This window comes from Xiphophorus maculatus, chromosome 2 (genome assembly GCF_002775205.1).
Source record: "Xiphophorus maculatus strain JP 163 A chromosome 2, X_maculatus-5.0-male, whole genome shotgun sequence".
NCBI lineage: Eukaryota > Metazoa > Chordata > Actinopteri > Cyprinodontiformes > Poeciliidae > Xiphophorus > Xiphophorus maculatus.
The window spans coordinates 113,522-395,193 of NC_036444.1; the positions used below are offsets into that span (position 1 = coordinate 113,522).

At 43.7% G+C, this 281,672-nt stretch overlaps 19 protein-coding genes and 2 long non-coding RNA genes across 32 annotated transcripts; 11 read left to right on the plus strand and 10 right to left on the minus strand.

Moving 5' to 3' along the window:
• Positions 1-39,760: 39,760 nt before the first annotated feature.
• LOC111611669 lies at positions 39,761-50,513 on the minus strand. The gene is made up of 9 exons (XM_023349257.1): positions 50,411-50,513; positions 50,161-50,228; positions 49,831-50,076; positions 49,530-49,664; positions 49,372-49,434; positions 49,140-49,271; positions 40,621-48,567; positions 40,447-40,529; positions 39,761-40,183 (listed from the first exon to the last, which is right to left on the minus strand). Exons 3-7 carry the CDS (start codon positions 50,050-50,052, stop codon positions 41,668-41,670), a joined length of 7,452 nt encoding a protein of 2,483 aa, XP_023205025.1. The 5' UTR covers positions 50,053-50,076; positions 50,161-50,228; positions 50,411-50,513; the 3' UTR covers positions 39,761-40,183; positions 40,447-40,529; positions 40,621-41,667.
• LOC111611670 lies at positions 50,498-52,670 on the minus strand. Its single transcript, XM_023349261.1, has 6 exons — positions 51,596-52,670; positions 51,437-51,496; positions 51,318-51,353; positions 51,160-51,220; positions 50,967-51,073; positions 50,498-50,873 (listed from the first exon to the last, which is right to left on the minus strand). The coding sequence occupies exons 1-6, from the start codon at positions 51,671-51,673 to the stop codon at positions 50,514-50,516; spliced, it is 702 nt and encodes a 233-aa protein (XP_023205029.1). The 5' UTR covers positions 51,674-52,670; the 3' UTR covers positions 50,498-50,513.
• A 26,570-nt stretch (positions 52,671-79,240) lies between these two features.
• LOC102217493 lies at positions 79,241-83,161 on the minus strand. The gene is made up of 6 exons (XM_005817028.2): positions 83,039-83,161; positions 82,423-82,530; positions 80,235-80,374; positions 80,014-80,110; positions 79,567-79,691; positions 79,241-79,417 (listed from the first exon to the last, which is right to left on the minus strand). Exons 1-6 carry the CDS (start codon positions 83,121-83,123, stop codon positions 79,241-79,243), a joined length of 732 nt encoding a protein of 243 aa, XP_005817085.1. The 5' UTR covers positions 83,124-83,161.
• Positions 83,162-93,508: 10,347 nt separating this feature from the next.
• Positions 93,509-99,888, plus strand: spata2l (spermatogenesis associated 2 like). Of its 3 annotated transcripts, none has more exons than XM_023348212.1 (4): positions 93,509-93,565; positions 95,506-95,810; positions 96,187-96,492; positions 97,757-99,564. In XM_023348212.1, exons 2-4 carry the CDS (start codon positions 95,508-95,510, stop codon positions 98,465-98,467), a joined length of 1,320 nt encoding a protein of 439 aa, XP_023203980.1. In that variant the 5' UTR covers positions 93,509-93,565; positions 95,506-95,507; the 3' UTR covers positions 98,468-99,564. The 3 variants fall into 3 exon arrangements, 2 of the variants coding, with proteins under 2 accessions (XP_023203980.1, XP_014330606.1); XR_002754051.1 differs by lacking the exon at positions 93,509-93,565 and adding an exon at positions 99,796-99,888 and having other exon boundaries at positions 93,626-95,810; positions 97,757-99,402; XM_014475120.2 differs by lacking the exon at positions 93,509-93,565 and having other exon boundaries at positions 93,626-95,810.
• Positions 96,803-97,739, minus strand: LOC111611436. Its single transcript, XR_002754052.1, has 2 exons — positions 97,307-97,739; positions 96,803-97,220 (listed from the first exon to the last, which is right to left on the minus strand). It is a non-coding gene; the product is annotated as an uncharacterized LOC111611436 (long non-coding RNA).
• Positions 99,753-103,971, minus strand: pdf (peptide deformylase, mitochondrial). 2 transcript variants are annotated; one of them, XM_023348228.1, is made up of 3 exons: positions 103,847-103,971; positions 100,268-100,842; positions 99,753-99,993 (listed from the first exon to the last, which is right to left on the minus strand). In XM_023348228.1, exons 2-3 carry the CDS (start codon positions 100,833-100,835, stop codon positions 99,836-99,838), a joined length of 726 nt encoding a protein of 241 aa, XP_023203996.1. In that variant the 5' UTR covers positions 100,836-100,842; positions 103,847-103,971; the 3' UTR covers positions 99,753-99,835. The 2 variants fall into 2 exon arrangements, with proteins under 2 accessions (XP_023203996.1, XP_023203989.1); XM_023348221.1 differs by lacking the exon at positions 103,847-103,971 and adding an exon at positions 101,478-101,562.
• tinf2 (TERF1 interacting nuclear factor 2) lies at positions 101,706-107,083 on the plus strand. Of its 2 annotated transcripts, XM_023348197.1 has the most exons (7): positions 101,706-101,797; positions 101,896-102,006; positions 102,268-102,485; positions 102,605-102,706; positions 102,849-102,950; positions 105,303-105,540; positions 105,794-107,083. In XM_023348197.1, the coding sequence occupies exons 2-7, from the start codon at positions 101,991-101,993 to the stop codon at positions 106,759-106,761; spliced, it is 1,644 nt and encodes a 547-aa protein (XP_023203965.1). In that variant the 5' UTR covers positions 101,706-101,797; positions 101,896-101,990; the 3' UTR covers positions 106,762-107,083. The 2 variants fall into 2 exon arrangements, with proteins under 2 accessions (XP_023203965.1, XP_014330604.1); XM_014475118.2 differs by lacking the exon at positions 101,706-101,797 and having other exon boundaries at positions 101,817-102,006.
• A 116-nt stretch (positions 107,084-107,199) lies between these two features.
• On the plus strand, positions 107,200-116,754 carry tat (tyrosine aminotransferase). Of its 2 annotated transcripts, XM_005815506.3 has the most exons (13): positions 107,200-108,287; positions 108,472-108,527; positions 109,744-109,964; positions 110,328-110,432; positions 110,533-110,600; positions 110,664-110,822; positions 111,515-111,653; positions 111,723-111,775; positions 114,381-114,533; positions 114,747-114,875; positions 115,350-115,433; positions 116,086-116,184; positions 116,266-116,754. In XM_005815506.3, the coding sequence occupies exons 3-13, from the start codon at positions 109,745-109,747 to the stop codon at positions 116,404-116,406; spliced, it is 1,350 nt and encodes a 449-aa protein (XP_005815563.1). In that variant the 5' UTR covers positions 107,200-108,287; positions 108,472-108,527; position 109,744; the 3' UTR covers positions 116,407-116,754. The 2 variants fall into 2 exon arrangements, with proteins under 2 accessions (XP_005815563.1, XP_023207723.1); XM_023351955.1 differs by lacking the exon at positions 108,472-108,527 and having other exon boundaries at positions 107,201-108,287.
• A 1,109-nt stretch (positions 116,755-117,863) lies between these two features.
• On the plus strand, positions 117,864-125,863 carry LOC102226702 (aldose reductase-like). 2 transcript variants are annotated; one of them, XM_023351969.1, is made up of 10 exons: positions 117,864-118,081; positions 119,268-119,438; positions 119,508-119,624; positions 119,873-119,950; positions 120,069-120,185; positions 120,319-120,431; positions 124,422-124,509; positions 124,590-124,673; positions 125,170-125,252; positions 125,320-125,863. In XM_023351969.1, exons 1-10 carry the CDS (start codon positions 118,004-118,006, stop codon positions 125,351-125,353), a joined length of 963 nt encoding a protein of 320 aa, XP_023207737.1. In that variant the 5' UTR covers positions 117,864-118,003; the 3' UTR covers positions 125,354-125,863. The 2 variants fall into 2 exon arrangements, 1 of the variants encoding a protein (XP_023207737.1); XR_002754385.1 differs by having other exon boundaries at positions 124,590-125,252; positions 125,320-125,336.
• Positions 125,429-131,935, minus strand: klhl36 (kelch like family member 36). 3 transcript variants are annotated; one of them, XM_023351931.1, is made up of 9 exons: positions 130,919-131,935; positions 130,790-130,852; positions 130,317-130,511; positions 130,022-130,144; positions 129,644-129,889; positions 129,272-129,577; positions 128,972-129,199; positions 128,751-128,908; positions 125,429-126,648 (listed from the first exon to the last, which is right to left on the minus strand). In XM_023351931.1, the coding sequence occupies exons 2-9, from the start codon at positions 130,841-130,843 to the stop codon at positions 126,105-126,107; spliced, it is 1,854 nt and encodes a 617-aa protein (XP_023207699.1). In that variant the 5' UTR covers positions 130,844-130,852; positions 130,919-131,935; the 3' UTR covers positions 125,429-126,104. The 3 variants fall into 3 exon arrangements, with proteins under 3 accessions (XP_023207699.1, XP_023207705.1, XP_023207713.1); XM_023351937.1 differs by having other exon boundaries at positions 129,644-129,865; positions 130,790-131,928; XM_023351945.1 differs by lacking the exons at positions 130,790-130,852; positions 130,919-131,935 and having other exon boundaries at positions 130,238-130,408.
• A 4,270-nt stretch (positions 131,936-136,205) lies between these two features.
• Positions 136,206-140,309, plus strand: cotl1 (coactosin like F-actin binding protein 1). The gene is made up of 4 exons (XM_005815726.3): positions 136,206-136,689; positions 137,251-137,333; positions 138,739-138,896; positions 138,986-140,309. Exons 1-4 carry the CDS (start codon positions 136,613-136,615, stop codon positions 139,094-139,096), a joined length of 429 nt encoding a protein of 142 aa, XP_005815783.1. The 5' UTR covers positions 136,206-136,612; the 3' UTR covers positions 139,097-140,309.
• A 3,135-nt stretch (positions 140,310-143,444) lies between these two features.
• tldc1 (TBC/LysM-associated domain containing 1) lies at positions 143,445-150,902 on the plus strand. Of its 3 annotated transcripts, none has more exons than XM_023347094.1 (9): positions 143,445-144,674; positions 144,956-145,099; positions 145,891-146,139; positions 146,205-146,349; positions 146,432-146,643; positions 147,011-147,197; positions 148,471-148,589; positions 149,044-149,223; positions 149,668-150,902. In XM_023347094.1, the coding sequence occupies exons 2-9, from the start codon at positions 144,962-144,964 to the stop codon at positions 149,794-149,796; spliced, it is 1,359 nt and encodes a 452-aa protein (XP_023202862.1). In that variant the 5' UTR covers positions 143,445-144,674; positions 144,956-144,961; the 3' UTR covers positions 149,797-150,902. The 3 variants fall into 3 exon arrangements, with proteins under 3 accessions (XP_023202862.1, XP_023202863.1, XP_005815782.1); XM_023347095.1 differs by having other exon boundaries at positions 143,445-144,535; XM_005815725.2 differs by having other exon boundaries at positions 143,446-144,586.
• LOC111611230 lies at positions 150,160-152,187 on the minus strand. The gene is made up of 2 exons (XR_002753946.1): positions 152,123-152,187; positions 150,160-151,699 (listed from the first exon to the last, which is right to left on the minus strand). It is a non-coding gene; the product is annotated as an uncharacterized LOC111611230 (long non-coding RNA).
• Positions 152,188-152,583: 396 nt separating this feature from the next.
• plcg2 (phospholipase C gamma 2) lies at positions 152,584-186,438 on the plus strand. The gene is made up of 33 exons (XM_023347092.1): positions 152,584-152,757; positions 157,231-157,422; positions 158,793-158,942; positions 160,196-160,289; positions 160,362-160,409; positions 160,984-161,068; positions 161,183-161,263; positions 161,337-161,380; positions 161,472-161,544; positions 162,058-162,159; positions 162,250-162,368; positions 162,647-162,732; positions 162,814-162,931; positions 163,003-163,171; positions 163,266-163,361; positions 163,874-163,960; positions 164,495-164,664; positions 164,739-164,939; positions 165,890-166,012; positions 166,316-166,496; positions 166,588-166,653; positions 166,730-166,839; positions 166,916-167,012; positions 167,469-167,541; positions 167,757-167,929; positions 170,483-170,585; positions 175,387-175,590; positions 175,978-176,117; positions 176,192-176,300; positions 176,371-176,538; positions 181,358-181,446; positions 181,524-181,681; positions 185,983-186,438. Exons 2-33 carry the CDS (start codon positions 157,239-157,241, stop codon positions 186,023-186,025), a joined length of 3,744 nt encoding a protein of 1,247 aa, XP_023202860.1. The 5' UTR covers positions 152,584-152,757; positions 157,231-157,238; the 3' UTR covers positions 186,026-186,438.
• A 507-nt stretch (positions 186,439-186,945) lies between these two features.
• pllp (plasmolipin) lies at positions 186,946-193,619 on the plus strand. The gene is made up of 4 exons (XM_005815310.2): positions 186,946-187,301; positions 191,075-191,248; positions 191,395-191,508; positions 192,536-193,619. Exons 1-4 carry the CDS (start codon positions 187,146-187,148, stop codon positions 192,641-192,643), a joined length of 552 nt encoding a protein of 183 aa, XP_005815367.1. The 5' UTR covers positions 186,946-187,145; the 3' UTR covers positions 192,644-193,619.
• An 842-nt stretch (positions 193,620-194,461) lies between these two features.
• On the minus strand, positions 194,462-196,478 carry arl2bp (ADP ribosylation factor like GTPase 2 binding protein). 2 transcript variants are annotated; one of them, XM_005815308.2, is made up of 8 exons: positions 196,277-196,434; positions 196,020-196,149; positions 195,841-195,889; positions 195,448-195,509; positions 195,263-195,369; positions 195,102-195,187; positions 194,787-194,883; positions 194,462-194,709 (listed from the first exon to the last, which is right to left on the minus strand). In XM_005815308.2, exons 1-8 carry the CDS (start codon positions 196,358-196,360, stop codon positions 194,626-194,628), a joined length of 699 nt encoding a protein of 232 aa, XP_005815365.2. In that variant the 5' UTR covers positions 196,361-196,434; the 3' UTR covers positions 194,462-194,625. The 2 variants fall into 2 exon arrangements, with proteins under 2 accessions (XP_005815365.2, XP_014330530.2); XM_014475044.2 differs by having other exon boundaries at positions 194,462-194,883; positions 196,277-196,478.
• A 4,474-nt stretch (positions 196,479-200,952) lies between these two features.
• On the minus strand, positions 200,953-210,493 carry rspry1 (ring finger and SPRY domain containing 1). The gene is made up of 15 exons (XM_023324766.1): positions 210,138-210,493; positions 208,387-208,978; positions 206,855-206,907; positions 205,888-206,000; positions 205,476-205,602; positions 205,295-205,353; positions 205,059-205,125; positions 204,404-204,535; positions 204,094-204,209; positions 203,553-203,696; positions 203,374-203,485; positions 203,129-203,231; positions 202,577-202,729; positions 202,329-202,433; positions 200,953-202,228 (listed from the first exon to the last, which is right to left on the minus strand). Exons 2-15 carry the CDS (start codon positions 208,773-208,775, stop codon positions 202,132-202,134), a joined length of 1,770 nt encoding a protein of 589 aa, XP_023180534.1. The 5' UTR covers positions 208,776-208,978; positions 210,138-210,493; the 3' UTR covers positions 200,953-202,131.
• Positions 210,494-222,100: 11,607 nt separating this feature from the next.
• c2h15orf65 (chromosome 2 C15orf65 homolog) lies at positions 222,101-223,842 on the minus strand. Its single transcript, XM_023325567.1, has 2 exons — positions 223,767-223,842; positions 222,101-222,959 (listed from the first exon to the last, which is right to left on the minus strand). Exon 2 carries the CDS (start codon positions 222,946-222,948, stop codon positions 222,640-222,642), a length of 309 nt encoding a protein of 102 aa, XP_023181335.1. The 5' UTR covers positions 222,949-222,959; positions 223,767-223,842; the 3' UTR covers positions 222,101-222,639.
• Positions 223,843-224,841: 999 nt separating this feature from the next.
• On the plus strand, positions 224,842-227,450 carry anapc13 (anaphase promoting complex subunit 13). The gene is made up of 2 exons (XM_005815309.2): positions 224,842-225,050; positions 227,249-227,450. The coding sequence occupies exons 1-2, from the start codon at positions 224,952-224,954 to the stop codon at positions 227,372-227,374; spliced, it is 225 nt and encodes a 74-aa protein (XP_005815366.1). The 5' UTR covers positions 224,842-224,951; the 3' UTR covers positions 227,375-227,450.
• Positions 227,451-234,027: 6,577 nt separating this feature from the next.
• On the plus strand, positions 234,028-234,610 carry LOC102218516 (metallothionein). Its single transcript, XM_005817247.2, has 3 exons — positions 234,028-234,137; positions 234,215-234,280; positions 234,409-234,610. Exons 1-3 carry the CDS (start codon positions 234,113-234,115, stop codon positions 234,498-234,500), a joined length of 183 nt encoding a protein of 60 aa, XP_005817304.1. The 5' UTR covers positions 234,028-234,112; the 3' UTR covers positions 234,501-234,610.
• A 7,515-nt stretch (positions 234,611-242,125) lies between these two features.
• c2hxorf56 (chromosome 2 CXorf56 homolog) lies at positions 242,126-244,017 on the plus strand. The gene has a single exon (XM_005817327.3). The coding sequence runs from the start codon at positions 242,217-242,219 to the stop codon at positions 242,892-242,894; it is 678 nt and encodes a 225-aa protein (XP_005817384.1). The 5' UTR covers positions 242,126-242,216; the 3' UTR covers positions 242,895-244,017.
• The last annotated feature ends 37,655 nt before the right edge of the window (positions 244,018-281,672 follow it).

A 281,672-nucleotide genomic window follows, 5' to 3' on the forward strand; every position in this document is an offset into this window, starting at 1 on the left:
CACACCACACACAGCCTCTCCATCGCTATCCGCCACCCGCGAGCCAGATTCAGAAGACACATCCACTTCATCCTGCAGCGAAGAATCCTCGATAGGCAGAAAGTTCACTGGCATTAACAGGTTACGATGTACAACCTTCACCTGCCCGGTGGACGCATTCTGCAGCTTAAAGGTGTGACTGGTGTCATTCTTGTCCACAACTGTATAGACAACATTCTCCCAGTGATCAGCAAGTTTTCTCTTGCCGCGCCCCTTTTTGTTGGCCAAAAGAACACGGTCTCCAATCTCCACTGGGGATCCCCAGACCTTCCGATTGTAGAGATCTTTGTGGCGCTGCAATTGTTTGCTCGCCGTTCTTTGTGCAATGTCCATTGCCTCCTTAAGGTCTTTCCTTAGTGTCTGGACATATCGGTCATAATCTGTGACGTCATGATGGTCAATGACAGAGCCAAAGATTATATCAATTGGGAGTCTTGGTACTCTGCCAAACATCAACAGAAATGGAGCAAACCCAGTTGTCTCGTGGACAGTGCAGTTGTATGCAAAGGTGAGGGCTTTCAGCGCATCAGGCCATCTTTGCTTAGCTTTTGGAGGTAAGGCACGAATCATATTGCCCAAGGTGCGGTTCATCCTTTCACAAGAACCATTACCCATCGGGTGATATGGAGTCGTGTGGGACTTCTGGACACCAGCAACACTCAATAGTTCAGAGATGAGTGCACTCTCAAAATTCGCTCCCTGATCAGAGTGTAAGCGTGTTGGAAAGCCGTAGATACAGAAATAGTTATGCCACAGTTGGTGCGCCACTGCCTTGGCAGACTGGTTGGGGCATAAAAAGGCATGCGCCATCTTTGTAAAATGGTCGGTGACCACAAGCACATCCACTGATTTGTTTGCAGAGTCCTCAGCCGACCAGAAGTCTATGCAGACTAGTTCAAGGGGCTCTGATGTCTTGATGTTCTCTAAAGGTGCTCTAGCCTCTGGTTCCGGTGACTTGCTAACAATGCACCGCTTGCAGCACCTCACATACTCTGCCACATGTTTAGCCATGCCAGACCAATAAAATCTTTGCCTGGCCAGGTAAAGAGTTCGTTGTTGGCCTTGGTGGGCTGCTTCATCATGGACTCCCTTCAGTACAGCAGGACGCAGGGCAGGCGGGACAACATACAGGTGGGTTTTTGTCTTTGTTACAGGATTCTTGGAGATTCGATACAATACACCATTTTTCACAGTCAACTTGTTCCATGCCTTCAGAAGTCTAATTGTATCAGTCGCTTCTTTGGCACGCTCTCTCCTTGATGGTCTACGCCCCCTTCCTACATAGAAGATTGCCCTACTCAGTGTATCATCACACCGCTGCTGCCTCACTAGTTCATCATGCGAAAAGATTTCAGAATCTGTTTGGTTTGGTGTGAGCAAAGTCTGAGAGAACTGAGGCAGAAGGAGAGCATATGGCCACACCTTGGACTCATGTTCTGTATGAACCTGGAAAACAGCGCCCACCTCAGAAGATGTCAGCCCCCCGGCCTGTACAACAGCTGTGCACTGAGAAACAATAGGCTGGTCATCGCCTTGGGTCTCCTCAGGTGAGTGAACCGTCCATCTGAAGGCCTCCTGCACCCCACCTGTGGCAACTACCTCTGCCTCAACCAGCAGATCATTGTATGGCACTCTTATGAGACGATGGGAGGCAGTTGGTTGCGCAAAGGGTTCCCTGCTCAGTGCATCAGCAACCACATTTTTAGGACCAGGGATGTATTGTATGTCAAACTGAAAAGGTGCCAGCTTTGCAATCCACCTCTGCTCACATGCATCTAATCTTGGCTTAGACAGTATGTAAGTCAGAGGGTTATTGTCGGTCCATACTGTAAACCGATGACCCCTAACCCAGTGATGAAACTTATCGCACACTGCCCACTTCAAGGCAAAGAACTCCAGCCTATGTGCTGGATACTTGGACTGTGCATGACTGAGTGTCTTACTGGCAAAGGCGATTGGCCTTGATGTTGAAGCTCCAGCCGGAACTTGTGACAACACAGCACCAAGGCCACTGCTGGAGGCATCAACCGATAGAAGGAAGGGCTCCTCGAAGTTTGGATGGGCCAGGAGCACTCGATCCAACAAAGCCTGCTTTAACTTGAAGAACGCCATCCTGCAGTCATCTGTCCAGTCCTCCTCACACAGCTTAGCACGTGCTTTCTGGCGCCTTCTCCCTGGACCACGTGGACCTTTGTCCCCAGACGTCAGCCGGAACAGAGGTTTTGCAATGGATGAACAGTTCTCAATAAATTGTTGATAATACATGACCATTCCCAGGAATGAGCGGATCCGCCGCTGGGATGGAACCTTAGAACCATCATCCATGAGGTCCGCTTCCATAAGGGACGTAATGGATGCAATTTTGTCAGGATCTGACCTTATTCCATCAGCATTAACAATGTGCCCTAGGAATTTCACAGACTGCCTCAAGAAGTGGCACTTCTTTGGGGCCAACTTAAGATTGTGAGCCTGCAGTCTCTGGAACACCATATGCAAGCGCTGCAGTGCTGCTTCTTCTGTGGGGGCAAAAACCAGGACATCGTCAAGATAACACAGCACACTGAGGAAGTTCTGGTCTCCGAAAATGCCCAACATCATCCTCATAAAGGTCGCTGGACTGTTGCACAGTCCCTGTGGCATACGATTGTATTCGTATAACCCGAATGGTGATGTAAATGCTGTGTACTTGCGGTCCTGTTCATGCACCTCCACATTATAGTAGCCTGAAGTCAGGTCCATTGTAGAGAAAAATCCATTTCCTCCTAAAGCAGCCAGCGCATCTGCTGGATGCGGAAGAGGATGGGCATCTTTGACAGTTCTAGCGTTAAGCCAGCGAAAGTCATTACATATTCTTAAATCACCAGACTTCTTCCAAACTAAGACCAAAGGTGATGCAAAATCACTGCAAGACTTTCGGACTATTTCCCGTTCCTCCATTTCATTCAGAGCTCGTCTTAATTTGTCATAATGAGTCGGTGGCACACGTCGGCAAGGCAACCGGAATGGCTTGTCATCTACTACTCGAACCCTATGAAGATAGCCTGTAGCTTTGCCGCAATCTAGCTTGTCTCTCGAGAAAATGGACTCAAACTGGGCTATGAGATCAACTAGTTTCTCTTTGCTAGCTTGTGACACTTCACAGGAGTTGATATCAATGTCAGACAGCCCCAGATTTTGCAGCACTGCATGTAAGGAGCTATTGTCACCCATTGCTCTCTCCGAAGATGGATGATCAGGCAAGGTGGAGACATCAGTGACTAAACTCTGCACATCATTGCACTGTGCTGATTCAGTAGTTGGCAGTTGAACATTCTGTTGTAAGCAGGAGCCAGTGGGACTGAAGCTCTCCACTGCTGCACAGGTAAACACATCAGCCAACTTCATGTTTCGTTTTAAAGGCAATGGCTTGTCAAAGGGGTTCAACACCTTTACCGGGAGCCACCCATCACTATTAAGATGTGCCACAGTTCTTCCAACCATAACTGACCTTGGCCTTGACCTTGCTGCTGTGGGTTCGATCACTACAGCACTGTCGACTTCCTCATTGTCTCCTAGCTGCAGCCTGCCCCAGACCAGGTGCTCTGTCAAAGGTTCCAAGGTTATGGCTTTCTTTAGCTTGACAGTTCCAATTTTATCACCTGCACTCTCTGGAACCACCACTTCTGACATTAAACTTAGCACATTGTGATCAGACATATCTTCTGCATTTAAACTCTTGCTGCATTTCACCCCAAAATTATCTTTTGTCTTCAGGTGATTGACCAAATGCCGCATAGGGTTGCTGCCTATGATAAGGTCCTCACTTTGTCCTGCAACCACCAGCATAGGTACAACAACTTTGCAGTCATACATTTCCACTGTAATGTCACACACACCTGACGGGATTGTCTTTGAACCACCACAACCAATCAGTACAACATCAGTGGGTTGCAAGGTGGGGGACTGCAGCACTGCATGATCTAAGAGGTGGGGCATCAGATTGGTACTGAGGGTGCAGGCCATGGAGCCACTATCAAGCATTGCTTTAACAGACACTTTGCCACCAAGGGTCACATTTTCATAGAACAGTTTATCGTGTTGTTGCAGTCTTTGGGTGTTCTGAAGTACTGGTCGATGACCAAGCTGTCGTTCTTCACAGACAGTTTGGTATACAGACTCCAAATCATCAAAATCAGTCTCTTGGGGCGCAATTTCAGGCCTAACACTTGCCCCCTCCACATGTAGGCCAACTAGTTTCCCAGCTGCTGGGCAGCTGATTCAGGCCCTCTCCCTTTGTTAGATACGGCCCTGGGGCACCGAGCCCGTGTGTGATCAGCAGCATAGCAGATGAAGCATAGCTGATTGGCTCTACAGTGGTAATAGGTAGAGTGTGTTGTGTCACCACAAATTACACAGGGCATGACTTTGTGTGTTTGGTTTCGATGAGCTCTGACATCATCTTTAGCAGGTGACTTTGCTTGTCGAGGCTGACCCTCCAGAACTCTCTCCAACAGAGCTATCACATGATCAAGACGATCAGCAGGCGCCGGTGCATTAAGTCCAGTAGAGGTAGAGGTCGGTGATGGTGTGGTACATTTACTGCTGCATGTCACCTGTTGCACATGAGGACTCACCTCCTGTCGCTGAAAACTTAAAGCACAGGATGCACTCAGCTGAGGGCCACACTTCTGATCTTTGCTGTGCTCCAGCAACTTCTCGTGCACATCAGTAGGCGTCCACTGCTGCAACGGCTTGCATTTGAAAATAAGAGACAGTTCTGAGTCTGGGCAGTGACGAATGAACATTGCAGTCAGTTCTTTTGTCAGATATGCAAATGATTTATTCTGTCGTTTGAGACAGTCCTCTGTGAGTTCCATGGCTCTGTTCAGCCGGAGCCAGTAATCGAAAGGTGTCTCACCTAAGTTAGGTAATGTCGCATAAAAATCAGCCAACGGCATGCTCGAACAGGCAGTGTCACTAAAGTGCTGTTTTAAGATCTCAAAAATAGGTTCTGGGCCTTCCTTAAGACACAAGGATGGCTGACTACGTATGCCCACCCTGACTATCTCTCTTGCCCTCCCTGCCAGTTTACTAAGCACTTCATCAGCTTGTTCAGCTGTCTGTACCCCTTTTTTCTTCAAATAGGTCATTATCATTTCCTCCCATTCCTGAACACTGCATGTGTCACAACCATCCCCTCTAAAACACACAGGTTCTTTAACATCAGATTTCACAATCACATTCAAAAGTGACGGTTCTGAGAGCACATTACTGGCAGACCCAAGAACACTTCCCAGTCCACAGCCCAAGCGAGACTCAATACAAGAGGCAATGCTTTCTCCAATAGAAACCCCAATTTGCGTCGCTATCTCTGCATAAAGGCTCTCTTTGGTAGGTTTTGTATCTGAATTAGAATGATGGGAATCATCACAGTCACCATCAACAGGTTTCTCATGTAACTCAGCAAAGACAGGCCTAGGTGTGGATGAGACTGGGGCTGCCAGTAAACCTGCTCTACCCCTGCCAAATGACTGCAGTGGGCTAAAACTAACTGTCCCCCTCCCTCTGCCAACACCAGGAAAGTCTGACATGATGCAGATCTGCTTCGTTGTTTTTTTTTTTTTTTACAACCAGATGTACAGAATCCCACCTCAGTGTTCCAACAGAAAACAGCAAATGGTGGGAAGGAGGGAAATCCCACGGGGTTTCCCCACAGTCCACGTGGTGACTCCAACCACCGTCCAGGAAATAGACAGCACCGCTGAATACAGGATCGCAGAAGCTCGGGTCACGGCACCAATGTAACCGGGTTCTGCTTCACTCCACTGTACCAGGCCGGCCCCAGTAACCCCTCGACTCTGCGTTGTGTAGATTTTTAATGAAGACGAGAAGTTTCTGGTTTATCAAGTTTATTTCCTGAATGGGAACATATGGGGAGTTCAGATCAGTGCAACGGCTCCGCTTCATTCAGCACACTACAACAGAGCGTTAAGTTAGCCTTTAGCTTAGCACATGAAGTGTTTGATAATTTTAACTAAACTAAAAGTACAAAAATTGGTGCTAGGCACACATCTAGTAATTAATAAATTTCACACTATTTGTCCAAGTTAATAAAAATTATGTTGCTAATACGTTTCTACTGTGTGCTGAAAAACGCAACTCACCTCTCGTGCAGCTTTCACAGACTGGCACTGAGTGCAGGAGCCAGCAACATTTAACCAGCCACACAGAGAGGGGGCGCTATTTCCCCATTGCACTGATCCATATAAAGCAAGTGGGATTCTACAACTTAAACCTAAACACTGTTACATGTACATACTCAGCAGACATCAGGTCCTTTGGCACAAACACCAGAGGAAGGCAGTGATGTGCTGCCAACGGGGTGTAGCTGAGTTAATTTTATTTATTTATTATTTTATGAACCTTCTCAAAACATTTTTATTTCTATTTTGTCGAATTAACATGTCTGCTGACATGGCTATTTCTGTTTTGACTGCTTTTATTCTTGGTTTCTAATGTAAATATTGTTTTGGGGGGAACGTTATTAGTGTTGCACAAAGCAATGTTCAGTGACGTAGCTGCAGCAGCCAGGCAGAAGCTGCCTAACGGAGCTGCTGGTAAGACGCGCGCTAAAGCTACCTCTCACTTTTAATAATGTTTATATTGTTAAAAATAGTTTTCACAGCTTTTGTTCTGCAAAAATATAATGTTAACTGTGCAAGAGTTTTTAAAAAACAACTTTGGTGTTGGTTAAAGTTAATTTGTTACGTTTATTAAGTTTGTATAAAGTTTCCCTCCAAAATGTGTTTGTTGGGCCGCAGGACTGTGACGGTGATCGTGTATCATACCTGGTGCTGAGTGTGTCCCACTGTTTTATAGGAATAAAAAAACCAACGCAGAGTACGATTCCTGTGTGATCCTTTCCACATCTGTTACAGGGGCAAAAGATCTAGATTCCCCATTTAGAACTGTTCTACTGCCCTGGGAATCAACCGAACCCTCTGGACCCGGAAGAAATTCCCCTGTGTAAAAAAAGAGGTAGTTAATGCTAGCTTTGGACAAAAAGTTTTGGCTCTTTCCTCTTTTCTCTCCCGAGTCCTTGGCGAGTGACGTTCTCCGTGGGCGACGTGCAGCGACCGCGTTCTGCTAAAACGAAACAACAACAAAGCGTGTTGACGTCACAGATCACAGAGTTTAATTCCATACAAAGCAATCACAACAAAGCTGCAGAGGAACAGAGATATGCATTTTCTCATAAGAATAAAGACACACAAGGGGAGACAAACGAACATAGAACACAGACAAAAAAAGCAAAAAATAGCGGCCGCTCTCTCTTGGCGTGCTCCGTGTACGTAATTTTATACCAAATAGGTGTTTCCCTATTTAATTTATGCAGCCAAGGCGTTCCGTTCTTTGACCAATTAGAAACTCCCTCAGGGACTCAGAAAAACTTGGAAACTCCCGTCATTATGGCAAAGGTGTCTGGTTTTTGTCTAAGTAAAAGGGCGGACCACTTCGTGGTCATCTCTGTCTGGTACTGGCAGAGTCGCCAAAGAGTCTCCCCCCCCCCCCCCCCCCCCCCCCATCGGAATGTAAATTTATTGCTCTGTCTTCAGCGGGGAAGGAAAAAGGGCCCTGCTTTGTCTGCTTACCGCATCTCAGACGAGACCTGTTCCAAATAGGAGTATTGTATATAACTGTTACACATGTCGTAGATTAACTGTATTAAGCACTAAAATTAATCCTTTTTCTTAACACCTGGTACTCTCAAAGGCTGGCCCAGGACCAACGCAGCTGAAGAAAACAGCAGGTCCTCTTTTGGATCTGAACGCAGGCCCAACAGAACCCAAGGCAGGCGATCTGTCCAGCTATTATCCACCAACGAGGCCAGTAATGCTGCCTTCATTGTACAGTGGAACCTGTCACAATGACCGTTGGTCTGCGGATGGTAGGCAGCAGAACGGTGGAGTTTAACCCCAAGGCTCTCTGCCACTGCAGTCCACAACTCTGACGTGAACTGGTGACCTCTGTCAGAGGTCAAGTCCAATGGCACACCAAACTGGGACAACCAGGAGGAGATAAATGCCCGAGGCACATGAACCAAAGTGGTTGATGACAGTGGAACTGCCTCCAGCCACCGAGTAGTTCTGTCCACCATCGTCAGGAGATCGGTAAAACCTCTGGAAGGTGGAAGCGGCCCCACTAAGATCACATGCACATGTTCAAACTTCCATTGCGGAACAAGAAAATGCTCCAGTGAAACCTTTGTGTGCCTGTAGCCGGGGCATCTTGTCCCGGAAGTATAGTGCTGCGCATTCTTCCTCTTGCCCATATTTGGAAGACTCTTGTCACAGAGCGCAGCTGGGTCGTTAGCGAGACAGGTAATCAGCAGTTACATTTAAAAGCAGGTAGATCGCTGAGGAGATCAGATCCCAGGCTGATGATTCCTGCAGAGGTTTGTTTAACATCGAGCTTGAGGTGGGTTTAGAAATACACTCAACAAAAATATAAACGCAACACTTTTGTTTTTGCTCCCATTTTTCATGAGATGGACTCAAAGAGCTAGAATTCATTCCAGATAAACAATATTACCATTTCTTTCAAATGTTGTCCACAAATCTGTCTAAATGTTTGATAGTGAGCACTTCTGCTTTGCTGAGATAATCCATCCCACCTCACAGGTGTGCCACATCAAGATGCTGATCTGACATCATGATTAGTGCACAGGTGTACCTTATACTGCCCACAATAAAAGGCCACTCTGAAATGCGCAGTTTTGTCTCACAGCAAAATGCCACAGATGTCGCAAGCATTGAGGGAGCGTGCAATTGGCATGCTGACAGCAGCAATGTCAACCAGATCTGTTGCTCGTGCATTGAATGTTCATTTCTCCACCATAAGCCGTCTCCAAAGGCGTTTCAGAGAATATGGCAGTACATCCAACCGGCCTCACAACCGCAGACACGTGTTACACGTGTAACCACACCAGCCCAGGACCTCCACATCCTGCAGGTTCACCTCCGAGATCGTCTGAGACCAGCCACTCAGACAGCTGCTGAAACAATTGGTTTGCATAACCAAAGAATTTCTGCACAAACTGTCAGAAACCGTCTCAGGGAAGCTCAACTGCATGATCGTCGTCCTCATCGGGGTCTTAACCTGACTCCAGACAAGATAATTGATCTTTTATGGTGCCAGTAATGCCGAAATTAATAGTAAATAATAAAGACTGAGGTATTCTGAGTAATGTAATTTTATTAGTTGTGTTACCGCCCCCACGCCACTAGAGGCAGTATCAGGCCTGAAAAGATGCGACTAAGGAGCAGATTTAGAAGTAAACAGAAAGCTACAGAACTTATTAGAAACTGTGAGCTGCACTGAAGTAAATAAAAGAGAGAAGTTCAAATACATGCTGAGAGTGAAAATCCTTCCTAAAGGTGAAGATATATCACAGATTTCAAAAGAAAATAAAAACGGGAGAAACGGATAATATAGGTAATAGCGCCCCCTTCACTTCCGGAGTGCAATGTGTCCCGTTTCCAAATAAGGTCTGAGACTGACAGCGGTCCGTCCCGCCCTTCCTGTTTGCTGCAGCGAGTTCCGAGAAGGACCTCGCTGCAGCAAACAGAAAGGGGCGGGGACGGACCTTTCCGTCAGTCCCATACCTTATTTGGAAATGGGACTATTGCATTCCGGAAATGAAGGGGGCGCTATTTTCATAATCACTAGTATAAATACCTTAAGACGCGGAGTTAAGAGGAAAGGAAGAAGAAAGAAAGAAGTTAGAGGTTCTTCCACTGGTGTTCGGCGCACGATCAACAATGCAAAACTCACAAAGTCAACAAAAGGTATTTTTACCTTCTTAAATTTTTTCACATAGTAAATCAATACGCTTTTCTAGATTAGGTTGAAAATACAATTAACAGCTGTAAACTAGTGAAATTTGTAATTCATACAGGGGAAGGCTAGTTTTAGCATGTAGCATAGCTAATTATTATCCCGCAGGGCACCATTAGATAAAAATAGAAAAGTAGATAACACGTATAATTTAGAAATGTATTTTATGCTCAAACTGTTTTTTATTTTCATTATACAGATCCACGTATCTATTTGCAACATGAACATAAATATTTATGTTCCCTTTGCCAATACAAGCTACAGAACCATTTAGCACAAACTGCTATGGTTCAACATAACGGTATGTATAACTACACTTGAAAAATATAAAATATTTTTTACATACTTACCAGTTTTCTAGTGTTTCTCTTTTTTTTTTAAAGGTTAATCTTTTTTAAATATGTTTTGTACACCAATGTTAAATTTCTGGAAAGTCTAATATATTTTATAAACTAACAGCAGCCATTATAGTTGGGTGTAGTACCCAGATGTGATACTCTAATGACGAGTAGCACTACTTCAATATAGTTTTAGTAAGTAACTGCAATAAACTACACAAGTAAGAGTAACAAAGTATTTGGTGAAATGGCTATTATTAACTACTGTTTTACTGATCATAATATGCAATGTGATTTTTTATTTTGTTTGTTTTTTTGTTATTTTCAGATGCCTCTGAATGTTCTTGAAGCTGTTCTCCAGGAGGTGGCGCTAGCACAGGGAGACTCAGCTTACCTCACCTTGGCATCGACCTGCAGGTGCTTTGAAGCCGTTGAGTCTGACCCAGTTTTCAGGAAGAAGACTCACTTTGACTTTTTTCACCTAAAATATGTGAAATTAGATTTCAACTACATGAAATCGATTTTTCATTAACAGGTGAGATCAACTGGGGCAAATTTTCAAAAACATTCAAGGCAGAAAACCGGATTCCTTTTGCGGTTGTAACGTGTTTTTCCTGCAACCGGTAATATAAAGACTGTGGGCTTCACTGGCAATGGAAGACGAGGAGAGTACCCTGGTTACTACTGTGATGGCCGACCTGGACACTGCACTGGCTGTCAATACTGAATGCAAGGAGAATATTAGTTGCTTTCCTCTGTCTTTCACACATTTCAGTTGTCACACATTGTTAGTTTTTTTTGTGACATGCCATTTTAAATAATTTCTGATAAAGCACATTTACCTTTTGACTTGTGCAGTCATCCTTTTTAATAATGTGTTCTTTCAATATTATTTACATTTTTGAATGTTCCTTTTGTTGTAGCTCAGTTGATTTGCATTATTTAGTTTTCATAGAAATGGTGCAGTTTCCACACAAAGTTACATTGTGGCTGTAATTTGTTGGAGAGAGTAGAACCAATAAAGTAGTTGTAAATATATTGTAACAGTGTTATTTAACAATAGGATAACCTTGTTTTAAAAATTTTAAATGCAAGCAAAGCTAATAACTTTCAATATTTTATATGTGTAAATACAATGTTTCCTATACTTTTTGAACAATGACTGGAATCAATACAAATTTTTTTTACGAACCTGACATACAGCTAAGTTTATGTTTTAACAGTCAGAATCAACTTGGGTTTTTTTTTGTAATAAAGCAAGCACATACAGAAACATATTGTTCAGTTACAAACAAGATTAAACGAGCAGAGCGAAGGTGTAGTCGGGGTGGAGGTGATGGAAGCTCAGATGAGGAGCAGATGCACACATCAAGCCGGACTTTATGAAGAGAGATGAGCCTGGCGCTGTTAGACTGGGATGGAGACACCTGATCAGGTGATTGGCTGAGCAGGTGAGATGAAGACAGTTATAGTTAGAATTTACACACTGGTTTAATTTATGTAACCAGTGACTTTATTCAAAAAGGTTTTCATATAGAACAGGGGTGGCGAACAAGTTAGACACAAAGAGCCGAAATCTTTAACTGTGAAAGTCCAAGAGCCACACCACGCGCTGACCTGCCAAGACAGACACACACACACACATGCGCACACAAACACACATAATTAAAACCATATATTTTTCTAATAACACACTCCTCTTCTTACAACATAACCCTCAAGTGTCCACCCTCAACACACACATCAAATGCAGCTTAGCCAGAGGTAATACAGCAACTACCCTGGAGGTCAGACACCTCCCACTCCACACACACACAGGCACTGCTCTCTCTATCCCTCGCTCTGACACACGCAACTAATGAACACACTTCAGATACATAGATAGGGCCTGTATAATGTAAATTGATCAATATTGAAATATTCACACAGGCATGTTTAGTCAGATGGTATTTTTTTCAAACTACATCACAGAGTTTCTTACCTTGCTGGAGGTGATGGGGTGATAATCTCAGTGGGATTTCTGGCATCTCTTGTTTCTAGTAATCCTCTGCAAATCAGGTTGGTATTCAGTTGTAGCCACTCGGAGCAGTTCCTTTACGTGAGTGTCAGTCAGAACGGACCGATGCTTGGACTTCACGTGTTTCAAGGTAGAAAACAGGGATTCGCAGACATATGTTGAGGAGAACATCGACAGCAGTTTGAGGGCGGCTCTTTTTTTTTTAGCACGGGCAATATTCCATGCCACTTTATAGGATGCAAGTGTCACAGCTTCTCCACGCTTGGTCAATTGCTGAAACATTTGAGACTGTCTTTTTACCTGGCTTTTCAATGTGCTCAATTTTTGCTTCCGTAGTTCAGTACCTTTGGGGAAATCCTTGTCAATATTAGCATGGAGTGTGCTAAAATGACGCTGAAGGTTTGAAGCCTTGTAATGTGATATCGTGGTATCGCATAATAAACAGAGCGATTTGCCATTCCGTTCAATAAAAAAGTAAGCATCTTCCCATTCTTCCAGAAATGTCCTGTGTTCATCGTCATATTTTCGTTTAGCTTTGCATTTTGCCATTTTTACAAAGAAGGTAAGTCTGCGGTCTGCATGCATATAAAATGTTTACCTAATTTCCCGGCATGAGACGTAATCCGCGCATATGATTGGCGGTCACTTACGTCTCTTACGTCTTACGTCTCATAAAAAACACCCAATCTGTCAAATTAATTTATTAATTTTAAAATATTATTATTTGTTTTTAATAACCCCTGATGGATTTAAGTGTGTTTAAATATAAAAAAAAAAGAAGAAAAGAAACATGAAACGAGGAAAGAGCCACAGTATATAGAAACTAGAAAAACAAAATTTCGGAAGAAATTTAGCCGGGGCCTGCCAAGGCGCGGCCGTGGGGTTCGCGCCCGGCGTCGTCGCGCCACAAATTGCGTCGACGCTAAAGAACGCCGCGACGTAATCAGTGGCACGCGGAGAACCGCAAGAACGTTAAGCGAGGCGGACGTGCACCGTTCGTTACGATTTAAAATGTTGTCAAGGCTTTTATTTTGGAGGTTTTGTTAAACTTCATTTCAAAGGGCCAAACTAATCCCATGCGTAATAGTCCTTGGGTTAAAATAGTTATATAATGCTCAAAACACAAGTAGCTGATGTAAAAATATTCAAGGCTTTTATTTTGAAATTTTCAGTATGCTTCATTTCAAAGGGCCAAACTAATCCCATGTGTAACAGTGCTTTGGATGAAAAAGTCAAATAAAGCCAAAAAGAGCAATTACATGATGTAAAAATATTCAAGGCTTTTATTTTGAAATTTTCAGTATGCTTAATTTTAAAGTTCCAAACTAATCCCATGTGTAACAGTTACTGAGTTAAATCAGTTATATACAGCCCATAGCAGCAATTAGTTCTAAAGGCCAGTTCAGTCCTGATCTGTTTCAACTGAGGATAGATAGAACTACAGCGATGCGTATTTGTAGTCCTAACCACCAGCCAATAGCCTCTTGAGTTCCGTTGCTATGGTAAATAATGGTCTCAGCAGGGTCTGAGCTCTGAGCTCTGAGCTCTCAAACACACAATTGTGTGTTTGAGCAAACACACTTTACTGAAAAAAAGCATTGGAAACAAATCCTTCTTGTTCGGGAACCGTAATGTAAAATAAATAGCTAATAGCTTATTGAAGCTAAAATGCTAACGCTAATGAACCTTGCATTGAACTGTTTAGTAACAGTTCAATGCTCATAAACTGCAGGAAGGCAGTTCATTAGCATTTACCTAATGATTGTCACAAATATAAATTTTCAATAACGCACACACACACAACATATTACAGTTTAAAAATATATATTGACCTTATGTTAAAGATTTCTACAAACTTTTTACAGGTAAAGTTTACAATGAACCAAAATTACAACATTTAAAGAATACCATAAATTTAAGAATCTAATGTCTCTGCAATAAAAAGAAATTGCTATCTTTTTTATTTTTAAACACCTCATATTGTTAAATAACTGATTTTATGTATTCAAGTTTTAAATATTACATTTGAGTTTGCATGGATGTAAAATTACTGCTCAGTTTAAAAATTACAGTATTTTTAAACTGCTCAGCTAAACTTCGCTCTTTAGCTCGTTAGCTTGTCGATGTTTCAGTTTTATTCGCAGGGAAAATTAATCTGTGTCTGCTTTGAAGATAAGCAGACAAATAATAAAAAACAAGTTTTGATATTAACTCTCAACTTCATTCACAAAACTTTTTCGTTATTTATTACACAACGAACATGTATTTCACATAAGAACAAAACAATGAGGTGACGCTTCCTGTCCTTGAACACAAAGCTGATCCTCTTCACCCTGTCACCAACTCACACATCCTCATTGTGTTGTGTAAATAAACACAAAACAAAACACAAGCAAAATCAATAAACTATATGCATATTCCAGTATACTGAGTTTTGGTTTTACATTCATTCTATTTAAATTTAGTTTGTTTGTGCTTACCAATGTTTCCCCCTGGTCAGTTCGTCCATGTCTGGTTTTAGTTCTATTCTGTGGCAATCCGCAAAACGGCGTGTAGGTTTTCGTCAGTAATGCGCGATCTGTGCTTGGTCTTGTTTAAATTCATTATTGGAAACATCTGTTCGCACAGATAGGTGCTTCCAAACGTGGACAAAACACAGGAGCTGCATGGAGTCGAAGCTGTGGCATCAAATCAGGGGGCAGTAGACGGTAAAAGTCCTCGATTGAAACATCACGGGACTTCGCTCTTTAGCTTGTTAGCTTGTCGATGTTTCAGTTTTATTCGCTGGGAAAATTAATAATCAGCTTGAGGTGACTCTGCTGCACTCTAGTGGCGAGAAGCCGTAATGTTGGTTGGTAAGAATCGGAAGGCATTATGGGATATGTAGTTTGTAGTCAATTCGTGCTCAAAACCTATTTTAAGTCAATCAATGGGGCTGTAAAACGGTGGTAGGGGGGAGAGGGCCACATAAAATGACGTAGCGGGCCACATGTGGCCCGCGGGCCTTGAGTTTGACACATGTGCAATAGAGGATCTATCTGCTGCTCATGCAAAACAGTCTATTTTAATCCCATGTGTAATAGTCATTGGGTTAAATCAGTTATATAATGCTGAAAACACAAGTAGTTGATGTAAAAATATTCAAGGCTTTTATTTTGAAATTTTCAGTATGCTTCATTTCAAAGGGCCAAACTAATACCATGTGTAACAGTGGTTTGGATGAAAAAGTCAAATAAAGCCAAAAAGAGCAATTACATGATGTAAAAATATTCAAGGCTATTATTTTGAAATTTTTGTTAAGCTTCATTTCAAAGGGCCAAACTAATACCATGTGTAACAGTGCTTTGGATGAAAAAGTCAAATAAAGCCAAAAAGAGCAATTACGTCATGTAAAAATATTCAAGGCTTTTATTTTGAAATTATTATTATGCTCCATTTTAAAGTTCCAAACTAATCCCATGTGTAACAGTGCTTTGGATGAAAAAGTCATATACGGCCAAAAAAAGCAATTACATGATGTAAAAATATTCAAGGCTTTTATTTTGAAATTTTCAGTATGCTTCATTTCAGAGGGCCAAACTAATACCACGTGTAACAGTGCTTTGGATGAAAAAGTCACATAAAGCCAAAAACAGCAATTACCTGATGTAAAAATATTCAAGGCTTTTATTTTGAAATTATTATTATGCTCCATTTTAAAGTTCCGAACTAATCCCATGTGTAACATTGCTTTGGATGAAAAAGTCATATACGGCCAAAAAGAGCAATTACGTCATGTAAAATATTCAAGGCTTTTATTTTGAAATTTTCAGTATGCTTAATTTTAAAGTTCCAAACTAATCCCATGTGTAACAGTTACTGAGTTAAATCAGTTATATACAGCCCATAGCAGCAATTAGTTCTAAAGCCCAGTTCTCAGTCCTGATCTGTTTCAACTGAGGATAGATAGAACTACAGCGATGCGTATTTGTAGTCCTAATCAGCAGCCAATAGCCTCTTGAGTTCCGTTGCTATGGTAAATAAGTTTCACACCAAGGTGTGAACTGTTAGTGAGAGAGCCTGAGAGCCTCAGAAAATCCTGTCGCATGACTTTGCTCTGAAGCACCGTGACAGAAAACCGTACGGTCTAGATAAATTTCGAAAACATTTTACCGGAGCAGACAGGCGTATCAATGTCAGGACCGATTGTGATACTAATCGTGCGATATTTGTGGGCGTGATGGCGATTTCAAAAATGATTGGGGCTGAAAAAGTTGTCTTCATCTCTCACTCTAAGCAGCCAGAGACGCACTCTAACTTTAGGAAAAATGAGAAACTTTGGGTCACTTAGAGGCAAATTGTGGACAAACCGTAACTGGTATCGACGAGCCGTCTTCACTTTCGAAGAGATCACAGACGTATCTACAAAATGAAATTTGAATGGCATTTCTAGGTGAATTTGTGACGACACAGAAAATCCTCAAAAATAGGGTATTTCTAGGATTTTTCCCATTGACTTATAATGGGGTTTTTTTCGTAGTTTTTTGCGAATTATGTCGCCACGTTAAGCCCAAATCCCACCAGAAGTAATAGCTGGAATGGCGTGAATTTTCTGCAGGTTTTGATACCTCATTTGTAGGTGTGCACCAAGCGGTATGAGCCGCATTAACGGTTACGGAAGAAAAATAAAGAAGAACTAGAAAATTTCGGAAGAAATTTAGCCGGGGCCTGCCAAGGCGCGCCCGTGGGGTTTTGGGCCCGGCGTCGTCACGCCACAAATCGGCGTCGACGCCAAAGAACGCCGCGACGTGATCAGTGGCACGCGGAGAACCGCAAGAACGTTAAGCGAGGCGGACGTGCACCATTCGGTACGATTTAAAATTTTCTCAAGGCTTTTATTTTGGAAGTTTTGTTAAACTTCATTTCAAAGGGCCAAACTAATCCCATGCGTAATAGTCCTTGGGTAAAAATAGTTATATAATGCTGAAAACAGCAATTACATGATGTAAAAATATTCAAGGCTTTTATTTTGAAATTATTATTATGCTCCATTTCAAAGTTCCAAACTAATCCCATGTGTAACAGTGCTTTGGATGAAAAAGTCATATACGGCCAAAAAGAGCAATTACATGATGTAAAAATATTCAAGGCTTTTATTTTGAAATTTTCAGTATGCTTCATTTCAGAGGGCCAAACTATTCCATTGTGTAACAGTGCTTTGGATAAAAATGTCACATAAAGCCAAAAACCGCAATTACATGATGTAAAAATATTCAAGGCTTTTATTTTGAAATTATTATTATGCTCCATTTTAAAGTTCCGAACGAATCCCATGTGTAACAGTGCTTTGGATGAAAAAGTCATACAAAGCCAAAAAGAGCAATGACCTGATGTAAAAATATTCAAGGTTTTTATTTTGAAATTATTATTATGCTTAATTTTAAAGTTCCGAACTAATCACATGTGTAACAGTGCTTTGGATGAAAAAGTCATACAAAGACAAAAACAGCAATTGCATGATGTAAAAATATTCAAGGCTTTTATTTTGAAATTATTATTATGCTCCATTTTAAAGTTCCGAACTAATCCCATGTGTAACATTGCTTTGGATGAAAAAGTCATATACGGCCAAAAAGAGCAATTACTTCATGTAAAATATTCAAGGCTTTTATTTTGAAATTTTCAGTATGCTTCATTTTAAAGTTCTGAACTAATACCACGTGTAAGAGTGCTTTGGATGAAAAAGTCAAATAAAGCCAAAAAGAGCAATTACGTCATGTAAAAATATTCAAGGCTTTTATTTTGAAATTTTTGTTAAGCTTCATTTTAAAGGGCCAAACTAATACCACGTGTAACAGTGCTTTGGATGAAAAAGTCACATAAAGCCAAAAACAGCAATTACCTGATGTAAAAATATTCAAGGCTTTTATTTTGAAATTATTATTATGCTCCATTTTAAAGTTCCGAACTAATCCCATGTGTAACATTGCTTCGGATGAAAAAGTCATATACGGCCAAAAAAAGCAATTACCTGATGTAAAAATATTCAAGGCTTTTATTTTGAAATTATTATTATTCTCCATTTTAAAGTTCCAAACTAATCCCATGTGTAACAGTTACTGAGTTAAATCAGTTATATACAGCCCATAGCAGCAGTAGTTCTAAAGGCCAGTTCTCAGTCCTGATCTGTTTCAACTGAGGATAGATAGAACTACAGCGATGCGTATTCGTAGTCCAAATCAGCAGCCAATAGCCTCTTGAGTTCCGTTGCTATGGCAAATAATGGTCTCAGCAGGTGTGAGCTCTGAGCTGTGAGCTCTCAAACACACAAGTGTGTTTGAGCAAACACACTTTACTGAAAAAAAGCATTGGAAACAAATCCTTCTTGTTCGGGAACCGTAATACATATTCGAAAAGCGTTTCGAGCGTATGACAGTTCAATGTGTCTTCTGCGATAGTCCCGAGATTCATATCTGTACCTCACTCAGAGCATTTACAGCGATGAGAGAAAGAAATGTTGTGCCCAGATATGAACCGAGATGGGCTGTCACTGTAATTTCAGCAAAAATGAGAAAGTTTGGGTCGCTTAGAGGCAAATTGTGGACAAACCGTAACTGGTATCGACGAGCCGTCTTCACTTTCGAAGAGATCACAGACGTATCTACAAAATGAAATTTGAATGGCATTTCTAGGTGAATTTGTGACGACACAGCAAATCCTCAAAAATAGGGTATTTCTAGGATTTTTCCCATTGAGTTATAATGGGGTTTTTTTCGTAGTTTTTTGCGAATTATGTCGCCACGTTAAGCCCAAATCCCACCAGAAGTAATAGCTCCAATGGCGTGAATTTTCTGCACGTTTTGATACCTCATTTGTAGGTGTGCACCCAGCGGTATGAGCCGCATTAACGGTTACGGAAGAAAAATAAAGAATAATACTTAACTAGAAAATTTCGGAAGAAATTTAGCCGGGGCCTGCCGAGGCGCGCCCGTCGGGCATGGGCCCGGCGTCGTCGCGCCACAAATCGGCGTCGACGCCAAAGAACGCCGCGACGTGATCAGTGGCACGCGGAGAACCGCAAGAACGTTAAGCGAGGCGGACGCGCACCATTCGGTATGATTTCAAATGTTGTCAAGGCTTTTATTTTGGAAGTTTTGTTAAACTTCATTTCAAAGGGCCAAACTAATCCCATGCGTAATAGTCCTGGGGTTAAAGTAGTTATATAATGCTCAAAACGCAAGTAGCTGATGTAAAAATATTCAAGGCTTTTATTTTGAAATTTTCAGTATGCTTCATTTCAAAGGGCCAAACTAATCCCATGCGTAACACTGCTTTGGATGAAAAAGTCAAATAAAGCCAAAAAGAGCAATTACATGATGTAAAAATATTCAAGGCTTTTATTTTGAAATGTTCAGTATGCTTCATTTCAAAGGGACAAACTAATACCATGTGTAACACTGCTTTGGATGAAAAAGTCAAATAAAGCCAAAAAGAGCAATTACATGATGTAAAAACATTCAAGGCTTTTATTTTGAAATGTTTAGTATGCTTCATTTTAAAGTTCTGAACTAATACCACGTGTAAGAGTGCTTTGGATGAAAAGGTCAAATAAAGCCAAAAAGAGCAATTACATAATCTAAAAATATTCAAGGCTTTTATTTTGAAATTTTCAGTATGCTTCATTTTAAAGTTCCGAACTAATACCACGTGTAACAGTGCTTTGGATGAAAAAGTCAAATAAAGCCAAAAAGAGCAATTACGTCATGTAAAAATATTCAAGGCTTTTATTTTGACATTTTCAGTATGCTTCATTTCAAAGGGCCAAACTAATACCATGTGTAACAGTGCTTTGGATGAAAAAGTCATACAAAGCCAAAAACAGCAATTACATGATTTAAAAATATTCAAGGCTTTTATTTTGAAATTTTCATTACGCTTCATTTTAAAGTTCTGAACTAATACCATGTGTAACAGTGCTTTGGATGAAAAAGTCAAATAAAGCCAAAAAAGAGCAATTACATGATGTAAAAATATTCAAGGCTTTTATTTTGAAATTTTCAGTATGCTTCATTTCAATGGGCCAACCTAATCCCATGAATAACAGTCATTGGATAAAATCAGTTATATAATGCTCAAAACACAAGTAGTTGATGTAACAATATTCAAGGCTTTTAATTTGAAATTATTATTATGCTCCATTTTAAAGTTCCGAACTAATCCCATGTGTAACAGTGCTTTGGATGAAAAAGTCATATACGGCCAAAAAGAGCAATTACATGATGTAAAAATATTCAAGGCTTTTATTTTGAAATTTTCAGTATGCTTCATTTCAAAGGGCCAAACTAATACCACGTGTAACAGTGCTTTGGATGAAAAAGTCAAATAAAGCCAAAAAGAGCAATTACATGATGTAAAAATATTCAAGGCTTTTATTTTGAAATGTTCAGTATGCTTCATTTCAAAGGGACAAACTAATACCATGTGTAACACTGCTTTGGATGAAAAAGTCAAATAAAGCCAAAAAGAGCAATTACATGATGTAAAAACATTCAAGGCTTTTATTTTGAAATGTTTAGTATGCTTCATTTTAAAGTTCTGAACTAATACCACGTGTAAGAGTGCTTTGGATGAAAAGGTCAAATAAAGCCAAAAAGAGCAATTACATAATCTAAAAATATTCAAGGCTTTTATTTTGAAATTTTCAGTATGCTTCATTTTAAAGTTCCGAACTAATACCACGTGTAACAGTGCTTTGGATGAAAAAGTCAAATAAAGCCAAAAAGAGCAATTACGTCATGTAAAAATATTCAAGGCTTTTATTTTGACATTTTCAGTATGCTTCATTTCAAAGGGCCAAACTAATACCATGTGTAACAGTGCTTTGGATGAAAAAGTCATACAAAGCCAAAAACAGCAATTACATGATTTAAAAATATTCAAGGCTTTTATTTTGAAATTTTCATTACGCTTCATTTTAAAGTTCTGAACTAATACCATGTGTAACAGTGCTTTGGATGAAAAAGTCAAATAAAGCCAAAAAAGAGCAATTACATGATGTAAAAATATTCAAGGCTTTTATTTTGAAATTTTCAGTATGCTTCATTTCAATGGGCCAACCTAATCCCATGAATAACAGTCATTGGATAAAATCAGTTATATAATGCTCAAAACACAAGTAGTTGATGTAACAATATTCAAGGCTTTTAATTTGAAATTATTATTATGCTCCATTTTAAAGTTCCGAACTAATCCCATGTGTAACAGTGCTTTGGATGAAAAAGTCATATACGGCCAAAAAGAGCAATTACATGATGTAAAAATATTCAAGGCTTTTATTTTGAAATTTTCAGTATGCTTCATTTCAAAGGGCCAAACTAATACCACGTGTAACAGTGCTTTGGATGAAAAAGTCAAATAAAGCCAAAAAGAGCAATTACATGATGTAAAAATATTCAAGGCTTTTATTTTGAAATTTTCAGTATGCTTCATTTTAAAGGGCCAAACTAATCCCATGTGTAATAGTCATTGGGTTAAATCAGTTATATAATGCTCAAAACAAAAGTAGTTGATGTAAAAATATTCAAGGCTTTTATTTTGAAATTATTATTATGCTCCATTTGAAAGTTCCGAACTAATCCCATGTGTAACAGTGCTTTGGATGAAAAAGTCATATACGGCCAAAAAGAGCAATTACGTCATGTAAAATATTCAAGGCTTTTATTTTGAAATTTTCAGTATGCTTAATTTTAAAGTTCCAAACTAATCCCATGTGTAACAGTTACTGAGTTAAATCAGTTATATACAGCCCATAGCAGCAATTAGTTCTAAAGGCCAGTTCAGTCCTCCTCTGTTTCAACTGAGTATTCCACTATAGATAGAACTACAGTGATGCGTATTCGTAGTCCTAACCAGCAGCCAATAGCCTCTTGAGATCCGTTGCTATGGCAAATAATGGTCTCAGCAGGTGTGAGCTCTGAGCTCTGAGCGCTCAAACACACAAGTGTGTTTGAGCAAACACACTTTACTGAAAAAAAGCATTGGAAACAAATCCTTCTTGTTCGGGAACCGTAATACATATTCGAAAAGCGTTTTAAGCGTATGACAGTTCAATGTGTCTTCTGCGACAGTCCCGAGATTCATATCTGTACCTCACTCAGAGCATTTACAGTGATGAGAGAAAGAAATGTTGTGCCCAGATATGAACCGAGGTCTGCTGTCACTCTAATTTGAAGAAAAATGAGAAACTTTGGGTCGCTTAGAGGCAAATTGTGGACAAACCGTAACTGGTATCGACGAGCCGTCTTCACTTTCGAAGAGATCACAGACGTATCTACAAAATGAAATTTGAATGGCATTTCTAGGTGAATTTGTGACGACACAGAAAATCCTCAAAAATAGGGTAAAATAGGGTATTTCTAGGATTTTTCCCATTGACTTATAATGGGATTTTTTTCGTAGTTTTTTGCGAATTATGTCGCCACGTTAAGCCCAAATCCCACCAAAAGTAATAGCAATCATGGCGTGAATTTTCTGCACGTTTTGATACCTCATTTGTAGGTGTGCACCCAGCGGTATGAGCCGCATTAACGGTTACGGAAGAAAAATAAATAAAGAGACACTTCTCTCCGACAATAGTAATAGGTTCCTGCCATTGCTTTGCATGGCAGGCCCCAACTAGAAAATTTCGGAAGAAATTTAGACGGGGCCTGCCGAGGCGCGCCCGTCGGGCATGGGCCCGGCGTCGTCGCGCCACAAATCGGCGTCGACGCCAAAGAACGCCGCGACGTGATCAGTGGCACGCGGAGAACCGCAAGAACGTTAAGCGAGGCGGACGTGCACCGTTCGGTACGATTTAAAATGTTGTCGAGGCTTTTATTTTGGAAGTTTTGTTAAACTTCATTTCAAAGGGCCAAACTAATCCCAAGCGTAATAGTCCTTGGGTTAAAATAGTTACATAATGCTCAAAACACAAGTAGCTGATGTAAAAGTATTCAAGGCTTTTATTTTGAAATTTTCAGTATGCTTCATTTTAAAGTTCTGAACTAATACCACGTGTAACAGTGCTTTGGATGAAAAAGTCAAATAAAGCCAAAAAGAGCAATTACGTCATGTAAAAATATTCAAGGCTTTTATTTTGAAATTTTCAGTATGCTTCATTTCAAAGGGCCAAACTAATACCATGTGTAACAGTGCTTTGGATGAAAAAGTCAAATAAAGCCAAAAAGAGCAATTACATGATGTCAAAATATTCAAGGCTTTTATTTTGAAATTTTTGTTAATCTTCATTTCAAAGGGCCAAACTAATACCATGTGTAACAGTGCTTTGGATGAAAAAGTCATACAAAGCCAAAAACAGCAATTGCATGATGTAAAAATATTCAAGGCTTTTATTTTGAAATTATTATTATGCTCCATTTTAAAGTTCCAAACTAATCCCATGTGTAACAGTGCTGTGGATGAAAAAGTCATATACGGCCAAAAAAAGCAATTACATGATGTAAAAATATTCAAGGCTTTTATTTTGAAATTTTCAGTATGCTTCATTTCAGAGGGCCAAACTAATACCACGTGTAACAGTGCTTTGGATGAAAAAGTCACATAAAGCCAAAAACAGCAATTACCTGATGTAAAAATATTCAAGGCTTTTATTTTGAAATTATTATTATGCTCCATTTTAAAGTTCCGAACTAATCCCATGTGTAAAATTGCTTTGGATGAAAAAGTCATATAAAGCCAAAAACAGCAATTACCTGATGTAAAAATATTCAAGGCTTTTATTTTGAAATTATTATTATGCTCCATTTTAAAGTTCCAAACTAATCCCATGTGTAACAGTGCTTTGGATGAAAAAGTCATATAAAGCCAAAAACAGCAATTACCTGATGTAAAAATATTCAAGGCTTTTATTTTGAAATTATTATTATTCTCCATTTTAAAGTTCCAAAGTAATCCCATGTGTAACAGTGCTTTGGATGAAAACGTCAAATAAAGCCAAAAACAGCAATTACCTGATGTAAAAATATTCAAGGCTTTTATTTTGAAATTATTATTCTCCATTTTAAAGTTCCAAACTAATCCCATGTGTAACATTGCTTTGGATGAAAAAGTCATATACGGCCAAAAAAAGCAATTACCTGATGTAAAAATATTCAAGGCTTTTATTTTGAAATTATTATTATTCTCCATTTTAAAGTTCCAAAGTAATCCCATGTGTAACAGTGCTCTGGATGAAAACGTCAAATAAAGCCAAAAACAGCAATTACCTGATGTAAAACTATTCAAGGCTTTTATTTTGAAATTATTATTATGCTCCATTTTAAAGTTCCAAACTAATCCCATGTGTAACAGTTACTGAGTTAAATCAGTTATATACAGCCCATAGCAGCAGTAGTTCTAAAGGCCAGTTCTCAGTCCTGATCTGTTTCAACTGAGGGTAGATAGAACTACAGTGATGCGTATTCGTAGTCCAAATCAGCAGCCAATAGCCTCTTGAGTTCCGTTGCTATGGCAAATAATGGTCTCAGCAGGTGTGAGCTCTGAGCTGTGAGCTCTCAAACACACAAGTGTGTTTGAGCAAACACACTTTACTGAAAGAAAGCATTGGAAACAAATCCTTCTTGTTCGGAAACCGTAATACATATTCGAAAAGCGTTTCGAGCGTATGACAGTTCAATGTGTCTTCTGCGATAGTCCCGAGATTCATATCTGTACCTCACTCAGAGCATTTACAGCGATGAGAGAAAGAAATGTTGTGCCCAGATATGAACCGAGATGGGCTGTCACTCTAATTTGAAGAAAAATGAGAAACTTTGGGTCGCTTAGAGGCAAATTGTGGACAAACCGTAACTGGTATCGACGAGCCGTCTTCACTTTCGAAGAGATCACAGACGTATCTACAAAATGAAATTTGAATGGCATTTCTAGGTGAATTTGTGACGACACAGCAAATCCTCAAAAATAGGGTATTTCTAGGATTTTTCCCATTGAGTTATAATGGGGTTTTTTTCGTAGTTTTTTGCGAATTATGTCGCCACGTTAAGCCCAAATCCCACCAAAAATAATAGCTCCAATGGCGTGAATTTTCTGCACGTTTTGATACCTCATTTGTAGGTGTGCACCCAGCGGTATGAGCCGCATTAACGGTTACGGAAGAAAAATAAAGTTCTATAATAATAATAACTAGAAAATTTCGGAAGAAATTTAGCCGGGGCCTGCCAAGGCGCGCCCGTCGGGCATGGTCCCGGCGTCGTCGCGCCACAAATCGGCGTCGACGCCAAAGGACGCCGCGACGTGATCAGTGGCACGCGGAGAACCGCAAGAACGTTAAGCGAGGCGGACGTGCACCGTTCGGTACGATTTAAAATGTTGTCAAGGCTTTTATTTTGGAAGTTTTGTTAACCTTCATTTCAAAGGGCCAAACTAATCCCATGCGTAATAGTCCTTGGGTTAAAATAGTTATATAATGCTCAAAACACAAGTAGCTGATGTAAAAATATTCAAGGCTTTTATTTTGAAATTTTCAGTATGCTTCATTTCAAAGGGCCAAACTAATACCACGTGTAACAGTGCTTTGGATGAAAAAGTCAAATAAAGCCAAAAAGAGCAATTACGTCATGTAAAATTATTCAAGGCTTTTATTTTGAAATTTTCAGAATGCTTCATTTCAAAGGGCCAAACTAATACCACGTGTAACAGTGCTTTGGATGAAAAAGTCAAATAAAGCCAAAAAGAGCAATTACCTGATGTAAAAATATTCAAGGCTTTTATTTTGAAATTATTATTATGCTCCATTTTAAAGTTCCAAACTAATCCCATGTGTAACAGTGCTTTGGATGAAAAAGTCATATAAAGCCAAAAACAGCAATTACCTGATGTAAAAATATTCAAGGCTTTTATTTTGAAATTATTATTATTCTCCATTTTAAAGTTCCAAAGTAATCCCATGTGTAACAGTGCTTTGGATGAAAACGTCAAATAAAGCCAAAAACAGCAATTACCTGATGTAAAAATATTCAAGGCTTTTATTTTGAAATTATTATTATGCTCCATTTTAAAGTTCCGAACTAATCCCATGTGTAACATTGCTTTGGATGAAAAAGTCATATACGGCCAAAAAGAGCAATTACTTCATGTAAAATATTCAAGGCTTTTATTTTGAAATTTTCAGTATGCTTCATTTTAAAGTTCTGAACTAATACCACGTGTAAGAGTGCTTTGGATGAAAAAGTCAAATAAAGCCAAAAAGAGCAATTACGTCATGTAAAAATATTCAAGGCTTTTATTTTGAAACTTTTGTTAAGCTTCATTTCAAAGGGCCAAACTAATACCACGTGTAACAGTGCTTTGGATGAAAAAGTCAAATAAAGCCAAAAAGAGCAATTACATGATGTAAAAATATTCAAGGCTTTTATTTTGAAATTTTTGTTAATATTCATTTCAAAGGGCCAAACTAATACCATGTGTAACAGTGCTTTGGATGAAAAAGTCAAATAAAGCCAAAAAGAGCAATTACGTCATGTAAAAATATTCAAGGCTTTTATTTTGAAATTATTATTATTCTCCATTTTAAAGTTCCAAAGTAATCCCATGTGTAACAGTGCTTTGGATGAAAACGTCAAATAAAGCCAAAAACAGCAATTACCTGATGTAAAAATATTCAAGGCTTTTATTTTGAAATTATTATTATGCTCCATTTTAAAGTTCCGAACTAATCCCATGTGTAACAGTGCTTTGGATGAAAAAGTCATATAAAGCCAAAAACAGCAATTACCTGATGTAAAAATATTCAAGGCTTTTATTTTGAAATTATTATTATTCTCCATTTTAAAGTTCCAAAGTAATCCCATGTGTAACAGTGCTTTGGATGAAAACGTCAAATAAAGCCAAAAACAGCAATTACCTGATGTAAAAATATTCAAGGCTTTTATTTTGAAATTATTATTATGCTCCATTTTAAAGTTCCGAACTAATCCCATGTGTAACATTGCTTTGGATGAAAAAGTCATATACGGCCAAAAAGAGCAATTACTTCATGTAAAATATTCAAGGCTTTTATTTTGAAATTTTCAGTATGCTTCATTTTAAAGTTCTGAACTAATACCACGTGTAAGAGTGCTTTGGATGAAAAAGTCAAATAAAGCCAAAAAGAGCAATTACGTCATGTAAAAATATTCAAGGCTTTTATTTTGAAACTTTTGTTAAGCTTCATTTCAAAGGGCCAAACTAATACCACGTGTAACAGTGCTTTGGATGAAAAAGTCAAATAAAGCCAAAAAGAGCAATTACATGATGTAAAAATATTCAAGGCTTTTATTTTGAAATTTTTGTTAATATTCATTTCAAAGGGCCAAACTAATACCATGTGTAACAGTGCTTTGGATGAAAAAGTCAAATAAAGCCAAAAAGAGCAATTACGTCATGTAAAATTATTCAAGGCTTTTATTTTGAAATTTTCAGTATGCTTCATTTCAAAGGGCCAAACTAATCCCATGTGTAACAGTGCTTTGGATGAAAAAGTCAAATAAAGCCAAAAAGAGCAATTACCTGATGTAAAAATATTCAAGGCTTTTATTTTGAAATTATTATTATGCTCCATTTTAAAGTTCCAAACTAATCCCATGTGTAACAGTGCTTTGGATGAAAAAGTCATATAAAGCCAAAAACAGCAATTACCTGATGTAAAAATATTCAAGGCTTTTATTTTGAAATTATTATTATTCTCCATTTTAAAGTTCCAAACTAATCCCATGTGTAACATTGCTTTGGATGAAAAAGTCATATACGGCCAAAAAAAGCAATTACCTGATGTAAAAATATTCAAGGCTTTTATTTTGAAATTATTATTATTCTCCATTTTAAAGTTCCAAAGTAATCCCATGTGTAACAGTGCTTTGGATGAAAACGTCAAATAAAGCCAAAAACAGCAATTACCTGATGTAAAAATATTCAAGGCTTTTATTTTGAAATTATTATTATGCTCCATTTTAAAGTTCCAAACTAATCCCATGTGTAACAGTTACTGAGTTAAATCAGTTATATACAGCCCATAGCAGCAGTAGTTCTAAAGGCCAGTTCTCAGTCCTGATCTGTTTCAACTGAGGATAGATAGAACTACAGTGATGCGTATTCGTAGTCCTAACCAGCAGCCAATAGCCTCTTGAGTTCCGTTGCTATGGCAAATAATGGTCTCAGCAGGTGTGAGCTCTGAGCTGTGAGCTCTCAAACACACAAGTGTGTTTGAGCAAACACACTTTACTGAAAAAAAGCATTGGAAACAAATCCTTCTTGTTCGGGAACCGTAATACATATTCGAAAAGCGTTTCGAGCGTATGACAGTTCAATGTGTCTTCTGCGATAGTCCCGAGATTCATATCTGTACCTCACTCAGAGCATTTACAGCGATGAGAGAAAGAAATGTTGTGCCCATATCTGATCCGAGGTCGGCTGTCACTCTAATATGAGCAAAAATGAGAAACTTTGGGTCGCTTAGAGGCAAATTGTGGACAAACCATAACTGGTATCGACGAGCCGTCTTCACTTTCGAAGAGATCACAGACGTATCTACAAAATGAAATTTGAATGGCATTTCTAGGTGAATTTGTGACGACACAGCAAATCCTCAAAAATAGGGTATTTCTAGGATTTTTCCCATTGAGTTATAATGGGGTTTTTTTCGTAGTTTTTTGCGAATTATGTCGCCACGTTAAGCCCAAATCCCACCAGAAGTAATAGCTCCAATGGCGTGAATTTTCTGCACGTTTTGATACCTCATTTGTAGGTGTGCACCCAGCGGTATGAGCCGCATTAACGGTTACGGAAGAAAAATAAAGTTCTATAACTAGAAAATTTCGGAAGAAATTTAGCCGGGGCCTGCCAAGGCGCGCCCGTCGGGCATGGGCCCGGCGTCGTCGCGCCACAAATCGGCGTCGACGCCAAAGGACGCCGCGACGTGATCAGTGGCACGCGGAGAACCGCAAGAACGTTAAGCGAGGCGGACGTGCACCGTTCGGTACAATTTAAAATGTTGTCAAGGCTTTTATTTTGGAAGTTTTGTTAACCTTCATTTCAAAGGGCCAAACTAATCCCATGCGTAATAGTCCTTGGGTTAAAATAGTTATATAATGCTCAAAACACAAGTAGCTGATGTAAAAATATTCAAGGCTTTTATTTTGAAATTTTCAGTATGCTTCATTTCAAAGGGCCAAACTAATACCACGTGTAACAGTGCTTTGGATGAAAAAGTCAAATAAAGCCAAAAAGAGCAATTACGTCATGTAAAATTATTCAAGGCTTTTATTTTGAAATTTTCAGAATGCTTCATTTCAAAGGGCCAAACTAATACCACGTGTAACAGTGCTTTGGATGAAAAAGTCAAATAAAGCCAAAAAGAGCAATTACGTCATGTAAAAATATTCAAGGCTTTTATTTTGAAATTTTTGTTAATATTCATTTCAAAGGGCCAAACTAATACCATGTGTAACAGTGCTTTGGATGAAAAAGTCAAATAAAGCCAAAAAGAGCAATTACGTCATGTAAAAATATTCAAGGCTTTTATTTTGAAATTTGCAGGATGCTTCATTTCAAAGGGCCAAACTAATCCCATGCGTAATAGTCCTTCGGTTAAAATAGTTATATAATGCTCAAAACACAAGTAGCTGATGTAAAAATATTCAAGGCTTTTATTTTGAAATTTTTGTTAAGCTTCATTTTAAAGGGCCAAACTAATACCATGTGTAACAGTGCTTTGGATGAAAAAGTCAAATAAAGCCAAAAAAGAGCAATTACGTCATGTAAAAATATTCAGGGCTTTTATTGTGAAATTTTCAATATGCTTAATTTTAAAGTGTAAAACTAATCCCATGTGTAACAGTTACTGAGTTAAATCAGTTATATACAGCCCAAAGCAGCAAGTAGTTGTAAAGGCCAGTTCTCAGTCCTGATCTGTTTCAACTGAGGATAGATAGAACTACAACGATGCGTATTCGTAGTCCTAACCAGCAGCCAATAGCCTCTTGAGTTCCGTTGCTATGGCAAATAATGGTCTCAGCAGGTGTGAGCTCTGAGCTGTGAGCTCTCAAACACACAAGTGTGTTTGAGCAAACACACTTTACTGAAAAAAAGCATTGGAAACAAATCCTTCTTGTTCGGGAACCGTAATACATATTCGAAAAGCGTTTTAAGCGTATGACAGTTCAATGTGTCTTCTGCGATAGTCCCGAGATTCATATCTGTACCTCACTCAGAGCATTTACAGTGATGAGAGAAAGAAATGTTGTGCCCAGATATGAACCGAGGTCGGCTGTCACTCTAATATGAGCAAAAATGAGAAACTTTGGGTCGCTTAGAGGCAAATTGTGGACAAACCATAACTGGTATCGACGAGCTGTCTTCACTTTCGAAGAGATCACAGACGTATCTACAAAATGAAATTTGAATGGCATTTCTAGGTGAATTTGTGACGACACAGCAAATCCTCAAAAATAGGGTATTTCTAGGATTTTTCCCATTGAGTTATAATGGGGTTTTTTTCGTAGTTTTTTGCGAATTATGTCGCCACGTTAAGCCCAAATCCCACCACAAGTAATAGCTCCAATGGCGTGAATTTTCTGCACGTTTTGATACCTCATTTGTAGGTGTGCACCCAGCGGTACGAGCCGCATTAACGGTTACGGAAGAATAAAGAATATTAAAGAGACGCTTCTCTCCGACAATAGTAATAGGTTCCTGCCATTGCTTTGCATGGCAGGCCCCAATAATAATAATAACTAGAAAAATTTCGGAAGAAATTTAGCCGGGGCCTGCCAAGGCGCGCCCGTGGGGTTCGGGCCCGGCGTCGTCACGCCACAAATCGGCATCGACGCTAAAGAACGCCGCAACGTAATCAGTGGCACGCGGAGAACCGCAAGAACGTTAAGCGAGGCGGACGTGCACCGTTCGGTACGATTTAAAATTTTTGTCGAGGCTTTTATTTTGGAAGTTTTGTTAAACTTCATTTCAAAGGGCCAACCTAATCCCATGAATAACAGTCATTGGATAAAATCAGTTATATAGTGCTCAAAACAGCAATAATCTCATGTAAAAATTCTCAAGGCTTTTATTTTGAAATTTTCAGTATGCTCCATTTTAAAGTTCCGAACGAATCCCATGTGTAACAGTGCTTTGGATAAAAAAGTCACATAAAGCCAAAAAGCGCAATTACCTGATGTAAAAATATGCAAGGCTTTTATTTTGAAATTATTATTATGCTCCATTTTAAAGTTCCGAACTAATCCCATGTGTAACAGTGCTTTGGATGAAAAAGTCACATAAAGCCAAAAAGCGCAATTACCTGATGTAAAAATATTCAAGGCTTTTATTTTGAAATTATTATTATGCTCCATTTTAAAGTTCCAAAGTAATCCCATGTGTAACAGTGCTTTGGATGAAAAAGTCATATACGGCCAAAAAGAGCAATTACATGACGTAAAAATATTCAAGGCTTTTATTTTGAAATTTTCAGTATGCTTCATTTCAGAGGGCCAAACTATTCCATTGTGTAACAGTGCTTTGGATAAAAAAGTCACATAAAGCCAAAAAGCGCAATTACCTGATGTAAAAATATTCAAGGCTTTTATTTTGAAATTATTATTATGCTCCATTTTAAAGTTCCGAACTAATCCCATGTGTAACATTGCTTTGGATGAAAAAGTCAAATAAAGCCAAAAAGAGCAATTACCTGATGTAAAAATATTCAAGGCTTTTATTTTGAAATTATTATTATGCTCCATTTTAAAGTTCCAAACTAATCCCATGTGTAACAGTGCTTTGGATGAAAAAGTCATATAAAGCCAAAAACAGCAATTACCTGATGTAAAAATATTCAAGGCTTTTATTTTGAAATTATTATTATTCTCCATTTTAAAGTTCCAAAGTAATCCCATGTGTAACAGTGCTTTGGATGAAAAAGTCATATAAAGCCAAAAACAGCAATTACCTGATGTAAAAATATTCAAGGCTTTTATTTTGAAATTATTATTATTCTCCATTTTAAAGTTCCAAAGTAATCCCATGTGTAACAGTGCTTTGGATGAAAAAGTCATATAAAGCCAAAAACAGCAATTACCTGATGTAAAAATATTCAAGGCTTTTATTTTGAAATTATTATTATTCTCCATTTTAAAGTTCCGAACTAATCCCATGTGTAACATTGCTTTGGATGAAAAAGTCATATACGGCCAATAAGAGCAATTACGTCATGTAAAATATTCAAGGCTTTTATTTTGAAATTATTATTATGCTCCATTTTAAAGTTCCAAACTAATCCCATGTGTAACATTGCTTCGGATGAAAAAGTCATATACGGCCAAAAAGAGCAATTACGTCATGTAAAATATTCAAGGCTTTTATTTTGAAATTTTCAGTATGCTTAATTTTAAAGTTCCAAACTAATCCCATGTGTAACAGTTACTGAGTTCAATCAGTTATATACAGCCCATAGCAGCAGGTAGTTCTAAAGGCCAGTTCTCAGTCCTGATCTGTTTCAACTGAGGATAGATAGAACTACAGCGATGCGTATCTGTAGTCCAAATCAGCAGCCAATAGCCTCTTGAGTTCCGTTGCTATGGTAAATAATGGTCTCAGCAGGTGTGAGCTCTGAGCGCTGAGCTCTCAAACACACAATTGTGTGTTTGAGCAAACACATTTTACTGACAAAAAAGCATTGGAAACAAATCCTTCTTGTTCGGGAACCGTAATACATATTCGAAAAGCGTTTGCAGCGTATGACAGTTCAATGTGTCTTCTGCGATAGTCCCGAGATTCATATCTGTACCTCACTCAGAACATTTACAGCGATGAGAGAAAGAAATGTTGTGCCCAGATCTGAAATTCTATTCAAATACATGGGAGAGAGCCTCAGACAGCCTCAGAAAATCCTGTCGCATGACTTTGCTCTGAAGCACCGTGACAGAAAACCGTACGGTCTAGATAAATTTCGAAAACATTTTACCGGAGCAGACAGGCGTATCAATGTCAGGACCGATTTTGATACTAATCGTGCGATATTTGTGGGCGTGATGGCGATTTCAAAAATGATTTGGGTTGAAAAAGTTGTCTTCATCTCTCACTCTAAGCAGCCAGAAACGCACTCTAACTTGAGCAAAAATGAGAAACTTTGGGTCGCTTAGAGGAAAATTGTGGACAAACCGTAACTGGTATCGACGAGCCGTCTTCACTTTCGAAGAGATCACAGACGTATCTACAAAATGAAATTTGAATGGCATTTCTAGGTGAATTTGTGACGACACAGCAAATCCTCAAAAATAGGGTATTTCTAGGATTTTTCCCATTGAGTTATAATGGGGTTTTTTTCGCAGTTTTTTGCGAATTATGTCGCCACGTTAAGCCCAAATCCCACCAAAAATAATAGCTCCAATGGCGTGAATTTTCTGCACGTTTTGATACCTCATTTGTAGGTGTGCACCCAGCGGTATGAGCCGCATTAACGGTTACGGAAGAAAAATAAAGAATAATACCTAGAAAATTTCGGAAGAAATTTAGCCGGGGCCTGCCAAGGCGCGCCCGTGGGGTTCGGGCCCGGCGTCGTCACGCCACAAATCGGCATCGACGCTAAAGAACGCCGCGACGTAATCAATGGCACGCGGAGAACCGCAAGAACGTTAAGCGAGGCGGACGTGCACCATTCAGTACGATTTAAAATTTTTGTCAAGGCTTTTATTTTGGAAGTTTTGTTAAACTTCATTTTAAAGTTCCGAACTAATCCCATGTGTAACAGTGCTTTGGATGAAAAAGTCATACAAAGCCAAAAACAGCAATTGCATGATGTAAAAATATTCAAGGCTTTTATTTTGAAATTTTCAGTATGCTCCATTTTAAAGTTCTGAACGAATCCCATGTGTAACAGTGCTTTGGATAAAAAAGTCACATAAAGCCAAAAAGCGCAATTACCTGATGTAAAAATATGCAAGGCTTTTATTTTGAAATTATTATTATGCTCCATTTTAAAGTTCCGAACTAATCCCATGTGTAACAGTGCTTTGGATGAAAAAGTCACATAAAGCCAAAAAGCGCAATTACCTGATGTAAAAATATTCAAGGCTTTTATTTTGAAATTATTATTATGCTCCATTTTAAAGTTCCGAACAAATCCCATGTGTAACAGTGCTTTGGATGAAAAAGTCATATACGGCCAAAAAGAGCAATTACATGACGTAAAAATATTCAAGGCTTTTATTTTGAAATTTTCAGTATGCTTCATTTCAGAGGGCCAAACTATTCCATTGTGTAACAGTGCTTTGGATAAAAAAGTCACATAAAGCCAAAAAGCGCAATTACCTGATGTAAAAATATTCAAGGCTTTTATTTTGAAATTATTATTATGCTCCATTTTAAAGTTCCGAACTAATCCCATGTGTAACATTGCTTTGGATGAAAAAGTCATATACGGCCAATAAGAGCAATTACGTCATGTAAAATATTCAAGGCTTTTATTTTGAAATTATTATTATGCTCCATTTTAAAGTTCCAAACTAATCCCATGTGTAACATTGCTTTGGATGAAAAAGTCATATACGGCCAAAAAGAGCAATTACGTCATGTAAAATATTCAAGGCTTTTATTTTGAAATTTTCAGTATGCTTAATTTTAAAGTTCCAAACTAATCCCATGTGTAACAGTTACTGAGTTCAATCAGTTATATACAGCCCATAGCAGCAGGTAGTTCTAAAGGCCAGTTCTCAGTCCTGATCTGTTTCAACTGAGGATAGATAGAACTACAGCGATGCGTATCTGTAGTCCAAATCAGCAGCCAATAGCCTCTTGAGTTCCGTTGCTATGGTAAATAATGGTCTCAGCAGGTGTGAGCTCTGAGCGCTGAGCTCTCAAACACACAATTGTGTGTTTGAGCAAACACATTTTACTGACAAAAAAGCATTGGAAACAAATCCTTCTTGTTCGGGAACCGTAATACATATTCGAAAAGCGTTTGCAGCGTATGACAGTTCAATGTGTCTTCTGCGATAGTCCCGAGATTCATATCTGTACCTCACTCAGAACATTTACAGCGATGAGAGAAAGAAATGTTGTGCCCAGATCTGAAATTCTATTCAAATACATGGGAGAGAGCCTCAGACAGCCTCAGAAAATCCTGTCGCATGACTTTGCTCTGAAGCACCGTGACAGAAAACCGTACGGTCTAGATAAATTTCGAAAACATTTTACCGGAGCAGACAGGCGTATCAATGTCAGGACCGATTTTGATACTAATCGTGCGATATTTGTGGGCGTGATGGCGATTTCAAAAATGATTTGGGTTGAAAAAGTTGTCTTCATCTCTCACTCTAAGCAGCCAGAAACGCACTCTAACTTGAGCAAAAATGAGAAACTTTGGGTCGCTTAGAGGCAAATTGTGGACAAACCGTAACTGGTATCGACGAGCCGTCTTCACTTTCGAAGAGATCACAGACGTATCTACAAAATGAAATTTGAATGGCATTTCTAGGTGAATTTGTGACGACACAGCAAATCCTCAAAAATAGGGTATTTCTAGGATTTTTCCCATTGAGTTATAATGGGGTTTTTTTCGCAGTTTTTTGCGAATTATGTCGCCACGTTAAGCCCAAATCCCACCAAAAATAATAGCTCCAATGGCGTGAATTTTCTGCACGTTTTGATACCTCATTTGTAGGTGTGCACCCAGCGGTACGAGCCGCATTAACGGTTACGGAAGAAAAATAAAGAATTATAATAATATTAAAGAGACGCTTCTCTCCGACAATAGTAATAGGTTCCTGCCATTGCTTTGCATGGCAGGCCCCAATAACTAGAAAATTTCGGAAGAAATTTAGACGGGGCCTGCCGAGGCGCGCCCGTGGGGTTCGGGCCCGGCGTCGTCGCGCCACAAATCGGCGTCGACGCCAAAGGACGCCGCGACGTCACCAGTGGCACGCGGAGAGCCGCAAGAACGTTAAGCGAGGCGGACGTGCACCGTTCGGTACGATTTAAAATGTTGTCGAGGCTTTTATTTTGGAAGTTTCAGTATGCTTCATTTCAAAGGGCCAAACTAATCCCATGCGTAATAGTCCTTGGGTTAAAATAGTTATATAATGCTCAAAACACAAGTAGCTGATGTAAAAGTATTCAAGGCTTTTATTTTGAAATTTTCAGTATGCTTCATTTTAAAGTTCTGAACTAATACCACGTGTAAGAGTGCTTTGGATGAAAAAGTCAAATAAAGCCAAAAAGAGCAATTACGTCATGTAAAAATATTCAAGGCTTTGATTTTGAAATTTTCTGTATGCTTCATTTCAAAGGGCCAAACTAATACCATGTGTAACAGTGCTTTGGATGAAAAAGTCAAATGAAGCCAAAAAGAGCAATTACATGATGTAAAAATATTCAAGGCTTTTATTTTGAAATTATTATTATGCTCCATTTTAAAGTTCCAAACTAATCCCATGTGTAATAGTCATTGGGTTAAATCAGTTATTTATTGCTCAAAAGAGCAATTATCTGATGTAAAATATGTCAAGACTTTTATTTTGGAATTTTTGTTAAACTTCAATTCAAAGGTCCAAACTAATTCCATGTATAACAGTCATTGGGTTAAATCAGTTATATAATGCTGAAAACGCAAGTAGTTAGCAAAATGCTAATGTTAGCATCATTGCTGTCACTAGCATGTGGGACATCACTAGGATGTTCTCTATAATGGACTTACTCCATTCAGTATACTAAACATGGCTAATAAGTCCAATAAATAGCTAATAGCTTATTTAAGCTAAAATGCTAATGCTAATGAACTGCCTTGCTGTGCAAGGCAGTTCCCTAACCTGAGAGAAACAGATAATGCAGAATAATATTATTGCACTGCCTGCGGCGGTGCACTAACCTCAGGGGCATGTTGAGGCTTTTATTTTGAAATTTCAGTATGCTTCATTTTAAAGTTCTGAACTAATACCACGTGTAAGAGTGCTTTGGATGAAAAAGTCAAATAAAGTCAAAAAGAGCAATTACGTCATGTAAAAATATTCAAGGCTTTTATTTTGAAATTTTTAGTATGCTTCATTATAAAGTTCTGAACTAATACCATGTGTAACAGTGCTTTGGATGAAAAAGTCAAATAAAGCCAAAAAGAGCAATTACGTCATGTAAAATTATTCAAGGCTTTTATTTTGAAATTTTCAGTATGCTTCATTTCAAAGGGCCAAACTAATACCACGTGTAACAGTGCTTTGGATGAAAAAGTCAAATAAAGCCAAAAACAGCAATTACCTGATGTAAAAATATTCAAGGCTTTTATTTTGAAATTATTATGCTCCATTTTAAAGTTCCAAACTAATCCCATGTGTAACAGTGCTTTGGATGAATAAGTCATATAAAGCCAAAAACAGCAATTACCTGATGTAAAAATATTCAAGGCTTTTATTTTGAAATTATTATTATTCTCCATTTTAAAGTTCCAAAGTAATCCCATGTGTAACAGTGCTTTGGATGAAAACGTCAAATAAAGCCAAAAACAGCAATTACCTGATGTAAAAATATTCAAGGCTTTTATTTTGAAATTATTATTCTCCATTTTAAAGTTCCAAACTAATCCCATGTGTAACATTGCTTTGGATGAAAAAGTCATATACGGCCAAAAAAAGCAATTACCTGATGTAAAAATATTCAAGGCTTTTATTTTGAAATTATTATTATTCTCCATTTTAAAGTTCCAAAGTAATCCCATGTGTAACAGTGCTTTGGATGAAAACGTCAAATAAAGCCAAAAACAGCAATTACCTGATGTAAAAATATTCAAGGCTTTTATTTTGAAAATATTATTCTCCATTTTAAAGTTCCAAACTAATCCCATGTGTAACATTGCTTTGGATGAAAAAGTCATATACGGCCAAAAAAAGCAATTACCTGATGTGAAAATATTCAAGGCTTTTATTTTGAAATTATTATTCTCCATTTTAAAGTTCCAAAGTAATCCCATGTGTAACAGTGCTTTGGATGAAAACGTCAAATAAAGGCAAAAACAGCAATTACCTGATGTAAAAATATTCAAGGCTTTTATTTTGAAATTATTATTATGCTCCATTTTAAAGTTCCAAACTAATCCCATGTGTAACAGTTACTGAGTTAAATCAGTTATATACAGCCCATAGCAGCAGTAGTTCTAAAGGCCAGTTCTCAGTCCTGATCTGTTTCAACTGAGGATAGATAGAACTACAGTGATGCGTATTCGTAGTCCTAACCAGCAGCCAATAGCCTCTTGAGTTCCGTTGCTATGGCAAATAATGGTCTCAGCAGGTGTGAGCTCTGAGCTGTGAGCTCTCAAACACACAAGTGTGTTTGAGCAAACACACTTTACTGAAAAAAAGCATTGGAAACAAATCCTTCTTGTTCGGGAACCGTAATACATATTCGAAAAGCGTTTCGAGCGTATGACAGTTCAATGTGTCTTCTGCGATAGTCCCGAGATTCATATCTGTACCTCACTCAGAGCATTTACAGCGATGAGAGAAAGAAATGTTGTGCCCAGATATGAACCGAGATGGGCTGTCACTGTAATTTCAGCAAAAATGAGAAAGTTTGGGTCGCTTAGAGGCAAATTGTGGACAAACCGTAACTGGTATCGACGAGCCGTCTTCACTTTCGAAGAGATCACAGACGTATCTACAAAATGAAATTTGAATGGCATTTCTAGGTGAATTTGTGACGACACAGCAAATCCTCAAAAATAGGGTATTTCTAGGATTTTTCCCATTGAGTTATAATGGGGTTTTTTTCGCAGTTTTTTGCGAATTATGTCGCCACGTTAAGCCCAAATCCCACCAAAAATAATAGCTCCAATGGCGTGAATTTTCTGCACGTTTTGATACCTCATTTGTAGGTGTGCACCCAGCGGTATGAGCCGCATTAACGGTTACGGAAGAAAAATAAAGTTCTATAACTAGAAAATTTCGGAAGAAATTTAGACGGGGCCTGCCAAGGCGCGCCCGTGGGTCTGGGCCCGGCGTTGTCACGCTACAAATCGGCATCGACGCTAAAGAACGCCGCGACGTAATCAGTGGCACGCGGAGAATCGCAAGAACGTTAAGTAAGGCGGACGTGCACCGTTCAGTATTATAAAGCAAGTATATCAGCTAAAATCAGCAGAAACGCTAATGTTAGCGTCATTGCTTTCATCAGCATGTGGGAAATCACTAGGATATTTTCTGTAATTGATTTACTCCATTCAGTATACTAAACATTGCTAAAAAGTAAAATAAATAGCTAATAGCTTATTGAAGCTAAAATGCTAACGCTAATTAACCTTGCATTGAACTGTTCACAAACAGTTCAATGCTCATAAACTGCAGGAAGGCAGTTCATTAGCATTTACCTACTGATCGTGACAAATAAAAAATTTCAATAACACACACACACAACATATTACAGTTTAAAAATATATATTGACCTTATGTTAAAGATTTCTACAAACTTTTTACAGGTAAAGTTTACAATGAACCAAAATTACAACATTTAAAGAATACCATAAATTTAAGAATCTAATGTCTCTGCAATAAAAAGAAATTGCTATCTTTTTTATTTTACATGTGTCCTGTCCGGCCGTGTGGCACTCAGGGTTGTTGCCTGAGTGTCAAGGTGAGGCCTGACAGATTTACTGTCACAAGTGAAACATTATGGCTTTGCCATGATGATCCACTTGTTATAAATGTGAAACCTTTATAACTATATACATACATGAAAACATATTTTAAATTAATCTAATGTAACATATTGCAGTCTCTATACAATAAATGAAACCATCTTAAATATATACATACATCAAAAACTATTTACAACTATAAAGAATAACAACAACAAAAAAGAATCGCTTCTCCAAAGCTTTTTGATTTTTCCCAACTTCTTCTTAGGCATCCAATCTGGTGTGACACATCACAGACTGTATTAAAAAAACAAAAAACAGACAAAAACCAAATTAATATATATGACATTTTTAAACATTTATGTGATTTATGAATGAATAAACTAAAAATTAAACTTTGTTTAAACTAAGGTTTAAGAATGATTAAGATAGATATAAACACCAATGTCACCTAAGAAAAAAGGGCATATATCCACTGGATTCCTCCTATCAAACTTACATATACAACATCATCAATTTCAAATTAAAATAAACAAAATTAGCTTTAATTTGTTATCTACCTATCTAAAGAAACAGGAACTCCATCTTCTCCTCAGATTGGGTGTGGGACCAAGTCTATGAGCTAGGCAAGGGTTGTCCTGCACTAAAAATAAACAAGTCATTCCATCAATAGACATCTATTATCAACAACAACAAAAATGTAACTGCTTTTAAGGTTGCTACAATTTAGATACATTTGCTAACTCTCATGCGCCAAACCTCCAGGTCTCGTTTCCTCTCTCTTCTTAGCAGCCTCCAAGGATTGTTTGTGTGGAACAACCTGCAAAAACAGACTAAAACTGGGAGAAAAGAGGTTAATTCCATCAAAACAACACAAATTCTCAGTATGTGGAGGGAGTCCAACAGGACAAAAGTGAGTTCAACTTTTGTCCTTCTAGTGAAGTAACCCCTAGGGGGCTGCAGCAGTAAAAAGTGCAGTATCATTGGGGAGAGATGAAACAAGGAGAGCTTTAATTGAATGACGCAAATTGTGAAGAATAAAAAAAGAGTTTTGCAAAAAATTAACTTACTCAAAGGGTAACAGTTACTCTAACTGCATTAGAAAAATGAGGAAAATGCTATGTGCCAGATTGAAGACCAATTTGAAATAATTTTTATTTCAAAATAGAACAGAATATACGTGTAGTAACTGATTTTTTAATCTACCGCTTCCTGGTCCAATATTTCCAGCAACTACTCTGACAGAGAACCGATAAGTGTTTCAAGATCAGCCACTTTCGTATTCCCAAACCTCAAACAAAGTTTCATGGGCACATACAAACCCTGGTTATGAAGCCTCCTTTCTACGGAACTAAATAAGTATTGAAAAGATTTGCAAACTGTACAAGAATATTTTTATTCCTACAACAAAATCCACAAGCTACACTATAATTCACAAATGTGTACAATGAATAAATATATATCAAACCCTCTGCAACAATGATAGAGAAAAACAACCCACACTGCTTTCTGATTGCTGGATATACAAAAAAACCCACAGTCACATAAAATGATGCAAGATCTTTACATGTTCTCCAAAAATAATATCCTGTCATGAATTCAGGATTAAGATTTACAGTGCTTACAAAGTAATCATACTCCTTGAACTGTTCCATATTGTTACATTACAACCACAAATATATTTCATCGGAATTTAATATAAAAGATCAAGAAAAATACCCCTTATGAATAGGAAAATTTCAAGGAACATAACTATTTTTGGAAGCCACTGTAGATGCAGTTTATACTGAAGCTAACACACAGTATATAGGATTGTGGTAGCTGTAGTAAGCCTGCAAGACACCTGATTGGATACAGTATTCTGGATTGGAGATGTAAATGTGATCAAGGAGGGTACGTTTTTCTGTGGTTGCATCAGAGATGAGTTGCATAAAGCCTTTTGCTCTAAACAACTCATTGATGGCTTTTTTCCCAGGAGGAATAAGGTCCTCATTGAAGTCTCCCAATATGACAACGGGCCGAATATCCATTGAATTCAGGCCATCCAAGAGGTTCTGCAGATTTCTTAAAAATGTTCCAAGATCATAACTTGGTGGCCTGTAAACTGTCGCAATCAGTGCTCTGATTGGGGTTTCCACTTTCACAACGTTGAATTCAATATCTGTAACCTGGTTGAAGAATCTACGTTCCTGCGGTTGGAGAAGACTCCGGCAGTAAGTCGCTACTCCCCCACCCTCTTTGGTAGCAATGTCGACTCTGTTTGAGTAGGAGACATGTCTGTTCCGTGAAAAGAAAGAATAGCCCTCCATTTGGCAAGAAGCTGGAACAGAAGATCCAAATAAATGAGTCTCCGTTAGGCATAAGACATCTGCCAGCATAAGTTCATGATGTTGTTTCATGTCCTCAGAGTGACAGACAAGACCTTCGACATTGTGGTGGACAATTGTTAATGTTGCACCTTGATGACCAGACTGAAAATGCAAGAGTGGTCTGATATGCAAAAACGATGCTGATCTCATTGATTCCATAGCTGCTCTGATGTTTTTGTCAGCGTAGATCTTACTTTCATCAAAATCAATGATTTTAAGTCCTTCCAGGGAAGTTGTGCGACTGAGTGCCACATATGCCATTCCCGGTTCAAAAATACGCTTCAAAGAAATAACCGCAGACTTCATGGTCATCCCTTGGACTTTGTGTGCTGTACACCCAAAGGCTAACCTGATTGGAAATTGCCGTCGTACCACTCCCTTTACGCTACTCTGTTCCTCAAATCTCTCAATGTAAACAAAGCTGTCTGGTTTACCCTGAATCTTTTTTGTGTGTCCAGCGAGGGGATTGTCCAGTTTGAGTCCAATTAACTTTACACTATTCTTTCCATCTTTCGTACTGGTGACAATATCCGCAATGGTCCCAAATGTTCCATTAACAAGACCATCCTCTACATCCAAGTTTCTTATAATCATTACCCTAAAACCCAAACCAGCCTGTATGTTGTTAGACAAGTCTCGTTTGTTGCCCGCTATGCAACAGCCCAGATTAATCATGTTTCCTGTCTTTGTAACCCTTTTGTAGTCCTCTGCCTCGATATCAACTGTTACTACACCTAAAGAGGTCACAACTGCTGCATTATGGGTGTCCACCTGTTTGTTTGTTGCAAAAATGTGCAGAACATCCATTGGACACTCTTTTGAGTCAGTAACAGCTTGGATCAAAAGAGTCTTGTCATCCTTACTAAGTGAATCGGCTTTACCTTTAACTCGAATCCTGTTCAGGAGCTCTGCAAACGTTCGGTCATCTTTCTGCCGCATGATTTCTGTCAGGCTGATCATCTGGAAATTCTCATTCCAGATATCAAGCACGCCATCCTCGGCGACACAAAGCGGTTTTGATCGTCCAAGAGGAGGAAGTTGGAAGAAATCCCCCACAGCCAAAACAGAGACCCCACCCATGAACCTGTTGTTCCCCTTGATTTGTTGAAATCTCCAGTGAACATATGCAAGTAGGTCTTTGGAGACCATGGAGATTTCATCGATGATTAAGATTTCTACATTAGAAAGAACTGCCCTCACTTCATCCAATGAATTTCCAAGTCCCTTGTATGGTGGTTTTAAACTTTTGGGTAGCTTCAAGATGGAATGTAAAGTCTTCCCTGATATGTTGTACGCTGCAGTACCAGTAAAAGCTGTGAGGAGCACAGTGGGCTTGGACATGTCACCAATATCGAGAATTCTCGGAAGCTGGCGCAAGAGCTTGGTTGCCTCCTGATAAACACATTTGATGACATGAGATTTACCACATCCGGCTCCTCCCGTCAAGAAATAAAAGAATGGTTCTGGTTTCTCACCCCAGACGCGCTTCAGACACCAATCGCGAATGGCGTAAAACACGGACGCTTGAGTCTCATTTAAACTCCTGTACATTTGTCTGATGAAATCAGGGCTCAGTTTAGGAGCTTCAATTTTTGGCATGTCTACAGTGCTGACATCAATTTCATAATCTGGAATAGGGTCTTGCTCTTCATCTTCTTGCAATGGTGGTCGCTCAGCAGCGCATTCTAAACTGTCTACCTCAACCTCTGGTGCAAAAGTGTTCCACGCATTACGAACCGGTCCTTGCTTATTCAGATCTTCCATAATCTTATCAATTTTCTTACCTTGCCCTTCATACCTTTTGCAATTGAAATCCACATACTGTTTAACCCGATATCTACCACGAAAACCGTTGTTGTAAAAGGCTTCGTAGGTTGTGCATTCCTCATTTTTTAGGTCCTCATCTCGTCTATGAGGAAAATACAACTTCAGAAGCCGTCTGTAAAACTTTTCGGGTGTTTTTTTCTCAGAGAAACGAGTAAATCTAATAACTGCAGGTTTGCCGATAGTTCTTTTCTGGATGTATCCTGCATCATTAAGGAGGGCAATTGCATTTGGCCCTTCAATTTGCCTACCATATAGAACCCGGTATTCTGATGCAAATTCTGCCAGGCACATGTGTTCGAATTCTAATGTGTCTGGTCTGTTGAGATATTTTTCCGGCAATCCTTTCATCCACACATTCTCTTCATCTGGGGACATGTTTACGAGTTTACTCATCGGAAGACTCATTTTTATACCGTCTTCATCTGTTTGAAGAAAAAGGACACTACGAGAGGACTTTTTGAGAGGTAGGCTACAAGTGCGCGCAACGGATTCTTGAGCACTAACCTCTCTCTGTTTTGAATAAGCCTGCATGATCTTCTTCATCTCATCGCGTTGGCTAACATTGGCCGTCTTTAAATCATCAACAACAGACTTGAGGAACTGCGCCATTTCATGCTCTGGCTTGGCTATGTAGGACATCATGTACTCAATGCAGGTGTACTCATCAAGCACATACTGAATGTCCATGTTAGCATTCCATGCACGAAGGAGATCGGGGTTGTACCCATTGACCCAGCTATCTTTAGGATCCCGTTTCATCATTACCACCATTCCAGAAGTGAGAGCATCAACATGGCCATTGTACTCTATTTTAGTCATATTACAAGCCTGGAGTAACTCTGACAAATCCCTGAAAGATGATTTGTCATCTTTCAGTAAATCTCTAACTGTTTTCAGTTTCTTCTTAGCCTCTCTTTGTAGGTTTGAGACAAATGGTGATCTCGATTTTTTGGACTTTCTCCTACCTTTTGGCTTACTTTGCTTTGGTGTTTCATCATCAATTTCCAAATCAAAGTCAATTACTGGGACGGTGATTCTGGTGCGGTCCATTGCTAGTTTGGGGAATCCAAATCTGCATTCAACATTACCTTTTTTGCATGATTTTGAGTGCTTTTTGCTGTGCATTTGAACCTCTGTGACTATTTTGTGAAGCTCTGGATCTCTGGTTTCATCAGGCAACTGACAGGATATGTGACGATCGATGAACTTTATGACTTCACCGCAACATGAGGGGTCTTCCATTTCAGGTGCATCCTTAATCCATATCACAGCATGTATGTGTGGTGAACCCCTTGCCTGAAATTCTACACGATAAAAGTAATCGTCCACTGCTCCAAGGGGCTGTGCAGGGGAAAGAATGAGGTCTCTAAACAGTGCATCCACTCTCTTTTCAAACATGCGCATGACGGTTACAGGGTTGCTTCTAAGAATGTCACATTTTGCATTCCAGTCAAGCTCAGAAAAATCTACCTGCTCGCCATGTTGACCTTTGATGGCCTCAATGACTTCTGGCCATCTCATTTCAGCAGCAGAGAACGTGCAAAAGAAAGTGGGCTTTCCAAGTTGCCTCACCATGGCGTGCAAATCACGTAACCCTTTCTCCCAATAAGCTGGAGTTCCTCTTAAGGGTTGCATGAAACGGGTAGCCTCTTTATTCTGGATAAGTTTTTGCAACTCCTCTTTATCCTGCAGCATTTTGCTGGAAATATTTTTCCCATCTTTGGTGCTTGGTTTCCCTTTTCTTCTCTGAATGGACATACTACTATTGGCAATATGAGTTTCCGTGACAAACTGAGCAAAGAAAAGGTAACTCTGGTCTTTGGCAAACCGAGTATCTATTGAGAAAAGTCGTACATTGAAATACATACTCGGTGAAAGTGCAACACGGCGGGCTTCATCTAATGTGTTTATTCCAGTTGGGAAATGTACGGGATAAGCATTTGCTTCAAGTCTTGGAACACTGAAGAAGGAGATGGGCTTGTTCCCCTGAGCCGGCGCAATGCTGAAAATCCCTTCTCCATATGACAATACTTCCTGTGCTATGTCAGGAGGCTGCATGCAGGTGTCCAAGATCAGACCAGGTCGAAGTGCCTGATGCTCTATCCCTATGTGGTCAGGTTGCTGGTCTGCTTCTATATCCATTTCAGTCTCCGCTGCTTCTGTTTCCAAGTCCTCAACTGGCTGATCCTCTTGGAAATCTTCAAATGTTGCACTTTCATTTATACTTACTTCTTTGTAATCCGGATGACTCTCTTTAAGCTTGGTCAGTGCAGCTAAGACATTTTTCATGTTTACTGTGTAAAAGTATTGGTATCCTTTATACTTGGTTTTTCTCTTCAGCTTCACCTGTAAAAGCTGGGCTTCCTCACGGGGCCTCGGAAGACTGTTTACGACTGTTTCCATTTCAGAAGGAACACAGACAACCGCTCCATGTATTGCCCTTTGCTGTCCTTTGGGCAAGGAAACAATTTTTGCAAAAGGTAGAATTTTTGCAATTAATTGCCGTTCAAGTACATTCAATTCCGCAAGCTCTGGTGGAACAGAAGCTAGGTGAAGGTTATTAACAGCAGCAATAGATGGCATCTTTCCTCTGGTTAGATGGCTGTCACATGTGTAGCAGATCCACTCCCCCATCCTTTCTTCGGGTACAGAACATGGGGTTGAGCATGCAGATCCACACACATGAACATATGTACCGGTTAGACAATCAGCTACTACACGCATATTCTTGGTATATTTATCTCGTTTACAGCGCTTTACTTGATTGGGGAAAAGAGCTCTGTGACACACGGTGCAAACATATGTGGGTCCGTTTTTAATGTTCTTATAAAAGTTTTGTATTGCAGCTTTCATTTCCTCAGTTATCAGAGAGCTTGGAGTTTCAAGGTGGAAGCTTACGTTTCTTTTATACTTCCTTGTGATTCGCAAAGCATGCTGCAGTGTTAAATTTTGGGAATGTGCTTCTCTTGATAGTCTGCCTCTTCTGTTGGCAGCACATTTTTCTTTATGTTTTGCTCGATAAGCAGGCTCACTATGATACTTCGCCTTCATATATTCACGCATTGTTTTTTTGTGTTTGCTTCTGAAGACCGGATCGTTTCTGAATCGATTTCTGATATTTGATTTTTGTCTGCTTCTAAAGGCCGGATCATCTCTGAATCGATTCCTGATGTATGCTTTTTGTCTGCTTCTAAAGGCCGGATCATCTCTGAATCGATTCCTGATGTATGCTTTTTGTCTGCTTCTAAAGGCCGGATCATCTCTGAATCGATTCCTGATGTTTGATTTTTTTCTGCTTCTAAAGGCCGGATCCTCTCTGAATCGTTTCTTCATATACTCAGCCATCTTGGCTTTATGACTGTCTCTGAAGCTACGGACAAAATCGAATCTGTCCTTAATGTAATTTATTCGTCTCTTCCGGAAAAATGCATCTGTTCTATATCTGTTATTTAACTGATCCTTCCTCTCTACTTTATGAAGAATATAGTTTTCTTTTAAGGCCTGTAGCTTTTTGGTCCTAAATGTTGGAGATGTCAGATATCTTTCTTTTTCAGATGAACTTTGTTTCATTTTACTTCCTACATTCTGTCTCTGTTGTGTTTTGATCCTGTTTTTAATTTTTCTTCTATCGGTTTTTGGCACTTTTGACAAATTTGTAATGGTTGGAGGTCTCTCCTCTAATACGTTTGCAACTTCCCTAAGCCAAGGAGGCATTTCCTCATCAGACGGACTCTCTGATTTCAAAGCAGTTGGACTTACCTGTGTTGCTACAGGTGAAATGTTGTCAAAAGTCAAGTTCTGAGAATGATCTTCATTTTCCCTGTCAAAACCTACTGGCACAAACTCATAGGTGGCATTGGGGCCGCGATTTCGAAAGAGCTTCAATAGATGGCTGACCAAGTCAGACAGGTTGCAGAAAGTCATCATTACTGCAGTTCCACTGGGGTGGGGCAGGCCTGCTGAATTTCTTGAGTGGGAATCAAAAACTCCAAACCGACCGCTTCTGTCCCTGAAAACTGCAATGCACTCTGGAGTCACCAAAAGGAAAGCATGGGTTACATTTTCCGACAGACATTCCAGTTGCAGGGCAAGATGCAAACCCAATTGTCGAGATCCTTGAGTGCTCCTGCTACGAGCAAAAACATGACCTACCCTTAAACCAGTTGTGTGTACTGCATAGATGTTCCTATCGGTCAGTACATGGTCAGGCATCTGTTCAAACGTCAAGTGATTGTCACGAAATGTTCCATCACTGATCAGTTGCTGTTTAACGCCGGCATAAAGTTGGTCTCCTTTTTCAATCACTCTATCAAGCATCACTGTGTCAAACTGCAACCCCTCATTGTGGTAAGCTAAAAATGTGAGTGCCATGCATGTGCACTGGTGATTACGGGAAAATGCAGCATACCTCTTGTCGGCCTGGGAATGTGTAGCACTTACCAACAGGACAGGTGGACTGCTGATCCTGACTTCTAGTGCAGAAGCCTGTAACATAAAAAAATTTTAAAAGTCAGTATTTATACAAATATTCACCTTATCACTATCTACCACCAATTAGGCCTGTTGTAAACACATATTTTGTAATTGAGTAATCAATTATTCTGTTGTTAAATAGATTAATTGATATAAAATGTTGATAAATTAACCTAATGGCAAATACTGTCATTACACTAGTATTGGGTGGGATTTCAATATAAATCCATATGTTCATATTTGTGCATCTCAAATTTACTTTTCTGTAATTCAGAAATTAATCTTTAACAATATTAGCGCACTTTTTTAGCAAACCTGGAAAACCAAAAAAATTTGATATTATATTCAATTTTATAAAAATAAAAAATGCACAAATAATAAAGCAGCACCTCTACAAAGTCAAAAGCTGTGAAATACAAATTTCTTAAATATGTAAACTCACTTTGCACAGCCATATGTGCTCATGTGAGTGACATAATCTTTGGCACCCTTCTCATGAACAGAACCAAGTACGCCAACTTTCTCCACAACACGTTGCACTGCTCCACCCATTTGTTGTGACTGAGATGATAGGAAACAGTTACCTTGCAGCTCCCATCCCAAAAATGTTCCTCCTGTGGCACGGAAGAGGACTCGTCCTGGACGTTCATCGGGGGTACAGGACTCTGTGCCTGGCGACGAGCTTTGCTGTTGGTCTCTCTCGGCGCTCCCTCCATCTATAAATCAACAGAAGATATCATTTTTTGTGCAAAGTCAACATGTACTGTACATTTCACTATCTTAAAGTCTGATATATTTTCTGAAACGGTGTCACACCTGCTGCTCCACTGGATTCAGCTTGGAGGGGTAGGAAATTGGACGACGCCTGACAGTCGCCTTCTAATTAAAAAAATAGAAGAAATTATATAATTGTTAAAACAAACTTTTGCACATCAAATTCAAATCATTATATTTGTTAACATTAAATAAAATACCTTTTTCCCCTTTGGAGAACATGTAGGTAGCGGAGTTTCAAGGCCAGACGCAGGAACGATCCGGTCCATCTCCTCCAGCAACGCTGGGCTGAAGCACACAGGATTGGGGGGGATGGAAGAATCCAGCAGGTCTCCCTGTAAAATCAACTTCCATTTACTTTATAATCTGCACTTTAAAGAAAAGTTCAAATGTACAATCAGGGAGGCGGACACAAAATAAACATGTTAAAAAGTGAAATACACACATTGAAATATACAGTTGCAAAATTTTCATTAAATCAAATAAGCATGTATCCAGTACCTTCCGACCACCACCAACCACAGTCCAGGCGAAGGACTCCGAACGACGCGGAGCAGCCTCCTCGCTAACCACAACCATCCGGGGCAGGGGACGTCTCACCGGGGGGGGGGAAGCCGTCCCAGGAGGGGGATCAGCCAACATCACAGGAGCAGGAGATTTCGATGCACTTAACTCAAGTTGCGAGCAGACCGCCGCCTCAAGCAACTGAGCAAGGACCTCCATCCCAGGATGGTCGCTCAAGTGAACCTGCAGTTATAAACACATTTTATAAAATGCAGTATGCCTCAATAAAATGTTTACAATAGAATTATAAAAATCAATTCAACTTACGCCATCCCTGCTCCACAATGCCAGGCAGCTCAACGGGAAGTGTTCAGTGACAGGCAAGTACCGAACACCTATACGGAAAAGAAAGAAAATTTCATTCTAATTTTTAGTCACACTAACGATGTTCTAATTTGAGATATAGTAGATACGAAAGGAAAAATAAATAATTTTTTCATAGATCTGAACCCTGAAAACTATAAAATGTAAATTTGCTGAAGTTTTAGTCTAAACACAAATTGTGTGTGTCACTTACTTCTCTGACCAGCCACACGTTGAAACTCCTGCCGCAGCAGCTGTTGCACACTGACCTCCACGCAAAGGCGCGGTGGAAAGTCCACAACGACCACCTTTAAATTTCAAACCAAATAAAGGAACAAAATTAATATACGCCACGTTTTCTGATATATTTGATCATGGATAAATGCAGTGGATGTTATACTTACATTAGCAGAGAGGTTGCAGACGGTACTCAACAAAGCGTCAAACGCTGCTCCGGCCTCCACGACAGTCCTGCTGGCGGTTAAGTTGTTACTTGGGGCCAGAAGACAGATCACCTCGGGGGGCCGAGGCAGAACTGCATCCAGCACCTCAAGCCGCAACTCTTCCGCAGAGGCACCGGGGGATGCAAGCACCCCTAAGGAGAAGTCGCCCTTTGGCATGGTAGAATACCCATCCACAAAAGCACGCAGATGGGAATCACCAACCAAAAGAGCAAACTGAAAAATAAAAACAAACATTAAAGTTCGCTTATAGAATTTTTTCATGCAAACCAATATTTATATACGAGTTAAAAAAAAATAAAAAAATACCTTCTTCTCCAGAGCCCCGGCAGTAGGCAGAACCAACTTGCAGCTCCGTCTGGTCACCCGGGAGGCTGGCCACGTCTCCACCCGATGGCGACGCCCCGTCCCACGGCCTGTTTAGAAACGTTTAGTTATCAAGATTAGGCTTTTATGCAGGTGAAAATGTAAGAACAAAACAACAAAGATTTTATCTACATACGTAACCCAGGAGAGGTCGGTGGCACACGGGGCTCCTCCTGACGCACCACGGGAGGCGACATCTGCAAAAGAGTTATTTAAAAAATGTATAGATTAACTACAAACATAACTTGTTTTGGTTATTCTAAATAAATGATCCTGAACTTTTTATGAACATACTTGGTCGTGCAGTTCACCCTCCAGCAGTCGGGACATCTAAAGAGATAAGTAAAATTAGTAAAGAAAATAATTGTTATCATCCAACAGTAAGTTACTAAAATTTAAAATGACAGACATACCTTCTTTGGCGGAGACCGAGTTGGGTTCCAAGCGCTGGGTGCGAGCGGTGGTGTCCCAGGCTGTAAACACAGAAACTATTATAATCATGCCTAAAGTCTAAACTACATTAAGAACTACAGTTAGACAAAAACAATTACTTCAATGTGTAATTGTTATACCTTTGCGTCGACCGGCACAATCTCCAGCTTTCTCCATCTCACCTTGGCAGCCTCGGAGCGTCGTCCTCTACGTGGCATCCTGTAACAGCAGAATGAAAAAAGAAGACACCTGGGGGGGCGGAAAGCTGGTTATTCAAACAATATTATATGTGTTTGTGAATGCTTTTAACTCAATGTTACTATGTGCTTTTCTTAATATCTAGATAAAATATATCTCTATAGGATCAACAGGTATCAGTATAAGTGAATTAATTAGATGGTGTGATGATGCAGAGGTCAGATTCGTAGCAGGCAGCAGTGGAAAACTTCCAAATCACAAAGTCTCGCAGAAGAGAGAAGCTGTAAATACAAGCAAAATAAATTTCAATTAAAAAACAACCGTAAAAATATATCTATGTTAAAAATAGGTGAATATTTATTTTCTTAAATACAAGAATAAAGTTAAAACTGTTCTAAGGTTTCTAAACAAGGACAATATATTTTTCACAACTGGTGCAAACATAAGTACACTTTACAACTTGGTTAAAAATATACTTTAAAAAAACAGAGATGTTACATGTGAAGATACGAACAAAATTACGAGACTTAAAAACACTGCAGCACTTAATTAGCTTCCTGTGGGTCTAAAACATTTATCTTCTTTCCAGCAAATTTCTAGCTCCCATGATGCTTTGTGTGATTTATAGGCGTTACTTCCGCGCACATGTGTTTACATGTTAACAACTTGCTAACTGGCTTTCTTCAGAGTGTTACACTAGAAAATATGTGGGAGTTATTAGTGTTACACTACAAAATATGTGGGAGCTATCACAGCTTAAACGTGGCAATATGTGGAAATACTGTTTTACCACTGTACCACAAGCTGTTTTATTGGGGGAGGGATGGCAACTTGAAGAAATGGCGGCAAATAACCTGAGCTAGCATAGTTAGCTACTTTACTGACTCAGTTTCTGCGGCTGCGGGTTTTCTTCAGGTGGCTTTTTGTCCATACAATCACACTAGTACACATAAAGCATTTTGTGTTCTCTTTTCAAGTTCAGATTTCTTTAGCCGAAATCTCTTTGCTTCCTTGTCTTTCGTTAGGCGATGAAATACGTTCATGTTTGGTTCGGTTCAGTTCTACTCTAGTGGGCAGACTGTACCGCAGCTGCTGTGCTACAGATATTTCTCCGCTGATTTTCAGTAAAACTCTACAACGGAGAACCTGGAGGTTCTGGTTCGGATGAACAAAATAAACCCAGATATTTTATGTTTTATTATTTGAAATTATTGATAGGCCAAACATAATGAAAAAAACTCAGATCATGAAGTTATTTTATGTAATTCAAACAAAAATTATAATTTACATCATACCAAGCTAATATTATGTAGTTCTGCTGTTTTTCACTGTCGGCACAAGACGGCAGCTGAGAGTATCTGTATCCGAAGCAACTGAGTCAGTGAAGTAGCTTAATATGCTAGTTCCGGTTATTTGTGACAATTTCTGCAAGTCACAATAGCTCTAGGTTGAGGTAAAACAAAATTGCCTTATTTCAGCTGATCAGATTGATGTTAACAGAGATTTTATAGCCTAACAGGTTTCACGAAAGCCAGTTAGCAAAGTGCTAACATGTGAACAAATTGCGGTTCCATCAAGCTAGCAGCTACGCTATCAGAGCCACAACAAAATATCCCACAGCAGTCAAACTTTTAAAATCGATCACATTTCTTAAAGAACACATTACATTTAACAACTGTAAGCAGTTCTAATAATATAGTAATGAAATTAAATAGTATATTTTATGGACAGAACACAAACACTTCTTACCTTAACCAAGGAGAGTCGGAAGCAGAAAGCTCTTCTTCTTCTTTTTGTTTTTAATGGCGGTTGGCAAGCAACTTAATGGTGTGCATTACCGCCACCTACTGGTATGGAGTGTGGATCAGGGCGTGCATTACCGCCACCTACTGGTATGGAGTGTGGATCAGGGCGCAACTTAAAAAAAAAAAAAAAAAACCCAAAATATCTGGAATTTTTAACTGTAACTTATTCTTTAGAAGCCTATTATTATTATGCTTCATTTTAAAGTTCCAAACTAATTCCATGTGTAACAGTTACTCAGTTAACCGCTCCCCAATCTAAAGTCTTACATATAATCCTGTTACCTTCCAAAATGTAATAACCGCTTTATTTATTTTGTGTTTAATTAATATCTTATTAAGTTTAAATGTCTCTATATCATGTTTCCTTTGATGTTGCTCTTAATAATTCATTATATTTTTTCCAGACTTACAATACTTTATTTCCATAATTCTACTTTGTTTTAAGGACACCTTAGGTAAATGATCTTCCATTTCATTTCCTGCTATATCTTTATGAGCTGGTATCCACATAAACCTAATCTCTATTTTAGAGATGCTGGGTTAGACAATTCTCTTTTTGAGCCAGCTGGGGGAGACAATTCTCCGTTTTAGCCAGTAGGGTATTAGGGTGTAGGATTTGTACCATTGACTTATAATGGGTTTTTTTCCGTAGTTTTTTGCGAATTATGTCGCCATGTTAATCCCGAATCCCACCAAAAGTAATAGCTGGAATGGCGTGAATTTTCTGCACGTTTTGATACCTCTTTTGTAGGTGTGCACGCAGCGGTATGAGCCGCATTAACGGTTACGGATGAAAAATAAAGAATAACTAGAAAAACAAAATTTCTGAAGAAATTTAGCCGGGGCCTGCCAAGGCGCGGCCGTGGGGTTCGGGCCCGGCGTCGTCGCGCCACAAATTTGCGTCGACGCCAAAGAACGCCGCGACGTAAGCAGTGGCACGCGGAGAACCGCAAGAACGTTAAGCGAGGCGGACGTGCACCGTTCGGTACGATTTAAAATGTTGTCAAGGCTTTTATTTTGGAAGTTTTGTTAAACTTCATTTCAAAGGGCCAAACTAATCCCATGCGTAATAGTCCTTGGGTTAAAATAGTTATATAATGCTCAAAACACAAGTAGCTGATGTAAAAATATTCAAGGCTTTTATTTTGAAATTTTCAGTATGCTTCATTTCAAAAGGGCCAAACTAATACCACGTGTAACAGTGCTTTGGATGAAAAAGTCAAATAAAGCCAAAAAGAGCAATTACGTCATGTAAAATTATTCAAGGCTTTTATTTTGAAATTTTCAGAATGCTTCATTTCAAAGGGCCAAACTAATACCACGTGTAACAGTGCTTTGGATGAAAAAGTCAAATAAAGCCAAAAAGAGCAATTACGTGATGTAAAAATATTCAAGGCTTTTATTTTGAAATTTTCAGTATGCTTCATTTTAAAGTTCTGAACTAATACCACGTGTAAGAGTGCTTTGGATGAAAAAGTCAAATAAAGCCAAAAAGAGCAATTACGTCATGTAAAAATATTCAAGGCTTTTATTTTGAAATTTTCAGTATGCTTCATTTTAAAGTTCTGAACTAATACCACGTGTAAGAGTGGTTTGGATGAAAAAGTCAAATAAAGCCAAAAAGAGCAATTACCTGATGTAAAAATATTCAAGGCTTTTATTTTGAAATTTTCAGTATGCTTAATTTTAAAGTTCCAAAATAATCCCATGTGTAACAGTTACTGAGTTAAATCAGTTATATACAGCCCATAGCAGCAGTAGTTCTAAAGGCCAGTTCTCAGTCCTGATCTGTTTCAACTGAGGATAGATAGAACTACAGCGATGCGAATTTGTAGTCCAAATCAGCAGCCAATAGCCTCTTGAGTTCCGTTGCCATGGTAAATAATGGTCTCAGCAGGTGTGAGCTGTGAGTCATACATGCTCAAACACACAATTGTGTGTTTGAGCCAACACGGTTTACTGAAAAAAAGCATTGGAAACAAATCCTTCTTGTTCGGGAACCGTAATACATATTCGAAAAGCGTTTCGAGCGTATGAGAGGCCTATGTGTCGTCTGCGATAGTCCCGAGATTCATATCTGTACCTCACTCAGAGCATTTACAGTGATGAGAGAAAGAAATGTTGTGCCCAGATCTGAAATTCTATTCAAATACATGGGAGAGAGCCTCAGACAGCCTCAGAAAATCCTGTCGCATGACTTTGCTCTGAAGCACCGTGACAGAAAACCGTACGGTCTAGATAAATTTCGAAAACATTTTACCGGAGCAGACAGGCGTATCAATGTCAGGACCGATTTTGATACTAATCGTGCGATATTTGTGGGCGTGATGGCGATTTCAAAAATGATTTGGGCTGAAAAAGTTGTCTTCATCTCTCACTCTAAGCAGCCAGAGACGCACTCTAACTTTAGGAAAAATGAGAAACTTTGGGTCGCTTAGAGGCAAATTGTGGACAAACCGTAACTGGTATCGACGAGCCGTCTTCACTTTCGAAGAGATCACAGACGTATCTACAAAATGAAATTTGAATGGCATTTCTAGGTGAATTTGTGACGACACAGCAAATCCTCAAAAATAGGGTATTTCTAGGATTTTTCCCATTGAGTTATAATGGGGTTTTTTTCGTAGTTTTTTGCGAATTATGTCGCCACGTTAAGGCCAAATCCCACCAGAAGTAATAGCTGGAATGGCGTGAATTTTCTGCAGGTTTTGATACCTCATTTGTAGGTGTGCACCAAGCGGTATGAGCCGCATTAACGGTTACGGAAGAAAAATAAAGAAGAATAAAGAAACACTTTCTCCGACAATAGCAATAGGTTCCTGCCATTGCTTTGCATGGCAGGCCCCAATAATAATAAAGAAACTTTTCTTGGGAGAATAGCAATAGGTTCCTGCCATTGCTTTGCATGGCAGGCCCCAACTAGAAAATTTCGGAAGAAATTTAGACGGGGCCTGCCAAGGCGCGCCCGTCGGGCATGGGCCCGGCGTCGTCGCGCCACAAATCGGCGTCGACGCCAAAGAACGCCGCGACGTGATCAGTGGCACGCGGAGAACCGCAAGAACGTTAAGCGAGGCGGACGTGCACCGTTCGGTACGATTTAAAATGTTGTCGAGGCTTTTATTTTGGAAGTTTTGTTAAACTTCATTTCAAAGGGCCAAACTAATCCCAAGCGTAATAGTCCTTGGGTTAAAATAGTTATATAATGCTCAAAACACAAGTAGCTGATGTAAAAGTATTCAAGGCTTTTATTTTGAAATTTTCAGTATGCTTCATTTTAAAGTTCTGAACTAATACCACGTGTAACAGTGCTTTGGATGAAAAAGTCAAATAAAGCCAAAAAGAGCAATTACGTCATGTAAAAATATTCAAGGCTTTTATTTTGAAATTTTCAGTATGCTTCATTTCAAAGGGCCAAACTAATACCATGTGTAACAGTGCTTTGGATGAAAAAGTCAAATAAAGCCAAAAAGAGCAATTACATGATGTCAAAATATTCAAGGCTTTTATTTTGAAATTTTTGTTAATCTTCATTTCAAAGGGCCAAACTAATACCATGTGTAACAGTGCTTTGGATGAAAAAGTCATACAAAGCCAAAAACAGCAATTGCATGATGTAAAAATATTCAAGGCTTTTATTTTGAAATTATTATTATGCTCCATTTTAAAGTTCCAAACTAATCCCATGTGTAACAGTGCTGTGGATGAAAAAGTCATATACGGCCAAAAAAAGCAATTACATGATGTAAAAATATTCAAGGCTTTTATTTTGAAATTTTCAGTATGCTTCATTTCAGAGGGCCAAACTAATACCACGTGTAACAGTGCTTTGGATGAAAAAGTCACATAAAGCCAAAAACAGCAATTACCTGATGTAAAAATATTCAAGGCTTTTATTTTGAAATTATTATTATGCTCCATTTTAAAGTTCCGAACTAATCCCATGTGTAAAATTGCTTTGGATGAAAAAGTCATATACGGCCAAAAAGAGCAATTACTTCATGTAAAATATTCAAGGCTTTTATTTTGAAAGTTTCAGTATGCTTCATTTTAAAGTTCTGAACTAATACCACGTGTAAGAGTGCTTTGGATGAAAAAGTCAAATAAAGCCAAAAAGAGCAATTACGTCATGTAAAAATATTCAAGGCTTTTATTTTGAAACTTTTGTTAAGCTTCATTTCAAAGGGCCAAACTAATACCACGTGTAACAGTGCTTTGGATGAAAAAGTCAAATAAAGCCAAAAAGAGCAATTACATGATGTAAAAATATTCAAGGCTTTTATTTTGAAATTTTCATCAAGCTTAATTTTAAATTGCCACACTAATCCCATGTGTAACAATTGCTGGGTTAAATCAGTTATATACAGCTCAAAAGAGCAATTTTCTGATGTAAAAATATTCAAGGCTTTTATTTTGAAATTTTTGTTAAGCTTCATTTCAAAGGGCCAAACTAATCCCATGTGTAACAGTGCTTTGGATGAAAAAGTCAAATAAAGCCAAAAAGAGCAATTACATGATGTAAAAATATTCAAGGCTTTTATTGTGAAATTTTTGTTAAGCTTCATTTTAAAGTTCCAAACTAATCCCATGTGTAACAGTTACTGAGTTAAATCAGTTATATACAGCCCATAGCAGCAATTAGTTATAAAGGCCAGTTCAGTCCTGATCTGTTTCAACTGAGGATAGATAGAACTACAATGATGCGTATTTGTAGTCCAAACCAGCAGCCAATAGCCTCTTGAGCTCCGTTGCTATGTTAAATAAGTTTCACACCAAGGTGTGAAGTGTTAGTGAAAGAGCCTGAGAGCCTCAGAAAATCCTGTCGCATGACTTTGCTCTGAAGCACCGTGACAGAAAACCGTACAGTCTAGATAAATTTCGAAAACATTTTACCGGAGCAGACAGGCGTATCAATGTCAGGACCGATTTTGATACTAATCGTGCGATATTTGTGGCCGTGATGGCGATTTCAAAAATGATTTGGGTGGAAAAAGTTGTCTTGATCTCTCACTCTAATCAGCGAGAGAAGCACTCTAACTTTAGGAAAAATGAGAAACTTTGGGTCGCTTAGAGGCAAATTGTGGACAAACCGTAACTGGTATCGACAAGCCGTCTTCACTTTCGAAGAGATCACAGACGTATCTACAAAATGAAATTTGAATGGCATTTCTAGGTGAATTTGTGACGACACAGAAAATCCTCAAAAATAGGGTATTTCCAGGATTTTTCCCATTGACTTATAATGGGTTTTTTTTCGTAGTTTTTTGCGAATTATGTCGCCACGTTAAGCCCAAATCCCACCACAAATAATAGCTCCAATGGCGTGAATTTTCTGCACGTTTTGATACCTCATTTGTAGGTGTGCACCCAGCGGTATGAGCCGCATTAACGGTGACGGAAGAAAAATAAAGAATTATAACTAGAAAATTTCGGAAGAAATTTAGCCGGGGCCTGCCAAGGCGCGCCCGTCGGTCTGGGCCCGGCGTTGTCACGCTACAAATCGGCGTCGACGCTAAAGAACGCCGCAACTAATCAGTGGCACGCGGAGAATCGCAAGAACATTAAGCGAGGCGGACGTGCACCATTCAGTATTATAAAGTAAGTATATCAGCTAAAATCAGCAGAAACGCTAATGTTAGCGTCATTGCTTTCATCAGTATGTGGGAAATCACTAGGATATTTTCTGTAATTGATTTACTCCATTCAGTATACTAAACATTGCTAAAAAGCAAAATAAATAGCTAATAGCTTATTGAAGCTAAAATGCTAACGCTAATGAACCTTGCATTGAACTGTTTAGTAACAGTTCAATGCTCATAAACTGCAGGAAGGCAGTTCATTAGCATTTACCTAATGATTGTCACAAATATAAATTTTCAATAACGCACACACACAACATATCACAGTTTAAAAATATATATTGACCTTATGTTAAAGATTTCTACAAACTTTTTACAGGTAAAGTTTACAATGAACCAAAATTACAACATTTAAAGAATACCATAAATTTAAGAATCTAATGTCTCTGCAATAAAAAGAAATTGCTATCTTTTTTATTTTTAAACAACACCTCATATTGTTAAATAACTGATTTTATGTATTCAAGTTTTAAATATTACATTTGAGTTTGCATGGATGTAAAATTACTGCTCAGTTTAAAAATTACAGTATTTTTAAACTGAGCAGTTTAAAAATATGCTCAGTATTTTTAAACTGCTCAGCTAAACTTCGCTCTTTAGCTCGTTAGCTTGTCGATGTTTCAGTTTTATTCGCTGGGAAAATTATTCTTTGTCTGCTTTGAAGATAAGCAGACAAATAATAAAAAACAAGTTTTGATATTAACTCTCAACTTCATTCACAAAACTTTTTCGTTATTTATTACACAACGAACATGCATTTCACATAAGAACAAAACAATGAGGTGATGTTGCCTGTCCTTGAACACAACGCTGATCCCTCTTCACCCTGTCACCAACTCACACACATCCTCATTGTGTTGTGTTCTGTAAATAAACAAAACACAAGCAAAATCAATAAACTATATGCATATTCCAGTATACTGAGTTTTGGTTTTACATTCATTCTATTTAAATGTAGTTTGTTTGTGCTTACCAATGTTTTCTGGCCGGATGTCAGGCACCGTTTTCCCCTGGTCAGTTCGTCGATGTCTGGTTTTAGTTCTATTCTGTGGCAATCCGCAAAACGGCGTGTAGGTTTTCGTCAGTAATGCGCGATCTGTGCTTGGTCTTGTTTAAAGTCATTATTGAAAACATCTGTTCGCACAGATAGGTGCTTCCAAACGTGGACAAAACACGAGCTGCGTGGAGTCGAAGCTGTGGCATCAAATCAGGGGGCAGTAGACGGTAAAAGTCCTCGATTGAAACATCACGGGACTTCGCTCTTTAGCTTGTTAGCTTGTCGATGTTTCAGTTTTATTCGCTGGGAAAATTAATAATCAGCTTGAGGTGACTCTGCTGCACTCTAGTGGCGAGAAGCCGTAATGTTGGTTGGTAAGAATCGGAAGGCATTATGGGATATGTAGTTTGTAGTCAATTCGTGCTCAAAACCTATTTTAAGTCAATCAATGGGGCTGTAAAACGGTGGTAGGGGGGAGAGGGCCACATAAAATGACGTAGCGGGCCACATGTGGCCCGCGGGCCTTGAGTTTGACACATGTGCAATAGAGGATCTATCTGCTGCTCATGCAAAACAGTCTATTTTAATCCCATGTGTAATAGTCATTGGGTTAAATCAGTTATATAATGCTGAAAACGCAAGTAGTTGATGTAAAAATATTCAAGGCTTTTATTTTGAAATTTTCAGTATGCTTCATTTCAAAGGGCCAAACTAATACCATGTGTAACAGTGCTTTGGATGAAAAAGTCAAATAAAGCCAAAAACAGCAATTACCTGATGTAAAAATATTCAAGGCTTTTATTTTGAAATTTTCAGTATGCTTCATTTTAAAGTTCTGAACTAATACCACGTGTAAGAGTGCTTTGGATGAAAAAGTCAAATAAAGCCAAAAAGAGCAATTACGTCATGTAAAAATATTCAAGGCTTTTATTTTGAAAATTTCAGTATGCTTCATTTCAAAGGGCCAAACTAATCCCATGTGTAACAGTGCTTTGGATGAAAAAGTCATATACGGCCAAAAAGAGCAATTACATGATGTAAAAATATTCAAGGCTTTTATTTTGAAATTATTATTATGCTCCATTTTAAAGTTCCAAACTAATCCCATGTGTAACAGTGCTTTGGATGAAAAAGTCATACAAAGCCAAAAACAGCAATTACATGATGTAAAAATATTCAAGGCTTTTATTTTGAAATTATTATTATGCTCCATTTTAAAGTTCCGAACTAATCCCATGTGTAACATTGCTTTGGATGAAAAAGTCATACAAAGCCAAAAACAGCAATTACATGATGTAAAAATATTCAAGGCTTTTATTTTGAAATTATTATTATGCTCCATTTTAAAGTTCCGAACTAATCCCATGTGTAACATTGCTTTGGATGAAAAAGTCATATACGGCCAAAAAGAGCAATTACGTCATGTAAAATATTCAAGGCTTTTATTTTGAAATTTTCAGTATGCTTAATTTTAAAGTTCCAAACTAATCCCATGTGTAACAGTGCTTTGGATGGAAAAGTCAAATAAAGCCAAAAAGAGCAATTACGTCATGTCAAAATATTCAGGGCTTTTATTTTGAAATTTTCAGTATGCTTAATTTTAAAGTTCCAAACTAATCCCATGTGTAACAGTTACTGAGTTAAATCAGTTATATACAGCCCAAAGCAGCACGTAGTTCTAAAGGCCAGTTCTCAGTCCTGATCTGTTTCAACTGAGGATAGATAGAACTACAATGATGCGTATTTGTAGTCCAAACCAGCAGCCAATAGCCTCTTGAGATCCGTTGCTATGTTAAATAAGTTTCACACCAAGGTGTGAAGTGTTAGTGAAAGAGCCTGAGAGCCTCAGAAAATCCTGTCGCATGACTTTGCTCTGAAGCACCGTGACAGAAAACCGTACGGTCTAGATAAATTTCGAAAACATTTTACCGGAGCAGACAGGCGTATCAATGTCAGGACCGATTTTGATACTAATCGTGCGATATTTGTGGGCGTGATGGCGATTTCAAAAATGATTTGGGCTGAAAAAGTTGTCTTCGTCTCTCACTCTAATCAGCGAGAGAAGCACTCTAACTTTAGGAAATATGAGAAACTTTGGGTCGCTTAGAGGCAAATTGTGGACAAACCGTAACTGGTATCGACGAGCCGTCTTCACTTTCGAAGAGATCACAGACGTATCTACAAAATGAAATTTGAATGGCATTTCTAGGTGAATTTGTGACGACACAGAAAATCCTCAAAAATAGGGTATTTCTAGGATTTTTCCCATTGACTTTTAATGGGGTTTTTTTCGTAGTTTTTTGCGAATTATGTCGCCACGTTAAGCCCAAATCCCACCACAAGTAATAGCTCCAATGGCGTGAATTTTCTGCACGTTTTGATACCTCATTTGTAGGTGTGCACCCAGCGGTATGAGCCGCATTAACGGTTACGGAAGAATAAAGAATATTAAAGAGACGCTTCTCTCCGACAATAGTAATAGGTTCCTGCCATTGCTTTGCATGGCAGGCCCCAACTAGAAAATTTCGGAAGAAATTTAGCCGGGGCCTGCCAAGGCGCACCCGTCGGGCATGGGCCCGGCGTCGTCACGCTACAAATCGGCGTCGACGCTAAAGAACGCCGCGACGTAATCAGTGGCACGCGGAGAATCGCAAGAACGTTAAGCGAGGCGGACGTGCACCGTTCAGTATTATAAAGTAAGTATATCAGCTAAAATCAGCAGAAACGCTAATGTTAGCGTCATTGCTTTCATCAGTATGTGGGAAATCACTAGGATATTTTCTGTAATTGATTTACTCCATTCAGTATACTAAACATTGCTAAAAAGTAAAATAAATAGCTAATAGCTTATTGAAGCTAAAATGCTAACGCTAATGAACCTTGCAGGAAGGCAGTTCATTAGCATTTACCTAATGATTGTCACAAATATAAATTTTCAATAACGCACACACACAACATATTACAGTTTAAAAATATATATTGACCTTATGCTAAAGATTTCTACAAACGTTTTACAGGTAAAGTTTACAATGAACCAAAATTACAACATTTAAAGAATACCATAAATTTAAGAATCTAATGTCTCTGCAATAAAAAGAAATTGCTATCTTTTTTATTTTTAAACAACACCTCATATTGTTAAATAACTGATTTTATGTATTCAAGTTTTAAATATTACATTTGAGTTTGCATGGATGTAAAATTACTGCTCAGTTTAAAAATTACAGTATTTTTAAACTGAGCAGTTTAAAAATATGCTCAGTATTTTTAAACTGCTCAGCTAAACTTTGCTGTTTAGCTCGTTAGCTTGTCGATGTTTCAGTTTTATTCGCTGGGAAAATTATTCTTTGTCTGCTTTGAAGATAAGCAGACAAATAATAAAAAACAAGTTTTGATATTAACTCTCAACTTCATTCACAAAACTTTTTCGTTATTTATTACGCAACGAACATGCATTTCACATAAGAACAAAACAATGAGGTGACGTTGCCTGTCCTTGAACACAACGCTGATCCCTCTTCACCCTGTCACCAACTCACACACATCCTCATTGTGTTGTGTTCTGTAAATAAACAAAACACAAGCAAAATCAATAAACTATATGCATATTCCAGTATACTGAGTTTTGGTTTTACATTCATTCTATTTAAATGTAGTTTGTTCGTGCTTACCAATGTTTTCTGGCCGGATGTCAGGCACCGTTTTCCCCTGGTCAGTTCGTCGATGTCTGGTTTTAGTTCTATTCTGTGGCAATCCGCAAAACAGCGTGTAGGTTTTCGTCAGTAATGCGCGATCTGTGCTTGGTCTTGTTTAAAGTCATTATTGAAAACATCTCTTCGCACAGATAGGTGCTTCCAAACGTGGACAAAACACGAGCTGCATGGAGTCGAAGCTGTGGCATCAAATCAGGGGGCAGTAGACGGTAAAAGTAAAAGTCCTCGATTGAAACATCACGGAACTTCGCTCTTTAGCTTCTTAGCTTGTCGATGTTTCAGTTTTATTCGCTGGGAAAATTAATAATCAGCTTGAGGTGACTCTGCTGCACTCTAGTGGCGAGAAGCCGTAATGTTGGTTGGTAAGAATCGGAAGGCATTATGGGATATGTAGTTTGTAGTCAATTCGTGCTCAAAACCTATTTTAAGTCAATCAATGGGGCTGTAAAACGGTGGTAGGGGGGAGAGGGCCACATAAAATGACGTAGCGGGCCACATGTGGCCCGCGGGCCTTGAGTTTGACACATGTGCAATAGAGGATCTATCTGCTGCTCATGCAAAACAGTCTATTTTAATCCCATGTGTAATAGTCATTGGGTTAAATCAGTTATATAATGCTGAAAACGCAAGTAGTTGATGTAAAAATATTCAAGGCTTTTATTTTGAAATTTTCAGTATGCTTCATTTCAAAGGGCCAAACTAATACCATGTGTAACAGTGCTTTGGATGAAAAAGTCAAATAAAGCCAAAAAGAGCAATTACATGATGTAAAAATATTCAAGGCTTTTATTTTGAAATTTTTGTTAAGCTTCATTTCAAAGGGCCAAACTAATACCATGTGTAACAGTGCTTTGGATGAAAAAGTCAAATAAAGCCAAAAACAGCAATTACCTGATGTAAAAATATTCAAGGCTTTTATTTTGAAATTTTCATCAAGCTTAATTTTAAATTGCCACACTAATCCCATGTGTAACAATTGCTGGGTTAAATCAGTTATATAAAGCTCAAAAGAGCAATTTTCTGATGTAAAAATATTCAAGGCTTTTATTTTGAAATTTTTGTTAAGCTTCATTTCAAAGGGCCAAACTAATACCATGTGTAACAGTGCTTTGGATGAAAAAGTCAAATAAAGCCAAAAAGAGCAATTACATGATGTAAAAATATTCAAGGCTTTTATTGTGAAATTTTTGTTAAGCTTCATTTTAAAGTTCAAAACTAATCCAATGTGTAACAGTTACTGAGTTAAATCAGTTATATACAGCCCATAGCAGCACGTAGTTCTAAAGGCCAGTTCTCAGTCCTGATCTGTTTCAACTGAGGATAGTTAGAACTACAACGATGCGTATTTGTAGTCCAAATCAGCAGCCAATAGCCTCTTGAGATCCGTTGCTATGTTAAATAAGTTTCACACCAAGGTGTGAAGTGTTAGTGAAACAGCCTGAGAGCCTCAGAAAATCCTGTCGCATGACTTTGCTCTGAAGCACCGTGACAGAAAACCGTACGGTCTAGATAAATTTCGAAAACATTTTACCGGAGCAGACAGGCGTATCAATGTGAGGACCGATTTTGATACTAATCGTGCGATATTTGTGGGCGTGATGGCGATTTCAAAAATGATTTGGGCTGAAAAAGTTGTCTTCATCTCTCACTCTAAGCAGCGAGAGAAGCACTCTAACTTTAGGAAAAATGAGAAACTTTGGGTCGCTTAGAGACAAATTGTGGACAAACCGTAACTGGTATCGACGAGCCGTCTTCACTTTCGAAGAGATCACAGACGTATCTACAAAATGAAATTTGAATGGCATTTCTAGGTGAATTTGTGACGACACAGCAAATCCTCAAAAATAGGGTATTTCTAGGATTTTTCCCATTGAGTTATAATGGGGTTTTTTTCGTAGTTTTTTGCGAATTATGTCGCCACATTAAGCCCAAATCCCACCAGAAGTAATAGCTCCAATGGCGTGAATTTTCTGCACGTTTTGATACCTCATTTGTAGGTGTGCACCCAGCGGTACGAGCCGCATTAACGGTTACGGAAGAAAAATAAAGATTAAAGAGACGCTTCTCTCCGACAATAGTAATAGGTTCCTGCCATTGCTTTGCATGGCAGGCCCCAATAAAGAGACACTTTGTTGGGTGTAGAGTAATAGGTTCCTGCCATTGCTTTGCATGGCAGGCCCCAATAATAATAATAATATTAAAGAGACGCTTCTCTCCGACAATAGTAATAGGTTCCTGCCATTGCTTTGCATGGCAGGCCCCAATAATATTAAAGAGACGCTTCTCTCCGACAATAGTAATAGGTTCCTGCCATTGCTGGCAGGCCCCAATAAAGAAACACTTTCTCCGACAATAACAATAGGTTCCTGCCATTGCTTTGCATGGCAGGCCCCAACTAGAAAATTTCGGAAGAAATTTAGCCGGGGCCTGCCAAGGCGCGCCCGTGGGTCTGGGCCCGGCGTCGTCACGCTACAAATCGTCATCGACGCCAAAGAACGCCGCGACGTAATCAGTGGCACGCAGAGAATCGCAAGAACGTTAAGTAAGGCGGACGTGCACCATTCAGTATTATAAAGTAAGTATATCAGCTAAAATCAGCAGAAACGCTAATGTTAGCGTCATTGCTTTCATCAGTATGTGGGAAATCACTAGGATATTTTCTGTAATTGATTTACTCCATTCAGTATACTAAACATTGCTAAAAAGTAAAATAAATAGCTAATAGCTTATTGAAGCTAAAATGCTAACGCTAATGAACCTTGCATTGAACTGTTTAGTAACAGTTCAATGCTCACAAACTGCAGGAAGGCAGTTCATTAGCATTTACCTAATGATTGTCACAAATATAAATTTTCAATAACGCACACACACAACATATCACAGTTTAAAAATATATATTGACCTTATGTTAAAGATTTCTACAAACTTTTTACAGGTAAAGTTTACAATGAACCAAAATTACAACATTTAAAGAATACCATAAATTTAAGAATCTAATGTCTCTGCAATAAAAAGAAATTGCTATCTTTTTTATTTTTAAACAACACCTCATATTGTTAAATAACTGATTTTATGTATTCAAGTTTTAAATATTACATTTGAGTTTGCATGGATGTAAAATTACTGCTCAGTTTAAAAATTACAGTACTTTTAAACTGAGCAGTTTAAAAATATGCTCAGTATTTTTAAACTGCTCAGCTAAACTTCGCTCTTTAGCTCGTTAGCTTGTCGATGTTTCAGTTTTATTCGCTGGGAAAATTATTCTTTGTCTGCTTTGAAGATAAGCAGACAAATAATAAAAAACAAGTTTTGATATTAACTCTCAACTTCATTCACAAAACTTTTTCGTTATTTATTACACAACGAACATGCATTTCACATAAGAACAAAACAATGAGGTGACGTTGCCTGTCCTTGAACACAACGCTGATCCCTCTTCACCCTGTCACCAACTCACACACATCCTCATTGTGTTGTGTTCTGTAAATAAACACAAAACACAAGCAAAATCAATAAACTATATGCATATTCCAGTATACTGAGTTTTGGTTTTACATTCATTCTATTTAAATGTAGTTTGTTTGTGCTTACCAATGTTTTCTGGCCGGATGTCAGGCACCGTTTTCCCCTGGTCAGTTCGTCCATGTCTGGTTTTAGTTCTATTCTGTGGCAATCCGCAAAACGGCGTGTAGGTTTTCGTCAGTAATGCGCGATCTGTGCTTGGTCTTGTTTAAAGTCATTATTGAAAACATCTGTTCGCACAGATAGGTGCTTCCAAACGTGGACAAAACACAGGAGCTGCATGGAGTCGAAGCTGTGGCATCAAATCAGGGGGCAGTAGACGGTAAAAGTCCTCGATTGAAACATCACGGGACTTCGCTCTTTAGCTTGTTAGCTTGTCGATGTTTCAGTTTTATTCGCTGGGAAAATTAATAATCAGCTTGAGGTGACTCTGCTGCACTCTAGTGGCGAGAAGCCGTAATGTTGGTTGGTAAGAATCGGAAGGCATTATGGGATATGTAGTTTGTAGTCAATTCGTGCTCAAAACCTATTTTAAGTCAATCAATGGGGCTGTAAAACGGTGGTAGGGGGGAGAGGGCCACATAAAATGACGTAGCGGGCCACATGTGGCCCGCGGGCCTTGAGTTTGACACATGTGCAATAGAGGATCTATCTGCTGCTCATGCAAAACAGTCTATTTTAATCCCATGTGTAATAGTCATTGGGTTAAATCAGTTATATAATGCTGAAAACGCAAGTAGTTGATGTAAAAATATTCAAGGCTTTTATTTTGAAATTTTCAGTATGCTTCATTTCAAAGGGCCAAACTAATACCATGTGTAACAGTGCTTTGGATGAAAAAGTCAAATAAAGCCAAAAAGAGCAATTACATAATGTAAAAATATTCAAGGCTTTTATTTTGAAATTTTCAGTATGCTTCATTTCAAAGGGCCAAACTAATACCATGTGTAACAGTGCTTTGGATGAAAAAGTCAAATAAAGCCAAAAAGAGCAATTACATGATGTAAAAATATTCAAGGCTTTTATTTTGAAATTTTTGTTAGGCTTCATTTCAAAGGGCCAAACTAATACCATGTGTAACAGTGCTTTGGATGAAAAAGTGAAATAAAGCCAAAAACAGCAATTACCTGATGTAAAAATATTCAAGGCTTTTATTTTGAAATTTTCATCAAGCTTAATTTTAAATTGCCACACTAATCCCATGTGTAACAATTGCTGGGTTAAATCAGTTATATACAGCTCAAAAGAGCAATTTTCTGATGTAAAAATATTCAAGGCTTTTATTGTGAAATTTTTGTTAAGCTTCATTTTAAAGTTCCAAACTAATCCCATGTGTAACAGTTACTGAGTTAAATCAGTTATATACAGCCCATAGCAGCAATTAGTTATAAAGGCCAGTTCAGTCCTGATCTGTTTCAACTGAGGATAGATAGAACTACAATGATGCGTATTTGTAGTCCAAACCAGCAGCCAATAGCCTCTTGAGCTCCGTTGCTATGTTAAATAAGTTTCACACCAAGGTGTGAAGTGTTAGTGAAAGAGCCTGAGAGCCTCAGAAAATCCTGTCGCATGACTTTGCTCTGAAGCACCGTGACAGAAAACCGTACGGTCTAGATAAATTTCGAAAACATTTTACCGGAGCAGACAGGCGTATCAATGTCAGGACCGATTTTGATACTAATCGTGCGATATTTGTGGCCGTGATGGCGATTTCAAAAATGATTTGGGTGGAAAAAGTTGTCTTGATCTCTCACTCTAATCAGCGAGAGAAGCACTCTAACTTTAGGAAAAATGAGAAACTTTGGGTCGCTTAGAGGCAAATTGTGGACAAACCGTAACTGGTATCGACAAGCCGTCTTCACTTTCGAAGAGATCACAGACGTATCTACAAAATGAAATTTGAATGGCATTTCTAGGTGAATTTGTGACGACACAGAAAATCCTCAAAAATAGGGTATTTCCAGGATTTTTCCCATTGACTTATAATGGGTTTTTTTTCGCAGTTTTTTGCGAATTATGTCGCCACGTTAAGCCCAAATCCCACCAAAAATAATAGCTCCAATGGCGTGAATTTTCTGCACGTTTCGATACCTCATTTGTAGGTGTGCACCCAGCGGTATGAGCCGCATTAACGGTGACGGAAGAAAAATAAAGAAGAAACTTAAAGAGACGCTTCTCTCCGACAATAGTAATAGGTTCCTGCCATTGCTTTGCATGGCAGGCCCCAACTAGAAAATTTCGGAAGAAATTTAGCCGGGGCCTGCCGAGGCGCGCCCGTGGGGCATGGGCCCGGCGTCGTCGCGCCACAAATCGGCGTCGGCGCCAAAGGACGCCGCGACGTGACCAGTGGCACGCGGAGAACCGCAAGAACGTTAAGCGAGGCGGACGTGCACCATTCGGTACGATTTAAAATGTTGTCAAGGCTTTTATTTTGGAAGTTTCAGTATGCTTCATTTCAAAGGGCCAAACTAATCCCATGCGTAATAGTCCTTGGGTTAAAATAGTTATATAATGCTCAAAACACAAGTAGCTGATGTAAAAATATTCAAGGCTTTTATTTTGAAATTATTATTATGCTCCATTTCAAAGTTCCAAACTAATCCCATGTGTAACAGTGCTTTGGATGAAAAAGTCATATACGGCCAAAAAGAGCAATTACATGATGTAAAAATATGCAAGGCTTTTATTTTGAAATTATTATTATGCTCCATTTTAAAGTTCCGAACTAATCCCATGTGTAACAGTGCTTTGGATGAAAAAGTCACATAAAGCCAAAAAGCGCAATTACCTGATGTAAAAATATTCAAGGCTTTTATTTTGAAATTATTATTATGCTCCATTTTAAAGTTCCGAACAAATCCCATGTGTAACAGTGCTTTGGATGAAAAAGTCATATACGGCCAAAAAGAGCAATTACATGACGTAAAAATATTCAAGGCTTTTATTTTGAAATTTTCAGTATGCTTCATTTCAGAGGGCCAAACTATTCCATTGTGTAACAGTGCTTTGGATAAAAAAGTCACATAAAGCCAAAAAGCGCAATTACCTGATGTAAAAATATTCAAGGCTTTTATTTTGAAATTATTATTATGCTCCATTTTAAAGTTCCGAACTAATCCCATGTGTAACATTGCTTTGGATGAAAAAGTCAAATAAAGCCAAAAAGAGCAATTACCTGATGTAAAAATATTCAAGGCTTTTATTTTGAAATTATTATTATGCTCCATTTTAAAGTTCCAAACTAATCCCATGTGTAACAGTGCTTTGGATGAAAAAGTCATATAAAGCCAAAAACAGCAATTACCTGATGTAAAAATATTCAAGGCTTTTATTTTGAAATTATTATTATTCTCCATTTTAAAGTTCCAAAGTAATCCCATGTGTAACAGTGCTTTGGATGAAAAAGTCATATAAAGCCAAAAACAGCAATTACCTGATGTAAAAATATTCAAGGCTTTTATTTTGAAATTATTATTATTCTCCATTTTAAAGTTCCGAACTAATCCCATGTGTAACATTGCTTTGGATGAAAAAGTCATATACGGCCAATAAGAGCAATTACGTCATGTAAAATATTCAAGGCTTTTATTTTGAAATTATTATTATGCTCCATTTTAAAGTTCCAAACTAATCCCATGTGTAACATTGCTTTGGATGAAAAAGTCATATACGGCCAAAAAGAGCAATTACGTCATGTAAAATATTCAAGGCTTTTATTTTGAAATTTTCAGTATGCTTAATTTTAAAGTTCCAAACTAATCCCATGTGTAACAGTTACTGAGTTCAATCAGTTATATACAGCCCATAGCAGCAGGTAGTTCTAAAGGCCAGTTCAGTCCTGATCTGTTTCAACTGAGTATTCCACTATAGATAGAACTACAGCGATGCGTATTCGTAGTCCTAACCAGCAGCCAATAGCCTCTTGAGGTCCGTTGCTATGGCAAATAATGGTCTCAGCAGGTGTGAGCTCTGAGCTGTGAGCTCTCAAACACACAAGTGTGTTTGAGCAAACACACTTTACTGAAAAAAAGCATTGGAAACAAATCCTTCTTTTTCGGGAACCGTAATACATATTCGAAAAGCGTTTCGAGCGTATGACAGTTCAATGTGTCTTCTGCGATAGTCCCGAGATTCATATCTGTACCTCACTCAGAGCATTTACAGTGATGAGAGAAAGAAATGTTGTGCCCAGATATGAACCGAGATCGGCTGTCACTGTAATTTCAGCAAAAATGAGAAAGTTTGGGTCGCTTAGAGGCAAATTGTGGACAAACCGTAACTGGTATCGACGAGCCGTCTTCACTTTCGAAGAGATCACAGACGTATCTACAAAATGAAATTTGAATGGCATTTCTAGGTGAATTTGTGACGACACAGCAAATCCTCAAAAATAGGGTATTTCTAGGATTTTTCCCATTGAGTTATAATGGGGTTTTTTTCGTAGTTTTTTGCGAATTATGTCGCCACGTTAAGCCCAAATCCCACCAGAAGTAATAGCTCCAATGGCGTGAATTTTCTGCACGTTTTGATACCTCATTTGTAGGTGTGCACCCAGCGGTACGAGCCGCATTAACGGTTACGGAAGAATAAAGAATATTAAAGAGACGCTTCTCTCCGACAATAGTAATAGGTTCCTGCCATTGCTTTGCATGGCAGGCCCCAACTAGAAAATTTCGGAAGAAATTTAGCCGGGGCCTGCCGAGGCGCGCCCGTCGGGCATGGGCCCGGCGTCGTCACGCCACAAATCGGCGTCGACGCTAAAGAATGCCGCGACGTAATCAGTGGCACGCGGAGAACCGCAAGAACGTTAAGCGAGGCGGACGTGCACCGTTCGGTACGATTTAAAATGTTGTCGAGGCTTTTATTTTGGAAGTTTCAGTATGCTTCATTTCAAAGGGCCAAACTAATCCCATGCGTAATAGTCCTTGGGTTAAAATAGTTATATAAGGCTCAAAACACAAGTAGCTGATGTAAAAATATTCAAGGCTTTTATTTTGAAATTATTATTATGCTCCATTTCAAAGTTCCGAACTAATCCCATGTGTAACAGTGCTTTGGATGAAAAAGTCATATACGGCCAAAAAGAGCAATTACATGATGTAAAAATATTCAAGGCTTTTATTTTGAAATTTTCAGTATGCTTCATTTCAGAGGGCCAAACTATTCCATTGTGTAACAGTGCTTTGGATAAAAAAGTCACATAAAGCCAAAAACCGCAATTACATGATGTAAAAATATTCAAGGCTTTTATTTTGAAATTTTCAGTATGCTTAATTTTAAAGTTCCGAACTAATCCCATGTGTAACATTGCTTTGGATGAAAAAGTCACATAAAGCCAAAAACAGCAATTACCTGATGTAAAAATATTCAAGGCTTTTATTTTGAAATTATTATTATGCTCCATTTTAAAGTTCCAAACTAATCCCATGTGTAACATTGCTTTGGATGAAAAAGTCATATACGGCCAAAAAGAGCAATTACGTCATGTAAAATATTCAAGGCTTTTATTTTGAAATTTTCAGTATGCTTAATTTTAAAGTTTAAAACTAATCCCATGTGTAACAGTTACTGAGTTAAATCAGTTATATACAGCCGATAGCAGCAGGTAGTTCTAAAGGCCAGTTCTCAGTCCTGATCTGTTTCAACTGAGGGTAGATAGAACTACAGTGATGCGTTTTTGTAGTCCTAATGAGCAGCCAATAGCCTCTTGAGTTCCGTTGCTATGGCAAATAATGGTCTCAGCAGGTGTGAGCTCTGAGCTCTGAGCTCTGAAACACACAAGTGTGTTTGAGCAAACACACTTTACTGAAAAAAAGCATTGGAAACAAATCCTTCTTGTTCGGGAACCGTAATACATATTCGAAAAGCGTTTTAAGCGTATGACAGTTCAATGTGTCTTCTGCGATAGTCCCGAGATTCATATCTGTACCTCACTCAGAGCATTTACAGCGATGAGAGAAAGAAATGTTGTGCCCAGATATGAACCGAGATGGGCTGTCACTCTAATTTGAAGAAAAATGAGAAAGTTTGGGTCGCTTAGAGGCAAATTGTGGACAAACCGTAACTGGTATCGACGAGCCGTCTTCACTTTCGAAGAGATCACAGACGTATCTACAAAATGAAATTTGAATGGCATTTCTAGGTGAATTTGTGACGACACAGCAAATCCTCAAAAATAGGGTATTTCCAGGATTTTTCCCATTGACTTATAATGGGGGTTTTTTTCGCAGTTTTTTGCGAATTATGTCGCCACGTTAAGCCCAAATCCCACCAAAAATAATAGCTCCAATGGCGTGAATTTTCTGCACGTTTTGATACCTCATTTGTAGGTGTGCACCCAGCGGTATGAGCCGCATTAACGGTGACGGAAGAAAAATAAAGAAGAAACTTAAAGAGACGCTTCTCTCCGACAATAGTAATAGGTTCCTGCCATTGCTTTGCATGGCAGGCCCCAACTAGAAAATTTCGGAAGAAATTTAGCCGGGGCCTGCCAAGGCGCGGCCGTGGGGTTTGGGCCCGGTGTCGTCACGCCACAAATCGTCGTCGACGCTAAAGAACGCCGTGACGTAATCAGTGGCACGCGGAGAACCGCAAGAACGTTAAGTGAGGCGGACGTGCACCATTCGGTACGATTTAAAATGTTGTCAAGGCTTTTATTTTGGAAGTTTTGTTAAACTTCATTTCAAAGGGCCAAACTAATCCCATGCGTAATAGTCCTTGGGTTAAAATAGTTATATAATGCTCAAAACACAAGTAGCTGATGTAAAAAAATGCAAGGCTTTTATTTTGAAATTTTCAGTATGCTTCATTTTTAAGCTCCGAACTAATACCACGTGTAAGAGTGCTTTGGATGAAAAAGTCAAAAAAAGCCAAAAAGAGCTATTACCTCATGTAAAAATATTCAAGGCTTTTATTTTGAAATTATTATTATGCTCCATTTTAAAGTTCCAAACTAATCCCATGTGTAACAGTGCTTTGGATGAAAAAGTCATATACGGCCAAAAAAAGCAATTACATGATGTAAAAATATTCAAGGCTTTTATTTTGAAATTTTCAGTATGCTTCATTTCAGAGGGCCAAACTAATACCACGTGTAACAGTGCTTTGGATGAAAAAGTCATATACGGCCAAAAAGAGCAATTACGTCATGTAAAATATTCAAGGCTTTTATTTTGAAATTTTCAGTATGCTTAATTTTAAAGTTCCAAACTAATCCCATGTGTAACAGTGCTTTGGATGGAAAAGTCAGATAAAGCCAAAAAGAGCAAATACATGATGTAAAAATATTCAGGGCTTTTATTTTGAAATTATTATTATGCTCCATTTTAAAGTTCCAAACTAATCCCATGTGTAACAGTGCTTTGGATGAAAAAGTCATATACGGCCAAAAACAGCAATTACCTGATGTAAAAATATTCAAGGCTTTTATTTTGAAATTATTATTATGCTCCATTTTAAAGTTCCGAACTAATCCCATGTGTAACATTGCTTTGGATGAAAAAGTCATATACGGCCAAAAAGAGCAATTACGTCATGTAAAATATTCAAGGCTTTTATTTTGAAATTTTCAGTATGCTTAATTTCAAAGTTCCAAACTAATCCCATGTGTAACATTGCTTTGGATGAAAAAGTCACATAAAGCCAAAAACCGCAATTACATGATGTAAAAATATTCAAGGCTTTTATTTTGAAATTATTATTATGCTCCATTTTAAATTCCGAACTAATCCCATGTGTAACAGTGCTTTGGATAAAAAAGTCACATAAAGCCAAAAACAGCAATTACATGATGTAAAAATATTCAAGGCTTTTATTTTGAAATTATTATTCTCCATTTTAAAGTTCCAAACTAATCCCATGTGTAACATTGCTTTGGATGAAAAAGTCATATACGGCCAAAAAAAGCAATTACCTGATGTAAAAATATTCAAGGCTTTTATTTTGAAATTATTATTATTCTCCATTTTAAAGTTCCAAAGTAATCCCATGTGTAACAGTGCTTTGGATGAAAACGTCAAATAAAGCCAAAAACAGCAATTACCTGATGTAAAACTATTCAAGGCTTTTATTTTGAAATTATTATTATGCTCCATTTTAAAGTTCCAAACTAATCCCATGTGTAACAGTTACTGAGTTAAATCAGTTATATACAGCCCATAGCAGCAGTAGTTCTAAAGGCCAGTTCTCAGTCCTGATCTGTTTCAACTGAGGATAGATAGAACTACAGTGATGCGTATTCGTAGTCCAAATCAGCAGCCAATAGCCTCTTGAGTTCCGTTGCTATGGCAAATAATGGTCTCAGCAGGTGTGAGCTCTGAGCTGTGAGCTCTCAAACACACAAGTGTGTTTGAGCAAACACACTTTACTGAAAAAAAGCATTGGAAACAAATCCTTCTTGTTCGGGAACCGTAATACATATTCGAAAAGCGTTTCGAGCGTATGACAGTTCAATGTGTCTTCTGCGATAGTCCCGAGATTCATATCTGTACCTCACTCAGAACATTTACAGCGATGAGAGAAAGAAATGTTGTGCCCAGATATGAACCGAGATGGGCTGTCACTGTAATTTCAGCAAAAATGAGAAAGTTTGGGTCGCTTAGAGGCAAATTGTGGACAAACCGTAACTGGTATCGACGAGCCGTCTTCACTTTCGAAGAGATCACAGACGTATCTACAAAATGAAATTTGAATGGCATTTCTACGTGAATTTGTGACGACACAGCAAATCCTCAAAAATAGGGTATTTCTAGGATTTTTCCCATTGAGTTATAATGGGGTTTTTTTCGTAGTTTTTTGCGAATTATGTCGCCACGTTAAGCCCAAATCCCACCACAAGTAATAGCTCCAATGGCGTGAATTTTCTGCACGTTTTGATACCTCATTTGTAGGTGTGCACCCAGCGGTATGAGCCGCATTAACGGTTACGGAAGAATAAAGAATATTAAAGAGACGCTTCTCTCATAGGTTCCTGCCATTGCTTTGCATGGCAGGCCCCAAATATTAAAGAGACGCTTCTCTCCGGCAATAGTAATAGGTTCCTGCCATTGCTTTGCATGGCAGGCCCCAAATATGGTAACAGGCAAAGAGCCGCATTCTTATTGGTCGAGAGCCGCATGCGGCTCGAGAGCCGCGTGTTCGCCACCCCTGATATAGAAAAAAGATCATTCTCTCTGGCAGTTACCAGCGCAGAGTCTACTGCCGGGGTCCGAGCCCCAAAGATTATTTCTTGTCAAATAAACTTTCTAAAACTTTCTCTCTGTGTGAGTCTTTCCAGGTTGAAGCTACATTTAAAGTTTTAATTAATCTCTTTGGGTTTTGCAACAATTGGATATTTAAGGTTTTTATTTTATGAATTGATTGCAATTGGTAGAATTGATATGGAATTTCTAAATGGAATAGTGGGACACCAATCAGTTTACTGGTTGAACTGGAGTCCTTATAGCAAAAGTTTCCAATGAGACATTATGGTAAACAATGATAATAGCTGAGCCAGGTCAGCTATTAGTTTATATGGCTATGGTTTATAGAATCAACCAAAAATATTCTAGTTTTCTGAATGGCATTTGTTAGAAGTTCAGACGTCCTTTGGTTTGTTTGTAAATTATATTCACAATGTGAATAATAAGAAAAATATTTGGCAAATAAACAAAAGTGCTCTGTGAATGGACGTACTAAGTTGGCCAAAATTGTTGACTAAATGTTTTACAGACCAAACCTCTTTTCCATCTAGTTCTTATTTAATAAGCCAGAGGCTGTTATATTTTAGATTGTAACTTATTTATTTTAAGAGTACCATTCACAACATCAAAATATATTATTTGAACTTCATTTGTTTATATCTGTTTTCTTAATCTGCGATGGACAGGCGATCTGTCCAGGGTCAGCAGCCCTCATGACCCGACTATAGGGATAATTCATGATAATTAATGGATGGATAAATGTGCTCTTAATGTAATGTACATTTGTCTCCAAAATATTGATTTGATTCATGTTTTATTACTTTTGTTTGAGATAGATTGGGTGTAAGGATAGATAAATACATCTCCATAATGTTTCCTTATTGTTGCTTATTCTAGATTGTTTGTTACTAATATAATTTTAAATAAAGATTTGGAAATAAAAAAGTGACTTACCACGTGACAGACATACCACGTGACATATCACGTTTTGTAGCCATTTCTTTACTATTTAATTTGTATTTTTAATGTTGAAAGTGTTCTTGGGTGTTTTAAAAGGCGTTGTCAAATAAAATACGTTATTATTAGTATAATTATTATAATACGATCGGTACAGGAAATAGTGTCACTAGCGCCCCCTTCATTTCCGGAATGAAATAGTCCCATTTCCATATAAGGTATGAGACTGACAGTGGTCCGTCCCCGCCCCATTCTGTTTGCTGCAGCGAGGTGTACTTGCGAGTTCCTTCTCACATTTGCTGGTTTTCTTCCAGAGGTGTCCCTGCCACCCACAAGTGAGAGCAGTCACTGGAAACAGAGAGTTTTTCAGCATGTCCCCAATTATTTCCTAGACATTATTTCTTTGTGCAAATGTATAAATACAAAGTCTAAACATGAAGCTGCTGGAAATCTACTTGTAGTAAATCAAACATGAACTGGATGTGCGCTTTTATTGTGAAAACAGTACTTAAAAGGGGGAGAACCGTAATGTCTTGAGCTGTTGCGCACGTGAATATTGTGTTCGGACCGGCCTTTCGAAGAGGCGGCTAGCTTTACCGCAGTGGTTTACTAGCTAGCTTCTGTAAATCCCGCCATCTGTGAGCCCAACCAGGTGAGCTAACGAAAAATGAACTAACTGGAACAAGAAGTCATGAAGAAACTGACAGAAACAACTTGGGGAAAAGAATTTCCGTTGCTCTGTTCAGTCCTGCCGATCCGAACTACCGACCGTCATGATTTAGTGACGTAACTGCAAAGGGTTAATAGAATAGAATAGAATTACTTTATTCATCCCAGCAGGGAAATTACTTCGCAGTTACAGCATAGAGACAAGACACAACAACAACCACCACTGAGTAGCAGTTGTAGACAAAATAAAAAATAATAATAAAATGATATTAATATAATATAATTAATATATTAATAATAAAACTAATAGGTGCTGAAGGCACAAAAGGATTTCTCTCCTGCCTCCCTGATGTTGCCTCACGATGTCATCGCATTTATGTCATGATGTCATCGCATGTGAGCGGTTTCTGGAGGAAACATCTACAGCTTGGTTGATCTCTGACATGCAGAGGTGGATCAGAGCAACTCTTTGTGATGGAAACATTTTATAAAGACCTTGACTCAAAGTGGGTCATCCAACCAGAACCGGACCGGACCGGATTCCTTCCCAGCAGCAAGAAGCAGAGACCCGTTCTGCTGCAGGAGCAGTTCCTGGTTCTGGCCGTCCCCTCCGTCTGGAGCTAAACCCCCTGAGGCCGCAGCCGACTGCAGATGGAAACTCGAACCCATAACCAGGCGGGTTAACGAGTCCCTTCCTAAAAGTCTCTAGTCCAAGAATCTGCAGCCGAGTCGCCTCGTCCTCCACAGGCCGGGTCAGCCGAGGACTTGTCAGAAGCGACTCGCCGCGACCCGATGTGACACAATTTCCTGCCGCTTTGCTGCGTCCGGTAGGCTGTCAGCCGGAAACTCGTCAGCCTGGGTCAACACAGCAACCTGCCACAGGCAATCAGTCAGCAGGAGCAACCAGAACCAGAACCAGACTGGTCAAAACTTGGATCTGCGGACAGAACTTTTCTCCAGAACTCTGTTTGCTAAAAAAAATCTCCCAGAATTCCTCGGGTTTTTCTTTTCAACATGTTTTAATGTTTTGGACAGAAAATTTTCGGTTCTGTTTACAGGAATTCTTTTAGCCTGAATCTGGACGGAACCAGAACAGGTTCTGTTGGGTTTTAGAGGTTCCCGTCCAGCAGCTGGGTCTGCAGGTCCGCAGGGCTGCTGACGGTGAAAACGCGGTGGGAGGAGCTTCCTCGCTCCACCAAGGTTGCCACGGCAACGCCCAAGTCCAAATGGTTCAGGTAGCCGGGCGCCAGGCGCTCCGGAGTCGCCACACCTGTGTTGATCTTCACCTGTTGGAGAGGAAGAGGAGGCTGGAAGAACTGCATGGTGGGAGATGAACCATAAAAAATGGCAGATTTAGCAAAACAACTAAAACATGAAAACATTAAAAGTGCTGGGAGGGGTCAGAGGTCAGAGCCAGGGGTCAGCCCCCCCTCACCTGGCACAGCCTGCAGTCTACCTGCGGGTATTCCTCTCGCAGCACCTGGCAGAAGGCCAGCGCGCTGGCGGCGCCGACCGTCAGGAAGCCGGTCCCCGGCATCAGCAACTGCTCTCCGGCTCCCCCTGGAGGCAGAGCCACACGGAGCAGACTGGGGTTACTGGGAGCTGCGCCTCCCCAACATGTTTCTTTGGGGTTTGTTAGAGAACAAACAGCATCTCTACAGTGGAACATGGTGGTGGCAGCATCATGTTGTGGGAAGATGGCCGCAGCTAAATCAGGACGATACTGGAGGAAAACGTGGGGTCAAAGTTCAGCTTCCAGCAGGGCGACCAGCCAGAGGTCAGATTCATGAGCTGGAATGGCCTAGTCAAAGAAGCTTATTGCTTCTGAGTCTTGTTGCCAATGACGATGCATCCCGAGGTTTGAATACTTTGCCATGATTACCTGTGATGAAGGTGTAGCTGCAGGACGGATCGTCCCTCACCAGGGGGAAAAACGTCTTCCAGGAGACGAAGGTGCTGAACAGCAGCGCGTCCAAAACCTGCAGACGACGACAGGCAGGACGCATGAGGACAGCAGGGGACATGGGGGACGGGAAGGAACAGGACAAGGACAGCAGGGGACATTCACGATCACTGTGTGCTGCAGGGTGTGTGTGTGCTGACCCAGTGCAGGTCCTGGAGGGTCTGGGTGTGTGGCGGGCCGCCCTGCCACCAGCTGAAGCCCAGGGCAGAAACCACGTCCGTCACCTTCCCCACCTGCTGCAGCAGCTGCTGCTTTGCCTGCTGCGCTCCGTCCTCTGAGCCTGGACACACAGAGAGCGCGTCCGCATGGCGTCCCAACCTTAAATCATCGCTTTAGCATGTAAACACATTGATTTAACATTAGCATGCTAACAGGTTGAATTAAGGTTGGCATGCTAACCTATTAATGTAATGTTAGCATGCTAACGTGTTGATTTAATGAAGGGGTGCCCAAAGTCGGTCCTCGAGGGCCGGCATCCTGCATGTTTTAGTTCTCTCAGTGGTACCAACAACCTTTTCAGCGTGTCACTGTTCTTCTTAGGCCTTCCAATGAGCCATCTTTTGGTCCCTAACCTGATTTAATGTTAGCATGCTAACATGTTGATTTAACGTTAGCATTGTTAACGCGTTGATTTAACGTTAGCATTGTTAACGCGTTGATTTAACGTTAGCATGCTAACGCGTTGATTTGACGTTAGCATTGTTAACGCGTTGATTTAACGTTAGCATGCTAACGCGTTGATTTAACGTTAGCATGCTAACGCGTTGATTTAACGTTAGCATGTTAACATGTTGATTTAACGTTAGCATGCTAACGCTTTGATTTAATGTTAGCATGCTAACATATTGATTTAACGTTAGCATGCTAACGCGTTGATTTAACGTTAGCATGCTAAAGTGTTGATTTAATGAAGGGGTGCCCAAAGTCGGTCCTCGAGGGCCGGCATCCTGCATGTTTTAGTTCTCTCAGTGGTACCAACAACCTTTTCAGCGTGTCACTGTTCTTCTTAGGCCTTCCAATGAGCCATCTTTTGATCCCTAACCTGATTTAATGTTAGCATGCTAACATGTTGATTTAACGTTAGCATGCTAACGCATTGATTTAACGTTAGCATGCAAACGTGTTGATTTAACGTTAGCATTGTTAACGCGTTGATTTAACGTTAGCATTGTTAACGCGTTGATTTAACGTTAGCATTGTTAACGCGTTGATTTAACGTTAGCATGCTAACGCGTTGATTTAACGTTAGCATGCTAACGCGTTGATTTAACGTTAGCATGCTAAAGTGTTGATTTAATGAAGGGGTGCCCAAAGTCGGTCCTCGAGGGCCGGCATCCTGCATGTTTTAGTTCTCTCAGTGGTACCAACAACCTTTTCAGCGTGTCACTGTTCTTCTTAGGCCTTCCAATGAGCCATCTTTTGATCCCTAACCTGATTTAATGTTAGCATGCTAACATGTTGATTTAACGTTAGCATGCTAACGCATTGATTTAACGTTAGCATGCAAACGTGTTGATTTAACGTTAGCATTGTTAACGCGTTGATTTAACGTTAGCATTGTTAACGCGTTGATTTAACGTTAGCATTGTTAACGCGTTGATTTAACGTTAGCATGCTAACGCGTTGATTTAACGTTAGCATGCTAACGCGTTGATTTAACGTTAGCATGCTAAAGTGTTGATTTAATGAAGGGGTGCCCAAAGTCGGTCCTCGAGGGCCGGCATCCTGCATGTTTTAGTTCTCTCAGTGGTACCAACAACCTTTTCAGCGTGTCACTGTTCTTCTTAGGCCTTCCAATGAGCCATCTTTTGGTCCCTAACCTGATTTAATGTTAGCATGGTAACATGTTGATTTAACGTTAGCATTGTTAACGCGTTGATTTAACGTTAGCATTGTTAACGCGTTGATTTAAAGTTAGCATGCTAACGCGTTGATTTAACGTTAGCATGCTAATGCGTTGATTTAACGTTAGCATGCTAACGTGTTGATGTTTTGCATCTGCAGTTTTACACTCAGCAGTAAATTCAAGCACTGAGAACTTAAGCAGCGAAAATGGTTGAAGAAGAAATGGGACCTCTGGGTCACCATGGAAACCCACTCTCCCATCCGCACCTGTGGAGCAGAACTCCTGTTCTACATGCTAGCAGCTAAGCTATAAATCTGTTGGGACGCGACTACTTGCTGGAGTCTGTCAGCTGCTCCAGCAGACGGACTCCAGCAGTCCGTCTGGGCCACCTGGGCAAGTGGCCATAATGTTCTGCCGAACTGTTTGTTTTGTACTGTTACTGCCATTCACCAGGAGACGCATCATGCTGTGGGCCAACTCACCCACGTTCCCCACTACAGCGATGAGGTTGTCCTTGCTGCTGGGAGAGACGAAGGCCCGGAGTTTCTCCAGTCGGCCGCCGTCTCTGGAGATCACCGCCGCCTTAAACCCTGAAAACGGAGCAACCCGACTCAGCAACTAAAACACAACTAAACCCCAAAACAGCAACTACAACACAACTTAACCAAAAAACTAAACCCTAAATCTGTCTTCTTTCTACAGGCTCTCCTTTGAGAATTGCTGTGGTTCAGCAGGAAGATGTTCTGCTCCATTCTGGACTTTTCAGAACATCATCCATCTGGAACCGCCTCAAGTAAAGGAGTTGATTCCAATGTTTGGTTGAGCTTCTATTAATAACTTTATGCTGTCTACTCTCAGTTTGACTAGAGATGTGAGATTATAGATAATGGAGGAACGTGGGTTGTTTCGGGTTCCGGTTCGGTTGGTTTTACCCATAAAATCGCTTAAAAACACAATAGATTATAAATAGTTCAGCAGTTCATGGCTGGAAAATATTGAAAACCGCCAGGAAAACTCATAAAAACTAAAATACGCGAGGCGCAAAACTGCGCTGAATAAGAGTGACAATAAATAATAATAATAATAATAATAATGTACCTTTATCCAGCAGGGCTTTGACTATACCAGAGCCCACCGTCCCCGCTCCTCCCAGAACCAACACGACCCGGTCTGACTTGGACATGACCGCAGATGGACAAGAGGAGAAGGTTCTGTGTGAACTGGACCTGAAGCGGACCGCTTCTGGGCCGCAGCGAGCTGCAGACCGAGGCGGAGGAGAAGCTCCGCCCCTCACGGCCCGCAGGCGGAGCTTGAGCGGGCCGCGGCGCCTCGGAGGGTCTGGAGCTTTGGAGGTTTTTGTTCAGATTCCTGATGCCTTAGAATATGGATGAGTCAGGATGAAGCTGAGATTAAATTATGATTCAAGTAGAATTAAATTCAGTTTGCAGGCTTTGCATAAATCTTTTATTTTAGCTGTTGATTAAAAAGATACTCAAATATATTTTTCTCACAAAATCTGATGTTATGCATCTGCCCCATTGCTATTATTATTAGTGGTAGATTATTACAATTAAAGATCTGTATTATTAAAGATTATTATGACGCTTTATTTCTATGTTCCCCTTGATTTTCTGAAGGATTCTGATAAATATTAAATTTTTATATATTCTTATACCGGTTCTACTGTAGCATCAGATTATGGGTGCTCAGATAAATACATGCCGATAAACCTCATAATAGATCATTAGAGATCAGCCCGTTATGAATGAGTGAATCATGCAGAGCAGTGAAGCAGCGCCATCTGGTGGAGGGAGTTGGTTCTTCGTACTGGTTGGTGACTTCAGCTGTTGAACATGAGGCGCTTTTCCACTGACCAGTCCCTGGCCGGTTAACGTCCGGCCCGGTTCGGTCTGGTTCTACCCCAGGTATTATCCGCTGCGTTCCCTGGGCGGGCCGTGAGCAGCAGCAGCTGGTGGAGCGTCCTTCAACAATGGAGAACCTCCTGGTTCTGGTTCTGATGGACCAAAATAAACCCATTTGTTTCATTTAGTCTTGTAGAAATTCATTGCTCGCCCGAACATAATGATAAAGACTCAGATCAGCTGATTATTTCACTATAATTACATTCTAGAACTTTATTTTTTTAAATGTGCAACCTTTCGTATTTAGATAATGTGGTCAGAAGATAAAAACTAGTAGCCACGCCTAAGCTTTATTATATTTGAATAAAAAATAAATAAAACTCGCATCACAAGTTTACATTATGTAGTTTCACACCGTCTGTGCTAAACTGCAGGTCAGATGGCTGAGCAGCTTCACCGTTTCTCTCGTTTTTCCTGCTGTCTGTTCTTCAGAGCGGCTAACTGCTAACTGCTAGCAGCGCTGCTGCTAACGTTATGAATTGCGGTAGTTGGTGGCGAGGATGAAGGCGGAGAACACAGGTTGTGGTGTGAAAAAAGATGATTATAACTCCCTCCGGGTAGAAAACAGACACAAGGCGTTCTTGATAGTTACTGGCATTTAATAACGATGCCGTGAGAACTGTACAAAGCACAAAATACATTTTTACAGAAAGAAAGACATTCTCATAGATAGACTACTACATAGCAAAACATTTACAATAATGTGGCTTGACTTACAAAAAAACAGATGTATTACTTCACCTTTAAAAAGACGTGGCTAACAAACTCGATAAATTCTTCAAATAAACATTTCCACACAAAACTAAAATACAAAAATGCGTACCTGACTGACCGCTTCAACCTGAAAGGGTTCAGAAAGAAACCAACCCAGCTACACGAGCCTCGGTGAACGCCTCACCGAACCTCCACCAACCAGGAAAATAAAGCATGCTGCCCTCTACCGAGTGCGGCGTGTAACTAAAAATATGAGCCTTTATGACCAAGATGGCGGCGCGTGAACAACGCGAGGCTCAGCGTCTCTCCAGAATCTGCTCTTTAGTGGTTTTTTATCTATTCATGACTGGACTTTTTTTTCAGAATTGCACAGCGTTGCTGCGCTACAGCAGAACTTCTGGACCTTTGGAGCTACAATTTTGACTCTGTGATCGCAGATCTCCGACTCATCCCAGAGATCTCCAGAACACCGGAGGCTGCTCACTTCTCCTGGCCGGGTGGAAGTGTACGCAGGCCGCGACGAGAACGTAAACAAAGGCGGGGTAAGCGTGGAGGGGTGCGAGCTAGGCTAAAGCTAACACCACATCGGCTCCCATTACCCAGCATTTTCCTCGCCAATGTCCGTTCTCTGGCTAATAAAATGGACGAGTTATGACTATCCATCACGAGTGACAGACGGATTATGGACTCAAATGTGATGTTTTTCACCGAAACATGGCTAAACAACAGCTGACCGGATAATGCTATCCAGCTAAGTGGACGCCACACACACCGAGCCAACAGGACAGCAGGTGACTCCGGCAAGACCAGAGGCGGAGGTTTGTGCATTTATATTAACAAAGCTTGGTGCACAGACTCTGCTACTACCGAGAGCCACTGCTCACAGAATGTGGAGTTTTTAATGGTCAAATGCAGACCTGATTACCTCCCAAGGGAATTCACCTTGATCATCCTCACAGCCGTGTACATCTCCCCGGATGCTAATGCCAAGCTAGCCATGAAAGAACTCTACGCGGCTATTAGCAAACACCAAACCAAATACCCCGAGGCTGCTTTTATTGTTGCAGGTGATTTCAATCACTCCAACTTGAAGACAGTTCTTTCCAGATTCCACCAACATGTCTCCTGCCGCACCAGAGGAGACAAGACCCTGGACCATGTCTACTCCAATCTGGCTGGAGCCTACAATGTGACACCCCTCCCCAACATCGGACAATCAGACCATCTCTCCCTGTTCCTCACACCTCGGTACTTACCACTCATCCAACGTGTGAAACCTACCGTGAGGACAGTAAAGGTGTGGCCAGAGGGCTCAGACGCTGTGCTCCAGGACCGGTTCAGGAATACAGATTGGACTATTTTCCACCATACAGACTTGGATCAGTACGCCTCATCTGTACTGAACCATATTTCCACCACCATAGAACGTGTCACCACCTGCAAACGCATTACCATGTACCCCAACCAGAAACCCTGGATGAACTGAGACGTTCGTCTCCTGCTGAAGGCCTGCAACATCGCCTTCAGGTCAGGGGATGCACAGACTTACAGTGCAGCCAGGGCTGAGCTGAAGAAGGGAATCAAGAAGGCCAAACACCACTACAAAAGGAAGGTGGAGGATCATTTTTCTAACGCCAACCCCCGACGTATGTGGCAAGGCCTTCAGATTCTCGCAGACTACAAGAACCCCAATACCACCCTCGCTTCTACTGATGTCTCCTTCCTCAACGAACTTAACAACTTCTATGCTCGTTTTGAGAGAGGGAATACCACAACTGCAACCAAAGCAGCTACCACCCCAGGCCAACAGCCACTGACTTTCCTCCCCACTGACGTAGGAGCGGCTCTGAGCAGGATTAAATCCCACAAGGCTGCGGGTCCTGATGGCATACCTGGACGTGTCCTCAGAACGTGCTCTGGGGAGCTGGCAGGAGTGCTGACGGACATCTTCAACCTGTCCCTGGCCCGCGCTGTGGTACCGACCTGCTTCAAGTCTATCTCCATCGTCCCAATCCCCAAGAATCCCAACCCAACCAGACTCCATGACTACCGCCCGGTAGCCCTCACCCCCATCATTACCAAGTGCTTGGAGCGGCTGGTCTTAGCACACCTCAGATCCTGTCTCCCCCCCACACTAGACCCCCACCAATTTGCATACAGGCAGAACAGGAGCACAGAGGATGCAGTCTCTATAGCGCTGCACTCTGTCCTTTCTCACCTGGACAGTAAGAACACTTACGCCAGACTGTTCTTAGATTTTAGTTCAGCATTCAACACTGTCATCCCATCACAACTCATTACCAAACTCACAGACCTCGGCATCAGTCCACTCATGTGTAACTGGTTGCTCGACTTCCTGACCAGTCGACCTCAACATGTCTGGCTGGACAACCACTTCTCATCCACCATCATCATAAACACCGGAGTGCCACAAGGCTGTGTGATGAGTCCCTTCCTCTACTCCCTCTTCACCTACGACTGCAGACCTGTCCACGGCTCTAACGCCATCATCAAGTTCGCAGACGACACCACGGTGATCGGCCTCATCAGAGATAATGACGAGGCCGCTTACAGGGAGGAGGTAGACCGTCTGGCTGAGTGGTACGACAAAAACAACCTGCAGCTGAACACCGAGAAGACCAAGGAGCTTATCGTGGACTTCAGGAGGAACGCTGACCCACATCCACCCATCCACATTAAGGGGACAGTGGTGGAGCGTGTGGACACCTTTAAGTTCCTGGGAGTCCACATCTCCGAGGATCTGACTTGGACGACCAGCTGCTCCGAACTCATTAAGAAGGCACATCAGCGCCTCTTCTTCATGAGGACCCTGAGGAAGAACCACCTGTCCTCAGAGATCCTCACGAACTTCTACCGCTGCACCATTGAGAGCATCCTCACCAACTGTATTACAGCTTGGTACGGGAACTGCTCCGTCTCCGACCGGCAGGCGCTGCAGAGGGTGGTGAAAACTGCCCAGTATATCGCCGGGGCAACGCTCCCTGCCATCAAGGACATCTACGGGAAGCGTTGTTTGAAAAGGGCCGGGAAAATCACAAAGGACTCCACTCACCCAGCACACACACTCTTTTCCCTCCTGCCCTCTGGGAGGCGCTACAGAAGCCTACGGACCAGAACCACCAGGCACCGGAACAGCTTCTTTCCCACAGCTGTCACGCTTTTGAACGCCTCCTGACATAAAACATAAACTATAAGGACTGTACTCCCCTATCCTCTCATACAACAATAACACATGGACTATCCTCACACACACACACATCACGGACTGTTTTCTTCACACACACATACAACCTGTAAATTTTTTCTGCCATTATTTATCTATAATCCATTCCCTAACATTCTTGTATAATCTGTATAATCTGTGCATATAGCTCCCATATTTATATTTATACACAATATCTATATCTCTTGCTATAACCCCTTATAGTCCATACATACATAGTCTGATACATATGTAAATAAATATTTATATCTCGTAGAGCACTTCTGGATAGATGCAAACTACATCTCGTTGCTTGTACTTGTGACAGTGCAATGACAATAAAGTTGAATTCTATTCTATTCTATAACAAATTAAACATTGGTTCCGCTCCGGTAACATTTGTACAACCTTTAATAAACATAAAATATTTTACCCTTTATCACTTTAACTTATCTACACCAACTTATAACCATGAAATTAACCCAAACTGTAGAACTGCCGCTGATGGCAGCCACATTAATGATGAGTCATAAGTTGCACAATCCAGGCAGCACAGGTGAGCGACAGCAATAACTCCCACACCGGTAGCAACTGGTATAAAGGCTAGACATGACATGACAAACAGAATAGACGCAACAAGGAGCAGGGAACACAGGTGGGGTTAAATACACAAGGAAGGTAATCAAGGGAAACGAGGGACAGCTGAGGACAATCAAGGGTTGACGGGACAGAGACACAACCGAACACAGAAACCTAAATAAACACACCGAAAAACCAAATCCTCACAGCTAAACTTAGCGCATGTGCTACTGCGCTGCTGCTGGTTAAACTCTGATTGCTCCTCCGACTGAGCAGCTCTGGTAGCAGTCGGCATGGAAACGTAAATCACGAGCCAATCAGTGAATGCGGCCAGCAGCCAATCAAACCGTTTCGGCGCCGTCCCTGGTCATAGACAGGGTTCCTGTCCACTGGCTAGGTGCTTCTGGTTCTACCCCTGAACTAAGTATCTGTTCAGTTTCATGATTCACTGAAAATCTGAAAAAACAGCCGAGCAGAACCGGGCCGGATCTGTTAATGGAAAATTAATCTGGTGGTGACAGAACCGGGACAGAACACCGGGATCGGACCACTTGGAAAAGCGCCTTTATGAACTGGAAGATGGTTAATCACCATTAAAGAGTTTCACAGAAGAACAGTCTGGCAGAGAGGACAGGAAACGGCGTCATGGCAAAACATCCTGTCGGCCTGCAGAGAAGACGCCTGCCAGGACGTCCCACCGCGAGGACCCGAGTCTCTGCTACCCAGACTTCTGGTTTTCTTTCCAGTGAGGGATTCTCCCACCTGAGCGCAGCGTCTCTCAGTAGTGACGGACAGACGGAGCCTCATGAAGCTATGAAGTTTTCCAGCCCTTTGCTTTGCCCAAAGGTTCTTACTCGATGTTTCATTCATTCCTCACTACTGACATCTGCTGCTGAAACCGTAACAGCCTTGTCACTCAGTTAGATCATACTTCAAAAAACAGGTAAATGCAACATTGTCTCAAAGTTTTCACCAAACCCATTTTTAGTAACAGAAGAGTCACTGAAATCACATTTAATTCTGATATGTTTTAGTTATGAAAATGATTTGTAGCCAATCTAATCCTGGTATATGTTGACCATCAGTGGTTGTGTTGTGTTTTCTTTAGACTGATTTGACAATAAAGACATTCGATGTTTTAGTGTCTTGGGAGTGCAGTGCTTGTTGGGGCATTCGCTTTTTCTTGGATTTCTAACTGGCTCTGGTCCCTTATATTTCACTACATGCAGAATTTTAGTCTTGCAACACCATTAAATCAGTTTCTGCTGAGCAAAACTGATATATCTTTGCTGACCAGACTACAAATCATAGTGGGAATTTCCAGATGGTGAGAGATTGGGAGGTGGAGGGTTAATAATTATTATTATTTAAGAAGAACTTTATTGTTAGCGATCATTTCAAAGTATTCCCAGATGTTAGATATTTTATTCTTGCTGGCTCCATTTCAGATAATCAAGTTTTTTTGTGTAGCACATTTCAGCAACAATGCAGTTGAAAGATATTTACATTATAAAACACAAAAATATAAAGACTGTTATATTTGCACAGGGGACACTGAACCTTCTCCTTGAATTCATGAGAACATATTCTGATGCGATGTGACCCATCAGACAAGATATTCTGAGTTTGGCTGATGGTAGATTGATCAAACAGAGACAGGATACATCCCAAGTGTTAATGATCTTACTTGCCATCTTCACCAGACTTTGAATTTGAGTTTTTAATTTAACTGTAAGATTTCCAAACCATCCAATAATGCCATATCTCAGAATAGACTCCACAGTTGCCCTATAAAAGATCAACATTATCATTATCATGTTAGCTACATGGTGACTAGCTAATGTTAGTTACATGGCAACTAGCTAATGTTAGCTACATGGTGACTAGCTAATATTAGCTACATGTTGACTAGCTAATGTTAGCTACATGGTGGCTAGCTAATGTTAGCTACATGACTAGCTAATATTAGCTACTTGTGACTAGCTAATGTTAGCTACATGTCGAATAGCTAATATTAGTTACATGACTGCCTAATGTTAACTACATAGTGTTAAGGAAAAGGATTATTTTAGTGCTAAAAATATACTTAATCTTACGACATGGGTAAAGGCATAGACAATACTCTTATTTGGAACAGGTCTCGTCTGAGATGCGGTAAGCAGACAAAGCAGGGCCTTTTCCTCCCCCGCTGACACACAGAGCAATAAAATTTACAGTCCGAAAGGGGTTAGAGACTTCTTGGCGCCTCTCCCCGTATCAGACGGAGATGAACGCGAAGTAGTCCGCCCTTTTACTTAGATAAAAACCAGACATCTGAGCTGTAATGAGGGGAGTTTCCAAGTTTCTTTGGGGGCCGAACAGGTCTCTGAGTGGTCGAACAACAGAACGCCTTCCTTGCATATATTAAATAGGGAAACACCTCTTTAGTTTAAAAATTCCAGGTCAGCAAACCGAGAGAGAGTTTTTTTCCATCTTTTTCTCCACGTGGGCGCCTTTGTCTGTCTCTGTGTTTCGTGTTGTCTGTTTCCCCTTGTCTGTATAAAATGTATATCTCTGTATCTCTGCAGCTTTGTTAACTGATTCATGCGTTGCTTTGTATGAATTAAACTCTGTGATCTGTGACGTCAACACGCTTTGTTGTTTCGTTTTAGCAGCACGCGGTCGCTGCACGTCGCCCACGGAGAACGTCACTCGTCGAGGATCCCGGGCAAAATTAAAAGAGGAAGAAGGAGCCAAACGTTTTGTCCAAAGCTAGCATTAAATGATCCTCTCTTTTTAATAATAGATAGATAGATCGTAGATAAATCTTTATTGTCATTGTCACAAGAACAACGAAATTTAAAAAGTGCCATCAGTCAGTGCATATGCTTAAAAACAAAAAATAACCGTCTCACAATTTACACACAATGTAAGAAATAAATAACAAATAACTGAACTAATAAGTAAGAACAGCCACATTCTCACATACATCATTTATGATGATTAATGTTTGTTTTTGATTGCATTTAGTTTTGTTATTGCTGTCGGGTAGAAACTGTCTCTGAGACGGTTGGTTCTGGTTCTGGTTGCTCTGTATCTTCTGCCTGAAGGCAGCAGTGTGAACAGAGAAGGTCCGGGGTGAGAAGTGTCCTTTGTGATGTGTTGTGCTTTTCTTAGACAGCGGTCGCTGTGCAGGTCCTCCAGTGAGGGGAGAGGGCAGCCAATGATTTTTTGGGCTGTATTCACAACCCTTTGGAGAGCTTTCCTTTGAGCCGTAGTGCTGCTGTTATACCAGACGCAGATACAGTAGGTCAGTATGCTCTCTATGGAGCACTTGTAGAAGGACACCAGCAGCTTCTCCTTGATGCTGTTCCTCCTGAGAACCCTCAGGAAGTTCAGTCTTTGCTGGGCCTTTTTTTATCAGCTCCAAGGTGTTCATGTTCCATGTGAGGCCCTGCTCAATGTGGACCCCCAGGAAACGGAAATCAGCTACCCTCTCCACACATTTTCCCCCAATGGTTAGTGGTGTAATGTCCGTTTTATTCCTCCTGTAATCTATTATGAGTTCTTTTGTCTTTGAGTTGTTGAGGAGCAGATTGTTCTCCCTGCACCACTGCAACAGCCGCTCCACGTCACCCCTGTAGGCGGACTCGTCGCCTCCTGAGATGAGCCCCACCACTGTGGTGTCATCAGCAAACTTGATGATGGTGTTGCTGTGGTGGGCAGAGGTGCAGTCGTATGTGTACAGACAATAGAGCAGGGGGCTCAGCACACAGCCCTGTGGAGAGCCAGTACTAAGGCTGAGGGCAGTGGATGTATGTTTCCCCACCCTAACTCTCTGCTGTCGGTTGGTCAGGAAGCTCAGAATCCACATGCAGGTGGAGTGAGGGAGGCCCAGGTCCCCCAGTTTGTCCACCAGTCTGTGAGGGAGGATGGTATTAAAAGCAGAGCTGTAGTCTACAAAGAGCATCTGCACATAGCTCCCCTGCTGTTCCAGATGTGACAGAGCAGCATGGAGGGCCGTGATCACAGCGTCCTCTGTGGATCTGTTGGCTCTGTAGGCAAACTGGTGGTGGTCAAAGCCAGGAGGGAGAAGTGCTGTGATGTGACCCCGGACCAGTTTTTCAAAAGACTTCGTCACCACAGGGGTTAGTGCCACTGGCCGGTAGTTGTTGAGGCAGGAGATGTGAGGTTTCTTGGGTATGGGGACTATGGTGGAAGATTTCAGGCAGGATGGGACTGTAGACAGGGCTAGGGACTGGTTGAAGATGGTAACTAGCTCATATTAGCTACATGACTGGCTAATGTTAGCTACCTGGTGACTAGCTAATGTTAGCTACATGACTAGCTAATGCCAATATATCATGTTAAGCTTGTTAACAAGGGTAGGCTACTAATTTCGTTATCTATGTTCAAAAGTGGATAGTGCTGGTTACATTTACTTTAGTAACTTTTTTGGGGAAACTATAAGAATAATTTTAATGCACTGCACTTGATATTAGTCTTTTACTTGACTAATATTATTTCTACTCTTGCTTGATTAGACTGATTTTGCATAAAGAAATTGACTTCAGATAGGAAACCTTAGATTTCTGCAATATATGAGCTAATGTCTGTGTAAATTTGAGTATAATTACTCAGCATTTTATACATGTCACTGTTTATATCCTTTCTGTTTATTTTGTATGAATAAACATGGTTATTTTATTTGAAATGTTACATTAAGGTTTGTTTACGCATCTATATTAAAGTAAAATCTCGTTTATTCTCCCTCCCCCCAATGTGTTACATGAGGCATTCATACTCACATAGCTCTTCGCCTGACCTTTGACCTTTGTTGACTCTCAGGGGATTCAGGTGGACCAGCAGCAGGTTCTGGGAAATACCCAAAACAGGTGACAATGTTTACCTTATCGGTGACGAGGCTCCTCCCCCTCATCCTCATCCTCCTCTTCCTCCCACACAAAGTGGGTAACTGAAATATAATTAATGTCTTTTTACCACCAAACCCCTGAAAAAAATAAAGAAAATAAAGAGCAACTTTATTCATTTATATCCATGACAGAAAACTCAGACTGGATCCGGTGGGTGGAAAGTAAGGATGTTCCACTCATGAACAGGAGGTGGCGCTGTGCACCTACAAGTCGCTTGCGATCCTCTAACACAGAAAGGAAGAAGAAGAAAAAGATCTGAGAGGTCCAGCTGCAGGTGAGGTTCTGTTTCTTCTTCTTCTGTTTGGACCCATGTCCGAACCGTCCGCCTCCACTTGGTGTTAGAGCCAGCGCTGGCTTCAGAACCGAGACTTCTTTGAGAAAAAGGAGAAATGTGTTTTGTTTTGAGAATTACTGAAAGCCCGGTTGGTGTCGAACCTCAGAATTAAGGCGTTTGGAGTTGACCAAAACCGAGCTTTTATTCGGGGCGGGTCCGGGACAGGACCGAACTTTACTTTGGATCAACCTCAGAACTTTAAACGGCGCTGAAGTTAGCTTCCGGTTCGGTGGTTCATTAATGGGCTATTTCACGAGTTTAAGGAATCAGGTCTACTTTTGACTATCTAGAGTTTTAGTCGAACCTAATTATTCTACTGATCCCTCAGATTCTTGAAAACATGGTTTATGGTTTGGAAACGTTTTCATTTATCTGGAAAGACATTTTTTAGCAATTAAATGAGCATAAACGGAGTTGAGTTTTAAAACCGCAGAGCTGGGACCAGTTGAACAGGGACCAGTCCAGTCCCAGTTAAGCTTAGGGTTGATCTGCATTGATTCTGCTGGCTATAGCGGCAGTTTATGAATGAAGGAATGAAGAACAACCGGTTGGTTCTGAATGACTGACGCTGTTAAAGAGGAAAGACAAAAACCGGAACAAAACAGTTTCAGATTGGTGGCATTACATCAGGGTTGGACCTGTAGTGTGGGTCCAGAGCAGCACAGTTCTGGTTCTGATCCAATCTGCACCTCTGATGACAACACAAAAATACCCAGAATTTCACTGGTTACCTGCTATTTTATATCATGTAATCAGATATAATCTGGGCTTATTTGGGCTGGTTTCACTGCGGCTTCAGGTTCTGTCTGACCCGGTCCAAAAAATGAACTCATTTCTTCCAAACCTTAGACGGTCAGAACCTTCTTCAGGTTTCCTGCTTAAGTTTCATTTGAGCTCAAACTTTATTGGCAGATTTTGGCAGTTACATAAAATAATGATAAAAAGTAATAAAGAAACAACACAACACACATCGTAGTAAACAGAAGGAAAAATGCAACAAACTAAAGTTTTTATTCTTAGAATCTTATTTTGAACTAGAGCTGATTTTAAAAAACATTAAAAAAATACAACAGGAAATAGCCCTTTACTGCACCTCTGAATCACAAGCTAACTTCAGCGTTGAGTTCAGGGCACTGAAGTTAGCTTCCGATTCTGAAATTCAATTTTTACTTCAAAGAACAGCAGAAATAATTTCTGTAAGGAACTGCTTCAGGAAGAACAACAGAAAAGCCAATAACTTTACACAGAGACAGATTGACCTATTTGATTATATTAAAACTTCCACTTCCGGTTCATAATGTCCCTGTCTGGTTTTATTAATTCTGGATTTATTTTCTTACTTCTGATGAAAGCTGATGGAGAACTGGAAAGACAGGAACTGACATCATCACTGATTAAAACAGTAAAAGTTTGGGAAAATGCCCCATAGTTTTAATCATTTTCACAAATAAAAACCTTAAAAATATAAATTAAGATGTTTTAAATAGCTATTTATTATGGTTGTGGCAGCATCATACTGTGGGAAGATGGGCAGAGATAATCAAAACACTCAGCTGAGACTGGGGTCAAAGTTCAGCTTACAGCAGCCAGAAATATTATGGTTCAATTCAAAGCTCATTCATGGGTTGGAACGGCCTAGTCAAAGTCCAAACCTGAATACGTTGCAATCTGTGGGAAAACGGCTGAAGACGCCCTAACCCCAGAGGTTCTGCAGAGTTCTGACTCAGACAGGAGGGATATAAAAACACTCCACACTTTTCAGATTTCATTAGTGATGAATATTAAAGCCACGATCCTCCTCTTCCTCACAATGAAGGTCCACTCGCTGGGTACCGAGTTCGGGTCCTGGTCCCGGTTCTGATATTCTTCTCGTCCCTCAGAGATGCGCGGTGTGGACCTGGTCCGGGCGTACGACCGGGTTCTGGAGCAGCAGATCCTGAGTCGGGGGTCGTGCCGGGCCTGTCAGGACGAGGTGTTGAGGTCAGAGGTCGAGGGCCTCCTGGCGACCTCCGACCCCCGGGAGCTGCACAGCCTGGGCCTGGAGCCGCTGCGGCTGATGGAGGAGGTTCTGGAGGCCCGGCGCGGTCCGGGTCTGCGTGGCCTGGCCCGGACCTTCGAGGTTCTGGAGCAGGCGGCATTGAACCTGTACCTGGGCCCCTGGAGGGAGGAGTACCGGGTGATCAAGGTACCGCCGGACCCTGGAGCGGCCGACTGACGAACAGTATAATTATTATTATTTACTGTCTATAACAATAATTTATTGTTCAGAGCCAAAGTGCAATTCCTAAAACAATTCCTTTGCTTTCATCTGTAATGATCCAGATCTGCTAAGTTAACATTTTTCTCCCACATGTGAACTAACTTTAACTAAAAGTAGATTTATTCAGTTTTATTAAAATCTGAGCTGTGTTTTGTGAAGCTGCACTGTGAAGCTGCGCCCGATGTTCTTAAAGGCGCAGGTCGTCATGGAGAATTTTCTAAACTGAGCCAATGTTAGCATAAAGTTAGCTTGAAGCCTCCTCAGCCTTTAACGTTGTGGCGTTTCATCTGCTTTGGTCCAGATGTACTCCGGTACCTTCACCCACTGCGTCGCTCCGGTACTTTCGGCGCCGCAGACTGAGGAAGTGTTCGGCCTGCTGGGGTACCGGCCCGGCCCGGCCCAGACCCGGTTGCTGCGCCTGCAGCCTGCTGGCGGCGTGGCGGCGCCGCGGGAGCTGCTGTGCCTGGCCTGCGCCTTCTTCCTGGCCCGCTGCGAGTGTCACCTCCTGCTGGCCGCCCTGGGAAAGCGTGGCGGCGCCCGCTGGGAGCTAGGCGTGGTGCGGGAGCTAGGCGTGGTGCGGGAGCGGCGGCAAGGCCAGCGGCTGCAGGTACGGCTGCTGAACTTTGACCTCAACTTTAATGCATCACCTTGTCTCCAGGTCTCATCTTTATTTACTCTGATTTCCTTCCAGGAGCTTCTTCTTAGACAGGAATTTCAGCATTTAACTGAAAAACGATTAAAGTATTTATAGCAGATGTTTCTCCTGAACCATTAATCCAGTTCAGCCCGGTTTGCCTCAGAACCTCCAGGTGGAGCCTCACCTGGGGCTGACCAGGTGGTTCTAAACCGTAACCGGCCCTTTAAATATTGCTGACACGATAAAACCGCTTCCATGATTGAAAACATGAACTACTGTATTTGTTCTGTAAACACAAAAGCTTTTAATAATAAATATTCACAGAATATCACAGAATTATATAAATTCCACGGAGCATTGTGGTTTTTCTCAGTAATAATTGGGTCAAACGCCGGCGCCATCTTATGACATCATCAGGTAAGTCAAACCTGAAACGACCGATTAACAGAAGCGCAGGGAGTTGATCAGAGCGATTTCTCTGCTGTTTTGGAGGAAGGATCCACATCGAGTGACGAGGAGGGAGTCGGAAGCCATATTTAGTATTTATTGATCCATAAAGTCCAGGAAGTGACGATGACTCAAACGTTTCTGGGAAGAAGAAACGGTGAAGGTTTGGATCTGAACGTCTGTCTCCTTCTGATAACCGTAAATATCTCAGGGTTGTTTTCTTAGGGATTTTCACTCTGTGTTCATGTTGTCTGTAGAAAGAAAGCAACAATATATTATATTTTAACTATTTACAATTAGGCTAATGAAATTATTTACAGAACTTCAGCTTCCTCACCATGTATACGTTTGTCTCATTTTTACAGGGACTCGCACACAAAAGTCAAAAGGTTTTTAACTGATGAAAATACGGAGCGACTGTTTGCTGGTAGACATGGCGGATACACGTTTGACTGCTATGTTTTGACTGACCCTGATTATGTCACAAGATGGCGCCGCTGCTCTACTTTCTGTAATCTGTGAGAAATATTTATTATTAAAATCTTTAGTGTTGCAAAATTAAAGCAGCAGTTTGTCTTTTCAAATCATTTTGTTGTGTCAGCGATACTTTAGGAGCTCCAAGTCTGGAAATGATGGAGGACTGCAAGTCAAAGGAGTCTGACCTTTGACCTGCAGGTGTCTGAGCTCAGCTTCTGCTATGGTTTGGTTCTGGTCCAGTTGGTTTTAAAGGCCCGGTTCTTCTTCTGCCACTGGAAGCGATTGAAGCTGGATGTTTGTCTTTGGACAGGTTGCCATTGACAACACTGAGCGGCTGCTGTCTGTCCCGGAGGACGCAGAGGGAGAGTTGGACCTGTACCGGGACGACAGCACGGCGCCCCCTGGTGGCCAGCGGCGCAGCAACGGGCCGGTGGCGGCGCCCCGCAGCAGGATGTTTGGTCCGGTCGTTCCCCCGCCGCTGGAGGCTGAGAGAGGGCGACCCCATGACCTATGCGGCTGTCTCCGTGCGCCTCCGCTTAGTCTCCAGCGCTGCCTGGACTGCGGTGTCCTCCATGACATCACTTGCGTCCACCTGACCGACTGCAACCTGCAGCGCCACCAGGTGGAGCCGGCGAGCGGCGTCCCAGAGACGGGGCCGGAGACAGGGGAGGAGTGTCCCCGAGACGCCGTCCCCGAGGACACGGCCACCTCCGGTGACACCGCCGCCTCTCAGCCAATCAGCTACCACTGTGAAGCGGCCAGCGCCAACCCCCACCTGCTGTGCCTCACCTGCAGAGCTGTCCACGGCGCCGCCTGTGTGGAGGGCAAGCTGTGCCGCTTGGCCCACCGGACCCGCTGCCTGGGGACGTGTTCCTGCGGGAAGTCCTGCTGCGGGACGCCGCGTGTCCTGTGCCTCTACTGCGGCGACGAGTTCTGCAGGGACTGCTGGTACAAGAACCCGCTGACCTGCGTCTGCGGACGCAGCTTCCACCTGTCCACCGACCTGTCCACCTCCGTCTGAGGACTTCCTGCTCTTCGGGCTCAATGAGCCGAACCTCAGTGCCTGAGAGATCAACACGTTGCAAGTTCACTTTGTTGCAGCAAACAGGAAGGGCGGGACGGACCGCTGTCAGTCCCATAGCTTATTTGGAAGCGGGACCATTGCACTCCGGAAGTGAAGGGGGCGCTATTACCTACATTATCCACGGTCTCCCATTTTTATTTTCTTTTGAAATCTGTGATATATCTTCACTTTTGGGAAGGATTTTCACTCTCAGCATGTATTTGAACTTCTATCTTTTATTTTCTTCAGCTCAGCTCACAGTTTCTAATAAGTTCTGTAGCTTTCTGTGAACTTCTAAATCTGCTCCTTAGTCGCATCTTTTCGGGCCTGATACTGCCTCTAGTGGCGTGGGGTGGTAACACAATTAATAAAATTACATTACTAAATCAGAATACCACAGAGGGGCGGACCTTGATGCTCCTACTGCCTTTTTTTGAGTATTTTTTTTAAAATCTGTGCGTCAGGAGGCCTGCTTGTGCTTCTCAACAACAGTATTTAGCTAAAAATAATTTAGCAAAATGAATGAGTCTGGCTGTTCAGAGGCCGGGCCCATGGAGGGGGCGGATCTACGCCTCTATCAAATTATGGGCAAGAATATATTTTTTTCCAACATGCATTTGTTTGTGAATAAAACCGTACATCTGATGTTGAAATTAGAAAAATCGTTTCTATTTATTTTGCTAATTGGTCTCTAATAGCAGAAAAACTGACGACGCCCCCAAATACAGAGAAAACGTCTGGCTTCAATTTCATCTTTCTGCCCCACAGCTGGGCTAAATGGGCTGGAGGTGAGCGTCCAGCAGAGAGCAGCTCTTCATGCAGGGCCGGCCCAAGGCCTCAAGCAGAACCTGACGGACCGGACCCGATGTTGACCGGACCCTACCAGCACAGAGGTAAAGAACCAGAAGAACCTCTGGTTTCAGAGTTTGCTTGGTTTCACTTTTCAGAAAATCAGAGAAACGTTCCTTTATTTCTGTGACGAGAATAGATCCACACAGTCAGTTCTGATGGTTCTGGAGGTTCTGATGACTCTGGTTCCTGTTGGTGGAAAAAGTTCAGTTTGTCAAAGAAAGGCAACAGAACCTCGGACCCATCAGGGGGTTTTATATTCCAGAACCTGGACCTCTGCTCAGTATCTGCTCTCAGTTCTGGTTCTGAAACATTCTGGTACCAGCTGGGCCATAACCGGGTCGAGTTCAGAACATCTTTTGTGCTCAGACTGATGAAGATCAGATTCAGCTCATTTCATCTTAAAGAGATTTTATTTGACCTGTTTGGTTCACCAGAACCAGGGTCAAGCTCTGCGATGCCCGGGGCCGGCTGGCGCTACTCGTTGTGCTCCTGCCAGTTGATGTTGACGAAGGTTCTGGAGTCCATGCGGTCCAGGTACAGAACTCCGTCCAGGTGGTCCATCTCGTGCTGCAGGATCCGGGCCGGCCAGCCGCTCGCCTGCCAGGTGACCTCTTGACCTTTCTCGTTCAGGCCTGAAAACAGGAAGCAGAACCCCTGAATGCTCCATTATTAATTTCCTTAAAGTTCCGATTGTTTATAGAGTTCAAAGGTCATTTCACCAGCCAGAAGTACCATAAATCTACTCCATCAGTAGAACTCAACCAATCAGAACCGATCAGAACCAGCCTCCTTACCTGATCGGTTCTGATGCTTTGCTACATTAAAGAGGACGAAATGGAAACATTTCATGGGTTGATTTTCTCCTGAACCAGCAGAATCCGGTTCTGGACAGGTTTACAGACGCACCTGACACTTCCACGGATCGGAACCGCGGCACGGCGGCGGAGAAGCCCGAGACGCTCTCGCAGGCCTCCTGAGACAGAACCGTGCTGCTGTCCAGAACCCGGAGCTCCGGGTTCAGGAAGATCCGGAGCGGCTGGATGGAGAGGCCGAGGGCCCGCCGGGCCGCGGGCGGAACCGCCTCGAACAGGTTCCAGGGATACTCCAGCATCAGGATGCGGAGCGGCACGCCCACCTGCGGCGCGCTCAGACCCACGCACTGCAGCCTCCTCATCACCGTCACCATGGTTACCAGAACCCGCTGGATCTCCGGGCCCGCTATGGCCGCAGGGTCCACGCCGGCGGCCCGGCAGCGCAGGACCGGGTCGCCCACCTGGCACACGTGGCTGTAGGGGGGGGTTGGAGGGGGGCGGAGCTTCCGCTTCACGTACTGCAGGTAGGAGCGCACCTTAACGCCGCTGGACCAAGAGCGACTGCAGGCGGATCGGACCAGGACTCTGCATGAGGAGGAAGCGGTTCTGGACGCACAGAACCCGAATCTGGACCAGGCGAGCAGAGCGGCGCTGGAGGTCATGGTGACGCTGGAGGTCAGGATGGATCAGGACAAAAGGGATGTTAAAGTCACAGACGAAGAAGAAATGGGAAATGTTCAGTAGAACCAGAACCTTCTGAAGGCCACCTCACTGTTTACACAGATCGGGCATAACATTATGACCACCTGCCTGAATGTTAAGCCAGGGCTGGGCAGCCCACGCCTGCAGAGTTTAGATGCGCCTCTGCTTCAACACACCTGAGTCACATAATCGAGGTGATTAGCAGGACTCTGGAGAACCTGACTGCACTGAGGAGGAGATTCTGCTGTGTTGGACCAGAGAGACAGCTGAGAGTCGCAGGACGCCAGAGGACAGGGTTTGCCCCTGTCTTAAGTCCAATAATTCCTACCCACTTACAGCAGCCACGATGAAGGGTCATCAGCCACTGTACTTGTCGGTGGTCATAATGTTATGCCTGAGACATGTATTTCTGATTTAATCAGAAACCACCAGTTTAGTTAAGCGCACCATTAAACCCCGCCCGCCCGGTCTGTCTGGTACATTAAAACATGCTCTCCTATCCAGCAACTCCACCAAGTATTATTGAGTATTACCGCTGCCGCGGTTTTAGTCTGAAATAAATGACGTATTTCCGTGTCAGTGGTTAATAGACTTCCTGTTACCTGCAGGTCCGCTGATGCTGAAGCTACCTGAGCTACAAATATCTCAGTTCTGGAAGGAGAAGCCAGGACAGAGGAGAGGCGCTCCCTGTGATCACTTCCTGGTCTACCACGCATGCGCAGCACGATTCACTTCATAATAAAAGCCTATATTTGGACCAAGGTTTTCAAACTGTGGCTCCTGTTCTGTTCCTGCCGGTCATGGTTCTCAAAGGAAATTTTGGTGTCAACTAATCATATAATTAACTGAAATTATTATTTTTCTCCCTAAATATTTACACTGATTATTAAAACTCTGGACTTCAGGAGATTTTATTTTGAAGGTAAGCGTTGACTTGGAAGCGGAAGTAGTTCGTTTTTAAATCCAGATTCAAGCAGACTGTGAGGGATGCTGAACTTGTCTCTGCATGTCCCGCTGGAGGTGGAGGAGACCGGGCTGCCGGAGGACCTGTTGCCCGCAGAGAGCAGCTGATCCGGGCCGGGTCCACCCAGGCTCTTCCGCTGATCTACAGAATCATGGCGGTTCACCAAGGTAGGTCCAGCTGACGGGACCGAGCTGTTAAAAGAGGAAGCTGAATAACGTCTGGAAACTTCTGGAGAAACACCTGCTAGAAAATCCTGATGCGTTTAATTCAAAATTAGCTGGAAAAAAAAGAACTTTGGAAAGTTCTGGACGTTTGACTGGAGAAGGTGAAAGTATCTGATCCAAAGTTCCCTGCTGGCCACCACTGGACTTAGTTCCTGTTGACCGAACCGCAGCAGAACCTGATCAGAACATCTTGTGTCTCCGCAGTAGTCTCCGGCGGGACCGAGCCGGATCTTCGGCCCCTGAACCTGGAGGACTCGAGGCGGCTGCGGGTCCTCTCTGCCCAGGCCCTGTCCATCGTGAGGAACCGGGACGTGCAGAACTTTGAGACGGTGATGGCGTTCCTGGACGCGACGCACCGCCTGCTACCCGGGCTGATTCCCGCCATCAAACACATGAAGATCCAGTTCGGTCTGAAGACCATGGTAGGACTACAGGAGGGATGGTTCTGAAGGTTCTGGTTCTGTTGCAGGTCGTCATGCGGATGCTGAGGGAAGGCAGAGGGATGGTTCTGGTAGTTCTGAAGGTTCTGGTTCTGTTACAGGTCGTCATGCGGATGCTGAGGGAAGGCAGAGGGACGGTCCACATCGTGTCCAGTATCATCCGGTTCTTCCCCAACAAGCTGCCTCAGTATGAAGATCAGTGTGTAAGTATCTAACCCACTAGAACCAGCGGTGCCGGTTCTGTTGAATTGAACTGGAACTGGACTGCTGACCGTTAGAGCTGCTTTTGATCCCGGTCAGAGGTTGTTGGTGCGAATCCAAGAGCCGATCCTTTTGCTTCCATAGAACCAGAGAGAAATGTTCCTGATGAGGAAGAACCAGGCCGACTTCAGACGCCTGGCCCAGAACCTGGCCTTCACCAAGGAGAGGCTGCAGGACTACTTGAAGGTCAGTAGGACCCAATAGGACCCGACTGGACCTGTTGATTGGATTAAGCCTCAGCTCCACCTCCATCTCTGCTTCTGGTTATGTCCAGCAGGGGGCAGCACAGAGCTGCTAAAAACCCTCGTATCTCAGGTCAAAGGTCAGGTTTGTGCCATCTTGGAAAGGTCGTCCGCTCCACTCAGTGTTATATGAGTGATACTCAATGAAGTATCAGAGCATTTAATCAATCATAACTCACTAAATACTCAACAGATTTTCACACTTTTTTACTGGAAACCTCATTCAAACAGTTGTCATGGCTACATGTGCAAGGACACTTATTTTAAAACATATTGACATATGGTTCAGCATATTTAAATATTCTTAGTGGGGAAAACGGAATAGAATAGGAATAGAATATTGATGTATGATAAGCATTTTACAAGGCACACAGCCGTTCATAATTTTTTCATATATTTAGTAATATCAATACATCCATTTTCTTTCCACCCTTGTCCCTACTGGGGTCAGGAGGAGCTGCTGCCTCTCCAGCTAACGTTCTGGGCGAGAGGCGGGGTCACCTGGACAGGTCGCCAGTCTGTCGCAGGGCAACACAGAGACAGACAGGACACACACACACACACACGCACCTAGGGAGAGTTTAGAGAGACCAATTAACCTGACAGTCATGTTTCTGGACTGTGGGAGGAAGCCGGAGAACCGGAGAGAACCCACCATGCACAGGGAGAACATGCAGACCCCGGGAATTTAACCCAGGACCTTCTTGCTGCAAGGCAACAGTGCTACCAGCTGCGTCACTGTGCAGCCCAACTTCAATTTATATTTATATAAATGTACAAACACAAAATAATACAAATATAGAAAAACAAAGATGACCCTGATCAAGAGAGAATACTTACAAACATCAGCAACGTCCTCAGATTTAATTTAAGCCCTGTTTATAGAAATCGGGTAAGAAATAAAGGCGCTACGATCATTTTGTGACAGATTCCTGCTCATCCCGCATTGGAACAGCCCCTTGAGAAGAGACTTTGTGTCCCAGGAACTCAACAGCAGGCAGACCAAATTGGCATTTGAACCCGGGTTCACGATCAGGTCATCACTGAGTCTAACAAACAGCTGACGAAGGTTCACGTTGTTTTCTTCCGCAGAGGGACTAGCCACCAATATATCGTCCAAATAGGGGTCACTTCAACCGGACCGAGACCGAGACTTTTAGGTGGATCGGAGTTCGCTTTTTAAGTCCGTCTGGGAATTCAAATTTGCATTCTGACCTCCCCAAAAAATCAGAGTTTCTATACAAATAGATTAGAGATTAGATTCAGGACTCTAATCCTGGGTTGGTCTGAATGCACCCCAAGATCCGATGTGAGATTCATTCTGTGCAGTGAATCCGTTTCCCACTTCTTCCTCACATCGTGTCTTTAGGAAACCTTCAAAACAAAACCAGGAGATTTGGGAGCCATCTTACTTTTGACAAAGTGAAAGAATTAAGTATTAATAATAGTCTTTGCCATCTGTGTAAACTTTGCTGGTGAATGTTTTAACATGTAATCTAACTTTTACAATATATTGTTCAATTTCTAATGTAGGATCTTATGTCAGATAATCTAAATCAATATTAAGAAAATAATTACAACTTATTCCTAAACATGAATTCTTCTTCATGTGTAGGAAAGATTTTCACTCTCAACATGTATTTGAACTTTTCTCTTTTATTTACTTCAGTGCAGCTCACAGTTTTTAACAGATTCTGTAGCTTTCTGTGAACTTCTAAATCTGCTCCTTAGTCGCATCTTTTCTGGCCTGATACTGCCTCTAGTGGCGTGGAGGTGGTAACACAACTAATATAATTACATTAAATGAGAATACCACAAAGGTATGAGTCTGCTAGTGGTCTGTCCTCGCCCCTTTCTGTTTGCTGCAGCGACGTCCTTCTTGCTTCTTCTACTGCTTTGGTTTTAGCCAAGTAGGAGGGACGACAGCTCCAAGATGGCCGCTGTATTTCCTGCACCCGAGCAGCCAATGACGGGTCTATTATTAAAAATAAAAATCTGCGGAGAGCTGGTGGAGAAGGTGTCAAACTTCTGTTTCCTGGGAGTTCATATCACGGATAACCTGGCCTGGGATGGAAACACAGCAGAACTGACAAAGAAGGCCCAGCAGAGACTCTATGGTTTCTCTAATGACAATAAAGATTATTATTATTATTATTATTATTATTATTATTATTATTATTATTATTATCATGTCTACAGAGTCACTGGCTGGTGTTAGTCCATTGTATGACTGAGCCAGGAAGCCAATGATTGGATGATTACACAAGCCAATGAGAACGATTGTTGTCGTCTCCAGGGTGACATGGAGGAACGCTACGGTGAGCGCTATGCCCAAAAGGTGGAGCAGCGACTGCTGGTTTACCTGCAGGAGCTGCGGAGGGCGCTATCTGCAGACACCTGCAGCGGCAGAACCGGGCCGAACCAACCCCAACCTGGTCTCATTACTCTGACTCAGATGATGAACAAGCAACATCCTGAGGATGAGGAGGAGACGAGCTCACCTTCATTAGCTGGGAGGAAGCTGCTGCTGTGTGGTGAGCAACGACCGCCCTCAGCTATTGGCCATAAGGTGGCCATTTTGGAGAGGTCGATCGCTGATTCAGTCAGTGTAACCTGGCAGATGTCAGATAACCTAAGTATATGTTAGATTAGCCGAGTGGGATGGACGCCCTCTCCAAGATGGCCGCCACCTGTCCTGCCAATGCGTGGTCTACTCTTTAATATGTTGAAAGTATTCACACCATGACCCTTCCAGCCCGGCCAGATGTCTCTGTTTCTGTCCTCCAGACGCTCGTCCCTCAGAGACGTCCCAGCAGGGACGGCCTGGGCCTGATTGGATCCTGCAGGTCGGTTCTGGTTCCAGTCCAGATGTTGGGGAACCCCATGGTCCAGAGGACAGAACAGGACCAGGGACAGTGGAGGAGGAGGACGTCCCTCCGTCCCCTCAGTTCTGCTCCAAGCACCAGCGCTGGATGGACAACTTCCTGAGAGGCTGTGCTGAGGACGACCCGCCCCCAGTTCCGTCCGACCCGACCTGGCTGCCATCTGACCCGACCCCGGTTTCGTCCGACCCGACCCCGGTTTCGTCCTCGGACCAGACGCCGTCGGACCTGGTCTCGCCTCTGCCCAGAACCTCAGAAGGTTCTGATGGACCCGTCCTGCTGGTTCCAGTGGTCCGGCTGGAGGACGTCTCGAGGGGACTCGGGTCCAATCTGTCTCAACCCGTCTCTGCGATTCTGGTCAAAGCAGCTCACTGTGGTTCTGGTTCGGGTTCTTGGGCCCGCCGGAGATCGGTGGACCAAAACGTCCTGGAGCCTGCAAGTTCTGGCCCGGTTCTGGGAGGACAGACTGTCCCTTCCTCTGACCTACAGAACCGGGCCTCACAGGTTCCGACTGACCCAGCTCAGCAAGGTGTCCATCAGAACTCCATCAGAATCCATCGTGAAACCCAAACCAGCAGAACCGTTCAGTACAGATCCCAACCAGGTTCTCCTACCGGCTCCAGAACCTCAGCCCTTCTGGGCCGCTTGCAGCCGTGTGTGGTTCTGACCCGACTGAACGCCAAGCAGTGCTGCTCCTTTAGCAACCAGGAGGTCCGGCCCGGCCCGGCCCGCCGGCCCAGCAGAGATCCAGACTACCGGCCTCACGTCAACAGGAAGAGATTCCTGTCGGAGGTCCGGAGGGTCCGGAGGTTCCGGTTCCCTCTGAGGAAGGGAAGGAGAGTCCAAACGGAACCGGGCCGGTTCTGGTTCTAGACTTTAAATACAGTAATGAACCTGCTTCGATGATCTGACCTCACAGCAACGGGTCCAATCAGTACCGGTTCTGACCTGGATCCGGTATCAGAGTCCTATTTGATCCAGTTCCAGCAACCAACTGGGTTTACTGGGAAGAGAAAACACATGCCGCACTTTTAAGGTGGTAAACACTGACCTTCCTCTGCTTGGTGATGGTCCAGAACCCGGTAGAACCCGCCTTCTTCTAGTCTATCAGGTTAGGTTAGATCAGTGTTTCTCAATTCCGGTCCTCAGGCCCCCCTGCCCTGCATGTTTTAGGTGTTTCCCTGCTGCCACACACCTGGATTGAATCTATGAGTGATTAACAGGTTTCTGCAGCACTTGATGGCTGCAGAACAGGTAATGCAATCATTTGGATCAGCTGTTCTGAGATACCGGTACAGCTGAAACATGCAGAGCAGGGGGCCTGAGGACTGGAATTGAGAAGCACTGGGTTAGAAGAAGAAGCAAACAATGTCTCGGGTGTCAGAACCAGAACCTGGGTCGGCAAAGTATTCACTTCCTGTTCCGCCAACCCGACGAACGGCGGCCAGTCAGGAAGAGTTGATCTGAAAAGTGTGGCATGCTTGTTGTTAAACACCAGAACCTCTTCAGAACCTTGTGACTGCATCATCGTTGCTATGGTGATGGCCCCTCCAGAAGCTGCTGTTGGGTCAGAGATGATTTCTTGTGGTTCTAGTGGTCCTGGTTCCGGTCCATTATCAGTGTTCTGTGGCGTCAGTGTATTTGTGTCGCATCATATTTGTTCCCAGGATTCAGAGGTCAGAGTCCGGTCGGTTCCTGCGGGGAACTGGAGAATGGGCCAGGTATCGACCCGAGGTTCTGTTTGCGCCGCGAGGTCGACGGCCGGCAGAGAGCAATCTGTTGCGTCATTTCATCGGAACAGAAGCGGGTCGGGCAGCGGGTCGAGATTAACCCCCGACGGGCCGGGGAGGCTAGTTAGCCTCGTTAGCTGCTGATCCGTCTTCCCACAGCATGGTGCTGCCACCACCTTGCTTCACTGTATGGATGCTGTGTTCAGGTTGTTACTTTCCCCCACTAGGGCCAGGAAGTTCTGTTTGGACCGGGTCAGAACCTGCAGGTTTTGAAGCTGATTCCAACAGACTTTAATCGATCGCAGCTTGTTGCTCTGATGCTGATCTCTGTTTGCCTTCGCGTGACGAACGCAGCCGCCCCCCCCCAGCACCAGTATACCCACCACTATGCCCTCCCAGTAAATGCTGCAGCCTGTCTGGTTCTGGTTACTGGTGGAGAGGAGTGGGAGGGGGGCGTTCCCGCTCGGCCCCCGGCCTCGGCCAATGGGAGCGCTGCGTCTGGAGGTTTTGCTGCTCAGCATCTATAAAAGCAGCTTTGATCTGCTGGATGAGATCCTGAGCGGTTCTCCAGCAGCCAGACGTTAGTGGTTCTGGTTCTAGTGGTTCTGGTTCCAGTGGTCCTTTTGGATAAAATCCTGAGCAGTTCTCCAGCAGCCAGACGTTCAGCAGGTAAAGTGATTTTCTGTTCCATTATTGTAGTGAAGTGGCCTGACCCTGACGGTGAATAAATGAGGATCTGCTGCTGTTAATGATGGATGAGGAGCTAATTTATGAGCTTTCATGTAAATTAATTTTATTTAATAAAAATGTAATTTACTGAATCAAATGTCATTATTTGTTTGTTTGCCTCCAGATATTGCAGCAGGAAGTTTTGATGAGCTGCTGCTGGACTGGATGCCAGTTACTCTAGTAATTACTCTAATTACTCGGACAGTAGCTTTAAGACGGCCCGTTACCACGGCGACCCGAATGTTTTAGGATTTAAAGAAATGATCTGCTGATGATACTTTAGTAGAAACACAGCAGAAGACCTCAATTAAATCAGCAAAACAAAAATCCTACTAATGACAAAATGATCATATCTATAAACTTTAACAACAAGCAGTCAGTCGACCAACGGACAATAAGATATAAAAATGCTGCACTCTGAGCATCCAACCATGTTGAACATTTCTGTTTCGAATCTTAACCTGAAGAGGCCCAGGTCAGAGGTCAGTCTTATATCAGCGTCTTGGTGGACTCGGTGTTTAACGCTCAGCGATTGACACCAACAGTTCCAATATTTCAGAAATCCTGGTGGTCAATCTGTAGCATTAAAGACAGTTCAGCAAAGTCTAACAAAGTTTGAGAAGTGTCACAAACTTTAACCAAGTTTGGCGAAGTTTAACGAGCTTTATCAAAGCGTTATGAAAGGCGTGCCGTGGTTTGAGCAGAGGTCATTTGGTAAAAGCCGATTTCTCAAAATTATCCAGGCAGGAAGTTATGAAGCCTTTAAAGTTCGCTGTGATTTTAAAACACAAACCTAAACATTACAACATTTGGTTTAAATAACAAAATAAAATGATGGTAGCTGTTCAAATTAACTGCATTTATAAAACCTGTATTTGTGTTCCCATCCTGCCTAACAAGACTGGAGGAATTATTGATTAGTTTAGTCTCTTAAAACGATCAATTATTCAGATCTAAGAATTTACTAAAACAAGAAACAAGTAGAAATGTGAAAGAAGGTTTGATTATTAATGACATGATAGATTCCATGTAAATTAAATTATTATTTAGTTAATTTAAATTAATTAATAAATGAAATGCATCAGTTTTAATTTCTGACAACAGTCTATACTTCATAAATGTGATTTAATGCTGCTTGTTTACGTTTCCCACACATAACTAATAGTAACATTAGACCATCTACTTTTATGTGTTAAATATTAAAGTCATTCAGTGATTTTTAGAGTTGAAGACGAATCAAATATGAGAAATTTGACCCATTTTTAATTCTTTGACTTAAAATAAAAAATGTAGTGGATTATTTTTCTGCTTCTGAATTGTTTCTGTCCCAGTTGATCACATGATCTCCAGGCTGTTAACACGCCAGCTGGTCTGGCTGCTGCTTCTTGTCCTGCAGGATGGACAACCAGGCCTACTTGGTTCAGATGAAGAGCAAGCCCCTGACCTTGAGCGGGAAGGTCGGCGGCCCGTTTCCGGCCAAGCCGCGCAGCCGCAGGCAGCGCTGGGAGGTGAAGCCGTCGGAAATGTCCCGCAACACGTTGAACCCGATCCGGGCCATTGTGGACGGGATGAAGCTGATCCCCAACCCGGCCAAGCCCATGATCTCTCTGTCCATCGGTGGGTCTGTAAAACGGTTGCTACGGAAACCAAGATTCTATGCATAATAAACATGAGCTTGTACTTTCCATTTTAAAGAGTCATATTTATGAAAGAAGGCCTTCATTATGAGATTAAAATGAATATTTAAGCTCCAAAGTCTTGATTTTCGTAATTATGACTCAGATATAAGACTTTCACTTCTTCTCTGACTGATAAATCAGACTTTAAAAATGACAAATTAGACTTTCCTTTGTAGAAGCAGAAGTTAAATTCATTAAAATGGCAAACACGTGTTTGCCATTAGTAAAGGGTTTCTCATCGTTTGATGTCTGGATGTTTAATGTTGAATGTTGTTGGATGTTAATGTCGGATGTCTGGCAGGTGACCCCACTGTGTTTGGGAACCTGCCGACGGACGCCGCCGTCCTCCAGGCCATGAAGGACGCCATCGACTCTCAGAGATTCAACGGCTACGCTCCGTCTGTGGGTGAGTCTCTGGAGACTTGAAGGTCCCGACGCCGCAGCGCCGGACGCAGCATTGCTGCATCTCTGCATTGCTGGATCTCTGCATTGCTGCATCTCTGCAGGCTACCTGAGGAGCCGGCAGGCCGTGGCAAACTTCTGCAGCCGACCTGAAGCTCCACTGGAGGCAGAGGTACTCTCTCTCGCCCATTAGCTTGTCTCCGTTGCCCGTTAGCTTAGCTTGTCTCCATTGCAGGACGTCATCCTGACCAGCGGCTGCAGCCAGGCCATTGAGCTGTCCATCGGCGTCCTGTGTAACCCAGGAGACAACATCCTGGTCCCTCGGCCCGGCTTCTCCTTGTATAAGACGCTGGCCATCTCCATGGGCATCGAGGTCAAATTCTACGACCTTTTGGTGAGAAAAGCTGCTTCCAGTGACCAATTCCCCTCAGACCAGTGGCCTGATGGATGAGGGGAGGAAGTGCGTCTCTAACCCTAACTGTTTACTTCCTGTCATTTGTTTGAACTGTACATTACATTAAACTGAATACAGTAAATCAACAGGAACATGCTGTTAGGCCAGAATATTTATAGTTTTATAGTTATTTTACTGTTATTCTACAGATTAATGTGATCAGCATATTACTGTATATGGGATTACAGTAATCTATTGGTGTTATTGTCATTTTCTCCATATCTGTTTTCTGAACTTGAAGCAGGAGAAATGAAGCATGCCTTAAAACTGAATCCTCTGATGCTTTAGAAGAGATTCACATAACTTCTGTGTGCTGTAGTTATCTACTGTTACTGCTTAACCAACTAAACAAACTGCAACTTAACATGTCAAGTGTAGAACGACAGGAAGCCTCTGTTCAGTAAACTCTGGTCACAAATCTGTCCAATAAATAGACGGTCAATCGGTCAAGAATAAATGATATAATTTGGGACAAAACCATGACCAGATGCTACACAAAGTGATCATCTGGTTCCCTTCTGTTGTCATGGTAACTAGGACCACGTCTACTCATTGACTTGTACTTTAAAGTTCACCTTGGTGCAGCAGGTGTGCTTCTAGCTCTGAACCAGAGACCCCGTCTGCGTTTTCAGCCTGAGAAGTCGTGGGAGATCGACCTGCAACACCTGGAGAGCCTGGTGGACGAGAGGACTTCCTGTCTGATCGTCACCAACCCGTCCAACCCCTGCGGCTCCGTTTTCAGCCGAGAACACCTGCAGAACATCCTGACAGGTGAGTTGAGCCTCTCTGACGGGGTCAATGGTTCCTGCAGTGTCTCACCTCGATGCCTCTGTCTTCCAGTTGCCTCCAAGCTCTGTGTTCCCATCCTGGCGGATGAAATCTACAGCGACATGGTGAGTAGCAGCGGGTCAGTCGGGTCGGTCATGTCAGTCGGGTCAGTGATGTCAGTAAGGTCACTCATGTCAGTGATGTCAGTCGGATCAGTCATGTCGGTCGCATCAGTCGCGTCGGTGATGTCACTCGGGTCTAGGCCTGTCACGATAGCAAATTTTGCTGAGCGATTAATTGTCTCAAAAATTATTGCGATAAACGATAATATTGTTTGAAGACCTTTTTACACTGATTTAATATAAATGATGTAATAATGATGTGATTTCCTGCCAAAGATAGATACACTTTATTTTCAAAAGAATATTAAACACTGGAGCTGATAAACAAAATAAACAAAACAACCAAAACCAAAAACAAAATGGATTCTCAGTCTCCATTAACAAAAAATGTACTTGATAAAAACTAAACAACATAAAGCCAAAGTGGAAATAAATACTGCATTCAACCAAAAGACTGCAGATTATGAAGTCTGTATATTATGTTGCCCTTCAGTAATAATTAGATTTAAATAGAGAAGATGGGCACATCGACTACCTGATGCAATAGTTCACACTACATGATTTTTTGCTCCTATTTTTCCCCTTACAACAATCTTAGAACGTTGGTCTTTCTAAGATTGTGTGGTGTGTTACGGTAGATCGTCGTTGCCGCTCCGATCTAAATCAGGAGTTTTCCCCGACTGGGAGCTTTAACTACACCTGTTGAATGTGACAGGTAGCCAATCAGAAAGCACGGATTCTCCTCCGTGTTTTCTGAGGGGAAATTACGGAGAGGAATCCCAAACAGCTGACACCGAGCAACCGAAGTCCAGCGGACATTGGAGTTGATATGTGGAAACAACATTAATGTTTATTCAACATGCAAAGAATATAGAAATGACAAGAGGAGGAGTTGGAGCGAAATTGTTACCAGTTGATAAACCCGGTAACTTTTCAGCTGTTCTTCGTTAACGTGACGTAAACAGGTTCTAATGATTTTCATTCAGTCAGGACTTTACACTGACACTAGCCACATGCATTGCAGGTAGATTGTAGTAAAGCATTGATTAATGCCTGGTTTTAAAATTAGTTCACTGAACTTGTAGCCATTATTTTGTGCCCATTGTTGGACACCACACGGCAGGACCGAACCCGATGGAACCGTTATACCTAGGATTTCTGTCGGCTAATGTGTGGTCTGTCAGGTTTTGAAAATGAGCCGACAATCGGCCGACAGCTCTAAGATCGTGTAGTGTGCGCTGGGCTTTACACTAAGGAAATGAGGTCAGAGGTCAGTGGAGAGCACCGGAGTTGAGCCCTTTTTCATTCAGTCTCATTAACTGAAAGAGAAAAAGGCCGGAAGAGACGAAAGGCCGATAATTAAAATGACGTCGATAGTTTTAATTTATCGTACGATTAATCGATTTATCGTTTATCGCGACAGGCCTACTCGGGTCGGTCATGTCAGTCATGTCGGTCGCATCAGTCGTGTCGGTGATGTCAGTCGGGTCAGTCATGTCAGTCGGGTCTGTCATGTTAGTCATGAAAGTTGGGTCGGTCATGTCAGTCATGTCGGTTGCATCAGTCGTGTCAGTGATGTCAGTGATGTCAGTTGGGACGGTCATGTCGGTCAGGTCAGTCGGGTCAGTCATGACCCCAGAATCAGCAGAGAGGGGGATTAGGTCCACCGGTTTCAGGGAGACTGACCTGAAACCTCTCCTTTCACCCATTTGACCTCAGCAGGTCAAAGGTTAAGCGGGCGCGACGCTAACAGCAGATTTTGATGGTCTCTAGCGGTCGGATGTTTGATGGGCCTTAAGGTCCACTTCCTGTGATTTTCCCTTCAGAGGCGGTTCTGATTGGACTTTATTGGTTCCTTTCAAGCTGATCTGTGGTCAGAGGTTCTGGTTCTGGTGAACTGTTTGGACTCAGTCATGTTTAGCAGAGCATAAATATTTTGGGTTTCCTGTCAGAACCAGAACCTTCCATCGGTTCTGCCACGGGTCAGCAACATTCCTGGGTTTTTCCAGCAACTGGGAGGTTCTGGCAGTTCTGACGGGTCACTGGGTTCACCAGAACCATCCGAGCTTCTGCCGGTGAACAGCAGCAGATCAGCATGACTTTGCAGTTTCAGACGTGTTTCTGTGGGGGCGGGGCGGTTCCGGACCGGCTCTGTGGTCCAACAGAACCGCTGGCTTTATGACTGCAGCAGCAGAGTTATGTAACTGGGTCTGGCCAATGGGGCGGGAGGCGGGTCCGGCTCTAATGAGAACCAGGTTCTGAGTAGAAGCGGTAACTGGGCCGTCTCACGCTCACTTCCTCCTCATCAGAACCAGAACCAGAGGAGCAGCTTGGGTTCTGGAGGCCTCCGGCTAATTTAGTGGACCCTTAAGCATTTGACCTCTGACCTTAATGTTTAATATGACCGGTTCTGGTTCTGCTCTGAATCAGAACCAAACCTGGAGAAGCAGCATTCAGCTTCTATGTGCCACAAATCAGGAACAAACTTCCAGAAACTTCAAAACAGCCAAAACCCAGAGATCCAGACCGGAACACTGATCCATGTCTGACGACTGACGGCGTCAATTTGTCCCGATCCAACATGGCCGTCTGCTCTGATCCTCTCCAGGTTTTCCCAGGATGCAACAGTCCTTCCCTGGCGTCTCTCAGCAGCGAGGTTCCGGTTCTGGCCTGCGGGGGCTTGGCCAAGCGCTGGCTGGTTCCAGGCTGGAGGATGGGCTGGATCCTCATCCACGACCGGAACCGGGTCTTCGGATCGGAGGTCCGACCCGCTTTCACCTTCACTTCCTTCTGATCGATCAGCTGATCAATAAATGCCTTCAGCCTGAGCTTCCATTGAGTCGATAAATCGTTTTCAGGTTTAATGTGTTGCTCTAATATTTGCCTCCATTATCGATTATAAACCGACGATCAGATTAGAAAGGCTGACCGACCCCCACCTGCTGCTGACCCGGCTGTCATGTGACCTCCTCAGATCCGCCAGGGCCTGGTGAGGCTGAGCCAGCGCATCCTGGGAGCCTGCACCGTCGTCCAGGGGGCGCTAGAGAGCATCCTGAATGACACGCCGCCCGGCTTCTACAGCAGCACCATCAGCTGCCTGCAGGTCAGTCTGCAGACGGACAGCGTGAACATTAATTCAGATTATATTGCAGCAGAAAAATAATCCATATTAGGATGCAGTTTACCAATATTGATCATCAATCAGTGATCAGCTCTGGGATCCTACTGATGATGATGAAGGTGGGCTCAGCCTTTGTGTTGATGCCGGTCCAAAGGTTCTGGGACTTGATGATCCCAGAACCTTTGAAAAGAGAGTCAGGCCCACAGCATGACACATCCTCTGCCGTTCTCAGGTTTTTCCCGTTTTGAAAGCTGAAAATCTTAATTTGGTCCAGAAACATCTTCATGTTCAGTTTCATACGACGCTGCTGATGTGATGAAAGATGAATTTAGTTTGGTCCAATCAGCCTGCAGGGCTCAGCTTTAGCTCCGCCTCCACCCAGAGATGGGCCAACAGCAGGCAGATGCCTCACTCCGACAGGAATGTGATAAAGATTAGTCTGTGCTCTTCCTCCAGTCCAATGCAGAGATCTGCTTCAGTGAGCTGAGCGCCGTCCCGGGCCTCAACCCCGTCATGCCGTCCGGAGCCATGTACCTGATGGTGAGTAGAGGTCAGCCTGAGGCCGTCATCATCATCGTCATCGGTCCGAGGGAAGAATCAACTCAAATTTGATTTGTATAGCACATTTCAGCAGCAGCAAAGAGCTTTACATCATATCAAACACAGAAACACAATGAAACATAGAATCAACAATCAAAACACGACATTAAGTCAGGCTCCATCAATAAATTTGTAATTGATTACGTTTCAAATACAACCCTAAACAGGAGGGTTTTTAGTGGAGTTGCATCCATAAAGGTTTACCTGTTACACTCCTACTGTGTTATATGGAACAAAATACCTGTTGCTATTTTTATTCCCCCTCACGCTCACACAGTTTAAAACGATGTAAACAGCATTTTAATGGGCTTCTGGCACCAGGTTCTGTTCACCTCTTTCACTGAATCTGGAGCAGGGACTCCGCCGGCCCTCATCACAGCACAGACTTCATGAAAATACAGAGAAGATTTACTTCCCTTGTTTGTTCACTTCTGGATTTAAGCGGAGTCATTCTGCTGGTCATGAAGCAGAAACTGCAGAAGGATCAGAGTTGGACCAGAGACCCGACGGCATCAGCATCATTTTATTCTCGGCAGAGAGAAACGGCAGGAAGTCGAAGCGGCCTCTAACAGGACGCCATGTGTTGTTGCAGGTCGGGATTGAAATGGACCATTTCCCAGAGTTTCAGAACGATGTGGACTTCACGGAGCGCCTGGTGACGGAGCAGTCCGTCTTCTGCCTGCCCGCCTCGGTGAGACAATCATCAATAATCACTAATATCAATAAGTGGTGATGAGGACGCCAGGCAGAGCTGCTCTTCCTCTGGCTTCAGGCGTTCGAGTATCCAGACTTCTTCCGCATCGTTCTGACGGTTCCAGAGGAGCTGATGCTGGAGGCCTGCGGCCGGATCCGTGAGTTCTGCCGGGCCTGGTATCGACCGCCCAGCTGCGACGGCAACGACCTGGACCAGTGACCCGGCTGGTTCTGACCCGGCTAGTCCTCGTCCACATCGTGTCCTCTTTGATGCTGGGAGGTTCAGGGACGTCGCCTAATATTTATATTTTATACAGGCAGCAAATATTAAAATATTACCCTCCATTGTTTTTGTATATTTATAAACTGAGTCTGGATGTGATCTATTAAGGAGTTATTAGTGATCTATTAATGCTAAAATAGGTGCGGCCCAGCTGGTTCTGATCCGATTCTTCAGATCTTCTGGTTCACCATGCTATGCTGAACTTGCTACCGTTTCCTGTTTATCATAAACTGATTTTTCTGTTGCTGTTTCTGGTTGTCTAATAAAACTGTGTCATAGCCGCTGCTGAAGGGCTTTTATTTCGTCTCAACCCGTCTGCAGCCTTCGGGTCGCGAGATTCAATATTCAGTAACAATAACAGGTTTTATTTATGATGCCTATACAAATATATCCACTTCCAAGAAAAAACGATGATTAAAATGAGAGCAGCACTGATAAAGTCTCCGTCTGAAACTTCAAACCATGAAGGGAAGAACAAACCAGAGAGAAGGAAGTCTGGAGCAGCTTGGGGATCTAACAAACCGGCATCCTGTGGAGTGACTCGGGTTCTGCTGAGTTTGGGTCAAAGTTCACATGTCCTCTCTGAGACAATCTCAGTCTTTTCCTGTGTGATGAGAAGCTGCAGCAGCCAATCAGCGTCCAGTTAGGAAAGCTGGAAAATCAACAATGGAGATTTCCTGGGACAGATGTCCATATGAGGTCATACCTGCTTTAGTGGGCGTGGCTCAAAAACACCAGTGGATAGACTGACTGCGATTTGTTTCTTATAAAATATCATAGAAACAACCTTTATTTTCCCAGAGAGATGTTAACACTTCCAAAAGTTAAACATTTATTTAAAAATGCAAGACTAACAATAAAATAATAATATATTGTTCAGGATTATAACTATTATGTAATTGTGTATTTAGCAGAAACAGAAATATCGTACTCCAATGTGCAACTGAGTGTATGTTTTTTTAATTGTTTATTTATGAGTCTTTATATAACCAGGTAGAAACCTGCTGAGGCCAAAGTCTGTTACCATGGTTACCAGGGTGAAAGGTCATGGAAAAGATAGCAGGCTGTTTCCACTTTAGTGAACATGAACAATAAAAACTCTAACTCCCTCTGCTGGCCACTGAAGACATTACAGCGCAGACACATGCACTGTCATCTGACTGCCCTGCATGCGCATATGTGTGTGTGTGTGTGTGTGTGTGTGTGTTTGTAATATCTAGAAATGAATGGAAGTCAATGGAAAGTCCCCACAAAGATAGCCACGCAAACATGTGTGTGTGTCCTGCTGCAAGTTTAAAGCCAATGACCTTTGAACCCAGCCAGTACACTCCTGTATTTACTCATAAATAGTTGCTGGAGGAGCAAAACTTTGACCTTTGCCCTATAATGAACTTCCTGTTTGATAAAACCAGAGAGAGACACAGAGAGAAGGAACAAACGGGGTCAGAACCAAACAAAATCAGGCCAGAAAAGAAGAAGAGAGGAAGAAGAGGAACGCTGCCGTAGCAACTGAAGCAACAGCAGCAACAGCAGCATGGAGCAGCAGCAGGACAGACACGTTCAGCTGAATGATGGCAACCGCATGCCGCTGCTGGGCCTGGGGACATGGAAGGTACACACACTGATACACACACTTGTGTCTCCAGGTTCTGGTTCTGGTTCTGGTTCTGCTCTGTATCAGAACCAGAACCAAACACAGAGAAGCAGCATTCAGCTTCTATGCACCACAGATCTGGAACAAACTTCCAGAAAACTGAAAAACAGCAGAAACCCTGAGATCCTGTAAACACAGACAGAAGGTGGTTGGAGCTGATTGAAAATTTGATAAGATAAGATAAGATAAGATAAATCTTTATTGTCATTGTCACAAGAACAACAAAATTCAAAGGGTGCCATCAGTCAGTGCATATGCTTAAAAACAAAAAATAACTGTCTCACAATTTACACACAATGTAAGAATCAACAAACTGGCAAAAAAAAAAAAAAAAAAAACCCTAATAAATAAGAACAGCCATATTCTCACATCCATCATTTATGATGATTAATGGTTGTTTTTGATTGCATTTAGTTTTGTTATTGCTGTCGGGTAGAAACTGTCTCTGAGACGTTGGTTCTGGTTCTGGTTGCTCTGTATCTTCTGCCTGAAGGCAGCAGTGTGAACAGAGAAGGTCCGGGGTGAGAAGTGTCCTTTGTGATGTGTTGTGCTTTTCTTAGACAGCGGTCGCTGTGCAGGTCCTCCAGTGAGGGGAGAGGGCAGCCAATGATTTTTTGGGCTGTATTCACAACCCTTTGGAGAGCTTTCCTTTGAGCCGTAGTGCTGCTGTTATACCAGACGCAGATACAGTAGGTCAGTATGCTCTCTATGGAGCACTTGTAGAAGGACACCAGCAGCTTCTCCTTGATGCTGTTCCTCCTGAGAACCCTCAGGAAGTTCAGTCTTTGCTGGGCCTTTTTTATCAGCTCCAAGGTGTTCATGTTCCATGTGAGGCCCTGCTCAATGTGGACCCCCAGGAAACGGAAATCAGCTACCCTCTTTGATCGATAATCGGACGTGACGATGGTTATCAGCTCCAGCTTCTGTTTCTGTGATGTCATGAGGGAAACATGAAGTGTCTTCCTGCAGGAAGCTGCCGATGCGGTAGGAAGTGGCGGCAGCGTCACAAACACCCTCAGCTTCTTTCCCATCAGTCCAGGTGTCTGAAACCTGCAGAAAGCGGCCATGTTTAATCTCCACTGTGATAGTCGCTAGCTGCAGCGATGATGTCACTGAGTCGGACTGACGCGTTCGCTCGCCTCAGGCCTTCCATCAGGCGCCCGTCCAGCCCGCTGTGGAGGCCGCCATCGCCGCCGGTTACCGCCACATTGACACCGCCTTCAGCTACGGGAACGAGGTGGAGATTGGCAAAGCGCTGCGCTCCAAGATGGAGCAGGGCGTCATCCGGCGGGAGGACGTGTTCGTCGTCACCAAGGTGAGAGAGCCTCCGCCGCCGCTGCCGCTGCCGCCGCCACCATTAAACTTCCTCTGCTCTGTCCTCCAGCTGTGGTGCACGCACTTTGAGCCCGAGGACATCCCCGTCTGCCTCAACCGCTCCCTGCAGGACCTGCAGCTGGACTACCTGGACCTGTACCTCATCCACTTCCCCGTCGGCTTCAAGGTCAGATCAGAGGTCAGAGGTCAGAGTTCAGAGGGCTCTTACAGGAAGCTCAGGTTCTGTCCGGAAGGTTAGCGCTTTCAGCAGCAGCGTTATCGTCCGTTACCATGGTAACTGAATTGCCAGAGCTAACACAGAGGTCCTGAGATCAGCGTTAGCATGTTAGCTTCCCGGCAGCTCTGGAGGAGCTGCAGAGCTCCACAGCTCAGGACCAGCAGCTGATTTGTTGAAAATGTTTCCTGGTTTTGCAGAAATCGGGAGACAATCTGTTTCCAAGGAAGGACGGGAAGATTGTGACGTCGGACACGGACTACGTGGACGTGTGGCGGGTGAGACCCGGCGGCCATGTTTATTCAACTCTTACTGAACATCGTATCTGCATAACTAGATCAATAAATCAAGTATTGATGAATGACCGGTCCTTCCGTCTGTCTCCCGTCCCTCCAGGGTCTGGAGGCGCTGCAGGCTGCCGGCAGGGTGAGGAGTATCGGCGTGTCCAACTTCAGCGTCCTGCAGCTGGAGCGCCTGCTGGCCCTCTGCAGGGTTCCTCCTGCTGTCAACCAGGTGCTGCCAGAACCAGCCCATGTCTCCAGATTTCATGTTTTGCTTCCACTGTATTTTCCCGGCAGGATAAGGGCTGTAATCTGAAACTAACCGGTCCACCTCGGACCCGGTTCTGATCCGGTGTCTCTGGCAGGTGGAGCTCCATCCCTACATGGTCCAGAAGGATCTGGTCGAGTACTGCAGGTCCAAAAAAATCGTGCTGACGGCCTACAGCCCCTTTGGCTCCCCTGGAAGACCCTCAGAGTTGTAAGAGCCGGTTTGTTAGATCTCCTCTGATCTGAACTTGGGGAGCGGCGGCCATCTTTATCTGTTCAGTTTTCTAACTCCTTGTATTTTATCATTTATAAAAAAAAGTTTCCATTCTCCATATTTAGCACATCAAGTCACAAACATCATTTCCAGTAAAACCAAACATACGAACATCTCAACAAGCTGAAATCCTAGGAAATATTTTCTCTACAGTTTAGAGGAGATAAAAAATATCAATTAAAATATTGCTGTGCTGCTTTTGTCTACATATTAACAGAAAAATATGTTACACATATCAGTGGTTCCAGCTTCTCTTAAGCCAGTCAGTGGACTGGTTTAGCTGGCCGTTGTTTTGTTGCTATGGTTACAGCAACACAAGGACATCAAACAGGAAACGTTTTCCTTAGCTTAAGAAATCAAAGACTAGATGGTTCCACTGAAAATGAGAAAATTCAGCCTGGAAGCATTTAGAAATCTTTCCTGGGAATGGACACTGCGCCGTGATGATGCTCTCCTCCAGTTTTTTAAAAAACTTAACGTATTGATTTGGTTTCCTTCGCCGGCTGCGGCACCAGCTGAAGGCCAAACAGAACCGGTGTTGTGACTGTCAGTGCTACCTCGTCAGATTTTACAGTAGCACGGACAGATGGCTAAGTCTGTCTGTCGGTGCTACCCGTCCAAAACTGCTACCATCATGTTTACAGTCAGAAAACTATAGCAGGTTGTTAATGTTAAATATATTGGATAACAATACTAGAGTGACTGAAGTGGAAGCTTAGCAGTTATGGTTAGCTTAGCATCGGAACAATTTCTATCCATGACGAAACCACAAGAAGATCACTTCCTTCATCTGAACATCTACCTGTTTAAAATGAAAAGCTGTAGATGTTTGCACTAATCCTTTACTAGAATATCCTACCTGTTAAAATATTTTAGATACAGAGGTTTGTAAGAATAAAACAGCATCAGACAGAGGAAACAGGTTTTTATTGGAATTAAATTAAAGACAAATACAGATCAGTGTGACTCTTTTTTGTGCATTAATCTGTTGTATGACAGACTTTATTAAATTACCCCACAATGTGTCACTGAAATGATAGGATATGATTAATATACATTAATATTACATGGCTATTACAATCAATCCCACATAGTATCGCTAACTTCTATTTAGCAAAGTTTAGTAATAAAAAAGAGTGTAATTAAACTAAATGTTTTAAAGTATTGGGACAAAATAGCCCAAAAAACAACATATTTTTTGTCCTGATTAACCGCCAAATAATAACTTGTTTACAGTAATGACTTTGCAGACAAAGTATGTGACGTACCATCAGGGGCGCTGCCAGGAATCTGGGGCCCCATGACAAAAGATTAAATTGGCCCCCCACGCAGCTGCTGTTACAATGTCTTGAGTCTATCTGACCCATCAAAAGTGTAACAATTTTAAAGGCTTGCAACTGCCTTGTTTTCTTTGGTCCAGTACTGATAACTAACACAATATTTACTGCTCATGAATTTTACATCCAACAGTCCACATACAGTTCGCAGTAGGTTGCTTAAATGTTGTCTGTTAGTTTTAGATACTGAAATGTTTCCCCACCAGCAACAGTCAGAGGCAACATGTAAAATATACATGAAGCATCCAGACTTCTCAATAAATGCTATGTAGTTGCATTTTATTCAATCTGTAGTTTATAACTTTAATAAAACATCTCCATATTTGTTAAAGCTGTCATCATGTCATGACAGTTTGTTATGAGACAGATAATCTGTGAAAACAATCAATCTCCTCCACCTGCTCCCCGAGCTGCTATTGCTAGCTAAAGTAATGAAACGTTCCGACCAAAACAACCAATCAGAACCAGGAGGAGGGTCCTAGCGCTATCAATCAACCTCATTCACTCGCTGCTAAATATGCTAATGGTGGAAAAACAACTTACCATTACAGGAAAAATGTTTATCTGCTGTCACTGGTAGCTATGCTAACTAGACTAAGCATTCACAACAGGCTGCGCTAGCTACAGCATAGGGTTGAGCAGCACCACGAGATTGATTGACAGCACTAAAACACTCCTGTCTCTGATTGGTTGTTTCTAGAGAGAACTGGGAGAAAGCAGAGGAAATAGATTTTTCACAGATTATCTCTCAGGAGAGGAGAGAGGACGGGTCAGGAGGTCAGAGCTGCTGCTGACTGACTCACCTGTTGTTAAGAGGTAAAAGGTTCAAGTTAAATATATGAATATGTTTGTAATCTTTTTCCTTAATTCATTAAATGTTAGTGAAATGGAGGCAAACAGTCTGTAGCTAAGCTAACTATGCTAAATGGTTGATAATCTCACAGTCTACCCACCTCTCAGAGAAAAACTGGGTTACAAATTTACACTTTTACATTTTTCTCCCTCTGTCTCGATTTTTGGAAAACCTGACTTTATTATTTTTCTTAGCAGCATAGAAACAGCCACAGTGGTTCTTGTTTTCTACTGTCTGCTGCTGAACATCGTCACCGTCAAGCAGGAAGGAACCATTTCCTGCAGATCCAGGAGGTTCAGGGCAAATGTGTGTTTTTTTGGTCTGGGAAGGGGAACATTTAATTTTTACTGCTAAAAACAATCTGAGAAAATACAATATGATAAATTTTGCAATTCACAGGGCCCCATTTTTTTTATTTCTATGAACAATAAATAAATAAATAGTGGAGGGCCCCATGTTGGTCAGGGGCCCCGGGAATTGTCCTAACTTTCCCCCCTACACGGCGCCCCTGCGTAGCGTCGATGTGCACATTACCACAAGGTAGGACGGATTTACGGGTAGCACAGATAAACAGAACACCTGCCCTGGATCCCAGTGCTGTTGCTCTGTGACCAAATGCCTTCAGCGCAAATTTTTAAAAATCTGTAACAAAAGGATCATCTCTTTTCCTTCTGAATCTGCTGTGATCCCATTTAACCTTGTATCTATTCTATAGCTCGTCTTGTTAACAGTTAACCTGGTGTTCCATCAGATTACCGTAGCTGTCAGAATAGCCTACATGCAGGTGATTAGCTAAAGCTAAAGCTCCTCCATCCATGATGTTAGCATTAGCATTTCTCAGCTAAGTTAGCACCTAGCGCTAGCTGCTTTTGAATCATCTTTCCTCTCTTTTTGTTCTCCTCTGGTCGTCTTGTGAGGATGTCATTATGATATAGTTTTCTATAGAGGTGGATTTACGGCAATTTAAGGTATGAAGCTCTAAGCGTCTCTGTTCAGGCATACCGGAAGCGGAAGTCGGTCTGTTTATCATTTAAACTTGAAACAGTCTTGTTGTTGTTAAGCTGCAGTGACTGAAGCCTTTAAACTGAACTGTTAAATGAACAGATTCACAAATTCAACCTTTAATTTTCGTTAAATATCTTTAATTTATTCGGCAGAAGTAAGCTCCATTTTTTTTAAACCACGCATGGGGTGTTCTTCCGGAATACAGCAGTTATTTATCTTGGCCACTGTGCAAAAACGGGAAAACAAGAGAACGTTCTTTAGGAACTGGGGAGACCGAGTTCATCCTGGGGTCGCCATAGCAACCTCTAACCTCTGTCTCCATGCCGACCAGCGGTTTGAGAGAAAGCCACAGAGGCCAGCAGTCGTCCTGGTGGAGAAAAACGCTCTAGCTGATCAGCCAATCACTGAAGCCCTCACAGAGCCGGCCCTAGATATAAGCGCCCTGGCCACCAGGGGGCCCCGCAGAAAATGTTTGTTGATTTGATGTTTTCAGCATCAATAAAGTAAATGAATTTAATATTTAAAGAAAACTTTACATTTCCTTTAAACTTTACAGAAAATAATAAGATTATTCTCTGCAGTCCGGACAGGAGGCGGGCCCTGAGTGAATCTGGGTCGGCCCTGCTGCTGTTTTTCTGGACCTTTTAAAGGTTAAAATGTTGGTTCAGGTTTAGAGTGCTGAGGGTTTTAATCCAAGGTCAGCTGACCTTTTATTTCTCTGCTCTGCTGCAGGAAGAGAGGCGAGGCTGACCCCCACAAGCTGCTGCAGGACCCGGTGGTCGCCGCCATCGCAGGGAAGCACCGCCGCAGCCCGGCACAGGTCAGCAGGGTGTGTGTGTGTGTGTGTGTGCTGCAGGATGTGTGTGTGTGTGTGTGCTGACCTGAATTGTGTCCTTGCAGGTTCTGCTGAGGTTTCATGTGCAGCAGGGAATCCCAGTCATTCCTAAAAGTGACAAACCTCATCACATCCTGGAGAACACAAAGGTAGAGCCCAACAGAACTGGTCCAGAACCGCTCCTAGGACCGTTTCCTCAGATCCTCCCAGAGAGCCCCCGCCTCGGCCCAAAGCTTCCTGCCAGAGATTCATTCAGCTACCGAGAACGACTGGGAGGAAACCCAACGGCGAGACGCGCCTGCTGACCCCGTCGCCGGGCATGCCGTCGCTAGACATGCCGACCCCGACCCCATTGCTAGGCATGCTGACCCCGTCGCCGGGCATGCCGTCGCCAGGCATGCCGACCCCGTCGCCGGGCATGCCGACCCCGTCGCCGGGCATGCCGACCCCGACCCCATTGCCAGGCATGCCGACCCCGTCGCCGGGCAGGCCGACCCCGTCGCCAGGCATGCCGACCCCGTCGCCGGGCAGGCCGACCTTTCATAGATTTTCCCCGACTCGGCGCCGCCGGGCGAGGCTCTCTGGGAAAACGGACCCGGTTCTACCAGAACTCCTTGAGGTTCTGAACCAGCCTGAACCTTGCAGGTCTTCGACTTCGACCTCGGCGAAGACGACATGGACGCCCTGAGAGGCCTGGACCGTGGCTGGAAGGCCTGCGCTCTGGACGAGTGAGTAAGAACCAGAATCGGACCCGGCTGCTCGGGTCCACATGCTGACTGTGGTTGTGCTCCTCAGAATCAAGTCCCACCCCTACTACCCGTTCGAGTGACGGAGGGGGCGGAGCCAGCCGGACCGCATGATGGAGATGAAGAACGACATGACCCAATCTGAAACAAAAACCTGGTTCTGGTGGTTCTGATGCTTTTATTACAGTACTGAGCACATAAACGCCTCTGGAGTGTAAAGGTCCAGTCTGGCTGGTTCTGATGAACCGCCCGATTAATTTTTTATACTTTGATTCTTCCAGAGTTTCTGCTTAGAGCTAAAAAACAAAGTCTGTTCTGACCTCTGACCCGGAACCACAGACCTGGATTCAATTCAGCTCAAACAGCATGATGCTGCCACTACCATGCCTGGCAGCAGGTCCAGACAGAACCACAAGGTATCAAAAGCTACTTGGTTCTGTCTGGACCTGCAGACCTGCTTCCTTCCCGTGGTTCTGGACCGCTCCGGAACAGAACCGTCTGCAGCGCTTTAGTTCTCCTGGAAACATTTTAAAAAGCAAACATCTGATCAGATTGTTTCTTCCTTTGATCTTAAATAAATCTGAAGAAGCTGGTTTCCTGTTTCTGCTCTTTCACAATAAAAGTCTTGAAGGCATTTCTGCAATAATCAATGAAGGTTAAGCGGCAGCTGGGTGGACCGACCCGACCCGGTAGACGTGCAGCAGATGAACTGGGCCTGGTTCTAATAGAGAATAAAATGTGCATAAGTTATAGAGCAGAACTCATGGTTCCAGTGGTTCTGACCCAGCAGCAGCAGAATCAGCGCAACTAAGGCGGCGATGCTCTCCCACCTCCTCAGCCCGGCTCCTTCTTCTCTTGTTCCGGACGCGGCGGTTCCGCCCTGACAATGCACACGCAGGCGGCGGCGCCGGCGGTGTGCATGGGCAAGTCGGGCCCTTGGGACCAGAATCCGGCATCCGGGTCGAACACCTGCGTGACCCGGGAGAAGGCGGCGCTCTCCCAGCTGTAGCCGCCCAGCACGTAGATCCTGCCGGCCCAGACCGCCAGGCCCGCCTCGCTGCCGGGCCGCAGTAGCGGCGCCGCTCGGGTCCACTGATCCGACCGCGGGTCGAAGAACTCGGCCTCCAGGATGTCGAAGCGCTCGGCGGTGTCGGCGTGGTCGTCACTGCCCCCGATGGCGTAGACGAGGTGGCGCAGTGATGCCATGCGGTGCCAGCCGCGGGCCACGGACATGGGCGGGCGGTTCCGCCAGGCCTCGCCGGGCCGGGCCAGGTCTAGGCTCAGCAAGTCCCGCCGGTACGGCCCAATCTGGAAGTCGTGACCCCCAGAGATGTAGATCGCCCCCTGGTGGACGGCGCCGGCATGGCCATAGGTGGGCCTGGAAGACAAGCAGAACCTCAGAGTCCATCATTGAGCAGAACAGACCAGATATTTTTTGGGGCGGCTTCTTCTGCATCCTGTGTGCCATTTTTACTATTCAACTTTTATACCATTCAGCTTGTTCTGCTAATGTTGGCTATATTTTTTGGTATTCATAAACTTTATACTTTTTAGAATATTCAGCTTTTTGGAATTTTTTCAGCCCCATTGAAATGAATGGACTAACAGCAACAGCTCCCTCCTGTGGCAGGATTGAGAATGACAATATAAAATGTCATAGGTCATTTCCTGTCTACTACAATGAACCAGGCAGGTTCAGAGCTGTCAGGGAGGAAACAAGGCAGCAGCCATTTTGAGGTTGGGCAGTAAACAGCTTTTTAACACCTGGGGAAAAGTGAATAGGTTTAAAAAACTGTTCTGCACCAATTGGTATATGGAGGACCAAAACTGACAATACAAAATAAAAGCATAAATATTTCTGCTTTTATTTAGGTCCTCCATATTGGTAATACTGTTTGTATTAGTAATACTGTTTTTTAAAAAACATTCAGCATACACCATTCACACTGTATTTTTTGCAGAAAATGCACATTTTCTAGTTCATTTTGTCTTGTAGAAATTCATTGCTCGCCCGAACATAATGATAAAGACTCAGATCAGCTGAATATTTCACTATAATTACATTCTAGAACTTTATTTTTTAAAATGTGCAACCTTTTGGATTTAGATAATGCGGTCAGAAGATAAAAACTAGTAGCCACGCCTAAGCTTTATTATATATATATTTTTTTGTAATTATTTTTTTATTTAGAAAGCCAGATTTCCATCACATTCATTAATTACAGCTTTACCCATTTAAGATTGTACATGAGTATACAACCAGAGAGTCCAAGTGATTTTGTCCATACTGCCTTTCTGGTATTTTCTTTTATAAACTTTTACTAATTTCTGTTGTAAACAATAACAAAAATGAACAGAATTGAACAATAATGGGGATTGCACCATCTCGATCAATAAAAACCACAAGAGCATACAAGGGCAGGGCACATAATATATTCAATTTTTACATTGAATATATTTTCAATGTGCTTGTGGAACTCTTCCCAATATGGTTTTATTACCTGGCAGTCCAAAAAACATGGAAGTGGTTTGGCTCCGTTAGACCCACCAAGTTGCTTTGACATCGTCTCTGAATGGGTGGAACAAAAAAATAGTTTTTCCAGCAAAACTCCAGCCATGTGTTTGATCCGGTGGAGACCCACTGCAGCTGACAGATTTCCTCCCAGCCTTCTTGTGAGATTATTACCTTCATTTCCTTTTCCTCTTTATGTATTCTGTATTCCCATGTTTAGATAGCTGTATGGCATTATATAATTTAGAGATAATTCTGCTGTCTGATCTGGATTTAATTAGTGATAGAAACACCTCCATGAAACTTGAATCATTTTAAAATGTCTATGAAAATAATGTCTCACCTGCAGGTACCTAAAAAAATCATATTTTTCCAGTCCATGATCCTTTGTAAGGTTTCAAAACTGAAACTCTTTGTGGACAAATGAATAATAGGTAGTTAATCCTTTTGAAATCCATAACTTGAATCGATCCTATTTGATGCAAAATCTGAAAGCTTTATTATATTTTAATAAAAAATAAATACATCAAATTCACATCACAAGTTTACATTATGTAGTTTTGGTGTTTCACACCGTCTGTGCTAAACTGCAGGTCAGATGGCTGAGCAGCTTCACCGTTTCTCTCGTTTTTCCTGCTGTCTGTTCTTCAGAGCGGCTAACTGCTAACTGCTAGCAGCGCTGCTAATTCATTCTGCTGCTAAACTTGGCGCATGTGCTACTGCGCTGCTGCTGGTTAAACTCTGATTGCTCCTCCGACTGAGCAGCTCTGGTAGCAGTCGGCATGGAAACGTAAATCACGAGCCAATCAGTGAATGCTGCCAGCAGCCAATCAAATCGTTTCGGCGCCCTGGGCGCTGCTGGTTCTATCCCTGAAGTAAGTATGAAAATCTCTAAACAGCCGAGCAGAACCGGGATTGGACCGGTTAGAGGCGGGCTAGTGGAAAAGCGCCTAAACTGGGGTCCCTACCTGGGCAGCGGCGGCCCATAGGCCCAGCGGTCCTCGGCAGGGCGGTAGAACTCGACGGACGCCAGCGCCCCGCCGGCGTTCCTGCCCCCCACGGCGACCAGCGACTCGCCAACGGCTGCCAGGTAGAAGTCGACCCGTCGCTGGTTCATCGGCGCAAACTAGGAGACAGGCGGGTCAGCACAGGAAGCTCTGAGCGGGGAAGAGGCGGGACTTCCTCTGACCTCGGTCCACTGTTCAAGGCGCGGGTCGTAGCGGTGCAGCCGGTCGCAGGCGGCGTCTTCGTCGTTGTCCCTGGAGGCGCTGCCGCCCGCGGCGTAGATGAAGCCCCCGAGAACCGCCAGGCAGTGGTGGCTGCGCGGCGCAGGCAGCTGCGCCTGCAGCTCCCAGCGGCCCGACTCGCCGTCCAGCCGCCACATGCTGCCGCTCAGGTCCTGGCCCGGCTCGCCCACCTCAGAGAGACGCAGACCGGTGTTAACCTTTGACCTCATGTTTCAGGTTGGTCTGGAGGAAAGCGGCAGTACCTCTCCACCAATAAGCAGCAGCCGCTCCACCCCGCCCCGCAGCGCGGTTCGGTCCGTCTGCAGCAGCGGCTGGGCGCTGGGCCGGGCCTGGTACCTCAGAGCCTCCTCCATCAGCTGCTGGCAGCCAGTTCCGTCGGGCAGCTGGGCCCGGATTGCCGGAAGAACCCAGCCCACCAGGTCTCCGGCCGGCATAAGAGGGAACCGGATGTGGGTCAGCAGCTGCTTGGCTTGGGGAGTCCGGTCCGTGTTCTGGCCCAGCCACTGCAGAGCGGCCTGCAAGAGGTTCTGCTCGCTGTCGTACTGGATCTGAGGCAGAACCAGAAGCTCCAGAACTGGTGCCAAACGTTTGGACCTGAGGTTCAGGAGTCTTACCTGGCTGCTGGACAGATAATAGGTCAGCTTGTGCAGCGGAAGGTTCTGGAGGAAGTCTGGAGTGAGGCGGAGCCTGGAGAACCGGGCCAGAACCCAGCGGTCGATGAAGCTGTCCAGCCGCTCCAGGCTGTAGAACCGGGCCAGCTGCTGCAGGTCCAGGTAGTTCTCCTCGCTCACCTGCTGCTCCAGGTACTGGCAGCAGAAATCCACGGCACGCCACAGCTGCAGAACCAGAACCAGAACATTCTGGTGGTGAGAAACAGCCACTGGATCAAACGAGGAGATTTCACTTAAGGAAGTCTGAGCGTTGAATAGGCCACGCCCACTGACTCTGGTACCAGGTCTGGTCCCGGTCCCGGTACCGTGGCAGCGTCTCACCTGCAGAAGGTGCGCGGCCTCCAGCACGTCATGGACGTTTTGTCCGTCCAGCTGCAGCTGTCCGCTGTACAGGAAGTCCAGAACCGCCTCCAGGCCCACAGAGGACACGCCCACCAGCTGCACCTGGGACACATCAAGAACTGATTAATGAAGCTTTGACTAGGACACGTCTGTTTGGCTCTGCTGGAAATAAATGATTTTTGTCTCTGAACTCACAGAGGGCAGAGGTCCGATCAGAACCATCCGGTCCCATCAGAATCTGAGTGTTTCCACGGTGTGAATAGTTTTGTCCTACCTCTGGCTGGAGCTCCTCCCTCATGCCCAGGGTGAACATGGCCCGGAAGTAGGGGCTGCAGACGACCAGCAGGGCCCGATGGGCCCGGAACCGCCGGCCCGCCGCCACCAGAACCACGTCACAGAACCGGGTCTGCTGGCGCTGATCGCTGAAGCCCCGCAGAACCTCCAGCGCCTGGTCCAGGAAGCGGAACGTCTGCAGGGAGGCAGAGGCCCGTTAGAACCCGGAGATGCTGCACTGGTTCTGGTGGAACCGGCTCAGACAGAACTGGCTCAGTCAGAACCGGGCCAGACAGGGTATGGTCAGGTAACGGCCGTTGGCATGGCAACCAACACCAATCAGCTGCACTCGGTGGTGGACAGGATGGAGTTACGATGAAAACACCAGAGGGGACTGGAGAACTACATTACCCAGAATGCAACAGTCCAAACCATGAAACGCCCCAGTATCTGCTGCAGCTGGGCTGCTCTCACCTGCGATGGTTCGCTGACCCGGCAGAACCGACCCGGATGGTCCGGTCCGTCCATGACAATCACCTGGGAGACAAAGACAGAGACACTGAGAGACAAAGACAGCGAACAAGGAGGAGACAGAGTCCTTACCTGCGGCGGGGACACACCGGGAAGGGGGACATTTTCTTTTTGAGCCAAGCAGGAAACCCGCTGCTAGTTTTCATGTCAGCTTATCTCTACTGTTAACTTCCGTTAAGGGCTTTCAAAATAAGGTCCTAAGAAAATTTGTGTTTTTTTCTTTTGTTTTCTTTATGTTCACAAAGTCTGTTGCCATGGTGATATAGGCAGCGTCCATCTTTGGCCCCCTTCAGTCTATGATGTGTACTACAGCCCGCAGGGCATCAAAACATAAAACTAAAATAAACTAAAAAATAATTTAATTCAGAGTAAAACGCAGCTACAAACGTAACAACAGAAGGAGAAAAAATATTTATTTTGTGAAAGAAATCGGAACATTTTTTCCTGTCTCTTTTATTTCTAAATCAAATATTTCAACCGGAAGTTTTACCTTTTTTGTGAGCGTTCAAGACTAAAAATGTTAGCAAGACTTTGAAAAACCATGTCAGTAGTTGCAGGCGGACTTTGGCGAACTGCATTACCCACAATCCATTGCTGCATGTGACGTTTTGAGTTAAAAGGCGAATTTATGGCAATGTTTTGTTGCTTGTTCGAGTCTTAATAGAAAATTTAAAGAAAATAACTTGACAGGGCACATTAATAATAAAAAAGTTTGATTTGATAAACAGCAGAAAAAAGAAGAAGTAAAAAAGAATAGTCACAAACTAACGAAAGTAAAACTAAAGGTCACAAATGCAAGACAAATTTAAAATCTTAAATTAAGATATTAACATGTTGGTATAAATATTGGGCTTTTGTGACGGTGCAACGTTTAAGCACTCTGTAAAATAAAATTATTTCACTTTAAAAATGGAGGTGATTTTTAGAAAGCAGTATTTGTGAATAAATTACATCATTATTTAACTCATCATCCCGTTAGAAGACCAAATTGTATTATTTTAAAACTTCAATATAGAATAAATTTCTTGTGTAATATCCACTTTTTGAAATCTCTCTAAAATCTTTAATTCTCAACTGAAAAAATGTTTATTATCTCAAAATGTCACAAAATGTAGGAATTGATATTTATTTTGAATTTCTTTTGCAGAAAGTCATTATAGAGAAAACTTTACACATAATTATGAAATTAATATCTTAAGTTTTTGTGGGAGTGGAATAGAAAGCTATTTGGTTCTTATTGTCATGATTTTTAAATGTTTTCTTCTCAGACTAGAGGAGGAGAAAACTGATTAATCTATTGTTACATTTTTGGTTAATAAAGCCATAACATTCATAGTTTCTTTTAAAAATGACATTTTATTTCCATTAGTCTTTTTATTTTTCACATTTAAAAGAATCTGTTTTGTTGTAGTTGTACAGTTTAACAGCAGCATGCCTCAACAGTGACCAGTGCCGCCATTTTGGATGTGAAGTTACGAGCCAGGGCTGTTCCCTGACGTGACTTTGACTGAGCCCACTCTTCACAGAGGCGCAGGATTTTGAGCTCTGGCACCGGGCCAATGAGGAAAACAAGTCGACAGGTTATTTGTGGTTTTCATCAGCCTGACTTCCTCATGGCATCAGATTTATGAGTTTTATTACTGATATTTCCACACTGCCTTTATTGTGATCATTTATTCCATCCAGCAGTTTATCACTGTAAAATAAAACCCTCATTAGAAATTAAAACTTTCATTCATGATTTTTTAAAATTTAGATTAAAAACATGAAAAACCTGCTTTTATGAGAATCTGCTAGAACTTTAAACATATATTTCTCATAACTTCAACAAAATGTTCTACTTTTAACATGATGATAAATATTTAAGTTTTAGAAATGATTCCCCACCATGACTTTCTCATCCCCACTGGAGAGACAGAACCGGAACCAGAACCAGCTGTCCCATCTGATACATTCACCTGGATCAGTGACTCCCTGACCTCTGTGACCTCTGACCTCAGATTGACTGAAGGAAGTCAGTGGGTCAACTTCCTGTCAGACCTCCTTCTGGTCAAAAATGTTGAATGAAACAGAAAATAACAAGATCATTTATCCTGATTTAGGCATCAAAGTCATGTCATTTGAACCTAAACTCAAAATCAAACAACAAAAGCACATTTTATTCATCTGTTTACAGACATTTTATAATTTCTGTTTGGGATTTTTGAGTTTAAATCAACTGAAGTGATTTTGTGTCTCAGCTGCAGACACCTAAGTGACCAGCAGGGGGCAGAACGCTGCTGCTCCCACACAGCAGGTGAAAGTGATGGAGGACGGAAGCAGCACTTCCTGCTGCATGGGGCTCTCAGCCTGAAATCAACCGCATGTTTTTACTAGTAATTAAAAATCAACGACAAACAGAAACTGTGACTAGAGCTGCTTTTATTAAACATTCAGAATATGATCCATTGAAACAGGAATTAATCAAATCAGATCCGATATAGTGAAGCCGGAACCGGAAATGATTCATTCACCCTTCAGAATAAAAGATGGAGGAAGGAAGGAGGGAAGGAAGGTAGAAAAGAAAAAAGGAAGGAAGGAACCCTAATCTCTAGTTTCTAGCTGTAAGAACTGAAGCTGTGTGTTGACTCTACATCTATAATTCTAGATCATTCAGCTCCATCACAGCTGCCTGTCCACAGCAGCTCTGCTCTCACAGTAGAGGAGAGTGAGGTGAGGCAGGTGATGAGGAAGGTGAACCCAAGGAAGGCTGCGGGACCTGACGGTGTGTCGGGACGGGTGCTTAAAGACTGTGCAGACCAACTGGCTGGAATCTTCACAAAGATTTTTAACCAGTCCCTGTCTCAAGCCACTGTCCCTCCCTGCCTAAAGTCCTCTACCATTGTCCCCCTGCCGAAAAGAACCAACATCATCACCCTGAACGACTACCGTCCAGTGGCACTCACACCGATCTTCATGAAGTGCTTGGAGAGACTGGTGCGGAGTCACATCCTTGCTGGCCTGCCTGCTGAGCTGGACCCTCTCCAATTTGCCTACAAAGCAAAGAGGTCCACAGAGGACGCTGTATCCACAGCACTTCATGCTGCCCTGACCCACTTAGAGAAGCAGGGGAGCTACGTCAGAATGCTCTTTGTGGACTTCAGCTCAGCATTTAATACCATACTTCCCCAACGTCTGGTGTCCAAGCTAGCAAACCTTGGGCTCCCATCAGCCACCTGCAGTTGGATCCTGGACTTCCTAACAGGTCGCTCCCAGAGGGTCAGACTGGGCCCCCACACCTCCACTGCTCTGAGCCTGAACACCGGATCGCCACAGGGTTGCGTGCTCAGCCCACTTCTCTACACCCTCTACACTCATGACTGTCTCCAACCACCTCAGCAACAAGACCATAAAGTTTGCAGATGACACGACTGTTGTTGGTCTCATCTCAGGCGGGAAGGGGGAGCTGGAGTTCAGGGATGAGGTGAAGCGGCTGTCAGAGTGGTGCAAAGTCAATAACCTGCTCCTCAACACCTCCAAAACAAAGGAGCTGGTGATCGACTTCAGGAAGAACAAAACAGACATCCAGCCTCTCACCATCAGTGGGACCTGTGTGGAGAGGGTCCCAGTGTTCAGGGTTCTGGGCATGGAGTTGGAGGACAAGCTAACCTGGAGCACCAACACCAAGGAGCTGTTGAAGAAGGCACAGCAGAGACTGTACTTTCTGAGAATACTCAAGAAGAACCGTCTCCCCTCAGACCTGCTGCAGGCCTTCTATCACTGCTCCATAGAGAGTGTGCTCACATACGGTCTGTGTGTGTCTGGTACGGCAGCAGCACATCCGCGGCAAGAAGGCACTCCAGAGGGTTGTTAGCTCAGCAGAGAGAACCATAGGCTGCCGCCTCCCCACTATGGAACAGATTTACACTTCCAGGCTCCACAAGAAAGTTTTGGACATTTTAAATGACTCTTCACACCATGGCCATGGTCTCTTCCAGCTGCTGCCATCAGGCAAGAGATACAGAGCAATAAAAACCAGGACAAATCGCCTAAAAAACAGTTTTTACCCGATGGCAATCATGGCACTAAATTCAAAGGCATAAGAACTTCTGCTCTTGACACCACTTTGTTAAAAATGTCAATTCTGTTGCAACACCTCCAGGCGCTGCAACCATCTTCTGATGTCTATTTATTCTCATTTTGTACTATTTATTTATTTATCTTTGTATATTATGTATATACACATAACCTGCATCTTAACTCGAGTCGAGCAAATCTCAATCTCGTTGTAATCTGTTGATGACAATGACAAATAAACCTTATCTTATCTTATCTTTAATAACTTCAGCTTCTGTTCAGAAAATTTTGTCTCATCCACTCATCTGATCTGTTGTCAGCATCTGTTCAGTTATTGGATTCAGTGAAAGGTCATCTGGTGACATAATAAGGTAAATCATCTGCATTGTCATGGTAACTGATCTTACTTCCTGTTATAACCTGACCCATTAGGAGCATATATATTGAACAGAGGGGTCCTGCGGAGCCTTGGGGAAACCCACATGACCTCTGACCTCTTGATGAGACGTTTGGATGTTGGTGTAAATCAGTGGTTCCCAAAGTGTTCGGCGCGCCCCCTAAAGGGGGCGCAGTGCCATTGCAGTGGGGCGCTGGAAGCGGTATGGATGAATGAAAAAACAAACAGTTACACAAAAGTGTTTGACTGTAAAGATGGTTTCTAATTTTTTTTTGGTGCAAATTGTAGAGTGAAATAAACTTCAGTGGAGTTTGAAAACAAAATATGTGTAAAGATTTATGTCTGGTTTAAAGATGTGTGTCCAGTTGATTTTCTTTTCTTTTTTTCTACTGTATTCCACAGGGGGGCCAGTGGATGTTGCTGTGGATGTTGGGTTGCCGTAGATGTTGGGTTGCTGTAGATGTTGGGTTGCTGTAGTTGTTGGGTTGCTGTAGATGTTGGGTTGGTGTAGATGTTGAGTTGCCGTAGTTGTTGGGTTGCTGTAGATCTGCAGATTAATATAATTTTCCCTGTGATGTAATCGATGCCAAGTCGTGTTTGTGGTTCTGTCAGGTATTGTAAATAATCCTGGAGCGTTCTTAATGTTTGAGTTATTGTTTCCATAAAGTTTCTGTGGATTGGTGGTTTCACGGTTTGTCTTTGTGGATTTCATCATGAACATCAAGTTGAGTTTAAACTGTTCACATTCAGCTTTTTGACAAATAATCAGGATATTATTAAAGAGTTTGGAGTTTTTCCTTCTTCTTTATGGCAACATTGCAAACAAGAACCAGATAACCAAATAATATTCAAAATGTTTTTAATTTTAGTGTAATCATGATCATCAGTCAAATATTCAGCTCGAATGATCGAAATTGTTAATAAACCCGAGTCTTTATTTGAGTCGGTCTCTTCAGATTTCTTGTGGACTTTATTTTGAAGAATCCGTCCCGGAAGCTGTGTTTGCCTGTTGGCGCAGCTTGACAGCGCCCCCTGGAGACGCCGAGCGGCCAGAAGGAGGAGGTGATCGCGTCTCGTGCCTGCAGCCTGGTTGACTAACAGCACCAACGCCCATAAAGTGGACCCATCCAGGAAATGAAGACACTTTCTAGCAGAAGCGCCGCTTCGTCCCGTTAACTCAGCGACTCCCGCCGCGCCGCACCGCCACTCGTTTTCTCCCGCACACTCCCGTCCTCCTCTCAGCATCCTCCGCTCTACTCAGCTGCTGTTTCAACCCGGTTCCGTCCAATTTAGGTGTATTTTCCTCCAGAACCATGACGACCCAGATCGATAAAGAGGCCTGCAGAGAAGCTTACAACCAAGTTCGGGACGACAACACGGAGACCAGCTGGTGAGTCCATTCAGAAAAAACACATTTTGCTCTTTATTCTCTAAACAAAATCTGTCACGGACATAAAGCGGGCCAGAATCGAAACCATCGACTAGTTCGAAGTTCTTCGGCTTGTCAAACCTTTTTATTTCATGTAATCAGGGCGAAACCTTTAATTTGGGTTTTGGGTTTAAATCTGAGCGGCTTCATTCACACAAAGCGGATTCTGAAGCTGGAGATTAGAGGAGCTCGGATTGTTTCTGCCTCATTAATTCACAGATTTGATTAGAAACAAAGAACCGCACCTGCTGCTTCACCTCCTAACGCAGCTTCCCGATTCCGGTCCGGTTCCGGCTGCCAGCGGCCCGGTTCTGGTGCTGGGGAGGCCCAGCGGGGCAGAACTAATTCACTTTGTCCTGTATTCATGGAGCTTTAGGCTGTGACGTCACAGGAACCATTCTAGGAGGGGGGATCCCGACCATCACCTGGACCCATTCTGGAGTCAGAACCAGAACCCAGCTGATCTCTGACTGGTGACATTCGGTGATTCGGTGCAGTAACGACATGCTGCTGTTCCTGCAGGGCTGCGTTCAAGTACGAAGGTTCCACCATCGTCCCGGCGGGCGTGGGGTCCAACTACCAGGACTTCAAGGAGCTGTGCACAGGTGAGCTGGGAGCCAGGTGTTCAGTGACCCAGGTGTTCAGTGACCGCGATGCTGCGGCCCGGTTCTGCTGCAGCCTCGGCCCGGTTCTGCTGCATCACTTCCTGCTCAGCGGCTCTCGGGTCTCTGAGCTCCTTATTTAGCAGCGAGTCGCTGAGAGGGAGGAGCCAATCAGATCCTGGAGAGCAGCAGGAAGTGATGACAGCAGAGCAGGAAGTGATGACGGCTCAGCTCAGAGCAGGTTCCTTCTCACACTGTCTGGGATGTTAAACCCACTTCTTGGTTCCAGAACCGGTACCAGAACCCGACCGGCGAGCCTCCAGCTCTTAGATTTAATTTTCACATTTTGAATATTTCAGTTTTTATTTTGTTTGAAAAGCGAAATGTGAAACGTTGCCTCAAGGCTGGAGGAGGTCCAGGTTCTTAGAGGTTCTGGTTCTGGTTTGTGTGAGATGAATCAAGGAAAACAGGTCCTGGCTGTGATGCCTTTAAGGAACAGGAGAAAATTGGACTTTTTAGTTTTTTAATAGAAACTGTCAGGAGAATCTGTCCCGGTTCTGGTTCTGCTGCCTCATCGGCTCCCTGCTGCTTCCTTCGAGTTGGGGGCGGAGCCACGAAACAGGAAGTGCCTGAAGAAGTACAGGCGGTGGAGGGATTGGGTTGGGCTGCGGGGTTCTGTTGGTTCTGTTGGTTCTGGTTCCTCAATCTAAGACAGAAACAGGAATAATAAACGAGCTGCTCCGATCCGGTGATTCGGTGTTCTGACCCGGTCCAGTAGTTCTGCTGTTTGATGGAGGTTCTGGAAGCTTCTACTGGACCGGGTTGGAACCTCTGAGCTCAAACTGCTTCAGATATTTCAGTCGTTTCTCCAGACAACCTCCAGGGAGTTCTGGCTCTGACCCGGATACTGATCCGATGAGAACAGCTGCCTTGGATCCAGGTTCCGGTTTCTCCGGGTCCAGTTGGTCAGCCCGCCTGGTTCTGCTGGTTCTGGAGCCACATGGCTGGTGTGTTAGCCTGCACTACCGCCATCAGACTCCTGGTGGCGCTGCTTCGCTCTCCTCAGCAACAGGTGGGGGAGGAGCAGGACTGGAGAAAACTGACTCCGGACCGGGACCAGAACCGGGTCTGTGTCCGGCTCCAGTTTGTGACGGCTGTTTTCATTCTGCTTTGAATCTGGATCATCTGTATTTACAATGATTCGGATCCAGATTCGGATCTGCTGAACTCGGACTTGGACCGAGTCGCGCTGAAACAACCTGAATTTAACGTAATGCTGCAGATCCAGAACAGGAATGAGAATCCGGTTCCGGTTCTGATGTTTCTGGACCCAGCTGGTGGTTCGGATCATACTGGTGTTAGTTGGGTGGGAGTTCTGCAGAACCGCTCACGTTCTCCTCGTCCCCAGATGACATCCCTCTGTTCGGCTTCGTCCGCTTCACGACGGGCGACGCCTTGAGCAAGCGGGCCAAGTTCACGCTCATCACCTGGATCGGCGAGCGCGTCGGCGGCCTGCAGCGCGCCAAGATCAGCACCGACAAGACGCTCGTCAAGGACGTGGTGCAGGTAGGAACCGGGGGAACCGGGCCCAGAGCAGAACCAGCTGCTTGTCGGTACCCCGATGTTTCTTTTAACCGCAACTCTGTTCTCTGCAGAACTTTGCCAAGGAGTTCATGATCAGCGAGCCGCGGGAACTGGAGGAGGAATACTTGCGCTCCGAGCTGAAGAAGGCCGGCGGCGCCAACTACGACGCTCAGGCCGAGTAGAGGAGGTCCAGTGGAGGGAACCGGGTCGGGGAACGGGGTGCGGTTGGACTCGGGGTCTGGGGGGAGGGAGTGTTGGGGCGGGGCTGCTACCTCTCAGGAAGGGAGAGAGCACAGATGACCACTAGATTTTTACACCGCTTGATGAAAACTTGATCCTACAGGAAACGCCGTCTGCTTCGTGTCGTCTGTCTGGTGCTTATATCCCCACTTTAACCTGTTGATACCAGAAACAACTTTCTGCACCTGCTAAAGGAAGAGCTTTTACTGGAGAAGTTGGGATTAGTGGGCGCTAAATGCTAGCCTAGCTTATCTTAGCACCAAAACTGGAAATCGGGGATCCAGCCTGGAGCTTCAGTCTTAGGTTTATTTTGCTTCCATCGGTCTTATAAAAGTGATTCTCAACCATTTTTTCCACTTCTTGATGTAAAGCTAACATTGTTAGCTGTAATTGCTAATGTTCTGACAAAGCTAACAGCTGAAGCCCCAAGGTCTTAAAGGGATAGTTCATGTTATGTGACTGGGGTTCTGTGAAGTGTGTATGAGTGGTTATTATCTTCATCACAGGAGAGTCTTCAGCTTAAGTTTTCTTCTGAACGTTTCCATGTGACAACAATTTACAGCAAACTACATGTTTTCTTAAACTTCATAAAAATATTTAGTTTGGACTTGTTTTAAAATCTCTAGCCATTAGCTGTAGCCTGTGGAGGAAGCTAGCCTGTAAAGTAATATAGTTGGTACCCATAAGTGCTCCGTAGAACCCCATTTCATCCTATTCATTAGAAGTGAAGCAAATGAGGCATTTAGGTTTGTTACTGAACTAAAAGCAGGTTTTATCGGCACCTTAAAGAAACCCGTCATCCAGGCCTCTGAGGTTCATCAACACGCCGCAGGCTCAGCTGGGCCTGACCTCTGACCTGGACCAGCTCACCCAGGACAGAACCCGCCTCCATCTTCAGAGGCCTGCAGCCGCTAGCTGTTAGCTTTAGCTCCTGTGTTGCCATGGAGACCAGCAGCTGCTTCAGGACTCACTCTGAAAATGCAGATCGGTTCAAGCAAACGGTGATGCGGCTGCCTTAGCGGAGAGAGGTGCATCATGGGAGCTGGAAGACGCTGCGCTGTGATTGGCTGCTCCTGCAGGATGTGAGGCGCTTGGTTTTATTCTGTTTCAACTCTCCCTGCCCCAAGAATAAAGAAAAAGAATCATTTTTCTGTCTTTATTAGTTTCTACAAGAGTTTTATTGTTTTCATTTTTCTATCTTTTATCATTGGTGAAGATTTTCCAAAAAAAAAAAACATGCAAAAAAGAAAACAGAAACAAGTCATTTAAAAATAAAATTTGATGTTTGGATTTTCCAGATTCTGTCTGTGTGTCTGAATCTCAATTTAAGGTCTTATGTCTGCTGATCTTCCAGGTTGGATTCTGAGTCATGAAGCTGCTTGTGGTTTGCAACAGACACCAAGGTCACACAAAAGGTCAAACATTTATAAATACATTAATATCATAGTGTACAGTTTCACAGAAATATCGTCTTCATGATCCAAAGGAAGTGGAACAGAATATAATGACTTTAGCGTAAAAAAATACACGTGCAATAACAGCAGAGAAGTAAAACAGTAAGTTTTTCCTCAGGAGGAAAATTCAGGTGTAACATCAGCAAAGTATCATAAAACATGAAAAATAAAAACAAATAAAATAATATCCAGTAAAGCGAGGATTTTAAAATCAAAAGTTGAATTTTACCAAAAATTCAACTTTTACACTCAAAAAACTTTTTTTTATTTTTTATTAGATCATTGACAATAAGAGAAAATAAAAACTGCAGGGGTTTGAATACTAATGCAGTTTGGTGGAGGCAGCGATGGTTGGAATCTGCAGCAACGCTGCTTATTGAGCTACTGAGTCCTGATGACACAACACTGTTAGATTTATTAAGTTAAATTCTGTTATGTATTTTTGTTTTGTGTAGGACTTGGAGCGGGGGGCCTGTAACGGTTGCTTTCTGTTTGTTCTCGTCAGAATAAATCAAGAAATCATCCATTTTAAAGACAAACTGTGTCACAGCCTGATCAATCAATAAAACCAGCACAACGCAGAAAGGCTCCGGTTACTCTGCATCAGAATCAGTGGTTAGCTGCAGTAACTAGCGGGCTAACGGGCAGATGGTCCGGTCAGAGACGCAGCTCTGCATGCAAAGGGAATGTTGGCATGCAGAACCTGTGGGAGTCCGAACAAGGACCGGGAGAACGTTGCTGCATTCCTCGGGCCGCCTCCTTCCCGCAGCAGGCCCCACACACCACAGCAATCACAGCCCGGCTATTGTTCTGGAGCCGACCCAAACCAGAGTCTGGCTTGTTTTGTGGGGAAAGTTCCTTTCTGGTTCTTGAACCAAAACTGGGTCTCTGTCCATCAGATGAACAATGGTTGCTATGTGCAGCAGTAGCATCGTGCCGCAGTAGCATCGTGCGGCATTAGCATCGTGCCGCAGTAGCATCGTGCCGCAGCAGCATCGTGCGGCATTAGCATCGTGCCGCAGTAGCATCGTGCGGCATTGGCATCGTGCCGCAGCAGCATCGTGCGGCATTAGCATCGTGCCGCAGTAGCATCGTGCCGCAGCAGCATCGTGCGGCATTAGCATCGTGCCGCAGTAGCATCGTGTGGCATTAGCATTGTGCAACATTAGCATCCTGCCGCAGCAGCATCGTGCGGCATTAGCATTGTGCAACATTAACATCCTGCCGCAGCAGCATCGTGTGGCATTAGCATTGTGCAACATTAGCATCGTGCCGCAGCAGCATCGTGCGGCATTAGCATCGTGCCGCAGTAGCATCGTGCCGCAGCAGCATCGTGTGGCATTAGCATTGTGCAACATTAGCATCCTGCCGCAGCAGCATCGTGCGGCATTAGCATTGTGCAACATTAACATCCTGCCGCAGCAGCATCGTGCGGCATTAGCATCGTGCCGCAGTAGCATCGTGTGGCATTAGCATTGTGCGGCATTAGCATCGTGCCGCAGTAGCATTGTGCGGCATTAGCACCGTGCAGCATTAGCAACGTGCCGCAGTAGCATCGTGCGGCTGTAGCATCGTGCGGCATTAGCAACATGCCGCAGTAGCATCGTGTGGCATTAGCATCATGCGGCATTAGCACCTTGCAGCTGTAGAAACGTGCGGCTTTAGCATCGTGCGCCATTAGCACCGTGCCGCAGTAGCATCGTGCCACAGTAGCATCGTGCGGCATTAGCATCATGCCGCAGCAGCACCGTGCCACAGTAGCATCGTGTGGCATTAGCATCATGCGGCATTAGCACCGTGCAGCTGTAGAACCGTGCGGCTGTAGCATCGTGCGGCATTAGCATTGTGTGGCATTAGCATCGTGCGGCTGTAGCATCATGTGGCATTAGCAACGTGCAGCATTAGCACCTTGCAGCTGTAGAAACGTGCGGCTGTAGCATCGTGCGGCATTAGCACCGTGCCGCAGCAGCACCGTGCGGCATTAGCAACGTGCCGCAGCAGCATCGTGCCGCATTAGCACCGTGCAGCTGTAGAACCGTGCGGCTGTAGCATCGTGCAGCAGTAGCATCATGTAGCATTAGCACGGGGGTTCAGGATCCTCTGAGCTGCTGCTCTCAGAACCACCAGAATGAGGAAGTCTGCAAACAGAAAGACTATCGACTCGGCAGAAACGTGTTGCTGCACGCAGCTCTAGCTGCAGGGTGACGAGACGCGGGCGGCAGCAGCTCAGGTTTTCCTCACAGCTGGTTGGGAATCTGCTCAGTCGTCCAGATTCTGACTTGCTGGCGGCAGCAGGAGGAGAGACAGGAAGTAGAAAACCATTCTCAGGTTCAAAACGGCAGAATCCTCCGATCCGCTCTGCACAGTTAGAAATATCAATGTTGTGCTGCTCCATCAGCAGCAGCTCCTCTGGACAGGTGGAGGCCAGAGGTCAGCGACTACAGAGAGCCACTTCTGCTTTTCAAGCTTCTCATTCAAATGAAGGATTTCCTGTTGAGCGGCTCAGCAGAGAGTTTTACCATATAAGGAGTCAGATGAGGCAGGAAGCCGAAAGACGAGTCCTCACCTGCAGAGAGGCGGGGCCAGAGCCGGGCCCAGCCAATCAGCTGTTGTGGCTCCGCAACAGAGAGGCAGTCAGCTAGACTGACTGGGTTAACTGGGTTTAACTGGGTCTGACGGCCGTTGGGACGGCATTCAACCCGCAACCTGTCTGATTTCAACTTTTCACATCACAAACAGCAAAGTAAAACTTGGACTGGGAGTAGAAAGATTAATTTCCACAAATAAAGATCTGAAAAGTGCGGTGTGCACTTTATTCAACCTCTAAATGAATAAATCACCTGATCAGCTCCAGAGTCCAACTGGTTCTGGTTCTGGTCTCAGAGCTCATCTAGAGAACATCCATCTCCATGGTGACAAAGATGGGCTGGTGGGATCGGAGCTGTGGAACCAGTAACTATTTTCCTTCGGTCTTTATGTTGCTATGGTGATGATTATGCTATAATCCCCAGCATGATGCTGCCTAGTCCGGATCGGGGGTAATGCAGGTAATGGACTTTACTGCTGAATGAACACCTGATGGAGAACCGGGCATGTATGACCTTTGACCTCCCCCTTCACTTCCCCCGACACCTCATCACCAGGAAACAGCCCGCTCTCAGCGCTCGCGCCGCATCTCATGCCCATATAAGGCATCGTTGAGCGGCTGCCCGACCCGCCGCGGCTCCACGCCGCCCTCTGCTGCTGGAGGAAGGAACTGCACCTGATGCTTTCTGCTAAGCTTCTGAAATGATTTTTAAATAATTAGTTTGCAAATGTCTGATGAGTTTGTGTTTTTTGAGTAAATTTAAGTTGATTCATTTTATGATCCTGCCGCATAATTTCTGTTCAGCGGGATTTATTTTGGTTTGGTGAGGAGCGTTTTGAGGTTTCTTTGCTTCTTTTGTGTCATAATTTCACTAAATTAAAACTACAACTCTTGATTTGGAGTAAATTACATCCAAACTGTCATTTTAAAAGACTATTCATACATTTGAGCAGTGCGGCTCCGAAGTCCCACCTGCCCACCTGGCAGTTCAACACACTGCGCCATCTGCTGACCGTTCGTGGAACTGCACGCCGACATGAGCTGAATATCTGCAGATTTCATGTTTTTTTTAAAAGATCAAAAAGGAAAATCAAATAAAGATTTTTCCTAAACAAACCTTTTCATCCTTCAAGCTGCTTTCTGATCCGGAAAGAGGAGCTGACCCACTTTCAGCAACACCAGAACCGAACAGATCTCATTCTGCTCCTGAACGCAGCCCTGCTGGGCCCCGCCCCCAAGCGCCCAATCAGAGCCCGGCAAGTGGGAAGCGGAGCCCTGTGATTGGCTGCTGCCGGGTGAAGCAGCCTCCTCCTCCCTCCATCCAAGGCTGCGGATCTGAGGTGAGGGACTCGCTCTGCGTGGCGGGTCTGATCTTCCCCACATAGCTGCAGGTGTGTGCGGGACGCTCAGGTGGAAACGCTCATCTGATGAAAGTCATTGATCGGTCGGGCTGTGACGTCACTCAGGCCGCCGTGGCAGGTAGAAGGTGTCCGGCCGCTTGGGAGGGAAAGGAGCGGCTGGTAAACAGGAAGTCAGGGGGAGTCATGTGACTCAGAGAGAGGTGGAGAAGGGAGAGGGGGGGCTATCTGGATCACGTGACCAGGGGGTCAGGGGGGTCACGTGATCCCCCTGGTCACATTCCTGCTTATGTTTCACCAAACAGATACAGTTTCCCTCCATGGAGGGCGTGAAAACCTTTTCTCTGCCCAGGCTGAAATGTTTGTTCTCACATGAATGTTGTCTGGTTGCCCATCATGTAGAGCATCATGGGTAATAGCGACAGCGTGATGGTGCAGAAGCGGATGGCCCGGTTCCGTCCAGAGGAGCGGTCCGTGATCGACGGCGCGTTTGAGCGTCTGCAGGCCGGCGGCCCGGGGAAGACGCTCCAGCTGGAGGCGCTGCAGGTGAGAGGTGGCTGAAGGTCGTCCTTCCACTAACAGTGCTTGGGTCGGGAACCCGGAGGAACTTCTAACTGGTTCTAAAGAGTCCAGTAGGTTCATGAAGGTGACCTTTGACCTGGGTCCACCAGAATGCTGCAGCTGCTGCACAAACAATAATAATCCTCAGCAGAGACATGGTGACATGTTTAATATTAATGAGCTTCTGACGGAGGACGCCCCCTGGTGGACAGAAATAGAAAACCTTCATTCTGAAGGACGATGATGATGAAGAACGTTGATCATAAATAAATCTGATTTCATTTATTACATTTATCATCCTTAATTAAACCAATCAGCCAATCAGATGAAGCCGATTAAAATAAACAAACTCAATGTTTTCTTCGTCGTTCATCCAGTGGGACCTGAGGGTTCAGAGGTCATGGGGTCAACCTGTCAAATATTCCGTGAAATTAGAGATTAAATTAAATTATTCTTTAATCTGTCAGTTTGACACCTGGAGGGGAATCCAGATGAGATGAAGAAGCAGTGAGGAAGAGGAGGGCTTTGATTCATCATTATTGATTATTGATTTAAATATTAGATTTTCTATGTGATACATTTAATAAATTCAAGAGTTATCTTCAAATCTATGACAAAAATCAGCAGAAATAAATGTAGTGAATAATAATATTAAAGCTGTAGCAATAGCAGGAACCCAGAACTTCGGACCTGACCCGGTTCTGCTGGTCCTGACCCGGTCTGGCCCGGTGTAGAACCTGGGTCTCATCCAGCGTTGTCCTCTTCTTGTCCTGCAGGCGTCCCTGGGGGCCCTGGTCCCTGTCGCCATGGTGACCAGGACGTTCTGGGGCCTGTGCAGCATCGAGCCGGGACGGGTGGAACCGGGCCGGGCCGGCGCCGCCCCAGGGCCGGACCGGGAGCAGCTGACGGTTTTCCTGGCAGATGTCCTGCGGGGGACGGCAGAGGAGCGCGCGCCGCTGGTCATGGCCATGTCCCACAATGCAGCGGGGCGGCCGCAGGCGGTCAGCTGCCAGCAGGTGGCGGCGGTGAGTAGGAAGGGGAGGGGGGCAGGAAGTGGTGTCGGGTGGAGGCTCATGGCTGTGATCCGTAGTTCCTGGAGGACCTGATCACTGCTGTAGTTCACATCCTGACCAGCAGGGGGCGCCTGCAGGGCTGGAGGCCGCAGCAGATGGGCGACACGGCACTGGGGGTCAAGCTGCTGGCCGAGCAGATGACCTCTGACCTCAGACCATCAGGTAAGTTCCAGCTCCAGGACTCCGCCCCCTTTCCGTCTGACCCCGCCCCTTTCCATCTGACCCCGCCTCTCTCTGTCCTCAGACCCGGCGACCTGCGACCTGTCCTGTCTGGAGGACTGGGTCTTCCGGGTGTCCCAGGTCTCCCAGTACCTGGAGGTTCTGGTGGCCGAGGGCCTGAACGTTTCCCTGAGCGGCCGGACGGCGCCGGACCTGCTGCCGCCGTGCCGGGACACGGACTGGACCCACCTGACCGTCCTGCTGGATGTACCCACGCTCATGTTCCTGGCTCCACAGGTCAGTCAGAACCAGGACCAGAACCAGAACCAGGACCAGGATCAGAACCAGAGACTAAAGTCTCAGATCAGAGAAACTCATCCAGGCTTTAGTTTCTCTTTAGTGGCTTTGATTCCTGCAGCAGCGTCTTCACAGGTCTGATTGACAACCGTCCAGAACCTGCTGCTGGAGTTCTGACTAGAACCAGGAGGATAGAGACACCACCCGGTTCTACATCATCTAGTTCTACACCACCCAGTTTATGTATCACTGAACAGAATAAAGATCTGCTGCTGGATCAACCTGCTGGTTCTGGTTGTGGTTCTGCTCTGCAGTCAGAACCGGGCCGATACTTACCCAGCTACCTTCCCTGGTTGTCTCTCCCCAGCTGCCAGACGGCTGCAGCGCCCCCTGGAGGCTGGTCTTTTCCACGCAGCTGCACGGGGAGAGCTTCACCAAGATGGCCGCCGCTCTGCAGCACCACGGGCCCACGATGCTGCTGCTGCGGGACACCCGGGGCCACGTGTTCGGGGGCTACGCCTCCACCGCCTGGGAGCTCAAGCCCCAGTTCCAGGGTAGGAAGCCCGCTGGGTCAGAACCGGTCCTGGTGTTGGGACCAGCAGGACAAATTGGACCTCAGCTGGACTCTGGATCTCCAGATGTTCCTAAGACGCTGAGATGCTGATCCTGTTTGGGTCCGCTTTAGGTTCTGTCACCAGTGCAGTCACCTTCATCATCATCATTACTCTTCCTCCTAATGCAGAGCCAGTCGCTCCGTTTTCCCTCACAGGGTTAAAATGAACGTTTCCTCAGCAGCCAGAGGAGATCAAAGTGATGAATCGTTTCCTGTAACTCGGCCAGACTTTGATCCTGGAAAGGATTTTAATACTGACGGTTGTCATGACGACTGCAGCCAAATATCAAACTGTTGCAACATCAGGTTTATATCAGATCGCGTCCAAAAAAAAAAAAAAAATCACAAATGATTCTTCTTCAGACTTAAGTCGAGAAATGATTGTTGAATCGGCTGCAGTGCGCCCCCTGGTGGCCAGGCGCTTTACTAACTGAACTCAGCGTCACCGTGAGGAATAATAAAAACAGAAACAGGAAAAGTGAGTCACATTTCTATTCAACAACCAACAGCTTCTGTGTTGTTGAGACTAAAGAAAAGCCAAAGAAGCAGAGCTGGGTTAAAGGTCGGCCATTTTGCCACCAGTGTTTTAAATATGGCTACTGCTAATAAAAAAATGTAGGTAAAAGTATGTCTACGTTCAATATCTATGAAAAGTTTTCACCCTTTTATTGCTTTAACTAATCAATTATGAGTTAAGAAACTTTCATAAGTGAGTCGGTGTTTAGTATCGGCACCTCTGGACTCATCTGGACGTCCTACCTGCTGAAACACTTGGAGAGGACAGCTGGGAACAGGTCTGGGCTTTAACTAGGCCAGTCCAGAATGTTGTTGCCTCTGAAGCTGACTGCTAAAGAACCAGCAGCTGTTGCCATGGTGACCTGTTGTCCTCTCCTGACACTTAGTCAATAAAGGCTAATTAAGTTGATCATGATTAATTGACAGAAAGGATGAATAGTTTTCAGAGTGCATGTTAAATATCTTCATGGTGAAACATGAGGAGGCTGAGCAGAGACAGGAAGTGACCAGCTGCACTTCCTGGACCAGATTGCTTGATGAAGGCAGACTGACGGCGGCCATTTTGGCTCTGCTCAGCTGGAGGCAGAAAGCCACACAGCCAGGAAGTGTCTCTGCTCTTTTGAATATGGTGGACAGGAGCATGATGGTGTGTGTGTGTGTGTGGGTGTGTGTGTGTGTGTGTGTGTGTATGTGCGCAGGTGACTCCAGATGCTTCCTGTTCTCGGTTTTCCCCACTCTGAGGGTTTACACGGCGACAGGATACAACGAACACTTCATGTACCTGAACCAGCACCAGCAGACGATGCCCAACGGACTGGTGAGACTGGGCCCAGTGGAGCGGAGCCGCTTCACGCTCCGGCACCGCTGTGACCTCACAGACAGGAAGTCACAGCGGCAGCTGAAAACAACAGGGCTTCATGATGAGCACCTGAAGCTGCTGGAGGAGCTGCACTCAGATGTTTAATCTATAAATCGGCTAATTAAACAGCGTCTGCTCTGCTGCGACATGTTTAGCACTGAGGTGTGTCAAATTTACAGGTGTACCAGAAACACAGGAACACAACGGTTCCTGCTCAGAACTTTGGATGTAAGAAAGACAACAACAAAAGTGACACTGACTGCGTTAAAATTTTGAACAAGTTAAAATCTATGTGATGAATTAATGTCAACTAACTTGTTAAAGTCCCAGTCTACCTCTGTCAGGTGACCCTTCAGGCTATGGAGAGGTCAAACTGCTGGTTGCCATGGTAACGGTCTGCTCCTCCCCTCAGGGCATGGGGGGTCAACACGACTACTTTGGCCTGTGGCTGGACAGCGACTTCGGCCGCGGTCACAGCCGTGCTCGCCCCAAATGCACGACGTACGGAAACCCGCAGCTGTCGGCTGACGAGGACTTCGTCCTGGACGCTGTGGAGGTTTGGGCCGCAGGGAACCTGCCGGCGCCGCCCGAGGTATGGAGCGGGACCACAGGACCAAGGTTCCTGAACCGGTTTAAACTGGTCTGAACTGTTGTAAACTGGTCTGAACTGTTTTAAAACCGGTTTAAACTGGTCTGAACTGTTGTAAACTGGTCTGAACTGGCTTAAACTAGTCTGAACCAGTTTAAATGGTCTGAACTGTTTTAATACTGGTTTAAACTGGTTTGAACAGGTTTAAAATGATTTAAATTGGTTAAAGCCAGTTTAAACTGGTTTAAACTGGTCTGAACTGTTTTAGAACTGGTTTAAACTGGTCTGAACCGGTTTAAACTGGTCTGAACTGGTTTAAACTGGTTTGAATTGGTTTAGGTTGGTTTAAACTGGTCTGAATTGATTTAAACTGGTTTAAACCGGTTTAAACTGGTCTGAACTGGTTTGTGGTGGTGATGCCATGTTGAGCTGCTCTTGGTGTTTCAGGACAAGGAAGAGGAGGAGGGGAAGAAGAGCATCCTGAAGGTGGATCCGGAGGTCCAGGCCATGATGGAGCTGACGGGGAAGACTCTGCACAGCGAGGGCTTTAATGAGCTGCAGGAAGACTTTGACTAGGCCATGTGCGGCTGCATGGACAGGAGGCGATGCGTTCTGCTTCCTCACCCCCAGGTTGTTGTTCCAGTTGGATCTTCGGCCCCCTTCAGGTCTCCAGGTTGAACTGCAGTTCAGCCCCTCCCCCACCCGTTACTGGCAGCAGTCCTGTTTGCATGCGACTCCCCTGACTGTACAAGAGTTTCTGGATGTTGAATAGTTGATGGTTAATCTGTGAGAATCAGAGTCTTAGGTTTGGTGTCCAAAGTGTGGCCCGGGGCCTTTGTGGTTCTAGAAATGATTTTGTTTGGCCCCTGACCACAAGTCAAGAAATGTAAAATGTTTGGCCAATTTCAGTTTCCAAACTGACATTTTGGAAAATATCTGTTTTTCTTTTAATAAGCCAACAGTCCGAAGGTCTTTTTATGTAAAACACAAAACCTGACCAAGTATTTACAGTTTGTAGCACAAAAGTCTTAATAAGAAATAAGGCCAATAATTTCACTCATAACGAGACGCTGAAATAATCTGCTAACGTTTTCACCAAATTTTAATGTAAGTTAGTTTTGTCTTATTTCATGTCAGCTGAGATGTTTGCTCTAGAAACTTTAAATACTTGGTCAGATTTAGTGTTTTTGCAGTTTCATCAGATTTTATTAAAAAAACTTTTGTTGAGCAGGTAAAACTAAAAAAGAAAAAAATTTAATAATCACAAATTTTTGCATTTTTAATTCAATGACATTTAGCTGCTTTAAATTAGTCTGTTTTGGCCCACAGGGCAAAAAGTTTGGGCCCCTGATTCAATGGTTGATGAGTTGAAGCAAAAAGAGCTGCAGCTGCTGCTGACCCGGTCCAGAACCAGTCCAGTACTGAACCTGCCCGGATCCGGCTCCTCGCCTGCTGATGGGTTTTTATGGTTTAAATGAAGAAAGTTTTGGGTTTTCTGCTCAATGAATATTTCTGCAGCGTTTCTTTGGGTTATTTTTTTTATCTTGGGTAATTTAAGAGACAAAAGAGCTTCAGCTGATCTATCTGATGGATTTCTACCTCAAATCTGTTTCAGTCTGAAACTTTCTGCTGGTTTTTCATTGCTTGTGGTTAATACCTTATCCTGTGTGTGTGTGTGTGTGTGTGTGTGTGTGTGTGTGTGTGTGTGTGTGTGTGTGTGTGTGTGTGTGTGTGTGTGTGTGTGGTGATTATTGCAGTGCTGTATCGATGTAGTAAAGGTCCTGATCAATGTGACTTTCTGTCTCTCTTCTCGTTTCTGAGCCGGACGCTTCAGGTGACTGAAGGAGTTTTTATGAAGGAGCATCAGAGGAACAGTGGCAGAATAAAATGCACACCACACTTTTCAGATTTTTATTTGTGATATGAATCTTTCCCCAGTTATGATCTGGTTTGTGGTAAATTCTGTTTTGGCTCTTCTGGTTGATTTCGGGGTGTCGGAGTAAAGGGGCGGTGAATGACACACCTTTCAGATTTTTGTCCGTTTTCTTCTGGTTCTCGTCACATAAACAAGAACTGGGTCAGAGGGGTGTGAAGACTTTTGCTACAGTTGATTGTGATGAATGACGCTCAGTCAGGGGTCCTTCCTGCAGCCCAGCGTCACAGACTGCTACTGGTGCTGCTGCAGGCGGCCAGCGGCTGAAAGGCTGCCTTGTCTTCCTCCTCTTCCTCTTCCTCTCATGCAAACATCCGAGTTATTCATGCAAATCTCCATTTGATCGTCACACGACAACCTTCTGGGTCCGTTTCCATGGAGACCAGTCAACAGGCCTGGTTCAGAAACTGAAGCTTTACTTCAGAGGTCAGAGGTCAGGAGAACGACTACGTCATCAGCTTCAATTACATTCATGGACTTTGAGTTTAAACGGGTCAGAAATGTTTGAAATCTTGTTTTAGGCTTTAAAGCTCTGGTCCGGTTCAGCTGTTGATCCAAAAGAACCAAATTAAAAATCCTTTGAGATCTCAAAATATAAAGAGCACTATAAATAAATTTGGTAACACTTTATTTGAGCATAAGACTGACATGCCACTGTCATAAACATGAAGGAGTTTTTAGGAATGTTGTCATGAAGTTCAGTAAATTATGACACTTAATGCAAAGTTGCTTCAAAAATCCATTAAAAGTGTCTGAATTTACTGAACATTTCTAAAAACTCCTTCATGTTTATGACAGTGGCATGTCAGTCTTATGCTCAAATAAAGTGTTACCATGAATTCTGTTATTATTATTATAATAGAGGAAACGTTTCGCGTTGCTGCTGCAGGAACAGCAGAAGGAAAGTTTTTCCACCAGACGAGCAAACAAAGAATCTGAATGAAAAACCATCAGAGGGTTTAATCCGACCTGTTATCAATGATCAATATCTCTGAAATGTCTTGATTGGACTGGAAGGACTTCCAGTCTGAACATGGAGGTAGCGGCACCATCATGCTGTGGGCTGCAGGTCCATTCGGGTTTCTGCTGGAGATGAAGAAGGGCTGTAGTCTACATCAACACAGAGGAAGGTTCTGGACGGGCCCAGCTGGAACCGAACCGGAAGTGTCCAGTCCAGAACTTTTTGAAGCTGAAAGTGAAATCTGTTTTTCTTTCTAACTTTTGGCTGGCTGATCGTTTTTCACCGCTTCTGATTTTACAGATGAACTTATCGATCAGGTCTCAGCTCCAATATGAGGCTTTAAAACCAGAACCAGTGGGACCAGTAGAGCCCAGTAGAAGCATCGCAACATTTATTCTGAAAGCTGCGGGTCAGCCGCGGCTGTGCGGCTCTGCTTTGCATAGATAGCGTCCTCTCTTCCGGAGTGACTGCCTTCATGCCGACGATCCAGTCAACTTTTACTTCCTCGTCGCGCCGCGGATAGAGGAACTGACCGCCCTGCGGCGGCCCGCTCAGTCTGCTCATCCTCCCGCTTCGTTTCACAACGTCGGAACCATGACCCGGTAGCGGAGCTGCGGACCGACCCGACACCGACCGGAGCAAGGTAGGACCGCCCGGCAGCTTCTGGCTGCAGGTGCAGCGGCGGCCGCAGCTTCACCCGCCGCTGCTCTGGTGCGTTCACGGTCTCACCCAGAACCAGGAAGAAAGCGGGCTCATGTCAGCCCAGCTGAGCTTTCTTCTTCTTCTAGCGGTGAGAACCATCGAGCCGTCTCTGGAGACCACGGCAGGAGGCGAGGGGCCCCGGGGCCCCCCACCTCCGCTGAAGAGCGGAAAACTGCAGAAGTTTCTCAGGGTTTTCTATCCGGTTTTGTTGTTTGGATCCCTAAATAATCAGGAGTTTATTTCCTGAGAGAAAACATCCAGAAAAGCTGATATGTTCTCACAAATATCAGATTATCAGATTCAACACAACAACTTTCAATTATTAAGACAAAAACCGACCTGGCTGTGAAAAGTGTTCAGCTTTTGGTGAACTTTGACCCCCTGCTGAATTTATTCAGACACTTTGGAGGGTTTTAGAGCAGCAATGGCCAGTGGCAGGTCATTGGACAGCATCTCAGTCAGAGTAACATCCTGACTTTGACTAGGCCACTCTAAAAACTTCCTCCACTCAGACGTTGTTGTTGTTGTTTAGACGTTTGGCCTGCTTCATGCTGCCAGGCCGGTTCTGATGGCTTGTTCCCTTAAACTGAAGGTGACTGGACGTTTGGACCGAACCGGTCCGGGACTTGGTGGTTCAAACAGAAATGATTGACCTCATTTTAAATTCATCACTTATTGATTTATTGGTTATTGTGGCGCCCGAAGTTGCAGCCGTCGTCTTCGAGTTCAAATGTTTTCCAATCTGGTGTCAGAGGTCAGTGGCGGTTCTGACTGTCAGGGGGTTCTGTTTGGGTTCGGTCACTTCCAGCCAACAGAACTGGGATCACGATGAAGATCAGATCTGAGCTCGACTCGTCAGGCTAAACAGACTCAAGTTATTGATCGGCTGATCCATTCTTCGGCTGATCAGATTCTGAACGGATCAGAACCGCTGATCCACAGAGAGCCTGAACCAGAAAGAGTCCTGGTTGCTAGGCAACGCTCTCTGCCTGTACCTGCAGCTCTTCCTCACCTGTTCCAGTGAAGCTGCTGGTGGGTTACTGGGGTTACTGGTTACATAACCAGAAATGTAACGCCTTGCTTTTTCAAATCCAGCACTCAGACTGCAGTTACTTATCGAAACCACTTTGCGTTACTATTTTCTTTTGTAATTTGAAATCTTTAAAATCCTTCTTCGTGTTTTCCAAACAATAGATCACAAAATCTGAATATAGAGAAAATATTGAAACTCTTATAAACGATTTTTGGACATGAAATTGTTCTTTTCTTCTATCTGAAGTGTTTGAGTTTTTCTCCGAGTAGATTTGGACCTTCGGGTCGATGCGCTGCCTCCATCTCTGCTTCACCCAGAAAGAGCTAGAAAGAGAGAGAGAGCGCCTTCCTGGTATGAAATTATTCATACCAGGGGTGTGAATACATTCTGGTGGCAGTGGAGATGGTTCTGATCCAGAGCTGCACTGTGGTCCTGGACGGGTCGGAGTTCTGGTGGCGTGCTGCCGCCGCCTCAGAATGAGGAAATGAATTAGAGGGACTGGCCCTTTAAGGAGGAGTTGAATATTAACCTGGACCGATTGTAATTTACCCGGCAACACTCTGCAGGTGGCTCTGACCCGGCTCGGTTCCAGCAGAAACTTCTGGGTTTCATCCCAACAAAAGCAGAAAACCCAGGAAGAGAACACGATTCCCAGCGATGGATCGGGTCCAATAAACCCGATCGGGTCTTAAATGAACCCTGACCGGGTTTCTATGTAAACCGTTATTGTCTCTGTGGCCTTAATTTGATAGTGAATTAGTAATGAGAGAGGGGGCAAAGGTCACCAGGCCGGGATTCCAACCATGTGAGCCGGGCTTCACTCAGCGCCTCTCGGTTCCCGACAATAAACCGGGTGCTGCTGGTATCATGCGTTCATCATAATATGAACACATGAATGTGGGGTTATTAAAGCGTTCAGAGGGAAAAGCTGCAGCCGGTTAAATATTAAAATCAGTTTATATCTGACTTCTCTCATTTGCATTTCGTATCCATGGAGACAGAAGAAAGCCTCTAATTTCTATCTTCAGCAGTTTTTCCACTGACGGCCTGCTGGCTCTGAGAATACGATGTCAGGAAATATGACGACTTATTGATTTATTGATTGGTTTTGCTCATTTTGCTCAGTTCATTTGGAAACTTTAATGTGTTTTATTGGGACTTTGTGCACAAAGTAGATCAGAGCTGTGAGGTGGAAGGAAACTGAGAGCAAATCACTCTGAGCACAGTGAAACATGGTGGTGGCAGCATCATGCTGTGGGGAAGAAGCTGGCTTAGGGTTAGGGGCTAAATCTGGACAAACCCGGAGGAAAAGCAGTTAGAGACGAGCTGAACCCGGAGCTTCCCTGTCTCCATAGCAACGCCCCTGAACCTGCAGCACATCCTGATGCTGTGGAGCATCTCTGACCCAGGAAGAGATGACCCCCGAAGACCGTGACGTCACACCCGGCCTGACGCCGCAGAACGGCGGCTACATTCCTCCATCATTATGTGCAAACCCTTCAAATGTTGCAACAAACAAAGAGAAAATGTGCATTAGGCGTGTTTCTGTTTCCGTTTCCTGGTTTGGAGCAAATCAGCTGGTCTGCTGTTACTTTACCAGATGTTGTTGCTAAGCATGGCTGTAGTAAACAGGAAGTAGATGTTGCTAGCTAGACGTCTACTTCCTGTAGCCAGAGTGTCCGTCCATTCTGGAGTTTTGCACTTTCCTCAGTTTGGTTCCTCTGGTAAGGCTCACATTCAGCATCTGTTACGTCAGAACTTTGGTAAATGTGTTTCAATCTCCAGTTAGCCTGTTAGCACATTAGCATGCTAATTCTTTTCAGAAGAGTCAGAAGCCACCTGAAGTGAACGAAAAAGTTTTTTTATGAAATTGAGAAACTATGAACTTTCCTGTTTCCATCAACCTTTTCTAATGTGACGCTTCAGATGTGTGTAAAATCTCCACACCCTTGATCCCAACACACACACACACACACACACACGCAAACAGGGAGCATCAGGAGCAACACACACAGCTTAACGCGCCACAGAGGAAGAATCCATTTCCTGTTTCCTGATGGACCAACAGGAAGCAGGAAGTAGAGGCTGCAGGGTCACGTTTCCTCGTTTTCTCCTTGCCAATTGGCTGAGACGAGGCCTGATGGTCCTAGCAGAACCTCTCTGGTCCGAACCCAGTTCTGCTCTTCAACCTGAGTTCTGTAGCCGCTTCAGTTGCTGAGAAATCTGTAATAACTAGAAAACACTCTTTGGCATTTAATCGATCCTCCGTCTTCCTGGTCTAATTTACTCCTTTGTCATAGACAATTCTAGAAAAGAACTAAAAATCCCCTGGGTGGGTTTTCCAGGAGGTCAGAGGTGAAGCGGTTGTTGGAGAGAAGCTGCTGGTGAATCGGATCAGCAGAGGAAGTAGCTGCTGGTTACACAACGTTGCTGTTTCTGGCAGCTGAACACTATCCGCTCTGTTACACGTTAACGCCGCTCTGCTTCCTGAAATTATGGAAATGCTTCAAGCGATTCTGAAGAACTTTACTGTCTGAAAGGGAACTAGACGTCTGAAGCGGGTTTTATTTCTGCAGATCCGTCCAAAGCTTTATTTTTGCTCCATGTTCTCAGGAAACAGGAAGTTTAAATTTGTAGAGTAAGAAAATGAATGGGGCAAATTCAAATAGTTTGTCTTTGGATGTAGAACCAACAGAACTGTGAGATTTGTAATAGAAATGATATTTAGTCAGCTCACATGAGAGCTCTGAACTTCTGGCTGATTTCTGAAAACATCTCCAGGATGTCTGACTGGGAGTGATGGTGGTTCAAACTGGTTCCTCTGGGGATTAATAAACTTTCTGTTTCAAATGAAAAGCAGAGATGACCCACAGAAAGGAGAAAACATGATTCAATCCTGTGAAATGAAGCAGTGATGGAAGCAAATTCATGATGAAATATTCCAGGATCTGACTGGCTGCTTCCTCTTTACTTTACTTTATTCATTTATTTAAAACCAGCTCATTATCAACTGGTTTTACTGGGGGCTTACTGAGACTTTAGAACGACTTTATTAGCATCTTGTCCTCATTAATGGACTGCTGTCGTCTCTCTTTACAGCTGAAGGTTTTACTGTGGGAAAGCCAACAAAACTGCAGATTTATGACGTAATAAAAACTCAACAAACTGCTAAACATTAACCACACAAGACGTCCATCAGGTCCATGAAGCTGGACTGGAAGCTCCCAATAGATTCTAAAGAATCCTCTAGAAGCTGCTCACTATTGATTATTCATCAATAATCTATGATGGCGACGAAGCTGAGCTCACTGCTGTGTTAGAGCATGATGATGATGATGACGTAATATTGGTGATGAAGCTCAGCGCCTGCTTCCTGTCCAGCTGCAGCCATGGCCCGTTCCGGCCCGCAGGGCGAGATGACGGAGTACAGGAAGATCGTGATCAAGCGGGACCTGGAGATGGGCGTGGTCATGACGGTGTTCCGGCAGAAGGCGGAGCGGCTCACCGTGCAGGTCATCATGGAGACCCGGCAGGTGGCCTGGACGCGCACCGCGGATAAAACCGACGGAGTCCGTGAGTATACGGCCGCCATTATTCATCCACAGAGAGGAACCAGAACCAGCAGAGGCTTCTGGGAGAAAATCACTGAAATAAACCAGCCTTAAAACCTAAAATGTAAAAGAGCTAAACAAGGTATGAGCTAACTGTAACAAACTGAGTCAAAGTAGAGAATTACATTGAGATCCTTCATGACAAGCTGCTGGTGGAGGTTCAGAGACCTGCAGCCTGCATGAGGAGATTCCAGCTGGAGAAACCACTGCAGAACTCCAGCAGCTCTGACTTGATCGGATCGGATCAGATCGATCACATCAGAACAGATCAATCAGATCAGATCGATCAGATCAGACCGATTGTCTGCCTCATCCTTCATGCTACTAAACAAACCCGACCTGATTTCAGTGTGGACGCTTTCCAACACCAAAGTGACCATCAGAAGAACTTTGGTCCGGTCCGGTCCAAATCCTCTCCCCCCCGGTTTCTCCTTCGGATGCCGTTCATGTTGAAGGTTAAAGGTCGCAGTGTGTCCCACATTCGCCCCGCCCATTTTGTTTCCGCCCTTACGCGAAGTCCGCATTTTTACGAACGTTGGCGAAGTGCATTACCCACAATTCATTTCTGCATGTGATGTTTTGTTGTTTTTCCCATCTTCATAGAAAATTTAAAGAAAATAGCTCGACAAGGCACATTAGTAATAAAAACGTGTGATTTGATAAACCGAGCAGAAAAAAGAGACAAAAAGGAATAGTCACAAACTAATTGAGGAAAGTAAAACAAAATGTCACAAATGCAAGACAAATTTCAAATCTTAAATCAAGATATTAACATGTTGGTATAAAGATTGGGCTTTTGTGATGTTGCAACGTTTATGCACTCTCTAAAATAAAATTATTTCACTTTAAAAATGGAGGTGATTTTTAGAAAGCAGTATTTGAGAAAAAAAACTTGGCCAGAGGGTTAAATATCATAATTTAACTCTTCATCTCCTGTAAGAAAACCAAATTTTATTCCATTAAAACTAAAGATACGTTGTGAGACTGACTGCTACTGGAGATTCTTCCTACCCACAGCATCACCACCCAGAACGACTCTTTGAAGGGGTTATTAAGGGGTTATTAAACTCTGAATCGGTTCAACCTGAATTGAGGTCAACTCTGGGTAAATCACCATGGTAACAGCTCTGGCCCTCCTCCAGCCGCCGGTTTCCTGTCTGACATCAGGACGCTCCCTCAGCTTCACTTCTCAGAAATGCTTTCACTTTAATGTCATTCATTTCGTTTGTTGTAATGACCAGCAGGAGGAGCTAAGTGTGGCCTGCTGTGTGGGACGTTAAGGGTTGTGTCCAGTAAGGTCCGGTAAAGTCTGACCCGTTTGTTCTGTTCCAGTGGACCTGTCTGAGATCAGGGAAGTCCGTCCAGGAAGAAACTCCAAAGACTTTGAGCGCTTCAAAGACGGGAAGGACAAACACAATGACAACACCTGCTTCACCATCTTCTACGGCTCCCAGTTCGTCCTCAACACCCTCAGCCTGGGAGGTGAGCGCTGCCTTTCTTCTCGCTGTTCGGGTCAAAGTTCTGCTGAACTGGGTCGGTACCGAACGCCGTTCTACTTGTCCTTTCAGCTGATTTCATTCTGGCTGCCAAACACATTGAAAAACTAAGTACACCCTTTGAGCTGTGATTTTTGTTCCTTATTATTTTTGGTCAGTTATGTAAAGTTTTGCTTTTTTAACCAAAGCAGCTGATTAGCATCTCAAAGCATCGGTGAACTTTGACCCCAAATCCCATCCATCATAACAGTGAAGGATCATATCCCCAACGACCAGACAGATTTAAAAAACAGCAGCAAAAGTAAAGGAGGCGGATTAGCAGAGCTGCTAACAGCTGATGATGTCATCATGTTGCATCCATGCAGCATCGGTACACCCATGCTAACATGCTAAGAGCAACAGTCTTCTGCTTTGTTGCAACACTGACTGCTACTGGAGCTCCTTCCTGCCTCAGCCAGACTTTCCTTCTTCCAAACGTCTGTCAAAGAGTGAAGGGTAAATGTTGTGGATAGGTGAGGGCGGGATCACGTGGTGTTATTAGTGATTGTAGGTCACCTGTTGCGGACCTGGTGACTTTAGTGAGTGGGTGATGGGGGAGGTTCTACTTTTTGCTGACCGCCTTATGCTAATATGGTTTGTTGTCCTTGATTACTGTTTAAACCCATGGATCCGGTTTTAATGCTCTTTTTGGATACTCTTCTTGGATATTGACAACATAGACAAAATAAAACCATCTTAACTGCATCCAAGGAATGGCGTTTTTGATCAGCTGGCGCGTCAACAAGGATTCCCCCATTCAGCTGCTTGGCGACTTTGTTTGACAGTCGCTAATAGTGTACTTAGTTTCATTTTATTTAATACTTCCTGTTGTGTGTGTTTCCTACCCTGAAAGTGAAATTTAACTAATTTCAGAACAGATGACCTTGAACACATTTTCACCACAGCAGAGTGACTCATATTAATGGATGACATCTATGGCTGCTCATCAATAAAACCATGAAAAAGAAGAAGGGAAGCGGGAAGTGAGCAGCGCTGCCCCCGGTGGACATTTGAATACATTTCCATAAATCATTTGCATATTTCTTTGATCTCTGATGGGATGTTGTGATGCGTTTCCCGGTTTGGGAGCGATGAGGTTGTGATGCATTTCCTGTTTCAGGAGCGATGAGGTTGTGATGCATTTCCTGTTGTTGCCTGAGTTACAGCTAACTGGACTAACGGCTTCGCTTGTGTTTGCAGCGGATTCGGTGGACGAGGCTCAGAAATGGCTGACTGGGCTGGAGCTGTTGAGAGAAGAGACGCTGGCGGCACCGACCCCGGTTCTGATCGAGAGGTAGGCCCGGTTCTGATCCGCTCAGGGCTTCCCCTGCTGCTGCTTCATCACGTCTGTCTGCTCTCCCTCCAGCTGGCTCAGGAAGCAGATGTATTCTGTCAACCAGACCAAGAAAAACAGGTAGGACCCCACTTCACCCTTTAACTAGACCAGAACCCTGAAGGTCCAAACTTACCCTGCTGGTTCTACTGGGACGTTCTGTGACAAACCAACACCAAGCAGAGCAGAAGGAAAAACACTCGGTGTTAAGCAACAAAAGAGCTGAAAAGTGCGGCACGCACTTATATTAATGTCAAGAGAAATCAACATAAAAGATTCTTTATCTGTTTTCTATGTGCAGGTCTGGGCAGCGTCCCAGCAGGTGGCGCTAATCTACCTTATGACGAGCAGCAATCATTCATTCATTCATTCATTCATTCATTCATTCATTCATTCATTCAAAATGTCACCATCTCAAAATGAATAATTAGCTCCATAAATATTTAGTGTCCAAGCTAACTGTCTAGCTTCCCACGTTAGCTCAGAGCTAAATGTTTAGCTAATATGTAAATTCACTGTGGATCTGTAGCAGCACCAGCAGAACCTCACAGAACCATACAGAGGTTCTGTTCTGACCCGGTTCTGTCTCTGCAGCCTCTCTGTGAAGGAGCTGAAGGCGCTGAGGTTCTGTTCTGACCCGGTTCTGTCTCTGCAGCCTCTCTGTGAAGGAGCTGAAGGCGTTGCTGCCGCTGCTGAACTACAAGGTTCCCTGCTCTCGCACTCTGAAGGACAAGCTGCAGGTCTGATGGTTCTGAAGTTTCTCTTGAGGCTGAAAGCGGGTCTCCGAGCCGAACCGGTCCAGACGGACGGCGTCGGGTCGGAGCGCTGAAGGCTTCTGTGCTCTGCTGTTGCAGGAAGTGGGAGTGAAGAAGGACCGCCTCGACTTTGAGCAGTTTCATAAGTTTTATAACCTGATGATGTTCGAGCAGAACGAGGTGAGGCTCGGCGCCGCCAACGCCTCATGGCGGCAGCGCAGACCGTTAACCGCTCTCTTCCTTCTGTGTTCAGATCCTGGACGAGTTCAAACGGGAAGCCTGTTCCTTCATCCTGGGGTGAGCGGTCCGCTCTGCTGCACCACCTGCTGCAGCTCCACCTGCTGCAGCACATCGCTGCTCTAACCGTGTTTGCTTCTCCAACCTGCAGGAACACGGACAAACCGGACGCTTCAGCCGTGCTGCTGCATGATTTCCAACGATTCCTCATTTATGACCAGAAGGTGAGACTCAGGCGTGTTTAAGTGACGAGCAGCAAAAACACACCTGGAATCAGGAAGAAGTGATGAACCAAAAATGAAAAATATTCAACGTTTGAGTCATTATACAGAAACGTAACAAGGCTGGATGTATCAGCAATGCCTGAAAACCTCACAATAATGACAAACTAGAGAGTTCATGTAACAGTAGAGCGTTACTAACAGTAATTTATACAAACCTACCAAAAACATGGATCTTTTATTCCAGAAGCTTCATATTTGGTGTCGTTTGCTTTATCAACGAACATAACATTCCAATATTTTGATCCAAAATGAATATTTCACTAGCAAGCTAGCTAAATATTTAGCTAGCTCATAGCTAACTATTTAGACTGGAGCTAACTAGTTAGCAGTCGGTCAGAAGCACATCTGCAGTCACAGAGTTAGAAACAGAGTCAGAGCCGATATTCCTCAGAGTAGAAGGTCTCTGCTGGACGTGACTGGTTCTGGTTCTGGTTATTTCTGGTTCTGCTTTAGGAGCCGTGGGCCAACGATCTGAACCAGGTCAGAGAGCTGATGACCATTTTCATCGATGACACCATGAGAAAAACTAACGACCCTGAGTTTACCGTCAGCGAGGTGTTTGACCCGTTTCTCCAGAACGTTGGCCCGTTTGGACCTCAGACCCATGAAGACTGAACATTTCCTCTGCTGTCTCTCCACCTTCAGTTCCTGAGTTTCCTGTTTTCCAAGGAAAACTCAATTTGGGATGAAAAGTTCTCTGAAATCAACAACCTGGACATGAACAACCCGCTGTCCCACTACTGGATCAGCTCCTCACACAACACGTGAGTTCACCTGAGCACCAGGTAGACGGCGGGAGGAGGCTCTGAGTCCGACAGAACCAGACCAACCGACCTGGAGTTGGGTCTGTTGGGTTCTGCTGTAGTGATGCTGCGGGCCTCGCCGTCTTTGTTATGAACGTCAGCAGACGGAACGCTGATGATTTCTGCTTCCTTTTCATTTTTGGCCGGTTCATTTGTTTTTCCAGTTGAATTTTCTGAACCGACTGCTATTGGTTGATGCTCAGAGCCAGGTGTGCATGATGCGGTGCGATCTGTTGCAGGTACCTGACAGGTGACCAGCTCCTCAGCGAGTCGTCCACCGAGGCGTACGTCCGCTGCCTCCGCTGGGGTTGCCGCTGCGTCGAATGTGAATGCCGCGATTCAAGAGTTCTTCAGGTGTGTTGGTGCACCTCAGGCAGCAGGTGACCCAGATGTGTTTGGTTCACAGTGGACTGCTGGGAAGGTCCAGGAGAACCGATCATCTACCACGGCTGGACCAGAACCACTAAGATCAAGTTCGAAGACGTGGTGAAAGCCATAAACGACCACGCCTTCGTCGCCTCAGAGTGAGAATCGTAACGATCTGAGCCTGGAGGAGGGGGCGGAGCCAAACACCTGACCTTCCTCTGCTCCTCAGCTTCCCGCTCATCCTGTCCATTGAGGAGCACTGCCCCATCGAGCAGCAGCGCCAGATGGCGCGCATCTTCAAGGACGTCTTCGGAGATAAGCTGCTGGCCGAGCCGGTGGAGCAGTTGGCCGAGCAGCTGCCCTCGCCCACACAGCTGAGGGGCAAGATCATCCTGAAGGTAGGGGGCGGAGCCAGCCGCCTGAGCTGGTAGCGGGGCCATGAACCATGGACGGAGCGCTATCAGGAAAATCTGCTCTCTCTCCCTCTCGCAGCACAAAAAGGTGAACATGGAGGGCGGAGCCACAGCCAAGGACTTCAGGAAGGGGCAGAAGCAGGGAGACCTGGACATCTGGGACCCGGTGGACCAGGTAGGGCCCCCTGCTGGGACGCTTCAGATGCTCTGCTGATCCACCAATCAAATCAATCAAGTTTATTAGAATAACACATTTCAGCAGCACTGCAGCTCAAACGCTTTACGTTATAAATACACAAAAATAAAATGCCATAAAAAACATCGTACAGTCACTATTGGAGAAACCAATAAATATTTTGATGAGAGCCATCGTTAAGATCACAGCAGCATGAAATTAGCAGCTTCAGATTAACAGCATCAGATTAGTAGTTTCAGATTAGCAGCTTCAGATTAGCAGCTTCAGATTAGCAGTTTCAGATTAGCAGCTTCAGATTAACAGCATCAGATTAGCAGCTTCAGATTAGCCGGATGAAGTTTCGTTTCTCATTCCAACGGAACTTTTCCTATAATTCTTCTCTCCAGTTGTTTTTGTGCAAACGGCAAAACTATAAATAAATCAACAGGATTTCTCTGCAAGGCCTCATTTTCTGCTTGGTGTGTGAAAATGCGAATGTGCGTTTTCCTCAGCGCTGGAACCGCCACTACTGTGTGATCTCTGACGACAAGCTGTACTACGCAGAGGAGTGTGAGGAGGAAGATGAAGATCCCCGGAAGGTAAACAGCCGATTCCAGGAAAGTTCATCACGTAGAAACAGAAAAATGTCCAAACGGTTCTTCATAGTTTTTATTCCAAAGCTCCTTCGGCTCAATAGGCTGCAGTTTGTAAAGTTACTCAGTCAGAAATTAACAGCAATAATTTGATATTTAGCCTTTAATAAGACAACACTAATAGGGGTTAATTTCCTGAAGTTGTATTTTCACCACATTGTTCATTAATGTTAGCTTCAAACTAAGTATTTAGTTAGCAAGCTAAACATTTAGTTGAGTTGATAAACTAAATATTTAGCTTGCTAAATGAATATTTAGTTTGGTGAAAATAGAACTTTAATAAAAGAAGCCCATGTTTTTTCTAGTTTTCCAGACTAAATGACTTTACAAACAGCAGCCGTGCAGCTCCGTACCTTTTCTGATTCAGTCCAACTAAAACTCTTTTAGTCCTTGTTAATCACGACTGATTTCTCTCTGCTGGCCACTGAATGATTTCCAGAGATATTTTCTCAGGTGAATGTTGGTGGTTTGGTTTGTCAGTACCAGGACCTGCACTGTTCGGAGCCCTGGTTTCACGGCCGCATCCAGGAGGGCCGGCTGATGGCGGAGCGCCTGATCCATGACTACTGCGCAGAAACCGGGGGACAGGACGGGACCTTCCTGGTCCGACAGAGCGACAGATACGTCACCGACTTCACCCTCTCCTTCTGGTACGGCCGGAGTCTGATCCGTGACTCGCTGCTGCGCTTTCCTCTGTAACGACGCGCCGGCCATGTGTCTGCAGGCGCACCGGCAGAGTGCAGCACTGCCGGATCCGCTCCAGCACAGACGGAGGCTACGCCTACTTCTTCCTGACCCCCAACCTGCACTTCCCCAGCGTCTACTCTCTGATCGAGCACTACCGGGAAAACCCGCTGCGCTGCCAGGACTTCGAGCTGCGCCTCACCGAAGCCGTGCCCAAGCCAGACCCTCACCTGCAGGAGCGGTTGGTCCAGCAGCGCCGCAGCGTTTCACATGAAATTGCATCGTTTTCCCAAACTGCAGCATTTACATTCAACAGTTCCAAGTTAACAGACAGCAGGCTGACGCCTCGTCACACGCAGCCGGCTCTTGCTCAGAACAAGCACATCATTAAAAACCAATATCGTACACACCTGGCCGCTTTCAGAAAAGTTTTCATTCACATGAACAAATCTGCCCTCTGCGTTGTTTTAAACATGCTAAATAAGATTAAGAGCATCAGTTTGGTATTTCTATGATCAGACAGCGATATCTGATTCTGTTTAGTCCCAGTTGGCCCAGTTGGAGTTGTGGCAGCCGGCCAGCTGCTGTGGCTGGTTGTTCTGGTTTTAGTGAACCACAGAGGTTTAAACAAAGATCCAGCTGTGAGCTCAGAACATCTGCCTGTAAACATCTGTTGGCTGCAGATATGAAAATGAGGCGTGGAACCTGATTTGGTTTGAAAAACAGTTTAATTTCAGAGCAGCAGTGTTTGTTGAAATGGCTTCCTGATCAGCAGATAAATGTTGGTAACAGAAGAATCTGAACTGTTCATGGTTGCAGCAACAGGTGGGGGAGGGGCACCCAATCTGTGGGTCACAGTAGAAAATGCTGTATGTTTGATATCATAATAGCCAACAGCAACGTTCTTCAGAATAAAACAGAACGATCTGTTATGAACGATCACAGCAGCAGGAAGTCAGACATTTGTCTTGCGTGGAGTTTGAACGTCTCCGTGGTAACCGAGGTGAATTATTCCAGGGAAACGAGGCTGCGTTTGAAATATTCCTTATTTTTCTGGTTCTGATTCTGGGAAGTGTCTGAACCAGAAACCAGATCTGCGTTCTGTCAACCAGCATCAGGTCTGGACGTCCTGTCCAGGTTTTCAGCAGCAGCTGTGAGTGGAGCGGTGACGGCTGGTTCTGTGCTCCGCAGATGGTTCTACAGCAACCTGAGCAGAGGCCAAGCGGAGGATTACCTGCTCAGGATCCCCAGAGACGGAGCGTTCCTGATCCGACAGAGGGAAGGAGAACCAGACTCCTTCGCCATCACCTTCAGGTACAACAACCAACCTGAACTTCGTTTTCATCTAGAGATCCTCTGAGTCTGGCCCGGATGTCTGTACAGTCGCTCTGAGAGAAGCTAGAGGTCCGGCCCGTCAGCAGTCCAGAGAGCCTCTCCTCTCTGACTCCTGTCACAGCTTCAGTATTATTTGAACTTTAGAGATTTAAACACCTTGCTGCCATGGCAAACGGCTATCTGCAGCTAAAAAAGGAGGAGAAACGTTTTAAAAGACCAAACCAGAGAGCGTGTAACAGGTCGGCCCTCAGATTCAGAGTCTCATTGTTCTCCGTCCTGCAGAGGCGATGGGAAGGTGAAGCACTGCCGGATCCAGAAGGAGGGCAGCGTCTACCTGCTGGGGACCACCACGGAGTTCGAGTCTCTGGTGGAGCTGGTGAACTACTTCAAGAAGAAGCCGCTGTATCGCAAGATCAAGCTGCGTTACCCAGTGACACCGGAGCTGGTGGAGCGCTTCAGCGCAGTGAGTTTCTGAGCGAGTGAGAGAGACCGGAGCGAGTGAGAGTGGAGCGCTTCAGGAACTGTGAATACTAACAGGTTCTCATGGCTCACAGAACGAGAACTGCTCTTCCATATACATGGAGACATACGTGAAGCCCAATGAGATCGAGCCGTCGCTGGTGGGCAAACGCCTTTTCTGATTTTTCTCCGTGGCTTTTCATTGCAGCAGTTGATTAATCAGCTTTTGTGTTTCAGCCCCAGAATACTGTCCGGGCTTTGTACAGCTACCAGGCCAAGCGACCCGACGAGCTGAGCTTCACTAAAGGAGCGATGATTCATAACGTGTCCAAGGAAGTGGACGGATGGTAAGCTCCAACTTCCCCACGGGCCTGTGACCCAGTCCGGTTCAGTCAGCGGTTCACGTTGCTCTCGTTCCTCCAGGTGGAAAGGCGACTACGGAGGGCGACTGCAGCTCTTCTTCCCTGCCAATTACGTGGAGGAAGTGTCCAATTCAGCACAGACTGACGCCAAGGCTCAGGTCAGACCCGAGCTATGTTGCAGTGGGATGTCACGGTCCGTTCTGAGTCGCCACGTCGCCTCTGATGCGCCACGTCGCGGTCGCCTATTAATGTGCCACGTCGCCACCACGTTGCGGTCGCCTCTGAGTCGCCGCGTCGCCTCTGAGTCGCCACATCGCCTCTGATGCGCAACGTCGCCACCACGTCGCGGTCGCCTCTGAGTCGCCGCGTCGCCTCTTGAGTCGCCGCGTCGCCTCTGAGTCGCCGCGTCGCCTCTTGAGTCGCCGCGTCGCCTCTTGAGTCGCCGCGTCGCCTCTGAGGCACCGTGGTGGCCTCTGAGGCACCGTGGTGGCCTCTGAGGCACCGTGGTGGCCTCTGAGGCACCGTGGTGGCCTCTGAGGCGCCATGGTGGCCTCTGAGGCGCGGTCCGCTCTGAGGCGCCATCATCACTGAACATGTTGTGATGTGACCCACAGGAGATGGAAGACAACCCTCTGGGGGAACTCTGTAAGGGAATTGTGGAGATCTCCATGTACAACATCCAGAACAGTAAGTGACCTTTGACTTAGTTTAGCTTCTGATGAAATGTGAAGGCAGAAGGATTGTACATCGAGTTCAGTCGGAAGGTCAGTGAATAAAGTCGACTTTATTTAGTTGAATGTTTTGGTGACCTTCGCCTAATAACTGTGCTCAAAGTATTCACGCCCTCAGACGGAGGTGAGCTTCCTGTCCAGCAGGTCAGCAGTCTGTCTGTCTGTCTGCAGTGAAGAACGGTAAATACAGGAAGCCGCATGTCCTGACGCTGCAGCACAAGGAGCAGGACAGTGTGCAGTTCGACCTGGCTGCCGGGTCGCTGGAGGAGCTGTTCGAGTGGTACCAGGTGGCCTGGGACGTGACCCAGAGGGAGATGAGCAAGCAGTACCACCGGGAGCAGGAGGTGAGGACGATGCCATGTCGTGGAAAAAAACTATTTCCAAGCACTGTTCAGGTAAAATCACTCAATCAGGTTTATTCATGAATTGTGCACAACTCAGAGAGCTCACAGGACAATCAGTAATGAAGCAAGTCTGAAACGGAAAGCTCTGCCAGGCAGAGACAACACATGAGTTTTGTACAAAGGGATAAGGGATCCAAAGCCTGGAATCAGACTGGTTCCCATGCAGCTGGGGAAAAACAACGTCCAACCTTGTGCATGAAACCCAAACAGCTTTAACTTGGTGGGAATATACAGAACTTAAAATAAACATATAGCGATACAACTAGCAGGTGTAACCTAACTGTAACTTTTCCACATCATGCCACGAATTGGACTGCAGACGCTCCAGCTGCAGCAATAACTGCTGCAGTTCCACCTTCACACGGCCAGAACTTCACCAGAACAGAAAACAAAGCACCAGGGAAACTCTTCATCTCTCATGGTCACAGCGTCGTGCCACGATGCTGTGACCAAAGTCTGCTATTTGGTGATGTGACGTTCACAAACGATCCGATTCTTCTGAACGGTTCTTCACTATTAACGATAGGACTGGAGCCTCCCTGAGAACCGTTCTTTGTTTTTGCTATGCTCTGCGCACACTGCAGAAGCTATTACTTGATGGGTATTTAACCTGTACATATAAAGAACCACACAGAGAGTAGTATCACTTCAGCCTTTGCAAAGGGGGAGAGTCTCAGTGGTGCCTCAGAACAACTCCAACTTGTCCCCCTAAGGAGTAGAGGGGTCTCTCTGAACTAGCTGAAACCGGTTTCTCCAAGAACAGCATGGTCCACCTCACCTTGTTTCCAGCTTAGAGACAAACTTATTCATGAGATAACTCTGACATTACTGTTCTATTTTATTAAAAAAAAAATATATATATATATATATATATATATATAGAATCATCAAATAAATTAACTAACAGAGCGCATGCTCATTGCTCTTTCATTATTTTGGTCACCTGTCAACTGGTTTCATGCAGGAGGAGACAAAGTCACGGTTCTCCTTCTGATTAGTTACTTGTTGCTTCTTGGTCAGTGTTCATAGTAGAGCTGAAACGATTCCTCGAATGATTCCAGTTCCTCGATTATTAAAATTCCTTGAGGTAAATGTACCTGCCTCAAAGCTTTGTTAATTTATGTTTTATTATTTAGCGCACCGTGTTCCGGTCGGGACATTATTTGCGTTGCGCTGAGCTCTGACTTCCTCCTCTGAGTTGTTGGCGAAAGCTAAGTGTTAGCAGCATAAAGTCCAATGTTCAAGTTCGGGCCGTGGGGATTTTATTGATCCATGATAACGCCCGGGTTTTCATCGTTTTCGGGGGACCAGTAAGCATCTTTAAAATGACTGGCACCATGCCTGCAGTACGGCAGCCCTTCTCCTCCGGGAGCTGCTGGTTCAGAGCGAACGGCGGGAAGAGCTGCAGGTATTAATACAGGTGAGCTGATAGACTGAACACAGCGGGCGGCTGAGTAGCTGATGGTTACAGTGTAAGTGTAGCTTTACGGACGAACCGCACAATAAATTTCATATCATCCCGGTCTGAACAAACGGCTGGCGGAGCGTCGTGGCTGGTAGACGAGTTTCTGAGTGTGACGACGAAGGTGCCGTAAAAATCCTGTATTGCTCCCATAGTTCTTACGTTCGTCCCCTGGTCTACCGGTTCCCCGACTTTAGTTCGTCTGGAACCTGGTCTATTTCCTCCCATCTTACTTCGTTCGTTCAACTGCCCCCCACCGCCCCAAAGCTCCAGGAGACATTTCCCGTTTTCTCAAACCCAAAGCTTGTCAGGTTATGGGGCAAGGTGAGGATTCATCTATTAAACTGACTGGAGATAAATACATAAACTAAAAGCTGGAGTATAGACATTTTTATGAGCGTATCTGTGAGCCTGACTCTTTATTACTAAATTGAATATAATTTTAGATCTTTGTATAACTTTTCTTCTGGTTAACTTAGAAAGTGAGCTGTTATTGTTACAGGTTAGTTTTCTAAACTACAGAAAAATAACTGTTAGGGAAGCTAAAAATGAGATGATATTGACTACAACACTGAAATGAGGATTAGGATTCTTACATTAATCAGTTTTTTTGGTTCAACTCTACAAAGTACTGGTATTCACAAAATGACACAAAGACTAAGAAGCACAACGATAAAACCTTCTGGGTCCGTCATCCGGTCCGGAACCAAACCGATACCAACAGGCTTCCTATGATTATTTAGTCTGCAGACATTCAAATCTCAGAGCGAAATGTGAAAAGTTTAGGGGCGTTAAGACAGGAAGTTTGTGCCAAACCTTCAGTTTCGTTGGTGAAGATGAAAGTGAAAGAGACAAATAATAAAAATAAAGCAGAAGATATTACTGAGACATTTAGACTGAAACAGAAAATCATGAGAAGATGAAAGTTTGTTGTTTCCGTGGGAGAGTCTCAGACTAGAGCTGAAAACGTTGGTGGTCTGATGGCGTGACTGTACAAACAGGAAGTGGTTGTTCTTTCTGTCCAAACTCAGATAAAACAACAGGAGGAAGTGGAGAAGAAGGCAGAGGTTGCCATGGAGATGTCTGATCTGGTGGTCTACTGCCAGCCTCGCAGCAAGGAGAAAGACCGCTTCGGTAAGCGCACCCTACGCATCAGCTGCACGCCAAACCAACAGCGTCACAGAACCAACAGCGTCACAGAACCAACAGCGTCACAGAACCAACAGCATCACAGAACCAACAGCGTCACAGAACCAATAGCATCACAGAACCAACAGCATCACAGAACCAATAGCATCACAGAACCAACAGCGTCACAGAACCAACAGCATCACAGAACCAACAGCGTCACAGAACCAATAGCGTCACAGAACCAATAGCGTCACAGAACCAACAGCGTCACAGAACCAACAGCATCACAGAACCAACAGCGTCACAGAACCAATAGCGTCACAGAACCAACAGCGTCACAGAACCAATAGCGTCACAGAACCAACAGCGTCACAGAACCAACAGCGTCACAGAACCAAAACCAACAGCGTCACAGAACCAACAGCGTCACAGAACCAACAGCGTCACAGAACCAAAACCAACAGCGTCACAGAACCAATAGCGTCACAGAACCAAAACCAACAGCGTCACAGAACCAACAGCGTCACAGAACCAATAGCGTCACAGAACCAACAGCGTCACAGAACCAATAGCATTACAGAACCAACAGCGTCACAGAACCAACAGCGTCACAGAACCAACAGCGTCACAGAACCAACAGCGTCACAGAACCAACAGCGTCACAGAACCAATAGCGTCACAGAACCAACAGCGTCACAGAACCAATAGCGTCACAGAACCAACAGCGTCACAGAACCAAAACCAACGGCGTCACAGAACCAATAGCATCACAGAACCAACAGCGTCACAGAACCAATAGCATTACAGAACCAACAGCGTCACAGAACCAACAGCGTCACAGAACCAACAGCGTCACAGAACCAATAGCGTCACAGAACCAAAACCAGTAGCATCACAGAACCAACAGCGTCACAGAACCAAAACCAACGGCGTCACAGAACCAACAGCGTCACAGAACCAATAGCGTCACAGAACCAACGGCGTCACAGAACCAACGGCGTCACAGAACCAACGGCGTCACAGAACCAACGGCGTCACAGAACCAATAGCGTCACAGAACCAATAGCGTCACAGAACCAACGGCGTCACAGAACCAACGGCGTCACAGAACCAACGGCGTCACAGAACCAACGGCGTCACAGAACCAACGGCGTCACAGAACCAACGGCGTCACAGAACCAACGGCGTCACAGAACCAACGGCGTCACAAAACCAACAACGTCACAGAACCAACAGCGTCACAGAACCAAAACCAACAGCGTCACAGAACCAACAGCGTCACAGAACCAACAGCGTCACAGAACCAATAGCGTCACAGAACCAAAACCAACAGCGTCACAGAACCAACAGCGTCACAGAACCAATAGCGTCACAGAACCAAAACCAACAGCGTCACAGAACCAACAGCATCACAGAACCAATAGCGTCACAGAACCAAAACCAGTAGCATCACAGAACCAACAGCGTCACAGAACCAATAGCATCACAGAACCAACAGCGTCACAGAACCAATAGCATCACAGAACCAACAGCGTCACAGAACCAACAGCGTCACAGAACCAAAACCAACGGCGTCACAGAACCAACAGCGTCACAGAACCAACAGCGTCACAGAACCAACAACGTCACAGAACCAAAACCAACGGCGTCACAGAACCAACAGCGTCACAGAACCAACAGCGTCACAGAACCAAAACCAACAGCGTCACAGAACCAATAGCATCACAGAACCAACAACGTCACAGAACCAACAGCATCACAGAACCAACAGCGTCACAGAACCAACAACGTCACAGAACCAAAACCAACGGCGTCACAGAACCAACAGCGTAACAGAACCAAAACCAACAGCGTCACAGAACCAATAGCATCACAGAACCAACAGCGTCACAGAACCAATAGCGTCACAGAACCAATAGCGTCACAGAACCTAAACCAACAGCGTCACAGAACCAATAGCATCACAGAACCAACAGCGTCACAGAACCAAAACCAATAGCATCACAGAACCAACAGCGTCACAGAACCAACAGCATCACAGAACCAACAGCGTCACAGAACCAACAACGTCACAGAACCAAAACCAACGGCGTCGCAGAACCAACAGCGTCACAGAACCAACGGCGTCACAGAACCAACGGCGTCACAGAACCAACAGCGTCACAGAACCAAAACCAACAGCGTCACAGAACCAACAGCGTCACAGAACCAAAACCAACAGCGTCACAGAACCAATAGCGTCACAGAACCAATAGCATCACAGAACCAACAGCGTCACAGAACCAACAGCGTCACAGAACCAAAACCAACAGCGTCACAGAACCAACAGCGTCACAGAACCAATAGCGTTACAGAACCAACAGCGTCACAGAACCAAAACCAACAGCGTCACAGAACCAATAGCATCACAGAACCAACAACGTCACAGAACCAAAACCAACAGCATCACAGAACCAATAGCGTTACAGAACCAACAGCGTCACAGAACCAAAACCAACAGCATCACAGAACCAACAGCGTCACAGAACCAACAACGTCACAGAACCAAAACCAACGGCGTCACAGAACCAACAGCGTCACAGAACCAACAGCGTCACAGAACCAATAGCGTCACAGAACCAACAGCGTCACAGAACCAAAACCAACAGCGTCACAGAACCAATAGCATCACAGAACCAACAACGTCACAGAACCAACAGCATCACAGAACCAACAACGTCACAGAACCAAAACCAACGGCGTCACAGAACCAACAGCGTCACAGAACCAACAGCGTCACAGAACCAAAACCAACAGCGTCACAGAACCAATAGCATCACAGAACTAACAGCGTCACAGAACCAAAACCAACAGCGTCACAGAACCAAAACCAACAGCGTCACAGAACCAAAACCAACAGCGTCACAGAACCAATAGCATCACAGAACCAACAGCGTCACAGAACCAATAGCGTCACAGAACCAATAGCGTCACAGAACCTAAACCAACAGCGTCACAGAACCAATAGCATCACAGAACCAACAGCGTCACAGAACCAATAGCGTCACAGAACCAATAGCATCACAGAACCAAAACCAACAGCGTCACAGAACCAATAGCATCACAGAACCAACAGCGTCACAGAACCAATAGCGTCACAGAACCAATAGCGTCACAGAACCTAAACCAACAGCGTCACAGAACCAATAGCATCACAGAACCAACAGCGTCACAGAACCAAAACCAACAGCGTCACAGAACCAACAGCGTCACAGAACCAACAGCGTCACAGAACCAACAGCGTCACAGAACCAACAACGTCACAGAACCAAAACCAACGGCGTCGCAGAACCAACAGCGTCACAGAACCAACGGCGTCACAGAACCAACGGCGTCACAGAACCAACAGCGTCACAGAACCAAAACCAACAGCGTCACAGAACCAACAGCGTCACAGAACCAAAACCAACAGCGTCACAGAACCAATAGCATCACAGAACCAACAGCGTCACAGAACCAATAGCGTCACAGAACCAATAGCGTCACAGAACCTAAACCAACGGCGTCGCAGAACCAACAGCGTCACAGAACCAAAACAATAGCATCACAGAACCAACAGCGTCACAGAACCAACAGCGTCACAGAACCAACAGCGTCACAGAACCAAAACCAACGGCGTCACAGAACCAACGGCGTCACAGAACCAACGGCGTCACAGAACCAACAGCGTCACAGAACCAACAACGTCACAGAACCAATAGCATCACAGAACCAAAACCAACAGCGTCACAGAACCAATAGCGTCACAGAACCAACAGCGTCACAGAACCAACAGCGTCACAGAACCAAAACCAACAGCGTCACAGAACCAACAGCGTCACAGAACCAATAGCGTCACAGAACCAACAGCGTCACAGAACCAACAGCGTCACAGAACCAACAACATCACAGAACCAAAACCAACAGAGTCACAGAACCAACAGCGTCACAGAACCAAAACCAACAGCGTCACAGAACCAACAGCGTCACAGAACCAACAGCGTCACAGAACCAAAACCAACGGCGTCACAGAACCAACAGCGTCACAGAACCAACAACGTCACAGAACCAAAACCAACAGCGTCACAGAACCAACAGCGTCACAGAACCAAAACCAACAGCGTCACAGAACCAACAGCGTCACAGAACCAACAACGTCACAGAACCAAAACCAACGGCGTCACAGAACCAACAGCGTCACAGAACCAACAACGTCACAGAACCAAAACCAACAACGTCACAGAACCAATAGCATCACAGAACCAACAGCGTCACAGAACCAACAACGTCACAGAACCAAAACCAACGGCGTCACAGAACCAACAGCGTCACAGAACCAACAGCGTCACAGAACCAACAACATCACAGAACCAACAGCGTCACAGAACCAAAACCAACAGCGTCACAGAACCTACAGCGTCACAGAACCAACAACGTCACAGAACCAAAACCAACAGCGTCACAGAATAAAACGTGTCACAGAACCAAACGCTCCAGATTTGTGTCGGCTCCTTCAGCGCTGAGCAGCTGCTGCGCTCTGATGTCTCACCCAGGTGAGAAACCAACAGGATGTGATCAAAGGGAAACAATGTGGAGGCCAAACAACTTCCTGACTTGTGTGACTACAAACCTCAAAGTGTCAACAGAGGCCTAACGCTCAGAGTGGAAAATATACAGATAGCTTCTAGGGCATTTTCCTGCTGTTCAACTGGTCTAGTCCAAGATCCTCTGGGTTCCTCTGACCTCCTATGATCCTCTGACCTTCTGACCCCCTCTCTCTCTGCAGACAACTACAACTATAAAGAGGTTCGCTCCTTCATGGAGAACAAGATTCCAGGGAAGAGCCGCACCAAGGAATTCCTTTGCTATAACCGCAAAGCTCTGAGTCGGATCTACCCCAAAAACCAGCGGGTGGAGTCCTCCAACTTTGACCCCTACCCACTATGGGAGGTGGGCTGCCATATGGTGGCGCTCAACTACCAGACCGCAGGTACGGAACCAGGCAGGAGACCCTCGGGTCAGCTGAGTCGTCTCCATGATGACAAATCCTAGAGGAGGAGGAGAGAATGGATCTGTTCTAGGGCCTCGGGTTAGATGTAGGAGTCAAAGGGTTCAGGGGTCAGGGTAGTAAAGTCATAAAAAATCTCCAGAGAACAATGACTGGACCTGATTTTATTTTTCTGTCGGGTAAAGTTGTAGATTATATACAGCTTTGAAATGTATTATAAATTTCTTCTTGAAAATCCTAAGTTTTGTGTTTTCAGCTTCAGATCGGTTCAGAGATCTGCAGGGCCTGACTTTCTCAGACGAGCTTCATTCTTGTGTTTGAGGAAGTTTGGATTTTTTAGAAAGCTGAAGCTGATTGTTGTCTCACCAGATAAATACACTCAGCTGAACAGCGCCCTCTTCAGCCTGAACGGGAACAGCGGCTACGTGCTGCAGCCTGAGATGATGCGTTCCGACGGCTACGACCCGCATCAGGAGAAGAAAAAAGTCAAGTACAGCATCAGAGTCAAGGTAGAGTTCACCTGAATCCTGATTGGTTCCAGTCGGATGCTCAGTGGATCCCGATTGGTTGTTTTGTCCCCCAGGTGATTGCTGCCAGACACCTGCCCAAGCTGGGCCGCAGCATCGCCAGCCCATTCGTGGAGGTGGAACTGTGCGGACACTCAGAGGAGAAATTCAAGACCATCGTATACCGTGAGTCTGACGCGCTGCGAGAGCGAGGCGGCGGTCGGCTGCGCGTCTCTAACCTGTCCGCTGGTTGCAGGTGACAACGGCCTGAACCCGGTGTGGAAAGCGCCGGCAGAGCCGGTGGAGTTCAGCGTGTTCGAGCCGGAGCTCAGCTTTCTGCGCTTCGTGGTCAATGAGGAGGACATGTTCTCCGACCCCAACTTCCTGGCCCAGGCCACACTTCCTGTCAAAGGCATCCGCTCAGGTGGGACCTCAGCGTGCTGCACGGTGGCTGCATGGCTCCTTCATAAAGGCTGCATAGTAGTGCCATCCGGTCTGTGATTGGTCAGAAGGTTCAGACAGTGAACAGATGGGAGGAGCTTTACCAGCTGCAGGTTGCCATGGCGATACACCCAGGTGTATTGCTGGGTTTCAGATGACGTAACACCGACGTCACCCAGCGCAGGAAGTAAATGCAGCCCATTTATTTCTGTTGATCCAGCATCAAAAAGCCTAAAGTCTGAGTCCCGTACGGTTGTTCTAGCCGTTCTAATAGAGAGAAAGATAAACGTTATTTTCCTGTTTCTAAGGGAGTCGGTCACAGGGAGTTAATTTTAAAAAACTTACCGAAAAAAGAGGAGAAAAGTGGATCAACAATCTACAACTAAAAACGGGAGGTGTAAAAACTAACAATGCCAGAGTGTGCAGCGCCGAGTTTCTAACAGGTAACGATCGCATCGTTTAAATTGTATTTTCAGATGTTTTACTTAGAAAGACAAGCATCCAAGGTAAGGTATGTTATTTTATACCCTAGCTTGGTTGTCCTCAGAGCGCTAATGTTGTTAGCAGCTAGCTCAGGGCCGAGTCCCGGACAGAAAATATGTTTATTCAGCGGGACTTTCATGCTTAAAAAAAAAAAGCTAAATAAATGAAATGTAACCTCCCCAGCCATACAGACAGAGAGCTGTGACTGTTCCCCCACACGGTTCATGTCTGAGTCCAACACGGAGGTTCTGTAGGTCGGAGCGAATCCATGACCTGCATTGGACCTGAATCCTACAACCACTCAACATTAACCTACAACTCCTGCATGAATTTGGTTTACAGAAGCTAAATAAATGATTTACCAGGAGATCCAAGCTCATAGAAATAACATGGGTAAGCTTGTTGTTAGCGGTAGCATCGTTATCATAGACTACCGTATTTTCCGCATTATAAGGCGCACCTTCAATGAATGGCCTATTTTAAAACTTTTTCATATATAAGGCGCACCGCATTATAAGGCGCATAGAATCAATCCATTCTCACTCCCAAGTCGTCATATATTGACGCATGGGATGGTCTGTCCTCGTCACATATCAATATGTGAAGTGAGGGGTTTTACCCTATGCCTTACTAAGGGTTTTGAAGGTTCGGCAGCAGTTGCGAGAACCCGTGCTGTGGTGGCGCAGGGGGTTAGCACGCCCCATGTTTGGAGGCCTTAGTCCTCGATGCGTCCCGACGACCTTTACCGCATGTCTTCCCCCCTCTCCTCACCCTCCTCCCTGTCTGCCTACCGTGGAAAAAATACGAGCCACTAGCGCCGCAAAAACTCTTTGGAGAAAAAAACAAAGAAAAAAAAACAAACATAACCTTCAAAAATCGTCAACATGTGAAGCTGAAGGACCCTGCCCAAGTCGTTGCATAATATGCAACGCATGGTCAGAAATCGTCCCAACTACGAGTCGGGAGTGAGAATGTGTTGATAGAATAGACGCTACAGTAGAGGCTGGGGTTACATTATGCATCCATTAGATGGAGCTGCACTAAAGGGAATGTCAACAAAACAGTCCGATAAGTCAGTCAAACTTTATTAATAGATTACAAACCTTTATTAATAAATTACAAACCAGACAACTCCGTTAACTCCCAGAATGACAAGACAGCTGTTTTATTATTTTCCCCGAGTCAGTGACGTAGCTGTAAACTGTAAACAGCAGTTCAGCTGTAAACACACACAATAAACATGCAAAGCTCACTTTATTAATTCATTACTCATCCATGAATCCCTCGAATTCTTCTTCAGTGTCCGAATTAAACAGTTGGGCTAATGCGGCATCCAATATGCCCGGCTCCGCTTCGTCAAAGTCCTCATTAATCGAGTCAGTGTCGCTGCTGTTGTCTAGCAATTCAGTGACAATTCCTGGCTTCCTGAAAGCTCGGACCACAGTTGAGAATGATATATCAGCCCAGGTATTTACGATCCACTGGCAGATAGTGGCGTATGTCGTCCGGCGCTGTCTCCCTGTCTTGGTGAACGTGTGTTCGCCTTCTGTCATCCACTGTTCCCACGCAGTTCGCAGTCTAGCTTTGAATGCCCTGTTGACACCAATGACACCAAGCGGCTGGAGTTCTTTTGTCAATCCACCCGGAATGACGGCGAGTACTGAATTAGTGCGCTTCACTTGTTTTTTGACACCATCGGTGATATGGGAGCGCATGGAGTCGTAGATCAATAGGGACGGAGCTGTGTGAAAAAAGCCACCCGGTCTCTTCACGTAAATTTCTCTCAACCACTCAGTCATCTTTTCTTCATCCATCCATCCATCCCTTCGAGTTAGCTTTGATGACGACGCCGGCTGGAAAGTTTTCTTTTGGCAAGGTCTTCCTCTTGAAAATAACCATGGGTGGAAGTTTCTGGCCGTTAGCCTGGCAAGCAAGAAGTACAGTGAAGGATGACTTCTCGTTCCCTGTGGTGCGAACATTTACCGTACGTGTTCCCGTTTTATCCACAGTGCGGTTCACAGGAATATCAAAGGTGAGTGGAACCTCGTCCATGTTAATGATGTGCTCTGGCCGGATCTTTTTTTCAGTAATATTGTTGTTGCAGTATGCGCGGAAAGTGGCCAACTTTTCTTGGTAGTCTTCTGGCAGTTGCTGTGAAACAGTAGTTCGTGTGCGGATGGAGAGATTACGTCTTTTCATAAACCTAAAGCACCAAGAAGGACCGCCTCTAAATTCGTTAATGTTAAGTTTGCGTGCTAGCGCTGTTGCCTTCATTCAGTGATTGTACTGACACTTCTACTTGCTGCTCTCTGTTCAACAACCCACTGTTCGAGTTTGTCCTCCAACTGTAGCCATCTCGCTTTGTTCCCTCGGAAACTCTTTTTAGTCTTTTTTACTTGGCGCAGGTCATCTTCTTGCTTCCTCCACTTCCGCACCATTGATTCATTAATATTAAATTCTCTCGCTGCTGCTCTATTCCCATGTTCTTTTGCGTGACTGATTGCCTTGAGTTTGAACTCTGGCTCGTAAGCGTGACTTTTCTTAGGAGCCATTTTGGGGTCTTTACACAAATACCAATGAAAATGGCACGCTTCGCTCAGTCATATATCCCAGAATGCACCGCACGCTTCTTCTTCTACGGAAAATGAAGTCGGCGGCTGCTTACCGTAGTTCCAGCTCAATATTGGTCCATATATATGGCGGACCGGATTTTAAGGCGCACTGTCGGCTTTTGAGAAAATTGAAGGTTTTTACGTGCGCCTTATAGTGCGGAAAATACGGTAATTACTTAAATACTCACTACTCACCCGGCAGAAACCAGTCCACAGCCATTTAATGATTCTGTTGGTCCTAAATTTGACCCAACCTGAAACTAAAGGATTTTATTCTCCAGGCTTTTGGAAACTTTCTTCTGGCTCATCGTATAATTTGAGGTCTGAAGCTCCAGATAGTTAGTTATGTGGATCTAACTAACTATCTGGAGGGTAAATCCTCAAGATTATAAAAGAAGTCTTTTTTACAGAGAGAATTCGGATCATATCCTAAATATTCGCTTTTCTGTCTGTTCCAGGCTTTAGGGCATTAGGGATTAGCTACTCGCTGTGGTCCATTTTGCTTTGTTTTGAACTGGAGAAATGCACTTCCGGACCTCCATCTGAATTTCGCGTCATCCGGGTCACGTGTCTGAAACACAGTAATAGGTAAACTACAGGAACCAGCTTTATACAGGAAGTAGATTTGTTCAACGGAGGAAGTTTGCTGCACAAAAATCACCAAACCTAATAGTTTCACAAAATAAAATCCTGATCATGATGACCATAAATACATTCGGGCTGTGTAGCTGGACAATGTGCCAAGTATATTTACAGAACTTCATTAACTATTTGAGTCCAAATGTAAGCAGGAATAATAAATCCCATTTAGCACAAAAACATATTTAACCGAAAACATTTCACACTGTAGGTCAACCGTTAAATGTTTGTACATAACAAAAAACCGTGAAAACCATTTTATTGCTCCAATGTTACACATTTCTGCGACTGGTTTTATGTTGTTTTTCTTTCCTTGTCGGAACATGCCGGTTAGCATTAGCTTAATTTCAGGATGCAAAAACTCACCGGAGAAAATCACAACAGAAACGGATTTAACTGCATCAGGTCGCTTTTCTTCTCTTCCATCAACCATGTTATGTTTCTTCTCATAACTTAACTATATAAACTCAACAGAACCTCAGTGGAACGTCACCTAGTTTATTAGACATTTTTCCCAAGAACATAGTGAAATCAATGCGCTACCACATTTGGTGTTCTTCCACATAGAACACAGAATAGTGCCATTGAATAATATATTGTTTTATCACATACATAACAAGCCATTACCAGAATTCATCAGCATTTATCAAATAACCTGCTTTTCTTTTTTGAATAGTTAAGCACAACGTGCTGCAGCCAGATACGCTTTCTTCTTCTACTGTTATTTTTTTTTTCTCTGATGTCTAAACCACAGAGTGTAAACCCCACGCCACCTACTGGCGGCTTCTGGCAGCAAAAGAAAACCCTGAAATTAAAAAAGAAACCGATTTTCTGGTGCAGTAGAAACAAGAAATATAAAACATTAACAATAACATTACCCACACATACTCATAAATCAGCGAAAAAAACATTTTTATTTCATCTAAATTCACTTTGATGTTTAACTTTAAAAACGATTCAACAAATTAGAAAACAAGAAGTTCTATTGATTCCCATGATCATTAGTGATCGTGTATTGATCAGTTTATTGATCTTGTATTGATCGGTTTGTGTGTCCGTTCCTCTCAGGCTATCGCTCCGTCCCGCTGAAGAACGGCTACAATGAGAAACTGGATCTGGCCGCTCTGCTCGTCTACATCAACGTTCAGCAGGCGGGGGTCAGTCAGTCAGTCAGTCAGTGAGTGCGTTCAGCTTGCATCTTCCTGCGTAACCTTTGACCCTGTGACCCGTCCAGAGAGCCGAGGAGGAGCTGTACTCGTCGTCCAGCCAGCTGAGGAAGAAGCAGGCGGAGCACAGCGAGCCCTTCCTGTACGACACACACAGCAACCTGCAGCGCGCCGCGCTGCCGCACCCGCACGGCCAGCTGGTCCGCGAGTCCAGCGAAAGACACAGGTACCTGGTCTCCATGGCAACCACTCATTTTTCAGTGATCGCTGCGATAAAATGTGAAGAAGAGGTATTTTATCTCAGGTGTGAGCTCTGGCTGACAGAGTGGCGGGTCCGGTTGCTGTTTAGTGACGCCCAGGATTTCATCTAATAAGAGACTGGCTGGCCAAGTCCCGCCCCCTCCTTTAAAATGCTTTGCTCTGATTGGTCAGCCGCAGAGGACAGAACTGACATCATCACTTTTCCTTTGAACTGACCCTGCAGACAGAAAAATGAATCATATTTTGGAAATAGCCATAAATCAGGCTGATTTTGTTTTTGTTATACCAGATGCTGCCACTAGAGGGCGAGTAGCGCAAGAGAAACGTTTAAGGCAGGGGTGGGCAATCCTGGTCCTCGAGGGCCGGTGTCCTGCAACTCTTAGATGTCTCCCTGGTCCAACACACCTGAATCCAACAGCTGAATCACCTCCTAAGTGCAGTCAAGTTCTCCAGAGTCCTGCTAACGACCTCATTATTTGACTCAGGTGTGTTGAAGTAGAGATGCATCTAAAAGTTGCAGGACACCGGCCCTCGAGGACCTGGAGTGCCCACCCCTGGTTTAAGGGATCCACGATTAGTTGCAACAATCGACTTTATTTGGTTTATTTTAGATGTAATAATACTGTAGGTTATTTAGTTTTTATAAATTTTACTAAAATATTGTCACAGGAATGTCGCCATTTTGGTCATGCTGCAATGCATTCTGGGTAACGGTCCAACAGCCTGGCTCCTCCAGCCAAAACAGTGATGAGTAACATTATTAAGCCTTTCTAAATTGAACCGGAGCGCATTGAAACCGATCGGAACCTAAATCTGAAGTGGTGATGATGAGGAGGAACAAACAGAGGAAGAGGAAGAGTTGGCCGTAGCAGCTGCTGCTGCCTTCAGGTTCATAATGAAACAATGAATGAGACTCACCTCTGGTCGGACTGTGATCCGGTAAGTGGTTCTGTAGCTCTGTGTCGGGTTTGGCAACCAGCTGTTACTGGTGGTGGTTTCACATTCAGTACCGGTGAGCTAGCTCCGTTAGCATTTCTAGTAGTAATAGCTCCGTTAGCATTTCTAGTAGTAATAGCTCCGTTAGCATTTCCGGTAGTAATAGCTCCGTTAGCCAGTGACGTGCGGTGAGGCTCTGACTTAATCAAAATCATAAGACCCCCTGCATGTTATTGTTTACTTACGGAAATTTTGTACATGCAGGCAACATTGAAGGGCATAAAAAACAACTATACATTCACATGCCATCTATAGCCGCGCTGCCACAGCAGAGTGTTAACTCAATGAAACTTGGAAATATAGATATTATTTTAGTGCTATGCTGCACAACAAAGGGGAAGTACATCTCAAAGCCACCTTTTTCTCGCTCTCTGTATCGGCCAAGTTACACGTAGACTCGTTGCGTGTAGCTTCACTTATTTACTGTATGCTAGCTCGCTCTCTTACTCTGCAGACGTGGAGTCACAATGTCTGGGATCATGAGCGCCCCCTGCCATGAGGCCAGAGAACTGCCTGCCGCACCTCGAATCTGTTTTCTGGTTTCTGATCGCTGCTCAGCACAGGAAACACGTTACACCAGGCATGTCCAAAGTCCGGCCCGAGGGCCAATCACGGCCCGCCGTCAGATTTCATACGGCCCGCAGCCTCGGTCTTATAATGTATTATTTATGGCCCGCCTCCACTGTCAAACAGAATCAATAAATCATAAAACTTGAAACTGTAATTCCTCCTTTCACCAAATGGTGGCAGCACCACTTTAATACTATCAGTCTCTGCCTCCGTGCAGCGAACCGCTCTCCACTCATTTCTGCCATGGCCACTGCAAAGAAAACAAGTTGACAGTGAGGGCCGCCGCTTTCAAGAGAGATGGGAATTATAATACTTCACTGAAAATCAAGCCAATTGTGCTTGTCTAATTTGTAATGAGACGGTTGCCTTGTTTAAGGATTTCAACGTATAGAGACACTACCAGAGTAAACATGCTAACACATACAACAAGCTAACAGGAAGTGACAGTGCTGAAAAACTGAAGCAGCTCCAAGCTGGACTGGCATCACAACAGCGATTCTTCACGCGGGCCTGTGAGTCAAAAGAAAATACCACCAAAGAAAGCTACGATGTTAATGTTAATAGCTAAACATGGCAAACCTTTTACTGAAGATACATTTATCAAAGACTGTGTTATGAAAATGGTGGAGAACATTTTGCCCTGAGAAGAAGCAAGAATTTGCGAATGTTTGCCTGGCAGTAACAGTGTGGCACTGAGAGCTGAGGACATGAAACTGAGTATTTTGAACGGCAACGTCTGTCACTATCAGCAGTGAAAAGCCAAAAGAACATTTATGCACCTGGATTTATGGCACTTATTTTTATTAAACTCTTGAGTAAGATTTGGTTATTACTGTTGATGTTATGAACCTGTAGATGTGACAAACTATTACTTTCTGAAAGATATTGTAAATGACGAGCAAAATTCACTTGTTTTAAGATTTAATAATAACAGACAACTTTGCATTACTTATAACTCCTGTTGAAAATGTTCTTGAGGCAAAGATATTTTTAAACTCATGTAAATTTAAGGTATTTCATACAGTTTGTTCAATGTTATCTGACTCTCCAGATATGAAAGAAAAGCAGAATTTCTGCTTTTAGAGTTGCCTGAGTGGCTTATATTTGGTTATTTTGTCATTTGAAAAATAAAGATAATTGTGACAATGAAAATTGTTTTATAACGGTGTGTATTTGCATGAAACTTTTGTAGTTAAAAAATGTCCGAACAAACTATTGGCCCCCGGGCACCTTCACTTTATCAAATCTGGCCCTCTTTGCAAAAAGTTTGGACACCCCTGCGTTACACACACAGTTGGTGACAACAAACACTGAACATTATTTACATAAGCCAAATGATGGAAAATCAGTTTATATATTAAAACTTTTTTAACCATTTTATTAGCGACGTACAGACAGGAGGAACATGATCTCAGAATAGCAGTTAGTGAGAGGTTGATCAATCCCAGGTGAGGCTCGGCTCGCTGCTGCTCACCTGCGAGTGAAATTGCGAAAATTTAGCGATTTTCAAGAAAAAACGTTGTCAACATTGGTAAAGCTAAATGAAAAATAAATACTTCATAGTACAGAACACAGCATGAAAATAGCAATATGAATGATCTTATCATTATATTATTCTTCCATGATGACAGGTGAGGCTCTGCCTGGAAATGCAGTTACCTAACGGAGCTGACGGCTGGTTGTGGTATTCACCCCACAGTGGTTGGGAGTTTTTGGCCGTCCTGATGAGTCTGCCGCCTCTTCTCCTCCCTATACTGGGTATAGCTCCTGTTAGCATCTGAAAGAGCGTCCAGCTCTGTCTGTCTCAGCGGCAGCATGGCATTTATTTTTAGCTCGTTAAGGTAACAATCACCTGTTAGAACCTTCGTTGGTTCTGCCAGTATAAATGGCTCAAAGTGCTGTGGAGAAAAGTCCAGATCAGGTCCTTGGCTGTGTCCTCTCCGGCTCTCGCCCTGCGCTCTCCTTTCTTTCATGTGGGAAATTATCCAGACTCTGTTTCAATTTTTATTTTTATTTATTTTAATTACAGCCCATAGTGACACAGTGTGGCGTTATCTAAAATGACGCCAGTCAAACGCAATATGATAAACAACTACTGGGGTAAAGTTGTGATTTTTCTGTAGACTCCAGTACAGAATGGACCTGATGATGTCATCAACCCAGGAGTGAAAAAATGGCGACCTCCATGGTTGAAAAATATATCAAAAGATGTTTTTGAAGTAATTATGAGTTCTGGCGAGTCACAAACAGCGATTTTTTAGTTAATAGATAAATTGCAACAAATTTTTTCAACTAGTCCTGGATCCTTTTTTTTTTTTTACCCCTCCAGGGGGTATTTTTGTGGGCTCTAGTGTCCCTTATATGATAGTAGGCTGACAGGAAACGGGGAAGGAGAGGGGGGAAGACATGCGGCAAATGTCGTCGGGTCCGGGAGTCGAACCCGCAACGGCCGCGTTGAGGACTGAAGGCCTCCAAATATGGGTCGTGCTAACCGCTACGCCACCACGGCACGCCCCGTCCTGGATCCTTTTAAAGATTTTATGTCCTTGTGATTTTCCCTCATGAAGCAATATAAAACATTTAGACTTTATTTTCTCTTTAGCCCTTTAGTAAATAAAAAATAAAATAATCAAAGTTTTTATTAATATCAGGTCAGATTCACTTATTCACTCTGCAACTTTAACTCTTATTCGTCTTCAGGTCAAAGGAGAAGAAGATAAACAACAGCAAGTTTTACACCTGAGGACTCACCTGTCCCCCCCGTCCACCCTGTCCATCCCGTCCTGATCTTCATGGTTTGATCTTTTCTTCTCTTGTCGACTGAATGGCAACAATCTGACGTTACCGATGGATAAATCCTATTTATTTAAGTCAAACCATTTTCTGGATCTGATATTTTAGCAGGTGTGGAAATGTTACTGGTGTCTCAGACAGGAAGTGTAGAATAATTCTGCTTCCTGTTCTCGTGATGGTATTTATTTCTCGCGGTTCAATCTGCTGTTTTTTTCTCCTTTAACGCCTGAAATCAGAAGAATTTAAAGTGAATATGTGTGAAGCTGAAAGTTTGGATGTTAAATGATGCAGATGATGTTAATGAAGCTGTTTTCCTGTGTGACTTCATCCTCATAAATAATAAATAAACATGTGCTCATTTCACCCATCTTCCCTCTTTATTTCATTCTGCTCCAGATGCATTCTGGGAAACTTTGGGGCTGAATCAATTCAAACTAAAAATGTGATTTAGTTTTAATCCTAAATGAAGTTTGCACCTCAGCGGTTCCTTCGTCATCTGGATTATTTTGGGGGTTTTATGGATTATGTCCTGAAGTTTAAAAACACAATAAAGAGAATATCCAGCTGACAGAAATAAAAATCAGCTTTTTCTATAGTAACGCCTCCTGTCAGAGAACAGATAGAAGTCATGTGAGTCCTGGTAACTGTGAGCCGCGTGAAGAGCTGATACAGACCATCAACATTATCTCCAGCATTACAACAGAAACGATTTAGCATTAAAATGTGAAACTGGGTTAGACACCAGAGGGCGTTGTTGAGTCAGTCTTAGTGTGTGTGTGTTATTATCCTGATATTAATGAGTTACCAGGTGAGCGGCCCCTGAGAGCCATATGGGAGGCGGCGCTGGGAGAGAGAAGCAGATAGGAGGGAAGTGACGAAACACTTGGTGTGTGTGTGTGTGTGTAGGAGGAGGAAGTGTGTTCTTGCCTCCATTAGTGCCCAGTAGCAGCAGGAGGACGCTGCGCTGCTTCTTGTTCTCTGGTTTTAAACGGATCTAATTCTGCAGCTCCTGATCTGAACGGTGTGGAGTGCTGCTGTTTTTCTGAGGCGAATCTCCAGAAGAAAATAACATGGCGGACTTTCCCTCCAAGGTAACCACGGAGACTAGCTCCCCACAGCCCCAGCAGGGGGCCGGCCGGCTGCGGGGGCTGGTTTCCAGCACCACCTCCAGGATGGACATGTCGTTCCTGCGCAGTGTCCCAGCGGCACTCATGGCGGCTGAAATGGTAAGAACTGTTCTGACCCGGTTCCTACAGACTGAACCACCATCAGTCTCTGAACCAGAGTTAATCCAGCTAAACAGACGACGTTTCACCTGAAAGAAGCAGCGAAGGTGAGGTGTAGATCTGATTTTCCTCTTGGTTTTTCTACAAAATGGGAAAGACAAGAGAAGCTGGTTTACTTCGAGACCTGAACAGGAAATTATTTCCATTCAGTTTGAAACTTCAGAGTAAAGTACCGATTATGCAATCGGGTTCTGGTGTTCAGAACCCGATGGTTTCCAGTCCAGTTCTGGAACGACTGGGAACACTGGGAGGGTTCTGTGGTTCTGCAGCAACATCTCCTGCTGACTATGCAGTGACCCAGTTCTGGATTGTTAACATCACTCTGCTAGCATAACTTTGTTAGCATGAATGAAACCTGAGTGAAACCTGAATGAAACCCGAGTGAAACCTGAATGAAACCCGAGTGAAATCTTAGTGAAACCTGAGTGAAACCTGAATGAAACCTTAATGAAACCTGAATGAAACCTGAGTGAAACCTGAATGAAACCTGAATGAAACCTGAGTGAAACCTGAATGAAACCCGAGTGAAACCTGAATGAAACCCGAGTGAAATCTTAGTGAAACCTGAATGAAACCTGAATGAAACCTGAATGAAACCTGAGCGAAACCTGAATGAAACCTGAGTGAAACCTGAGTGAAACCTGAGTGAAACCTGAATGAAACCTGAGTGAAACCTGAATGAAACCTGAACGAAACCTGAACGAAACCTGAATGAAACCTGAGTGAAACCTGAATGAAACCTGAATGAAACCTGAGCGAAACCTGAATGAAACCTGAGTGAAACCTGAGTGAAACCTGAGTGAAACCTGAACGAAACCTGAATGAAACCTGAGTGAAACCTGAATGAAACCTGAGTGAAACCTGAATGAAACCTGAACGAAACCTGAATGAAACCCGAGTGAAACCTGAATGAAACCCGAGTGAAATCTTAGTGAAACCTGAATGAAATCTGAATGAAACCCGAGTGAAACCTGAATGAAACCTGAATGAAACCTGAGCGAAACCTGAATGAAACCTGAGTGAAACCTGAGTGAAACCTGAGTGAAACCTGAGTGAAACCTGAATGAAACCTGAGTGAAACCTGAATGAAACCTGAACGAAACCTGAACGAAACCTGAATGAAACCTGAGTGAAACCTGAATGAAACCTGAATGAAACCTGAGCGAAACCTGAATGAAACCTGAGTGAAACCTGAGTGAAACCTGAGTGAAACCTGAACGAAACCTGAATGAAACCTGAGTGAAACCTGAATGAAACCTGAGTGAAACCTGAGTGAAACCTGAGTGAAACCCGAGTGAAACCTTAGTGAAACCTGAACGAAACCTGAATGAAACCTGAATGAAACCTGAGTGAAACCTGAATGAAACCTGAGTGAAACCTGAATGAAACCTGAATGAAACCTGAGTGAAACCTGAATGAAACCTGAGTGAAACCTGAATGAAACCTGAGTGAAACCTGAATGAAACCTGAGCGAAACCTGAACGAAACCTGAATGAAACCTGAGCGAAACCTGAATGAAACCTGAGTGAAACCTGAATGAAACCCGAGTGAAACCTGAATGAAACCCGAGTGAAATCTTAGTGAAACCTGAACGAAACCTGAACGAAACCTGAACGAAACCTGAACGAAACCTGAATGAAACCTGAGTGAAACCTGAATGAAACCTGAATGAAACCTGAATGAAACCTGAACGAAACCTGAACGAAACCTGAGTGAAACCTGAATGAAACCTGAGTGAAACCTGAGTGAAACCTGAGTGAAACCTGAATGAAACCTGAATGAAACCTGAACGAAACCTGAGCGAAACCTGAATGAAACCTGAACGAAACCTGAACGAAACCTGAGTGAAACCTGAATGAAACCTGAATGAAACCTGAACGAAACCTGAGTGAAACCTGAACGAAACCTGAATGAAACCTGAACGAAACCTGAGCGAAACCTGAACGAAACCTGAACGAAACCTGAACGAAACCTGAGTGAAACCTGAATGAAACCTGAATGAAACCTGAACGAAACCTGAGTGAAACCTGAATGAAACCTGAGTGAAACCTGAACGAAACCTGAGTGAAACCTGAACGAAACCTGAGTGAAACCTGAACGAAACCTGAATGAAACCTGAATGAAACCTGAACGAAACCTGAATGAAACCTGAGTGAAACCTGAACGAAACCTGAGTGAAACCTGAATGAAACCTGAATGAAACCCGAGTGAAACCTGAATGAAACCTGAGTGAAACCTGAATGAAACCTGAATGAAACCTGAACGAAACCTGAACGAAACCTGAACGAAACCTGAGTGAAACCTGAGTGAAACCTGAACGAAACCTGAGTGAAACCTGAATGAAACCTGAGTGAAACCTGAGTGAAACCTGAATGAAACCTGAGTGAAACCTGAGTGAAACCTGAATGAAACCTGAGTGAAACCTGAATGAAACCTGAGTGAAACCTGAATGAAACCTGAATGAAAGCTGAGTGAAACCTGAATGAAAGCTGAGTGAAACCTGAATGAAACCTGAATGAAACCTGAATGAAACCTGAGTGAAACCTGAATGAAACCTGAGTGAAACCTGAATGAAACCTGAGTGAAACCTGAGTGAAACCTGAACGAAACCTGAACGAAACCTGAGTGAAACCTGAATGAAACCTGAACGAAACCTGAACGAAACCTGAATGAAACCCGAGTGAAACCTGAATGAAACCTGAGTGAAACCTGAATGAAACCTGAGTGAAACCTGAACAAAACCTGAGTGAAACCTGAATGAAACCTGAACGAAACCTGAACGAAACCTGAATGAAAGCTGAGTGAAACCTGAATGAAACCTGAGTGAAACCTGAATGAAAGCTGAGCGAAACCTGAGTGAAACCTGAACGAAACCTGAACGAAACCTGAGTGAAACCTGAATGAAACCTGAACGAAACCTGAACGAAACCTGAATGAAACCCGAGTGAAACCTGAATGAAACCTGAGTGAAACCTGAATGAAACCTGAGTGAAACCTGAACAAAACCTGAGTGAAACCTGAATGAAACCTGAACGAAACCTGAACGAAACCTGAGTGAAACCTGAATGAAACCTGAACGAAACCTGAACGAAACCTGAACGAAACCTGAATGAAAGCTGAGTGAAACCTGAATGAAACCTGAATGAAACCTGAATGAAACCTGAACGAAACCTGAACGAAACCTGAACGAAACCTGAATGAAACCCGAGTGAAACCTGAATGAAACCTGAGTGAAACCTGAATGAAACCTGAGTGAAACCTGAACAAAACCTGAGTGAAACCTGAGTGAAACCTGAATGAAACCTGAATGAAACCTGAACGAAACCTGAGTGAAACCTGAATGAAACCTGAGTGAAACCTGAATGAAACCTGAATGAAACCTGAATGAAACCTGAACGAAACCTGAACGAAACCTGAATGAAAGCTGAGTGAAACCTGAATGAAACCTGAGTGAAACCTGAATGAAACCTGAATGAAACCTGAATGAAACCTGAGTGAAACCTGAATGAAACCTTTCCTGCCAGTTGCTGTTCTCTGCATCACTTCAGCTCTGAATTTTACTGAGAACAGAGGAAGATCTGCAGCAGATTCATAGAGAAATCATCACCAGATGAAAAATTAAAATCACTTCATTAATTCATCATGGTTCTGATGGTTCTGGTTCTGGTTCCCTGGCCGCCTCCTCCTGCAGCCTCTCTTCCTCTGTGCTGCAGGTGTTGGGTCTGCTGCACTGGGCTCTGATTGCCGCCGCCCCCTACTGGCTGTTCCCTGCCTACGGCTGGGTGATGTTTGTGGCCGTCACTCTGTGGATCCTCACCACCCTCCTCTTCCTCGTCCTGCTCTTCAGCGTCCCCCAGATCCTCTCCGCCGTTCCTTGGACCATGACTGTAGGTGGAGCGGCTCATTTCTGGGCCTCGCCGAGGTCCGGTGGTACCCGTACCAATACCGTTAGATAAAAACTTGAAGTACAGAAGGTAAAGTAATGAAGATCCTTGTTTAGCAGAACCTGACCCGGTTCTGGTGTCGTTTGCAGGTGATGATGTATAACGGAGTGGCCGCCCTGCTCTACCTCACCGCCTTCCTGACCAACGCCGCCACGGTCCGGATGTTCAACCCGCCCTTCGTCGGACACATCGGCGCTGCCGCTGTAAGTTTTCCATTATTCCACAAAGCTACAAGCCCCACAGCATGATGCTGCCGCCACCATGCCGGAGAGCCTCACTTCTCCAGGCAGCCATCTTGTCGCTGTGTTTCATCTGACCATGAAACCAGAAGACGGACACCTGAAGGCCTGCAGGAGTCCGTTTCCATGGTGATGGCCATCCTACTTCCTCCACGCTGGGTTAGCCTGGATGAAGAAGGCGAGTGAGAACAAAATTATCGCTGTGAGTCTGTAAAATGAATCTTCCTCCCATGGAAGCTGGCAGCTCGGCCTCCAACTCGCTCCTCATCATCACTAAGAGATTTAGCTGCGTTACCATGGGAACGCTGCCTGGAACTGACGGCATCTTCAGATGTGGATCGGAGAAAGTTCCCTGCTTAAATCGAAACCCAAAGCATGGAGCAGAGACGACTGGCCAACCAGGTCCAGGCTTTGGTTCTGAATCTCTCTTTACCGGATCCAGCAGATCTGGACCGGATCCTCTCAGGATTTAAAGTCTGACATGGAAAAGTACAGATCAGGAGTTTTACAGCCGCATGATGGCGTCACACCCACAGATCACCTGATCAGCTTTTACTGCGTCGACCAGTTAGCGACAACGCATCACTAGTTTCAGATTAAAGGTGTGAAAACATTAACCTTTGACCCTTTGCAGTAGGAAACCAGGGATCTGAACAGAAAATGAATTTGTAAGGACAATAATTAACAAGATTTCACCGAACTCTGATACAAACAGGTTCTTCTCAGATGATGGTCAGGTGAGCAAGAGACAGCAGCCAACAGGTTGAGGTCAGAGGTCAACAGCGTGGAGGCTTGCATTAACAGGGCCTGGAGAACCAACCAGCTGTTGATTGGTTGCTTCTCCAGGTGGGGACCCATCAGGGTTCCTGCTGTGCAGCTAGCAGGTCTAACCCTAACCCTGCAGGGCTGTTCAGGGAACGGCTGTTCAGGGAACGGCTGTTCCTGCAGCCCTGACTGCGACCGTCTCCAGATGTTTCTCCTCTCCCTGCAGTTCTTTGGAGCAGTGCTGACGCTGCTGTACGGCGCCGGAGCTTACCTGTCCTACCTGGACTGGAGGGCCGATGGAGGGAACGCCGCCACCAGCACTGTGCCCACTTAGGACCACCAGAACCAGGACCACCAGAACCAGGCCTTCACATGGACCCAGTAATCATCTGAGCTCAGCAATCCGTCTAATTCTCCAGACTCGTCATCTTGCTTTGATAGAAAAGGAAACGCTGGAGATCTTCCTCAACCTGATGAAGATCTGATCGGACCAGATCAGAACCGAACCACCAACTGGTTCAGATCTGGTCCGATTCATGTTTTCTCTCAACTCCAGCTCAGGAATCATTTCTCAAACCTTTTGACCCGTTTGGGTTTGATTCTCAGCTTTCCGATAATCCTGAAGCTAAACGCTGAGTGAAGGGTTGCTCCACCGTTTACCGAATGGACCGGTTCCGCCTGAACGTCTGGATCTCTGTTTACAGGCAGCGACTGACCTTTGACCTGGAACTAGTTCATCATGGCTCTATTTCAGTCCAGATGCTGAAGGTTCTGGAGGAAACGGGGAATTTCTCCTCCAGGATCAAAATGTTTAAATTTGAATCATAAAAAACTTTTTAATTCCCAGAAATGATGATTTTTTAATCTGAAATCCAAGAAACCGAACTATGTTTTAATAATTAGCCACACCTTAAAGATGATCACAGCAAATTCCAGCCACTCTGTTTGTGACCCCGAAGTGAAAACTCTGTGGAAGGACGACCTCAGGCTCAGCCGCCAACGAATCCAGTGAACCTTCAGGCTGATGGTGGCTGCACATGAATCACTGAAGATTTTGAAATGAAGTAAAAATCTGTGAATAAAACCAGTTAAAGGAAAGAAAGTCGGCAGCTTGATGATAAAAGTTTAAATTATTTGTGTTTAGATCAAATGTTTGGTTTGTTTTTCCTTCATTTTAAATGAAAATGTTTGTTTACACAGAAGGATCTGATCCAGACGTTCATGTTTTCATTTATGTTTTCACTGTAATCAGATTTTTAAAGCTCATTTTATGAAACATTTACAATAAAGGACTCTAAGCTTTCAGTCAATTTCATTTAAAAATTAATTTGAACAAATTTTCATCAGAATCTGACAAAGATAATTTATTCACAAACATTAAAATCACTATGACGACCTTCAGTGAAGGAAGAGAAAATTATTCAGTTTCAATAAATTCAGACGAAACAAGAACTTAGATCAAACACAGATCACCCATTCATCTGTTCATTCACTCATTCACCTGTTCATTCACTCATTCATCTGTTCATTCACCTGTTCATTCACTCATTCATCTGTTCATTCACCTGTTCATGTATTCATTCACCTGTTCATTCACCCATTCATCTGTTCATTCACCTGTTCATTCACTCATTCATCTGTTCATTCACTCATTCATCTGTTCATTCATCTGTTCATTCACTCATTCATCTGTTCATTCATCTGTTCATTCACTCATTCATCTGTTAATTCACCTGTTCATTCACCCATTCATCTGTTCATTCATCTGTTCATTCACTCATTCATCTGTTCATTCACCTGTTCATTCACTCATTCATCTGTTCATTCACCTGTTCATTCACCCATTCATCTGTTCATTCACTCATTCATCTGTTCATTCACTCATTCATCTGTTCATTCATCTGTTCATTCACTCATTCATCTGTTCATTCACTCATTCATCTGTTCATTCACCTGTTCATTCACCCATTCATCTGTTCATTCACCTGTTCATTCACCCATTCATCTGTTCATTCACTCATTCATCTGTTCATTCACTCATTCATCTGTTCATTCATCTGTTCATTCACTCATTCATCTGTTCATTCACTCATTCATCTGTTCATTCACCTGTTCATTCACCCATTCATCTGTTCATTCACCTGTTCATCTGTTCATTCATCTGTTCATCTGTTCATTCACCTGTTCATCTGTTCATTCATCTGTTCATTCATCCATTCATCCATCACTCAGTGAGTTCTTAGTCTTGAATCAGGTCAGAGTTTCTGTCAGACTGGAAGCAGCTCCAATATGAGGGCCAAGGTGGTTCTGGTGGTTCTACTGGTGTCCAGCAGAACCTGCCGGGTTTAGAGACGTCACCAGCAGATCCTGACTCGGGTCCAAACCTCGACCCTCTTTAGCCTGAAAACACAGGGAGCACAACCAGAGGTCAGCGTCTGCGGCGTCCTGATCTGCTCGGGTCGGCGCCCTCTACTCACCGCTCGGTACTCGACAAACATGTCCTTGAAGGCCATGAAGTCGATGAAGGTGAGCAGCATGTCAAACATCTCGTCTGGGACTTCTTCTTTGTGCTGCCTGCAGAAGACAGGAGAAAGCTTCAGTCTGCCACCTGGTGGCCAGGAAACAGAAGCACAATTTGAGTTTCTAAGCTCAAAACTGCTGGACGGCGTCTTTTCATGTCTAAACCAGAAATCACCATAAACAGAATCAAACTTCTGTAAATATGAATGGAAACATGAATAGGCTCCATGTTAGCTCTGATGGTTTGGCAGCTCTGAGTTTCCGTAGCTCACATCAGCAGCTGAATGAAGCTGGCCATGTTGAATCCGGGGATCTTCTTCATCAGACATTCCTCCAGAGGTTTCTCCAGCAGCTCCACCTGCAGAGCAACAGCCAATCAGAGCCATGATGCTGCCAGCGCCGGGCCAATCAGAGCCATGATGCTGCCACTCACGTATTCGTTGAAGATCAGAGTGTAGCTCAGCTTGTTCTCATCAGACTCTTCAAACTCCAGGTAGTGCCGGTCCAAGAAGCTGCGCTGGACCAGCTGGAAGTCCTCCTCTGCAGGAAACACAAACCAGTGGCTCTAACTGGGAGTGCTGGGTGTACTGGTTGCATCTGCAGGTTGAACTCAGTTACCCATGATGATCTCCAGGATGCAGCCGATCACCACGTCGAAAGCCGCCTCTGCTGCCGAGGAGCTGCATGGAGGACAGACATCCAGGTTCACAAACAGGAAGTGATGTCACTACACATCGTCACCAGTCTGACCGGAACCACGATTCTGGAATGCTCTGGTGTCAACAGCAACCACATATGGACCAGGTTCGGTTTTAGTGGACTGAAAATGTTCTAATCTATAAATGATGGGTGGATGAAGAGGAATCATTAAATGAACACATATGAATCAGTTCTAGCGTCTAATCTAGGCTCTGAATGAATCGGAACCATTTGGACCGAAACGAACAAAGCGACTGGTTCTGTTTACAGACCGAACTCCGCTGGTTCTGTTCGGGAAACCAGCTGACCCACCATGACGGAGCGAACAGTTCCTCCTCCATACGAACCGGTCCAGTCTCAGCTGGGCGGCAACACAGAGAACAATTCAGTTACCAGTTCACGTTAAGAGATCCGATTACACCGATAGAGTTCAGTCTAAACATGTTCCGGTTCTGATGAATTGATCTGTTAGAAGACTTTAGTTTACTTACTTCCTGAACAAATCTGTTTGTGGGAGCCGTTTGGTGATCGACAAAGAAATCTCGTTGTCAAGGAAACGGCGGTATTGTGTGGGTCTCTAAATACCTTCCGGCAGAACAAGATCCCGGGGTCGTTTGGTTCCTAAGTAGAGAAAAAGATGAAAATATGTTCAGTCTGCAGCTTCCTTTTAAAAAATGGTGTTTATCAATAAGTCATATAAAAGTGTTGATGGTTTACATTGGGAACAAAGACATCAGAACCAACTCACCTGGGCTGAGGACAACCGGTGTTGTGTGACATTCTGCCCCCTTGTGTCGGGAGCGCGAACTGCAGCAAGAGAGGATCCGTTCATTTCATCTGATCGATTTGTCGGTAAAACAACTCAAATAATCATGTCAAGGTTGTAACCTTCGGCAGCATAACAAAATTATAAAATAAGTAATAAATGGGGTCTTCTTACTTTATTTTGTTTTTTAAGAGAATCGGTCTGTTTCCAGCTTTTGCCAATTAAGCCTTACAAATGCGCGCTGCCGACATGGAGGGAACAGATTTTCTTACAAGACCTGGTCCCAGGCTGCTGGAGGTCCAACATGTGCTGGTCCAACACTGGGTCCGATCAGCTCATCCGGTTCTGGTCCAGTGGGTCCGCTGCTGTGATGCAGCATAATATCGATGTTATGTTTCTGACAGAAACGGTTGAATGATAATAATGAATCGATTGTACTAATTGAATCTGCGCCTCATAACTACAATTTCTTCAGTGAGAATAGAAAACATAAAAAAGGAGGAGGCGTGGCTTCAATATCTAAGAATACCATAAATTGTAGTAAAATCTCTTTGGGTCTCTTCACCTCTTTTGAGTATCTTGGAATTGAGGTTAAAGGCTGCAAACGAACTTTGACTGTAACTTTATACAAAACTCCAACTTTTGTGGAAAATTTCTTTACTGACTTGAATGAACTTCTATCTCTTATATGTATTGATTATGATTGTTTAATAATTGTTGGTGATTTCAACATTCATGTTGACAACCCCCAAGACAGAGGGGCAAAAAAGCTCGCTAATATTTTAGAGACTTTTGGTCTAACACAACATGTCAAACAAGCAACACACACTCAAGGACACACACTGGACCTGGTTATCAGTAAGGGTGTGAATATTTCCAATGTCTCTGTAACTGATGTCGCCTGTCGCATCACTTCCTGTTATCTTTGAAAGTTCTTTATCTTTTAACCCACTTGGACAAACAGCAACCATCACAAAACGTTCTCTCACTGAAAACACAGCAGAAACTTTTAATCAAATCTACTCTTCTTCCTCACCCTTAAGCTGTAATGATGTAGATAAGTTGGTAAATGATTTTCAGTCTAAAGTCTCAGATATTATTGATTCCATTAAAATGAAGGTTGTGTCTGGTAAAAAGAAATCTCCATGGAGAAATACACAAACAGTTAGATCTGCAAGACAACTCTGCCGTAGGGCAGAACGAAAATGGCGTAAAACTCAACTTTACGTTTATTATGACATCTATAAAGAAAGACTAGGTAACTATCACTCAGCACTACGTCATGGAAGTAATGACTTTAACAAGAATCTGGATGAGAAAAAATAAGAAATGTATTAAAACGTTACAAGGTGAGAACAGAAATACAGAGTGAAAGGAGTCCGTCCGTCAGTCTGCTCTGACCAACAGTGGATCTGGTTTCCTTTTATAGGTTCCAATCAGAGAAGAGAGAAGAGAGTCTTGATCGGACTGGAGGTGTGAATCCCTGATTGTGATGAACCAGGGATTCTGTGGAGCCCAGATGGTTTGGCCATTTGTCTATTGTTAAGGTTGTTCTTTGGTGCTAAAGAGGGCAGATAAGTTCTACGTTGGGGAAGTAACACTTAGTCTCTGGGATCAAGGAGCTCTCCTGCTGTTATATGACACTGCATAAGTCTTGAGAGCAGCTTGATGATAAGACTATGCAGAAATACCTAAAGCAGAAGAGGGTTGAGGAGCACATTAGAACATTTTCCATTACACACTAAAACATGAAAGGGAGGCTTTCTTTGCAGATGTCATAAAAACATGAACAAAACTCCAGCTTTATCTGCAACAGTCCACAGAATCACAAACCCTCCAGTGACTGAACCTCCTGAACTTCAATCTGACGCCTGCAACAAGTTTTCCAGATTCTTTTCAGAGAAAATTCAGAAAATCTGAGGATTAATGTGCAGAACCTCTCTAAAGCCAGAACCAAAGCTGAACCCAAACACAACTAATGCAGGAAAAATGACCCAATTTCAGCCACTAAATTATAAAACCCTGGAAGAAATAATAAGTCAGTGAAGCTCCAGTTGCTGCTGTCTGGATGTTCTAGATCTATAACTCTAGAACGTTTCTTTAACAAAGTCCTGCCTGTCGCTGCTGATCTGATCCAAATAGTAACTCTTGGCTCTCATCAGGCTTTGAAACCAGCAGTTATCAAACCTCTGATAAAATCACTACAGGCCGCCCTCTGACCTCTGACCTCTGACTCATCAGCAGTTACTGAAAAAGCTTCAACAGTTAAACAGCTTCCTAACTAAACTTTGACTCCTTCCAGTCTGGTTTCCATGGTTACCACAGCACAGAGACCGGCCTAGTCAAAGTGTTCAATGACGTCCATATAAATACAGACTGTGGGAGAACCACAGAGCTGGTTCTGGTTCTGTTGGACCTCTGTGTTGATCATTTTACTGAACTGCCTGGAGAGTCGGGTCGGACTCTCCGGTCCAGAACTCAACTGATTTGAATCTGACATGAAGAACTGGGATTTCGCTGTTTCAACTGGAAACTTCTCATCAGAGGTCAAAGGTCACATGTGGGGTTCCGCAAGGTTCAACCCTAGGATCCTGATTCAATATCTATAAGCTCCCACTGGCTCAGGTTATAACAGGAAATAATATCAGTTACCATAACTACACTGATGACACAGCTCTACGTTATGATGTCACCAGGTGACCTTTGACCCCATCCAGTCACTGAATAAATGCTGAGAACAGATCAATGTGTGGATGAGACAAAACTTTCTCCAGCTGAACAGAAACTGAAGATATTATCTAGAACAATCTAGAGTTATAGATCTAGAGCTACAGATCTAGAGTTATAGATCTAGAGCAGTGGTTCTTAACCTGGGTTCGATGAGTCGGTCTCAGGGGTTCGGGGGAGCCTCTGCCGCGGAGGTAAAGACACACCTGTGTAAAGTCGTGATGCCCCGCCCCGCTTGGCCATCACTGGCTGCAGAGGATCATATTACTTTGCTCAGCCAATCAGGGCTGCGGGGAATTTAGTGCGCGCAGTATCAGCGGCTGTCGTAGTTGTACGTCGCGTGGTTTCTTTCTTAATATTTTTATCCATACTAAATATGTCGAGCAAAAAAAGAAGAAAATGAACAGACTTTGCTCTGAAGATGCACCTGCCAAGGTGAAGCCACGCCTCTCTGAAGCCACGCCTCTCTGAACTGGTCTCCCAAAAACAGCAGCAGGAGTCTCACTGATTTACAGGTGTGTAATTTGTGCAATACTTTATTCTGGCCCCAAAAAAGTATTTTGTGGATTCAAATGATGAAAATTTCATAATCATCCAGAAATGACAAAAAACAAACTAAATTTAAAATAAAAAAAAATTAAGTTATTAAAAAAATGTTAATTCTTTGAAAAAAATCCAAATTTATTTTTAATTAGTAAAAAAATATTTTGGGGGCTGAAATTCTTTCATGGGGCCGAAATATTTTTGGGGGCCAGAATAAAGTAACACTGTAACTTGCTGTGTGGCTCATTTTGTGCACCAGCAAAAAAACATATACATACAACCTATGTCTTGAATTTGGAAAAAAAACATATTTTATTTATCACTAAAGAAGGGTTTGGTGACTGCGCATATGAAGCTGATGGGTTCGGTACCTAAAAAAGGTTAAGAACCACTGATTTAGAGTCAATGCACAGCTTCAGTTATTACAACTCAAACCAGCGATCATCCTGAAACCTGGGAGTAGTGATGACCTCTGACCTGACCCTTCAGAGCCACATAAAGACGGTCACAAAGTCGCCTTCTATCAGATGAACAACATCTAGATGACTAATATTTCAGTGAGATCTAGAGAAACTCATCCAGTCGCTTTGATTCCTGCAGCAGCGTCTGTCCAACAAATCAATCCTCCAGCTGCAGGAACGCTGCTGCTGGAGTTCTGACCAGAACCAGGAGGATAGAGACATAAACCCAGTTCTCCAGAACCTCCACTGGCTCCCTGTGGCTGAAATCCTGTTAGTTTATAAATCACTGAACGGATCAGAACCACAATACATTAAAGATCTGCTGCTGCTGTATCAACCTTCCAGACCTCTCAGGTTCTGGTTCTGGTTCTGCTCTGCATCCAGAACCAGAACCAAACGAGGAGAAGCAGCGTTCAGCTTCTATGCACCACAAATCTGGAACAAACTTCCAGAAAACTGTAAAACAGCTGAAACACTGAGATCCTTTAAATCCAGACTAAAAGCTGCTGTTAGTTTTATTAGAAACATAATCAATAATCAATTTAATGACTTTATGTCATGTTTGATTGTTGATTCTGTTGACTTTGTGTTTGTTTGATGTAAAGCTCTTTGAAATGCCTTCCTGCTGAAATGTTCTATACAGATAAAATTTGATTGCTTGATTGATAAAAGGAGCCCAGACCCAGATCTGAGAGCAGAACCTGGAGGTTCTGTTGTTTGGGCCCAGATTTCTGCCTTAAACTCTGCATCTCCTGAGGATCTGAGTTTTGCTGAAGCTGGAAACCAGAACCAGCAGAAATAAAGTCATGTGAGATAAATTCATGAAGTCTATTCAGCAGTTGGACTTTTTGAAGGTCAAATCATTTCAGGATTTTAATTTCACAGGTTCTGGTTGATGCTGGAAAACCAGAGTCAGTCAGACAGAGATCACATTAACATACATTTATTACAAATATCACAAATCAAGAAACAACAATTTCTTAATAAATCACATCTTTGGGAACTCCGGATCATAATTCCTTTATAAACATTTTAAATACAAGTCACAAATTAATCTTTACAATCCTGAACCTGGTTTCCAACCAGTCAGATTCTTCTGCTCCACGTTAAGGTGCCGACTCGTCGTCTTCTTCCAGGGTTTCCATCAACTCTGCTGCCTCTGCAGGATTTGTTTGACCGTTAAACAATTCACTCTTTAATTTCAAAAGCTACTGAAGCGTTTTGTTTGGTTGCACAAACAACTTTTCCCGAAAGGCATTCTGCCATCCAAAAATCCATGAACCTGTTTGTGAAAGCCAGCTCAGTGAACCCAGAGACACAGGGACGACTCGGGGGGACTCAGAGGACTAGGGGAGCGGGGGGGGGGGGGGGGGGCACGTCCCTTGGCTTGGAGGAAACAAGGTGACTCGATGAACCATCCTGACATGTTTCGGTTCCTATTAGTTGCTTCAGTTGAATCTGTTTCCAGATCAAATCTGATGAAACCCTGAAAGCTTCATGGAAACATTTCCAGCAGCTGAATCCATAAAGCAACAGCAGAAACGATTTCTGGAGAGAACCGAAACCCTGACGCTCACACCAGCCAGCGGCGGTGCTGTTCTCACACCAGCCAGCGGGAGCGCTGTTCTCCAGAGGACAGTTGAATGTGGGTGAAACAGCAGAAGCTTGAGGAGTTCTCAGAGTTTCCTTTCCTGGCTGCAGGACAAACTGAATTTGGAATATAAATGATAATCTTATAATTCATCAGCGGCAGAATGTGGCATAAAGCCAAACAAAGAGTTTTGGGGCCGTTCATAAAGACAGAAGCCGTGGAGGAAATATTAACTGCTACCTTTAGAGAACAATAATTAGCATATTGATGGAATCAACGTGCCTGTACCTCAGATTTAATACTGCAGCCTGCAGACGGCTGAACACTAGCAGACGCTCTGCAGGACGGATCCTCAGGTCTGAGGGCTGCCTCAACAAGGCGCTGGTTCTGTCAGGATCCGGTCCAGATCAGAACACCAAGAGGAGACTCCTCCCCTCCTCTTCTTCAGGGAAACACGGCGCCATCTTCATCAGGAAGGAGGAAGAGGAGCAGGAGGAGGAAAAGCGTGAAGTTGGTCAGGAGACGTGAGCGATGAGTCTGACTCGGGTCTGGATCTCCTGGCGGCACAGCGGACACGTCTCCAGCTGTAAGGCACAGTCCATGCACATCCCACTGCCGGGAGGGGGAGAGCGTCAGTGATGCAGCCACAGCAGCAGCAGCAGCAGCAGCAGCAGCTACAGATGCTGCGGCCGCCTCAGGTCTGCAGTCTTACCCGTGTCCACAGGGCCGCAGCTCCGTGTCGGCCATGACGTCGCAGCACAGCGTGCAGCAGTTGTCCCTGATGCTGACCTGCTTCAGTAAGGCCAGACGCCGATGTCTGGGGAACCAAACGACCGATCATCACCGTTTCCATGACAACAGGATGAGCAGACTTACGCAAGCGTTATTAGTTAACCAGGAACACAGAGCAACAACAGGATGGGGGTCAAAGGTCACTCCCTGGTGCAGCAGGGCTCCTACCTTGGCAGGATGATCTTCTCGGTGGGCTTGAGGGAGGCGAAGTCGTTGAAGGTGCTGAACTTGACGGAGGGCGGATGGCGGAACGGCTTGGCCCCGAAGTTAAACTCACACTGCTGGTAGGACATGAAGCTGGCGGCGGCGAAGAAACCCGACCTGCAGCAGAACCACAGGAAACGAGTCGGACCAGAGGAACCAGCGCCGACTAACTGGTTCGTCTCACCGCTGCACACTCAGCACAAAGGAAACATTAATAACCTAAAAGCAGCTAATCATGAAGATAATACGACCGAACAGAAAAATAAATCATTCCAAGACGCTTATTGAGCATCAGGTCCACCTCAGACTTTACTAGTTGATCTGTGATCAGCAGATTGATTAGTTATGCCTCACAGGAGGATTATGTTTCTGTAAACGAGTCTGATTACTTAAATATTACTGAGAGGAAGCTTCATTACAGGAGATTTGATCAGAAATGTTTAATGGTCTCTGTTGATGTTTTTGCTCAAAGCGTTACTTCCTGTGTGTGATGTGGGAAGCGGCGCTGAAACTTACGTGGCTGAGGAGAAGACTTGTTTCTCTGGCGGCAGCTGGTGTCCATTAAGATAGAAGATCATCTGCTTTTTGTTCAGATCTAACAGGAAGCCGATGGCGTCTCCTGCAGCGGACAGATCACAAAACGATTTCACCGTTTTCACTCAAAGCGAGCCGAGTTAGCTGCCGAATGCTGAGATCAACCCAGCCATCAAAAGCTGGTGTGTTCTTTGGACAGTTGAGGAAACGCTAGACGTAAGGCTCACCCTCCTTCCAGCAGGGATGAGAATGAGGTTTACTGCGAGCGTTGTACCAGATGAGCTGCCTGCAGCCATCATAAGCGCATGAATATTCATCGTCTCCGATGCCGTAGCCTTCCTGTGGGAGCAGAACGGCGTTAAACGGAGCGACGCAGGCCGAGGCGCAGCACAGATCTGCTACCTACATGGTTTAGGAACTTGCTGTCTTTGGTGGCCCATCCGATCTGCATCACGCCCGATGTGACGACCGTCACCTCGTAGTACCAGACGCCCGAATCCACACAGAACGTACAGCGCACGCTCTCAAAGGAAGAGGCGTCGCACCGCGCCTGCAGAACGTGACGACACAGGATGACAAACCTCACGAACTCTGCAGACCAGAGGCCTCAATCTGCACAAACGCCTCAGTAGCAGCTTTACAAGGGCGAAACCGCTGAGACGGGCCTGCAGCCTGAGAGCCCTGCTGCTGACAGCATGATACACAACCCACCTAACATCAGCATGTGTAAAATATGCAATACTGCAGCCAATCAGCTGCCGTTTCACATCAGCACCGCTGGGATCCAACCGCACACGGGCCCTGACCTCAGCTGACCTTTGGCGATAGCAAGACCTTCTCTGTCCTTCGTGACCTCAGCTGCTCGGGGTCAGCCGGAGGTCAGCCACAGGTCAACTAGAGATCAGCATCCAGAAATCCCGTCTCCACTCCAATGAACCCAGACTGACCTCCAATCCAGTCGGGGAAATCTTGAGGTACTCGCTGACGTCGTTGCTGTTCAGCATGGCGTTGATGCTGCTCAGGTTCACCTTCTCGTAGGTGAACTGACGGCCGTCCTTCAGGACTGAACCAGGGAGAAACGGAGAAACACGTCAATCTGGAGCCGCAGAGTCTGTGTAGCCTAGACTCTAGTTTCTGATCCTGGTCTGGTCTAATGTCTGATCCTGGTCTGGTCTACTTCCTGGTCCGGTCTAGTTTCTGATCCCGGTCCAGTCTAATGTCTGATCCTGGTCCGGGCTGCGCCACAGTTTCACTCACACAGGTTGTCCAGGCTCCACTGTGAGCAGAAGCCCACCTGCCTCTTCAGGTAGTCCTGGTGGTCCGCCCACGACTCCAGGACAGCGAGTCGATCGCTGATGGACGACTCTGACACAGTCAGCTTGTTCTCACCTGAAACAAGATGATGAAACTAATTTAATAAAAAACAAAAAACTTCTTATTCCAGCAAATGTTTTCACCGTAAAACAAACAAATTATTCTGAGTGAATAAAACAACGACATTTTTAAAGTCATAAAAAAGTTAAACGCAGTTTGAGCCTGACAGAGCGAACGGTTCTGACAAAAAAATGATGCTGCCGGACGAGAAACGCTACGATGCGCAGTGAGGACCAGGGAGGATTTTCTTATCTTGTTGCTTTTTTGTTGAAAATGTGTCAACATGTTATGAAGGAACACTAAAGAACAGGGAATGTTTTCTAATGTTCATGAACAATAAGTAGTGAACCCGGACTGTGGATGGTCTAACGGGATGAAAACTGCAGCACAGCATCACCTCGGCTCATTCTAGGCTGAAAACAAACACGGACGCCAGGAGAAAACGAGACGACTGAGCAGATGTGTTATCTAGATTAAAATCCTCTGCATGAACTGCTTCTCAGCTGGATCAGATCGGCGATGAGTCGGCTCCACCTACTGGTCTGGGAGAACTTCTCCAGGGCGATGAGAGCGAACAGCATGACAGTGGGGTGGGAGTCGGCGCTCTGCATGGAGACACAATCAGTCAGCAACGTTCCCCTCAAACATTCAACAGTCTGACCAGATTTACACATTAGAGGATGGACCGACGTCCCAACTGGTCCTGCATGATTACCCAGCATGCAGTGCGACTAACCATGCATGACCTCTGACCCAGAAACAGAGAGCGCTCACCAGGCTCTCCAGAAGGTATTCCAGTGTTCCAGGACTCAACAACCCAATGCTGGCTGGTCCTGGGGAAGAAAGCAGCTGGGTAACTGGAGCAATAATGAAGCGTTACCAACAACATCGAAGGTCAAAATTCAGCAGCGCTCAAACTCCCCCGGCTGCAGGAAGCAGGGCTTTCTGACCGTACCTGCTAGTTTCTCAGCCAGGCAGCCCAGGACGGCCGTGGTGTTTCTGTGCTTAGCCGGGTTCAGAGCGTCCTGCTGGGCCACCGTAGCGCTCAGACTCAACATGTCTGACAGTTTCTGCAGAGCGTCCTGGAAGGAAAACGGCCGTTGATCCACATAATGTCACACGGCGTCACAAAATGCCACACCTTTTGTGGTGCATTGCGTTTTGTTTCTCAACATAACGGCGGCACACAGATGATCGTGACTCAAACATTGCAGCAGCAGCGACTCATTCCTCCAACACAGCTCATGTAATTAAACAATAAATGAAACAGAAAGTCAAAGGCAGGTTGGAAATGAAGCCAGGCAGCTTCCTGATTATTGTTGATGCCTGAAGCAGCCTGGGGACGCAGATTATTCCAGATTCCACACCTTGGTAGGAAGAGGACACTCATCCAGGAGGAGGGTGATGACTGCAGGACCGAGCGGATCGTCCAATGGAATCACTCGAACCAGAGACTGGACCACCTCCAGCCAACCGTCGTCTGGGAAAAAACACAGTCAGCAGCAAAATCATTAATAAAGAAGGGAATAAACTGAATAAATAACCAGATTTTAACTCAAAACCTCTTTAAATGTGGTCATGAACACAGCTGGTCAAGACACTAACAATAAAAAGTTCCAGTTTATTAAATTAACATGTTCTAATTTCTCATCTCCTGCTTTAGTTTCCCATGAAATTTTATGAGTAATTTGTCCTCGTTCTTGATTACAATGTGCAACATAATGAAAGCAGGCATTTCCTCTTCATTAAGGCATAAATTACTTCCCACCTCGTTTGCAAGTCAACCTGCTCATGAATAATGCAGGCAGAGCCACACGGAGCCGTGGACAGAACCTCCAGCCGCACAGCACCGAGGAAAACTCAGCAAATATAAGCCAACCACTAAATCCATTTGCATAAAGAGACGGATATTAATGACATTAAAATGAGACGGAACCCAACAGGAAGGGAGCTGCTGCTGAACGTTCAGCCGTCTCCTAAGGCCGAGTCGACCCAAACTTCCACCCAACCAACGCTGCAGAGAGATTCCCAGAGCTAAAGGAAAACTAGTTTATAATCCTGCTGGATTACTGACATCTAATGCATCTCACACGGACATTAGATGTTAGATGGGGGAACAAATGAAAAGTCTGGATCAGGTCAGGCAGAACGGGGAAGATTCTAGGCGAGGCAGCAGACATGTTTCAGTCCAGAGAGGATCTGCTGAGATCCAGGAACCGATCAAATACCTAAACCAGCTTTTATCTGAACAATCTGATCAGGACCAAGTCAGCCTCTGATGACGGAGCGTCATAGATCAGGATGGAAGCTCGTGTGTTGCTGTAAGCGACTTACCTGTCTCTGCCATCTCATGCAGCGTGATCATGGAATAAGGAGGTTCCTGGTCACTGAAAGACACAAAACATGTCATCACAGGTGAACATCCTGCTCACTTCACCCAAATTAACTACAGAAAATCTATCCAACTTTTAATAGAGGTAACCTCAGGGTCTGTAGTTAATGACAATTAATCCAAAACTATATAATGTCAACCTGAGCTCAGCAACAAAAATATTTTTAGTTTTTAATCTTCAGGTTCTTCATCAGATTGGAGCAAAACATTTTTCTATCCGTTCATCTTTCCAGAGTTTCTCTGATCGTTCATGGATCTTTAGAAATCTGGACTGTGGACACTGACATTAGCATTAGCTGCTACATGCTAACATTGAGATGCTACTTCATGCTAGCATAGCTTCTGATAGGCTTTCTCCTCTTAGCACAAGATGAACATAACAGCAGTCTTTTCCATCGTCCAATCAGATTGTTCAGAAGCAGAAATGAAGCAAGAGGCGTCGCAGCTGCTAGCGGATGTAGCTCATCCGTCACATTTATGATTCTGGACTTTTGTATGTAAAAATTAAAGATTAATTGCGTTAAACATTTTAATATGTCTGTAATTTATAAATAAAAATTAACATGTTGAAGTCCCACCCTAGGATATAATAGTAATGTGTGTTTTATGAACAGCTTTGGAGCTAAAAGCCTGATGGAGCATTAGCATAATAAGTCTGAGGTTCCAAGGCAGACATGAGTCGGTGCTGCTGGATCCGACCCATGATGCTCTGCTCTGGTCAGGCGGCGCTTTCTGCTGATGCTGACTGGAAACTGCTCAAACAGCCCACAGCTGAACTGGGCTGAATTGGTCCAACTGGTCCAAAGAGAACATCCAGCTGAGATAAAAAAAAAAACACCACCAGAGGCAAAAGGCACAACAGGAGGTGAACAGCAGCGCTTAGAAACCTGCAGAGCAGCTTCATAACAGAAACTATGACATCATTAGATCAGAACACCTGGTCACAGTTCAACCAGAACCTTCTAACCCGTCTGGGGTCAGAGGTCAGACCATAACATAGCATTCATATACAGAACCTCAGCAGAAGCCATAACCAGCTGCAGTGCACCTCAGGAGGTCTGTTAGCGAGCGAAGAAAAGCAGGAAAAAAAACAGACTAAAACATTTTCCTCCCTGCTCTTCTTCAGCATCTCAGTCGCTAAGCAACAGATCAGAACCAGCACAGGTCCACTGCTAATACAATATGTCACTACAGAGCAGGAAGCTACTGCTAACGCCGCACCGCTGACCTGCAGGTTTAACACGGTGAGAGCTTCTGAGACAGGAAATGAACTGAACAGGAAACGAACTGAACAGGAAATGAACTGAACAGGAAATGAACTGAACAGTGGGAGAACCAAGATTGAGAATCACAGAACCGCCTGACCTCAAGGGGGAACCGCCCGAACTCTGAGGGAACCACCCTACTTGACCTGCTGGTGCCTGCTTGCTTCCAGCTGACCCGATTGGACCCGCCTTCCTGTCTCAGGACTTACTTGTCCACCAGCGTCCTGATGACAGCCAGCGTGTCCAGCACCAGCCCGTCCACGTTCTGCTTCTTCCGTCTGGGCTCGTGTGGGCCGCGGCCGCGGCGCGGCGGTCGGACCGGATCTCTGGGCCGGCCGCTTCTGTCAGCGGCGTCGGCTCCGACGGCGGCGCCGTGGTCGACCCGGCGGGCCTGAGCTCTGGAGGTGGCTCTGGAGGCCGAGTCGTGGCGGTGGTCTTCTAGGTCGCTGTCCTCTCTGCACACGCAGCTGTTGCCCATGGCACCGAGGCGGGCGGTGGTGAGCGTCTCCCGGGCCTGGGGCGCCGAGGGGGAGAGGAGCAGCAGCAGCTGGGCGAGGCTCCTACAGGCACAGAAAGTGATCCAGGCAGCTACTATCATATCATTTGGAGAGCCGTGTTTTGGGGCTCCTCTTCTCAGTGGGCTGGGTCGGGTCAGCGGCGCCACTCATTCTGTTGCCTAGAGGAGATCGGAGGGGTTCAACGACACATGGAACGCCAGGGGGCAGAGCCTGAAGCCACACGAGCTGTGGACATCACCGAGGGCACCAGGTTCAGGAGGACAGCTTCATCTGGACCTCTGAGCTGCAGAGATAAGAACCAATCAGAGCAGAAGAAACTCCGGACATTCATTTCATCAGAACAACAAGCAACATGAGAAACTACTGGCAAAAAGCTCAGCTCATCTTTAAAACTCTGTACAGAAACTGCATCAGTTTGCTTTGAAAATATATTTGTTCTTCATCTTATAAATGAGCCAAATTCTAATCTAATTCAAACTCTTTCAGAACATGCAGTTGAGCTGTTAGCATGAGAATGTCATACAGCAACTGTCTTTAGTCAGAGACTTATCCAGATTCACTGCAAGACTGACAGCTACTGGAGCTCCTTCCTGCCCTCTGTCTTAGGATACTTGGATGACACGAGTTATTAAAGCATCGAATTTCTCTTTGGGATACAGACAGTAGCTTTTAACTGAAACATTTTGAAAATAATACTTCTAAAAGTCCAAAGAAAAATACTTATATTCAAGTTCTGTAAGGATCTCCTTTTTTTCTTTCGAAAATTTTTATTGTTACCGTAAGCATTTAAAAATCCATTACATTTTTGCAGTTATACAGAACCTTTCAAAAAGTTTTCAAGTTCATCAGTTTATACTAAAAGGAGCTAAGAACAAGAGTATAAAACATAAAGGATCTCCTAGAGCAATAATTTCACTTAAAAGAATGACTGTTAGTTTACTGGAGGAAAACTGTGGGGCTCTTTTAACCATGAACGTGATCAGGGTTTCTCCCAGGGTACCATAAGCCTTGCGGGCCACCAGGTTAAGCAATGCTTATTTATTTAAGTTTTTTTATGGTTGCATTTTTAGGACGTTATAGTTGGTGTTCAGATATTAATCTTCCAATAACACATAATTATCAAGTGATATTTTCAAATCTCCTGTCAACTTTAGACATTTAACTCAAAGACAGGCGGGCCGCTGGATGAATGACCGCCTGCCGGGCGCCCAGCCACCAGGCCCAGTGACTTTTCTGGGGGAAACCTGGGTGATGTTTGTGAAGTAGCTGATCGGTAAAATTATATCTTATAAATATACATTGTTGACAAACAAAAGCTTTTCAGCTAGGCTAGCACGCCAGCCTAACAATAACATTATAAGATAAAAACCAAACCGAATAAACGTCAACTCATCATTTTCACTGTAAATTTCACCGATTTAAAAAATAAAAAGTATACTCACAGAGCTGCGGTATGAGCCGGTCTAAAGCGAGCTGGATCCAGAACAAAATGGTTAGAAAGCTAGCCTGCTAACTGTTAGCCTAGCTCAACACTCCTCTGGTTTCTCTGTCAGGAAGCGACAGAAACAGCCAGTTAAAGGTGATAATAAACTCTACGGAAGTTCTGGGGGACATTCACACCGCCTGGCTGAGACTGCAGCACCGAGAGGCTCTGTTAGAGAAAACAAACCCCCACAGATAGCAGCAGCGGACAGGCTATCCAGCTAGCTGCTCGCTAAGTTCCGCGTAGCATCGGCAGCTAAAAGGCTGCTGTTCATTTTCTTCTTCTTCTTCTTCTGTTGTGGAGGCGAGGAATGAGGGAGGAGAAAGCTGGACTTCCGCTCGGATCTTTTCACAGTTTCGTTTACGGGATGACCACTCACTGACATTTAGACACAAAAAATACAGCAATAATTTGGTTTATTTAGCCTGTCATTAAAATATTTAGTTTTTTAAGCTAAATATTCAGTGCTCAACCAAATGGTTAAGTCTGAGCTAACTATTTAGCTCTAAATTAAATATTTATTTTCTGAACTAAATATTTAACTTGCTAACTAAATATTTAGCAGACAAGCTAAATATTTTTGATGTAACTACGTTCAAGCCAATTTGTACATTTGCTAAATATTTAGCTTGGACCTAAATATTTAGCCATATTTAGTTTGAAAATGAAATATTTGGTTTGTTAATTCAATGATTAGTGTGGAAAGTAAATATTTATATTTAGTTAAGAACTAAATATGTTGTTAAAAATAAACAGGTATTATATATATATATATATATATATATATATATATATATATATATATATATATATATATATATATATATATATATATATATATATATGTGCTGAGAAACACATGGACAAACACATGAGCACGGCACAGAAAGGTATCGGTGTAAATAGCAGAGGAGCCAAACACCAACTCCTCGTAGACCGCACAGTTCCCCGAGAATGCAAAACCCGACACACCAACCTGTGCATGGCTTGGATTGATTACAAGAAAGCCTATGACTCAATGACTCATACTGGGATCATTGAATGCTTAGAGATGTATAACATCAACAGGACTCTGAGAGCCTTCATTGCAAATTCGATGAAGCTGTGGAAAACCACCCTTGAAGCCAACTGCAAACCACTTACACAAGTGTCCATCAAATGTGGCATATACCAAGGAGATGCTCTGTCCCCGCTACTGTTCTGCATAGGCCTGAACCCCCTCAGCCAAATTATCAACAAGACTGGCTACGGATACCGACTCAAAAATGGGGCCAACATCAGTCACCTTCTCTACATGGATGACATCAAGCTGTATGCCAAGAGTGAGCGAGACATCGACTCACTGATCCACACCACCAGGATTTACAGCACGGACATTGGGATGTCATTCGGACTAGAGAAGTGTGGTCGGCTGATCACAAAGAGGGGGAAGGTCATCCGCACAGAAGGGGTCTCACTCCCAGAAGGAACAATAGCAGACATAGAGGACAGTTACAAGTACCTAGGTATACCACAAGCAAATGGCAACCTCGATGAGGTCACAAGGAAAGGAGCCACAGCTAAATACCTCCAACGAATAAGGCAAGTCCTGAGAAGCCAGCTCAATGGCAAGAACAAAATCCGTGCGATAAACAGCTATGCCCTGCCAGTAATCAGATACCCTGCTGGAATAATTAGCTGGCCAAAGGAGGAGATAAAAGCCACGGATATTAAGACTAGAAAACTACTAACAATGCATGGAGGGTTCCATCCCAAATCCAGCACCCTGAGACTGTACACGAGCCGCAAGGAAGGAGGCAGAGGACTAGTGAGTGTGAGAACCACAGTCCAGGACGAAACAACTAAGATCCATAAATACATCAGGGACAAAGCCTCAACAGACAATGTGCTCAGTGAATGTCTCAGACAACAGGGAACGGAGGTTGAGGTGCCAGAGATACCATCATGGGAGGACAAGCCCCTACATGGGATGTACCACCAGCAAATAACCCAAGTGGCTGATATCAGTAAATCCTACCAATGGCTGGAAAAAGCTGGACTCAAGGACAGCACAGAGGCCCTCATCCTGGCTGCCCAGGAACAGGCCCTAAACACCAGAGCAATAGAGGCCCAGATATACCACACCAGACAAGACCCAAGGTGTAGGTTGTGCAAGGAGGCCCCTGAGACAGTCCAGCACATAACAGCAGGGTGCAAGATACTGGCAGGGAAAGCGTACATGGAACGACATAACCAAGTTGCAGGCATAGTGTACAGAAACATCTGTGCAGAATATGGACTGGAAACCCCGGGATCAAAGTGGGAAACACCCCCAAAGGTGGCGGAGAACGCCAGAGCTAAGATCCTGTGGGACTTCCAGATCCAGACAGACAAAATGGTAATGGCGAACCAACCAGACATTTTCGTAGTGGATAAACAACAGAGGAAAGCCGCTGTGGTAGATGTAGCAATACCAAGCGACTGCAACATCAGGAAAAAGGAGCACGAGAAACTAGAGAAATACCAGGGCCTCAGGGAGGAACTGGAGAGGGAGAAGGGAATTTAGAATTTTTTTATTTATTTTATAAAAAAAAAAAAAAAAAATTCCCTTCTCACCCACCGCGGGTGGTTCTTATCCTCTGAGCTCGGGTCCTCTACCAGAGGCCTGGGAGCTTGAGGGTTCTGCGCAGTATCTTGGCTGTGCCAAGGACTGCACATTTCTGGACTGAGATGTCTGATGTTGTTCCTGGGATCTGTTGTAGCCATTGGTCCAGTTTGGGGGTGACTGCCCCGAGGGCCCCGATGACCACAGGCACCACTGTGGTCTTCACCTTCCAGGCCCTCTCCAGTTCCTCCCTGAGGCCCTGGTATTTCTCTAGTTTCTCGTGCTCCTTTTTCCTGATGTTGCAGTCGCTTGGTATTGCTACATCTACCACAACGGCTTTCCTCTGTTGTTTATCCACTACGACAATGTCTGGTTGGTTCGCCATTACCATTTTGTCTGTCTGGATCTGGAAGTCCCACAGGATCTTGGCTCTGGCATTCTCCGCCACCTTTGGGGGTGTTTCCCACTTTGATCTCGGGGTTTCCAGTCCATATTCTGCACAGATGTTTCTGTACACTATGCCTGCAACTTGGTTATGTCGTTCCATGTACGCTTTCCCTGCCAGTATCTTGCACCCTGCTGTTATATATATATATATATATATATATATATATTTCGCTTCCTAACTAAATATGCAATTTTTGAGGCTAAATATTTAGTTTGTAAACTAAATATTTAAATTGTGACATTGATAAATGTATGAATAATAGTTATTTTCAACGGTTATGTCAACGGTTTTTCACTGTTACTCTACAAACGGCTTCCCGTAGTTTTGATATAAAGGATCCAACCCGAGGGAGAGACGATCTGACTCCCAGGCAGCTGCAAGAAAACAACCAGGTGCATGTGGTGAGAGTTCATGCACTAATAAAGACATGACACAACCAGCAGATGGTACTTTATTTATAATAAAAATTTCCCACCACAGGAAACAGGACACGCACAAAAAAAAAAAACATACAGAAGCTGATGTTTATGGAAACCAGCCCGTTTCTGAAACAGTTCAGATAAATCTGATGGAGAACCAGACTAATGGAACCTGGAGCAAGATGGCGGCGTGAGTGGTCGTTCTTTGCAAGCTCTCCCAAGATTGTCTATAGGGAACTGTTATTGCTGCTTTAACGCAGGGAAGCATTTATTCTGAGCCCTTCGTGAAATATTGTGCTTGTATTTTTAGTTTTCTTAAGAGGACAGGTATTATGTACGGAGCCCCTAAGGGGACATGGAGAGAAAAAAAAAGGAAAGAAATCCCGACTTATTATCTCGAGATCCCGACTTATTATCCCGACTTATTATCTCGAGATCCCGACATCAGTACATAACGACCTAATCACAGTGATGGAGGACACCCACCCATGTGGGTGTCCTCCATCACTGTGGGGGTAGATATATAGATTTTTATTTCGAGCTTGGGCTTGAGTATAAACACATTAAATCAGTGCTTGACAGCAGACATGGATTTAGTATTAGTGAGAGACATCTGAAGAGAGTTTTCAGAGCGCGGGGACTCATTCGGCGCAAGTCCTTTTCCGACTTGGCAGTTTTGGTAGAATTCATTAATAACCAGCTACAGTCCTCTGGACAGCTTCACGGTTACCGATGGATGTACGCTAAATTGCATGTGCATGATATCCTCCTCTGGGACATCTCTGGACCGCAGAAAATGATATAAGTCGTCCTCCATAATCAATGTAGACACACTCCCCCACGTTTACCGCATAAAAACATGCCTTTCCCCCCCAAAAAAGTAACTCGCGATTTTTCAGAAATGTCGCGGGATCTCGAGATAATAAGTCGGGATAATAAGTCGGGATCTCGAGATAATAAGTCGGGATCTCGAGATAATAAGTCGGGATCTCGAGATAATAAGTCGGGATCTCGAGATAATAAGTCGGGATCTCGAGATAATAAGTCGGGATCTCGGGATCTCGAGATAATAAGTCGGGATCTCGGGATCTCGAGATAATAAGTCGGGATAATAAGTCGGGATCTCGAGATAATAAGTCGGGATCTCGAGATAATAAGTCGGGATCTCGAGATAATAAGTCGGGATAATAAGTCGGGATCTCGGGATCTCGAGATAATAAGTCGGGATCTCGGGATCTCGAGATAATAAGTCGGGATAATAAGTCGGGATCTCGAGATAATAAGTCGGGATCTCGAGATAATAAGTCGGGATCTCGGGATCTCGAGATAATAAGTCGGGATCTCGAGATAATAAGTCGGGATCTCGAGATAATAAGTCGGGATCTCGAGATAATAAGTCGGGATCTCGAGATAATAAGTCGGGATCTCGGGATCTTGAGATAATAAGTCGGGATCTCGGGATCTCGAGATAATAAGTCGGGATAATAAGTCGGGATCTCGAGATAATAAGTCGGGATCTCGAGATAATAAGTCGGGATCTCGAGATAATAAGTCGGGATCTCGGGATCTCGAGATAATAAGTCGGGATCTCGAGATAATAAGTCGGGATCTCGAGATAATAAGTCGGGATCTCGAGATAATAAGTCGGGATCTCGAGATAATAAGTCGGGATCTCGAGATAATAAGTCGGGATCTCGAGATAATAAGTCGGGATTTCTTTCCTTTTTTTTTCTCTCCATGTCCCCTTAGGGGCTCCGTAATTATGGGAAGATTATAGTGGTTTTACATCTGGTTCATACTCCAGTCTGGAAGGTGGCGGTAATGCACCTATAAGTTGTTTGAAAACCGCCATAAAACAAAAAGAAGAAGAAGAAGAAGAAATATCGCGCTTAAAGCTGCTTAAAAAAGACGTCCTGAAAATGTCAAAGAATGGCTGCAAGTGGTAAACGCAAATCCGTCAGCACAGAAAATACTCCAACTAAGATGTCGGCTAAAAGTCACAAACTGACGGAAGACCATGACTTCGCTGAAAATATCAGCAACTTTAAACGATAAAGGAGAGAGCGGACGGTCTTCAAGCACAAATGATCTCAGAGGTTCGGTGGATTATATCCATGCTGAAATGAAAGAAATGCTGGAAAAGATGACAGAAACCGTCAGGAGAGTTGAGAAATCAGGAAAAAGGTGCAAATGGAAAATAAGCTGCTCGGACTTTTACATTATAAAAGAAGATGGGACTTCCGGCTTTCGGGAATAAATGAAGAAGAAGAAGAAAATGTTCGTAGCCAGGCTGTTACCATTTGCCAGAAGACAGAGCCGGGATGCAAAGAAAAACTCATCCAGTCCTCCATGAGACTGGAAGCGGCCAAACGGGCATCTTTTCTGAAGTCAAGCAGCTTCTTCTGCCCGGAGGACCGTCAGAGAAGAAACTGGCCGCTGGTGAGAAAAACACGCGAAGAAGAGAAAACAGCCTTTTACTTCCGTCCCTTTGTTACTGACAAAGGAGGAAAAAGGAAAAACTTGAACCTGCTAATGACTGGCAGACATCTTGAGAACCAGAACTAACAGTTAAGTAATGACATTAAATATTGAAAAAGCTCCGTTTATTATATAATTTCTCTGTTGGGAAAGTTTGTTAGATTTTTCTGTAACTCAGTTTTCAGGGTTAGAAGCTACAACTCTTAGTAGCATTTCTTTTTTTAAAGTTATTTCACTCAATGCTCGAGGGTTAAGGAACAACATTAAAAGAAAGGCGACGTTTTTATATCTTAAAAATTTTAAAGCAGATTTCTGTTTAATCCAAGAAACTCATTCAACTGCAAATGATACCAAGTTCTGGAAAAGTCAGTGGGGGGACGAACTATGGCTGGAACATGGCTCCACTCAGTCAGCAGGAGGCAACATTACCAAACAACTTCAGTGGAGATGGATTATGTCCACACATATGGACATTTTGTCTTATTAGTTGTATCAATAAATGAAGAAATTCTTTTGTTGGGTTCTATATATGGGTACAATACCAAAGCAGAAAATATGCAACTTTATGATAGATGGAGTAACGGGGTGAATTACTTATGTGGAAAATATCATATGAATATTATTATTATTGGTGGGGACTCTTAACGAAGCATTAGATAGATTTCCTCCAAAGGCTAATACAAATCCAAACACAGTTCTAGAAAACTTTATGTCAACCTTTGGCCTGATTGATGAATGGAGACAAAAAAATAAGTCCAAAGTTAAATTTATGTGCAAAACAAAACAGGCTCCTTTAAATCAAGAAGTGATTTCTGGCTGCTGTCTGATTTAATAACTGATGAAATGAAGTCAGAGATTCTTCCAGCTCCGTTATCAGACCACAAACTTATTTTAACTGGAAAAACTCAATTAAACCAGTATGGAAAAAATACAGTTACAGCTTACTGGAAACTCAACTCTTCACTGTTAGAAAATAAAACAGTAGAAGAAAACATTAAAGAAATAATTATAAAGGTTTGGAATACAGTTTGCAGTCAGAAGGAATTTAGTAAAAATTGGGAACTCCTAAAATATGAACTTCAAAAAATGTTTCTGAAAACTGGAGCTGAGATTCTAAAAGAAAAAGGAAAGTAGAATCAGAAGTAATAAAAGAAATGATCTTATTGAACAATGTTCTGCCAGAAAATGTATCTGAAGAACAAAAGATCAGATTAAACCATTTACAACTGAACCTGGACAATATTTACATTTCCAAAGCTAAAGGAGCGTACATCAGATCGAGGCAGGAATGGTTAGGAGGAAAAAACTCTTCTTATTTTTTAGATTAGAAAAAAAACACCAAATATCTAACAGTATTATGAAACTTCAAACCAATAATAATATCTGTGAAGTTCAAATCTCTTCTTACTGTGAAACTTTTTTCCAAGAACTTTATCAGTCAAGATGTTCTGATGAAACTGTCTCACATTTTATTAACTCTGAATAAAATGCAACAAATTAGTAAAAATAATAAAAACAATGTGATTCCTTGATTACACTGGCAGACGTCCAAAAGTCCATCAATAAATTAAAACTAAATAAATCACCAGGTACTGATGGCCTCAATGCAGAATTTTATAAAAAGTTTTCAGAAAAGCTATCACCATTTTTACATCAAGTTTATCTTGAAAGTTTGGATTCTGGGTCAGTTCCTCCAACAATGACCCAAAGTCTGATTACACTGACCCCTAAACCACAGGCTGAACCCAACCCTGACCCTGACCAATTACATTACTACACAATCACTACAATTATTGCAGGTTGTATTGCTACAAAAATTCAGAATACTCTTGAAGAAGTTATTGATGAAACTCAGTCTGGATTCATACCAGGTAGACATATAACTAATAATATTATCTTGGATCTGCTAGATTACTCAGATTTAATAGAGGGATGATCTCGTTTCTAGAGTTTTGACACAGTTGAACATACATTTTATTTAAAGCATTAGAAGTATTCGGATACGGACAAATCTTAATTAAAAGTTGTCAAATGTTATATAGGAATTGTAATGCATCTGTAAAATGATCACCTGGCTGCTCTAAAAGATTTGATTTGAAAAGATAAGGGTGTCCAGTTTCCACACATCTATTCATTCTGGCCATGCAAATTCTTTCAGTTAAAATCAAGGAAAAAATCACAGGGATTAATGTTGCAAACAGAAACATCATAATTTCCCAGCTTGCTGATGACACTGCACTTTTTTAAAGAATAAATGTGAAATAAAAAACTATTGAAATCATCAACACCTTCTCCAGAGCTTCTGGTTTAACTCTAAATCTAAATAAATGTGAATTACTTTCCATTAAATCTCATTTAAAGGCACATTCCTCAACATTCCTATAAAAGACAAAGTTAAATATCTTGGAATCACAATAATTAGAGATCAAAATATAAGATCAATAGAACATTTTAACCCCATAATTAAAATAGTTGAACAAAGATTTAATCTAGCAAATCTTTGTTCGTTCATTATTAATCAAAGCTGAAGGTTTATCTAGACTCGTTTATCCAGCCCTTTACATTAATAAAATAAACTTTAACTTTATATGGAAAATCAAATGCCATCTTATCAAGAAAAATATTCTAATGAATAAAGTTGAAAAAGGTGGAATTGAAGCCATTGATTCATTTTTTAAACAATTCATTGAAAATTAAATATTTAAAAAATCTAAAAAACAAAAACTCTATATTTAATGATATTCCCATTTACAACTTTGACAAAATTGCAGGATTTGACCTTTTCTTCTTAGATGCAATTATAGTTCAAATGATCTATGTTTCATAAACAAATGCTGTAAAGCTGGTCACTTTTCTCCTCATAAATATTATTTCTGGAATAATGAAGACATTAAATACAAAAATAAGACAATCTTTTGTAGAAAATGGTTTGATAGGGGAATATTACTTGTAAGCCAATTATTAAATCCAAATGGTTATTTATTGTCTTATTCTGACTTTATGACTTTTCTAAAGAAAATGTTTGAAACAATCCCCAGTGGCTCATTAAAGCTTTTATCATCTTCAGATCAAATTCACTCAGTGCCAGATTATGATCCCAACTCCATTTATATTGATTATGATTATGCCTTTAAGTAAGAAAACAACCAACAAAATGTTAAAAAAGATTCTTTAACCAGATCTTGTTTTTTCACCAGCTTGTATATTTTATTGGTCCAACATTTTTGAAAATATTAACTGGAAGTGGACTTGGTTACTCCTAAAAAATACTTAATAAACAATAAAGTAAGAGAAATTTCTTATAAAATTATTCATAATGTTTATCCTGTTAAAGCATTTTTGATAAAAAGATATAAATGGGTTTTGGACCCTTTGTGTAAAAATAATGAGGAAAATCTTGTTGATGTTTTTTGTGATTCTAATTATAGCAAAATATTCTGGAGAAATATTATATTGAGAAAGAAATCTCAATATTACTTTAACAGATCAGGATGTTTTGTTTGGATGGAGAAATGTGAACTTGTCAAAACAGAATTTTTATATGTTGTCAACTTTTTTATTATATATGGTAAATATCATATTCACACCTCCTAACATTTACAACAAAACCCTAATTTCCAGATGTTTTTATCTTCTACTAATATCTATATAGAATCCTTAAAAATCAGCTCTGATGCTAAAGCCATTAAATCCTAACTGCCCCTAAGGACCCAGTACAGGCGACATGCCTTTACTCTTCCACTTTTATAAGCGGAACCAGAAAATGATCCATGTCTTTCAGAGCATAATTCACCAGATCAAAGGTCAAAGGAGGTAACGCTGGATATCTACTCACAAGAAAGGCTTTCAAAAAGCCAGCACCTTCTGAGTGCTGAATATAACTGCTGGTGAACAGGTGGATGCCATGAACCTGATTGCACTGCAGTGCAGCAACATGCAGATGGACCAGATGGGCATGACTGGGAAACAGAGCAGCCAGACGGGCCAGAATCAGAACATGTCTAACAACCACACCACAGGAAACACAGCAACATGAAGGAATCTCAGGAAACATGTGAGCTGATGCTCTCACACTGATCTCACTCATATCAATCCCAGAATGCACTGCATTCACCCGCCTCCAGTCTGGAGGAGGAGATGCGCCACAGCAAGGATTCTCCTGGAGAGAATAAAACTGAAAGAGTCCAGAGAACAGGACTGCATCTGCAAAGACACGCAAAGCAAATATTCAGCCTACCGTCTGGTAATCAGGATGTTTTATGACTCACACAAGCCTTGATCTGGCTTATTTGAAATCCTGCAGAAAAATCGGACTAATTATAGATTCCCCAAAAGAGAAGCTTTTACATATTTGTTAAAACTGTCACTGTTGAGACAGTTTAATATGATACAATCTGTGAACAGATCCATCTCCTCAGTGCTAAGTGCAGAAAGACTCCACTCAGTCAGAAGCAAACAATCAGGTGGATCCTAGCGCTGTTGGTCATCCCTCCCTGTGGCGCTGCTCAATCCCCTCCCCCCCTGCTCTCTGCTAAGCTGCAGCTAGCATAGCCTGCCATGAATGCTAAGGCTAGTTGCCAGTCACACCAAACATGGTAATGTCAGCTGCAGTGTGCATGTAAGCAGATAAGAGTAAAACACACAACAGCAACAAAAAGTCAACAGGCTGTGGTAATTGTTGGGTAAATTGTATTATTAGTATTATCAAATATTCGTTGTATCATGTAGCCTTGTAGTTACATTTAGATAATGTTTACTTATATGCTTATTCTCTTGGTATAAGTAATGTTTCTGTGTGTTAAATAACTTTGATTCCTTCCTAAGGCTTCCCTGGGAAATAGAGGTGACAGCTACTCTCAGCAGCTGTTGCCCTGCAGGACTTCCTACAAGACAGAGGTGCTAGTTGCTCCCAGCTGAGTTTATCAGTCCTGAAATAAACTCAGCTCTTCTTTGTGCTACAAAGCCGTTGCTTTGAAGCTATACAACGTGTCCGATTCGACGCCATGCTTGGAGCAAAAGGGATCTAGAGTGTAGATAACATGTGTCTAGATAGTGAATGTTATTAGCGCTGCAACTATGTGATGAATTGTTTTCCCCGCCCTTTGAGAGTTGCAGCGCTCAGTGTGAGAGGGTTCCTAAAAGCAATAAAAGAGAGGAGCAGACAGATGTGTTTCAGAGCAGTTTGGAGATTTGTAACTGAAAGCACATCTCTGTCTGCTCTCCTCGCGAGAAACAAAGAATCTAACTCTCTTGTCTTTCCTGTGTTTGTTTAATAGGTATTTAGACCTGACATTATTGGAATAAATTAAATAAAAAGAAGGCTCCCCTAATTAACTGTGACTCCAGAAATCATTTTTTTTCACTCAATTCTAAAGAATCTTTTGGCTCTAGTGTCCAAGCCGGGTCACGGGCGCGTCTGATAACCGAACAATGTGTTCTCACCGTAATACCAGAACGGATCAGCACAGCATGAAGATGCTGGGATCGGCCCCAGATGTGACGTTATCACTGGACGAGCAGCAAGATGAAGACAACGGCGTGATTGTTCTTGAGACATGAACAGTTTCCTGCAGGAGGAGAAGTTGTTAGTGGTGTGAGGGAGCAGAGCGGGTGGAGCCGTCACACGCAGCGCTAGCATGAAGTCACGTTGATGATCCAGGTGAAGGGACCTGTGGCTCCTACAAGCCAGGGGCCACGCAGGAACTGGAGCCTTCTGGTTGTGTGACTGCAGGTGGCCACTGAATTATGATTATTTGGGAGCAAAACTCAGAATTGTAAAAATACTAACATTATTTTATTTATTTCCGGTCGACCTGCTATTCTTCCGTAAATATTGTTACTATTCTAAGATTTGGTTCTAATGGAAACCAGTAAAACTCACAGGGAGTAGTGAGGGCCAGGAGATCAAATAAAACACATTTTTACCAAAACTCTGATTCTGAGATTTATTTAACATTTTGATAAGAAAAACCTTGGGTGTTCTCTGTCAAAAAGTTGTAAAATTTGCAAGAAAAGAAAAGATTCTCTGATTAACAGTACAAGTAAATAGATGTTAAAAGTGAGACCTTTTGTCAGATTTTAAAATCAGACATTTGCAACACAAAGTGCCAGAAATCCTGCAGGATTTATGAGCAACATGGCTGCTGATGCAGCTTCTTCCTCAGGATCATTCTGGATCCTTCAAGGCGTCAGATACAAATATGATGAAAGTCACATTTCTTCCAAGTCTTATTGGACATATGTTTTTGTTGTTTATTTTTCAGGGTGTTTCATAAACATGCAGCCACGTTGGATTTAAATTTTCCCACCTGGAATTCTGTTTTCCATGGACTTTTCTGTTAATCTGCAGAATGAAATCCTCCAATGAGTCAGAGCCAAGCTGGTTTCACTTTAATGATATAATACATATCTAACTCAGGAATTACATATCAAATGTTGTCACACCAACAAAGCAGTCGCTACTATCTGAAGTTATTGTCAGTGAGGAAGAGGAGCTGCCGCTGTGGCCTGAAGGCTGGTCATCTGAGCATGCTCAGATGGTGTTTGGCAGACAGGTCCGGGTTTTATCGAGTGCCGTGTTCATGGAGCAGCCGTGAAACATTCCTCCCAGCCGCATCCGGCGGGTGAAGCCCTGGGTCTTGGGGTGGTAGCTGCAGGGGGTGCTCTCAAAGCTGGGAGGAAGCCGGCCGTAGTCGCCTGACGTGGTTCTGTACAGGACGCTCTGGGGATGGATCTTCCCCAGGGACCCTTCCTTCACCTTCGAGCTGATGATGCAGGAGAACACCGGGTTTCCAGGGTTGCTGCATGACTTTACATGTTCTGCTTCCTGAGGAAGTGACATCACTGCTGAGCCTGGAAATCATTCACAAACTCTGCTTTAAAACCTTGCCAGTGTCTTTGTTGATCAGTTTTTATCTTCATCTTATTAAACTTTTGGTAAAATGTTCACCCTTTGACCCAAACTATTTTTAGCTTCTCTGGTAGAATAAAAATAATCCAGAAGGAAATATTTTTAAAAGCTTAATTGAACAATCCAGACTAGTCCTGTACAGCTGGAGGTCTGACTGTTGGCATCTGAATAATAACTAAAGGTGGAGAAAATGTTTTCTCTTTTTTGCATCTCAGATAAATGTTAAGATATTTGAAGTTTCGGCTTCTAGAAAAGAAAGTTTCTTGAACTGTCAATACAGAAAATCTAAGTGCTGAATCAGTTCTAAGGTTCAGACAGTTGCTATGATGCGAACCGCGGAAACAACGTTTTGTTTTTACTGGTTAGCATCTGAAAATCTCAAGTAATCCCTGAACTTTGACTCCAAATCTCAGGGAAGTTGGAAAGGCTTCGTGGATGCAGAGCAGAGAGAAGGAAGTTGAAACCATCTCTTCCCCGACTCCAGCGTCTTTCTGCTCGGCTTTCTGACCGTAAATGTTAAGGCGGTGAACATCTCCGGCCATTTAACTCAAACAGCAGCAGTTCAAAGTTTGTTGGTCCTGTTTTCTTACAGATTTTAGATAAACCGTTTCTATTCTCTTCTTGCAAAAGCTCTTCAGTGTAAAACAGAACAGGAAGTGTGGGTAAGCTAACTTCCTGTCGGCCGAAACTGGAACATTTTCCATGATAACTCCAGTAAAAGCCTCCAGTCTAACCAGTTCACCAGTTACCTTTGAGTCCTGCTGGACAGCCGCGTCGTCTGGACTTCGTTTGCGTCTTTCAGCCGCTTGAGAAAGCGAGGCGTCTGGTTTCCATGGAAACAGAAGACAGCCAATCCGGACCAGTCTTTTTTAAAAAATGTGTATGTTTAATTTAAATGGTTAAGGATATTATTATTATTATTATTATTATTATTATTATTATTATTATTATTATTATTATTATTAATCATTATTATTATTATTATTATTATTATTATTATTATTATTATTATTATTATTATTATTATTATTATTATTATTATTAATCATTATTATTATTATTATTATTATTATTATTATTATTATTATTATTATTATTATTATTATTATTATTAATCATTATTATTATTATTATTATTATTATTATTATTATTATTATTATTATTATTGTGTGGAAGCACAATATAATAAAAGCGCTAACGCTCCAAACCCTAAAGAAACAGCAAAGGTGCTCAGGTTAAAGTAGTTATTGTTTTTACACGTTTCTGATTATTTAAACTAAGTTTTTCAACTGAGGCAATGTAGGTTTTTAAGCCAGCCTCTTTAAGGTTTAGAATTCTTTTACTCCATTTTATCTTGTGAACTTAATATTTTTGCTATGATGTCAAATTGTTAAAGATCAGCAATGTTTACAATTTTGATGATTCAATGTTCTTTCTAACTTTTTCTGGACTTTTCAAATCCAACCAAAATGTTACAATATGATAACAAAATAATGTTCAGCATTTCACCCTCACGCTGACAACAGGAGCAGTCGTTGCTGACATTCGGGACAAATATGACTTTTTAGGGCCAGAGTCGTTAATGACAAACTACAGACAATGTTTATAACCTAGTCAGATTTTTAAAGACCCATTCAATAAATTAGAATATTATTGAAAAGTTCGTTTATTTTGGGAACTTGATCACTCAGTGAAACACGCAGAAGGCCTTTATTTGTGATAATTGTGATGATTTTTCTCTTACAACTAATGAAAACGTGACAAGAAGAAGAAGCAGATTTTACCCTCCAGACCAGAAGGGGCGGTAGAGCTCTAACCAGCAGGCTGCCAGCTGCCATTACACCAGAAGGAGAAGCTACAGCTTACAGCACTGAAGCCCCGCTGCTCTCTGGGCTTTTAGTGGGACTTTATCGGAACCGGTTCTGGACCCGGGATGGACAGTGAGATCCAGCGGGACGGAAGAGTCCTGGACCTGACCGACGACGCGTGGAGGGAGGACCGGCTGCCCTACGAGGACGTCTCCATCCCTCTGGTACGGGCTGCTGGTTCCGGTCCAAACTACCGAACCCAGGGCGACGCACTGTTATTATTACTAATGGATTAGCAGAACATTATGACCACCTGGTGAATGATACTTTGGGTTCCCTTTAGAGAACCGGTGTTGTATGACATTCTGCCCCCTTGTGTCGGGAGCGCGAACTGCAGCCAGAGAAGATCCGTTCATTTCATCTGATCGATTTGTCGGTAAAACAACTCAAATAATCATGTCAAGGTTGTAACTTTCACTTTAATCGGCAGCTAACAAAATTGTAAAATAAATAAACCAGGTGATCTGTGGAGGCCTTCTTACGTTTAGTTTTGTTTTTAATCGGGTTTTTTCCAGCTTTTTCACTTAAACCTGACAATTAAAGTAAGTCACCAAACACAGGTTTCCAACACGTTGTGTTTTTATTGCTGATATAACAGGAAGGAAGCTGCCACGAAAAGATGAGAGTGTAGGTTTTCTGGAAAATCCCGTTGTAATGTAAAATGTGACAGATTGCTGGATAAAAGAAATTTCTAGTTGTTAATCTTTGGGGGCTCAATCATACTATCACACATAAGAATAATTGAGAATTTGAACGCATTTGTTCTCTTTTTGCCAACGTTATGAGGAGGGAACCAAATACTTCAGCTGCCTGAAATAATCTAAAATAATCAAAGAGCATTGAACCGGAGAACAGGGTATTTCAGGCAGCTAAAATATTTGTTTCCCCATCATAGCTTTGGGAAATAAAAATCTAATGTTTTAAAACTTACAGGATTTATTGTTGATGATGAGAGGATTAAGCACAGTTAAAGACTTGCTAGTAAGTTAATTAGTTCCCATTTTATGGAGGGGAACAGATTGTTTCAGGCAGCTGAAATATTTGGTTCCTTCCTCATAACTTTGTCAAATAGAGAACAAATATTTTCACATTCTCAATGGTAGCTATGTGTGATAGTATGATCGAGCCACCAAAAATTAACAACTAGAAATTTCTTTGATCCTCTAATCTGTCATATCTTATATTAGAGCGGGATTTTCCAGAAACACTCCCATCTTTTCAGGAAGGCTAATCTTTGTGTCCTGCTGTCAGCAGCTTCCCTCCTCTTATATCAGCAATGAAAAATCATAAATACACACAATGTGTTGGAAAACCATGTTTGGTGACTGACTTTTATTTGTCAGGCTTGAGTGACTAAAGTTGGAAAAAGACCGATTCTCTTGACGATTAAAAAACAACACAGTGTAAGAAGACCTAGTTTATTTATTTAATTTTAAATTTTATTAGCTGCCGATTAAAGTGAAAGTTACAACCTTGACATGATTCTAATGTTTTACCAAGAAATCGATCAGAAGCACCGTGGAAATGAACCATCCTCTCTGGCTGCAGTCCGCGCTCCCGACACAGGGGGCAGAATTTCACACACAACTGGTGTGTCCGGGTAAGAGAGGTCAGGGGTCATCTGGCCATCCTGATCAGAGTTAGAAGTACTTTATTGATCACCAATTTGTTGACAGTTACTGGGATCTTCTCATTCAATAGAATGAAAATTGTAAAAATAAAAAATTATAGAAAAGAATGATTAGTGGAGGGGAAGTGTGAGTGAATCAATGTTATCATCACAATATTTAATTCAAATAATGGTAATAATAATAAATATCAGGTTTTCCTAATAGTGTGCAGACTGTAAATTTTGCCTCTGGTTCTATAAATGTTCTGCAAAACATTAAAACCAGTTTCTATCAGTTAGATTTCCAAGACACTGACATAAAGTCAGACGCCCCAAAGCTTTTAGGGCAGGGTGGGCAATCCTGGTCCTGGAGGGCCGGTGTCTCTTAGACGTCTCTCTGGTCCAACACACTTGGGTGTGGTGTAGGGGTTAGGGTTAACGGGTTAGGGTTAGGGTTAACAGCTGAATCTCCTCCTCAGTGCAGTCAGGTTCTCCAGAGTCCTGCTAATGACCTCATTATTTGACTCAGGTGTGTTGAAGTAGAGACACATCTAAAAGTTGCAGGAGACGTTTAGGCCCTCCGGCCCTCCAGGCCTGGAGTGGCCCACCCGTTTTAGGGTGTCCCGATTCTGATCCAGAAAACCTTCACTCTCACCTATCAGGATATTTTGCTCCTCCAGGGTTACAATACTATTGCTAGTAATAATAATATATTCTATTTTTACTCCTCCTGATCGGCGGTTTGTGTCGCAGAGCGAGCTGCCGGAGGCCGAGCAGGACAACGGCGGATCCACAGAGTCGGTGAAAGAGCAGGAGATGAAGTGGACCGACCTGGCCCTGCAGAGCCTGCATGAAAACACACCGAGTTCTGGAAGCTGAGGAGCCGTCCAGAACCGGACCGGGTTCATCTGCTTGCTTTGTAACAACTAATAAATCTAGATGTTGTGCATCTTCAGCTGCTGCTTCATGTCCTTCCTGGTTCTAACCACCAGGGGTCACTGTGGGGGCGTCCAGCAGAAACGCTGGTGATCAGTTGAAAAAAAATCAAAAACGTCTGATCTGATGGCAACGGTTGGATTCGGTTCTGACCCGGTGAGGTCAGAGGTCGGCTCACCGTCTTTGAGGGACTATCTCCGTCGGTTGTGTAGAACTGAAAAGCAGCAGCAGTTACTAACACAGAAACCCAAACTAAGCAGTAAATGCGGTCCGGTGGAGCGCTGCTGGGAATAATTATTAAACATTTTCTTTATTATTCCTCAGCTAAACAATCTGTCCGTTTCCTGATGGCTCTCTTATTTTAGGCCAACTGAATATTCAAAGTTCCCTCAATGATAAAATGTTTTAATTCTGGACTTCAAAGAACCTCAGCAGAACCATGACCCGGACCAGAACCTGAGGCCGACCCAGCAGAACCACAGCAAGCTCAAGGATAGCATTTTATTTTAATTAAAGACTTGTGGAGTGTTCCGTCAGTCTCCTCTTGATGTTGCAAGAAAAAGACGCTGAACAGCAACGTTTTCTTACAACTGTGCAGCCGAAGTCGAAACGACCGACCTGCCAGGAAATGTTGACCCAATCACAGTGAAGTCCCCCCGTTTCTAGGGTTCTGGTCAACACTCTGTCCTCAAAACAGGGGCGCCGTGTAGGGGGGAAAGTTAGGACAATTCCCGGGGCCCCTGACCAACATGGGGCCCTCCACTATTTATTTATTTATTGTTCATAGAAATAAAAAAAATGGGGCCCTGTGAATTGCAAAATTTATCATATTGTATTTTCTCAGATTGTTTTTAGCAGTAAAAATTAAATGTTCCCCTTCCCAGACCAAAAAAACACACATTTGCCCTGAACCTCCTGGATCTGCAGGAAATGGTTCCTTCCTGCTTGACGGTGACGATGTTCAGCAGCAGACAGTAGAAAACAAGAACGACTGTGGCTGTTTCTATGCTGCTAAGAAAAATAATAAAGTCAGGTTTTCCAAAAATCGAGACAGAGGGAGAAAAATGTAAAAGTGTAAATTTGTAACCCAGTTTTTCTCTGAGAGGTGGGTAGACTGTGAGATTATCAACCATTTAGCATAGTTAGCTTAGCTACAGACTGTTTGCCTCCATTTCACTAACATTTAATGAATTAAGGAAAAAGATTACAAACATATTCATATATTTAACTTGAACCTTTTACCTCTTAACCCTTTAACAACCACACCAAGAAAAAAACCTGTGAAAATTTTTTTCTTTGCATTTCTTTTACCCTAGGGTGACTCATATACACAATCAAAAAAAAATTTTCCAACAGACCCTGTGGTTTTTAAAATATTGATCTCTACCAAACAGTTGAGATGTCACTTGATGGTTTAAGTATATGATGTAATAAAAATACCAAGTACAGTAGATAAATTAAAATAAAATGCTAATTTATAAAGAAATAACCAACAAAAAATGTCTGGGGCATTGGATACAGTTTATTTCTGTCAAAATGCCACAAAACACTGGTTTGAATTTCAACCAAGGAAAATATTGCGTCGAACAAGGGAATATTGCATTTTTAATCTTCCCATCTTGACTGTATCTGTATTAAAGTGCAACAGCACAAAATTCTCACATTCAATCCACTTCTGATTATAGGTAACAGTGCAAAATATTCATTTTTACATTCAAAAAGGAAAAGAAAATACTGCAGAACAATAGAAACATTTGTTGCTTTTATATCTCAGCACACCTTTTCTGTTTTGGTGCAACAGCATGTATTTTGGGACACAAGTGTCACGTATCTGGAGGATTGACTGAACTAGTGTTACTTGTTTTCATTTAAACTTTGAAAAAACATGGCAAACACAGAAAAAACATTACCAAACATATTAAAACATCACATTTCCAACCTTATCTATGTGTTTGCAAAACAGCATTCTTTTTGTGCATTAGATGCACTTTACCTCTGGTGATATAACTTAAAGCATTCCTGGTTTGCATTCAAACACAGGAAGACATTACATTTCTCACATTTCCACCTGGACACTCCTTTTGGACACAGACTACATTTCCCTCATAAATGAATGTATCGCCGTAACAGCTGGAATCTCCTCCTTGGCATGATGTCAGTGATCAGGTCGAAGCGTGATTCACGGTGCCAGTAGTCCTCCAGTGATGGGAAATTGAAAACACCCATAAAAAGAAGGATCACTAGGAAATGCTCTATCTTTTCAGGACTAGTCTTGATTGGATCCCCCAACTCTTGAGCAGAGTACAAACTGGTGTGATGTGCGATATATTCAATCATCTCATCAGTGAAGAGCATTTTGAAATACTGGAAGGGTGAGGGCACAGCTTCAAGGGGTTCAAATCTTGAATTAAGAACCTGGAACTCATCAATGTCTTCCTGCTTCCAGATTCTTCTTGTGCTTTTGTTGGGGCCTGGGGTGTAACTTGGGTCGGCGTTGTCATTTGGCTGCTCCAAGGGAACAGTTTTTAGTGTGTGTTTCCCTTTCCGGCTCCTTTTACGAGGTGGCTGTGTAGAAGATCTGCTTTTTCAGGGAGCCTCCTCTTCATCCAGGGATTCAGAAGAGCTGTCTCCAGTATCATCTGCTTGTGTGGGCTGATAATCAGGATCGTCTACTTGGTCATCATCACTTACATGACAATCAGATTCTTAAGGATTTTCTGGTACAAGGGCGAGAAGAGTGCGTGGCTTTGCACCATAGAAGGATTTAGTGTCCCTCTAGTGGTGATTGAAAAGTTAAAATTAGTTAGTAGTTGTGAAAATTATGATTTCCTCACATTTATTCTAAAATTTTACCATATTTGCTAATATCAACTCAGAAAGTCACAAAAATTATTTTGTAAGATAATGATGTTATAATTATTCTTAGTGTATAACACTGTAATAACACATTGTTTCATATTTACACCAATAGATGAAAATTACTTTTGATTTTATAGCAAAAAAATTAAATGTTAACTACATTAGCTTAATTTGCAACATTTACCATAAAGTGACAAATCAACCGTTTGGTCAAGCATATTTTAAAAAAATTATTAGACCTTTAATTTAGCTTTTTAGGTGGTATCAAGTAACATAATTCTGTTTAGTAAGGTCTATAACACTATTATATGCCAGAAACCTATTTCTACCTTTCAAAGTTTTACCACAACCAGTCGATATTTGTTACAGATTTTTGTGTTTCTGACTTCCTGGTTGGAGAGGGGAAGAAGAAGAATACTATTTAAAGAAACAGTGCCCTCCAGTGGATTTCTTTAGCATATCGTACCTCAACCAAGCGGCAGAGATGGCTCAATCAGGTTAAGCTAAGTTAGGCACTCCTCATATTGAGATATAGAGACTCAAAATGTGCTAAATCATATGGTCGAGTGGGCAGTTAAAGGGTTTAACAACAGGTGAGTCAGTCAGCAGCAGCTCTGACCTCCTGACCCGTCCTCTCTCCTCTCCTGAGAGATAATCTGTGAAAAATCTATTTCCTCTGCTTTCTCCCAGTTCTCTCTAGAAACAACCAATCAGAGACAGGAGTGTTTTAGTGCTGTCAATCAATCTCGTGGTGCTGCTCAACCCTATGCTGTAGCTAGCGCAGCCTGTTGTGAATGCTTAGTCTAGTTAGCATAGCTACCAGTGACAGCAGATAAACATTTTTCCTGTAATGGTAAGTTGTTTTTCCACCATTAGCATATTTAGCAGCGAGTGAATGAGGTTGATTGATAGCGCTAGGACCCTCCTCCTGGTTCTGATTGGTTGTTTTGGTCGGAACGTTTCATTACTTTAGCTAGCAATAGCAGCTCGGGGAGCAGGTGGAGGAGATTGATTGTTTTCACAGATTATCTGTCTCATAACAAACTGTCATGACATGATGACAGCTTTAACAAATATGGAGATGTTTTATTAAAGTTATAAACTACAGATTGAATAAAATGCAACTACATAGCATTTATTGAGAAGTCTGGATGCTTCATGTATATTTTACATGTTGCCTCTGACTGTTGCTGGTGGGGAAACATTTCAGTATCTAAAACTAACAGACAACATTTAAGCAACCTACTGCGAACTGTATGTGGACTGTTGGATGTAAAATTCATGAGCAGTAAATATTGTGTTAGTTATCAGTACTGGACCAAAGAAAACAAGGCAGTTGCAAGCCTTTAAAATTGTTACACTTTTGATGGGTCAGATAGACTCAAGACATTGTAACAGCAGCTGCGTGGGGGGCCAATTTAATCTTTTGTCATGGGGCCCCAGATTCCTGGCAGCGCCCCTGCCTCGGTCTGCATGCTCGGGTGAGTGGCTAACGCAGTGGTTCTCAAATGGGGGTACGTGTACCCCTGGGGGTACGTGGAGGTACTGCAGGGGGTACGTGAAGCTTTTCAAAATATCTTTAAAAAATCAGTAGGCTCCTCATAATAAGTCTTGGGAAAAATTATTTTGTAAAAAGTTCGATAAAATATAAATGTGTGTTCATGCACTGAATTTTATATTCAGTATTTAGTTTCAATATCCTTTAAAATAAAACGGACCCCCCCACCAAGTTAGTTTGACCCACGGACCCAGGGCACTCGTCAACGACTTGTTGTTATCATGATTACACTGTAACCATGGAGACGTGGCTAAAGCGTAGCAGCAATGCTGCTGAAAGTACAGATAAAGTGAAAAAGAAGGCAGTGTACCTCTTTTTTGTTCCAAAAATGTTTTGCCAGTGTCAGGGGGTACTTGACTAAAAATATATTTTTAAGGGGGTACATCACTGAAAAAAGTTTGAGAACCACTGTGCTAACGCATCTGGAGTCCAGAAATGAAACCAGCTTTTTGAACTCAATGTCTCTTTTGTGGACCGGTTCTCTTGCACTTTACCAGAACCGACCTCAGGTGATCACACGTTACAGACTGACAAAAGTTTAGATATGAACTGAAACCAACAACAATGGAAGAATCTGACTTTCAGATAAAACCTAAATCCTGGCATGAAACGGTATCCGGATCGGTCCAGTTTATCAACAGTCCAGAACTTTCCAGAACTTCCTGGGTTTTGTGTTTTTTCATGTTTGTCATTTCTCTGCTTTTACGCTGAGTCACGGTTCAATGACTCAGCTTGTTCGAGCGAACAAACACGACCTAGAATCACCCGAACTGGGACCAGTAAGGGCTCCCCGGCACAGTGGCGGGTGCAAAACCAGGCGGTGGTGCGTTCAAGGGCATGACGGGGCGTGGAAACTCTGGCAACCTGTGAAAGGATGGAAAGCTAACTGAAACTAAAGAAATATGAGATAAACACATGGAGACAATGAAAAATATGCTCAGTCACACCTTCTAGAAAACTAGAGATTTGTTTAAAATATTTTCCTATTTGGAAGGCAGAAAGATAAATTTTTAAAGGATAAACTGTTTGGTTACAACAAACTATATATTTACTGTAAAAAAAGAACAACATTTAGACCAGTAGCTCCCAACCTGGTCCTCCAGACTCACTGCCTGCATGGTTTAGGTATTTCCTTGCTTCAGTCCAGCTGATTTCAATTGATGACTGATTAACAGGCGTTTGTTGAACTGCAATCAGTTGAATCAGGAACGTTAAAGCAGGAAAAACTGTAAAACATGGAGGACAGCGGGCCTGGAGGACCAGGGTAGGGAAACACTGGATTAGACAGAATAATAAGACGCGCAAAGATTTGAGTGATGATGTTGAACAGTGGAGTGGATTCCCACGTCTCGTTTGCGCTCGACGCTTTCTGGTGGTTCCGTTTCCCACAACACACGGTCCGTAAACGCAGCACGGAACAACGAGCTGTTTGCTGCCGAGACAGACGACGCCGGTCAGCGCCGTGTGCAGAGCCGCAAACACACGATGACTCGCATATTAGGCTCGTTTTGAATAAAATATGAGATTTAAAAACCTGCGATGGACTGGCGACCTGTCCAGGTGACCCCGCTGACCCCTGGAGATATGAAGCGTCACCTGGTGACCCCGCTGGGGGTCAGGGAGGAGGGCGATGGATGATGGACATTTTAAAATGCCTTTATTAGGCGTTTTTCATAAAAAATAAACATGTTTTCATTCAATTTAGCAAATAAACAGTTTAAGCTGGAGGAAAAGACAAAAAGATTTATTAAATCAGTTCAAATGAAATATCTGAAGAGTTTTATTAATGTTCACAATAAAGCAACAGGAAACTCTTCATAGAGGTGCATGCTGGGACGTCAACGGTTAGAAAAACCTCCAGATGTTTTGTTGTTGTTGTTTTCACAGTAAAATCCTATTATTATTATTATTATTATTATTATTATTATTATTATTATTATTATTATTATTATTATTATTATTATTATTATTATTATTATTTGTATTACCATCAGTATAAACACTCTCCTTATGTGAAGAACTCCGCGGTTCTGCTGGTCCGGGTCAGAACCGGGACACTCGGTGCTGTTATGTAACGTTCAGGGACCAGGCTGTCCTCTCATCAGTGTCTCTGTCCCAGCCGTGTGCAGAGCGCTGTGCGCGTGCGCAGTGCGTGGGTTTGCGCCCGGCTCGGCTGGCTGCGCTGCGCTATAAAAGAAGCGCCTCCAACCCGGAGCCACATCAGCTGATCCACCTCTGAAGACCCGCACCGCCTCTGCTCAGACATGGATCCCTGCGACTGCGCCAAGAGTGAGTATCTCGTTCCGGTTCTGGTTCCGGTTCCGGTTCTGTAGCTTGGAGGCTGATCTGGTCTTTTTCTCCTTCAGCTGGAAAATGTAACTGCGGAGGTTCCTGCACCTGCGCGAACTGCTCCTGCAAATCCTGCAAGAAAAGTAAGAACATCTTCATCTTCCTCTCTCCAGCTGGACGCTCCAGTTTCTCTCAGTATGGTGGAACTGGTGGAACTGGTGGAACTGGTGTCCAGCTGCTGGTCCTGATCTTTGCTGCTCTTTGCTTGCAGGCTGCTGCTCTTGCTGCCCATCAGGCTGCAGTAAATGCGCCTCTGGCTGCGTGTGCAAAGGGAAGACCTGCGACAAGAGCTGCTGTCAGTGAGGAGCCTGACCCCCCTCCCCCACCTGCTGCTGAGGAGAAAAGTCTTTCCTTGTTTCCCTGGTGTAGAAAATGTTTTGTACTCATCTTGAAATAAAAATGTGTCAATATTGTGACGTTTTCCATGGTTGGTTTCTTCATGCTGAGCTGGAAATATTGCAAGGTGCTCCAGCCTTGAACTCCTGGTCTGAGGTCTTTAGGCTGCGGACTGGTGTCAAACTGGAACAGAACCAGTACAGAGACCAGAACCAGGAGCCCAGTCTGACCTGCTTGGCCTGGAGAAGAACGGTCCAGTCCTGATGATCCGCTCGCTGCTCCGACACGTTCATGACCTGATTGAGGCAACAGAGGGGGCAGGAAACACTGCCAGTCAGCTGGCTGAAAAGCAACTTGAAACCTGGGTAACTGTTCTGAAAGGGTTAAAATGGGAACTATGGGCAGAAAACTCAACACATGTCAGCTAATGTAAATGTCCAAGAAACTAATGGACCAAAAATGGTAATGTGGGAACTCTGCTGTTTCAAAGAAATTCAGCATGAAACCAGTACTTCCAGTAAGTCTTGTGGTAGATGGGTGAAGTCCAGTAACCAAATGCAGTGTCATGACTTTTGGATCTTCAAGTATCTCATCAAGTTCAGCTGCTGTATGAACAAGAGGTCTGACTTTGACTGTTAACTGCAGTTCAAAGTGCTAAAGGGAACAACAGACAGCAGCAGATTTTCAGTCAAAATGAAAGTTGAGGAAAGGACCATTTCTCCCTCCATGTCTGGAGCGCGTGCAGATGTGTGAGCTGCTATTATGATATTCTTCCAGTTGAAAAATATAAATTGACCTGTTACTGTTTTTAACACTGTGTGATTTCTCTTTTAATTGCTAAGAGAATCGTAGTTTTATCAACTGAAGTGATTTTTAGCCTGACAGGATAATCACCAAACAACGTCACGAAGGAAAACTCCCCACCTGAGCATCAGCATCCACAGCACCTGTGGTTACTGGCACGTATAACAAGACAAGCCACCAATGCCAACATGTGTGTGTGTGTGTGTTCTAACCATCCATGAAGACATTAAGGAGACTCTGAATGCTACAGTCTCTCCTGAAACAACGTGAAGGACCAGTCAGGTTTTACCTGAGGTTCTGTTTTCCCTCTCTGGACCGGCACTGATGGTATTAAACCCGTTTCTAGTTTCGACACGTGTATTGTCTGGGCCTAATTTGGGGCAAACCTGTATGGTGTCATGCTCAGATGTTAAAAGTTGTTTCTGGTTCGCAACAGTTTCAAACAAAAATAAATTAATTGTTGTTTTGTGTCTAAAAGTAGTGATGTTACGTGATGTGCCGAGGCCTCCAGGCCTGTGTCGAGTAATGGAGGGGGCGTTTCCGTAAAGCGCGTATCGAGGCTTGCTTCATTTAGGGGAGGAGCCGAAAACGATGACGTCCGAAGCCTCGCTGCCCGGCTGTACCACGTGACTGCTTCAGGAAGTGGCTCAGATGTTGGCGCGGGGTTTGACAGCTTTAGAAACCCCACAGGATCCATTCAATATGTGGGTTGTTGTAGGCGAGTTGGGTCAGTTGAGAGAGTGGATAGAGTTTTGATAGTTTGGATAGCAGAGTTTGGATAGTGGTTATTTAGTTTGAGATAGTCAGTTTGGTGTTTGGAGAGTTTAGTAGATAGATAGATAGATAGATAGATAGATATCTATAGATAGATATTTGGGAATAATTACACACAGAGGATACATTCAAACAATATTTTATTATACACATATGTGTATACATAATTTATGTAGACAAATGATTTCGTCCTACACCTTTTGTGACGTCATTCCCAAGAGCCATAATAGACAAAAATTCAATGCATCACACGTGTTAAGATACAGCTGGCTGTGATTATACACCTGGCCAGTAGGTGGTTTCGTGTGCACATGAAGCCTCAAGAAATTAACCCTTTCTCGAACCAGTTGGCTCAAGTGGTTCAATGCCTCATGAGGCTTCATCTCACCATCACTACTAAGAAGTCTTGATTCATAGCTACAAGTTTACTTTAGTTTGCAGTTATGTCTTTGTGGTGGGATGGTGTTCCACCCTCCCAACTATGTGCACCAGGTGTATCAAGTAGCGCGCAGTTGATTGGTGGGCGGGGCAAATAGCTTTATAGCTGAGCAGGCCGCTGCCAGGTGTGTGTGTCTTTGTTTCCCTACATGTCGGCTGCCCAAGTGGCTGATGTGCTTGATCCGCTCATCTGAATCGTAAGTGCCATTTTGTACCATCTGTGGCAGGGATTGTGGTTGGGTTCTGGTGCTATACCTGCCGTGCGTTTCTGCAGCGTTGCTCTGCTGGCGTTAGTGGCTGCAGCTGGAGGTTGTTGCGGCTTCCATCTAGCCTGCTGATCCTCTCTCTTCCTGGGTAAGCTACCTGTTTAGATTTTAATTGACTTTACCTGAATCCGTGGGTTTTCTAATGAGTTTTTTTGGTTTAGGATTGTCTTGGAGTTGCAGCGCTTGGACGCTCTGCTGTCTTTTTTTGTCTCGCCGGTGTTTGTTTGGGCCTCTGACGGAAACCTGTTGCTGATTGGACCGGCTGAGCGAGCGGGACCGGACTCCTCTGGCCCATTGAAAGGCATTGAAATTGGACAACGACGATTTGTTCCACCGTTTAAAGTGTTTGTGTTTTTTTAGGGTTAGGGTAGGGTAGGCCTGAAGCCATGTTTTTAAAAAGAAAATGTTTAAATGAAATTGTTTAAATAAAATATTGTGGACTATTCCGTGTTGTGGTGCATCTTGTTTAAAAAGACGCCCCCTGCTGGTCACCTCTTGGAAAATTATGAGATTGACATGTGACCTCATATTCATCGTGAAAAGTGAATAATATGAAGAAATTGGACATTTTCATGGTAAAAAAGGTGGTGCCATTATTTTGTACTTGTATATATGTATATCACATATTTCTACATGTGGAAATGTGTACCACATGGGAATCACATGTGAGTTTACCACCAAATGTTCCAGAATCACATGTGATTCACATCATTCACATGTAAAAAGTTGTGTGGTTTTCATGTGAGTCACATGATTTTTTTGTAAGGGGAGTTCCAGAAGGAAAAAAACTGACCCTTTCCCTGTCGACCTTCAGAATAAAAATGACATCAAAAATTCGGGCTTAGCCCGAAGAGGAAACATGGGTCCCCCCTCCCATGGGCCCACCACCCGTGGGAGGGGCCAAAGGGGTCGGGTGCATTGTGGGATGGGTGGCAGCAGAGGGAGGGGACCCTGGCGGTCCGATCCTCAGTTGCAGAAACTGGCTCTTGGGACGTGGAATGTCACCTCTCTGGTGGGGAAGGAGCCAGAGCTAGTGTGTGAGGTCGAGAGGTTCCGGCTAGAAATAGTCGGTCTCACCTCGACGCACGGCTCTGGTTCTGGAACCAGTCTCCTTGAGAGGGGCTGGACATACTTCCACTCTGGAGTTGCCCAAGGTGAGAGGCGTCGGGCAGGAGTGGGCATACTTGTTGCTCCCCATCTCGGTGCCTGTACGTTGGGGTTTACTCCGGTGAACGAGAGGGTAGCATCCCTCCGCCTACGGGTGGGGGGACGGGTTCTGACTGTCGTTTGTGCTTACGGGCCGAACGACAGTTCAGATTACCCACCCTTTTTGGAGTCCTTAGAGGGGGTACTGGAGAGTGCTCCTCCTGGGGACTCCCTTGTTCTGCTGGGGGACTTCAACGCTCACGTGGGCAATGACAGTGAGACCTGGAGGGGCGTGGTTGGGAGGAACGGCCCGCCCGACCTGAACTCGAATGGTGTTCTGTTGCTGGACTTCTGTGCTCGCCATGGATTGTCCATAACGAACACCATGTTCAAGCATAAGGGTGTCCATATGTGCACTTGGCACCAGGACACCCTAGGCCGCAGTTCGATGATCGACTTTGTCATCGTTTCATCGGATCTGCGGCCGTATGTCTTGGACACTCGGGTGAAGAGAGGTGCGGAGCTGTCCACTGACCACTACCTGGTGGTGAGTTGGCTCCGGTGGTGGGGGAGGAAGCCGGTCAGACCTGGCAGGCCCAAACGTGTTGTGAGGGTCTGCTGGGAACGTCTGGCGGAATCCCCTGTGAGACGGAGCTTTAACTCCCATCTCTGGCAAAACTTCGAACACGTCCCGGGGGAGGTGGGGGACATGGAGTCTGAGTGGACCGTGTTCCGTGCCTCCATTGTCGAGGCGGCCGATCGGAGCTGTGGCCGCAAGGTTGTCGGTGCCTGTCGCGGCGGCAACCCTCGAACCCGCTGGTGGACACCTTCGGTGAGGGATGCCGTCAGGCTGAAGAAGGAGTCCTATCGGGCCTTTTTGGCCTGTGGGACTCCGGAAGCAGCTGATGGGTACCGGCGGGCGAAGCGGCATGCGGCTCGGGCGGTTGCTGAGGCAAAAACTCGGGCATGGGAGGAGTTTGGAGAGGCCATGGAGAAAGACTTCCGTACGGCTTCGAGGCGATTCTGGTCCACCATCCGGCGTCTCAGGGGGGGGGAAGCAGTACGGCACCAACACTGTTTATAGTGGGGATGGTGTGCTGCTGACCTCTACTCGGGACGTTGTGGGCCGGTGGGCAGAGTACTTCGAAGACCTCCTCAATCCCACCAACATGCCTTCCACTGAGGAAGCGGAGCCTGGGGACTCTGGGTTGGGCTCTCCAATCTCTGGGGACGAGGTCTCCGAGGTGGTTAAGAAGCTCCTCGGTGGCAAGGCCCCGGGGGTGGATGAGATCCGCCCGGAGTTCCTTAAGGCTCTGGATGTTGTAGGGTTGTGTTGGCTGACGCGACTCTGCAATATCGCATTGACATCGGGGGCAGTTCCCCTGGATTGGCAGATTGGGGTGGTGGTCCCCCTGTTCAAAAAGGGGGACCGGAGGGTGTGCTCCAATTATAGAGGGGTCACACTCTTAAGCCTCCCTGGCAAGGTCTATTCAGGGGTCCTGGAGAGGAGGGTCCGTCGGATAGTCGAACCTCGGATCCAGGAAGAGCAGTGTGGTTTTCGTCCTGGTTGTGGAACACTGGACCAGCTCTACACCCTCGGCAGGGTCCTGGAGGGTGCATGGGAGTTCGCCCAACCAGTCTACATGTGTTTTGTGGACTTGGAGAAGGCGTTCGACCGTGTCCCTCGGGGAGCCCTGTGGGGGGTTCTCCGGGAGTATGGGGTACCGGGCCCTTTGATACGGGCTGTCAGGTCCCTGTATGACCGGTATCAGAGTCTGGTCCGCATTGCCGGCAGTACGTTGGGCTCGTTTCCGGTGAGAGTTGGACTCCGCCAGGGCTGCCCTTTGTCACCGATTCTGTTCATCACTTTTATGGACAGAATTTCTAGGCGCAGCCAAGGTGTTGAGGGGATCCGATTTGGTGGCCTTAGGATCTCATCTCTGCTTTTTGCAGACGATGTGGTCCTTTTGGCTTCATCAGATCGTGATCTGCAGCTCTCGCTGGAGCGGTTCGCAGCCGAGTGTGAAGCGGCCGGGATGGGGATCAGTGCCTCCAAATCTGAGGCCTTGGTCTTGAGCCGGAAAAGGGTAGAGTGCCTTCTCCGGGTCAAGGGGGGTGTCCTGCCCCAGGTGGAGGAGTTCAAGTATCTCGGGATCTTGTTCACGAATGAGGGAAGAAGGGAGCGGGAGATCGACAGGCGGATTGGCGCAGCGTCTGCTGTCAAGTGGGCGTTGTACCGGTCCGTCGTGGTGAAGAGAGAGCTGAGCCAAAAAGCGAAGCTCTCGATTTACCGGTCGATCTACGTTCCCACCCTCATCTATGGTCATGAGCTTTGGGTCATGACCGAAAGAACGAGATCGCGGATACAAGCGGCCGAAATGGGTTTTCTCCGTAGGGTGGCTGGGCTCTCCCTTAGAGATAGGGTGAGAAGCTCAGTCATCCGGGAGGGACTCAGAGTAGAGCCGCTGCTCCTTCACATCGAGAGGAGCCAGTTGAGGCTCGGGCATCTGGTCAGGATGCCTCCTGGACGCCTCCCTGGTGAGGTGTTCCGGGCACGTCCCACCGGGAGGAGGCCCCGGGGAAGACCCAGGACACGCTGGAGAGACTATGTCTCTCGGCTGGCCTGGGAACGCCTCGGGATTCCCCCGGAAGAGCTGGAAGAAGTGGCTGGGGAGAGGGAAGTCTGGGCCTCCCTTCTGAAGCTGCTACCCCCGCGACCCGACCTCGGATAAGCGGAAGAAGATGGATGGATGGATGGATGGATGGATGGATGGATGGATGGATGGATGGATGGATGGATGGATGGATGGATGGATGGATGAACATTTAAAGCCTGTTTTGCCTTCATTATAAGCTTTAAGGCTTTTATTTTTTTGCGGCTCCAAACATTTGTTTTTTGTTTTTTTGGTCCAAAATGGCTCTTTCAACATGTTGGGTTGTTGAGCCTCGGCAGCAACCATCAGACAATGTGACCACCAGGCAGCCTTATATTGTCCATGGCTGCTCCAATTAACCAACCCACCAAGAAACAAGGTAAAACAAAATACATACACAAACAAACTTGACAAAAACAACCAAATCTTCAGAATAATAAATGTTAGCAAATACTATTATTTTTTAAGCAGACATTTCATTTCTAAAAAGACATTTCTATACATATAAATCCAACATTAAACTTCTAAAGTGCGTAGTTCTAAAGTGCGTAGGCCCCCAGGGAATCTTTTAGCCTGAACACCCTGCAGAGGAAGAGACGGAGGTAAGCCACATCTACACAAACCCCCAAACATCTTAGTGCATCTCAACAGTCTCAATACTAATATCCATTTGTTTGTTTAATTTTGAAAGGACACCATCAGTTCCAGCTGAGATGCCACTGCATAAAAACACACAATCAATAAAATACTTCAATCTGTTTGTATTTGTTTCTTTTATCATTTAACACACATTTTAAGTGTTTCCAGCTAAGTAATGAAGACCTTCATTACAATAGAAGACATAGACTTTAAAGATAAAAAAAGACAATTTCTCTCTTAGTTTTACAGAAGATATTAGCAGGTCTGGTTAAATGGCATAACGTATATTCTTAAAGGTTTTGGATCAGATATAATTTCTGAAATTAGAACTTTTCTTCTAAAATATTCGGTGTCACATCTAGCCCACCAATCCTTTTATACAGACTAAATTTAGATGTGAACCTGCTGGATGCTCATTCTGTCATGAAGAGGAATTAGATGATCTTTTCTTCCAGTGTCACTGAAGACTTGGAGCCATATGTGGGGTTTGCTCCAGGCTCAGGGAATCCAACCGAGTCTAACAATAAATACATTTAGTGTTTAATTTCAATGCTCCAAATTTTTTTTATTAATAATGTAGTTTTACTGGGAAAGTTTTTTAAATACTTTTTTAAAAAGTTCATCCAAATGTATATAACTGCGGAAAAAAATCCTAAAATGTTTTTGTAAATCTCTATGTTTGGATAAAAGTAAATCTGCTGAACAACTTCACTTATTCTTTGATTAACAACTTTGTTTAGATAGAAACTTGTTGTATGAATTTGAAACTGTAAGACCCAAATATTACTTTGTATTAATATTGCTGCCGAAACTGTTTTCCAAATAAAAGAAGGGGAACTACGCGGAACTAATGTCAGGACGCTGGTTTCCTTCAGGAGCGGCGGAAGTGGCGGCCACCGGAAGCAGAGAGTCGTTTCCTCCATAACACCGCTGCTGCTCCAGGGTCCTGGCGGCCTGAGAAGATGCCTAAGGTGGTCTCCAGGAGCGTGGTGTGCTCCGACACCCGGGACCGGGAGGAGTACGACGACGGCGAGAAGCCGCTCCACGTCTACTACTGCCTCTGCGGCCAGATGGTTCTGGTTCTGGACTGCCAGCTGGAGAAGCTGCCCATGCGGCCCCGGGACCGGGCCAGGGTCATCGACGCCGCCAAACACGCACACAAGTTCTGCAACGTGGAGGAAGAGGAGCAGGCCTTCATCAAGAGGGCGGAGGGCATCGAGCGGCAGCACCGCAAGAAGTGCGGGAAGTGCGGGCTGCTGCTGTTCTACCAGCACCAGGACAAGAACAGCCCGGCCACCTTCATCGTGGACGGAGCCGTGGTGAAGTTCGGCCAGGGCTTCGGCAACACCAGCGTGTACAGCCAGAAGCCGCCGGAGGCCCCCAAGAAGGTCCGGGTGATGATGACCAAGCGGACCAAAGACATGGGCAAGTTCAGCTCCGTCACCGTGTCCACCATCGACGAGGAGGAGGAGGAGATCGAGGCCCGGGAGGTGGCCGACTCCTACGCCCAGAACGCCAAAGTGATCGAGAAGCAGCTGGAGAGGAAGGGCATGAGCAAGAGGAGGCTGCAGGAGCTGGCCGAGCTGGAGGCCAAGAAGGCCAAGATGAAGGGCACACTCATCGACAACCAGTTCAAGTAGGATTGAGGGGGACAACTGGGAGGTTTCACTGTGGGTCTACTAAGCCTGGATGTGGTGATGATGATGGTGATGATGATGGACTCTTGGAGCTGGCAGACCAGCCTCACACTGAAACCTGCTGCGATGCGTTTGATGAAAGGGGGGAAATGGGATTGTTTTAGATTTCTGACTAACTGTTGCTTCACTAGTTTTTGTTTTCTACAATAAAGTTAATTTTAAAAACTTGCTGTTTTTCCTGAAGCAGATAGCGGTTCTGGTCGGGGACCTGAGTCCAGCAGAACCTAACGAAGCTGTACCTAATAAAGTGGTAGAATCGATTCTGTTGGGTTTCAGAACTGATGCTGTTTATTTAGCATCACAGTTATTTTAGGAAATGTTTCACAAGAAGAAAAATCTCATCAAAAGTCAGACTGTAGAGAAACGAGATGAGGCGAGGTCAAAGGTCGTTCCGCTCAACAGGAAGTTCTGCCTGCTTTCTTCAGGTTTGGACCAACTGGAGACCATCAGGAGAAAAATGTGAGTGAAAACTGGACCAGAGGAGAATAATGCAGCAATAGCCATCTGACCTTTGACCTTGGAAATAAAGAAGAGAGCGCTGGACGGTCCGATGAGCCTGAAGCCGTCACGGGACGCTAACCAGGTGGCGCTTCCTCAGGTGTTCAGTGTTCCAGAACCAGACCCGTTTTTATGGGCCTGAAAGATGAAGCATCTGCTCTGCAGAGCCTCATCGGGTCAGAACCTTCCAGAAACAGCTGCAGCTCAGGCGAACTGGATGGAGAATGTCAGTCTGTTAGATTTAGGGCTGTACTTTGACTAGGCCGTTCCAACCCATGCTGCGATCAAGACCATTCTATTATATCTCTGGCTGTGTGTTCAGGCTGGTTCTCCTACTGGAAGCTGAACTTTGACCCCGGCCTCAGCTGCCTGCAGGTTTTCCTGATTGGCTCCGACCGGCTTCTCGCCTCTGCTGGAGAAAAACAGAAGGACCAACAGAAAAAATACAAAGTTGATAAAAGTCTTGAAAAAAAAGTAGAAAATGTTCAACTTTATATGTGACCTTTCTGTGCAGCACACAGTACAACACATAAAACGCTCTTTAATAAAGAAATGGTTGGAGAATGAACAGTAAAAAATGGTGACTTTTTATTAAAAATGCACATTAATATAAACAAGAGTTAAAAGCATTTTCAGCAGTTTTCCTAAATGAACAATCTTTGATTATCAATATTATGACTTTATGGACAAAAAATGTAGAAATAAATTCATAGGAAACACTTTGACTTCATAATTTGTAAATCATGTTTATAAATTATATTTGAAGAAAATCAGAACCAATTATTTTCTTACAAAAAATGAATAAAAATTAGTTTTAAAGTTGTGTTTTAGGTTTGACCTTTTAGTGACTTTTTGCAATAGAAACCTAGCATAAATATTACTCCCTGTGTGTTTTGCGACTCCTTAAACTCAGACTACTCCTTTTTTATTACAATGTTATAAATGTTTTTGGAAGGTTTTCAAAACTGGATTTTGCATTGAAAATCTGTTCCACTTTTAAGTTCTGATGTGATAAAAGTTGATCTTCTAACAAAGTGGAAGAATCAAACTACGGCAATAAAGAAATGATCATTCTGACGATTTTTTATTCATAAGTATAATTTTAAAAAACACCCATTTTCAACATGTTATAAATGAAATAATTTTATTTAAGGAAGCACTAAATTGTTGCAACACAAAATGCCAAATATTAACCCAGTTTATTGAAACGTGAAAGTTCTCTTGTAATAATTTCTACTCTTTTTACACTGTTTGATTTTTGTTTTGAAGCATTGATCTTTATCACGTGATCATGTTAAATTGTACTTTTTTGTATTTGAATCTTAAACCATTTTTGTAACTAATTGTTTTAATTATTGCTGTCAGGACGATCTTTTTTTTTTTTTTCTCCGAAGAGTTTTGTAGGTGAGTTTGCTCTGTAAGGCTCTGTTCGTGTTTATCACTGCTCTCAACCTGGAGTGTCAGGTGGCCAGAACACCAGTACGGCCAGGATTCAGCTCAGGACCAGATGTCAGGATGAGGTGCAGCAGATGGAATAATGAAGACACCAGGCAGGATCTTTTAACTGATCTGTATTCCAAACTGTATTACAGATCTTGATCCAATTGAACATGGATGGGCATAAATGTGTGTTTTGGTGTGTCTGTGTGAGGGTGTGTGTGTGTGGTTTCTTATCATTGACGCACACTTCTAAGGAAAACACACATCTCTTGCAAATCTCTCCCATGTTAGCACAGCGGCTCAGCTACCGAACTGCAAACCAGATATCAGCAAAGTTGGTTACAGCAGTGTGCTGACGTCATCACTGCCCTAACTACGGTATGCCTTAAGGCAGTGGTTCTCAAACTTTTTTCAGTGATGTACCCCCTTAAAAATATATTTTTAGTCAAGTACCCCCTGACACGGGCAAAACATTTTTGGAATAAAAAAGAGGTACACTGCCTTCTTTTTCACTTTATCTGTACTTTCAGCAGCATTGCTGCTACGCTTTAGCCACGTCTCCATGGTTACAGTGTAATCATGATAACAACAAGTCGTTGACGAGTGCCCTGGGTCCGTGGGTCAAACTAACTTGGTGGGGGGGTCCGTTTTATTTTAAAGGATATTGAAACTAAATACTGAATATAAAATTCAGTGCATGAACACACATTTATATTTTATCGAACTTTTTACAAAAATAATTTTTCCCAAGACTTATTATGAGGAGCCTACTGATTTTTTAAAGATATTTTGAAAAGCTTCACGTACCCCCTGCAGTACCTCCACGTACCCCCAGGGGTACGCGTACCCCCATTTGAGAACCACTGCCTTAAGGGACAAAAGTACCGCTGAACATAAATCAAGTAATACAAACAGTAGTACTCAACATCAAGCTTAAACCATTTACAGGTCTTTTGAACAATTTTGTTTGCCAAAATATGCATCCCTGAGCCAAATAGAGTTAGGAATAATTCACTTTCCTACATAATCATTCCTGTTCTGTGAGCTACTGGTAATGTTTCATACCAATAGGACAATATTTGGGGAAAATAGAGAGGGCATGCATATATCTACAGGTTCAAAATCCATATTGCCAAAAAATGCATCCCCTCCAAACTTGAAGAAACAAACAGTTACAAGTGAAATACAATTTTCTACATTATCAGAGTCGTTCTATATATATGAACTGAGACTACAGGCTGCATCTCACAGCGCAGTGAAGGACAGCTGTATTCTTCTGATTACAGAGACCTGGCTGCATCCAGACGTAGCAGACTCTGCCATCGAGCTAGCAGGCTACACAGTACAGCGCCACGACAGAACGAAGGACTCCGGTAAGAGCAGAGGAGGAGGCTCTGTGTACCTGAACAACACCTGGTTACTAACACAGCGACTGTCATCAGCCATTGCTCCCCAGACCTGGAGTATGTGAGTGTTAGATGCAGACCAATATACCTACCCAGAGAGTTCACCGTAGTCATGGTAACCGCTGTTTACATCCCACCGGATGCTAATGCTAAAACAGCTATTGGACTTTTGCATGGCAGCACTAGCCATCTGCAGAGCATCTATCCAGATGCTGTGCACATCATAGCGGGGACTTCAGCCATGCAGACTTGAAGACGGCGCTCCCCAAATTCCACCAGATGTAAAGTGTGCTACAAGAGAGGCTAACACTCTGGACAAAGTCTACTTCAACATCAAGCTAGGCTACAGGGCTAGACCACTTCCTCACCTGGGTCAGTCGGATCACCTGTCCCTGCATTTAATTCCTGCTTATGCCCCCCTCAGGAAAACTGCTCCAACCATCACCAAAACCATCAAATCCTGGCCCCAGGATGCGACACAGCAGCTGCAGGACTGTTTCGACAAACTGGGATGTTTTTGAACATCAGGACCTGGAGGTTTTTACGGACAGTGTACTGTGCTACATCAAGAACTGTATTGACACTGTAGCTGTGGATAAACGCATCCGGGTCTTCCCAAACCAGAAGCCCTGGATGACTCAGGAGGTCCAGCGACTGCTAAAGACCAGGAATGCGCCTTCAGGTCTGGGGACAGGACCGTCTACAGTACAGCCTGAGCTAACTTGAAGAGCGGCATCAGAATGGCTAAGTCTGACTACAGGAGGAGGATAGAGGGCTACCTTGATAGCAACAACGGCAGGCAGGTGTGGCAGGGAATCCAGCATCTCACCAACTACAGGACCAACCTCGCAGCTGTGGAAGGCGACGCCACGCTGGCAGAGGAGCTGAACCTCTTCTTTGCCCGCTTTGAGGTGAAGCCAACAGAGGCAGCCACACTACACCAAGCGACCCACAACACCACACCCCTCGTTGTAGAGGAGCACGAGGTGAGGCGCACACTGCGGGCTGTCAACCCAAGGAAGGCTGCTGGACCTGATGGCGTCCCTGGATGTGTCCTGAAAGACTGCGCCGATCAGCTGGCTGGAGTCTTCACCAGGATCTTCAACCAGTCCCTAGCCCTGTCTACAGTCCCATCCTGCCTGAAATCTTCCACCATAGTCCCCATACCCAAGAAACCTCACATCTCCTGCCTCAATGACTACCGGCCAGTGGCACTAACCCCTGTGGTGACGAAGTGTTTTGAAAAACTGGTCCGGGGTCACATCACAGCACTTCTCCCTCCTGGCTTTGACCACCACCAGTTTGCCTACAGAGCCAACAGATCCACAGAGGACGCTGTGATCACGGCCCTCCATGCTGCTCTGTCACATCTGGAGCAGCAGGGGAGCTCTGTGCAGATGCTCTTTGTAGACTACAGCTCTGCTTTTAATACCATCCTCCCTCACAGACTGGTGGACAAACTGGGGGACCTGGGCCTCCCTCACTCCACCTGCATGTGGATCCTGAGCTTCCTGACCAACCGACAGCAGAGAGTTAGGGTGGGAGAACATACATCCACTGCCCTCAGCCTTAGTACTGGCTCTCCACAGGGCTGTGTTCTTACATTGTGTGTAAATTGTGAGACAGTTATTTTTTGTTTTTAAGCATATGCACTGACTGATGGCACTTTTTAAATTTCGTTGTTCTTGTGACAATGACAATAAAGATTTATCTTATCTTATATAAGTTTTATATCAATAGGATAATATTTGAGGAAAATAGAGAGGGCATGCAGAAATCGGCAGGCTAATAATAGGGTTTGCAGTAAAATGCATCCCCTGCTAAAATGGAGATATAAATAGTTAAGAGGGATTTTACCTTTTCTACGTAATGACACTTGTTCTCTGAGCTACTTCTGCTATAAGTTTCATATCAACAGGACAATAGACAGGGGACGCAAATATTGGCAGGCTCAGAAATTAAAATGCATCCCCCTACATTAATAGACTAGACAGTTAAGGATGATATTGTAATGACGCCAACACCGCAGCTGTAGTCCCGCCAAACAGGGTTTATTAGAAATAGGTACAAGCTGCTATTCCTGAGGCTGCAGCTCACGCCTCTAACAAACGGGCACACTCAACTGTTAGCTTCATTGCTAACTCCCCTCTGAACTCTCCCCCACTTCCGGTCCTGGTACTCCCGCTCCACCTCCCCCCCCACATGACAGGCCTATCACATGTCAGGGAGCCAGCAGAGTCAGCCAGGGGAGCCATAGCGCTCTAACAGAAAGGATCACAATGCAACTTATAACAAATACAAATAACCATATGAACCCCAGCAGAACTAAAACACAGAATCGTTACAATATAAAATGTTCTACATAACGGGATTCTGTTTTGTAATGCTTTAAGCTATCATGATGTTAAAAAAAATCGGGAAATTTCAAACCATCTGCGGAGAATATTTTCATCAAACACGGACTGAAAAATGTTTGACTCATGTGTCTAAATAAAGATGCAAAAACAGTATTTATTTCAATTAATCTGCGAAATAAAACCCACCATTTTATGGCTTATGTAACCAAAGAATAGAATTTAGTCGGGTTCAGATAGCAGTTTACTATCAACCAGTTTTGTTTATTACAAATTTCTGGACTGAAATACATCCAACTTCATCTCAACTCAAATCTTAGAGGGAACAACATTCACTATAACAGGGTCCTTGGTAAAGGAAAAAAAAACAAAAGAAGCTGGCCAGCAAAAAAAAAAAAAGTTCATATAGAGCTCTATATTTGTATGTGTGTGTCTGGTGCATACAAATGAAAAAGGTTGCTTGACTGGGATAGGGACCCAGAATGATGATGGCAGCCGGTGTCCACAAACACGGAAAATCCAGCAGCCTCTCCTTCCTCCTCTGCAGGCACGAAGGCCCAACGTTCCTCTCACAACAATGCAGACATTACCAATCTCCAGTAATGCTCACCTAGCAGGGAAACATCATATGAGAATCAAAGTTAGGCCATATGCAGAAGCCAGGCTGAGACTAGCATGTCTCTGCTCTGCAGCAGCTCTGAACTCTAAAGCCCGGGAATTCCCTTAGCAACTGCAGTCGGAATGCTGCCGTAAAATAATGTCGTTCAGTTCTCTTAAAGGGACACTACCCATAAAGTAAAAGAATACAGAAAAGCAAAATAACACAGTACAAATACAAAATAACACAGTACAAATACAAAATAACACAGTACAAATACAGCAGGGTTACATCCTCCCCCACTTAAAATGTGACGTCCACGTCACTACCAGTAGTCAGGGACTGAACTAACCCTGCAAGTTGTTGTTGCAAGGACACCAAAAAACTACAAACCAGTGTCTGCTGTGTCGGGGAACATAAGTTGTGTTGTTGAAAATGAACTTTAGAGCCAACCTGGTAGTCACTGAGGTAGGCTGGTTGAACTCGCCTTCTTTGGAGTCTTGAACGTGGTAAAACTGGACTAACTTCAGCCACTGACCCTGCCAAATCTCTTTGTTCCGAAATGAACTCAGAAGCATTGGGATTCAGGGCATTTTGTGACGGTGGCACACTCTGCAAAGATGTTCCTGAGTCCTCCCACTGTGGTTCCTGATCTGTATTCTCTTCATCATTTGTCACTGAAGACTGCACCAGGGGTATCGGGGCCACCCCGTCTCCATCTGGTCTTCCTGTTGCTGGTAGGAATCCCCAAGGGAGAAGCATGTCTCGATGCAGAACCCTGTCTCTGCCCTCTCCATCCTCTGGTGTCACGACATAAACTGGGATACTTTCATCAGGCTGTTTAACAACAATATGAACAATGGGTTCCCACTTGTCAGAAATCTTGTGTTTCTTTCTTAGACTCAGATTTCTTATAAGAACTCTGTCACCTACTTCCAAAGGCATCGCAGTCACTTTGGCATCCCAACGCCTTTTGTTCAGCAACATTCTCTTCTCTGCATTTTTGGAGGCCAACTCATATGCATGTTTAAGCCTTTTCTTTAGGTCTCTCACATACTGTGAATGTGTTTTGTGGTTGTAACCTTGAGGGCTGATGCCAAAGCAAATGTCGATGGGGAGACGTGGCTCTCTACCAAACATTAAAAGAAAAGGAGCTTCCCCAGTCACATCATTCCTGGTACAATTGTAGGCATGCACCAGAGGCCTAACATATTTCCTCCATTCTTCTTTCTTTTTGTCCTCCAGTGTCCCCAAGAGATCAAGCAAAGTTCTGTTAAATCTTTCTACTGGATTGCCCCTCGGATGGTAGGGCATAGTTCGAGATTTGGAAATTCCAGCAAGTTTGCAGAGTTCCGCCACGACTTCAGACTCAAAACAAGCTCCCTGATCACTATGCAGCCGGCGGGGAAAACCATAGTGACTGATGAAATTCTCCCACAACACTGCAGCAACAGTTTTGGCAGTCTGATCTCTAGTTGGATATGCCTGAGCATATTTGGTGTAGTGATCTGTTATCACCAAAATATTTCGAGTGTCTTTGGAGTCAGGTTCTAAAGATAAAAAATCCATGCAAACCAGTTCAAGAGGACCACTGACTTTGATGTTTACTAACTTAGATGCTCTCTGTACCCTTGCCTTTCTTCTCACACACCTTTCACAGATTTTACACTTTGCCTCAATGTACTTAGCCATTTTTGGCCAAAAAAATCAATCTTGCTCTAGCAAGCTCAAGAGTTCTTTCTATGCCCATATGCCCTGTCTCTGTATGGACACCTTCGAAAGCTCTTTCTCTGTGGCTGCTAGGCAGTACAAGCTGATTAAAAGTTTCACCTCTTTGGTTGCAAACTTTACGGTACAGTACTCCTTCTATCAAAACTAGTTTTGACCTCTCCCGCAGAAGTAAAGACACTTCTGACTCTTCAACCATGTTTAGTGTCGTAGTATCGGGCTCATTTTCTAGAAAATGAATAACCCTCGCCAAAGATTGATCATTTCTCTGCAAATAATACCAGTCATCTCTAGACATTTCAGGCAATGCTGAGAGACCTGGCCCTAAGACTGGGTCTTCCAGGTCCTCTGGGACAGCATCTTCATCACACAAAAGTGTCTCAACTGCAAGTATCTCCCTGTCCATTCCCTGCCTGTCCTCTGCATCTGCAACATCGGTCACCCCAAGGCACATGTACAAACTGTTCACCACTTCTCTATCCAAAACCTTAAACTCATCAGAGGACGGGCTGGCACGATCCAATAGGGTAGTTATTCTCCTATTTCTTGAGACTCCTCATCATCGTGAGGTGGCTCGTGGGGCCTCCAAGAGAGCCCATCAGCATCAACATTATGCTGACCGGACTTGTAATGAATGTCAAAATTGTACAATGACAATGCTGCAAGCCACCTATGACTTGTGGCATCAAGCTTTGCACTGGTCAACACGTATGTTAGAGGGTTATTATCTGTCAGTACTTTGAAACTAGCCCCATACAAATAGTCGTGGAACTTCTCACTGACCGCCCATTTAAGTGCGAGAAACTCTAATTTGTGCACAGGATAATTTCTTTCACTCTTAGAGAGACCTCGACTTGCATAAGCTATCACTCTGGTCTGACCATCCTGAACCTGATAAAGAGCTGCGCCTAACCCTGTCATGCTAGCATCTGTATGAAGCAGATATGGGAGCTGCCAGTTGGAAAAAGCAAGCACAGGAGCTGATGTTAACTTTTCAGTGATGAGCTCAAATGCAGTTTGACACATAGGGGTCCATCTGTCCCCAAGTGGATGTGACTGTTTGCGAGGCCAATGGCTAAAATTTTTATGCCTAGGGCTCCAGTCTCCTTTCAACAGATCATTCAGAGGTCTAACCACTTTGGCATAATCCCTAACAAAACGTCGGTAATAGCCAGTGAAACCTAAGAATGACCATAGCTCTTTAACTGTTTTAGGTCGAGGCCATTCTTTCACAGCAGCTACCTTTTCTGGATCAGGTTCTATCCCCTGGGCAGATATTACATGCCCCAAATACTTCACAGAAGTCTGAAAGAATTTGCATTTGGAAAGGGACAGTTTGAGGCCAAAATCAGCAATGCGTTTGAGGACCTTCATTAATCTCTCCTCATGTTCTTCAATCGAGCTTGAGAATATGATAAGATCATCTAAGAAGGCAACAACCTCCTGGAGGTTAATTCCTTCCATCACTTTCTCCATAGTTCGCTGAAATGTGGCTGGAGAGTTAGTCAAACCTTGTGGCATTCTACGGAACTGCCAGGTACCAAACGGCGTGGTAAACGCTGTTTTTGGTCGATCTGCAGGTTCAACATCCAGCTGATAATATCCACTTTTAAGATCCAACACGGTGAACCACTTTGAACCTGACAACAGGGAAAATGTCTCCTCTATCCGAGGTAATGGGTAAGCATCTTTTTTAGTTAAATTGTTTAGTCTCCGGTAATCCACCACCATTCGCAACTCTCCATTCTTTTTACGGACTAGAACAACGGGAGAGGCATAGGGACTATGAGATTCTTCTATTACACCCACAGCCAGAAGATCTTGAAGATGCCATTTCAAATCGTCAAAGTCTGCAGGGGAGACACGTCTTGTTCTCTCTTTGAACGGCACATGAGGTTCTAGTTCAATACGATGAGAGACACCTACAACGCTACCAACATCTAGATCATGCCTAGAAAAAGCACTAGCAACTTCAGTGTTGATTCTACGTTGCATGTGTTCTTTTAATTGGGGCGATATAGGGCTGTCACCAAAGTCAAGATCGAGAGTTTCAGATGTTGGCACTACTTTTACATCACTAGCTACCAAAAAGGAATGGGCTTGGGGAACTTCAGCATCTGGTAAAATGTCTGGTTTGCTGGATGTGATAGGCACAGCCCAGTCAATGGGAGAACACTCAGCAATGAGAGTTTTTGGATACAGAGTTATGTCACGTTCTGAAACATTTTTGACAGCTAGGTGGAACTTATTGTGGGATTCAGACTTTACCTCCACAATCTGATCATAAACTATTAACCTCCTGGTATAGGGGCTTCCTCTGCACCACCTACAAGAGCTTGAAACTCACCATTTCCCTGCTTAGAATGGCAGATACCCTTTAACGTATACAATTCACCACTCTTTAGGTGTACAGGTACTTTGCTGCTGAGTGTGACACGGAGAACTTTTGCACTCTTTGTTTGGGAATCTGTCAACTCACGACACTTGGCATAAGCCATTACCCAACTGGCCTGAATGAGCAAAGTTTCTAAAAATTTTGTCCCACCCATCTTCCTGCAATCTCTTGTCATTAGACGCAAGACATTTGTACCAACAAGAAGAGGGTACTCGTTGTTGTAAGTCTGGTCTGGACTGACTAAAGCTAAGATATGATAGCCTTGGCCTGTTCCACATGCATCTTTTGGGAACTGAACCTCCACCTCTACATATCCCACATAAGGGACCTTTTGCCCCGCTGCTCCTTCAATATCGAGTGCCCCTTTTATAGAGAATAACTGTCAGTGGGAAAGGTAATGGGAGTAAAATGACTGAGATATTATGGTCACCTGTGACCCAGTGTCAATAATACATTTGCACTGAGCTCCATCCAACCATGCTTCACTATCACAGGGCTTCCCCACAAGTCCAATGGGGGACCTGAGAGATTTCTGTTACATGAGATGGCTCAGCAATACTCTGATTTAAAACAAGGGAACTCGTTTGACTTTGGGCCTACCTGTTCCCTAGCAGGAGCCCTTACTTGTTTAAAGCCAAGTTTGGCGAAGAGGTTTTGTCTTGTAGGTTCAGTGTAAATTGATTCTGCCTGGTTTGATGTCTTGCACACAGTTTCTTTTGCACCAGGACAGCATTGGTTGGATTGGTGCATTGCGGTAGCAAATGAGTGTCGTCTCCACAGTTATAACAAAACTTTCCAACTTTCATGAGATTTGCTGGTGAAGTGGTTGGGGCTGCTGAAGTTACAGGACTGCCTTTAGTTCTTTGGTGGAGCTTCCGAAGTGGTTTCTCTTCTTTGGAGGGATAAGGGTGCTTAACAGGCACATTTCTCTGAAGCTCAGCTTCCAACTGCCTGATCCTCTCTTCCAGTTGCTCTCTGGAATAGACATCTGGTCCTAGAGGGAGTGTGTTGCCAGCGGGCTCTGAGGTGTCACTTGTGAAATGAGTCCTGGTATGGACTTTGGTTGAGCTTGCCCCCATATGTCGCTTTCTCCTCATTTCCTTTAAATGGCTCTCTTTTTCATATGTTCTTATTTTGAACAGTAGTTCTGAAAACGTCAAAATGGTGTGTGCGCTATAACCTGACTCTTGCAGACGCAGTGTAGTTATTAAGGAATCATCCCAACAGCCTCGGAGGAACTGCTTTAGTAACTGAGAGTCAAAGTCTTGCTTGGCCACACCGCTGCTTTCTACAACTTCCTGCAGCAGAGTTTGAAGTCGACGGAGGTAGTCAGACGCCCTCTCCCCACTGTTCTGATGTGTCTCTAGAAACTGAATATACAGCTCTTCCCCTCCTGTTACATTACCATATGCTTTCTCTAATTCTTGAAGATAAGCACTTGGTGTGGCTTGGGCTCCAATGAAAAGAGCCACATTTAAGGCAGGGGTAAGTAAGCTATCGAGTATCATACGGCGCTGCTGCCCTTCTGATAGGCTAATGTCGTTTATCACTTGCTTAGCTCGAAGCCGCCATATGCTAAAATCTACTTCTGTTGGAGGTTTTGGAAAGTTGCCAGAGAAAAGCCGTAGCTCTCTTGGAGGAGGCTGGTGCACTGGTGAGTCATGTTTTACAATATGTTCTACTATAACTTTTTGGACATCAGCAGGCAGAGGGCTGATTAATACAGTCTCGTTTGCTGCCTGTGTACGATTTGAGGTATGGTTCTCATCATCTGCGACAGCTGGTCTTGCACGGGTGACTGGCTGGGTTTTGAGTGCAATACAGAGTTGATGATACAATGTTTCTTTCTTCATGTTTTCCATAAATACGACTTGCAGCTACCTGACTTATTGTAGCAGGGTCCATTTTGTATGTTAAGGCCAACTCGTGCACTTGTTCCTGAAAACACGTGGTCATGTTACCAATGGCAGGTGCAAGAGGTACTACTTCCTGACTGAATGACTCATTTTCACATTTAGGGGAGCAGTAGTCATCAATCTGTACAACCTCCCATAATGAATCAACAACTGAGTACTCACAGTCCAACAACATAGGAGTAATACCTTCGCCAAACTGGCACAGAATGGAATCAGGGAGACTGTCAATGAATTGCACTTTGATAACATCATCAAGCGCTACAAAGGCCCTTTTTACATCATCCAGTTTAGTTGTAGCTGGGACACCCTTAAGAATTACAGTGCATTCAGGGTCAAAACCATATATTTCACAAAACTCCATTTTTTTTTTTGACTCAGATGTTAAGCTGTGAAAATATGGTTTGTTTAACAATATTAGAGATGAGATGAATGCCTTTCAAGTCCCTGTTCGGGCGCCAATTTTTTCTACTAGCTTGGATGTAACCAAAGAATAGAATTTAGTCGGGTTCAGATAGCAGTTTACTATCAACCAGTTTTGTTTATTACAAATTTCTGGACTGAAATACATCCAACTTCATCTCAACTCAAATCTTAGAGGGAACAACATTCACTATAACAGGGTCCTTGGTAAAGGAAAAAAAAAACAAAAGAAGCTGGCCAGCAAAAAAAAAAAAAAGTTCATATAGAGCTCTATATTTGTACGTGTGTGTCTGGTGCATACAAATGAAAAAGGTTGCTTGACTGGGATAGGGACTGCTAAGAAAATGATTATTTAATGCTAAAATACACTTAATCTTCCCACATGTGTTAATCACTCGTATTTGAAAAAACAGGCTTTGTGTGACCCTTCGAAAGAGGCCCGAGGAGACAAGCAGACGCCTTCAACTGTTTGTTTAAGAGCATACAAAAGCCATAAAATTAGCATCTCCATGGAAACGGCAGCTGGAATGTGGTAGGAAGAAACTCCAGGAGAGTCGGCGAGATTTATAACAGGACTTCGGTGCGGGGGGGATATTCGTGCAGGACTGGGGGTTTCCCTCCGATTTGCTTGGACAAAAAACAGAGCACCTTCGAGGCTGAACCAGGTCTCTGATTGGTCAAAACAACAGAACGCCTTTTTTGCATATATTAAATAGGGAAACACCCTTTTGGTTTATAGTTTCAAGTCAACACCGGAGAGGAGAGAGTTTTTTCCATCTTTTTACTCCACGCGGGCGCCTTTGTCTGTCTTATGTGTTTTGTGTTTGTGTGTCTTCCCCTTTGTGTGTTTTTTATTTTCATGAGAAAATGCATATCTCTGTATCTCTGCAACTTTGTTGTCGATTGCTTTGTATGAGATTAAAACTCCGTGATCTGTGACGTCAACACGTTTTGTTGTTGTTTCGTTTTAGCAGCACGCGGTTGCAGGACGCTCACGGAGAACCCCGCTCGACCCGGCTAACAGGAGGAAAAGGAGAGCCATGCTTTTCCAAAATTTAAGCTAACATAATAACTTTTCTCCTTAACAATTTGGGGGCTCGTTCGGTTGCGGATTTTGAGCGGGCGGCTCTGTCACGCGTTGGCCTGGTTCGGCTCGGTGAGGTGAGATACTTTTGATTATTTTTTGTTGTTTGCACCGCCGTGTGCTGGAAAAGGCGAGCTAGACTGTTGCGGCTGTATCCAGCCACGCGGAGTTCACGGAGCTGCACAGGTACAGAGATTGTGTTTATAAAAGAGTCGATGGTTGAGTAATTGGATTATAAATACGCAAACAAGAGGACTGTAGCGGGTCCAGACGTAGGGCTAGCTTACCCTATTGTCAAAAAGGCTGGGGTTTTCTTAGTTTTTGGTTCTTTTCCCCGGAGGGTTTATTCTTGTACCTCTGAATTTAAAAAGAATTTGGGAATTGTGTATCAATTTGGTAGTTTGGGCTTGTATTGGCCCGGAGACTGACTCATCTCCAGTAGACTTACAATTGGCTTAACAAGGCTGAATCGCCTGTCTTCAGTACAACGAAGTGCCTTAGCACGGCCAATCGTGTGTATTCAGGAAGACGAAGTGACTGAGCTAGGTTGCGTCGGCCGTGGTGACGAATAGAAATGCATTTTTAAAGCCGGCATTTTATTTTATTTTTCCCCGTTGTCTCTTCCGTTTGTCCGACACCGTGTTTGTGTTTCTCTGTGTGTCGCGATCTGTGCTTGTTGCCGCAACACGTGGCTGTCTGCTCCAGAGCTCTGGGTGTGTGTATGTGTGCATGTGTGTATCTGCGTGTGTGTGTGTGTGTGTGTGTGTGTGTGTGTGTGGCCGTGTGCGTGCGCGAGTTCGGGCTGGCTGTGTGTCTGTGCAGAGTGAGAAGCTGTGTTTAAATAGCGCTGCTTGTGTTAATTTGCATTGATTTTGCTGTGTTTTATTGTGAAGTTATTATGGACACTGAGTTGCGACACGTGCTATACGCTATGGTTCGTAGAAGAGTCTTAACGGGAAAGTAGGACGATGGCGACACGTGGTCTTTTAGTTTAAAAATAAATAAATAAATAACTAAAAATAAAAATAACAGTTAAGTAAACTAAACTGGTACCAGAAAACAAAATTATTGGTTGTGGTTTGATTTTAACATAACTTTGAGATCTCTCTTTTTAAACGTGCACGGGGAATTAAAAGGTTCCTGACGATTGGAGTTTAAAATTAATTAAATTGACACATGAAAATATGTTAATAAAACATTGGACAATTCCTGAAGCTTCAGTAAATTTGATATAAATTTCAGTAAATTTGATATAAATTACAGTAAAACTTTGATAAAATGATGACTGACTGAAAACTTTGACTGACTATAAACCTGGCCAGATGTGTGTTTTGTGTTTTTTGTAATGTGCTTTGTGTTCTTGTGTTGAATTGCAATTCATGTTGGTGTGAAAGAGTGTGAGATTGGAGATAAGATACCATTTGGTATTTTATGTCATATAAATACAGAGCAATTTCTCAGTGCTGTTTGATGGTGCAAAATTTCTAGTTTTTTCAAACATCCTCTGTGTTAAATTGAACTAACTTCTTAAAATTAAACGATAACAGCAGTAAGTGTGAACGGCAGTGTGAAGTTAGGAAGGTGATTAAACGATAGAATCTTGATAAAATAAATCATCTGAACAAATTGAACATAACTATGGGTTCTAAGGTTAAATAAATGAATAAATAAATAAATATAGAAAGACAGAAAGAACAAGCCAAGAAAATTAGGTCACAGAGGATTGTAGAAATGCTGTCTTGGCAAATTAATAGATAAATACACATGATTGGGTAGAGAAATAAATAAACTAAAAAGTATATAGCGTTGACAACTAAAATATTAGCTTAAATGTTAATTATTCCTTCTAAGGCTGTGAAGGTAGTAGGAAAATGGAATAACATACAATGAGTAAAATAGGACTTTTTTCATGAGTTGAGGATAAGAAAAAAACGAAGATTTTTAGAGAAACAGGCTCTAACTGTAAGAGGTAATTGTTCAGATAACAACAACCTGCAATATGCAACTGACTCTAGATATTTTCACAATCAGTCTTTTTCAAACAGACCAAAACTTTAAGATAGATAAAATATTGTTAAATCTACAGGACTTACGGATAATTAGACAGGATAAATTAGAAGTCACTCTCTTGTTAAATAGAAATTGGTTAAATATAGAAAAGTTTGCTAAAATTTACAAGATTTGTTGTTGAAGGATAACATTAAGTTTAAAATAACTTATTGGTTAATAAAACACATTATATGGAACTATTGTAGAGAATCAATATTAAACTGTAATTAAAGCTGCAAGCAGCCTCGGGCGGCCCTCGCAGCAAGCGCCGCTCCGGCCTATTGGCCACCGCGGGGGTTCCGGCCACCGCAGAAGCTCTCGCGCGTTTTCCAGAGTCGCAGCCCGCTCCCCACCGCGGAAGCTCTGCCGCAGTTTCCAGCATCGCCGCCCGCTAGCCGCCGCAGAATCTGTCGCGCATTTTCCCCACCCGTCCACCGGGCGACAGGCGTGAATGCGTTCGGCGGCGCTCCCCGACGACTGTCGAAAAATCTGGCGCAGATCGGTCTATGCGTCGAGGAGATACAGCCCATGTATTAACTTAGGGGGCGCAGTGGAGCCAAATTACATTTCAAACCCGTCGGGCTCTTTAGAGGTGAACAAAGGTCATACATATCCAGTTTGGCGCCAATCGGATGATCTATGCCTGAATAAGAGCCAAACGTATGTATATGGCGAGGGACTGATATTCGCCATTTGGCCACGCCCACACGGTTCAGCCAGCAGCGAGCATTGACAGAGTTTATCATCCGAATCATCTTGATTAGGTCAAGAGAGCCATAAACAGAGCTTTCCAAGTAAAAAAATAGCACTTCCTGTTCCGAGGGGGCGGGGCCTAAGTGATGTCATCATTTAACCATTGGATATTATTGGACACAAGATAATGATCAATAACTGCAGGTTTGGTGTCTCTGTCAGTTTTTGAGTTAGAATTACAAATTATTTAATTTTTTCCTCTTTAATTCAACATTGAACTGTCATTCCATAGGGCAATGCTGCCCTCTGGTGTCGAATTACTGAAATAATGAAACTATTTCAGTGGGCAGCAGAGGGCAGCATTGCCCTACAAACAAAGAACATGGACTGTTTATTATGTAATTACACAGAAGATCTCTCTAATTCATTCTGAGGGGGCGGGGCTTAGATGACGTCATAATATGATGACATAGCATTGTCAGGCATCACACCAGGATGAGTCAGGCCAAGTTTGGTGCAGCTCGGTCGAAACATGTGGAATCTAGAAGCAAACGTATGGCATCGGCGTTACAGGTCACTTCGCCACGCCGCCACAGCCAGCTGCTTCATCGCAGCCGGTCAGGGCTTGAATCCACAACACACCAACATGTCTTCTGTCTCTGGACACAGTTTAATATTGATTATGTCAAAGGGCTAAGATAGCGACCGTTCACAGTAAAACATGACACTTCCTGTTCTCAGGGGGCGTGGCCTAAGTGATGTCATCATTTGACCACAGGGTATTTTTGGACACCTAATGATGATCAATAATTTAAAGTTTGGTATCTCTGTGAGTTTCTGTGCAGGATATATAAGAGTTTCGTGTTTCATGGCGAGTAGGTGAAATTTGACCCCTGGTAACCCCCCTTCAGCAATCTCAGACAGTCACCAATTTGATAACTTTAAATCAGACATGCCTTATGATCAGACTGACCGAATTTGAAGCCGATCAATCGAAAACCCTAGGAGGAGTTCGATCAAATGCAAAGGCTGTAAACGTCAAAATCGAGGTCAAATGAACTTCAATCTAAAATGGCCGACTTCCTGTTGGGTTTAGAGCATGGCTCTAAGAGACTTTTTTGTACGTCCCGACAAGATACACATGTGTACCAAGTTTCGTAATTCTAGGTTTAAGCATGGCTTGGGGCTGTTCATTTAAAATACTCTAGGGGTCGCTATAGAAAAATTAGGCCACGCCCACCAAATATCGCTATGGATTCCTGTTCGGGGATGGATAAGGATCCATCCTAGTGAGTTTGGAGCAGCTCACCCCGAAACTGTGGAATTCAGAGCCAAACAAAATTCGATGGCGTTCGCAACGCCGCCACGCCCACCTGCTTCATCGCAGCCGGTCGGGGTTGGAATCCACAACACACCAACGTGTCTTCTGTCTCTGGACACAGTTTCATGTTGATTAGGTCAAAGGGCTAAGATAGCAACCGTTCAGAGTAAAACATTACACTTCCTGCTCTCAGGGGGCGTGGCCTACGTAAAAAAAAAATTTCACTGCAGGGTATTATAGGACACCCGATGCCGATCAATCACTGAAAGTTTGGTCCCTCTATGTGTTTTTGTATAGGAAATATAAGAGGTTTTTGTTTCATGGCGTGTAGGTGAACTTTGACCCCTGGTAACCTCCCTTCAACATGCTCCAAAACTCACCAATTTGATAACTTTAAATCAGACATGCCTTATGATCAGACTGACCGAGTTTGAAGCCGATCAATCGAAATCCCTAGGAGGAGTTCGATCAAATACGAAGGCTGTAAACGGCAAAATCGAGGTAAAAAATGGACCTTCAATACAAAATGGCCGACTTACTGTGATAGTTGCACTATGACATTACTTGTAAATTCTGAGCGTCTTAGTGAGCTCTACAACTGTACCGAATTTCAAGTCTCTACGATGAAGTAAGTGAATAGCAATGGGTCTGTTGAAAATTGCTAGTTGCTGCCGTTGAGCAATTTTTTTTGCGATTTTTGCGGCGACCTTAAAATTCAAAATTTTTAAACCGCCTAGTCGCTTCCGCCAAGTTTGGTGAGTTTTTGAATATGATAAAGCCCCCAAAAAGGCCCACGAAGAGGGGGGCAGAATCGTAAGAAGAATTAAAGCTGCAAGCAGCCTCGGGCGGCCCTCGCAGCAAGCGCCGCTCCGGCCTATTGGCCACCGCGGGGGTTCCGGCCACCGCAGAAGCTCTCGCGCGGTTTCCAGAGCCGCAGCCCGCTCCCCACCGCTGAAGCTCCGCCGCAGTTTCCAGCACCGCCGCCCGCCAGCCGCCGCAGGAGCTGTCGCGCATTTTCCCCGCCCGTCCGCCGGGCGACACGCGTGAATGCGTTCGGCGGCGCTGCCCGACGACTGTCGAAAAATCTGGCGCAGATCGGTCGTTGCGTCGAGGAGACACAACCCATGTATTAACTTAGGGGGCGCAGTGGAGCCAAATTACATCTCAAACCCGTCGGGCTCTTTAGAGGTGAACAAAGGTCATACCTATCCAGTTTGGCGCCAATCGGATGATCTATGCCTGAATAAGAGCCAAACGTATGTATATGGCGAGGGACTGATATTCGCCATTTGGCCACGCCCACACGGTTCAGCCAGCAGCGAGCATTGACAGAGTTTATCATCCGAATCATCTTGATTAGGTCAAGAGAGCCATAAACAGAGCTTTCCAAGTAAAAAAATAGCACTTCCTGTTCCGAGGGGGCGGGGCCTAAGTGATGTCATCATTTGACCATTGGATATTATTGGACACTCGATTATGATCAATCACTGAACGTTTGGTGTCTCTGTGAGTTTTTGTGTTAGAATTACTAATTATTAAATTTTTTCCTCCATTACAACATTGAACTTTCATTCCATAGGGCAATGCTGCCCTCTGGTGTCGAATTACTGAAATAATGAAACTATTTCAGTGGGCAGCAGAGGGCAGCATTGCCCTACAAACAACGAACATGGACTGTTTATTATGTAATTACACAGAAGATCTCTCTAATTCATTCTGAGGGGGCGGGGCTTAGATGACGTCATAATATGATGACATAGCATTGTCAGGCATCACACCAGGATGAGTCAGGCCAAGTTTGGTGCAGCTCGGTCGAAACATGTGGAATCTAGAAGCAAACGTATGGCATCGGCGTTACAGGTCACTTCGCCTCGCCGCCACGCCCACCTGCTATGTCAAAGCCGGCCGGGGTTGGAATCCACAACACACCAACATGTTTTCTGTCTCTGGACACAGTTTCATGTTGATTAGGTCAAAGGGCTAAGATAGCGACCGTTCACAGTAAAACATGACACTTCCTGTTCTCAGGGGGCGTGGCCTAAGTGATGTCATCATTTCACCACAGGGTATTTTAGGACACCCGATGACGGCCAATCACTGAAAGTTTGGTGTCTCTGTGAGTTTCTGTGCAGGATATATAAGAGTTTGGTGTTTCATGGCGAGTAGGTGAACTTTGACCCCTGGTAACCCCCCTTCAGCAAGCTCATACAGTCACCAATTTGATAACTTTAAATCAAACATGCCTTATGATCAGACTGACCGAGTTTGAAGCCGATCAATCGAAATCCCTAGGAGGAGTTCGATCAAATACGAAGGCTGTAAACGTCAAACTCGAGGTCCAAAATGGACCTTCAATAGAAAATGGCCGACTTCCTGTTGGGTTTCGACCATGGCTCTAATAGACTTTTTTGTACGTCCTGACAAGATACACATATGTACCAAGTTTCGTAATTCTAAGTTAAAGCATGGCTTGGGGCTGTTCATTTAAAATACTCTAGGGGTCGCTATAGAGAAATTAGGCCACGCCCACCAAATATCGCTATGGATTCCTGTTCGGGGATGGATAAGGATCCATCCTAGTGAGTTTGGAGCAGCTCACCCCGAAACTGTGGAATTCAGAGCCAAACGAAATTCGACGGCGTTCGCAACGCCGCCACGCCCACCTGCTTCATCGCAGCCAGTCGGGGTTGGAATCCACAACACACCAACATGTCTTCTGCCTCTGGACACAGTTTCATGTTGATTAGGTCAAAGGGCTAAGATAACGACCGTTCACAGTAAAACATGACACTTCCTGTTCTCAGGGGGCGTGGCCTACGTAAAAAAATAATTTCACCACAGGGTATTTTAGGTAACCCCATAACGATCAATCCCAGAAAGTTTGGTCCCTCTATGTGTTTTTTAATAGGAAATATAAGAGTTTCGTGTTTCATGGCGAGTAGGTGAACTTTGACCCCTGGTAACCCCCCTTCAGCAAGCTCATACAGTCACCAATTTGATAACTTTAAATCAGACATGCCTTATGATCAGACTGACCGAGTTTGAAGCCGATCAATCGAAATCCCTAGGAGGAGTTCGATCAAATGCAAAGGCTGTAAACGTCAAACTCGAGGTCCAGAATGGACCTTCAATACAAAATGGCCGACTTCCTGTTGGGTTTAGAGCATGGCTCTAAGAGACTTTTTTGTACGTCCCGACAAGATACACATGTGTACCAAGTTTCGTAATTCTAGGTTTAAGCATGGCTTGGGGCTGTTCATTTAAAATACTCTAGGGGTCGCTATAGAAAAATTAGGCCACGCCCACCAAATATCGCTATGGATTCCTGTTCGGGGATGGATAAGGATCCATCCTAGTGAGTTTGGAGCAGCTCACCCCGAAACTGTTGAATTCAGAGCCAAACGAAATTCGATGGCGTTCGCAACGCCGCCACGCCCACCTGCTTCATCGCAGCCGGTCGGGGTTGGAATCCACAACACACCAACATGTCTTCTGTCTCTGGACACAGTTTCATGTTGATTAGGTCAAAGGGCTAAGATAGCGACCGTTCACAGTAAAACATTACACTTCCTGCTCTCAGGGGGCGTGGCCTACGTAAAAAAAAAATTTCACTGCAGGGTATTTTAGGACACCCGATGACGATCAATCACTGAAAGTTTGGTCCCTCTATGTGTTTTTGTATAGGAAATATAAGAGGTTTTTGTTTCATGGCGTGTAGGTGAACTTTGACCCCTGGTAACCCCCCTTCAACATGCTCCAAAACTCACCAATTTGATAACTTTAAATCAGACATGCCTTATGATCAGACTGACCGAGTTTGAAGCCGATCAATCGAAATCCCTAGGAGGAGTTCGATCAAATACGAAGGCTGTAAACGTCAAAATCGAGGAAAAAAATGGACGTTCAATACAAAATGGCCGACTTTCTGTGATAGTTGCACTATGACATTACTTGTAAATTCTGAGCGTCTTAGTGAGCTCTACAACTGTACCGAATTTCAAGTCTCTACGATGAAGTAAGTGAATAGCAATGGGTCTGTTGAAAATTGCTAGTTGCTGCCGTTGAGCAATTTTTTTTGCGATTTTTGCGGCGACCTTAAAATTCAAAATTTTTAAACCGCCTAGTCGCTTCCGCCAAGTTTGGTGAGTTTTTGAATATGATAAAGCCCCCAAAAAGGCTCCTCTTTGGGGGGGCAGAATAATAATAATAATAATAAACAGTACAGATACAATAGGCCTTCGCAGCGCTTTGCTGCTCGGGCCTAATTAAAGCTGCAAGCAGCCTCGGGCGGCCCTCGCAGCAAGCGCCGCTCCGGCCTATTGGCCACCGCGGGGGTTCCGGCCACCGCAGAAGCTCTCGCGCGCTTTCCAGAGCCGCAGCCTGCTCCCCACCGCGGAAGCTCTGCCGCAGATTCCAGCATCGCCGCCCGCCAGCCGCCGCAGAAGCTGTCGCGCATTTTCCCCGCCCGTCCACCGGGCGACAGGCGTGAATGCGTTCAGCGGCGCTCCCCGACGACTGTCAAAAAATCTGGTGCAGATCGGTTGATGCGTCGAGGAGATACGGCCGATGTATCAACTTAGGGGGCGCAGTGGAGTCAAATTACATCTCAAACCCGTCGGGCTCTTTAGAGGTGAACAAAGGTCATACATGTCCAGTTTGGCGCCAATCGGATGATCCATGTGTGAATTAGAACCAAACGTATGTATATGGCGAGGGACTGATATTCGCCATTTGGCCACGCCCACACGGTTCAGCCAGCTGCGAGCATTGACAGAGTTTATCATCCAAATCATCTTGATTAGGTCAAGAGAGCCATAAACAGAGCTTTCCAAGGAAAAAAACGGCACTTCCGGTTCCGAGGGGGCGGGGCTTAGATGACGTCATAATGTGATGACGTAGGATTGACGGGCAAGCCTCCAGGATCACTCAGGCCAAGTTTGATGCAGCTCGGTCAAAATATGTGGAAGGTAGAGGCAAACGTATACGAACGGCGTTGCCGCCATTGAAAACTGTTGGCACTTTAAAGCAAGCGAGACCAACTTCCTATCTGTCATCCAACACAGAATCACCTTGATTAGGTCAAGAGAGCCATAGATGAAAGTTTCCAAGGAAAAAAATAGCACTTCCTGTTCTGAGGGGGCGGGGCTTAGATGACGTCATAATCTGATGACATAGAATTTTCAGGTATCACACCAGCATCACTCAAGCCAAGTTTGGTGCAGCTCGGTCGAAACATGTGGAATCTAGAAGCAAACGTATGGCATCGGCGTTACAGGTCACTTCGCCACGCCGCCACACCCAGCTGCTTCATCGCAGCCGGTCAGGGCTTGGATCCACAACACACCAACATGTCTTCTGTCTCTGGACACAGTTTCATGTTGATTAGGTCAAAGGGCTAAGATAGCGACCGTTCACAGTAAAACATGACACTTCCTGTTCTCAGGGGGCGTGGCTTAAGTGATGTCATCATTTCACCACAGGGTATTTTAGGACACCCGATGACGGCCAATCACTGAAAGTTTGGTGTCTCTGTGAGTTTCTGTGCAGGATATATAAGAGTTTGGTGTTTCATGGCGAGTAGGTGAACTTTGACCCCTGGTAACCCCCCTTCAGCAAGCTCATACAGTCACCAATTTGATAACTTTAAATCAAACATGCCTTATGATCAGACTGACCGAGTTTGAAGCCGATCAATCGAAATCCCTAGGAGGAGTTCGATCAAATACGAAGGCTGTAAACGTCAAACTCGAGGTCCAAAATGGACCTTCAATAGAAAATGGCCGACTTCCTGTTGGGTTTCGACCATGGCTCTAATAGACTTTTTTGTACGTCCTGACAAGATACACATATGTACCAAGTTTCGTAATTCTAGGTTAAAGCATGGCTTGGGGCTGTTCATTTAAAATACTCTAGGGGGCGCTATAGATAAATTAGGCCACGCCCACCAAATTTTGTTATGAATTCCTGTCGGTGGGTGGATAAGGATCCATCCTAGTGAGTTTGGAGCAGCTGGGCCCGAAATTGTGGAATTCAGAGCCAAACGTATGGCAACAGCGTTACAGGTCACTTCGCCACGCCGCCACGCCCACCTGCTATGTCAAAGCCGGTCGGGGTTGGAATGCTCAACACACCAACATGTCTTCTGTCTCTGGACACAGTTTCATGTTGATGAGGTCAAAGGGCTAAGATAGCGACCGTTCACAGTAAAACATGACACTTCCTGTTCTCAGGGGGCGTGGCCTAAGTGATGTCATCATTTCACCACAGGGTATTTTAGGACACCCGATGACGATCAATCAGTGAAAGTTTGGTCCCTCTATGTGTTTTTATATAGGAAATATAAGAGTTTCGTGTTTCATGGCGAGTAGGTGAACTTTGACCCCTGCTAACCCCCCTTCAGCATGCTCCAAAACTCACCAATTTGATAACTTTAAATCAAACATGCCTTATGATCAGACTGACCGAGTTTGAAGTCGATCAATCGAAATCCCTAGGAGGAGTTCGATCAAATACGAAGGCTGTAAACGTCAAACTCGAGGTAAAAAATGGACGTTCAATACAAAATGGCCGACTTTCTGTGATAGTTGGCTTATAACATTCAATGTAAGTTCTGAGTCTTTTGGTGAGCTCTACAAGTGTACCAAATTTCATGTCTCTACGATGAAGTACGTTCATACCATTGTGTCAACAGAAAATTGCTAGTTGCCGCCGTTCAGCAATTTTTTTTGCGATTTTTGCGACAACCTTAAAATTCAAAATTTTTAAATTTTCTAGTCGCGACCGCCAAGTTTGGTGAGTTTTTGAATATGATAAAGCCCCCAAAAAGGCTCCTCTTTAGGGGGGCAGAATCGTAATAATAATAAGAAACAGTACAGATACAATAGGCCTTCGCAGCGCTTTGCTGCTCGGGCCTAATAAAGCTGCAAGCAGCCTCGGGCGGCCCTCGCAGCAAGCGCCGCTCCGGCCTATTGGCCACCGCGGGGGTTCCAGCCACCGCAGAAGCTCTCGCACGATTTCCAGAGCCGCAGCCAACTCCCCACCGCAGAAGCTCCGCCGCAGTTTCCAGCACCGCCGCCCGCTAGCCACCGCAGAAGCTGTCGCGCATTTTCCACGCCCGTCCACCAGGCAACACACGTGAATGCGTTCGGCGGCGCTCCCTGACGACTGTCAAAAAATCTGGTGCAGATCGGTCGATGCATCGAGGAGACACAGCCGATGTATTAACTTAGGGGGCGCAGTGGAGCCAAATTACATTTCAAACCCGTTGGGCTCTTTAGAGGTGAACAAAGGTCATACATATCCAGTTTGTCGCCAATCGGATGATCCATGTGTGATTTAGAGCCAAACGTATGCATATGGCGAGGGACTGATATTCGCCGTTTGGCCACGCCCGCACGGTTCAGCCAGCAGCGAGCATTGACAGAGTTTATCATCCGAATCATCTTGATTATGTCAAGAGAGCCATAAACAGAGCTTTCAGAGGAAAAAAACGGCACTTCCGGTTCCGAGGGGGCGGGGCTTAGATGACGTGATAATATGATGACGTAGGATCGTCCGGCATCCCACCAGGAACACTCAGGCAAATTTTGGTGCAGCTCGGTCAAAATATGTGGAATGTAGAGGCAATCGTATACGAACGGCGTTGCCGCCATTGAAAACTCTTGGCACTTTAAAGCAAGCGAGACCAACTTCCTATCTGTCATCCAACACAGAATCACCTTGATTAGGTCAAGAGAGCCATAGATGAAAGTTTCCAAGGAAAAAAATAGCACTTCCTGTTCTGAGGGGGCGGGGCTTAGATGACGTCATAATCTGATGACATAGAATTTTCAGACATCACACCAGCATCACTCAAGCCAAGTTTGGTGCAGCTCGGTCGAAACATGTGGAATCTAGAAGCAAAAGTATGGCATCGGCGTTACAGGTCACTTCGCCACGCCGCCACGCCCAGCTGCTATCTCAAAGCCGGTCAGGGTTGGAAACCTCAACACACCAACATGTCTTCTGTCTCTGGACACAGTTTCATGTTGATTAGGTCAAAGGGCTAAGATAGCGACCGTTCACAGTAAAACATGACACTTCCTGTTCTCAGGGGGCGTGGCCTAAGTGATGTCATCATTTGACCATAGGGTATTTTAGGACACCTATTGTTGATCAATAACTGAAAATTTGGTGTCTCTGTGAGTTTCTGTGCAGGATATATAAGAGTTTCGTGTTTCATGGCGAGTAGGTGAACTTTGACCCCTGGTAACCCCCCTTCAGCAAGCTCAGACAGTCACCAATTTGATAACTTTAAATCAGACATGCCTTATGATCAGACTGACCGAGTTTGAAGCCGATCAATCGAAATCCCTAGGAGGAGTTCGATCAAATACGAATGCTGTAAACGTCAAAATCGAGGTCAAATGAAATTCAATCTAAAATGGCCGACTTCCTGTTGGGTTTAGAGCATGGCTCTAAGAGACTTTTTTGTACGTCCCGACAAGATACACATGTGTAGCAAGTTTCGTAATTCTAGCTTTAAGTATGGCTTGGGGCTGTTCATTTAAAATACTCTAGGGGTCGCTATAGAGAAATTAGGCCACGCCCACCAAATTTTGTTATGAATTCCTGTCGGTGGGTGGATAAGGATCCATCCTAGTGAGTTTGGAGCAGCTGGGCCCGAAATTGTGGAATTCAGAGCCAAACGTATGGCAACGGCGTTACAGGTCACTTCGCCACACCGCCACGCCCACCTCCTATGTCAAAGCCGGTCGGGGTTGGAATCCACAACACACCAACATGTCTTCTGTCTCTGGACACAGTTTCATGTTGATTAGGTCAAAGGGCTAAGATAGCGACCGTTCACAGTAAAACATGACACTTCCTGTTCTCAGGGGGCGTGGCCTAAGTGATGTCATCATTTCACCATAGGGTATTGTAGGGCACCCGATGCCGATCAATCACTGAAAGTTTGGTCCCTCTATGTGTTTTTATATAGGAAATATAAGAGTTTCGTGTTTCATGGCGAGTAGGTGAACTTTGACCCCTGCTAACCCCCCTTCAACATGCTCCAAAACTCACCAATTTGATAACTTTAAATCAAACATGCCTTATGATCAGACTGACCGAGTTTGAAGTCGATCAATCGAAATCCCTAGGAGGAGTTCGATCAAATACGAAGGCTGTAAACGTCAAAATCGAGGTAAAAAATGGACGTTCAATACAAAATGGCCGACTTTCTGTGATAGTTGGCTTATAACATTAAATGTAAGTTCTGAGTCTTTTGGTGAGCTCTACAAGTGTACCAAATTTCATGTCTCTACGATGAAGTACGTTCATACCATTGTGTCAACAGAAAATTGCTAGTTGCCGCCGTTCAGCAATTTTTTTTGCGATTTTTGCGACAACCTTAAAATTCAAAATTTTTAAATTTTCTAGTCGCCACCGCCAAGTTTGGTGAGTTTTTGAATATGATAAAGCCCCCAAAAAGGCGCCTCTTTGGGGGGGCAGAATCGTAATAATAATTAAAGCTGCAAGCAGCCTCGGGCGGCCCTCGCAGCAAGCGCCGCTCCGGCCTATTGGCCACCGCGGGGGTTCCGGCCACCGCAGAAGCTCTCGCACGATTTCCAGAGCCGCAGCCCGCTCCCCACCGCAGAAGCTCCGCCGCAGTTTCCAGCACCGCCGCCCGCCAGCCGCCGCAGAAGCTGTCGCGCATTTTCCCCGCCCCTCCACCGGGCGATACGCGTGAATGCGTTCGGCGGCGCTGCCCGACGACTGTCGAAATATCTGGCGCAGATCGGTCGATGCGTCGAGGAGACACAGCCGATGTATTAACTTAGGGGGCGCAGTGGAGCCAAATTACATTTCAAACTCGTTGGGCTCTTTAGAGGTGAACAAAGGTCATACATATCCAGTTTGGCGCCCATCGGATGATCTATGTGTGAATTAGAGCCAAACGTATGAATATGGCGAGGGACTGATATTCGCCGTTTGGCCACGCCCACCCGGTTCAGCCAGAAGCGAGCATTGACAGAGCTCATCATCCGAATCATCTTGATTAGGTCAACAGAGCCATAAACGGAGCTTTCCAAGGAAAAAAAAAGACACTTCCTGTTCTGAGGGGGCGGGGCTTAGATGACGTCATAATATGATGACGTAGGATCGACGGGCATCCCACGAGGATCACTCATGTCAAGTTTGGTGCAGAAGCTATCAACCGTTCCCAGCAAAATATGAGACTTCCTGTTGTCAGGGGGCGTGGCCTAAGTGATGTCATCATTTGACCATTGGATATTATTTTACACCCGAGGATGATCAATAACTCAAACTTTGGTGTCTCTGTGAGTTTTTGTGTTAGAATTACAAATTATTTAATTTTTTCCTATTTAATTCAACATTGAACTGTCATTCCGTAGGGCAATGCTGCCCTCTGGTGTCGAATTACTGAAATTACTGAAATAGTTTCATTATTTCAGTAATTCGACACCAGAGGGCAGCATTGCCCTACACATGACAAAGCCCTTTGTATTACACAGTCGATCACAGGGGAACTTTGAGCCTTGCTAACCCCCCTTCCACCTGTTCAAATGTCACCATATTGATAACTTTGAATTGGACATGCCTTATGATCAGACTGACCGAGTTTGAAGCCGATCAATCGAAAACCCTAGGAGGAGTTCGATCAAATGCAAAGGCTGTAAACGTCAAACTCGAGGTCCAAAATGGACCTTCAATCCAAAATGGCCGACTTCCTGTTGGGTTTAGAGCATGGCTCCAAGAGACTTTTTTGTACGTCCTGACAAGATACACATGTGTACCAAGTTTCGTAATTCTAGGATAAAGCATGGCTTGGGGCTGATTTTTTAAAATATTCTAGGGGGAGATGTAGAGAAATTAGGCCACGCCCACCAAATTTCGCTATGGATTCCTGTTGGCGGGTGTATAAGGATCCATCCTAGTGAGTTTGGAGCAGCTCTCCCCGAAACTGTGGAATTCAGAGCCAAACGAAATTCGATGGCGTTCGCAACGCCGCCACGCCCACCTGCTTCATCGCAGCCGGTCGGGGTTGGAATCCACAACACACCAACATGTCTTCTGTCTCTGGACACAGTTTCATGTTGATTAGGTCAAAGGGCTAAGATAGCGACCGTTCACAGTAAAACATGACACTTCCTGTTCTCAGGGGGCGTGGCCTACTTAAAAAAATAATTTCACCACAGGGTATTTTAGGACACCCGATGACGATCAATGACTGAACGTTTGGTCCCTCTATGTGTTTTTATATAGGAAATATAAGAGTTTCGTGTTTCATGGCGAGTAGCTGAACTTTGACCCCTGGTAACCCCCCTTCAGCAAGCTCATACAGTCACCAATTTGATAACTTTAAATCAGACATGCCTTATGATCAGACTGACCGAGTTTGAAGCCGATCAATCGAAATCCCTAGGAGGAGTTCGATCAAATGCAAAGGCTGTAAACGTCAAACTCGAGGTCCAAAATGGACCTTCAATACAAAATGGCCGACTTCCTGTTGGGTTTCGACCATGGCTCCAAGAGACTTTTTTGTACGTCCTGACAAGATACACATGTGTACCAAGTTTCGTAATTCTAAGTTAAAGCATGGCTTTGGGCTGTTCATTTAAAATACTCTAGGGGTCGCTATAGAGAAATTAGGCCACGCCCACCAAATATCGCTATGGATTCCTGTTGGCGGGTGGATAAGGATCCATCCTAGTGAGTTTGGAGCAGCTCACCCCGAAACTGTGGAATTCAGAGCCTTACGAAATTTGACGTCATTCGCAACGCCGCCACGCCCACCTGCTTCATCGCAGCCAGTCGGGGTTGGAATCCACAACACACCAACATGTCTTCTGCCTCTGGACACAGTTTCATGTTGATTAGGTCAAAGGGCTAAGATAGCGACCGTTCACAGTAAAACATTACACTTCCTGCTCTCAGGGGGCGTGGCCTACGTAAAAAAAAAATTTCACTGCAGGGTATTATAGGACACCCGATGCCGATCAATCACTGAAAGTTTGGTCCCTCTATGTGTTTTTGTATAGGAAATATAAGAGGTTTTTGTTTCATGGCGTGTAGGTGAACTTTGACCCCTGGTAACCCCCCTTCAACATGCTCCAAAACTCACCAATTTGATAACTTTAAATCAGACATGCCTTATGATCAGACTGACCGAGTTTGAAGCCGATCAATCGAAATCCCTAGGAGGAGTTCGATCAAATACGAAGGCTGTAAACGGCCAAATCAGGGTCCGAAATGGACCTTCAATCCAACATGGCCGACTTCCTGTGATAGTTGCACTATGACATTACTTGTAAATTCTGAGCGTCTTAGTGAGCTCTACAACTGTACCGAATTTCAAGTCTCTACGATGAAGTAAGTGAATAGCAATGGGTCTTTTGAAAATTGCTAGTTGCTGCCGTTGAGCAATTTTTTTTGCGATTTTTGCGACGACCTTACAGTACTTAAATTTAAAACTCGTTTTATGCGACCGCCAAGTTTGGTGAGTTTTTGAATATGATAAAGCCCCCAAAAAGGCAATTCATTTGGGTGGAAGAATAATAAGAATAATAATTAAAGCTGCAAGCAGCCTCGGGCGGCCCTCGCAGCAAGCGCCGCTCCGGCCTATTGGCCACCGCGGGGGTTCCGGCCACCGCAGAAGCTCTCGCGCGTTTTCCAGAGCCGCAGCCCGCTCCCCACCGCAGAAGCTCTGCCGCAGTTTCCAGCACTGCCGCCCGCTAGCCGCTGCAGAAGCTGTCGCGCATTTTCCCCAAATTACATCTCAAACCCGTTGGGCTCTTTAGAGCAGAACAAAGGTCATACATATCCAGTTTGGCGCCAATCGGATGATCCATGTGTGAATTAGAGCCAAACGTATGTATATGGCGAGGGACTGATATTCGCCATTTGGCCACGCCCACACGGTTCAGCCAGCAGTGGGCATTGACAGAGTTTATCATCTGAATCATCTTGATTAGGTCAAGAGAGCCATAAACAGAGCTTTCCAAGGAAAAAAAGGCACTTCCGGTTCCGAGGGGGCGGGGCTTAGATGACGTCACAATGTGATGACGTAGGATCGACGGGCAAGCCTCCAGGATCACTCAGGCCAAGTTTGATGCAGCTCGGTCAAAATATGTGGAATGTAGAGGCAAACGTATACGAACGGCGTTGCCGCCATTGAAAACTCTTGGCACTTTAAAGCAAGCGAGACCAACTTCCTATCTGTCATCCAACACAGAATCACCTTGATTAGGTCAAGAGAGCCATAGATGAAAGTTTCCAAGGAAAAAAATAGCACTTCCTGTTCTGAGGGGGCGGGGCTTAGATGACGTCATAATCTGATGACATAGAATTTTCAGACATCACACCAGCATCACTCAAGCCAAGTTTGGTGCAGCTCGGTCGAAACATGTGGAATCTAGAAGCAAAAGTATGGCATCGGCGTTACAGGTCACTTCGCCACGCCGCCACGACCAGCTGCTATCTCAAAGCCGGTCAGGGTTGGAAACCTCAACACACCAACATGTCTTCTGTCTCTGGACACAGGTTCATGTTGATTAGGTCAAAGGGCTAAGAGAGCGACCGTTCACAGTAAAACATGACACTTCCTGTTCTCAGGGGGCGTGGCCTACGTGATGTCATCATTTGACCATATGGTATTGTAGGCCACCTGATGACGATCAATCACTGAAAGTTTGGAGTCTCTGTGACTTTTTGTGTTAGAAATACCAATTTTTTATTTTTTCCTGTGTATTACAAAATCGAAGAATTTCATCTGCAGGGCAATGCTGCCCTCTGGTGTCGAATTACTGAAATAATGAAACTATTTCAGTGGCCAGCAGAGGGCAGCATTGCCCTACAAACGACGAACATGTACTGTTTATTATGTAATTACACAGAAGATCTCTCTAATTCATTCTGAGGGGGCGGGGCTTAGATGACGTCATAATATGATGACATAGCATTGTCAGGCATCACAACAGCATCACTGAGGCCAAGTTTGGTGCAGCTCGGTCGAAACATGTGGAATCTAGAAGCAAACGTATGGCATCGGCGTTACAGGTCACTTCGCCACGCCGCCACACCCAGCTGCTTCATCGCAGCCGGTCAGGGCTTGAATCCACAACACACCAACATGTCTTCTGTCTCTGGACACAGTTTCATGTTGATTAGGTCAAAGGGCTAAGATAGCGACCGTTCACAGTAAAACATGACACTTCCTGTTCTCAGGGGGCGTGGCCTACTTAAAAAAATAATTTCACCACAGGGTATTTTAGGACACCCGATGACGATCAATCACTGAACGTTTGGTCCCTCTATGTGTTTTTATATAGGAAATATAAGAGTTTCGTGTTTCATGGCGAGTAGCTGAACTTTGACCCCTGGTAACCCCCCTTCAGCAAGCTCATACAGTCACCAATTTGATAACTTTAAATCAGACATGCCTTATGATCAGACTGACCGAGTTTGAAGTCGATCAATCGAAATCCCTAGGAGGAGTTCGATCAAATGCAAAGGCTGTAAACGTCAAACTCGAGGTCCAAAATGGACCTTCAATACAAAATGGCCGACTTCCTGTTGGGTTTAGAGCATGGCTCCAAGAGACTTTTTTGTACGTCCTGACATGATACACATGTGTACCAAGTTTCGTAATTCTAGGTTTAAGCATGGCTTGGGGCTGTTCATTTAAAATACTCTAGGGGTCGCTATAGAAAAATTAGGCCACGCCCACCAAATATCGCTATGGATTCCTGTTCGGGGATGGATAAGGATCCATCCTAGTGAGTTTGGAGCAGCTCACCCCGAAACTGTGGAATTTAGAGCCAAACGAAATTCGATGGCGTTCGCAACGCCGCCACGCCCACCTGCTTCATCGCAGCCGGTCGGGGTTGGAATCCACAACACACCAACATGTCTTCTGTCTCTGGACACAGTTTCATGTTGATTAGGTCAAAGGGCTAAGATAGCGACCGTTCACAGTAAAACATTACACTTCCTGCTCTCAGGGGGCGTGGCCTACGTAAAAAAAAAATTTCACCACAGGGTATCTTAGGACACCCGATGACGACCAATCACTGAAAGTTTGGTCCCTCTATGTGTTTTTGTATAGGAAATATAAGAGTTTTCTGTTTCATGGCGTGTAGGTGAACTTTGACCCCTGCTAACCCCCCTTCAACATGCTCCAAAACTCACCAATTTGATAACTTTAAATCAGACATGCCTTATGATCAGACTGACCGAGTTTGAAGCCGATCAATCGAAATCCCTAGGAGGAGTTCGATCAAATACGAAGGCTGTAAACGTCAAAATCGAGGAAAAAAATGGACGTTCAATACAAAATGGCCGACTTCCTGTGATAGTTGCACTATGACATTACTTGTAAATTCTGAGCGTCTTAGTGAGCTCTACAACTGTACCGAATTTCAAGTCTCTACGATGAAGTAAGTGAATAGCAATGGGTCTGTTGAAAATTGCTAGTTGCTGCCGTTGAGCAATTTTTTTTGCGATTTTTGCGGCGACCTTAAAATTCAAAATTTTTAAACCGCCTAGTCGCTTCCGCCAAGTTTGGTGAGTTTTTGAATATGATAAAGCCCCCAAAAAGGCTCCTCTTTGGGGGGGCAGAATAATAATAATAATAATAATTAAAGCTGCAAGCAGCCTCGGGCGGCCCTCGCAGCAAGCGCCGCTCCGGCCTATTGGCCACCGCGGGGGTTCCAGCCACCGCAGAAGGTCTCGCACAATTTCCAGAGCCGCAGCCCGCTCCCCACCGCGGAAGCTCAGCCGCAGTTTCCAGCACCGCCGCCCGCCAGCCGCCGCAGTAGCTGTCGCGCATTTCCCCCGCCCGTCCACCGGGCGACACGCGTGAATGCGTTCGGCGGCGCTCCCCGACGACTGTCGAAAAATCTGGTGCAGATCGGTCGATGCGTCGAGGAGATACAGCCGATGTATTACCTTAGGGGGCGCAGTGGAGTCAAATTACATCTCAAACCCGTCGGGCTCTTTAGAGGTGAACAAAGGTCATACAGATCCAGTTTGGCGCCAATCGGATGATCCATGTGTGATTTAGAGCCAAACGTATGCATATGGCGAGGGACTGATATTCGCCATTTGGCCACGCCCACACGGTTCAGCCAGCAGCGAGCATTGACAGAGTTTATCATCCGAATCATCTTGATTAGGTCAAGAGAGCCATAAACGGAGCTTTCCAAGGAAAAAAACGGCACTTCCTGTTCCGAGGGGGCGGGGCTTAGATGACGTCATAATGTGATGACGTAGGATTGACGGGCAAGCCTCCAGGATCACTCAGGCCAAGTTTGATGCAGCTCGGTCAAAATATGTGGAATGTAGAGGCAAACGTATACGAACGGCGTTGCCGCCATTGGCACTTTAAAGCAAGCGAGATCAACTTCCTATCTGTCATCCAACACAGAATCACCTTGATTAGGTCAAGAGAGCCATAGATGAAAGTTTCCAAGGAAAAAAATAGCACTTCCTGTTCTGAGGGGGCGGGGCTTAGATGACGTCATAATCTGATGACATAGAATTTTCAGGTATCACACCAGCATCACTCAAGCCAAGTTTGGTGCAGCTCGGTCGAAACATGTGGAATCTAGAAGCAAACGTATGGCATCGGCGTTACAGGTCACTTCGCCACGCCGCCACGCCCAGCTGCTATCTCAAAGCCGGTCAGGGTTGGAATCCTCAACACACCAACATGTCTTCTGTGTCTGGACACAGTTTCATGTTGATTAGGTCAAAGGGCTAAGAGAGCGACCGCTCACAGTAAAACATGACACTTCCTGTTCTCAGGGGGCGTGGCTTAAGTGATGTCATCATTTCACCACAGGGTATTTTAGGACATCCGATGCCGATCAATCACTGAAAGTTTGGTCCCTCTATGTGTTTTTTTATAGGAAATATAAGAGTTTCGTGTTTCATGGCGAGTAGGTGAACTTTGACCCCTGCTAACCCCCCTTCAACATACTCCAAAACTCACCAATTTGATAACTTTAAATCAAACATGCCTTATGATCAGACTGACCGAGTTTGAAGTCGATCAATCGAAATCCCTAGGAGGAGTTCGATCAAATACGAAGGCTGTAAACGTCAAAATCGAGGAAAAAAATGGACGTTCAATACAAAATGGCCGACTTCCTGTGATAGTTGGCTTATAACATTAAATGTAAGTTCTGAGTCTTTTGGTGAGCTCTACAAGTGTACCAAATTTCATGTCTCTACGATGAAATACGTTCATACCATTGTGTCAACAGAAAATTGCTAGTTGCCGCCGTTGAGCAATTTTTTTTGCGATTTTTGCGACAACCTTAAAATTCAAAATTTTTAAATTTTCTAGTCGCGACCGCCAAGTTTGGTGAGTTTTTGAATATGATAAAGCCCCCAAAAAGGCGCCTCTTTGGGGGGGCAGAATCGTAATAATAATAATAATAATAAGAAACAGTACAGAAACAATAGGCCTTCGCAGCGCTTTGCTGCTCGGGCCTAATAATAAACAGTACAGATACAATAGGCCTTCGCAGCGCTTTGCTGCTCGGGCCTAATAATAAACAGTACAGATACAATAGGCCTTCGCAGCGCTTTGCTGCTCGGGCCTAATAATAATAAGAAACAGTACAGATACAATAGGCCTTCGCAGCGCTTTGCTGCTCGGGCCTAATAATAAACAGCACAGATACAATAGGCCTTCGCAGCGCTTTGCTGCTCGGGCCTAATAATAAGAAACAGTACAGAAACAATAGGCCTTCGCAGCGCTTTGCTGCTCGGGCCTAATAATAAACAGTACAGATACAATAGGCCTTCGCAGCGCTTTGCTGCTCGGGCCTAATAAGAAACAGTACAGATACAATAGGCCTTCGCAGCGCTTTGCTGCTCGGGCCTAATAAGAGATGGTTAAATAGTGCCTATAGACAGACGAGAGGGCTGCAAATAAAATAAGAAAATTAAGAAAAATAAATAAATAGAACAAAACAAGAAGAAGCGACAAGTATGTTTATTTAGACATGAGACTAATGGAGCTCAAGGAGAAGTTATAACCCCATTCACAGAAGTTCAGCACGGGAGAACAAGCTACAGCTGTGCTGTAACTGCTACCCCCACTAGATTCAACTAATTAACATGTGAAGCCTCTTTGTATACCACTAATTTTAAGTGCGAAGCAACCTCTGCTCACAGAAGTTCAGCAAGGGAGCACCAGCAGCTGTAAGGCAAATTATACTCTCTCCCATCGTTTACAGTACTTCCTGACAAAATATCTGCATGTAAGTTCATTTTTAAAAGTAGAAGGAACTAAAACATATCTGATGCTTTCGCTGACAAAGCCTACTAATAAAATTAAAGAATTGGGAGTCCTTCCTGAAATCCTTATTGGCTCTTTTTCCTGCCATACAAATAGTTCCTCCGAGAGGTGTAAAGGGGGTTTTATGGTGGGCTTAGGAATTTGTTTTGTGCTCTGGCAGAAGAGGTTGCTCGGATAAGTGTAGTGACTTTAAAAATACAACTTATAAACTTTAAAAATACAAAAGGATTTAATTTAATTTTTTTTCCTAAGGAACATAGAGATTGGCTGTTTAAATTTTAGGGTATTGTTTCACATTATAGATTATAGGAAGGAGTAGAGAGTCTTTTCTCATCCCATAAGACAGGATTTTTGATGCAGTTTGGTTTCCTAGCTTTAGTGAAACATTTTCTCTTTAAAGTAGATAGTTTAAACAAGCAAATACATGGTGAGTAAGGAATAATGTGGAAAATGTTAAATATAAGTTTTTAGCGTCGAAACACTGAGTCAACTGTCACACGCTGACACTCTTGGTAATGATTTTCTGGTTTCCTTTCATATTACTTTATATAGTGAGTAGTGAGTAGTTTAGATTTTTATCTTTAAATTTGTTTTCATTAGTCTGACTCTTTAGTTGGCTATTTGTTCTGCACTCATTTAGTTGACTTTTAAGTGTCAGTTCTTCTATATTTTGTTAAATATCACGAATTCATTTTGAGTTACCAGTTTCCTCTTATTTTGTTCCGAAAGGGGGAGGGGGAAATTTGATCTTTAGTTTATTTTTTTTCATTTGTAGATTTAGTGATATACTGACCAGTATTTGTTAGGATTTTGTGTTTAATTACCCCTTAGTGTGTTAATGGTCTGATCAGCCGTTATCTAAGTTCCCCTCATGTCTTGTTAGGTCAGTTTGTGCTTACGTCGTTCTGTTACTACCTGTGTTGTTTTTTGTTATGTTGATTTCAGTAGGGGCCCAATTTATTATTTTTGGATTTTCTTTGTTAACTGTGTTTGAATTTTTTTCTTCAACGTCTCTCTGGTTCGTTTATGCAAAACCTTCGCAGAGTCTTAATTGGTACACACGTTTTGTCAAACACTGCTGAAAATGTTTGAGAAGTTTTCTACAACAAATTATTTGATAATCATGAGAGTAAAATTGAATACTGAGTTTTAAAACTGTAATGTGAAATGTTTTTTGAAAATAGCAATCTTGAAGGTTTGAAGCATGCTATAATAAATTGTTCTGTTTGTTTTGAAATGTTTGCCTGTTAGGACGGGGGCAGCATTGAATATGGGTGGATTTTTCTCAGCTACAATAATAACCCTGTTTCATCAACATCGTTATTTCACATACTAGAAATAGTGATACATTAGTCAGTAATGTATCAAAGGGGGAGAAGATGTATGGGTTCATCTTTTATAATACTTAAACAAATTTTTGAAGAACATGTCTGATCTGTGCTACACATAAAAGTGAAAGGAAAGATATTGTCTGGTGAAATATGTGCTTATTTTGAATGGATTTGAGTTGTTCTCCATTAAAAGATTTTCTGACAATGGGCTAACATATTTTGAGAAAATAGATAAATTTATAGTGATAATGAAGCATATTTTGGTTAATTAACTTGGGAAAATAATTATAGAAATTACAAATATTAATGTGTCAGCCATTTTCAGAGCAATTAATTTAATGGAGCATGAATGTTTTAAGGAATGTTTTGAAGAATCTGTTCTTGATTAAAGTTATCACTAATCACTAAAAGTACACAGGCGGGATTATAATGATTTTTCTAAACTTGATTTTGATTTTTTGATTTACATCCATTTAAAACGATTTTGAATAAAACTTTAAATTCGACGACAAGTAAAAGCCGAGGTAAAAATTGGTATATTTTGAAAATGTTTGGTTTTGTTAAGGCATACATTTACATTATAATTTCTCCAGCTCTAACTCTTTTGAATTTTGTTTAAGGAACGCATGTAAAATGATTTAGACAAATAACCGATAGGATCTAGTTTGTTCTATAAAAGTAATTTAAATGGGACAGTTTAATTCACAGCGATTTTCATTTTTGATGGTAAATGTAAGCTTTACAACTACATTTTTAGGTTTTTGTGTTTGTTTTGTTTCGTTTGTTTGATCCTATTTTTACAAGATTGGTTTAAGAAAAGATCTGCATTTGTTTGATATTCCGGCAAAACGTTACTTTGGAAACATGTCTTTTGAAGCAAATGATTACAGGGTTTTGGTATTTTTCATCGGTTGGAGCTATAGTATATAATAATAGCAACGTACATTGAAGGGATCACATCCACCATTTGATGAGCAGAATTGGACAAACTAGGAGATAAGGTTTCAAGTGATGTGTTGCTCATGGTTTTACACGCAGACTGCCCTGGAGTTCCGAGCTCCAGGTGGGACTTTGGACTCTGTCACACAAGCTGTTGTCATGCGAGGCGGGGGTGGGGCTGCTTGGAGAAGCGGCTTCACACTTATTTCGAAGATAGCAGCCACAGAGTCGCGAGC

Bases quoted from the DNA above. Each gene is read 5' to 3' on its own strand.
- pllp (XM_005815310.2), top strand. From the start codon at position 187,146: ATGGCGGACTTTCCCTCCAAGGTAACCACGGAGACTAGCTCCCCACAG. The intron at 187,302-191,074 runs GTAAGAACTGTT...TCTGTGCTGCAG, and splicing joins CACTCATGGCGGCTGAAATG to GTGTTGGGTCTGCTGCACTG. The intron at 191,509-192,535 runs GTAAGTTTTCCA...CTCTCCCTGCAG, and splicing joins GACACATCGGCGCTGCCGCT to TTCTTTGGAGCAGTGCTGAC.
- tat (XM_005815506.3), top strand. From the start codon at position 109,745: ATGGACAACCAGGCCTACTTGGTTCAGATGAAGAGCAAGCCCCTGACC. The intron at 110,601-110,663 runs GTACTCTCTCTC...TCTCCATTGCAG, and splicing joins AAGCTCCACTGGAGGCAGAG to GACGTCATCCTGACCAGCGG. The intron at 114,876-115,349 runs GTCAGTCTGCAG...CTCTTCCTCCAG, and splicing joins GCACCATCAGCTGCCTGCAG to TCCAATGCAGAGATCTGCTT.
- c2hxorf56 (XM_005817327.3), top strand. From the start codon at position 242,217: ATGCCTAAGGTGGTCTCCAGGAGCGTGGTGTGCTCCGACACCCGGGAC.
- LOC111611670 (XM_023349261.1), bottom strand. From the start codon at position 51,673: ATGCCACGTAGAGGACGACGCTCCGAGGCTGCCAAGGTGAGATGGAGA. The intron at 51,354-51,436 runs GTATGTCTGTCA...TTATCTCTTTAG, and splicing joins CTCGGTCTCCGCCAAAGAAG to ATGTCCCGACTGCTGGAGGG. The intron at 51,074-51,159 runs GTATGTAGATAA...GTTTCTAAACAG, and splicing joins ACCGACCTCTCCTGGGTTAC to GCCGTGGGACGGGGCGTCGC.
- tldc1 (XM_023347094.1), top strand. From the start codon at position 144,962: ATGGGTAATAGCGACAGCGTGATGGTGCAGAAGCGGATGGCCCGGTTC. The intron at 145,100-145,890 runs GTGAGAGGTGGC...CTTGTCCTGCAG, and splicing joins TCCAGCTGGAGGCGCTGCAG to GCGTCCCTGGGGGCCCTGGT. The intron at 147,198-148,470 runs GTAGGAAGCCCG...GTATGTGCGCAG, and splicing joins GCTCAAGCCCCAGTTCCAGG to GTGACTCCAGATGCTTCCTG.
- plcg2 (XM_023347092.1), top strand. From the start codon at position 157,239: ATGGCCCGTTCCGGCCCGCAGGGCGAGATGACGGAGTACAGGAAGATC. The intron at 161,264-161,336 runs GTGAGGCTCGGC...TTCTGTGTTCAG, and splicing joins TGATGTTCGAGCAGAACGAG to ATCCTGGACGAGTTCAAACG. The intron at 181,682-185,982 runs GTACCTGGTCTC...ATTCGTCTTCAG, and splicing joins GAGTCCAGCGAAAGACACAG to GTCAAAGGAGAAGAAGATAA.
- LOC102218516 (XM_005817247.2), top strand. From the start codon at position 234,113: ATGGATCCCTGCGACTGCGCCAAGA. The intron at 234,138-234,214 runs GTGAGTATCTCG...TTTCTCCTTCAG, and splicing joins TCCCTGCGACTGCGCCAAGA to CTGGAAAATGTAACTGCGGA. The intron at 234,281-234,408 runs GTAAGAACATCT...CTTTGCTTGCAG, and splicing joins CTGCAAATCCTGCAAGAAAA to GCTGCTGCTCTTGCTGCCCA.
- rspry1 (XM_023324766.1), bottom strand. From the start codon at position 208,775: ATGATAGTAGCTGCCTGGATCACTTTCTGTGCCTGTAGGAGCCTCGCC. The intron at 206,908-208,386 runs GTAAGTCCTGAG...TGTGTCTTTCAG, and splicing joins ATCAGGACGCTGGTGGACAA to TGACCAGGAACCTCCTTATT. The intron at 202,434-202,576 runs GTAGGAGCCCTG...TTGGTTCCCCAG, and splicing joins GAGAAGATCATCCTGCCAAG to ACATCGGCGTCTGGCCTTAC.
- pdf (XM_023348228.1), bottom strand. From the start codon at position 100,835: ATGACCTCCAGCGCCGCTCTGCTCGCCTGGTCCAGATTCGGGTTCTGT. The intron at 99,994-100,267 runs GTGCGTCTGTAA...TCCTGTTTTCAG, and splicing joins CCGATCCGTGGAAGTGTCAG to GCCTGAACGAGAAAGGTCAA.
- klhl36 (XM_023351931.1), bottom strand. From the start codon at position 130,843: ATGGACGGACCGGACCATCCGGGTCGGTTCTGCCGGGTCAGCGAACCA. The intron at 129,890-130,021 runs GTGAGACGCTGC...TCTCACCACCAG, and splicing joins AGGCCGCGCACCTTCTGCAG to AATGTTCTGGTTCTGGTTCT. The intron at 129,200-129,271 runs GTACTGCCGCTT...CGTCTCTCTGAG, and splicing joins TGCTGCTTATTGGTGGAGAG to GTGGGCGAGCCGGGCCAGGA.
- arl2bp (XM_014475044.2), bottom strand. From the start codon at position 196,360: ATGAACGGATCCTCTCTTGCTGCAGTTCGCGCTCCCGACACAAGGGGG. The intron at 196,150-196,276 runs GTGAGTTGGTTC...TTCTCTACTTAG, and splicing joins ACCGGTTGTCCTCAGCCCAG to GAACCAAACGACCCCGGGAT. The intron at 194,884-195,101 runs GTGAGCTACGGA...TGTCTTCTGCAG, and splicing joins AGCTTCATTCAGCTGCTGAT to GCAGCACAAAGAAGAAGTCC.
- LOC102226702 (XM_023351969.1), top strand. From the start codon at position 118,004: ATGGAGCAGCAGCAGGACAGACACGTTCAGCTGAATGATGGCAACCGC. The intron at 119,951-120,068 runs GTGAGACCCGGC...CCGTCCCTCCAG, and splicing joins ACTACGTGGACGTGTGGCGG to GGTCTGGAGGCGCTGCAGGC. The intron at 124,510-124,589 runs GTCAGCAGGGTG...GTGTCCTTGCAG, and splicing joins ACCGCCGCAGCCCGGCACAG to GTTCTGCTGAGGTTTCATGT.
- anapc13 (XM_005815309.2), top strand. From the start codon at position 224,952: ATGGACAGTGAGATCCAGCGGGACGGAAGAGTCCTGGACCTGACCGAC. The intron at 225,051-227,248 runs GTACGGGCTGCT...TTTGTGTCGCAG, and splicing joins AGGACGTCTCCATCCCTCTG to AGCGAGCTGCCGGAGGCCGA.
- LOC102217493 (XM_005817028.2), bottom strand. From the start codon at position 83,123: ATGTCCAAGTCAGACCGGGTCGTGTTGGTTCTGGGAGGAGCGGGGACG. The intron at 82,531-83,038 runs GTACATTATTAT...CTCCGTTTTCAG, and splicing joins CAAAGCCCTGCTGGATAAAG to GGTTTAAGGCGGCGGTGATC. The intron at 80,375-82,422 runs GTGAGTTGGCCC...CTGTGTGTCCAG, and splicing joins CGCTGTAGTGGGGAACGTGG to GCTCAGAGGACGGAGCGCAG.
- cotl1 (XM_005815726.3), top strand. From the start codon at position 136,613: ATGACGACCCAGATCGATAAAGAGGCCTGCAGAGAAGCTTACAACCAA. The intron at 136,690-137,250 runs GTGAGTCCATTC...CTGTTCCTGCAG, and splicing joins GACAACACGGAGACCAGCTG to GGCTGCGTTCAAGTACGAAG. The intron at 137,334-138,738 runs GTGAGCTGGGAG...CCTCGTCCCCAG, and splicing joins CTTCAAGGAGCTGTGCACAG to ATGACATCCCTCTGTTCGGC.
- spata2l (XM_023348212.1), top strand. From the start codon at position 95,508: ATGCGCGGTGTGGACCTGGTCCGGGCGTACGACCGGGTTCTGGAGCAG. The intron at 95,811-96,186 runs GTACCGCCGGAC...GCTTTGGTCCAG, and splicing joins AGGAGTACCGGGTGATCAAG to ATGTACTCCGGTACCTTCAC. The intron at 96,493-97,756 runs GTACGGCTGCTG...GTCTTTGGACAG, and splicing joins GGCAAGGCCAGCGGCTGCAG to GTTGCCATTGACAACACTGA.
- LOC111611669 (XM_023349257.1), bottom strand. From the start codon at position 50,052: ATGGAGGTCCTTGCTCAGTTGCTTGAGGCGGCGGTCTGCTCGCAACTT. The intron at 49,435-49,529 runs GTATTTTATTTA...TTTTTTAATTAG, and splicing joins GTTCTCCAAAGGGGAAAAAG to AAGGCGACTGTCAGGCGTCG. The intron at 49,272-49,371 runs GTGTGACACCGT...GTTGATTTATAG, and splicing joins TGAATCCAGTGGAGCAGCAG to ATGGAGGGAGCGCCGAGAGA.
- c2h15orf65 (XM_023325567.1), bottom strand. From the start codon at position 222,948: ATGTCACTTCCTCAGGAAGCAGAACATGTAAAGTCATGCAGCAACCCT.
- tinf2 (XM_023348197.1), top strand. The intron at 102,707-102,848 runs GTAAGTATCTAA...TTGCTTCCATAG, and splicing joins CTCAGTATGAAGATCAGTGT to AACCAGAGAGAAATGTTCCT. The intron at 105,541-105,793 runs GTGAGCAACGAC...TCTGTCCTCCAG, and splicing joins GAGGAAGCTGCTGCTGTGTG to ACGCTCGTCCCTCAGAGACG.